Raw genomic sequence first — 288,358 nt, 5'->3', positions numbered from 1 at the left:
GAATCCTGCCTCGGGCATAGATGTGTGTGGTGTCCTTAGGTTAGTTAGGTTTAAGTTGTTCTAAGTTCTAGGGGACTGATGACCACAGATGTTAAGTCCCATAGTGCTCAGAGCCATTTTTTTAACGCCCGCTGCTTATCTCGCGTAGATTATATGACCTGCGAGATTGTTTTATTTTTATTTAATCGAATTTTCATGTTGTTCAGAAATTACAACACCTTCTAAGCTTTTCACGCTAATTAAAACCGTATAAGCACGGTCTTTTCCGAATGTACTTCTGACCAAAAAACGATACTGGTAGCTGGAGCCCAAAGTTTTTTGTTAATCGTCCCTTTTGCTTTCTTGTGGAGGTATTTCCATAGCAACTTTCGTCCCCTAACAAATATTTCTTTACATCAAACCGAGAATACATTTCTGCCAACGATGAACAAGTTTTCTGAAGCTGTCACAGAAGAAGTCGACACTCTCTTCCCGCAACTATATTCGCACAGTTCTCTCAAGATCCTCATTAGAAGCATCTCCAGTCACAACTGACTTGAGAAAGGCGTTACCTTCATGCTCGTAATGCGAGAGGATTTCCTGGCAAATTTCAAGTCTGTGCACTTTCATTTCACGAGTCAGCATCCGGGGTTCCCATCATGCACAGATCTTCCGATAGCCAAGCAAAGCAATAATGTGACCCATATGTTCTTGTGAAATGCCGATTGTGCTTGCAGTTTCTCTCTGAGTCAATTTGTCAACTTCTTGCCTGTGAAACTCCGTGGTTGCTGTCACAGAACATCCAACTCTTTGTGTGACATACGGGTCAGATGATCCCGCCTCAACATCTTTAAACTTACTCGCCCAACAACGCACACTACTCACATCAACACAATCACCATAAACTGATTTCATTCTCTGTTGCATCTTATTTGAGGTGACACTTCTGCTATCAAGAATTCAATGACTGCACGTTGTTTAAATAGCATTGGCCGCCGTCTCCGCAGGGTTCCGCACCTTACACTGCAACAACAAAACCGTTCAATGCTAAGGCTTCGTGCAAACTGGAGCTGTAGAGAAGAGGCTAAGGAAGAAGCCAGTACATGCCGCATACCATTGCTGCCAACTGCTGAAGAGTTACGAAGGTGGAGGCATTACGTTTCAGTCAACACTCGTACGTTTTATTATGTATGATTGAGTGATACAGCACTTTTTACAGAACAACAACATGTATTTAGCATATTTTACATTGTTATTGGAACCTGGTAGTCAAGGTTATGATTGTGGACAAGGCTGTAATCCGTTACTATTGGTTGGCTTTTACAATTACACACAATTTATTTGAAACCAGTAATTCCAGACTCAACAATAAATAAAAAACCACACGTTATTAATGAAGGAATAAACAACTGTGTAAATAATAGTGTTTTCAGTGAGTTACAATTTAGCATATCGCCTTTAAATACAGATACAGCAGATAATGTTTTAAAAGCAAGCCACTAACATCTAGGAAGATGGCCTTACACGCCAGAGATGGCAATAAATTAAGCAATTGTTTAAAACTCGCTGCAACTTACAAATTACAGGTATCGAAGTATTAAAGGCAAGTCGCAACAAACATCGCAGAAGGCATGAGACGCTAGGAATGGCAGTATATTAGGTTTTAAAGGCTTACTGCGTAATCGAACTGTTCACTCTGAAGGTAAGTTAACATAAAATTCCCTGTGCATCAAGGTATTTACATATATCCAAAAAGTTCCTCATTTTCTCTGCCAATAGAGGAAGAAGCCCCTTACACAATAAAGGAAACTGCATAACAGGTATAGGAATATAAGTTGAGTTTGATTTCTCTTTCGTTTCTAGCAGAGAACGACGTACCCAAGTGTGAATGACGTTATGGCTAATACACTGAATTTCTGTAATCTGCACAGATGTTCAACCATGTAACTAGTAATTTTCAAGTTTGGATCACGCTTCATAATTCCTTTAAAAACATTGGCAGAAACAAAGTCATTCTGCCTCATTTCGTTTGTAATACAGGTGTACAAAAATAGCCTATAGGTTTTACATACTTTCATTCACAGATAATCGCGACATCCATTACTGTTCTTTTCTTTTCGAATTAACGCAGAGCAGGAAGATGCTCCAAAACAATAAACTTCTGCTCTTCTGTTATAAAATATCCTGTCAAAACAAGGTAGTTGTACAAAAAGTATCATTGTTCCTTTGTTGTTTTGCGCAAAGCAAAAGCAACACCAAACAAATTACTCTAGTGCACAATTTTTACATTATAGTGATATACAACGTTCTTCTAGGTACCACATTTGATGAAGTTTTTTCAGGCACGTCGTGGCAGCTTCAAAAATATAAGGTTTTATATTTCCTCAAACTTTGCTAGACATTCTGATTCCAGTTTGGTGGATCTGTTTTTCTTTCTATGCTATTATTTAAGGACACAATATCACTCAGAGTGAAACTTACATCGGACACATACGCCATTTCCATTGATATACGACGTTCTTCCAGGATGCTCAAATTTTCAACTACAAATATCTCAACTTGCAAACAGGAAAATGATGTGATTTGATGTACCACTTCATTCCAGTGAAGACTCAGTATTGCCAAAAATGTGATATACACCCTTCCTTGAGGTAGGTCTTCCATTGCAGCAAGATCAGAAGCATTTAGACAGTCATACCCCCCCCCCCCCTCAATGTTCCATACGCGAGTGGAATGGGGAAAAGCCATCACAACTGCTTCCATGGGAATGCAATTCATACTGGTTGTGAGAGTATGTATGTAGATATTTGAAGCTAGTGGTCAGGTGAGCATTGTCGAATTCTGATGTGGAATGAATTGTGAAGAGGGAGATACACCGTCCCATTACACCAGTCAATATGTGTAGACGTGGACAAGTTTTCTGGGCCAAATGCTGCGATGAGTGTACTTGATATGCAAACTGATCTGTGAAGTATTCAAAGCTGATGCAGAAATATGTACAGGGAATCTGAATGACGACTTGGTGATAATTATGGCACTGAAGCTGAAGACAGCAACTACTCCACCACATTTGCATTGCTAACATGTCATAATTGTTTCTGCAACTTTAATTTTAGCCTAGATTCTTTATGAAACTGAAATATTCTATCATAATAAATTATGTTTCTGCGTAAGTCAAACGGTTTTCAGTTAAAAGTGTATTTTCCATCTGGTTAAATTTGTTCCTTTTCATCGCAATCAATTCTGCACTGATGAAACAAGTAAACATTATTTTAGTTAACAGCAAATAATTGTTAAATTCGATAAGAGTAGAAGCTAAAGCAATGAATTTGTGCCAAAGCCAGGACCTGAACCCAGATCTCCTGTTAACTAGGCCCCCCATGCGCTGCCTAACACAAAGTCCACTTACAACTCAGACCATCTTGATTTTCCTCTTATTCAATCGTCAGTGTCGTTGAGGCTCTGCGATACTGGAATAGCACCACAGGTTTGTACGTAAGGGGGAAATCCTGCCTATATCTCACCACATTACGTACAGAGTGCGACGCTATTCCGGTATCGGAGAGCCTCGGCAATACTGACAATTTAAGGAAGGGCAAATCAAGATCAGCTGAGGTGTGAAATGAAGTTTGTGTGAGGGAGTGCATTACAGTATGGTATTCCAAACAGGTGTGTTAGTCCCAATGCCTGCGCTGTGTAGTGGAAAGCATATTAGTCAAGTAAGCAGGAAGCCTGGGTTCAAGTCCTACTGTTGACACAAATTTTAATTCATTTCATCAACATCTATCCTTATCAAAGACAAAGCTGAGACTCAATATGTCTCCGGAAGATGTAATTCACGAGATCAATAATTGTTAAATTTGGAAGTTTGCGTTGTTGTGAGCAGCTTATTTAAAATATTTTTGATACGTTTCTATGAGTGAATACGTTTCTTGTCTTTCGATTCGTGACTTTCGATGTACATTTTAGAGCCCATGTTTACTACACAGTTTTCCTTGTTTGGTCCATACTACCACTTCTGAAAGTTGCCTACACTACAACCTTAGCAACAACAGTACCAGTACATGTATTCCACTGTCAGAGGCATCAGAGCAGGTTTCGCTTGTAATTTTCGACCCGTTCGTTTCCGGTACGGGGCCGTTACCTCAAGCTGATACATTTATCCTACACCATCATCCTAGAAAGTTTATAGACGCATTATATGATCTGACGGCACTGCCATCAGCATCGTATTAGAATGCTCAGTGCTTTATAATTCATCTCAACTTTTGGCCAAAGTGTTTTTTGAGTGTGTCTAAATTAATGTGTATTTATTTTGGAAGGTAATTCGTTGATGTTTCATTGTGTTCCGTTACGTGTTATCGTCCCAAACAAGTCAGTTTATGTCGCCCGTAATCAAATCATAGCCGTCAAAAATTAATCATAGGCCTATCTAGCGGTTAGATTAATTTTAGAGAGCCTAGCCATGCCAAATTTTGACATTCCAATAATCACAATGGCTCATATAGGCTAAACCCGGTGTGTTTAGCGTTGCCCTTAATGATTACATCTCACGATCTAAAGCCATATTCGGTAGAACCATTTCACACCTCATGTAGTAACTATACCTAAACACCAAGAGGAGTTTTGCTACAACGCCTATACTTCCACCCGACCAGCAGATATGATAGGAATCAATCAAAAGTATAGCTCCACTTGTCATTATAGACCAGTATAATACATTTTAAACTTTACAACCCTTCTTTCTCATTAAATGATTATCGTACCATTATATTTCACAGAATAAAACATTCACAAGCAACACAGAAAACAAAAATTAAATTAAAACAGAAATGTGTCAGCATGGCCGCAAAAGCTACATAAACGTTACAGAACACACAAAAAACGAAGTACAGTAACTCATTTTCAATTAGGTAAGAGCTAATGACGAGGCCAGTTTTTCTTTAGAATACTGAAGAAAAACACGCTGGCTTGTAAATTACTGAGAAATACGTCTTCTGGGCCAGAAAGTGTGTCCTATGAATTCTGATACAACCTACGCTACAGAATCTAAAATACGATGATACAACGTGTTCGATACCTTTAAATGTACACTAAGCTAACTTTTGATATAATTAAACAATATAAATACTAAACAATGATGCGGATAACTCAGTCTTTGACCGGACCATTGCCACTCGGATTCAGGAGGACACTGACTTTCTGTCGTTTGTAAGTATTTTTCCTAGCGAGCATCGTTCTGCAAAGAGACTCACACTACTATTAATTCATATCTAAGTTATATTATACATTAATTCGATATACCAGCACCCATAGATCGATAGATCTAAACGTATCAAGTATCTTTGTCAAGATTTAACATCCATGATGCATTTGCGATAGTCAGTTAAAAAAAGTGAGGCTCTTGTCGCCCATTGACTTTCATCTGTCTTCTCTCATCGTGCATAATGTAAGCACGTCAGTTTCTTGCTCGTTGTAAATTTGCAGCACTAGCAATAACATCTAGCTTGATGTAAGTTTCATTTTTTGAAAATAACACTATTCTTTTCTAACAATACGTGACGTTTCTTTTTATGTTTCAGCCTTTAGTCTCGATGGAAAATTACTGATTTGGTGATGTGTCGTTTTTCGAGTCATTATGTGCAGATCTGCATTCTACAAAGAATCTAAATTTATTGTCACGAAGTCCGATCAATGTGTTTAGTATAATGCAGATCATTCTGACGCATTATACTTCATTTGATCACGGTCCGCTCCCCAACAACGACTCCGAGCCTGACAATTAGGAAATGGAAGAACTTCACTTCACCAGCAGTAAGTTAGATAACTTTTTGATCAAGGTCTGTAATCATTTTTTGACTTAGATTAATTTTTAGTTCCGCTTTTGTGTTCAACATTTTCAATCGCTATGAACGTGCTATGATGGCATGAATATTGGTCAAATAATAATTATTTGGTCATGCAAAACATAGTGTTAAATTAAATAATGGTGGCTCATAATAACACATGGAGTTTTGAGTTTGTGGTTGATTGTTATTTAATTTACTGCTTCCACGTGAATAAATGCTTGTTAAATTCTTCTTACAATGATATGTTTAACTAAATCCTATCAATAGAGAATAACTGTCCTACGAAACTCAGTGGTCCTGAAGTTAACGAAATATGTGCAGATGAATTCAGTCTAGATCGCAAATACGTTTATTTTTGATTCGTCATGTATGGCTAGTTTGGATCCATTAATCATTGTCAGATGTGTCAAAATAAAGCAATATTTCCTTTTACAATCTTACAGAAAAATACAATAAAAGTGGGAGGAGTATAACAGATTATAATGGTGCATAAAATAAGCCGTGATGCAATTTACGTGCCATTATTTTCTTATGTTCTGCCTGTTTTTATTTTGTTTTTGTCTCACACTGTAACAAGACACAAAGAATGTTCCACGAGCAATAGTTAGTATTTTACGAGATGGTAGTGTTAAGTAATTTGAATAAAAAAAGTCCATGTAACATGTGTCCTTTTTTAAATTTGTTACAGAGATATATTTCGTTTCATATGTTGGCATTCTACTTCCTATGTATAATTTATCGATTGTCAGTCTTGTTTTGAAGTTCATGTTACGAAGCTGCGATTGAGTTTCTGTAACTAAATTGTTGAATGGTCATTGCGATTTATTGGCCAATTCTACTGCGACTTTTAAGTACGCCACATCCATTTCAAAATGGTGAATATTCCGATATGGTATTGATGTACGGTTCTTACAGTTTATTCAATATCTTGTAGAAGGATATGCACGTAGACGATTGGAATTTTATCGTTGGCTAATTCCAAATAGCCTAATAATCTCTTTTATACTATTTACTGATGACAGCACTTTAAAAATGTTGAATATGTCTTCATGGTATTTATGTACAGTTTTTAAAATGGATTCAACATCTTCTAGAAGGAGTCGCACGTAGTCGATTGGCTAATTCCAAATCGCCTAATATTCTCATTTATACGGTTTATCTGACGGGACCACTTTCACACGTGATGCTGCAGTGATACTCGTAACTCACATCGGTGGTCCTGCGAAAATCCACACAAATGTTCTATCAAGGACAGATATTGAGATATTACTGGCCATAGACATCACTCAGACAGTTCCTAGAGACACGTGTCATGGTGGATGAGCATTGTCCTGTTACAAAAAGGACCACGATACTGTCGTATCAGAGATAACACGTGAGGACGCAGGATGTTCATGACGTTCCGTTGTGCCATCAGTACTCCCTTAGTCAATATTAGAAAAGATCTGAAGTCATACTCTATGGCTCTCCACACCATGATGTAAAGGGTAACAGAGCTGTGCCTCTTCAAAACACTGGAAGAGTGGATCCTCTCCCCAGGTCACCGCCATAATCGCCGACGATGGTCACGAGTGCCCTAGTCTGACTTCTGCTTATCTCTAGCAAATCGTGAAGGACAAGACAGAATGTTTCAGTCTATCCATTACTTATTTTTGGAGGGCAGTGCAGATGTGAAGTGATTAGAATGTGACTGGTGCGCAATCCGACGATCCTCTCCTGTGATGTCAGACTTGTTCCCACCAGAAACTCGACTACAATTATGCATGGCCTAATGTTTCCATTCATTCCGACATCAAAACTGTGTCACATCCAAATACCCCGAAAATCTGTATATGGCAAGGTTGGAGGAACCGCACAAACGGAGACCCAGAATGAAGCCCCTTTCAAACTGTGTCAGGTGCTTGTAACTCAGTCTCACTCGAGTATGCTGCATCTCTGTGTTCTTCACAATGCTCACGCAACATCCGACGCTGTTCAAGCCCAAAATACACGGAAGTTGCAAAAGTCCTGGGACACCTCCAAATATCGTTTCGGACCTCATTTTTCCTATCATAGTGCAGCATCTCGACGTGGCAGGGACTCAAAAAGTTCTAGAAACATCCCCCAGGCTGTGGCTAAGCCATGTCTCCGCAATATCCTTTCTTCCAGGAGTGCTAGTTCTGCTAGGTTCGCAGGAGAGCTTCTATGAAGTTTGGAGGGTAGGAGACGAGGTACTGGCGGAATTAAGGCTGTGAGGACGGGGCGTGAGTCGTGCTTGGGTAGTTAAGTTTGTAGAGCACTTGCCCGCGAAAGGCAAAGGTCCCGAGTTCGAGTCTCGGTCCGGTACACAGCTTTAATCTGCCAGGAAGATTCGACTCAAAAATTTGTTGGAAGTCCCCTGCTGACATATTAAGTCATGTTGCCTCCATAGCTGTCAATAATTGTGGAAGTGTTACCGATGCAGGATTTTGGGGACGAGCCGACCTCTCGATTATGTAATAAGTATTCGACAGGATTAATGACAGGTTATCTGTGTGGCAAAATCTTTTGCTCGAGTTTTCCAGAATGTCCTCCAAACCAATTGCGAACAACTGCGGTCTGGTGACATGACGTATTGTCAGCCATAAAATTCCATCGTTATTTGGGAAATGAAGCCCAAGAAACGCTGCAGATGGTCTCCAAGTAGTCGAAGATAACCAGAGGACCCAGTCCATTCCATGCAAATATAGCCCACGTAATTATGGAGCCACCACCAGTTTGCACAATATCTTGTTGACTAATTGGGTCCATGGCTTCGCTGGATCTGCGCGACACTCGAACCCCATCATCAGCTCTTACTAACTGCAATCGGGACTCATTTGGCCATTCCATGGTTTCCACGTCGTTTAGGGTCCAACCAATATAGTCACGAGCTCGGAAGAGACGCTGCAGGCGATGTCGTGCGGTTCGCAAACGCACTCGTCTTGGTCGTCTGCTGCCATAGCCGCACTGTCCCAGCAGATAAGTTCACTGTACCTCCCACACTGATTTCTGCGATTATTTGACGCAGCGGTCTTGTCTGTTAGCAATGATAACTCTGCACAAACGCAGCTGGCCTCTTTCTTTACGTGAACGCCGTGGGCCACTGTGCTGTCCATCGTGAGAGGTATTGCCTCAAATTTGGTATTCTCAGCACATACTGGACATTGTGGATTTTGGAAAACTGAATTCCCTAACGATTTCAGAAATGGAATGTCCCTTGCGTCTGGCTTCCTTGTTGAAAGTCTGTTAATTCACGTCGTGTAGCTATAATCGCGTCAGAACTTTTTCACATGAATTACCTGACTACAAATGACAGTACCGCCAAAGCACTGCCATTACCTTGTATACACGATACTTCCGCCATCGGCGTGTGTGCATATCGCTATTCCACGACAGTGTGTACCATACCAGCCTGTTTACAAAATGAGCAACACTAATACATCCTCGTGGCCCTAGAGAGTACCAAGTCTCTAAGATATAGGGGTGCCCAGCAGAGATACCTCTACAGTGTCAGGATAGTGTTATGAAACCTGCAGAGCATCTTTTGGCACTAAGAAAACATGGCTAGAAAGTTAATATTTATTAATTCAGGTTTACAGTACTGTGTTTCCTCTTCAGCCTCGGCTAACGCCACATGTCACTGATATTGTGAAATCCCACTGAGCCCCATTGTCGTCTCGGCTGGCAAAGCTGCTGCTCCAGCCATTCAGTTGAAGTTTTGCCGGGTCACATTTGTAGTTGCAGCCGAAGCTGTAGTGTGAGATTATGTCCCCACACCGTGTTAGAGCTTCATCACTCCGGAAGATGACGACGACCCATGGCTGTACGTTTGAGTGAACCATACTGCTGGAAGTCATGTATTTGCGACCCAAACTGACATGTAGGTCCTGGCACTTGTAAGTGCCTCCATTGTTAATCAGAAATAGGGCCGCAGATGGCCCTGTTACCCAGCAGTTACAATAATGCTGAGTCAGAAGCACAGTAAGCTGTACTGGTATTGCAAGAGCCTCAGTCTCTCCATCGGCAAAGTGGTAGGGGTACAGTGCGAAGTCTCATGAGTGGCAGATTCTGGTTACTTGGTTGTTGTCATCTGAGGAGCGGCAAGCAGCGTGTTCACGAGAAGAGCTGGAAGATCTAATACATGGCTGTGTGTACACGGTAATAAACACTAAACTCTCGCTAATACGGCCCTCACTAATCCGGCGCCTCAGTAATTCGGCACATTTTCAGCTTCTAGTCGTTCAAGCTGAAATGACACTTATAATAATGAAATTTCGTCTGTGAACAATGCAGTTAGTTAATTATAATGATCAGCATTTCTGTACACTTCGAAATTGTGGCTTTCCTTGTGGATCATTATCACGGCTCCTGAAGGGAAACGTGTTATGCTAGACCTCAAGCAGAAACTCGAAAGTAGATATAAACTGATCTTAGGTTCTTTGCAGAAAACCGTTGTTGCAGGCAACAGTGTTGGACGAGCAAGTATTTATGACCAAAATTCAGCAGTCAAGAGGTAATCATGAGCTCACAGGAACGTTACGATGAAACTGATGAAGAAGAGGAGATAGGAGGAGAGAACATGAGGATATCTCAAACTCCTGGCGCTGAAGCTGGTGTAACTGTTCTGACACCAAATGTAACACTTTTGCTACTTAATCTAACTGGGTTTTCTCTTTTGATGCTAGTCAGTTGTCAGGATGAGCTTTACTGCAAAGGGCATTTGATTCTAAAGCATTATGTCAGGGTGAATATACTAAATAAATTAATTTTTCTCTCTTAACAACATGTGGGCAGGGTGGGTTCTTCCTTGGTTCGGGAATGAGGTAGAATGAAACGGCATTTTTACATAAGATAACTTTTATTGAAAGTTTTGTACAACTGTTTGCTTACTGGATTTTCTGGCTCGGAGAGAGGCAGCTGTGTCGTTTGCGAAGCCTTCTGCTGCGGCAGCGGCGGCGTCTGATTACGCCTGGCGGTGTGTATCTCGTGTCGCCGTCTCGTCCAGTTGACTGCAGACGCGCCTCGTGCGGTGGCCCGTTTAATTATTGAGAGCGAAGTCGTGAATCGGATGGTGATACCTTGGATGTGGCGTCCTAGTCTCTAAGCGGCCGCGTGTGTCAACGGACTCCCGCTTGCCAGTCTTCGGCTGTCAGATCTTCATTCCAGCTCACAGGTGACTGCTGATGTGAGGCCGTCTCCTTCCCGTCCTCACGAGTCATCCGGGTTCGTAAAAATCAGACTTCAAATACCTTTGAACTTCTGTCTTCTGGCGCCGAGGCTACTCCTTGCTATTCCATTACAGCGGCGGGCTTGGTGCGTCTGTGTATGATGTAGTCTCTTCTTGCATGACTGAAAACAACTGCTACTCTCGTCTTCTTTTCTACCTCTGTCGGGCCCACTGCGTCTCGCGTATTTATCACTTCAGTTCACTGGAGGTGAACGACTTCACGGTCATTGTCTCGTCTGTCACGTTGAAAAGCTTCTCGAAGAATCTTCTTAACGTCGGTCATTGGCTATTGGAATGTAGGCGAGGGCCTTTGCTCACATGTGATAACTGAGAAACACGTGAGCCGGTCGGGCGATGCCCTGACGGCTGAATCGACAGCGTCCGCTTATGTGGGGAGGGCGATGGCTTCTTCTGTCACGTGAAAAGCTTCTCGAAGAATCTTCTTGACGCGAGCCGGTTGGGCGATGCCCTGACGGCTGAATCGACAGCTTCTCCTGAACGTGCTATGCTGACTTGCAAGCGCCGGCCGTTCCCACCGCTGCTTTGTCCGTTGTTTGTCAGTGTGTAAATCTTCTAAACTAAACTAATTTCTACTTCACTTCACCTCGATTTCACTAATTTATTCACCTATCTTAAGTACCACTCAACAATGGAGACGTCTTCCTGGAGTATAATATGCAACAATCAGAAACATGGCAGGACCTGTGAAATGCTTGTAAAGCCGTTGTGTGATGAAGCATACTACCATCACGTATCATCGTGGTGACAACTAAAACTTTGGGACATGTTTCATATTGAATGTCGAGTGATACTAATATGCATGTACACACTCAAGGACAAAATATTCTGTAAAATGAACGTATCTTTTGATTTGATAACGTGTTTATACTAAATTTTAGCCACTGTCAACAATCCGGCACTTCCGCTAATCCGACACCCATATTTGCGAGGAATGGCCGGTTTATCAAGAGTCTAGTGTAATTGGTACGAACGCCATCGATCCTAATGACCAAGTGAATTCACAGCTGGAGAACTGCGTTATTTATGAAGACAAGCGAGAGGCAATGATGTGAGACCGTGTTCGTTATGACCGAATGTGTCCCGCGTCTTCAGTAGTTGTCAGTAGTGTTTGCTTAACAATTTTTTACAAGCTATTAACTGCACCGCCCAGTCTCCGACAGGTATTATTGCATCCGAAGTACAGAATGTTGGTCCGTGTAACAAGAGGTAGCGAATATATATGCTGCGCGTGATTAGCCGAGCGGTCTCAGGCGCTGCAGTCAGGGACTGTGCGGCGGAAGTTCGAGTCGTCCCTCGGGCATGGGTGTGTGTGTGTTTGTCCTTAGGATAATTTAGGTTAAGTAGTGTGTAAGCTTAGGGACTGATGACCTTAGCAGTTAAGTCCCATAAGATTTCACACACATTTGAACTTTTTTTCGAATATATCTCTGTCTCTCTTTCAGTGGACGTTTTGATCAATGCATAACTTGTGCATGATGATTGGTGCTGATATAGCAACGTGTGCTTATGTTTGCGATAGACTCAGTGTTGATTGTTTCTTTCTGCTGCATAGCTATGTCACCACCTCTCCTTGAAATGGCCTGTGGCTATGCTTGAGTGAACTTAAGAAAAAGTTTTACTTTCTTCCCCCTTTTCTACTGTGGCGTAACAGACCATTTACGTACCCATCGATAGAATGTGATGTATGTGCTAAGTAAGTTGACAGTTATGTAGTAAAATGGAACACCTACAGCCGTCCTTATGACGTTACTCATTGTACTGCTACCAGTTTCGATGCTTCAGAGCACCATTGTCAGGCCTTAGGTGACACTTGGCGCGGTGGCTGATGGGAGCGACCGTAAAAGCATTTCCCGTTTAAAGTCGCTCTCATCAACCATCGCGCCGAATGTCAACTTAGTTTGTGCGAAAATTACGTGTATAGCGTTAAATTGACATCCGACCGTATCTTCTGGGTGCTTCACTTTCTTTGTCAGAGTGTGGAGACAGCTCATTAATAAAATGATCGCTGCCGATTACGCAAGCCTAATGTCTTCTTTTGATATGCAGGAATAATTGCTAGATTCTACTTACCCACTAACAGAGACTAAGTGCAGCAATATAAGTCGTTGAAGTCGCAGTGAGTAGCAAAGCCTTTTTGCATCCGGGCTACCGAGAACGCCAGACTGCACGGTGCACAGAATATTAGCCGGAAGCCAGTAGAACAGGATTCGTTCTGTACATTCAGTGCGAATAAGGCAGTCTTTTATTTGTCACCGTTTCTCATCCAGATTTTCGGAGACTGATTCCCTAAATCGCTCTCGACGAGAGAAGACAGTGACAATAATTGTCGGACCTTTTGGCGCAAATCTCTACGGTTGCGGGACGTCCAGAATTTCTGCCGTTGGGTCGCGTAGCGTGAGGCGCTTCCCCGTCGCGCGCGGACATTTATTAACGCTTTTAGCGCACGTCGGCCGCCAATTGGCACGTGTCTTGCGCGGCGACTTTTAATTGGCGCGGTCCACCTAGGCAGGCGTTCGCTTCGCACCTGGCGGTAACCTCGTTGTCGCGCGAGCACTTGTTCGCTGAGCGCCCCGCTCGCTAGCCGCTCTCCTCCCCCTTCTGTGGCGTGTGTTCCCAGACGGACGTGGTGAGCACGTGTGCGGGGGTGACTTAATTGCGGTTTAGGTATTCCGACAGCGGCGTGCGCCGGGCGAGGCGGGGGGCGGCTCTAGCCTACAGGGAGGCGTCCCCGCGGGAGCGCGGCTTGCAAATGGCCGGACGTCTGCTCGCGAGTTTTCGCAGAACACACGTGCCTGTGTGACAGGAGCCGCCGAACGAGCAGCACGCGGGACTACGTGCGTGACTCAAATTCTGACGCTGCTCTAGCGAGTGGGACACGTGCGGTAAGGACTGGACGGTCTATGATTTCTTCCCGAACTTAACGGACCAGGGACCAAATCTGCATAAGGGGAATTACATCCCAACCAGCGTCTGAGGGTATCGAAGACATTTGAGTATGAGGTATTTAATATTAACCACAAACTTACTGTGTGTGTTAGAAGGTTAGGCCAGACATACCAATTACACAGCAGTAATTCAGCGTATAGGGTTATTGTTCGTGTAGTTTGCAAGCCGTGTTTGCTAATAATTCATTAGGTGATAACTTCCTCGAAGATGGCGTTTTCCGTTGCAAGGGAGATTCAAAAATGGTTCTGAGCACTATGGGACTTAACATCTGAGGTCATCAGTCCCCTAGAACTTAGAACTACTTAAACCTAACTAACCTAAGGACACCACACACATCCATGCCCGAGGCAGAATTCGAACCTACGACCGTAGCGGTCGCGCAGTTCCATTGAAGCGCCTAGAACCGCTCGGCCACTACAAGGGTGACCTTTGTGCCTAGTTTTTACGTCGACATACAAACTCTGCAAACCATCGCATGGTGCATGGCTGTAGTACCTTGTACCACTACTGGTCATTTCCATTCCTACTCCACTCATAAACAGAGCGAGGGAAGGACAACTGTCCTTATGAGTCCGCACGAACCCTAATTCTTCTCTGCATATCTTCGTGGTCCTTATGCGAAATGTAAGTTGGCGCCAGTAGAATGGGTCTGCAGTCGCATTCAAATACCAATTTTCTAAATTTTCTTAATTGTGCATCGTGAAAACAACGATGTCTTCCCTCCAGAGATTCGCATCTGAGTTCATGTAGCATCTCATTAATACTTGAGTGTTGATCAAACCTGCCCGTAAAAACTCTAGTGGCTGGCCTGTGAATTGCCTCATTGTCTTCCTTTAATCTGAACTGGTGCATATCCCAAATACTCGAGCAGTACTCAAGAATTAGTGGCACTAACGTTCTGTACACAGTGTCCCTTTTTTCTGAAAAAGAGAAGTCGACCATTCGACATCCCTACCACCACCCTTACGTGCTCCTGACATTTCAGATCGTTCTGCAACGTTCTCCCTTGACATTTAATAGTTGTGACTGTGTCGAGCAGTACACTACCAATGCTGTACTCGAGAATTATGGGATGGTTTTTCCTACTCATCTGCCTTAATTTACATCTTTCTACACTTGGGAAGACGCCATTCCTCAGACCAGCTAGAAATTTTGTCTAAGTCATCTTGTATCCTAGTACAGTCACTCAACGACTACACCATCCCGTACAGCAGAACCTCATCAGCATAAAATATTACTGCTTACCCTGTATGGGAGCATAGACTAGTACCACCACCACCGGCGTCTCATAGTCGGCAGCGCAAGCGCACGTTTCCGAGATAGCAGTCGCTTGGGGACCCGGGAGATCCAATGATGCGCGCTCGCAGAGCCACACCTTTAGCGGCTCCTACTGCGAGTGGCCACTGCTGCCGCGATATATACTGAAGCGCTAAAGCAACTGGTATAGGCATGTGTAAATACAGAGATATAGAAACTGACAAAATGCAGCACTGCGGTCGGCAACGGCTATATGAGGCAACAAGTTTCTGGCGCACTTGTTTCATCGGTTATTGCTGCTACTATGGCAGGTTATCAAGGTTTAAAAGAGTTTGAACGCGGTGGTATAGTCGGCGCACGAGCGATGGGACACGGCATCTCCGAGGTACCGATGAAGTGGGGATTTTCCCGTACGACCATGTCACGATGTATGAGAGTATCAGGAATCCGGTAAAACATCAAATCTCTGACATCACTGCGGTCGGAAAAAGATACTGCAAGAGCGGGACCAACGACGAGTGAAGAGAATAGTTTAACGTGATAGAAATGTAACCCTTCCGTAAATTGCTGCATATTTCAATGCTGGGCAATCAACAAGTGTTAGCGTGAGAACCATTCAACGAAACGTAGTCGATACGGACTTTCGGGGCCGATGATTGCACGACGCAAAGCTTTATGCTTTGTCTGTGTCCGTCAACGCGACATTGGGATGTTGACAGGAAACACGTTGCCTGGTTGGACAAGTCTCGTTTCAAATTGTATCGAGCGGATGGACGTGTACGGATATGTAGACAACCTCATGAATCCATGGACCCTACATGTCAGCAGGCGACTGTTAGAGCTGGTGGAGGCTCTAATGGTGTGGGGGGTGTGCAGTTGGAGTGATAATGGACCCCTGATACGTCTAGATACGACTCTGACGTAAGCATCCTGTCTGATCACCTACATCCATTCATGCCCATTGTGCACTCCAACGGACTTGGGTAATTCCAGCAGGACAATGCAACATACCACACGTCCAGTATTGCTACAGAGTGGCTCCAGGAAGACTCTTTTGAGTTTAAACAGTTCCACTGGCCACCAAACTCCCCAGACGTGAACATTATTGAGCATATCTGGGATGTCTTGCAACGTGCTGTTCAGAAGATATCTCCACTCCCTCGTAGTCTTACGGATTTATGGACAGTCCAGCACGATTCATGGAGTCAGTTTCCTTCAGCCTTACTTCAGACGTTAGTCGAGTCCAGCTACGTCGTGCTGCGGCACTCCCTCACGGGGGCTCTACATGATACGTAGCAGTTTCTTTGGCTCTTCAGCGTAGGATGGCCGGCAGCAGCTGTACGGCCCAGTCTCAGATGCAGTGTTGGAGAGTCTTCAGTCATCTTCAGCATTAGACAATTTACTCGTTCATTTTAGCGAGAACCGCACACTGCACGACGCCATTTAGTTTGCTTCTTGCAATAACTAGTCTTTATTGCTGTTTGTCCTTTAGTCATATTTCTTTGCAACATTTGAAGGACACTACTAGTTAAGTAAAACTTTTGTTTACTGTATTAACGTGTTTACTAATCATTTATGCTCCTGTCCAGGTTCCCTACGAGGTCATCTTGTTGCACTACTCTTCCCCTTACTGTTATGTACGTAGTAGTACACAACACACTGTCCGTTAGATCATTTATGCATATATAGAGTAAGAGCGGTTCTATCACATTTCTCTCTCACGAACATTCGCTGTTGAGGTCAACGTAGTGGGTTCTATTATATAAGAATTCTTCGTGCCACCCACTTATCTGGGAACCTAAGCCATATGCTAGTATCTTCATTGACAGTCCAAAAATCGAGGCATACAGGTTCTGCTTGTTGCCCTTCATCCATGGTTCGCAGGATATCATGTGGGGCATGCCGGCTGCTGTGGCCGAGTGGTTCTAGGCGCTTCAGTCCGGAACCACGCTGCTTCTACGGTCGCATGTTCGAATCCTGCCTCGGGCATGGATGTGTGTGATGTGCTGGCTGGGATATCCCCTTTGGGGTTCGGCCGCCGTATTGCGCGTCTTTTTATTTGATGCCACTTCGGCGACTTGCGTGTCAATGAAGGACACGTAACACCTAGACCCCTGCCGGGAATCGAACCCGGGTCCCCTTGCGTGGTAGGCGCTAACGCTACCGCTACGCTACGAGGCGGGCTAGTTCTATTAACTACAAATGCATGTTACTCACCAGTAGGTGCTGTAAATATTTTCCTCTCTCTGGAAGGCGTGGTTCAGCACATTCACATTTATTTACGAAAGCCTTTACCAATGTTTCATTGTAATCAAATGAAGATAATCAATTATCGCTGTCTTCAGTTCATCTATTGACTTTGAGTTATTTTCGTACACAAATGTTTTTCCCCAAAGGAAATACTCGGGCGATGACAAATCAGGTGAGTGTTGAGGCCAGAGACTTTTCGTAATTATTCTGTCTCCAAAGATTTCATCTAAAAGTCATAGGGACTAGTGTGTCTTGTGAGCAGTAGAGTTGTCTTGTTGAAAAAATGAGTGATTGATCTCATTTTTATTCAGAAGGGCAATAAATGGATAAATGATTTGGGTGCAACTGACACCAGAAGTGACTGTAGTATCGGAAAAGGTAGACCCTATAATTCGCGCTCCCGTGTGGCAACCCACATTCCGATTTTCTCTGTGCACAATGGAGTTTCTCTTAAGGTATGTGGATTTTCTTATGATCAAATTCGTGGACGTTGGGATTAATGTATACAGAAACACTGTGTGATCGAAAGTACCCGGACACCCACAAAAACATACGTTTTTCATATTATGTGCATTATGCTGCAACCTACTCCATATCAGCGACCTCAGTAGTCAATAGACATCGCGACAGAGCAGAATGGGGCGCTCCGTGAAACTCACGGACTTAGAACGTGGTCAGGTGATTGAGTGTCACTTGGGTCATACGTTTATACGCAAGATTTCCACACTCCTAAACATCTCTAGGTCAATTGTTTCCTATGTTATAGTGAAGTGGAAACGTGAAGGGACGCGTACAGCACAAAAGCGTACTGGCCGACATCGTATATTGACTGGCGGAGACCGCCGACAGTTGAACAGAGTCGTTTGTGTAATAGGCAGACATCTATCCAGACCGTCACACAGGAATCCCAAAGTGGATCAGGATCCAAATGGTTCAAATGGCTCTGAGCACTACGGGACTCAACTGCTGTGGTCATCAGTCCCCTAGAACTTAGAACTACTTAAACCTAACTAACCTAAGGACATCACACACATCCATGCCCGAGGCAGGATTCGAACCTGCGACCGTAGCAGTCGCACGGTTCCGGACTGCGCGCCTAGGACCGCGAGACCACCACGGCCGGCAAATCAGGATCCACTACAAGTACTATGACAGTTAGGCGGGAGGCGAGCAAACTTGGATTTCATGGTCGAACGGCTGTACATACGCCACACATCACGCCACTAAATGCCAAACGACGCCTAGCTTGGTGTAATGAGCGTTAACATTGGAAGATTAAACAGTGGAAAAACGTTTTGTGGAGTAACGAATCACGGTACACAATGTGGCGATCCGATGGCAGGGTGTGGGTACGGCGAATGCCCGGTGAACGTCATCTGTCAGCGTGTGTAGTGCCAACATTACAATTCGGAGGCAGTGCTGTTATGGTGTGGTAGTGCTTCTCATGGAGGGGGCTTGCACCCCTTGTTGTTTTACGTGGTAATATCACATTGATGTTCTAAGCACCTTCTTGCTTCCCACTGTTGAAGAGCAATTCGGGGATGGCGATTGCATCTTTCTACAAGATCGAGCACCTGTTCATAATGCACGACCTGTGGCGGAGTGGTTACACGACAAAAACATCCCTGTAATGGACTGGCATGCACAGAGTCCTGACCTGAATCCTATAGAACACCTTTCCAGGCTTCACCGACCGACATCCATACCTCTCCTCAGTGCAGCACTCTGTGAAGAATGGGCTGCCATTCCCCAAGAAACCTTCCAGGACCTGACTGAACGTATGCCTGCGAGAGTGAAAGCTGTTATCAAGGCTAAGGGTGGTCCAACACCATAATAAATTACAGCATTGCCGATGGAGGGCACCACGAACTTGTAAGTCATTTTCAACCAGGTGTCCGGATATGTTTGATCACATAGGGCAGGTGAAAACAAGCCTCATCAGCGAAAATTGCTCGTTCTAAAGCATCAATTCCATGTCGGATAACAAATCGCTGAAACTATTCACAATATGATATTCATTTCCATGGTCCGTACAATGCAATTGTTGCACAGCAGTAATTTTAAACATATACATCCCCAGTTCCTTGGTTATGGCTTATGTGCTGTTGTACTAGAGTCTTCAGCCACCTGCGATAATGTCCTCACTGATTTTGTTGGATTGCACAACATGTCTGTGTCTGAAATGTCGTCAAGCTACTGTTATCTAAAATTGTACCTACCAGTTCGTGGTGCACCATGAAACTGAAACTGTCCTTTGGAATTCGCGAATTTACGGTGTAACACCTGGAAGCAGGGAAACACAATATAAATTGCCACCTCACATGTTTCATGAAGTTTCCTAGTGCACGCAAAACCTCTCCCACTAAAAACACTCTCTCTGCAGTAGTAAGCATTCTGATTACACTCAGCTTACACAAGAACTGAACAATAACAAAACTAACTGCGGCAACGCACACGCAGCGCTACTTCCCCTTGCCTACCACTGCAGATTCACGCAACATGTGCTGACGACACTTAAAATATTTTGCCAAGCTTACGCGCCCCAAATGCTAGGCTATCCGCTGTGGAGAGACTTTGCGGGCGCGCTGTTTTACTATTAGTAGAAGCCTGCTGGACGTTTTTTCTTAAATTTATTTGTGCATATTTTGCAGTTGCTCAGTTGTTTGATAGTGTTCTTTAATAGTGGCTGATTTCCCGGGATGAGGATGTAGATGAAGATGAAATGGGAAATATGGTACTGCGTGAAGAGTTTGAAAGAGCAGTGACAGACTTAAGTCGAAACAAAGCCCCGGGAGTAGACAACATTCCATTAGAATACTGATAGCCTTGGGAGAGCCAACCCTGACAAAACTCTACCATCTGGTGAGCAAGATGTATGAGACAGGCGAAATACCCTCAGACTTAAAGAAGAATATAATTTTGTTAATGTTCATTTTATATCCTCCTTTCAAGACACTGTCCATTACGTACAGCTGCTCTTCCAGGTTCTTTGCTGTCTCTGACAGAATTACAATGTCATCGGCGAACCTCAAATTGTTTATTTCTTCTCCATGGATTTTAGTACCTACTCCGAATTTTTCTTTTGTTTCCTCTACTGCTTGCTCAATATAACAGATTCAACAACATCGGGGAGAGGCTACAACCCTGTCTCACTCCCTTCCCAACCAGTGCTTCCCTTTCATGTCCATCGACTCTTATAACTGCCATCTGGTTTCTGTACAAATTGTAAATAGCCTTTCGCTCCCTGTATTTTACCCCTGCCACCTTCAGAATTTGAAAGAGAGTATTCCCGTCAACATTTTCAAAAGCTATCACTAAGTCTACAAATGATAGAAACGTAGGTTTGCCTTTTCTTAATCTAGCTTCTAAAATAAGTCGTAGGGTCAGCATTGCCTCACGTGTTTCCATATTTCTAGGAATCCAAACTGATCTTCCCCGAGATCGGCTTCTACCAGTTTTTTTTCATTTGTCTGTAAAGAATTCGCGTTAGTAAAGGAGTTTTGCTATTTGGGGAGCAAAATAACTGATGATGGTCGAAGTAGAGAGGATATAAAATGTAGACTGGCAATGGCAAGGAAAGCATTTCTGAAGAAGAGAAATTTGTTAACATCGAGCATAGATTTAAGAGTCAGGAAGTCATTTCTGAAAGTATCTGCATGGAGTGTAGCCATGTATGGAAGTGAAACGTGGACGATAAATAGTTTGGACAAAAGAGAATAGGAGCTTTTGAAATGTGGTGCTACTGGAGAATGCTGAAGATTACATGGGTAGATCACATAATTAACGAGGATGTATTGAATGAATTGGGAAGAAATTTGTGGCACAACTTGACTAAAAAAAGAGATCGGTTGGTAGGGCGTATTCTGCGGCATGAAGGGATCACCTGTTTCGTATTGGAGGGCAGCGTGGAGGGTAAAAACAGTAGAGAGAGACCAAGAGATGAATACACTAAACAGATTCAGAAGGATTTACGTTGCAGTGGGTACTGGAAGATGAAGAAGATTGCACAGGATAGAGTAGCATGGAGAGCTGCATCAAACCAGTCTCTGGACTGAAGACCACAACAACAAAAACCTGATAACTGTTTGTTCATTATGTAACATCTGCTACTGAAAATATATTCCCTCAGTTTTAATTAATACTGTGATTGTTAATCCATGTTAGAACAGGATAACTGGAATGTGGTGAAGCTATATAGGTTCAGTTAAACCTTTCAGTTCCTAATTCTAAAATTGTATTGTTCATTTATTTGCACTTAGTGAATATTAATAGTTTGGTATATTCAGCTAAATTGTTCAATTTCTAATTCTAAAAATGTACTGTCCATTTCTTTACATTTACTGAAGTTTCTCAGAATTACTAAGCCCATGAAACACATTCTCAGTTGCAAATACGTATTAGCAATAGGAACAACCATCAGCTGTACGAGGGATTGATGACTGAAAATTTGTGGTGGACTGTGACTCGTGGGCCTAACCGCTTTGGCTATCTACACTCCTGGAAATGGAAAAAAGAACACATTGACACCGGTGTGTCAGACCCACCATACTTGCTCCGGACACTGCGAGAGGGCTGTACAAGCAATGATCACACGCACGGCACAGCGGACACACCAGGAACCGTGGTGTTGGCCGTCGAATGGCGCTAGCTGCGCAGCATTTGTGCACCGCCGCCGTCAGTGTCAGCCAGTTTGCCGTGGCATACGGAGCTCCATCGCAGTCTTTAACACTGGTAACATGCCGCGACAGCGTGGACGTGAACCGTATGTGCAGTTGACGGACTTTGAGCGAGGGGGCATGCGGGAGGCCGGGTGGACGTACCGCCGAATTGCTCAACACGTGGGGCGTGAGGTCTCCACAGTACATCGATGTTGTCGCCAGTGGTCGGCGGAAGGTGAACGTGCCCGTCGACCTGGGACCGGACCGCAGCGACGCACGGATGCACTCCAAGACCGTAGGATCCTACGCAGTGCCGTAGGGGACCGCACCGACACTTACCAGCAAATTAGGGACACTGTTGCTCCTGGGGTATCGGCGAGGACCATTCGCAACCGTCTCCATGAAGCTGGGCTACGGTCCCGCACACCGTTAGGCCGTCTTCCGCTCACGCCCCAAGATCGTGCAGCCCGCCTCCAGTGGTGTCGCGACAGGCGTGAATGGAGGGACGAATGGAGACGTGTCGTCTTCAGCGATGAGAGTCGCTTCTGCCTTGGTGCCAATGATGGTCGTATGCGTGTTTGGCGCCGTGCAGGTGAGCGCCACAATCAGGACTGCATACGACCGAGGCACACAGGGCCAACACCCGGCATCATGGTGTGGGGAGCGATCTCCTACACTGGCCGTACACCTCTGGTGATCGTCGAGGGGACACTGAATAGTGTACGGTACATCCAAACCGTCATCGAACCCATCGTTCTACCATTCCTAGACCGGCAAGGGAGCTTGCTGTTTCAACAGGACAATGCGCGTTCGCATGTATCCCGTGCTACCCAACGTGCTCTAGAAGGTGTAAGTCAACTACCCTGGCCAGCAAGATCTCCGGATCTGTCCCCCATTGAGCATGTTTGGGACTGGATGAAGCGTCGCCTCACGCGGTCTGCACCTCCTGCACGAACGCTGGTCCAACTGAGGCGCCAGGTGGAAATGGCATGGCAAGCCGTTCCACAGGACTACATCCAGCATCTCTACGATCGTCTCCATGGGAGAATAGCAGCCTGCATTGCTGCGAAAGGTGGATATACATTGTACTAATGCCGACATTGTGCATGCTCTGTTACCTGTGTCTATGTGCCTGTGGTTCTGTCAGTGTGATCACGTGATGTATCTGACCCCAGGAATGTGTCAATAAAGTTTCCCCTTCCTGGGACAATGAATTCACGGTGTGCTTATTTCAATTTCCAGGAGTGTACAAAAGACTCATGGCCAGAGCCAACCATACATATATCATCGTTCCTGCATCTCAGTCGGCATTCGTTCACATATTATGTAGTTCTTGTACAGGGGAGGACTCTTTAATTAATATTCACTGTCTTGCATTAGCGGAGAGTTACGATATTGTGTTGCCTGTATTGTAAGAATGATGCAATGTTCCTTTGGTCATGCATGCTGGCCTGAAGGAACATTGCACTGTTCTTCTTAACACCACATGCACTGCAACATCGTATCATCAGAATTACAAAGATGTCCTAAAGAAATACATAAATATTATCAGCATCATTTTTAATAAATAAATTGTCTTATTAGGTTCAAAATGTTATTTATTTGTGCAACGTGGCATCTCACCATTCCCATAGCCTTGATAGCTACAGCATTTAAATGGTAGCCAAGTGTAGCTATTGGGGTGTGTGAGTTGACATACCAAAGAGACATAAAGGATTCAGTTTATTGTTGAACTTTTTAAATTTTATTTTGAATTTTTGTTGTTGTTTCATACTGTTTGTGTGTCTTCAGATCCCAGTTGATATGGTATTCAATCACATGCATATAATAATGTTTAATATGGAAAAGTTATCAGCAAATGTCTCAAGACGTTCTTTACCAATTTACTTCATTACCAATTTACCTCACGTTGTTACACGATGATCTAATAAACATTTGGTTGGAGTTGGCTATATATTTTTAATATACATAATATGATTTGCATGATAGTTGGTGTTGAAATCAGGTTAAAGTAAAATCTAGTTGCAGCTGGTTCACTGTATTTTACAAATCATATTCGTGTACAGTTCCTGTCTCACAGCCATGTTTAAAAAATGTAGGACACACACACACACAAACACACACACACACACACACACACACAATTGATACATACTAAACAAGAAACTGCAGGTTACTGTTAAAGCCAACTATAAGAAAGAAAATACTGCGTTGTGTTGTGCTGTAGTGTGAAAATGTGTGCTTTTTTTTTAACTTGTTCACAGTCAGTGTTATTTTCTCTCAAACACCCACGTCAAAGAAAGTTTTGCATCACCCCAATTCCCAGAACCCCTGAAGATAGACTCTTCAGAGACGTCACTAAACCCGCCCAAAGATGTAAACAACTATGCATGAGCAACGCCTATTAGACGGCGGGGGACCAATAGCCGATCAGTTCCAGTCATTCCACCAGGAAGGAGGTACATGGCTTGTGTTGTCGGTAGTTCATCCATGCCTACACAGTCAATACCGCGGTTCGACCGCCTCCACATTGTTGTTTTGTGCCAGGAAGGGCTCTCAAAAAGGGAAGTGTCTAGGCGTCTCGAAGTGAACCAAAGCGATGTTGTTCGGACATGGAGGATATACAGAAAGACAGGAACTGTCGATGTCATGTCTCGCTCAAGCCGCCCAAGGGCTACTACTGCAGCGGATGACCGCTACCTACGGATTATGGCTTGGAGGAACCCTGACAGCAACGCCATCATGTTGAATAATGCTTTTGATGCACCCACAGGACGTCGTGTTACGACTCAAACTGTGTGCTGTCTATCCATGATGCGCAGCTTCACTCCCAATGTCCATGAGAAGGTCCATCTTTCCCTCCGGGACGCCATGCAGCGCGGTGCAGATGAGTCCAAGAACATGCTGAATGGACCGCTCAAGATTGGCATCACATACGTCACATACTCTTCCCCAATGAGTGTCACATATGCCTCCAACCAGACAATAGAGTGTCCAGCATTTTCCCCAGACATGAACCGTATCGAACATGCCTGGGATAGATTGAAAAGGGCCGTTTATGGACGACGTGATCCAGCAAACACTCTGAGGGACCTACGCCGAATCGCCGTTGAGGAGTGGGACAATCTGGACCAACAGCGCCTTGATGAACTTGTGGATCATATGCCATGACGAATACAGGGATGCACAGTGCAAGAGGACGTGCTGCTGGGTGTTAGAGGTACCAATGTGTACAGAAATCTGAAGTGATCTCTATTCTAATTTTCTGTACTGGTTCCGGATCTCTTGGAACCGAGGTGATGCAAAGCTTTTTTTTGATTTGTGTATATTCTTCATCTTTATATACAGGGTGCAACGGTTATAAGAACACAAGTCTTTATATGTGGCACCTTAATACGTACAGGCATCAATGTGTTTGTTGTCGTTGAAGGGTCTTCCCACAAACACGTCACAAATTTTATGACCTGACATTTTCTGTATGGTTGTACCTGCACCACTATGTGGACTAAGCCTATCGGTATAGACAAACCATTTTCCGTCGACGCTTCAACACCTGTCCTGCTGCAAGGGAGAAAATGAGCATTAATGGCTTGCTTTTATCACACACTGCCCTACCTGGAGGTACTAACCAACCTAAAATCATACAACTTGTAGTAGCTACAATTATTATCCTGCAAAAGAAGTAAATACTGATGTAATGTCGTTCAATGTAGCCGTTACACTTATACCCATTACAGTCTATATAATTTTAGGCAAAAACTGTATAGACAATAATTTGCTGTTTTGTTTTCTTCCTCACAATTTGTTTTAACAGAAAATAGGAAAGTGCTCTTTATGGCTTATTCGGCTATGATTAGAATACTGCAAGGAATCTGAATCGTACAAAACGTTGTAATGCTACCTATTCATAGACTAAAACTATGCAAAATACTGTCTTTGAACCATTTTCCCATTCATTTTAAGCGGCTTCAGCTCCCAATCAAGGTTTCGTTTGCAGCAGCAATAAACGCAGCTCAAGTTCAGAGAGAGGGCGAAGGAGGAGATGGACAGAGAGCTAGGGAGTAGGGAATGGAGAGATATAGGGGGAGGGGTCTACAGACAAAAAAAGAAAGAGGAGGAGGAGATGCAAAATGAGAGGGGTGAAAAGGAGATTATGACTTATATCCAATTGCCGTAAATATTCAGCAGTTGCAAAGCATTGCCGGGTTCGCTGGTTACTAAATATAAAACCAAGTCGTTGTTTAACATTATGTATAGAAATGGAAAATGTTGTTACTAAAAATCTCCAAAGGCTCTGGATCCATTTACTTCAAATTTGCACACAATATTCTAACGAACATTGAGACGGATATAAGCTATATGTATATTTTTTAACGTATACAATGTATAAATATACTTGTAATACACAAAGGGGAAACATAGTTACCAAAAATGTCGAGGATTCTCGCCAGATACACGTCAAATTTTCATACAGTGCTCTAATGAATATTCAGATGGATATAATAAATATATACATATGTAATATATAAATGAGAAACATTGTCACCAAAGAAGTCGAAATGTTCTTGTCAGATTTACTTCAGATTTTTACATGATGACCTGATGAAAATCTGGGCAAACATTAACTGCATAGTTTTTAAATGTCTACAATATGTAAATATATATTTAATACATAAAGGACAGACGTTGTTACTAAAAATCTCGGAAACTACTTGACTGACTTTCTTCAAATTATTACACAATGAACAATTGGAGGCACATAGGCTATGAATTTTCCAATATCATAACATATATATGTAATACATAAATGGAAAAAATGTCATCAAAAATCTTGAAACGTTCTTTACTGGTTTACATTAGATTTTTACACATTACTCTGATAGATGTTCTAATGGGCATGGACTAAGTTTTCTTAAATATATATGTAGTATACATATATAGTACATAAATAGATATATAAATATAACATAATAAGGAAACGTTGATAGTAAAAATCTCTTAAAGTTCTTGACCAATTAACACCCAATTTTTACGCGATACTCTAATAAACATTCAGGACACAGGCTATATATTTTTTTAAACAACGGTGTACTGGTTTCCTATTAGTATCGACTGCGAGAAAGAAAATGCTGAACTGGACTGTGCTGAGAAAATGTATGGTTTTGTTTTCATTCCCAATCATTCTTAAGTACGGTAGCAGGCCATTTAAACCATTAGACAAATTGTTTCGCCTGTATACAATCTTTCTCGTTATTAACATATTTAGCATTCGTGGGGCATCTTCAGGTTATCAGCAGGGAAAACAAAACAGGCGAAAATTTGGGTATGATCCTACCACGCATGATTACTAACTTTAAAATTTTTCTTTTACACCGTTTTAAAACATAAGATGTTTTTAAACAAATAATGAAACTGAATGTGAGTTCGTTCCATGAGGCCAAAATGGTGCAATGGTAGGACCATACTGACAAAAGTATACACATTTAAACATAATATACAGAGACTGTGCCGCAACTTCATGGCAGGTGTGCCAAATCGGCACACAGGCGAGCAATGGAATGAGGCACGCACACAGTGACTGCAGAGGGCACACATTGGTGGCGCTCAAATTAGTTATATGACTGTCAGCAAATTTAATGCTTCCAAAAATATATTTTCAGAAAAGGTTGTGTATACAACAGTGTGCTGTTTTGTTTCTTTCCTCACAGTCGGTTCTCACAGAAAACAGGGAAGTTTTATTTATAGCTTAGCAGCTTGTGATTAGACTACTACTACTGAATCTTTAATTCGCAATAACAATGAACAGGGCTGAAAGTGGTAGGGAGGAAGGCTGACGACAGCGACAGAGAAAGGGGGGGGGGCAGGAGGAGATGGAGAGAGGGGGAAGAGAAGATGAATAGAGAGAGGTGGGAGGAGGAGGAGACGGACAAAGAGAAGGGGAGGAAGCGATCGACAGGGAGTGTAGGGACAGTGAGACTAAGACATATAACCAATTCCCATGCATATTCATCAATTGCGAAGCATTTTCGGGTTCACTAGTTATTTATAAAGCTATAACATCATCTTACAGATACACATTCATACCAGACATCAAACGACTCCAGCATAAGTGTGTCCATACTTCTACATCTACATCCATACTCCGCAAGACACCTGACGGTGTGTGGCGGAGGGTACCCTGAGTACCTCTATCGGTTCTCCCTTCTATTCCAGTCTCGTATTGTACGTGGAAAGAAGGATTTAAGACCCTATTAGTGGAGGCTCGAGTGATTGCCGATAAAAAAATAAGTACCAGCAGATCTCCAACTTCAATAGGCAGAAATATTACAACGTGGAGCAGCAGCATAGTACAGAGTGGCCGTTGGAGACACTTCTGCATGAAGTCAAGACAGCTTTTGGGAATCTTGAAGCGTCTTCACTAGTAAAAATTTATAAGAGTTCAATAATTCATTGACAATGTTTACAGGTCGTCGTTCTTCTGCACCAGACTCGGCTGTTGCTCATTCATCTGTGTGTTGGATTCTAGGTGACGTGCGTGCAGCTGAGCAGTGACATGACCAGGCTAGGTTTAGTGTCCTCGACACTGCGGTGGGTTCCGACGAGTAGGCATGGCTGCTGGAGTGCCCTTGGTCCCAATCCAAGTTCTACGATGGCCCTTGGTGACCCATCCATGATGTACGTGGTGTCGATATCCATGTGGTTAGTTGACCTCCTCGTTGTTGGTTGGTATGTTTCAGCATCTGGAGGCACCTGAGTGTTGAACAGGAACGTGGGTCCCATGAGGCTCCGTTGCTAGCTACTGCATTGAAGTTCAATGTGTGTGTCTGAATTCCTAAGGGACCAAAGTGCCGAGGTCATCAGTCCCTAGACGTACAAACTACTTACACTAACTTATGCTAAGAACAACACACACACCCATGCCTGAGGGAGGAATCGAACCTCCGGCGGGATTGACCGCGCAATCCGTGACATGGCACCTCTAACTGTGCGACCACTCCGTGCGTCGAAGTTCAGTGCTGGCATCACCCTTCAATGTGGTGTTGTCGATAGACAGTAAATTCCTCCACCACAGTAGGTGGCGAGCGGTATCAAGTTTATCAGGTGACGGTCATCATCTTGAGTACTTCTTCAGCTAGTTTATAGACTGTGCTGGAGTATCTAGGATATAGATTCAGTTCAGCATCGTAATAATGGAATCGAGTGCTATACTGCTACTGCCATTGATCCCAATTATCAACTCATCATGAAAGCTGGAGTATGTAAAGGAGTTATGTGAGGCTTAGTTCATAATGATGATATACACTATGTGATCAAAAGTATCCGGACACCTGGTTGAAAATGACTTACAAGTTTGTAGCGCCCTCCATCGGTAATGCTGGAATTCAGTATGGTGTTGGCCCACCCTTAGCCTCGATGACAGCTTCCGCTCTCGCAAGCATACGTTCAATCAGGTGCTCGAAGGTTTCTTGGGGAATGGCAGCCCATTCTTTACGGAATACTGCACTGAGGAGAGGTGTCGATGTCGGTCTGTGAAGCCTGGCACGTATTCGGCCATCCAAAACATCCATATGATTCAGGTCGGGACTCTGTGCGGACCAGTCGATTACAGGGATGTTATGTCGTGTAAAAACTCCATCACAGGCCGTGCATTATGAACAGGTGCTCGATTGTGTTGAAAGATGTAATCGCCATCCACGAATTGCTCTTCAACAGTGGGAAGCAAGAAGGTGCTTAAAATATCAATATGATAGTGCTACGCATAACAAGGGGTGCAAGCCCTATCTATGAAAAACACGACCACGCAATAACTCCACCGCCTCCGAATTTTACTGTTGGCACTGCACAGTCTGGCAGATGACGTTCACCGGGCATTCGCCATACCACACCCTGCTATCGGATCACCACATTGTGTACCGTGATTCGTCACTTTACACAACGTTTTTCTACCGTTCAATCGTCTAATGTTTACGTTTCTTACACCAAGGGAGGCGTGATGTGTGGCGTGTGAGCAGCCACTCGACCATAAAATCCAAGTTTTCTCACCTCCCACCTAACTGTCATAGTACTTGTAGTGGATCCTGATGGTCTGGATAGACGTCTGCCTATTACACAAACGACTCTGTTCAACTGTCGGCGGTCTCCGCCAATCAGTCTACGATGGCGCCCTGTACGCTTTTGTGCTGTACGCGTCCCGTCACGTTTCCATTTCACTATCACATCGGAAAAAAATGACCTAGGGATGTTTAGGAGCGTGGAAATCTCGCGTATAGACGTATGACACAAGTGACACCCAATCACCTGACCACGTTCTAAGTGCGTGAGTTTCACGGAGCGCCCGATTCTGCTCTCTCATGATGTCTAATGACTACTGAGGTCGCTGATATGGAGTAGCTGGGAGCACAATGCACCTAATATGAAAAACATATTTTTGTGGGTGTCCGGATACTTTTGATCACACAGTGGCATGTCCTCCTTATTCTGCTACATTCACGTTACAGGCTATGTGCTCTTTTGAAAGAGATAGAATTTCTGGCGACATGTCTTATGAAATAACAAATATGCTTGTCTCACTTCCTTTGCTCTTCTGTTGCAGTCTTCTCTCTGCTGAACGCGTATTCTCACTCAGCAGATGGTGTCATAACGTGTCGATGACCTGTCCCACTTGTAACATACTACCTGCTTTTGCCTTTGTCTCTGACATGATTTTTTTCCTGTGGCAATGTTTATTAGTTTTAACAAAACTTTCTAGCTCCCTACTCGTTACTATTCTATGCTGTAGTAGTATTAGGACGGTTTTGATCTTCGTGTTTACGAGTTATACAGGATTTGTAAAGATGTTGGAGAGCAGGGGAATTTTTTACAACTGATAAATGATGCGTGTAGGAGAGGGAAGGAGGATAAGGAAGGAAAGATGGAGTGTACGGCATTATAGAACTTGTAAAGGATGGTAAAATTTTGTAGGTGCTCGTTCGAACGTTAAGGGAGCCTTAAGGCAGGAAGTGCGGCATTAGCATAACGGAGAGTGAGGCTGGATCATATCGTGGCAAGTTGCGCAGGCTGTGGCGCGTGCCCTGTTTTCCCGCGAGCGCGCAGTCTGTAATAAGACGCGGCGCTCCTGTTATTGCCACTGTACTCGGCTGATTTCCATTCGCGAATAAAGACGCGCGGGCGCGCTCTGTCGAGTTGGGGCGCAGCTCGAGTTCCCTCCGCTTTCCGCAGACACGTCCGGAAGGATGCGTAAAAGGGCGGCTAACAAGCAGACGGCAGAGGCTGCCGGCCCCCGTAATTGGCGGCGCTGAATGTGGCCACTTAGTAACGGGAGCCAGCGCTCCGTTTGACGCGTGTGCGCAAATGTACTTAATCGCGTCAATGCGGGGGGAATCTCTGGAGGGAAACAAGCTGTCCGGCGCGCCTGTCCCCCTTGTCTCCGCCACGCTTATTGTCTTTTTGTTGTCGTACAAGCGTGAGCGAAACCTGTTCTGAGGGCACTATTAGCTACACTACCTCGTCAAACTATTAGGAAAAAGTCACATAATGCCTTTGGTGATTAAGTGAATGATTATGTTCTTTTATTTTGTAACGTTTTGACACAGTACCAAGAGCATTTCGCAGTGCTAATTCTATTCTTTTTTAGACTTTCGTATTCCAGTCGGTAAAAACGGAACCCTTACAGCAGTGGTCGTCAAACTGCCGCCAGTATTTTATAATAACAAGCATCTAGCAACTAAGAGCCGAATCCTAAAACTTGAAATAACGTAAAGAGCTTCTTAAGAGTGACGTTTTCCTGCTCAGTAACAAACAAAAATACTTACAGAGAAAGCAATATTTTACAATGCCTTAATTTTAATTGACGTTAGTTAATTTGGCCGTGAGGTAAGTGAAGTTGACTGCTTACCTCAGGGACAGAGGCATAAATAGCGCTGCCACTGTGGAGTTAGAGGATGTGAGATGGTGCATATTTTATTGTTTGTCTTCCAGTACTAACAACTCACGGATATGCGCGATCAGTTACTAGGGTGTAAATTTTGCCACGGAAGTAGCATGTGTTTGTGAACGCCCATTATAAAGACGGTAATTTTCAAATTCTGTACGTATTTGTAGCAGGTAATTTGAAATTAGATGAAGACTGTTCTAATAAGTCGCACTGAGTAGAAGGAAAATCACATTCAAAACATTTCGTAAGTATTTGTGATCATGTCTCATATTGGATAATGCATTTAAATGTGACTACAGTTATTGTTATCCGCCAATTAATCATCCGCTCGCAAAGATAGCACAACAGTAAATCGTCAGACAATTAGTATCGCAACTTTAGGCGGGTGATGGAGCCCCTTAGGGAAATAGCGGAAAGGTCGGGGAAGAAGGCCAGTGTTCACTCTGTCTGCTTGCCGGGGGGGGGGGGGGGGGGGTCTCATCTGAGATGCGGAGGAGGCCCTACCGGCGGCGATAGAGAGCACTGGGTGCACCCGACTGCAAATTGTTGCTCATGTCGGCACCAATGACTCCTGCCGTCTGGGTTCAGAGATCATCCTCAATTCGTACAGGCGGTTGGCGGAGTTGGTGAAGGCGGAAAGCCTCGCTCGCGGGGTGGAATCAGAGCTAACTATTTGTAGTATCGTTCCCAGAACCGATCGCGGCCCTCTGGTTTGGAGCCGAGTGGAAGGCTTACACCAGAGGCTCAGACGAATCTGCGGAGAGCTGGTGTGCAAATTTCTCGACCTCCGCTATCGGATGGAGAAACGTAGGGTCCCCCTGAATAGGTCAGGCGTGCACTACACGCCGGAAGCGGCTACGAGGGTAGCGGAGTACGTGTGGAGTGCACATGGGTTTTTTTTAGGTTAGAGAATTCCCTCCCTAGGCCCGACAAGACGCCTCCTGAGACGCGGCAAGACAGGAGTAGGCAAAATGCAACAAGGAATAACAATATTAATGTGCTAATAGTAAACTGCAGGAGCGTCTATAGAAAGGTCCCAGAACTGCTCTCATTAATAAACGGTCACAACGCCCATATAGTACTAGGGACAGAAAGTTGACTGAAACCACAAGTAAACAGTAATGAAATCCTAAACTCAGTATGGAATGAATATCGCAGAGACAGGCTGGACAGTGAAGGGGGAGGCGTGTTTATAGCGATAAGAAGTGCAATAGTATCGAAGGAAATTGACGGAGATTCGAATTGTGAAATGATTGGGTGAAGGTCACGGTTAAAGCAGGCTCAGACATGGTAATTGGATGTGTCTATAGGCCCCCGGGCTCAGCAGCTGTTGTGGCGCAGCACCTGAAGAATAATTTGGGAAATATTTCGAGTAGATTTCCCCCCCCCCCCCCCCCATGTTATAGTTCTGGGTGGAGATTTTAATTTGTCTGATATAGACTGGGAGACTCAAACGTTCATAACGGGTGGCAGGGACAAAGAATCCAGTGAAATATTTTTAAGTGCTTTATCTGAAAACTACCTTGAGCAGTTAAACAGAGAACTGACTCGTCGCGATAACATATTAGACCTTCTGGTGACAAACAGACCCGAACTATTTGAATCAGTTAATGCAGAACAGGGAATCAGCGATCATAAAGCGGTTACTGCATCGATGATTTCAGCCGTAAATAGAAATATTAAAAAAGGTAGGAAGATTTTTCTGTTTAGCAAAAGTGACAAAAAGCAGATTGCAGAGTACCTGACGGCTCAACACAAAAGTTTTGTCTCAAGTACAGATAGTGTTGAGGATCAGTGGACAAAGTTCAAAACCATCGTACAATATGTGTTAGATGAGTATGTGCCAAGCAAGATCGTAAGAGATGGGAAAGAGCCACCGTTGTACAACAACTGAGTTAGAAAACTGCTGCGGAAGCAAAGGGAACTTCGCAGCAAACATAAACATAGCCAAAGCCTTGCAGACAAACAAAAATTATGCGAAGCGAAATGTAGTGTGAGGAGGGCTATGCGAGAGGCTTTCAATGAATTCGAAAGCAAAGTTCTATGTACTGACTTGGCAGAAAATCCTAAGAAATTTTGGTCCTATGTCAAAGCGGTAGGGGGATCAAAACAAAATGTCCATACACTCTGTGACCAAAATGGTACTGAAACAGAGGATGACAGAGTAAAGGCCAAAATACTAAATGTCTTCTTCCAAAGCTGTTTCACAGAGGAAGACTGCACTGTGCTTCCTTCTCTAGATTGTCGCACAGTTGACAAAATGGTAGATATCGAAATAGTGGACAGAGGGATAGAGAAACAATTAAAATCGCTCAAAAGAGGAAAGGCCGCTGGTCCTGATGGGATACCAGTTCGATTTTACACAGAGTACGCGAAGGAACTTGCCCCCCTTCTTGCAGCGGTGTACCGTAGGTCTCTAGAAGAGCGAAGCGTTCCAAAGGATTGGAAAAGGGCACAGGTGATCCCCGTTTTCAAGAAGGGACGTCGAACAGATGTGCAGAACTATAGACCTATATCTCTAACGTAGATCAGTTGTAGAATTTTGGAACACGTATTATGTTCGAGTATAATGTCTTTTCTGGAGACTAGAAATCTACTCTGTAGGAATCAACAGGGGTTTCGAAAAAGACGGTCGTGTGAAACCCAGCTCGCGCTATTCGTCCACGAGACTCAGAGGGCCTTAGACACGGGTTCACAGGTAGATTCCGTGTTTCTTGACTTCCGCAAGGCGTTTGACACAGTTCCCCACAGTCGTTTAATGAACAAAGTAAGAGCATACGGACTATCAGATCAATTGTGTGATTGGATTGAGGAGTTCCTAGATAACAGAACGCAGCATGTCATTCTCAATAGAGAGAAGTCTTCCGAAGTAAGAGTGATTTCAGGTGTGCCGCAGGGGAGTGTCATAGGACCGTTGCTATTCACAGTATACATAAATGACCTGGTGGATGACATCTGAAGTTCACTGAGGCTTTTTGCAGATGATGCTGTGGTGTATCGAGAGGTTGCAACAATGGAAAATTGTACTGAAATGCAGGAGGATCTGCAGCGAATTGACGCATGGTGCACGGAATGGCAAATGAATCTCAATGTAGACAAGTGTAATGTGATGCGAATACATAGAAAGATAGGTCCCTTATCATTTAGCTACAAAATAGCAGGTCAGCAACTGGAAGCAGTTAATTCCATAAATTATCTGGGAGTACGCATTAGGAGTGATTTAAAATGGAATGATCACATAAAGTTGATCGTCGGTAAAGCAGATGCCAGACTGAGATTCATTGGAAGAATCCTAAGGAAATGCAATCCGACAACAAAGGAAGTAGGTTACAGTACGCTTCTTCGCCCACTGCTTGAATACTGCTCAACAGTGTGGGATCCGCACCAGATAGGGTTGATAGAAGAGATAGAGAAGATCCAACGGAGAGCAGCGCGCTTCGTTACAGGATCATTTAGTAATCGCGAAAGCGTTACGGAGATGATAGATGAACTCCAGTGGAAAACTCTGCAGGAGAGACGCTCAGTAGCTCGGTACGAGCTTTTGTTAAAGTTTTTGAGAACATACCTTCACCGAAGAGTCAAGCAGTATATTGCTCCCTCCTACATATATCTCGCGAAGAGACCATGAGGATAAAATCAGAGAGATTAGAGCCCACACAGAAGCATACCGACAATCCTTCTTTCCACGTACAATACGAGACTGGAATAGAAGGGAGAACCGATAGAGGTACCCAGGGTACCCTCCGCCACACACCGTCAGGTGGCTTGCGGAGTATGGATGTAGATGTAGACTTTGGGGTCGCTGAGGGTGGCAGCAATCTGAAACCGAGAACATTCGACCTGAAGTATTTCCAATGGTGTCGACCCTTAACGGTGGCCAACATATCGTACCCTTACAAATGTTAGCATATTGAGGGCTCAGAAAATACTAATTTATGTAGGTTACCAAGTAATAATAATATCGGTACATACGCGGCCGAGGTGCTGCCCTATAGCGTCGGTATTGGCTCTTGAGCAAAAAAGTTTGATCACCGGTTCTTTATAAGATCACTTTGTTGTTTGTCTGTCCGAATGTTAAGACCTATTTTTCTCAGTAACGGGTAGACGTATCAAGTTGAAATTTACGTCACTTACTGAAGTGTGCGTTCTTTTGGGGGTGTAAACAATTTAAGCTTCTAAATGAACGCGATCAAAAGTGACGACCATTTGTGTAATACATTTTGATACTCGAAAACTGACTCACTAAAAACCTAAAGGGTACAATGTACAATGCGGTACTATTCATTCTTCTGGTCAGTCATCACCTACAATTCTTGTTCAAGTTTAACGCTTAAGTAAGAACTTCAGTTTAAATTTCGATTTTCATGCGAACTACAGGGCGTTTCAGAATGTTTAGACAATTTGAAATTTCAATAACGCGCGCTAAAAACAAGATTCAGGGACGGTGGCGCCGTGTACTACTAGTGTGAAGTGTCAAGTTTCGTACTGATAGAAGCAACATTGTGCATCCGTGGTGGAGTGCTATTTTTGCTAAGACGAATCCGGATTGATGTGTGTGACTTTCGTAAGCATTTCAAATTCAGCCGCGATATACAGTTTCCGTTCTTGAAACAATACTGAACTGGCTAAGAAACTTCCGTCCAATTGCCACTGCATCGATTCGAAAGTCAAACGGCCCTCAGAAAAACGTTCGGACTCCGTGCCAGGGTTTTACCTGTGTGGTTTTTTTAAGGACAGAGTGTACTCCGACCGTCTGAGAAGCTTGAAACAATTAAAAGATCGAATTCACGATAAAATTTCCAAAATTCTTCCAGCAGTTAGGAAAGGTCTGTTCAAAAACTGGGTAAAACACCTGGAGTATCGTGCAACCCCGAATGGTTGTTATTTGTCGGATGTAGTATTCCGTAAGTTAACTTGAATAAATATTGTACCTTGTGTAAAATGATCAACTTTGTTTTGCAATTATTTTGTGTGTTACTCAAATCTGAAGTCGTCAAAACATTGCAAAACACCCCCTACTAAACCCGCGTTTGAGTGCAGAGTCACCTGATTATGAGTGAAGATAACGTCGAGGGCCTTCCTATTTTCTAAGTACCTAATCACTCTTGCTTTAAAGCAACCAACACACATTACTTTTATTATTATAATTTAAAAACTCAAGTGATGCCTGAGCGCACACGATCGTAAAAATTAAGTTCACTGAGTTGTAAACTCTGGTTCCTCGAACTGAAACATTATTCGGTAACGTATTTAAAACATGTTTAAATAATTGGTGTTCCTCTTTAGCACTGCATGTTAATACAACTCGCAAACTAATAAAATAAACGAAAATTGGGATAGCTAGTTGGAAATTTCGCAAAAAATTTAAGCTTAAAACTTAAAACATTCTTGCAAGTATTGGATACCCACGGATTAATATCTTGCCGATATCAGTATCGATAATAGACAAGAAACACCGAGATTCTAGATTCCAGGAATGGATGAACTGTCTATAAACATAATTAAGTTTGTACGGAGCACTGAGAGCGCGACTCCTACTTCCACTTGGTCAATTTTTTTTAAATTATGTAGATAATTCTAGGTCGCTTTTGTAGATTTTTCTTCCTCTGTTTATCTATTGATAGTCTGAAAATGAGGACTTGGAAACTGGTCGCGGTATTGTTAGATACTTTTGTGATTGTGTCGCAAAAATATAAAACAGATATTGGCCATGTAGGGGAGGTTAAAGAATTCAAATGTCTTGTAAGTCAAGAAAGTGGTTTGGAAAAATCTTCTATAGAAGAAATTAAAGTAAAATCGGAAGGGCATAAGGTATAACTAAGGCCCATTACAATAAAAAAATGCCTGTCAAAAAATGTAAAAATAAAGAATAACAATACAGTAGCAAAGCCAGAGTGTCTATATGCAAACGAATATCTAAATTAAACTGTTAACTTAGGTAAATTAGAAATACTGGAAAGGAGAATCATTAGAAAATATTAGGTCCAAGAAAAATTAGAAATTACGAAGTAATGGTTAAATTTATCGAAACATTTAAGACATATCAGAAGCAATGAGAAAAAGGAGACGTATTTGTTGGAGATCTATATCGAATGCAAGACACTGAATTAACCAAAAAGATCTTCAAATATTTCTGGGTTAAGGAGTCAACAAGTTCAATCCACGAAGTATAAAAGGATGTAGAAAAAATAAAATCTGAAGAAAGAACTAACACAGGAATGTTTAAGAAAAAAGTATTGGAACTGGAAGGATTCGAAGGTAGGAGAGTGAAGGAAATCGCTCTGACGCGGTCAGAAGACAAGGAAAATGAAGCACAGTGAACAGATGAAAGAATATTGGGAAAAACAAAAGAACAACGAATAAGGGAATTGAAATTGGTACGTGGTCCTTAGTTGGACCATTAGAGAAGAAAAGTAAATAATAAATGTATTTAGGCGTTATCTGATAGCAGGTATTTTCTTCATAATTTTTTCTTGGGTGGGGATCACAATCATATTATTTTTAGAAAATGTCACTGTCACCATTGATTGTGGAAATTAATTATTTATAAAACTCACGATTGTGGTTTCAGTCTTTAGCCATTTTCAGTTGAAAACCTGAGAAACTAGAGCATACATACAAATTTGCATGTCTTCCGTTACACGCAAATATCAGTTATAAAGTGACACATTTCATAGTTTAGCACATTTCAAAATTACAATTATTTTACATATAAACATTTGATGATAACATGGGTATATTGAATAACTCAATAATTTCAACAAGAAAAGGAGAAACTCACTTGTTTCAAAAACCTATAAAACTCGTTTCATTATCTAGCAAAGAAGAAAAGAACTACATTCGTAAGAAAGTAAATAAAAGATAATTCTTTCTATGGAGACAGAGAGCGCTACAGTTTCGCAGACATTAATCCGATTGTGCAAGAATTTGGAGTCAAGACTTAATTCGATCTGTGACATATTGAGACATGGCAGTGTCTCCCTTATGTAGGTCAACTTGGAGGCGCTGGAAACATAATTCAGTGATGCTTACTGCGACGCAAATGGCGAATTGTTTCGTTGTGGAAAGTGACGAGCATTAAAAAACTACAACTGCGAACCTGGACTGTGCGGCAGGAAGAGGATTGACTAGGAGAAGAACCAGATGAAAGGTGGTAAAACTGTGAAACACTATTGAAATAAGTCCAAATGTAATCCGCATTCTTCAGAACTCCTTTACACGAGAACGTAAAATTTAATCTGCTAATGATTAGGTACAAGGAAGGAGGTTAGCACTGTAAGCAAACTCTAAGGACTTGTGAATTTTACGTGTTACTGGTGGAAAACTGCACTCATCGTAATAATAAACTGGAAGTGGGCATGCATGCTGTACTCAGATATACAGTGTTTCACCTGACTTTCAAATAAAAAATTCCATTCTGACATTTATCGTGGTTACAGAAACCTTAAATATGTTTGAATATGTACGAAAACAGTATCAGTTTTACGACACTGAAGTATTTTAAACTGACTTTTAGAAATCATTAAATTTAATGCAACAAGAGGCGCTACGCCTTTGTGGCTGATAGTCATTTTCTTCAGTCCAACTCAAGACGCAGATATTACGCAGAATAAGCGGGCCGTTACCTAGCATAGGTGCAGAATGAAGGTACAGTATGTCTTGAGAGTTCCTTCCCTTCTCTCGAACCAGCAGTATCAACAAACGAAACAAATGTCAATGACTTCTGTGTTTTTTGAAGTTTTATCAGATTTAAATCTGAGACTTTAACAGTCAGTGAATGTATTTTGCTCCAAGAATTAAATGAAATATCATTACTCAGTTAAAAGCAAGTAATTTTATGTGCATGAGTTGACTGTTTTTCAGCACTGACAGCAAGTTAGTTTAACTTCATCACGTCAAGAAGTCATGGAATACCAACACAATATTGCTTTAGAGTCTGAACACTTGTTGAAATTTCCGAAATAAATATTCCTTAAATTAATTACATTTCTCACCGCCATTTTTAACAGATACTTAACAGTTAAACGTTTTGGAAATGGATCATGTAGTTCCTTAAGTAAAGCTCATTGTTCTTCAATTACGTGAGTAGCGGATTACTATCCTGCCTGATCTCAAAATAATATTTGTTTATAATATTTAATAAGCTTAGTTGTTGTGGTATATTACCTTGTTATTAATATTATTAGTGTCATAACTCAAACATACGTTGGAATCAAAACGGACTTGTTTAATAAAGTGAAAAAGATGCATCGCTGTAGGCATTTCTGCTGTTAACAAAGATTATGTTCATCATGTTTTAAGTAACATTTTTGACTAAAGATTTCCAGCCATCACAAGATTACAGTGTCTTCGCTTTAAACCAACTGTCTGATCATGTATCTCACACAATTAGTAAAATTAACTGACATTTATAGGAAATCCACCACAACAGATAATATCACTCATGCTTCTTCCTGTCACACCTTTAAGTAAAAATCGGCGTTCTTTCATGCTGCGATCAACCGAATGATTTAGAGCCCCCTAACTGACTTCTGATGTTGCTACTCAACTTAAAGCATGAAGCAGTCAGAAACGGAAATAAAATAAACCTTGAATAAAAACTTACAAAAATAAAACCAATAAGAATATAAATTCCTCTACACTTAATAAAATTGATCTTACTGTTAAGAAATACATTAAAATCCCATTTCTAGGAGACAATTCATATTGCATAGCTACTTTGTTTAATGACATCACTGTTAACACTACCAATGCCACCACACTGCTCTTTATACATAATGATAAAATTATAACTGACAAATTTCTCAAATATGGGGTGTATAAATGTGTTATATATGTCAGCGTTCTTATAGAGGACAGACAGGGAAGGCATTTAAGACCCACTATCATGAGCACTTGCTCAACAAAGACAGTGAAAATTCACATAACTCAATTTTCGCAGAATCTCTCAACCTCAAGAAACCAGTCTACCTCTTCCACAATACCGAAATTGTGCATGTCGTTCACAAGGGTTATAATATATTATAGAAGAGTTGGAAATATATAAACATTTGTACCTAACTTCCAAATATTTGTTAATCACCTTGGATTTAAAAACAGATACCTCTTTGATTGTATAGAATCTCTTACAAAATGATAGCCCATCTTATTAACATATTAATGTAGCCATAGGTTTTGTGGAACAATGTGCAATATTTTTCGTATGTATTTGTGTATAACGTCTTTTTATATAGCTTGGTTATAATTTATATATATATTCATTGCTGCTAGAACAACTTGATCATGTACATAAATGTGTATCATTTGTATTATATAATCAGTCTGTGTTTATAATTATCACACGCAATATGTAATTTTTTTGTCATGTCATGGCATGGTGCTTCTGTGAAGAAGTTACTGGCATCTACTAAATAAATATTAAGTTTTTGTGATACTCTTCTTATAGTTTATATACATGTATGGCCAAGTTCTAATGTTTTATAGTAATCCAAGTTTTGTAGGCTTCTGATGGTGACAGATTAATCTTTTGAAACCGGTAAAGAGAAATTAATTTCCTAACTGTGCAACTCACTACTCAATTTTAGTCTGGAAAGTGTCAAAATTGTCTGATGAAGACAAAAGAGGGGTACTAGATACTACTAGGTAGGTGTTACAGTATACTTGCACGCGAGTGTACATACGCTGCGGAGTAACACTATTATGACCACCTATTAACACCAAAAGTACATGAAATATGCTACACAAACACACACACACACACACCAGCCACTTAACATGAAACACTCTCCACGCATAAATGAAAGCATTCTGTTTGCACTGCGTTCCACAAATATTGAAGAGTGCGTTGTGGCGGATTCATAGGGGGGAAAAGTCAATCGTGCTAAGTCCATGGATGTAAGATTCAGAGAATTTTTGGGCCACAAAACTAACTGAAGTCTTTGTTGCTGATATATCACCATTTCCGGGCCCAAAACCAGTAGCATGATGTATTGTGTTGCTGAAAGTTTCCTTCTTCCCAGGGAAGCCAATCATAATGGTCGGATGAGCTCAACCCCAGACGACGCAAACGTTAATTAGAGCACGGAATGGAAAGTGTAAATGCTAAATGGCTGCACTATAGTGATGTTGGATTTGATATTAATGTAACATGCTTAGTATAAATGATGTAATGTAAAATATGTAGAATTTCTGCTCAGATGTAAGACAGGGTCTGAAGTCCTGATTTTGCCTTGTGTGATAAATCAGTTAACAAAAATTAAATAAAAGTGAGCAATTCGCCTACGTATTTTGATATAAACACACCACAAAACGAAGAGACACTTTGACTTGAGAAATCAGCAGTCTTCTTTTGCTATCCTCATCAAAAAAATCTCCACACTGTTTGAACATCATCTCGAAGCAAATTTCAATTCTGGCGCAAAGCCCATATACAAAGTTCCCACGACAGACCTATCATACACATATTAATATTTGCTAGTAGATGCTTCACCTGATGTATTGGACGTCAACATCAGATCATCCATATCTTGGAAGAAGTTTTGTGCATTGAAGAATGACGTTACATTTCTTATAGTGGAGGAGATTTGTTTGCGACACTCGTCTTTCGAAGCCACCGATTCAATGTATGTGCAAAGGGTTACTTCACCATAATCTTACAAGAACTGTGAAGTGAAAACGAACGGAATAGGCTCTCTATGGATTTTTCTCTGTTTAAGAAAAAGATGATTTTGACTGTGGTTGTAAGTTGAGATGTCAAATACACACATCAATGGAAAGCTTGCTACATCACCTCGGTTCCGAGAGTTCCGGAACCCGTACGCAAAACTGGAATAGATATCAACATAAACATCATTTCCGCCCTTTTTATTTCTTATGAAAACCACACACTGCTTGTTGTGCCATCATAGAGCGAAACCTTGAGAGGTGGTGGTCCACATTGCTGTATACACCAATACCTCTAATACCCAGTAGCACGTCTTTTTCCATTGAGGCATGTCTGTATCGTCGTGACACACTATGCATAAGTTTATCCAGGCACTTTTGGTCCAGATTGTCGCAATCCTCAAAAGCGATTCGGCGTAGATCCCTCAGAGTGGTTGGTGGGTCTCGTCGTCCATCAACAGTACATTTCAATCTATCCCTGGCGTGTTCGATAGGGTTCATGTCTGGAGAACATGCTGGCCACTCTAGTCGAGTGATGTCGTTATCATGAAGGAAGTCATTCACAAGATGTGCACGATAGGGGCACGAATTGCCGTCCATGAAGACGAATGCCTCGCCAATATGCCGCCCATATGGTTGCACTATCGGTCGGAGGATGGCATTCACGTATCGTACAGCCTTTACGGCTTCTTCGATGACCACCAGCGGCGTACGTCAGCCCCACATAATAGCACCCCAAAACAGCAGGGAACCTCCACCTTGCTGCTCTCGCTGGACACTGTGTCTAATGCGTTCAGCCTGACTGGGTTGCCTCCAAACACGTCTCCGACAATTGTCTGGTTGAAGGCATATGCAACACTCATCGGTGAAGAGGCCGATCTGTACCGCGCTGCCGGCCGAGGTGGCCGAGCGATTCTAGGCACTACAGTCTGGAACCGTGCGACCGATACGGTAGTAGGTTCGAATCCTGCCTCGGGCATGGATATGTGTGATGTCCTTAGGTTAGTTAGGTTTAAGTAGTTCTAAGTTCTAGGGGACTGATGACCTCAGAAGTTCAGTCCCATGGTGCTCAGAGCCATTTGAACCATTTTGTACCGCGCTACATGGTGTCACAGTTGCAAAGATGGACCTATCCTGGACGTCGGGAGTGAAGCTGCGCATCATGGACAGACAGCACACAGTTTGAGTCGTAACACGACGTCCTGTGGCTGCACGACAAGCATTATCCAACATGGTGGCGTTGCTGTCAGGGTTCCTCCGAGCCATAATCCGTGGGTAGCTGTCATCCACTGCGGTAGTAGCCCTTGGGCGGCCTTAGCGAGGCATGTCATCGATAGCTCCTGTTTCTCTGTATCTCCTCCATGTCCGAACAACATCGCTGTGGTTCACTCTGAGACACCTGGACATTTCCCTTGTTGAGAGCCCTTCCTGGCACAAAAGTAACAATGTGGATGCGATGGAACAGTCAACGAGCCGTGTGTACCTCCTTCCTGGCGGAATGACTGGAACTGATCGGCTGTTGGGCGCCCTCCGTGTAATAGGCGCTGCTCATGCATGGTTGTTTACATCTTTGGGTATGTTTAGTGGCATATCTGAACAGTCAAAGGGGCTGTGTCTGTGATTTAGTATCCACAGTCAACGTTTGTCTTTGGGAATTCTGTGAATTGGGGTGATGCAAATTTTTTTTTGATGTGTATAAAATGTATCCATACGTGACATGATACAATAATATACGATAATTAATTTTATAGTTTTGTTAACAACTTTCTCGATGGAAGTTTCTACAACGTCCAATAGAACGTAAATTCATTAGCGACGTCATTTTTCGTTATACATAGTCAACAGTTTCACAGCACTTAAGTATTTTATTTTGTATCTCAGAATAATTTCATGTTTTCACGATAAAGTATGCCTCACATGCATCTACAAACTTTTAGAATGTTCAAATGGTTTTTTTTTATCAGACGAAATCGTCAGCAGTTTTGTTTTATCAGCAGGTTGAAGTAAAAATTATTTTTCTTCGAAATTTCTTGTAACATCAATATTTATTAATTTCGTAGCAGCTGGCATGCTTATTCTTATGAAAAGTCCTTCATCATATTCTAGACTATAAACAGAGATTCTGACATTTTTTCGGATTTCTTGTTGTCATTTGAAATTACCATAAACTGCCAATACTGTAAGACGACGAGATGACCCCGAGACGCCTATTTTCATGACGGCCGCTATAATGTCACAGCAGCCTGCAGCCTGCGGAGCACACAAAGCCATGCGGAACTCTGTCCGATGAGCATAGGAAGCCAAGTCACAGTGTACGCAGGCGCGATGCTCTTCCTCTACACCAGAGGTTCTCAAACTTTTGTCACTGCGTACCACTTGACATTTTTAGTAATTTGGAACGATACGACGGCGAAAAATTTTCGCCATGTTGCTCAGTGCTGACAACACAGACACGTTTTTGCGTCCTGTCGATCAAGTGCTATGTATGGTAGAAATGAGAAACACACTAGTTATAAGGTTTCGTGGAAGTATTTGTTCACAGAATCGTTCACATGGTACTTATTGTAGCAAAAATACGAAATTAAAGGAAGCCAGTTCTGATACAAATATCCAATGACTAAGAGAGGAATGACATTTAAAATATTTATTAAATTTTTATATAAAAGAAGAGCCACTCGCCAGTTGTGTTTGGTTTTCCCTCCTTTGCAATTCTAACAATGGGCAGATCAGGTGCTATGTATGGTAGAAATGAGAAACACATAAGTAATAAGGTTGCGTGGAAGCATTTGTTTACAGAATCGTTCACATACGGTACTCATTTGTAGCAAATAATATGAAATTAAAGGAAGCCAGTTCTGGTACAAATACTCAATGAGTAAGAGAGGAATGACGTTTAAAATATTTATTAAATTTTTATAGCACAAAAGAATAAGAGAGACTGGTCAACCGTGCTTGGTTTTCCCTCCTTTGAAATTCTAAAACTGGCCAGACATGAGACTTTTATCTAGTTAGTTAGTAAAATTTGTCATTCATTTGGAAAAGATTTCGTTTGATAGAAGTTAGTAGATTTGCGAACTGACCCAGAATGCTTGGAACTGTGATGACGTTTCAATACAAGAAACTTCATACTTTGATTTGAACGGGTTTCTATGTACACACCGCTTTGGAGAATTGTGTTATCACTGGTTTCTGTGCCAGCCTTTAATGTAAAGTCAGATTGTAAGTAGCTTCCATCAAAATTGCAGTTCCATTTTTAACCGCATCCTTGGAGGTAGGAGGAGTTTTCTGTCTTAAAAATCGCTCCATGGTTAATGTAAACACAGTCACGTATAAGTCCAATAATCAAATTAAACTTCAAATCACAGTAGCAGTAGTCAAGAATCAGCTCGTTGTGATACCATACACCGGTTTCAGGTTCGAATGGTTCAAATGGCTCTGAGGACTATGCGACTTAACTTCTGATGTCATCAGTCGCCTAGAACTGAGAACTACTTAAACCTAACTAACCTAAAGACATCACACACATCCATGCCCGAGACAGGATTCGAACCTGCGAGCGTAGCGGTCGCGCGGTTCCAGACTGTAGCGCCTAGAACCGCTCAGCCATCCCGTCAGTTGAGTCGTAATCGACAAGTGCTCGCCCACGTCAAGGTGGATGATACCAGACTCGAGTGGGTAGCCAGTGACAGGGTTGAGGGGCATGAAAGAGAAGCAATGGTGCAATGGTTAGAAGGGTGTGAGACAGATTTGTAACATATCCCCGATGTTATACCATTAGTACGCTGAAAAAGCAGTAAAGGAAACCAAAGAAACATTTGGAGTAGGAGAAGAAATAAGAACTTTGAGATTTGCCAATAACATTGTAGTTCTACGAGAGACAGAAAAGGACTTGGAAGAACAGCTGAAAGGAATGGACATTGTCTTGAGAGGTGGATATAAGATGAACATTAACAAAAGCAAGGATAATGGAATGTAGTCGAATTAAATCCCGTGATGCTAAGGGAATCAAATTAGGAAGCAAGACATTTAAAAGAGTAGATGGGTTACGCTATTTGGGCAGCAAAATAACTGATGATCGCCGAAGTAGAAATGATACAAAATGTAGACTGGCAATGGCAAGAAAAGCATTCTGAAGTAAAATTTGTTAACATCGAATATATATTCAAGCGTTAGGAAGTCTTTTCTGAAAGTATTTGTCTGGAGTGTAGCCATGTATGGAAGTGAAACATGGACGATAAACAAAAAGAGAATATAACATTTCGAAATGTGGTGTTCCAGAAGAATGTCGAAGATGGGATAGGCAGATCATGTAACTAATGACAAGGTACTGAACAGAATTGGGGAGACAAGAAATCTGTGGCACAACTTGACCAAAAGAAGGGATCGGTTGATAGGTCACATGCTGAGACATCAGGTTGAGAAGGATGTAGGATGCAGCAGTTATTATGAGATGAAGAAGCTCCCACAGGAAAGAGTAGCATGGAGAGCTGCATCAAACCAATCTTCAGACTGAAGACCGCAACAACAAAATGGCTCTGAGCACTATGGGAACTCAACTGCTGTGGTCATTAGTCCCCTAGAACTTAGAACGACTTAAACCTAACTAACCTAAGGACATCACACACATCCATGCCCGAGGACGCAACAACAAGAACAGCGAGTGACGTAGAATCAGAGGAGACGGTAGCCAGTTTTCAGTGGTATCACAGTATAACGATCATCCGCCACATACAGGGTGTCCCAAAAAAAAACCACCGACAACGAATAGTACGTTGTATGGGAAGGCAAACTGGTCGGCTCTCAAGAAGGAACCCATATCCTGAGACGCAGGTATCGGGCACTGGAGAGCGTCAAAGTATGAGAACGAACAGTTGTGACGGTTTGGTCCCATTCGTTTTGGCGCCTGTATACGGTAGGTATGAAACCCTTTAACCATATGTGGACAGCGATTGGACGACCTGAGCTAATAACATTCCTGCGCATGCGCTACATACCTCCACACATTCTTGCGCACATACTACTGCGGACCTTGTGTGGTCTGCTAGTGCAATACCGCTGTAGAAGCAGTGCGACTGCACCAGCTCATAGCTGCTGAAATGACCGACATGGTGCTTGCATATGCTAAAGCGGATTGCAATGGGAGAGCTGCTGTAAGACTGTATGGAGAACGTCTTCCAGACAGAAATACGCGACATCATTCCACGTTCGCGCTCGGTTCGAACCCTACAGTTGGTGGAGGACGTGCTGAGAATGTTCGAAAAGCACCCAGCCACCACCATTAGGCAGGTGCCACAGGCGCTGTACACGGGTAACAGTGCGTGTGACGTGTTGTCCATGAACATCGGCTCCATCCGTATCATCTGCAGAAAGACCAGACATTACGGGAGGAGGACTACCCACGACAAGTACAGTTCTCGCAGTGGTATTTACAAAAATGTATTCCAGCCACAATCCTGACTTGGTGCTATTCAAGGATGAATGCATGGTTACTAGAGACGGCACAAGTGATTCGTCATCATCTACCAGGTGATCAAAATGTCAGTATAAATTTGAAAACTGAATAAAGCACGGAATAATGTAGATAGAGCGGTGCAAATTGACACACATGCTTGGAATGACATGGATTTTATTAGAACCAAAAAAATACAAAAGTTCAAAAAAGTCCAACAGATGGCGCTTCATCTGATCAGAATAGCAATAATTAGCATAACAAAGTAAGACAAAGCAAATATGATGTTCTTTACAGAAAATGCGCAATATGTCCACCATCATTCCTAAACAATAGCTGTAGTCGAGGTGTAATGTGAGCAACACTGTAAAGCATGTTCAGAGTTATGGTGGGGCATTGGCGTCTGATGTTGTCTTTCAGCATCCCCAGAGATGTAGGTCGATCACGATACACTTGCGACTTCAGGTAACCCCAAAGCCAATAAACGCACGGACTGAGAGGTCTGGGGACCTGGGAGGCCAAGCATGACGAAAGTGGCGGCTGAGCACACGATCATCACCAAACGACGCGCGCAAGAGATCTTCCACGCGTGTAGCAATGCTTTTTTTTGGTTCTAATAAAACAGCATGTCATTCCAAGCATGTGTGTCAATTTGTACCTCTCTATCTACATTATTCCGTGGTTTATTAAATTTTCAGATTTATACTGACTTTTTGATTACCCGGTACATGGAGTTGGTATTTATATCCGCGCCGAGATAATTGGTGACCATATCATTAGGCCATACCAACTAGAAAATGTACTAACAGGACCGATGTACCTCACATTTATTGCAGATAGTTTGCTTACTCTATTGCAACATTCGATGGCCAGCATGGGCACCAGATCTGACACCTCTCGACTATTTTCTGTAGGGTAGTACGAAGAGCATCGTCTGTGGCACGAGTCCACGGCGCGAATGAAATAACAAGAGTGCGACGCGGGAACTTCCTTATTTGAAACGCACGGCACACAGTTGCTGCAACTCATTGTTGCGAGGGTTTCACAGCAACCAAAAGTGCGAGACTTAACTTTTTTAAAGTAAGTTTAGTAGCGATCATGCAGTGGGCAAGAGACGAGCGCGCGCTCGTTGCGGCCTACTTTTCGAATGGACGTTCGGTCATCAGAACTCAGCGTGCTTTCAGGAAACAAATCAATAACGCGCCTGCAGGTAGTGTTACTGATGGGAAATCAATTGCTATGTGGGTAGACACCTCTGAGGATACTGGAAGTGTGCAGAAAAAAACCAGGGTCCTAAAAAAAAAAAAAACCAGAACGTCTGAAAACATCGAGTGGGTAAGGATGTCGATTTTGAATTCCCCCAAGCGATCTGCACGCAGACATGCAACTGCCCGTGCAATTTCTGAACGCACAGTGAGACGAATTCTTCATGAAGCGTTGAAATTTCATCCGTATAAACTGTCAGTGGTGCACACTTCATCCTCGTGATTCTCTTTCACGAAAAAATGCGTGTGAAGCCTTGATCGACGAGCTGTCACATGACGCCTTAGTGTTCTTCAGCGACGAGGCACATTTTTATTTATCTGTCTGCGTGAATAAATAAAGTATGCGCTACTGGAGTGGCATGAACCCCCGAGAACTTCATGAGCAACCCCTATATACAGAACGTGTTACTGTTTGGTGTGCAATCTCTAAAGTTGGCATTATTGCCCCCGTGGTTTTTCGAAGAGTACCATAAGGCAGTGACAGTCACTTCTGAGCGTTATGTTCTGATGGTTGAACAGTTTTTTCTTCCAGAACCAGAAGAAATGGATGTGGGAGATGTCTGGTTCCAACAAGATGGCGCCACAACTCACACGGCGCGACAATCGATTTCCATCTTGCACGGACACATCCCCGATCGTCTCATCTCTTTGAGGGATATCTCCAGGGGCCAGCACGCTCGCCAGATTTAGCGCCATGCGACTTTTTCGTATGGGGCTATCTCAAATCCTTGGTGTATGCCAATCGTTCGCAGACCCTGGCTGAGCTACGGAACAATATTCGTGTTGATATTGCCAACATCGACAGACATATGTTGGAAAAAGTGGACCGAAACTTCCGATTTCTTTTCTCCAAATGCACTGAGCTGAACGGAGGCCACCTTCAAGATAGCATTTTCATAACATAATGGAACAAAACTTTAGATGTTACTCTTTGTAAAGAAAAAAGAATTAAATTGATATATCTAATATTTTTTGATTTATGATTTTTTTTTAAATAAGGAAGTTCCCACGCCGCACCCTGTACTTCAAAGACAACCACACGAATGGCTCAACACCGCCGATGTAGGCTCTGCATTGACGCAGAAGGTTCGCAGCTCAAGGCCCGTTTGTAATATAGACAGCGCGATGTGCTACTCAGGTTTATTGACGAAGTGTGGAACGCACACCCATCTCGGATTTCGACGCTCTTCAGCGCCCAAGTCGTACGTTTCTGGATAGGGGCTCCTTCTTGAAAACCGATAAGTATGCCTTCCCTCACAATATACTATGCGTTGACAGTGTTATTTTCCGTTTTCTTTTCTTTTCTGGGACAATTTGTACATGGCTCACATAACAGAAAAGTAAAGATGCTTCTGCCATACGAGTCACAAACAGTACATGCCATCCGCCAATAGTAATGTTACCTACTACAGAAGGCGCTGGTACAAAGTTCGTAGATGCAATATTCTTCCACCGTTCGTGGATAAACGCTGCCACACTTCACCCAGCAGTTGGTCAATTTGGTGCACATCTTCCAGGTGTTGCAACAGTTATCTACTACCACCACAGTTACATCCCAGCAGCTAATAACGAGTTTTTGCCGGACAGTCAACGCCGAGTGCCAAAGTGTTTATCATTATTCGAGCCTGAACTACAAACAGTCTAACAGCAGTCGAGACTGTACAACTATTAGATTAGTTAGCCAACATTCACCGAGCTACTTTAGAAAAGTGAGTGTTCAGTCCTTTCGCTTCAGTCCCATGCCTCATTATTAAAAAAAAAAAAATGTTCAAATGGCTCTGAGCACTATGGGACTTAACATCTGTGGTCATCAGTCCCCTAGAACTTAGAGCTACTTAAACTTAACTAACCTAAGGACATCACACACATCCATGCCCAAGGCAGGATTCGAACCTGCGACCGTAGCGGTCACGCGGTTCCAGACTGGAGCGCCTAGAACCGCACGGCCACACCAGCCGGCTATGAAACTAAAGACAACTATTTGTATACGCATTATTTTAATAAATGATTATTTGTCACTATGGCGTTGCTAACATTATTTGTGCTTTATTTTACAATCGCCCTGTCACGAGTCTAGATGCATGCGTGCAAGCACATAGCCTAGAAACAGCAATTACTTTTCTGTGGTAAGTGGTTCCCTTCCTACTACCTCTTATGTTGGGTGCAAAAACTACTCTGTTCAAATGAAGTAGGGGAACACTTACATGAACGTTCAGTATTTTAAATCTGTTTTGATACTGGCGTATTGCATGTCTTGAAATCTTCGCTTTAAGTGTAGGTATCAATTAAAATCACTCGCCATCTATTCGCGGTGTTATGCATTACTCCTCAGATGGAATTGAGTACCGGTGTCCCAGTGTGTTCTAGTGAAATATATAGATGGCAGATGTCATTTGTGGACGTTTTATCCAACCAAGCACACGAAATATACCAACTTAATGCAAGGAAAGTTGCAGCGGAGCTCTGATTAAAAAAGGGTGGAATGTCGGTCGTGTTGTTGCTGACACCAGTGGCCCTCCATGTGTCATCCATAAGGGAGGGAGACAGGTCAGTACACAAAGCGAGTTGGACAAGGTCACCGGCGCATTAAAGTCGGAGTCGTAACGCCAGAGAACTGCAAGACGATCTCAGAAGAACCATTTTAACCTCTGTGTCAGATCAGACTGCAATAAACAGGTTACGAGAAAGGACCTTACAACCCAGACGTTCTGCCGAGAGTACTCGGCCTGAACACCCATCATCTTGCAGCTCGCCGTCAGTCCTGCCGTTTCCATGTCAGCTGGCAACTTCGTCCCTTGGAAAACATGTTAATTCACAGACGAGTCCAGTTACCCTCTGACCCAAGCTGGTGGCCCGTGGTGTGCAGTACCTGCCAAATATTGTTCAAGAAATAAAACGGTTTTCCAGGGATCTGTGATGGTGTGGGGAGGTTTCAGTGTTAACAGCCATACATATCTTGTCGTCGTCCAAGGTCGCCTTATCACCATGCGGTACACCGAACAGATACTGTTGGTGGCTTCTGCATACGGTGGTGTTCCTAAATTCCTTCTAGTTCCAGGGTCTACACGGTGGGCGCCAGCAGTGACGTCATGCACAGCCTGGACATTGAAGAAATGGAAGGACCGACGATGAGTCCCGACATAGACCCCATCGCGCATATGTGGAATATGCCTGACAGACGTTTTCGTGGTCGTCCTGTTCCACCACAGACTCTCCAAGAACTGTCGTGGATTCTCACTGAAGTATGGCGATGGATATCACAGGGTGACCTCTGCAGACTTACACGCAGCATGCCACCTAGGTGTCTGGGAGTGTTAAACGCTCACGGAAGGCATACGCATTAATGAAGCTCTCAAAGTCCAACGAAAAGCACGCAGGATTACGGAACGAATAATTATTTCCACTTTGTTTTCGACAGCTGTTGGACATTTCAGTACCTTTTACACCATTGGCCATTAAAATTGCTACACCACGAAGATGACGTGCTACAGACGCGAAATTTAACCGACAGGAAGAAGATGCTGTGATATGCAAATAATTAGCCTTTAGGAGCATTCACACAAGGCTGGCGCCGGTGGCGACACCTACAACGTGCTGACATCAGGAAAGTTTCCAACCGATTTCTCATACACAAAAAGCAATTGACCGGCGTTGCCTGGTGAAACGTTTTTGTGATGCCTCGTGTAAGGAGGAGAAATGCGTACCATCACGTTTCCGACTCTGATAGATGTCGGATTGTAGCCTATCGCGATTGCGGTTTATCGTATCGCGACATTGCGGCTCGCGTTGGTCGAGATCCAATGACTGTTAGCAGAAAATGGACTCGGTGGGTTCAAGAGGGTAATACAGAACGTGCTGAATCCCAACGGCCTCGCATCACTAGCAGTGGAGATGACAAGCATCTTATCCGCATGGCTGTAACGGATCGTGCAGCCATGTCTCGATCCCTGAGTCAACAGATGGGGACGTTTGCAAGACAACAACCATTTGCACGAACAGTTCGACGATGTTTGCTGCAGCATGGACTATCATTCGGAGACCATGGCTGCGGTTTCCCTTAACGCTGCGTCACAGACAGGAGCTCCTGCGATGGTGTACTCAACGACGAACCTGGGTGCACGAATGGCAGAACGTCATTTTTTCGGATGAATTCAGGTTCTGTTTACAGCATCGTGATGGTCGCATCCGTGTTTGGCGACATCGCGGTGAACGCACATTGGAAGCGTGTATTTGTCATCGCCATACTGGCGTATCACCCGACGTGATGGTACGGGGTGCCATTGGTTACACGTCTCGGTCACTTCTAGTTCGCATTAACGGCACTTTGAACAGTCGACGGTACATTTCAGATGTGTTACGATCCGTGGCTCTACCCTTCAATTCGACCCCTGCGACACCCTACATTTCAGCAGGATAATGCACGACCGCATGTTGCAGGTCCTGTACGGGTGTTTCTGAATACAGAAAACGTTCGACTGCTGTCCTGGCCAGCACATTCTCCAGATCTCTCACCAATTGAAAACGTCTGGTCAGTGGTGGCCGAGAAACTGGCTCGTCACAATACACCATTCACTGCTCGTGATAAACTATGGCATCGTGGTGAAGCTGCATGGGCAGCTAGACCTGTACACGCCATCCAAACTCTGTTTGACTCAATGTCCAGGCGTATCAAGGCCGTTATCACGGCCAGAGGTGGTTGTCCTGGGTACTGATTTCTCAGGATCTATGCACCCTAATTGCGTGAAAATGTGATCACATGTCAGTTCTAGTATAATATATTTATCCAATGAATACCCATTTATCATCTGCATTTCTTCTTGGTGTAGCAATTTTAATGGCCAGTAGTGTATGTACACGACCGAAGATGTAATGATGTTTCGTTGTGTACTTAATTTGTGAAACATAAAAAGATAATTTTGGTAACAAACCCAGCCCTCAGTTATTGTTCAATAGAGTATGGAACACCGCCAAAGTCATGTTCCCCTAATTCTGTTGAGCAGTGTATTTGGTGCATTCGGCAGAGTTTGTCGCTGGTGTGAAGTACCAAAACGAGATATAATCAGAGAAGTGGATTTATTTTAGGAGTACAGAAATGAGATGGTGAGCAAAGAATGCTAGTTGAGCGAGGGCGGGGCGCCGGCGAGCCAGCGCAGGCGGATGGCGGGCCACTTGGTCTGCAGGCAGCCCAGGATGTCGACGGGCGGCCGCTCCTCGTAGCTGCGCGCGTCCTGCTCGTCCTCCAGAAACGCCTGCGCCACGCGGTACACCACCTGCAACAGCGCACAACACGTTTACGGCCTGTACAACTACGACGAAATCATTTCAAAAGTGGTTGGGGGCGGGGGAGAGGGTGTGTTAGTGGACTACACAGCAATATCACCTTTCCCTCGTTCATATTTACGAGAGACATTCAATACGTAATGCACATTTATTTTCTGAAAGTATGTTGGCTTTATTCACGATTCCAGTACACCATGTTATCCCCCGCTCTTTTAGTTACAAAACCCTACTTTTCATCGTAATCTCCGTTCAATGCCACCTTAGTGAGATGGCTTTTATGCCTGCATGGTGCCATTCTACTGGTCGAAGCCGGAGCCTGTGTCGTGATACATCAATAATCACCTCATCATCCACGTACTGCTTCCCACACAGTGTATTCTTTGTTGTGCCAAACAGATGGAAGGTGCGAGATCCGGGCCACATGGAGGATCCCAAGGGGCACACATCTTTGGATACCAAAACTGATGACGATTATGTAAGCAGTACCGACAGATACGTCCAGTTGAGCAGCGAGGTGTCTGATCGTGATCCATCGATCATCTCAACTTGTCGACACATTCCAACATTGCAGGAGAATGGGTGGATGCCAAGGGGGACACAACTTTGGATACCCAAACTGGTGAGGATTATGTAAGCAGTACTGACATATACGTCCAGTTGAGCATCGAGGTGTCTGATCGTGATCCGTCCATCACCTCAACGTGTCCACACGTTCCAACATTGCAGGAGGATGGTTGGATCCCAAGGGGCACACACCTTTGGATACCCAAACTGGTGACGATTATGTAAGCAGTAGCAACAGATACATATAGTTGAGCAGTGAGGTGTCTGATTGGGATCTGTCGATCACCTCAACGTATCCACACTTTCCAACATTGCAGGAGGATGGGTCGATCCCAAGGGGCACACACCTTTGGATACCCCCACTGGTGACGATTATGTAAGCAGTACTGACAGATACGTCCACTTGAGCAGCGAGGTGTCTGATCGTGATCCGTCCATCACCTCAACGTGTCAACATGTTCCAGCATTGCAGGAGGATGGGTGGATCCCAAGAGGCACACATCTTTGGATACCCAAACTGATGAAGATTATGTCAGCAGTACCGACAGATACGTCCAGTTGAGCAGCGAGGTGTCTGATCGTGATCCGTCGATCACATCAACGAGTCCACACGTTCCAACATTGCAGGAGTATGGGTGGATCCCAAGGGGCACACAGCTTTGGATACCCAAACTGATGAAGATTATGTCAGCAGTACCGACAGATACGTCCAGTTGAGCAGCAAGGTGTCTCATCATGATCCATCGATCACCTCAACTTGTCGACACATTCCAAAATTGCAGGAGAATGGGTGATGCCAAGGGCCACACAACTTTGGATACCCAAACTGGTGACGATTATGTAAGCAGTAGCAACAGATACATCTAGTTGAGTAGTGAGGTGTCTGATTTGGATCTGTCGATCACCTCAACGTGTCCGCACATTCCAACATTGCAGGAGTATGGGTGGATCCCAAGGGGCACACAGCTTTGGATACCCAAACTAGTGACGATTATGTAAGCAGTACCGACAGATACGTCCAGTTGAGCAGCAAGGTGTCTGATTGTGATCCGTCGATCACCTCAATGTGTCCACACGTTCCAACATTGCAGAAGTATGGGTGGATCCCAAGGGGCATCCGTGTGCGGCCTGCCAGCCGGCATGCGGGGGTCAGACATGGTTGCGATGATGGCAGACGCTCCCAACGTTCACTGTGCTTTTGCTCACTGTCAGATCTCCGTAGACACTCTGCAAGAACTCATGGAAATCTGCGATGCCGTGGTTTTCTGCCAAAAGAATTAAATAACTCCTTGCTTGGAACGTACCTACGTTATAGACACCATTTTGAATGTTACGTATAGCGCCGCGATCTATTGGAACTTCTTGAAACTCTAGGGGCTGATACGGTAATATTCCACGAAGTCCCACTACAAATTCCGTATTTTTCCAACCGAAATTGGCCGAGAAAAAAAAGTATTACATTACTTATTGAACGCTCCTCCTAGTGACATCAGTCGGAAATTTGATCTAATTCTGATGGAGTCTTAAAATCGAGACACTAAAAGCAATGTTGATGCAGGAAATGCTAAATAGCTGAATTAACGGTACAAGTTAAGAAAGTTCCAGAAGTGTGCATTAAACGTTCATTTACAGACTTTCTCTTTAGCTGGTGAGTTTTTAAAGGTATCTTGTCCATATTATACGAAATAATTTAGCTCAAAACTGATAATTTATACAATTAATCAGAGCTACAGCAAACAGCGAGTCTTTCTTTTACAAAATGAAATATAATTACAAAATTGAATGAAATTAGGTTACTAACACTAATATATTTTTACATTAATTCTATTTTTGTTCTTTCTGTGCAAAATGTCCTAATATTGACACAGTACAATATTTAAACATCACCAAAGTTTCCCTTTACATTTTGCATATCTGTATCGACATCCCCTAAAAGTCTACAGTATCGAATACTTCAATATGTCCCAATATGTCCTGTAATGTTACACCCTCCGCCTCTGATTCCACCCCTCCCCTCGGCAACCAGATACAAGGTTAGAAAGACAGTAAGGGAATAAATAGAGTGGAAATCCATCACAGTAAAAGATAAAGACCGGCAGTGGTAAAATAAGGCGAGGGAAATAACAAGTTCCGCAGATGGATGGGACTCAGCAAGCATTGGGAGCAGTCCCTTCCTCCTAGAGAGTGACTGTTTCCATAAATTGTGCCTTTTTATTTACTTGTTATTTTTATCGCATAACGATACTGGTCTTGTCGTAACGTATTACTAATGACTGAGCCATTGCAATTCATATACTTACAAAATTATTACACCCAGATATTTGTATGAAGTGCCTGCTTCTAACTGTGAATAACTAATATAGTATTTATGGGATACTCTGTTTTGCATTTAGTGAAATGCACAATTTTGCGTTTCTGAACATCTGAAGCAAGTTTCTAACTCTTGCAGCACTTTGAAATCTTATCAGTATCTGCCTGAATATTTGTCCAGCATTTTTGAGACGGTACCTCATACAAAGTGCATAGTCTTTGGAAATCCAGAGGTTGCTATTAATGTGCTCTACCCGGTCATCAATATACACCATGGGCAACAAGGGTCCGGGCCCAAACACACGTCTACATCTGTCGACGGCTCTCCGTTCATGACTGCATACTACATACGATCCAACAATGCTACTGTACTTTCGATACGAAGCATATGTGTGGTATGGTGCCAAATACCTTTCGGAAGTAAAGAATGACTGTACCTACCAGACTACTTTGAACCAAGGCTTTCAGGGTCTCATGTGGGATAAGCCTAAGATGGGTTTCGGGATCCATGCTGATTGGAATAGGGGGGAGGGGGGGCATTCTATTCGTAATACATCATTTTGTCTGAGCTCAGAATATGTTCTACGATTGTAGAACCCACGGTATTCATTGAGACTGGACGATAGTTTTGCCGATCAGTTACCTTTTAAACAGGAGTGCCTTGCACTTCTTTTCCAATCACTGGACACAGTTTTTTTTTTGTTCAAGGAACATAAGGTATACAGGTATAATGGTTAAATTCCGTATTAGAATCTGGCAAGCATCTCATCAGGATCTGGGGTCCTGTTTCACACCTAACGATTTTAACCCTTTCTCGGCGCATGTCACTCTAATATCTTTATAACTCATCTTTGTATTGGTGCAAGAAGTACATTTGTATATTCTCAATAGACGAACACTTGTAAACGTTTAGCTGAAGGACATCAGCAGTTATCTCACAAACAGCTGCATTCATGATCATGGAACAAGCGCCAGATTAAACCTTTTGTTTTAAAAAATTTTTCTATAACAATAAAACTGTAATATAAAGCGCCATTATAAAATACAAATACTTACGAACTCAGTTTAAGTATGTCTCTTAAATTATTCAGATCGCAAAGTCAAGGAGTATTTAGATCGCAGAGTAGGGAATGTCAAAAAGATTGCATTAAAAATTAAATGTCGCATGCCAGTGTTGACTGAGAATCCCGTGGAGTGCGTTGAGCCTCCTAATTGGAAAGAGTGTTCTTTTTCCGCGCACACTGTCTCTTTCCCTTGCAAAAAGACACGTCAGATTTCTATCTCATGTGTATTTATGATTGTGAGTGAACGTAATGACTATGTGTATCGTGCAATGTTCCGTTTGTGTCTTATGATGATGAGAGAAGAGACAGGATGAAACCTGTTGCCGGCACCTAACCTCGTCCTCTCGCATAGCACCAGAGGGAACCGCCGACCTTAAGGTCCTCACCTGATGGACAGATCAGTATCAACAGTTTCACTTCCCATCACTTCATGAGACACTGCGGACAGGTCTGCAATTTAATCCAAGACATTGGTGTATAAACTGGTGATCAGCGACTTCTACGCCACCATTTCTCCTCCACCTGCCGGCCAAATAGCGCAGTGAAAATTTCATCTGCTCCAGGATTAGAAATGGCGTAACACCGAGTCGAGCGCCACCTACCGGACGTGCTTTAGCGACCTCGGCTACAGTGGATGATAAAGAGCATTATTTAATAATAAACAACAGTTATTCTGCAGTAAACGTCATAGTTCAATGATTATTTTGTAAAATCGTTGCTCACGATCTGTGACAGAAGATTCTAACCTCTTCCCATTTTCTTGAGCTCAACATCTCATTCATTATTCATTGTGGTGAGGTGCTGACTAACGAGGTACCTGTAGAGTGCGAGGTTACCAAAGGCCAGTCATGTTTATGCCATTCGTACTGTCTACCTTACAACCATAACATTGGGCCGGCTGCAGTGGTCTAGGCGCGCAGTCCGGAACCGTGCGACTGCTACGGTCGCAGGTTCGAATCCTGCCTCGGGCATGGATGTGTGTGATGTCCTTAGGTTAGTTAGGTTTAAGTAGTTCTAAGTTCTAGGGGACTAATGACCACAGCAGTTGAGTCCCATAGTGCTCAGAGCCATTTGAACCATAACACTGGATTATAACGGCAACAGGGGCGGGACTGGAGTTATCTAATGGTGAGCAAAGCATGACGCTAAGGAGCGTCGAGTGACTTACAAGTGCTACAATGCTGTAGAGTTGATACGAAGCAGAGCAAAGTCATCGATAAATAAAGCAAACGCTGCTTTATAAACACAACAACAGTTGGCGAAGTTGACATTTCGTCTGAAACGAAATAAGGAATTTCACAGATGATAAAGAAGTGACAGATGAAATATTAACGTTTTTGCAACATGAATCAGTGGAATGCGTGGTGTCGTGTACGCCCGACTGTACGGACAATGTACATGAGTACAATGAAGACGATACGTTCTTAGCAAGTAAAAGCGATATCCAAACACGTGTCGAGCCATGAAGTTCATCACCCTTGTCAAACAGGGAGCCATAAATCACGTCTCTAGGCAAAGGAAGAAAAGGACAATCGTTATCCAAGGTGGAGGTACTAACAGAATTACGTACATGGAAGATCATACGCAACACAATAAAAAAAACAATTACGAACAGATTTCCAATAAGCTCACAGTAACAAGACCGTGTAGTGCATAAGAAAAATTACGGACATTCAAGGGAGGACAAGGCGTATTTGTTACAAAAAACGTTTCGAAGATACCTCATACAGTTTACAGGATGTGCACGATAACAACCTACTACGTTGTGCACATCAAATTGCGTGCGACGCAGACTACAGTGATTTCAAGGGAAGCAGTGGGTGGTGGCATAACTTCAAGCAGTGCTACCGAACTGGAAGACCTAAGGTAACGAAATTTAAAACGAAGTGTCAGCTTGACAGTGCACAGCAGACTGCAGAATCGGCCCTAAGATTTTTAGATGAAATATACAAACTTATCCCATAGTTCAGTAAGGAATTTGTTTTCAGCTCCGACCAATCGGGATTCGAAGAGGAAGTACATATGAAAGGAATCCCGGAAATTAAAGGTACCTAGAGAGCTGTATCAAAATCAACTAACATCAATGCCTCAACGCGTCCGCATACAGTTATGTCGATGGTAAATTGGCTGGAAAGTTATTTGTCGTGCTGGAAGCAGTTGGAGGTGTCTGTCCTACCCCCCCCCCCCCCCCTCCCCGATTCTTTCTTGTGTGCATGATCTTGCAAGGGCAGAAGGGAACATTTACGTCACAGCAAGCAAGAGTGGGAAAATCACTCAATAAGAAATGCACACTATTTCTGTAAAAATACAGGTTTCATTCTGCATGTGTGAAAGTTTTACAGTGTGTAGATACATCCTTCCCGCTTGTTTTCAAACTTAGTTCAAACCGTTCCCGTGAATCCGTGAGTGGCGCCGTCACAGCATGTCTTCAAGATGACTGCTACACTTGACCTTCGTCAGAAGCAACGTGCTGCCATACAATTCCTGTGCTGTGAAAACGAGACAGTGGGAAACATCCACAAGAGGTTGAAAAAGGTGTATGGAGATGCTGCTGTCGATCGCAGTACAGTCAGTCGGTGGGCAAGCAGGTTACGTGGTGAAAGCGGGCATGGCAATATCGAGGATTGGTCTCACAGCGGCACACATTCCAGACAATGTGCAGAGAGTTAACGAATTGGTGACTGCTGACAGACGCATCACAGTGAACGAATTGTCACGCTACGTTGGGATAAGGGAAGGAAGTGTTTGCAGAATACTGAAAGCGTTGGCGTTAAAAAAGTTTTGTGCCAGGTGGGTTCCCAGGATGTTGACAGTGGCTCACAAAGAAACAAGAAAAACGGTATGCAGGGAACTTTTGGAATAGTACGAGAATGGTGGAGATTAATTTCTTGGAAGAATTGTGACAGGTGATGAAGCATGGCTCCATCAGTTTTTACTAGAGACGAAGAGGCAATCAATGGAGTCACATCATGCAAATTCACCTAAAAAAAAAAAAAAATTCAAAACCACACCTTCTGCTGGAAAAGTTATGGCTACGGTGTTTTTCGATTCCGAAGGATTCTTGCTTGTGGACATCATGCCAAATGGAACCACCATAAATTCTGATGCATATGTGACGACACTGAAGAAACTTCAAGCTCGACTGAGTCATGTTCGGCCACATCGGCAAAAGCAGGGTGTTTTGCTGTTGCACGACAATGCACGGCCACATGTCAGTCAAAAAACCATGGAAGCGATCACAAAACTCGGATGGATAACACTGAAACACCCGCCTTACAGTCCTGACCTGGCTCCATGTGACTATTATCATCTCTTTGGGAAACTGGAAGACTCAATTCGTGGAACAAGGGTTGAAGATGATGACTCCCTTGTGCACAGTGCCAAACAGTGGCTCCAACAGGTTCGTCCAGAATTTTACCGTGCGGATATACAGGCGCTGGTTCCAAGATGGCGTAAGGCAGTAGAGAGGGATGGACATTATGTGAGAAAATGACAGTATTGTTCCTAAAGGATGTATTTACACACTGTAAAACTTTCAAACATGTAGAATAAAAGATGGATTGTAAAAAAATAGTGTGTATTTATTTTGGAGTGACCCTCGTGCAACTGTGGTATGAGCACTGATTTTGCCCGATAGCTGATCAAAATAACTTTCCTTTAGAGCAGACTGTCTCTCTCGAGAAATTTATGCCGCCTGCCTGGAACCACCAGACAAATTCAGTCTCTGGGTGTTTGTTATTTCTGTGCCTATAAAACATATTACCGCACTAGCTGCTGATACACCTTAAAGGATAGGCAGTTTCACGATGAACTCCACGACATACTGTTTTGTATTCGGTTGCGTGCTATCACGTTCCATCAGATCTCATCACCCCGTTGTGTCAACATGATTCTATAATCATTTTTTAAGAGTGGATACCTAGCTTAACGCCCTGCACGGTTTGTAACTCTCAAGAAGTTCGCCTTCGATTTTGACGGTGCGAACCTTTGTGATGGAGACCACCTGGTGAAATAAACTACGCACTTTGTGATGTCTGTCGGTAAGCTGAAGCGCCATTCGGTCTGGCAGCGGTGCTACTGCAATGCAGACGACTTACCTTGCCGTCGGGCGCGGAGCCGGACAGCCCGTTGTAGTGGTACAGGATAAAGGAGGAGGGCAGCGGCTCCGAGGGCGGACACAGCTCGCGCAGGAAGGCAGACTCCAGCACCACGCCGCACCCGTCCGGGTCCAGCTGCTCGCACAGCACGTCCGTGAAGTCTCCGTCCGCCGTCATGCCTGCCACACATCGCCATCTCAACTGCTGCTGGAAAGGCTTTCACATACCGCATCGTTTTATTAATTTCCAATACAATATACAGGGTGTTTCAAAAAGAGCGACCTGATTTTGGAGGGTAGTAATTACTAAACATGGGACGTGCCGGGAAGGAAATGTGTGTTGTCTGAATGGGTGTTACCTGGAGTTTCGGAAAACTGCCGTTAGGTGTCAGTCGATGCGTCTTCTCAGTAGAGAGCCTGTATAGGGAGAATGTGGCCAACCGGATGATACGGCGGCCATTTTTCTGCCAAACTGCGGGCGGGACTTTTGTATGGCCAGTAGTGGGGTAGTGGACTACACACTCACCGTCAAAAGCACAAGACAATACGGCGAAATCATTCGTTAAATGCCTTTCTTTACAGCTATGATATACTCATAGTAACCTACTAACAAGGGAACCTCCCTAGCGCACCTCCCCTCAGATTTAGTTATAAGTTGGCACAGTGGATAGGCCTTGAAAAACTGAACACAGATCAATCGAGAAAACAGGAAGAAGTTGTGTGCAACCATAAAAAAATAAGCAAAATATACAAACAGAGTAGTCCATGTGCAAGATAGGCAACATCAAGGATAATGTGAGCTCAGGACCGCCGTGATCCCGTGGTTAGAGCGAGCAGCTGCGGAACGAGAGGTCCTTGGTTCAAGTCTTCCCTCGAGTGAAAAGTTTACTTTGTTTCTTTTCGCAAAATGATGATCTGTCCGTTCGTTCATTGACGTCTCTGTTCACTGTAATAAGTTTAGTGTCTGTGTTTTGCGACCGCACCTGAAAACCGTGCGATTAGTAGACGAAAGGACGTGCCTCTCCAATGGGAAGCGAAAAAAATTTGATCGCAAGGTCATAGGTCAACCGATTCCCCCACAGGAAAACCAGCGATTGGGCTAATCAAGAGTAAATCGAGCAAACGTATAGTTGTGACGACCACGGCGGACAGAGCCATCACACCGACGTCATCTCAGACGCCGTCGCAATCTGATCCACCGCGCGACCGTGGCGCGGGGCGCGGACGGCGGAGGGAGCGTGCCGCGGGCGGAAGGTATTTAAATCGGCCGCCGCCGCGACCGAACCCAGTTCCCCCTGAGCAGCCACAGCGTACGGATCTCCGTGCCGGCACGTTCACAGGAGCTCAGTCCGTCAGTTCACCTGATTATGGCGACATGTTTGATCGCCGAAATATTGTGCCCGTTGGACACTATAGACCGGCAGTACACCCGTGGATATTTTGACTTCTGATATATTCTATACGACACTGGTGACAGCATGTGCGCCACATGAGAGGAATTTGTTGTCGACCCACCTAACTTGAACACTTGGCGAATGGGTAAAAAGATTCTTCTACCTTGCCCGATTTAGGTTTACTTGTGGATACATATTACGGCGCAGTTACCTCGCATCGGACGGACGGACGGACAGATAATAATTGTCTCAAAATAAAAAATTAAAATTTTCACTCGAGGGAATACTTGAGCCCAGGACCTCTAGTTCCGCAGCTGCTCACGCTGACCACGAGACCACGGCGCTCCTGAGTTCATAATAACCTTGATTTTGCCTGTCTTGCGCATGGGCTACTCAGTTTGTATATTTTGCTTATTTTTTCATAGTTCCACACAACTTCTTCCTGTTTTCTCGATTGATCTGTGTTCAGTTTTTCAAGGCCTATCCACTGTGCCAAGTTATAACTAAATCTGAGGGGGGTGCGATGGGAAGGTTTCCTTGTGAGTACAACACAGGCAAATTTGATACAGTGGCTACAAAAATTATTCGTTACTTGCATTTGTCTCCTTTAAAGTTCGTTTACTAGACATATTGCAATGAAAGTAACGTAAATAAAAAAAATATAGTGTATAGCATTTGTTTTGTATCGGAAGTACATAACGCTAAAGATTTAACGTACCTGTATTACGTCAGATGAATGAAAGTCGTAAGCAGTTGTTTACTTGTGACATGCAAAAAGTGTGAGACGTGTTAGTACTTTTTGTCACGTCTTCCAACGTTTTGCATGTCACAAGTAAACAACTGCTTGCCACACACACACACACACACACACACACACACACACACACACACACATATATATATATATATATATATATCCTTTCACATATATACTGAATACCTCTCGTACACAACAAAAGAAAAACATTACAAAAATCAGGTAATGTTAAATGTAGGCTGCTGTAATAGCGACCAAGTATAACAAGAAAACTACCGTATCCCTTCTACCCCACAGTAACTAGGCATACTAAAAACTGTCTTCAAGAATACCTACAATTATTTACTACGAATAATGTTTCAGCAGCCATGACAACAACGGAAAACGTGCTTACAACTTGCCTGCGTCAACAGTCAGGCAATAATACTGAAACCAAAATAATGCCCTAATGTTCTGATTCGGAACGAAATAAAGTTTTACGCTACAAAGTCGAGTGAGCATAGCACAACAACTACAGGAACTTTCCGTTTCCAGCAAGGACTGTCAGATATTGGCTTCACAAAAGCTTGTGATGCTACCAGTATGCACGAACTATTAAAGAAATAAAAGCTTAAAAATGCAGTAAATTGCGTGACTAAAAATATTTTAAAAAACTGACACCTTAAAATCAACTCGTATTTAAGATCGCAAACGCTAATTACGTACTAAAAACTATGTACAACTAAATCGAACATGCATGCACAACGCATAACAAGTCTCTCAATAATTCAAATACCTTTTCATCGTTTCCAAAAGTCCTTTGAACTTCAACTCAACTCAAAAGGACGGCGAACATAGGAAGCGCGAGAGACGTTTGGCAGAAAAATGGCGCCAAAGCTAATCAACCAATCACGGGGAACTTCACCTGTGGCCACTCGCTCTGTATACAGGCTCTCTACTTCTCAGTTGGCAGTCAATCAGAAGTAAGATGGCGTCCGTTCAATAGAAAGCGTTGTGTGTGCTGCAGTTTGCTAAGAGTGAGTCAGTGACTTCGTTCCAACCTGCTTTTCGTCGGCGTTTTGCCACTGATCCGCACATTTGAAGAGACAGGATTTTTGTGTAAAAGCAGGAGTCCAACTCGATCTCGCAGTTCTGATGACATGGTGGAAACAATTGGGCTAACGATTTAGCGGAATCCACGAAAGTCTATTCGCCGCACTTGAAGAGAACTGGCAACGTCTCATACGACTGTCTGGCGACTGTGAAGGGGTCGTTTTGTGTATAAACCATACAGACTAATATTAGCGCAAGCTCTTCAGACTGGTGATAAAAGGAAATGGTTAGACTTTGGCAATGCTCTGCTGGAGGATATGGAAAACGATACACATTCGTCACGTTAATTCTCAGTGATGAAGTAACATTTCATGTCAGCGGTAAAGTAAACCGCCATTACGTGCGCTAATTGGGAATCCAGAACCCTCATGACATTACTGAACACGAAAGAGACTCACCTAAAGCGACGTTTTCTGTGCCATTTCCCCTGAAGACATGTACGGGCCCTCGTTTTTTGATGAAAACACTGCCTCGAATGGGCTGTCTCCAAAACTGGAGAATTGGCAATTTCCACAATTTCAGGAGGACTCCCACGACTATTTTCCGACAGAATGGAGCTCCATCACACTGGCGCCAAAGCGTACATCAATCTGTCAATGTCACTGCCTCAATGCTGGATCGGGTGCGTGAGACCCCGAGACACTGCCCTCCATGCTTGGCCTTCAAGATCGTCAGATATGACCCCGTGTGATTTTTTTCTTGTGGTGATACGTAAAGGAAAGTATATTCATATTCTCTTTACCTCGAGACATAGAAGAAATGATAGCATAACAACCACCATAACTTCTGTAAAAATATAGAAATTGCCGAAGATATTCTTACGAGTGACCTAGGGATTCTCAGCGAGTACTTTAGAAAATGGAGGCTACAACCTAGTGCTACAAAGACGGAAGTATCTGCCTTCCATTTAAACAACAAAGTGGCCAACAGAGAACTACATGTATATCTAGACGGGAAAATACTTAATCACAACAAACACCCAAAGTACCTTGGGGTTACCCTAGATAGGACACTAACATTCAAAGAACACCTGACGAAAACTGCAACGAAACTTAAAACACGCAACAACATATTCCAGAAGGGCTGTGGTACCACTTGGGGCTCCAGAGCATCTACCTTAAGAACATCCGAACTTGACAGTGGCAGAATACTGTGCCCCAGTGTGGCTCAACAGCAAACACACACACATGGTAGAAAGCCAGGCTTAACGCAACAATGCGTATTATATCAGGCACAATCAGGCCAACTCCTACAGTGTGGCTGCCAGTTCTCAGTAACATAATCCCTCCAAACCTGCACCGAGAACACGCTCTGGTTAGAGAATTTCAAAAAATCATGACCAACCCTCAAATACAAATCCATGAAGATACTTACGACATTCAAGGAAACCGACTCCGTTCTAGACATCCTCCACTAAAGACTGCACAGGCGATGCACCAAACCAACTTTAAAATAAATGACCTATTGGAAGAGGAATGGGAGAGCAGAACAGCAGTAAACTGCCACAGTATGCCATGCATCTTTAGTAAACCAAAAGGATTTGATTGCCCTCGCAAAGTCTGGTCAACTCTTAATCGCATCAGAACCAACTGTGGGAGATGCGCTGACTCCTTACACAGATGGGGTAAACTTCCTTCTGCCGCTTGCGACTGTGGCGCGAGAGATAGACGGTCAAACACATCGTGCAGGAATCTCCACTAAGGGCATATGAGGGTGATCCACACGATTTCCTAATGGCGACCCAAGAGGCAATCGACTATATATTATCTAAGCTGGACGTTTGTTTGTGATTGCTCTTCTGTGAGTGTAAATTTATAATTGGTGGTGCCCTTATACAGGGTGTTACAAAAAGGTACGGCCAAACTTTCAGGAAACGTTCCTCACACACAAATAAAGAAAGTACGTTATGTGGACATGTGTCCGGAAACACTTACTTTCCATGTTAGAGCTCATTTTATTACTTCTCTTCAAATCACATTAATCATGGAATGGAAACACACAGCAACAGAACGTACCAGCGTGACTTCAAACACTTTGTTATAAGAAATGTTCAAAATGTCCTCCGTTAGCGAGGATACATGCATCCACCCTCCGTCGCGTGGAATCGCTATTGCACTGATGCAGCCCTGGAGAATGGCGTATTGTATCACTGCCGTCCACAATACGAGCACGAAGAGTCTCTACATTTGGTACCGGGGTTGCGTAGACAAGAGCTTTCAAATGCCCCCATAAATGAAAGTCAAGAGTGTTGAGGTCAGGAGAGCGTGGAGGCCATGGAATTGGTCCGCCTCTACCAATCCATCGGTCACCGAATCTGTTGTTGAGAAGCGTACGAACACTTCGACTGAAAAGTGCAGGAGCTCCATCGTGTATGAACCACATGTGTCGTACTTGTAAAGGCACATGTTCTAGCAGCACAGGTAGAGTATCCCGTATGAAATCATGATAACGTGCTCCATTGAGCGTAGGTGGAGGAACATGGGGCCATATCAAGACATCACCAACAATGCCTGCCCAAACGTTCACAAAAAATCTGTGTTGATGACGTGATTGCACAATTGCGTGCGGATTTTCGTCAGCCCATACATGTTGATTGTGAAAATTTACAATTTCATCACTTTGGATCGAAGCCTCATCAGTAAAGAGAACATTTGCACTGAAATGAGGATTGACACATCGTTGGATGAACCATACGCAGAAGTGTACCCGTGGAGGCCAATCAGCTACTGATAGTGCCTGCACACGCTGTACATGGTACGGAAACAAATGGTTCTCCCGTAGCACTCTCGATAGAGTGACGTGGTCAACGTTACCTTGTACAGCAGCAACTTCTCTGACGCTGACATTATGGTTATCGTCAACTGCACGAAGAATTGCCTCGTCAATTGCAGGTGTCCTCGTCGTTCTAGGTCTTCCCCAGTCGCGAGTCATAGGCTGGAATGTTCCGTGCTCCCTAAGACTCCGATCAATTGCTTCGAACGCCTTCCTGTCGGGACACCTTCGTTCTGGAAATCCGTCTCGATACAAACGTACCGCGCCACGGCTATTGCGCCGTGCTAATCCATACATCAAATGGGCATCTGCCAACTCCGCATTTGTAAACATTGCACTGACTGCAAAACCACGTTCGTGATTAACACTAACCTGTTGATGCTACGTACTGATGTGATTGATGCTAATACTGTAGAGCAATGAGTCGCATGTCAACACAAGCACCGAAGTCAACTTTACCTTCCTTCAATTGGGCCAACTGGCGCTAAATCGAGGAAGTACAGTACATACTGACGAAGGTAAAATGAGCTCTAACATGGAAAGTAAGCGTTTCCGGACACGTGTCCACATAACATCTTTTCTTTATTTGTGTGTGAGGAATGTTTCCTCGAAGTTTGGCCGTACCTTTTTGTAACACCCTGTATATTATCCAAGCTGGATGTTTGTGACAGCTCTTCTGTGAGTGTAAATTTATAATTGGTGGTGTCCTTATATACAAACTGTTGTTTATTGCTCTGTTTATATATATGTGATTCTTTTTAAATCGAGTTGTTTCTGTAATTTTTATTGTGTTGTTATGAGAAATACGCTAAATAAATAAATAAAGTAAATATTCGCGATGTGAATGTAAAATGACTCGTTCTACAGCATTAGGATATGTCACGCAAAACGACCCATGGAACATGAAAGTAACTAATTACAGCTGCATGGCATGCATGTTGTAAAAATATCTGCATTACTTATGTGTAGGACTGTACCGTTAAGGATGTAGGCTTAAGCAGTGACAGACCTAGGGCGGCGAGCACATCGGGCAGCAGAGCTCTGGGCACGAACCCGCCGCCGTCGGCGTCGAACTGCCGGAACACCCGGCGCGCCTGTTCTGTGGGCGCCCAGTCCCCAGCGAGGCGCCTCTCGGCGGAGAAGAGCACGGTGAGGTGCGTCTCGCTGGCCAGCAGCCACACCGGCTGCCGGGGGCTCTTCAGGCACGCCCCCACCTCGCAGTGGCGCGCGCGCTCCATCACCGTCAGAAAGCCCACCTGCGCCATGCGACACGCTCCGCTATACGCTCCACCCTTCACAGTAATAACTGGAGAGACTTTCCGCTTGTGCAAGACACCGTGTAGCATCTCAACTACCGGGTGTCACTGTATCCACAGTTACAGCTTGACAGAATTATACATTAATATATTCTACTATAAAAAGACAAGACCTTGTTTAAGATTTTTACCAAAAATCTCAAAAACACTAGACCGATTTACTTCAAAATTTTACAGGATACTCTTGGATGGACATGGGCTATATGTACACTACTGGCCATTAAAATTGCTACACCACGAAGATGACGTGCTACAGACGCGAAATTTAACCGACAGGAAGAAGATGCTGTGATTGCAAATGATTACCATTTCAGACCATTCACACAAGGTTGGTGCTGGTGGCGACACCTAAAACATGCTGACATGAGGAAAGTTTCCAACCGATTTCTCGTACACAAACAGCAGTTGACCGGCGTTGCCTGGTGAAACGTTGATGTGATGCCTCGTGTAAGGAGGAGAAATGCGTACAATCATGTTTCCGACTTTGATAAAGGTCGGATTGTAGCTTATCGCGATTGCGGTTTATCGTATTGCGACATTGCTGCTTGCGCTGGTAGAGATCCAATGACTGTTAGCAGAATATGGAATCGGTGGTTCAGGAGGATAATACGGAACGTCGTGCTGGATCCCAACGGCCTCGTATCACTACCAGTCGAGATGTCTGGCATCTTATCCGTATGGCTGCAACGGATCGCGCAGCCATGTCTCGATCCCTGAGTCAACAGATGGGGACGTTTGCAAGACAACAACCATTTGCACGAACAGTTCGACAAAGTTTGCAGCAGCATGGACTATCATTCGGAGATCACGGCTGCTGTTACCCTTGACGCTGCATCACAGACAGGAGCGCCTGCGATGGTGTACTCAATGACGAACCTGGGTGTACGAATGGCAAAACGTCATTTTTTAGGATGAATCCAGGTTCTGTTTACAGCATCATGATGGTCGCATCCGTGTTTGGCGACATCGCGGTGAACGCACATTGGAAGCGTATATTCGTCATCGCCATACTGGCGTATCACCCAGAGTGATAAGCTACAATCCGACCTTTATCAAAGTCGGAAACATGATTGTACGCATTTCTCCTCCTTACACGTCTCGGTCACCTCTTGTTTGCATGGGGGTCACTTTGAACAGTGGACGTTACATTTCAGATGTGTTATGACCCGTGGCTCTACCCTTCATTCGATCCCTGCAAAACCCTACATTTCAGCAGGATAATACACGACCGCATGTTGCAGGTCCAGGTCGACTGCTGCCCTGGTCAGCGCATTCTCCAGATCTCTCACCAACTGAAAACGTCTAGTCAATGGTGGCCGAGCACAACACGCCAGTCACTACTCTTGATGAACTGTGGTATCGTGTTGAAGCTGCATGGGCAGCTGTACCTGTACACGCCATCCAAGGTCTGTTTTACTCAATGCCCAGGCGTATCAAGGCCGTTATTACGGCCAGAGGTGGTTGTTCTGGGTACTAATTTCTCAGGATCTATGCACCCAAATTGCGTGGAAATGTAATTACATGTCAGTTATAGTATAATATATTTGTCCAAAGAATACCCGTTTATCATCTGCATTTCTTCTTGGTGTGGCAATTTTAATGGCCAGTAGTGTATATTAATATGTATGTATCCACACACACACTATAAAAATGGCTGTATGTGTTTATGTATGCTTGTATATCAACATCTCCTCCTAACCACTGGACTGATTTCAACTTGTGGGGTAGGCTGTTTAGGTTTTTATGTTGGTAACACCACGTAGCGCTCTGCATGAAAATCACTGACTGTGCTGTGTGCATTCTGTGGCTGATTGACATTGTTGGCATATTCGCTATTGTAGTGTCGGGCTGTTGGATGTGAACAGCACGTAGCGTTGTACAGTTGGAGGTGAGCCGCCAGCAGTGATGGTTGTAGAGAGAGATGCCAGAGTTTTGATAGGTCACCATAAGCGGAGGACCTGGACGTGCGTCCGCCAGAAAAAGGAAATTTTTTAAAGATAGATGTCATATATATATATATATATATATATATATATATATATATATATATATATATATATATATATATAATGACTTTTAAACATTATTAAGGTAAATACATTGTTTGTTCTCTATCAAAATCTTTCATTTGCTATCTATGCCTATCAGCAGTTAGTGCCTTCAGTATTTAGAATCTTTAATTTAGTTTGCAGTATTGGCACTCTCTGTATTGCAGTAGTTCGAGTAACGAGAGTTTTTGTGAGGTAAGTGATTCGTGAAAGGTATAGGTTATTTTGTGAGGATTATTGAAAGTCAGATTGAGTTGCCCTAAAATTATTGTGTGTCAGTTTAGTGTTGATCAGAATAAGTAAAGAGAGAAATATCTGAGTACGTTCAGCTTTGCTCAGCTGTTTGAAAATCAAATAACGTAAGAGGTTTACCAGCACTGTTATTTTTAAATTTTTCTAAGGGGACGTTTCAAACTAAACTTACTATCTGGAAAGAATCGCTGTGGACTTAAGAACCACCTACCTATCAAAGGGGGGAGGTGAAATAGCAGTGTAGCCCACAACGTGCTAATACCATACACTTTGTTTATTCAGTATTTGGGAATGAGAACATTTCATAACTTGCATCAAACTTTGCACATAATTTACGAAACTTTTGCTCGCTGACAACCCCCAAAAAATGACGAAACGACAAAAGTTTGTCGCTTACTACATTTTCGCTGTTCATTCAGAAAAATTGCCGCGTGAAGAACGGTGATTTAATTTATTACGTCTTTACTACTAAATGTATTCGCGACTCATTTTGCAAACAGTATTCTCATGTACCACTGAATGACCCAGCAAAATATATCATTGTAAGACCCGCAGTTCATGAGATATGACCCCATAAACAGTGAGGTTCGTGAAAAACTGCCGTTTTACTTATGACGTTTTAAATTATTACTTCCTTACAACTAACTCTGTTCCAACACTTTACGGAGACAGTATCCACGTACGCGATCGAGCGTTTACAATTCAAGCGGAGCTACTCACTGAAGTACAATTTGGGGTATAATTGTCATATGGCAGCGAAACTTTGAACAAATGCTAATGCAGTAATTCGGAACCGATTTACTCAGGAAAAAAAAAATTTCCAATTGTGGCCACCAGGTGCAAATCTGTACATTCTATGATTGTATTAAATCCATACTGTCAGAGGCCGAAGTGGCTGTGCGGTTCTACGCGCTGCAGTCTGGAGCCGCGAGACCGCTACGGTCGCAGGATCGAATCCTGCCTCGGGCATGGATGGGTGAGATGTCCTTAGGTTAGTTAGGTTTAAGTAGTTCTAAGTTCTAGGGGACTAATGACCTCAGAAGTTGAGTCCCATAGTGCTCAGAGCCATTTGAGAGCCATACTGTCATTTGAGAAGCCATGAAGTGAGTGAACAGCACGGCTATCGAGAAGAGAGGACGTGGGCTGTTAGGGAAACTGTTTTATGTGAACAGCAGCAGTTACAGTGCTGCATTTTGAGAGTATCGACTCACTGAAAGGCCTGAGGAGCCGATGTCATTACGTGCTTTAAAGAAGGTGATAATGAAATTCGAGAATACGGGTGAACTTGGAGTGACCCTTGGATGGGAAAGGCGTCCTATTCCGGTGGAAGTTATTGACGAATTTGCTGTTGCCGTAACTGTCCATGCAGAAAGTGCTCTGGGTAGTGCAACCGTTCGTGCAGTATCACGCATTTATCCATTCCACGGTCAACATTACGGGAAGTTGTGCAGTCTGTTTTACTCTGGTACCCGTTCAAGATCCAGACGGTGCAGCAACTGAAACCTCGTGATTCACAGCAACGTTGTGCAGTTGCTGTTCGGTTTCTGACACGGATCGAAGTTGATGGCATGTGGCTGAGCAATATTCTATAGAGTGACGTGGCATATTTTACACTGCAGAGTACAGTGAATATACAGAACAGCCGAATTTGGGGTACTGTTAAACCGCATATTGCCAAAGAAGAGCCACTGCACTCGCCATATACATGGTTCCACAAGCACCTTTGTTTTTTGGTCCGTTCTCCTATGAATAAAATACAGCCAAAGTGACTGTTAGATATACCGAGGCGTCGTTGTACACCATGTGATTCCTGCTGTGGAGGAAAGCAATTGTGTGGAAACCAAGATGGGGAACATATCATGTCACGCGACCAGTGAAACATCTGATTAATGCAACCTTCCAAGACAGTGTTACCTCCAGAGGTTTTCCGGATGCGTAGCCAGAAATATCACCTGATCTGAATCCACGTGACTTTTGGCTCTGGGGATATGTAAAAGAATGCATTTACCAGGGATACGTTTAGTATCTCCCTTATCTAAAGGCACGTATACAGGAACACGTTACTCAGACTCCAATGGAACTGCTGCGAGCAACTGTTGGTCACGTCGTCTTACACCCTCTCGTTGATGTCTCCGATGCTCATACTGAAAAAATTGTGTCAGTGGCGGTTATTAATAAAATCAGTATTATGTCTTTCCCGTTTGCTTGACCTTTTCTGCCCATGTCCCTTTCCTAATCGGTTTCTATACGACTTTCTTTCATTCACAGTGCCAGATTTGCGTTTGGTAGCAAAAATGGGGACTAACTTTTTCCCCCAGTTTAAACCGGATCTGGATTGACGCATTAAAGTATTTCCCACGTTTCGCTGCCATACGACAGTTGCAACCCACACTGGACATCTGTGAGTAGCCGCACTTTAAGTATAACCAGCCAGTGCCTAGAAATATACGAGTATGTCGTTGTACGACATATAGTTGGGGATATACGACATCATAAACGCTAAAATTCGTGATGCATGACGTTCAAATTTATTACTTCTGTGCTACTAACTCTATTCGTAACACATTTTGCATACAGTATCCACATATGTCGCTGATTTTACCTACAAAAATATATCATTGTACGACATATAATTCAAGAGTTACGTCACAGACATTCAGCTGTGTAAAAATGACACTGCAGGGCGAAATTTGCTAAAATACATCTGCAATATGTGTACATAAAAGAGTGAAGTATGTTACATATGTTTGAAATACACTACTGGCCATTAAAATTGCTACACCAAGAAGAAATGCAGATGATAAAAGGGTATTCATTGGACAAATATACTAGAACTGACATATGATTACATTTCCACGCAATTTGGGTGCTTAGATCCTGAGAAATCAGTACCCAGAACAACCACCCCTGGCCGTAATAACGGCCTTGATACGCCTGGGCATTGAGTCAAACACAGCTGCGATTGTGTGTACAGGTACATGCAGCTTCAACACGATACCACAGTTCATCAAGAGTAGTGACTGGCATATTGTGACGAACCAGTTGCTCGACCACCATTCACCAGACGTTTTCAATTGGTGAGAGATTGGAGAATGCGCTGGCCAGGGCAGCAGTCGAACATTTTCTGTATCCAGAAAGGCCCGTACAGGACCTGCAACATGCGGACGTGCATTATCCTGCTGAAATGTAGGGTTTCATAGGGATCGAATGAAGGGTAGAGCCACGGGTCGTAGCTGGCCGTTGTGGCCGTGCGGTTCTAGGCGCTTCAGTCTGGAACCGCGTGATCACTACGGTCGCAGGTTCGAATCCTGCCTCGGGCATGGATGTGTGTAATGTCCTTATGTTAGTTAGGTTTAATTAATTAGGGGCATTTGAACCATTTTGAACCACGGGTCGTAACACATCTCAAATGTAACGTCCACTGTTCAAAGTGCCGTCAATGCGACAAAAAGTGACCGAGACTTGTAAGCAATGGCACCCCATATCATCACGCCGGTTAATACGCCAATATGGCGATGACGAATACACGCTTCCAATGTGCGTTCACCGCACTGTCGACAAACACGGATGCGACCATCATGATGCTGTAAACAGAAACTGGATTCATCCGAAAAAATGACATTTTGCAATTCGTGCAACCAGGTTCGTCGTAGAGCAAGCGCTCCTGTCTGTGATGCAGCCTCATGGATAACCGCAGCCACTGTCTCCGAGCTGATAGTCCATGCTGCTGCAAACGTCGTCGAACTGTTCGTGCAGATGGTTGTTGTCTTGCAAACGTCCCCATCTGTCGACTCAGGGATCGAGACGTGGCTGCACGATCCGTTACAGTCATGCGGATAAGATGCCTGTCATCTCGACTGCTAATGATACGAGGCCTTTGGGATCCAGCACAGCATTCCGTGTTACCCTGCTGAACTCACCGATTCCATATTCTGCTAACAGTCATTGGATCTCGACCAACGTGAGCAGCAATTGCGGTAGGTTAGAATCCGACCTTTATCAAGTTAGAAACGTGATGGTACACATTTCTCCTCCTTACACGTAGCATCACAACGTTTCACCAGGCAACGCCGGTCAATTGCTATTTGTGTATGAGAAATCGGTTGGAAACTTTCGTCATGTCAGGACGTTGCAGGTGTCGCCACCGGCGCCAACCTTGTGCGAATGCTCTGAAAAGCTAATCATTTGCATATCACAGCATCTTCTTCCTGTCGGCTAAATTCGTGTCTGTAGCATGTCATCTTCGTGGTGTAGCAATTTTAATGGCCAGTAGTGGATATTTGACATGTGCGTACACGGGTAAAGTCACTGGTAAACAGCTCATCCTACGCCCCTGAAATGATTCCAAACAAGTTCAGCACACTTATTATTTACGATCTAGAAAGAAACACTGTTGGGGAAAAAACCACCAGCCTCCTGTTGGTGTGATAACGTAGAGAGAGATGGGGGGCGAAGATGGTCAGACAAAGAGGGGGAAGGAGGAAATTGGTACAGATAGCGGTAGGAGTAAATTGACAGAGAGAGGGGAGAGGGAAATTGACAGCGAAAGGAAAGGGGAGATGAACAGAGGTAGGGGAGGGAGATGTAGGAGGAGGAGGAGCTGGACAAAGAGAATGAGAGCAGGATATGGCAAGAGAGAGGGGGAGAAAGACATGGACAAATAAGGGGGAGGACAAGATGGAATAAAATGGGGGAGGAGGGAATGGTCAGAGAGGGAAAAGGGAGTTGGATGTAGAAAGGAGTAGGAGGAGATGAACAGAGAGAGGACACAGGAGGAGGTGGAAAGAGAGTAGGTGGACAGAAGAGGGGATGGAGAAAATGTACAGAGGGGGACGAGGTGAAGGATGAGATGGACAGAGAGAAGGGGAAGGAGGAAATTGCGCTCACAGAAGATTGGAATATGTACATACCTGGGCAACGCCGGGTACTCAGTGTAATATATAAAGGGCAAACTTCGTCAGCATAAACCTTCAAAATTCTTGAGTAATTTACATCAGATTTGCGCACTCTCCGCCCCACCTCTACAGTACAGCGTGTGGAGATGGACGAAGTCACGGAGGAAGAGTTAGCCACCGCCTATATACCGTATACTGGCGCACTATCGGGGAAAATATGACGAATATTGAGGAATCACCGAGTAGGAACTGTCTTTTTTCCGCCCAATAAAACACGAGCATTATTGAGAAGTGTCAAAGACGATCTCGGTTTGTGGAAGGCCAGCATATACCAGATTCCATGTGAGTGTGGGAAGACTTACATTGGACAGACAGAGCGCACAATCGAAGATCGTTGCCGAGAACATCAGTGGCACTCTCGACTTATGTACCCCAACAAGCCGGCAGTCGCAGAGCACTGTTTGTCCGAAAATCACGAAATGGACTACCAACATACAAGGGTCTCGACACAGACATCTAAATACTGGGATAGCGTCGTTAAGAGAGGCTATCGAAATTCGTACCAGGGACGGACTCATCAACAGAGATTGCGGTTATAACCTCAGCAAGGCATGGCAACCGGCACTGAGTCTAATTAAAAAAGAGGCTCAGCAAAGGAAACGAACGAGTGACCAGGGTGGACGAGGCAGTTACACCGACGCCACCACAGACGCCGACGCCAGCCTCTCAGCGACCGGCGACGCGCGGCCGTGGGCGCGGACCGCGGAGAGAACGCCTCGCGGGGCGGGGGAAGGGGATTAAGATCGGGCGCCCGCCCTCAGGAGCTCAGTTCGTCAGCGCATCTGACGATGGCGACATGTCTGACCGCCGAAATATTGTGCCCGTTGGACACTATGGAGCGGCAGTACACCCGTGGACTGTTCGAGCAAATAATTAATTGATCTTGTGTTATCAGCGAGGAATTAAAAATTAAGTGAGTTTAACAAGAACAGGGATGAAGAAGAATGGGTGCAGGAGACTGACCTCGCTTTGGCGCTCGATGCCTCTGAGCAGCATGCCGTCGATGTGGCGGTCTCCGTCCCACACGTTGCTGACGGCTCGGCCCGTCAGCATCAGGTTGATCAGGCTCTGCCCGCCGTAGCCGTGCTCCGGGTCGATCAGCGGTTCCGACGGGTCGTTCACCTGTCGGGGACAGGACAGATGAGAAATGGAAATGAGAAACTTGTGGGACAAAACAGCTGAGGTCATCGGTCCCTCGGCTTACCCAACTCTTAATCTAACTTATGCTAAGGACAACGCACACATCCATACTCGAGGGAGGACAACGAACCTCCGATTGGGGGAACTGCGCGAATTGTAGCAAGGCGCCTAGGACGGTGCGGCAATGTGCAAATCAAAGATGGTTCAAATGGCTCTGAGCACTATGGGACTTAACATCTGAGATCATCAGTCCCCTACAACTTAGAGCTACTTAAATCTAACTAACCTGAGGACATTACACACACCCGAGGCAGGATTCGAACCTGCGACCGAAGCGGACGCGCGGTTCTAGACTGAAGCGCCTAGAACCGCTCGGCCACAACGGCCGGCAATGTTCTAATCAACATAACACTTATATTGGGTGACAAAACAATTGGTATATCACCTGAGGCTCTCAGATTGTCAGTTGATAGTCTAATGAACTCTTGCTCAGTCAAGTAGCGTAGTGACGGTATGGCTTTCACACATTTCCCTCTTGAGGCGTCCTAGAGAACACAGCTCTTTCTTCCACAAAAGTGTCAAATGTTTAAATGAATCCCTTTGATCACCGAGCTGGATATGTGTACAGTGCATAATGGTGTTGTTATGGTTTATTACGGCAAAAGAAGCAAAGATCTGGTGAAGAGATACTTGTAAGTTATCTAAAATACTAAGCCAATATTCTGGACCACGGTACCTGCACACAACTCAACATTGCGTTATCTAACGACTTTTGAGGCAATAATAAATTTGATTTTCAATATTTCTTACAAATACCGACGTAATTAAAAATAAATAAAATATTGACATAATCTACTTATGATGAGGTATAACCTTATGTTAAAGGTTCAACACTGTAAGACAGGTATTAAAGTACGAGGGTTGGAACTATTCATTCACAACCGATACAAAAGAGTTACGTGTTGCACCTGTTACTGTCCTTCAAAGTAGTCACCAGCGTCGTGTAGAACCCGTTGCCAGCGATGTGGAACGCGTAATATACCGTTAGCAGAGCCTGTTCTGTTGATGGTGCGAATGGAGCGGTCTACTGCCTGTCGAATCACAGGAACAGTTCTGAAGGCGAATGCTACGAAGTGGTTCCTTCATCTTCGGAATCAAATCAAAGTGACAAGGACTTAAGTCCGGGGAGTATGATGGATGGTACAGTACTTCCCAGCCCCATCGACCGAACAAAGGAGCCACAGCTTGAGCTGTATGTCCCCGCGCATTGTCGTGCAAAATGATAGGTGGATTGCGCAAAAAGTGTCGCCGCTTCTTTCGCAAAGCTGGTCGCAGGTGATGCTCCAAAAACTAACAGAAATACTGTGCATCGCCGGTGGCATTCGCTTCAGAACTGCTCCAGAGATTCGATAGGCAGTAGACCGCTCCATTCGCACCATCAACAGAACAGGCTCTGCTAACTGTACACTATGCCTTCCACATCGCTGGCAACGGGTTCTACACAACGCTGGTGACTACATTGAAGGACAGTAACAGGTGCAAACATATAACTCTTTTGTATCGGATGTGAATAAATAGTTGCCACTATTGAAGTTCCAACCCTCGTATTAAACTGTGTATATGTCTCGCAGCGTAACTCAGCACGCGCAAATTACCCAGTTTATCGCTTACTACATTTTTGTCATTCATGCAGTAAAACTGCAGCATGAGGTATATAATATTTCAATTTGTCACTACTTTATTACTACCTCCATTCGTAACCCATTTTGCAGACAGTATCAAGATATACCACTGAATGTACCAGCATGATTATATCACTGTAAGACACACATTTCAAGAGATGTGAAGTACATACGCCGGTGCGTCAGATACAGCGTGCTGTAATCGAGCTTCGAACTCGAAGAGTTCGTCCGCAGATGGCGCATCCGCTCTTGAAGAATGACAATACCTGACCACACACTGGTGCTGCGACATCTGCAACATTCCGACGCCTTGGTATCACTGTTATCCAACATCTTCCATACAGTCCCGACTTGGCCCCATCCGAGTTTCACGGGTTTCCAAATACCTTGGAGGACTTCACTTAGTGTAAGCAGAGGTGAAACTGTGGCTCCCTAAACAAAGTTAAGTTCTACAGCGACGGTACCAGCAACCTGGTCTCTTGTCGGGAGAAATGTGTTCAGTGCCAGAGTGACTATGTTGAAAAATAAATATATAGACATGAAGAAAATAGATGTAGAATGTTAATACGGTTTATTTAAAAAGGTTTATAACTTAACACATAAAAAATTCGGAGGCTTTACTTCAGCTCATCCAAGCAGTTCAGGAGATATGACGTCATAAACATTGGGATACTTCAAAAACTAGTTTTGCTTGAAACGGAACGGAAAATGCCGATCCTGTGGTCATCCAGCGATTGATAACGAGAGCACTTAGCTACTAACATATTTTCAAACATTTTTTAAAACCTTTCACTCTTTTACGCGCTTCACGTCGACACTTAAGGTATTAACTCTCTGGAAATTAATCAGCAGTCTGAAGTTGTTTTACACAGGGGTGTTCGACTATTTAAAAATTGGGGGTTTACTGGTATTGTCTTCTCTATATCTACATACACACACCATAGGCTGGTATACACAGCATGGTTGAGAGTACTTCTTACATTTTCTTTAGCGATTATCTGTTTTATTCCACCTGTGTATTCCGTTATAAAGGAAAAGTTACTGTCTAAGACGTCAGACACAAAATTTTAATTATGATCTCGAAAAAACAAATTTATCTAAATAGCTTTCTGTTTGTTTGCAGGTACGTGTCTACAGTCGTGGTACACAGAAAGCCTTGTGTCCAGTGCTGTAGCACGCCGCTGGTAGTGTCAAACAGAATGGCACGGCCTTTTGACAACGCGCTTCACTATGTTTTGGCTGCTGTACTGACGTGCTCTATCATTAGACTCAGGACTTCCAATGACCACCACGAGTGCATTCGTGTTCCTTCAAACAAACAAAAATTTAATTACCTAGCTTTAGTTTTTCGAGGCATTTTGCTCTGATTGTTCAATCTTTCGGCCAACTTTGTTGTATGGGAGCGAAAGCTGGGTGGATTCAGATTACCTTGTCAACAAGGTTGAGGTTACGGATATGAAAGTAGCTAGGATGATTGCAGGTATTAGTAGATGGGAACAGTGGCAGGAGGGTGTCCACAATGAGGAAATCAAAGAAAAACTGGGAATGAACTCTATAGATGTAGCAGTCAGGGCGAACAGGCTTAGATGGTGGGGTCATGTTACACGCATGGGAGAAGCAAGGTTACTCAAGAGACTCATGGGTTCAGCAGTAGAGGGTAGGAGGAGTCGGGGCAGACCAAGGAGAAGGTACCTGGATTCGCTTAAGAATGATTTTGAAGTAACATCAGAAGAGCCACCAATGTTAGCACTGAATAGGGGATCATGGAGGAATTTTATAAGGGTGCTATGCTCCAGACTGAACGCTAAAAGGCATAATCAGTCTTAAATGATGATGATGATGATGATGATGCTTTAGTTTTTCAATATAATATTGAAAACTAGCTGACTATCCGTCGTATGCGCTTCAGTACTGTCAACTGTACACGAAGTACCTTGTTGAATTCAAAATTCTCCCGCGCTGAAAGTTGAAGTAGAGTAGTGTTGGTAGTTACAGAATCGATAGTACGTATCGAAGTATAGAAGTACCACCACTTTTTAAGTTTCCAAACCTGAAACAACTGACTGTAGCATGCTGCAAAGAAGCAGTTAAAATTTCGTAGTTGAAAAGTAGCTGTCTACTTCCACAGCACGAAAACAAAACAAATACCGCCCGAATAGGCTGTGAAGGCCCAACGGTACCGACCGCCAGCCGTGTCATGCTCAGCCCTTAAGCGTCACCAGATGCTAAAGGGCATGTGGTCAGCACACTGCTCTCCCGGCCGTTGTCAGCTTTTTTTTCCAGTGTCGCTACTTCTCAGTCAAATAGCTCCTAGACTGGTGTCATAAGGGCTGAGTGTATCCCGCTTGCCAACAGCAATCGGCAGACCCGGGCGGTGACCCACTCAAGTGCTAGCCAAGCCCGACAGCGCTTAACTTCGATCATTTGACGGGAACCGGTGTTCCCACTGCGGCAACGCCGTTGGCAGGCAGTACAAAAAGAAGTTAGGAAATTTATAACGTATATACGTTAAGTATATCAGATTTTTATTTGTACTTAATGAACAGTTACGATTTTTTCATAAAATTTATGCAATTGTTTATAAAAATGGACTATTCAGAAGGTTGGCAACTTTGACTTAGGGGAAAGGAGTCCAGGAGCGAGAAAATGGCACAGTTATACAACGGACAATTTAGGGAGAGAACTTACGGCCGTTCAGAAGGGGATCTCGTTATGAAACGCAAAGAAAAGATTTGGCATTCTCATGAAAACCAATTCGAATAAGTTTAAAAGAAAATGTGCTGAAATTATGGGGGCCAATGAGTTATCAATCAGACTTAACAAAAATGAATGATAAGAGGTCATAATGATTTACAGTGACTGGGGACAACTCCTGGATTTAAATGTCGTAAGAGTGACTGCAAAGTCATAACTTGATAAATGTGAACTGGAGAGCTTAGGTTCAAAAATAAGTTACCTGGAGACGACAATGTCCGGCTACTTGAAAAAAAAAAAAAAAAAAAAAAAAAAAAAAAAAAAAAAAAACCATCTATAAAAACGTATCTGCTCAAATGTCAAAAGACAGCCCGTTGAGATGGACAGGAATGATGTTTTTCCTGCTCAAATGTCAAAAGACAGCCCGTTGACGTGGACAGGAATGATGTTTTTCCTATTTTGGTACTTTTAAAATAGCCCTGGCAGGTGTTCCATCCGAAAATATTGTGAACTACGACAACACAAAGAAGAGAGAGAGAGAGATAGATAGATAGGTAGAGAGAGAGAGATTGAGTGTGTGTTCGGGCTGACTGCTTATTTTGTATATATCTTCTGCAAAAACTTGTTTAATTAAGTTGTTATCTGAGCTCATTATTTACGAAAAGTGGGCTAGTTGTAGCTTGATTCTGAAGTTAGCTAACGCACTTGATTAACTGAGCAAACAATATTATGTTAATAAGAATGTAAGAGTAATTAATTGAATATTATTTCAAGCACTGTAATCTTTATTTATTAATTTTTTAAAATTAAATGAACAGACATAACTTATGAACAACACGCTATATTCAGTTCTTTCGTTTTTTTCCTTCCCAGATACCAGTCCTGTACCTTGAGCCCTGTGCAATATCACCCTCTTAATATACACTCCTGGAAATTGAAATAAGAACACCGTGAATTCATTGTCCCAGGAAGGGGAAACTTTATTGACACATTCCTGGGGTCAGATACATCACATGATCACACTGACAGAACCACAGGCACATAGACACAGCAACAGAGCATGCACAATGTCGGCACTAGTACAGTGTATATCCACCTTTCGCAGCAATGCAGGCTGCTATTGTCCCATGGAGACGATCGTAGAGATGCTAGATGTAGTCCTGTGGAACGGCTTGCCATGCCATTTCCACCTGGCGCCTCAGTTGGACCAGTGTTCGTGCTGGACGTGCAGACCGCGTGAGACGACGCTTCATCCAGTCCCAAACATGCTCAATGGGGGACAGATCCGGAGATCTTGCTGACCAGGGTAGTTGACTTACACCTTCTAGAGCACGTTGGGTGGCACGGGATACATGCGGACGTGCATTGTCCTGTTGGAACAGCAAGTTCCCTTGCCGGTCTAGGAATGGTAGAACGATGGGTTCGATGACGGTTTGGACGTACCGTACACTATTCAGTGTCCCCTCGACGATCACCAGAGGTGTACGGCCAGTGTAGGAGATCGCTCCCCACACCATGATGCCGGGTGTTGGCCCTGTGTGCCTCGGTCGTATGCAGTCCTGATTGTGGCGCTCACCTGCACGGCGCCAAACACGCATACGACCATCATTGGCACCAAGGCAGAAGCGACTCTCATCGCTGAAGACGACACGTCTCCATTCGTCCCTCCATTCACGCCTGTCGCGACACCACTGGAGGCGGGCTGCACGATGTTGGGGCGTGAGCGGAAGACGGCCTAACGGTGTGCGGGACCGTCGCCCAGCTTCATGGAGACGGTTGCGAATGGTCCTCGCCGATACCCCAGGAGCAACAGTGTCCCTAATTCGCTGGGAAGTGGCGGTGCGGTCCCCTACGGCACTGCGTAGGATCCTACGGTCTTGGAGTGCATCCGTGCGTCGCTGCGGTCCGGTCCCAGGTCGACGGGCACGTGCACCTTCCGCCGACCACTGGCGACAACATCGATGTACTGTGGAGACCTCACGCCCCACGTGTTGAGCAATTCGGCGGTACGTCCACCCGGCCTCCCGCATGCCCACTATACGCCTTCGCTCAAAGTCCGTCAACTGCACATACGGTTCACGTCCACGCTGTCGCGGCATGCTACCAGTGTTAAAGACTGCGATGGAGCTCCGTATGCCACGGCAAACTGGCTGACACTGACGGCGGCGGTGCACAAATGCAGCGCAGCTAGCGCCATTCGACGGCCAACACCGCGGTTCCTGGTGTGTCCGCTGTGCCGTGCGTGTGATCATTGCTTGTACAGCCCTCTCGCAGTGTCCGGAGCAAGTATGGTGGGTTTGACACACCGGTGTCAATGTGTTCTTTTTTCCATTTTCAGGAGTGTAGTTCTGCTTGAAGTACAGTGCCACGTGAGTGAAGTCGTTCCAATCTGAGGCTGCTCTACATACTACACATTTATTTTTTAATTACGTATGTAAAGATAACTTATTTATCATTCATATAACATCCGTACATACCTAGCAACGAACATCAAAATATCAAACAAATCAATGATACACAAATAATACTTTCGTAACAGAATGTGCAAAATTTGTGCAAGTCACCCCAGTTGACGGTACGTGAATTCATGTCTCTCATCTTCTTCTTGTTGTCACTGTGCGAGATACACAAAAGAGGTAGCCGAACTTTGCACTATTTTACCAGAATGTCGATTGTCTAAATTTACGCAACAGATTTTCACGAGAGCAAGGTCAGTTTACTTCTAAAGATTGCCATTTACGTTCCCTTTGAATTTTCAAATGGGCGATTCCGATCTCTTACAAATCTTTTAAGGCATCTCTCAGTTCATTCGGTGTCTGCTGACTCTGGAGAAGCACTGCACAACTGGCCGCACAAACGTCTCGTATGGGATTTCCTTTACAGACGCAATGTACTCTCACGAAGTCCTTCCAATAAATCCAAATTTTTCATTCGCAATTTGTACTACAGAATTTACGTTTCGTCCCATTTCATACTGCTTTACAGTATTATCGCCAACATATTAAAAGCTGTGATGCGATTCTAAGTCTTCCTTCTTTCTTCCCATTCGCGTTAATCCTGTCTAGTATGGACTCCGCTGTACTCATGTTTTGGTAAATTGTGTCTATTTAAAGAGGATGCCTGATCTCGAGGTTTCAAAAAGTCGTTTCCTTGGATATTTCGACTGCCTATAGTCTTAAGAATATCTGGTCAAAAAGATTTTCTCAAGAAATTATATTTTATACCTGAAAAAATACTTTTGAATGGAAGCGCTCATATGCCCACTCCTGCTGCTCTCAGCACTTTGACCGTTAGCAGTGGAATAAAGCGGGTTGTAGCAAAAATAATTAATTTGTGGCGACTGGGTAATCCCCACCCCTTACGACATACACCCCCCTCCACCCCATATCAATGCCAGGAATTGTTTTGGCGGGAAATAGGTCATAGGGTTACCTCCACTAACCTAACTCCCCCACATCAATCCACTCCTATGACGTCACCCACCTCCCTCCATCCCCTACCTGATTTGTGGATTGGCAGAAAAAGACTCAATCTGTGCAGAGCTGCAGGAGAGGAAGGGATAAGGTATTTCTTTATTTATTTTGGAGAGAAACATATTGTGTTATACTGCTGTTGTATTATCCTCCAGACTCCATCACCCCTCGCCCTCACATTCTGCCACTCTCCACTCCCACTTTTTCCAACTGTGCATGTGTATGTTCAACTTGAAGTATGAATATGGACTGCCCTAGTCCACAGTACTGCCACCGGAGGATGCTTTAAACTATCCCCAGCCACCGCCCACTTTTCACCACTCCCCTCTCCACCCTTCCCATCGCGAAAATTGGCGACAAACCCTCAGTGCACACTGAGATGTTGGTGTGTAAGGATCCCCCATGTGGTCTAGATTACGCATCACCAGAGGGCGGTGTGTAAGGATCTCCCATGTGGTCTAGATTACGCATCACCAGAGGGCGGTCAAAGTTCAGTCTCTGTGGAAGCAGTTGTGTTTTTGATGTCTTCAGTAGATGAGATGTTGGTGCTGAACAGGGAGGAGTTTAATAACTATATTAATTGTAAGCATGCAGCCAAGGACTGCGTCCATAGCTCCCTACATGAGGATGGGAAAGCACAGATAATCAGGAGTGTAGAAGAAGAATAGTTTTCTGCAAATAATGGTGATGCAGTGGGATGAACTTAAGTTGCATTTCACAACTTACGCAGATAGTTGTTTGTGCTTGCCCTGTCGACCACTTATGAAAAGTCCATTCAGTTTGCCAAGGCACAAGAGACGAGACGTGCATCCACCCTGGTGTAAGCATCTTTGTGTTTGCTATATGTAAATTTGATGAGATACTGTTGCTCAACAGGTAGAAGTTTAATAGCATTATTACATATAAACATGCAGATGAGGTCTCAATCCATATTTCCCTACATGAGGATTGGATGAGAAAGATAACAGAGGAGTGTAAAGAGAAGAATACTTGTTAGCAAATAATGGTGATGCAGCATGATGGGTTAAAGATGTATTTCACAACTCACTCAGACAGTTATGCTTGTGCTGGAACAGTCTACCTATTTTGAAATGGCCAGTCAATATGTTTATGAGACGATCGTGTGTCCAACTATCCCATACAAACTGAGCTAGTTCATAACATCACCACAAGAGGGCGCCTGAAACGAGTTTTGTTCCGTTACCACTTCCCATGGGAACCAATAGGGACGCAGCATCCACCCCTCCCCACTCGAAACGATATAAAGTGGATGTTGTAGCCAGCTGGTGTCACTCGATCTCAGTCAGTCAGTGGAAGAAGTACTATGAAGCACCAATGTGAATGAGATTATCATCATCATTGCAGAAGAACTGGAGAAGTAAGTACTCTTTGTTTGGCTCCATGTTTGTGTTTCTTCCTTGTTCAGTAGGAGCAGTTCTTATGATGGTTCTGCTTTGTTCACTAGCGGTAACCTTCAACTTGTCTGGATCTCCTCCAACAACGGTGAATTCGAACCTGCTGGGATTTGAAGCACCACTAATGGCAGCAGCGACCATCAACTTATTAAGACCTGCAGCACCAGCAGCAGTGGTGACAGACCCTGTAAAGGAATTAGTCAGCATGTTAGAGTGGGAAAATGAGCTGTTATTATCCGTCCTGCTTGTCGATTTTTATAATGAAGACACCCAGCCAGTCATCATCAGTCATTGTCAAACTGAATTTAGTTTTAATTATGTCATGTTCCATAGATCAATTTCCCGATAATTTTATCGATATTATGTGGAATACATGAATAGTGCTAATATTAATATTACTGAAATTTTTGGTTCTACACATGCAACTACATTTAGAGGTATAATTTCGTTACCATTTCTGAAACAGAAACTCGTCCATGGAGTAGAAGGATTTGTCCAAAAGAAATGATTTTAAGCTAGATTTAAAATTTGATCTGATCTGATACCTGCCAGACACTTTATGTTGTTGCGCAAATGCCAAAGATTTTTGTTGCTGAATAATGTACTTCTTTTTGAGCAACTGACAGCTTCAATAACGGACGGAAAATTCATTTTTCCCTCTAGTGTTGTACGTATGAACGTCACTGTTCTTCACGAATTGAGATGGATTATTTGTAATGAATTTCATTAAAGAATGTATGTAATCGAATGGTGCAGTTAAAATACCTAACTCCTTGAAAAGGTGCCTACATGACATCCTTGGGTGAGCACCACTAATTATTCTCACTGCTCTCTTTTGTGCAATCAGTACTTTATGGTGAGTTACCCCAGAAAATTATTCCATAAGACATTATTGAGTGGAAATATGCAAAGTACGTTAGGAGGCTGATCCGTTTATTAACAAGATTAGCGATTATACAAAGACCGAAAGAAGCTGAACTTAGTTGTTTGAGAAGCTCAGTAATAAGCTTCTTCCAGTTCAAGTTGTCATCAATGTGAACACCCAAAAATTTGGAGAAATCTACCCTGTTAACTGAACCCTGTTCATATGCTACATAAATTGTCAGTATGACTCTATTCAGTGTACAGAACTGGATATAGTGAGTTTGTTCAAAATTATGGGAGATTCCAATTTCTGAGAACCACTTAATAGTTCTTTGAAAGACATCCTTAACAATATCTTCAGCTGCTTTTTCTGGAATGGGATTTATTATAACACTCATGTCAACTGCAAAAAATAGTAGTGCGAGGTCATTCACATGAATAAGGAACAGCAGAGGACCTAAAATTGAACCCTTTGGGACACTCTTTGTGATAACTCCCCATTCACTAGAATTTACCGCCCTCCCAACATTACTTGTGCTATTCAGCACAACGTTTTGCTTTCTGATAGACATGTTTTATATATGTCTGTGGAAATGGACAGGGTCACGTGCCACCTGCTCTCATAACGATATGTCTGCTGCCTGATAGGCATATTCCCATGCAACCATTTCTTGCGGTTTGTTATTATCCATATTAAGCCCGACAGCAGCAGTCATATCCAGAAAAATTCGGGCCATTTGTGTGTCTTACAAACGCTTTATATGCAGAATTCAATGTAGGTGGTTTTCTGTAAATAATAATAATAAAGACATTCGATAACAATTTTTTTCATTTATTCAGTTATCAAAGATACAATTTGATTTATGAGATACAGTTTGGTATTTTTAGACACACATAGCCACAGATGATTGTCAATGTTCCGTGATACAATTTCTTTCTTTTTACACGTACAATTCACAGATAGAATTTGATGCTTTGTGATACAGATGTATATAAAAATTCGATGGTACAGTTTGGTTTTGGATACAATTTGGTTCTTTTAGAAAAAACAGATACTTCCATATTTTACAATGAGACTGAACAGTCGGACTGAGGTTTTTTTTTTTTTTTTTTTTTTTTTTTTTTGTAACTACAATCCACAGTACAACCAATTAAGTGCTTCACACTGGACTGGGTATGAAATCTAACAGCCAAAGCAACATACTTTTCTCGTACACAAGTACTATTACTAATAATAACTATAGCCCGTAGTCCAAGCAACTTTAAGCAATATGATAATTTGACTGTGTATACAAGTACAATATTACAATGGTAGCACTGAATGTACCCAAGATGATAATTAGTACTCTATGTATCCAAAATATCTACAAGTTGAACTGGAATGGAAACATAATACTAAAAGCTAGTCGGACTGGAATGGCTAGAAGCAGGTAACAATTAAGAACTAGATTATTTACATGTGTACCTGGTACACATTTTTTTGTGTGACGTTTGTCAAATAGTTAATGAAATACAAAAATATGCTGTAGCTCAATTTGCTAAACATTTCTTCTACAAATTTGTACATATTTTTTTTTACTGATTTAACAGTTTCTGATTTTTTTCTATACAGTTACATACATTAAAACTATATGCATGAAAAGGAAATATTTAACTATGTAGTGTGCATGGAAATGACTATGTACACACAGTCTGCAGTCTGCTACTATTTCCACTATGATAAACAGGTCATATTATTCCACGCACATTCATTCCCCTTATACCCTGATTCACTCCCTATCGTTCCCTCCACCTATCTCATGAAGTGAATAGTGTGACTACGGGCAGTTGACAATCCTGTCCTCACAAATGATCCACTTATCCTCATGAGGTGACAGACGAATTTTAGACTACAGCACAGTGTAAACCTCATGAACTAGTGACTGAATACTAATTTGCTGCACCATGTGCCACGGATGTGGCAGAGCAGCCGCAGTGGAGCACCATGAGTACTACCGCACAAGCACTGCATGTACTCTTCAATCATGAGGGCTCTTGATGCACCATGACGAACACCCTTAGCCCGCCTCTGGCTGTCACCTCCTGGCAGTGCATTTCCTTACCCCATAATGCCCATCCCATTCAGTTCTAATAAATATCACGATGGTTTCTTAAGTTCTCCATAGTTTTGCCGAAAATCGCATTATTCATTACTTAAAAAAACTTTTTCAGTCACACATCGGTATTTAAATCAATACACTCCTTCAGCCAGGGTTCTTTGTTGAAGAGAGTGGAATGCCTAATTCCAAGAAGAACCATACCTACCCGATCCCATACCTAACTAAAAACACTGCTAGAGGTTACAGTAACGAATGACATACCTGTGCTTGCCCCCAGCATTATTATCAACTTTGGGACGGAAACTGCGCCTTGTGGAACTAGTTGTTCTGAACATAGCATCAAATTGGCATGTGTATCATGCAAACTAATAGGGTATGTAAGGTCTGCCGCCAACAACATACCCTACATCAGAATCATCCACCATGCCACCTTTTTTGAATATCTCACCTAATTCTTTTGAGATCTTCTTCGGGCACCCACTGAAACCTGTCAATCGGCAGTGACTGTTGCATGGCAAGCCTGCACAAGCTATTCACATCCAAATACATAATGATAACAAGGTTCATCAGATGCACTGAATACTTCATCCATTTGAAGTTTTGTTGCCCTGAAGTGCCTATGGATACATTGGAAAAGTCCCCCACGGACCCCTCCTTCAAAGAACAGAAACATGTCAACATCAGTCAATAGTTCGATAGTTTTCTTCTTTTTCCTGAGCCTTACATCCCAAGACAAGAGCATCGAGTGACATTTTACTGAGTGCACTATCCGGAAATTACCTCGAGCAATTAAATAGAGAACCGACTCGTGGAGATAACATCTTGGACCTACTGATAACAAACAGACCCGAACTTTTCGACTCTGTATGTGTAGAACAGGGAATCAGTGATCATAAGGCCGTTGCAGCATCCCTTAATATGGAAGTTAATAGGAATATAAAAAAGGGAGGAAGGTTTATCTGTTTAGCAAGAGTAATAGAAGGCAGATTTCAGACTACCTAACAGATCAAAACGAAAATTTCTGTTCCGACACTGACAATGTTGAGTGTTTATGGAAAAAGTTCAAGGCAATCGTAAAATGCGTTTTAGACAGGTACGTGACGAGTAAAACTGTGAGGGACGGGAAAAACCCACCGTGGTTCAACAACAAAGTTAGGAAACTACTGCGAAAGCAAAGAAAGCTTCACTCCAAGTTTAAACGCAGCCAAAACCTCTCAGACAAACAAAAGCTAAACGATGCCAAAGTTAGCGTAAGGATGGCTATGCGTGAAGCGTTCAGTGAATTGGAAAGTAAAATTCTATGTACCGACTTGACAGAAAATCCTAGGAAGTTCTGGTCTTACGTTAAATCAGTAAGTGGCTCGAAACAGCATATCCAGACACTCCGGGATGATGATGGCATTGAAACAGAGGATAACACGCATAAAGCTGAAATACTAAATTCCTTTTCCAAAGCTGTTTCACAGAGGAAGACCGCACTGCAGTTCCTTCTCTAAATCCTCGTACAAACGAAAAAATGGCTGACATCGAAATAAGTGTCCAAGGAATAGAAAAGCAACTGGAATCACTCAACAGAGGAAAGTCCACTGGACCTGACGGGATACAAATTCGATTCTACACAGAGTACGCGAAAGAACTTGCCCCTCTACTAACAGTCGTGTACCGCAAGTCTTTAGAGGAACTGAAGGTTCCAAATGATTGGATAAGAGCACAGGTAGTCCCAGTCTTCAAGAAGGGTCGTCGAGCAGATGCGCAAAACTGTAGACCTATATCTCTGACTTCGATCTGTTGAAGAATTTTAGAACATGTTTTTTGCTCGAGTATCATGTCGTTTTTGGAAACCCAGAATCTAATCTGTAGGAATCAACATGGATTCCGGAAACAGCGATCGTGTGAGAACCAACTCGCTTTATTTGTTCAGGAGACCCAGAAAATGTTAGATACAGGCTCCCAGGTAGATGCTATTTTTCTTGAGTTCCGGAAGGCGTTCGATACAGTTCCGCACTGTCACCTGATAAACAAAGTAAGAGCCTTAGGAATATCAGACCAGCTGTGTGGCTGGATTGAAGAGTTCTTAACAAACAGAACACACCATGTTGTTATCAACGGAGAGACGTCTACAGACGTTAAAGTAACCTCTGGTGTGCCGCAGGGGAGTGTTATGGGACCGTTGCTTTTCACAATATATATAAATGACCTAGTAGATAGTGTCGGAAGTTCCATGCGGCTTTTCGCGGATGATGCTGTAGTATACAGAGAAGTTGCAGCATTAGAAAACTGTAGCGAAATGCAGGAAGATCTGCAGCGGATAGGCACTTGGTGCGGGAAGTGGCAACTGACCCTTAACATAGACAAATGTAATGTATTGCGAATACATAGAAAGAAGGATCGTTTATTGTATGATTATATGATAGCGGAACAAACACTGGTAGCAGTTACTTCTGTAAAATATCTGGGAGTACGCGTGCGGAACGATGTGAAGTGGAATGATCATATAAAATTAATTGTTGGTAAGGCGGGTACCAGGTTGAGATTCATTGGGAGAGTTCTTAGAAAATGTAGTCCATCAACAAAGGAGGTGGCTTACAAAGCACTCGTTCGACCTATACTTGAGTATTGCTCATCACTGTGGGATCTGTACCAGATCGGGTTGACGGAAGAGATAGAGAAGATCCAAAGAAGAGCGGCGCGTTTCGTCACAGGGTTACTTGGTAACCGTGATAGCGTTACGGAGATGTTTAACAAACTCAAGTGGCAAACTCTGCAAGAGAGGCGCTCTGTACCGCGGTGTAGCTTGCTCGCCAGGTTTCGAGAGGGTGCGTTTCTGGATGAGGTATCGAATATACTGCTTCCCCCTACTTATACCTCCCGAGAAGATCACGAATGTAAAATTAGAGAGATTCGAGCGCGCACGGAGGCTTTCAGACAGTCGTTCTTCCCGCGAACCATACGAGACTGGAACAGGAAAGAGAGGTAATGACAGTGGCACGTAAAGTGCCCTCCGCCACACACCGTTGGGTGGCTTGCGGAGTATAAATGTAGATGTAGATGTAGACAATCGGCGTACTGTGTACTAAAAGACAGGGATGAGTTTGTATTTGCTCATTCATGCCTTTTGGAATTTATCGAAAACTTCCACAAGCAAACGTCCATCTGTCTCCATGTACAGTTTCTATAATCGCCCAAACATGGGATACTGAATTCCTGCCAGGCATTCACAGCATGCTCATACTCTGCATGCGTTACAGTATCGCACATGAGATTATTTGAGAATACAGTTATGTCATGTAGTTTTGTTTCATTGAGTTTTGCCATACTATCCAGATATTTATTTGGGAAAACCGCTTCCTAGTCGCAAGCTGAAACTTTGCATTATCGGGAAATACATCTCAGGTGATGTCCAACTCCTCCTGATGCATTGTTTCATCAAGTTTCTGAAGCGGTGCCTGCATGAAACGTCGTGAATCAAGGAAATGGAGAGAGTCATTCCAGACAGAACACTAACCTGATCTCTCTCCTTTCTGAAATTAGCCAATTGTTCAACAAGAAAATTAGCATCATACCCACTTAAATTGCCGAAGAAAATGGATAACTGCCATGGTAACTGATACTTCAGGTTACACGCATTGTGAACTGCACGATAAAACTTCCCTGTAAGATGACAGAGGCGCCATGAGGAGTTTTCGCTTGTTTGTCTAAAGGCAGCCCACAAACATGACAGTCAATCGTGTTGTTGTTCAACTCTTTATTCTCCTGCGATTCAGTTATGGGGATGACGTCACCGTAAAGCTTATTAACCTCCCACGAAAGTTTTTCGAGTTCAGTGAGCAACAAAATTGCTGGATTATCCCTGACATATGATCTGTGACGGTAAAGACAGGAATCAAAGGTATGGCACTTTTCTATGCAGCATGCGCTGATCGAATTCCGGTAAATCGAGGTTTTGCGGGTAATATTTCATTGTCATTGTCATCATTATCTGGCTTGTTCTTATTTAGGCTAAAAATGTTAACCAAAATACCCCAATTTTAACTCTGAAATTTTGGTGTGTCCTGACATTTCGTGGGGAAATTAATACCATCGAAGGTCTAATACGTATTAATATCACAAACATGGTGTTTCCTGGATGCTGCGGATTTGTCTTGTAATTTCTTTCACAAGCGAGGACAGGCTTTGTTTTATTCTGGACATTAATGCACCCCTTCTTGTCAGCTATACCTTTCGGTAGCTTGATATAGCTGGACCCTACATTTATTGGGTCATGGAGATGTGAGTGGATGTTAACATGTAATACGTGGCTCAGTGCTTTGCCGGGTCCCCTACTGGCCATCTCTGAAAAGCTTGGTCTGAACAGCTCTCTAAGGTGGGGCCACTCAGTGACTGAGGTGCTCTGTGATATCACTCCATTGTTCCAAAAGATAGACAACACTTTTCTCCTCGAGAGCACCTTTCTCTTCATTTCACAGAGGGATATCGTGAATCATTTACTACTTTGATGTGCTCTCTCTCCATGACAGGGTGACACACCAACAAGAAATTTATAACATCCTTGCACCATCCTGCCAGATTCTCGATCCTTGTAAACAAGATGCAGACATCAATTGCATCCCTGATCACTACATGGTCTAGTTGTGGTACCTGATGTGTAATAGGATGGTGGAGGAGACTGATACTACCCATATCACTATTACTACTACAACTAACGGAAAGCGATGGTGGGTGGTGGTGTAGGACGTCAGTGAGGAGCATCTGCCCTCTGGCTTGACAGAACGAGCAACCCTGTAAGGGAGAAGCTGGCTGCAACTGTAGGTTGCGGCACCGCTGTTTCTCTGGCCAGTGGCGGATGGATCAGTGCCTAATGGGTAAAGCAGGACGCATACCTGGCACCCACATGAGGGGTGTGGGGATAGCCATCTGTCAGATGCTGTGGCTGACTGACTGCAGAATGAAAAAGTACGTTAATTAAACATGTGAAACACACTGGCTGTAGAGCGAGGAAGAAAAAAAATATAGTGACTAAAAACACTGATACCACAGAGAGAGAGAGAGGGAGTAAAACGTGTGAAAATAATAATTTAGCTGAGTCAGCAGCGCCAATAATGTCATCGTTGTGGTCTTAGGAGGCAGTCATCTCCTCTAGTCCTCAGGGATTGCATATGCCCATGCAAGTAGGGACAGTTCCAACTCTGATTCACCCTGGCTTGCGTGTAATCTTGATATTTCAGAGTCGCCTGCACTGCTAATCTGATTTGCAGAAATCATGGGCTGGGACAGTATACCAGTTTGTCAGAGAAAAGTCTCGTCTCTCCTATACTGCTACACACAAACTAAATATATTTTAGCATTGCACGATTTTTTTTATTTCTACTCACATGATTGCTCCAACAACTCATTATCTGCTGGAGGCCGTTCCAGCACCTACTGTAGCTGATGGACATTCCAGCATCTGTCGTTGCTGGTGAACAGTCTCCAGATGTCTATAAGTCAAATCACGTGCATCTACAATGGTTGCTATAACAAGACGAAACATAAAATGTTTTGAGCGTTGGTTACACTCATATACAGGAAGATTACACGGCTACTACTGAGATATTTTTTCTGTGCTTACGTGACTTATGTGATGGAGAATTCAGAGCTGGAGGCTGTTCTACAACATGTTGCCGATGCTTTTGTTTCCTTACAGCCTCCAGCATTGCCTTGTACTCAGGTAGCATTCCTGGCAAGTAAGTTGTAAGAAGAAGAAACGTGAAGATAAAAAAATCTGAACGTCAAAGCATTATTACTACTGCTATTACTATGAGAACAAATTACAGAAATTGTTTTACACTTGCAAGGCAGTCCTGGCTGCGTGTTTTTCACTGGAAGCTAGACCTCAACAGAAACAGTCTGGAAAGTCCGCCACGGTCCAGCCTCCTTCACTTTATGTCTCTTCTCACACTCCAGAATAAAATCAAGGAAATATTCTGTAAAAAAAACTAAATTATTGACAGCAAATTGTGAAAATTTATTTTTTGTTGTCATAAATATAAATATTTAAGAAGATCTACAAGGAAAATTTCCACCAATCTATGAAATCTGAACTATACTCACAGGGAAGCGCATCTTCCACATCCACACAATTGCGTTGGCCACCATTACTGTTGCTCCCGCTGTTGCATCACTTCACGTTGAAGAATCAGCTACATACATACATAAACATATACGCACAGAGAGAGACACTGACACACACAATTAACACTGCCGCAGGCACAAGGCGAAAGAGGACTACTGGGGTGGGTAGAGGTTTACATAGACTCACCCCACACCACATTTCACAACCAACCTATCAGAGGGCTTCATTTTGACTTGATATTCAATCAGGAAGAGCGGTTGATGGAAAGTTCCGCGACATCTCCCTTATTTATCAGGACTCGAGACTGTAATAAGACAAGTTGTTACAAGTCTCTCTCTCTGTCCGGCAGGTCGCAGTGTTCCAGAAGCCTCTTGATCGACTGTGAGGTATACTGATATTCTACCCAGTTCCCATCTTTATTTGGCTGAGAGAGCATCGATTGCAATGTGTTGTAAGTACTGAGATGGTGAACACCAGTGAAAGATATTTTCTGGCTCTCTAGATATGAGAAACACGTATGATTATGGGCATTAAAACCTTAGTTGACTTTGTAAAGTACAAGGGTGATCTGGAATCTGTTATATCATTGACATCGGTATTCGTTAAAAACTACGGGTCTAAGTACCAGTTTCCCCTAGCTTCGAGTTTTTACGTAAAAGTCTTCGCAGACGAGGTAAGTTCCAGTTACTCAGTGGCTTGGAGCACGTCCGGCGTAATGACCTCGCTAAAGTTTCGTCTCTCTAAAGATATAATTTCCGCTCTTTATCTTCGGAGTTACACTGTGCAGGCGATCAGTTGCATCTTGCAATGTGGTTGATATCGAGAGCAGTCGTATATTCCGGAAAACCATGTGAAAATTGACGAAATTCTAGAAACTTTCATATGTTACAGGGTGGTTTCGGCATAAAAGGGTCACAAATATAATCTTTTCTGGCATGTACAATCGGATATTGCAGATGATGTCGGTTTCGAGAATGTTAAATTAATCCGTCATTCAGGAAGCGATTTTCATTGGCAGAAAGTAAATATTTTTGTAATCTCTGAGACAGGAGATGGTCACAACTCATTGCAGAAACCACGGTAGCAAACAGGCCCAGCCAGAAATAGTGTTGTCAGGAGACTCCTTTCTTCCAGAGGAACAAGTTCGGAGAGTGGCCGCTGTTTGCAGAGGCCACTCCAATCATGCATCGGGCCAGTGCATGAGGGAGGCGGTTGCCTCGTGATTGTTGGCAACGGTGAATGACTGGCCGACCTTGCAGGGATAGCTAAAACTGCGACTATACAGGGTGGTCCATTGATCGTGACCGGGCCAAATATCTCACAAATTAAGCGTCAAACGAAAAAAACTACAAAGAACGAAACTTGTATACCTTGAAGGGGGAAACCAGATGGCGCTATGGTTGGCCCGCTAGATGGCGCTGCCATAGGTCAAACGGATATCAACTGCGTTTTTTTTAAATACGTACTCCCATTTTTTATCATTTCTGAGAATGCATGCTGTTACAGCGTGATTACCTGCAAATACCACATTAATGCAATAAATGCTCAAAACGATGTCCGTCAACCTCAATGCATTTGGCAATACGTGTAACAACATTCCTCTCAACAGCGAGTAGTTCGCCTTCCGTATTGTTCGCACATGCATTGACAATGCGCTGACGCATGTTGTCAAACGTTGTCGGTGGATCACGATAGCAAATATGCTTCAACTTTCCACACAGAAAGAAATCCGGGGACGGAAGATCCGGTTAACGTGCGGGCCATGATATGGTGCTTCGACGACCAATCCACCTGTAATGAAATATCATGACTGGGTGTTGTGCGATGTCCTTAGGTTAGTTAGGTTTAAGTAGTTCTAAGTTCTAGGGGACTAATGACCATAGATGTTAAGTCCCATGGTGCTCAGAGCCATTTAAACTATTTTGAAATATGCCATTCAACACTGCTTCAACCGCACGCGAGCTATGTGCCGGACATCCATCATGTTGGAAGTACATCGCCATTCTGTCATGCAGTGAAACATGTTGTAGTAACATCGGTAGAACATTACGTAGGAAATCAGCATACATTGCACCATTTAGATTGCTTTCTATAAAATGTGGGCCAATTATCCTTCCTCCCATAATGCCGCACCATACATTAACCCGTCAAGGTCGCTGATGTTCCAATTGTCGCAGCCATCGTGGATTTTCCGTTGCCCAATAGTGCATATTATGCCGGTTTACGTTCCCACTGTTGGTGAATGACGCTTCTTCGCTAAATAGAACACGTACAAAAAATCTGTCACGTCCCGTAATTTCTCTTGTTCCCAGTGGCAGAACTGTACACGACGTTCAAAGTCGACGCCATGCAATTCCTGGTGCATAGAAATATGGTACGGGTGCAATCGTTGTTGATGTAGCATCCTCAACACTGATGTTTTTGAGATTCCCGATTCTCGCGCAATTTGCCTGTTACTGATGTGCGGATTAGCCACGACAGCAGCTAAAACACCTACTTGGGCATCATCATTTGTTTCAGGTCGTGGTTGACGTTTCACATGTGGCTGAACACTTCCTGTTTCCTTAAATAACGTAACTATCCGGCAAACCGTCCGGACACTTGGATGATGTGGTCCAGGATACCGAGCAGCATACATAGCACACGCCCGTTGGGCATTTTGATCACAATAGCCATACATCAACACGATATCGACCGCTTCCGCAATTGGTAAACGGTATATTTTAACACGGGTAATGTGTCACGAAGTAAATACCGTCCGCACTGGCGGAATGTTACTGATACCATCTACTTATACGTTTGTGACTATTACAGCGCCGTCTATCAAAAAGCGAAAAAAGTGGTCCAAGTAAAACATTCATATTTCTTTACGTACTACACGAATATATAATAAAAATGGGGATTCCTATTTTTAAAGAACGCAGTTGATATCCGTTTGACCTATGGCACCGCCATCTAGTGGGCCAACTATAGAGCCATCTGGTTTCCCCCTTCAAGCTAGACGAGTTTCGTTCTTTGTAGTTTTTTCGTTTGATGCTTATTTCTTGAGATATTTGGCCCGGTCACTATCGATGGACCACCCCGTATATACACTCCTGGAAATTGAAATAAGAACACCGTGAATTCATTGTCCCAGGAAGGGGAAACTTTATTGACACATTCCTGGGGTCAGATACATCACATGATCACACTGACAGAACCACAGGCACATAGACACAGGCAACAGAGCATGCACAATGTCGGCACTAGTACAGTGTATATCCACCTTTCGCAGCAATGCAGGCTGCTATTCTCCCATGGAGACGATCGTGGAGATGCTGGATGTAGTCCTGTGGAAGGGCTTGCCATGCCATTTCCACCTGGCGCCTCAGTTGGACCAGCGTTCGTGCTGGACGTGCAGACCGCGTGAGACGACGCTTCATCCAGTCCCAAACATGATCAATGGGGGACAGATCCGGAGATCTTGCTGGCCAGGGTAGTTGACTTACACCTTCTGGAGCACGTTGGGTGGCACGGGATACATGAGGACGTGCATTGTCCTGTTGGAACAGCAAGTTCCCTTGCCGGTCTAGGAATGGTAGAACGATGGGTTCGATGACGGTTTGGATGTACCGTGCACTATTCAGTGTCCCCTCGACGATCACCAGAGGTGTACGGCCAGTGTAGGAGATCGCTCCCCACACCATGATGCCGGGTGTTGGCCCTGTGTGCCTCGGTCGTATGCAGTCCTGATTGTGGCGCTCACCTGCACGGCGCCAAACACGCATACGACCATCATTGGCACCAAGGCAGAAGCGACTCTCATCGCTGAAGACGACACGTCTCCATTCGTCCCTCCATTCACGCCTATCGCGACACCACTGGAGGCGGGCTGCACGATGTTGGGGCTTGAGCGGAAGACGGCCTAACGGTGTGCGGGACCATAGCCCAGCTTCATGGAGACGGTTGCGAATGGGCCTCGCCGATACCCCAGGAGCAACAGTGTCCCTAATTCGCTGGGAAGTGGCGGTGCGGTCCCCTACGGCACTGCGTAGGATCCTACGGTCTTGGCGTGCATCCGTGCGTCGCTATGGTCCGGTTCCAGGTCGACGGGCACGTGCACCTTCTGCCGACCACTGGCGACAACATCGATGTACTGTGGAGACCTCACGCCCCACGTGTTGAGCAATTCGGCGGTACGTCCACCCGGCCTCCCGCATGCCCACTGTACGCCCTCGCTCAAAGTCCGTCAACTGCACATACGGTTCACGTCCAGGCTTTCGCGGCATGCTACCAGTGTTAAAGACTGCGATGGAGCTCCGTATGCCACGGCAAACTGGCTGACACTGACGGCGGCGGTGCACAAATGCTGCGCAGCTAGCGCCATTCGACGGCCAACACTGCGGTTCCTGGTGTGTCCGCTGTGCCGTGCGTGTGATCATTGCTTGTACAGCCCTCTCGCAGTGTCCGGAGCAAGTATGGTGGGCTGACACACCGGTGTCAATGTGTTCTTTTTTCCATTTCCAAGTGTGTATATATATACAGGAGTCGCCGCAAGGTAGTTGAATTGTCAGGCGTGATATGCGATTCATCAGATCACATGGTGATTCAGTACAGTCAGCGATCGGTCGCTGCGATCTGCGATCTGCCCACACACATGCAGTCTGGGGATTTATCGCGAGGTTAGATGGGTTTTCCGACCATGGTATTTCCACACTTTTTTTGGTGCCTCAGGTATCGTGGACCGTCTGACAGAGCAATTTTACGTATTATGTTTTCCAATCAGAGCCTACCGCACTGCTGATTTACGCCAGTCGTTCACCAACAGCGGACGTCTTGTCACCGTCACTCACGCAGTACCCTCGCCGACCGCCTTTCTTTCCTTATAGTTTCCTGTACGCATAAGCTATTTGAGTTCTGTTCACTGTGAGTAATGGAAGTAATCACAACAATGAAAGAGAACTCATGCGTTCTCAAGGATAGTCATCGCTACTTGATGTACGAAAAATATGATAAGTCTACGAATTTTTTGTGCGTGAATTCCGATAGTGCAAACGCGAGGCTGTTTAAAAATTAAAAATGGGAGAATCAGGCCCATATGTCAAAGCAGAAATGCAAATTAAAAAAAACATTGCTAACTGCACTAAAAAGAGCGCAGGAAAGAAAGACACCACCTGTTTTCCAAATTTTTGAAGGAGAATTTCAAGACTTGGAAGATAAAAATTTAGATTTCGTAGAAAATGTCTCAAATCTATAAGAACTCCAAGATTGCATTGTGTTAAGCAAGTAGGGAGTCTACTGCATCGTCGATGAACCATAGCACTAGTTCAGAGATTCAACTGAGTGAAGATAGTCTCAAAGTAACAAGATAATGATTTTTGAGAACTGAAGATAGGTTGTTCATGAGAAAAGTATCCTGGTGTTCGGCTGTGAAGAAAATCCAGAATGAAAATGGAACTGTTCTTATGGACAGTTGACAGTTCAGTGACACAATTCAAAGTTCTGTACGCCATATACAAAAACATGGGAAGCACAAAAGAAGGGTCGAAGGTATTTCCTGTTTTATTTCCCTTGCTCCCAGACAAAAATCAAAATACACAAGAAATAATTTATTCTGGACTGATAAATATTGCGTCTGGTTGGTCACCGAAAGACTCAAATGTGTACAATTAAAGCAAAGAAAACAGTGTTCCTGCAACATCCCTTTCCGGCTGCAATTTTCAATGCAACCAATTTCTGTGGGAGAAAATATAAGAATTGGAATCAACGGAAGAATACAGGGATAGAGAAGAACTTCGATTGTTCTGTCGCTTCTGAGCTGCAGCGGCACATCTTCCACCAAATAGTGTTGATGAAGCACGGCTGGTAATAATGGAGGAAATGCCCAGTGGAAAATGGATGTAAAATTCTAGGATACCAACTGAAATGTGGAATGTTTTTGAACTGCGACACAGGACCACGAATGCTGTCGAAAATTGGCGCAGGAAACTAAACTCACCATGAAACCAAAAACATTCGAAAGTACGCCTTCCGATAAATAAGCTGGAGAAGGGCGCAGTAAATGTTGTTCTTGAATTTAAGAAATCTTCCATGAGCCAGCTTCTTCAGAAAAGTAGAAAAAGATGCGTAGATCTTGAGAAATGGAATTTAAGATTATGTTTTACATCTCTGGCTTAATTACAAAAAATTCAGTAAGAAGTCAAAATTCGTAAGCTAAGACAAGATGTTTAGTCATTCGCTGCAGTAATGCCGCAGAATGAGAAAAAGTTAAAATCAAAAACAAAACATAAATACATTTGAACATGCCTCTGTACTAAGTGCATAGCCACCCATAAGACTGATAAAATTTGAAGAAATTTCCATATTACAAAACGGTCGGAAAAGCCTCCCCCAATGTTGCGGCTTCCTTTGATGGCCGGAAAGGCCACGGCTAAAATATTTGTGATCAGAATCGCCGCGTTGACGACGGATCGCAAGACTAGCTGAGAGACGCTCCTATCCGTCGTTGGTGTTCAAATGGTTCAAATGGCTCTGAGCACTATGGGACTTAACATCTGTGGGCATCAGTCCCCTGAGAGAACTACTTAAACCTAACTAACCTAAGGACATGACACACATCCATGCCCGAGGCAGGATTCGAACCTGCGACCGAAGCGGTCACGTGGTTCCAAACTGAAGCGCCTAGAACCGCACGGCCACACCCGCCGGCGTCGTTGGTGTGTGGAGGCCATTAAAAGCGCAGTATACCTTACTTGAGTATGCCATGATTTCTTGTTTTGTTTGGTATTCTAGTAAGAAACTTGTTTTGTTTGGTATTCTAGTCAGAAACCAACAATTTTGAAAGTCTGTATTCATCAAATTATTTGTAGAACTGGTTCAAATGGCTCTGAGCACTATGGGACTCAACTGCTTTGGTCATTAGTCCCCTAGAACTTAGAACTACTTCAACCTAACTAACCGAAGGACATCACACACATCCATGCCCGAGGCAGGATTCGAGCCTGCGACCGTAGCAGTCGCACGGTTCCGGACTGCGCGCCTAGAACCGCGAGACCACCGCGGCCGGCGTCGTTGGTGTGCGGAGGCCATTAAAAGCGCGGTATACCTTACTTGAGTATGCCATGATTACTTGTTTTGTTTGGTATTCTAGACAGAAACTTGTTTTGTTTGGTATTCTATTCAGAAACCAACAATTTTGAAAGTCTGTATTCGTCAAATTATTAGTCGAACTGGCATAACCTCTTTATATGGTCGTTCGCAGTCTGGGCAGCCGCAGTTCAAAATTTCTGTGAGGTACCGCCTGCGTGTAGGCTTTAGATGCCGAACTACGCTTCTCCTATCGCGTGTTGGCCGTTCGCAATGCAACTCCAACCATGAACATCGTCCCTTACTCTGCCAGTCAGTTCGCTTTGCGGGGGGCTGAAGTAATTTCCTGCGCGCTCTAACATTCAGAAAGCTCTGCAAGGGGAATAGCACCAGAGCTATCACGCGAATACACACTAAGTTTACTGCAGAGAAGCAGCCTAGTCGTCGATGGAGACTGCTCAGCTAGTAAGCCTATAAGCTGTCCTCATGCGGGACGAGGCTGCTAAGGTTTAAGTGGACGCGGACGGGACACCCGACCTCACGAAAGACAGCCCCATCGGCACACGGAACGAGCTAATTAATGTGCTTTGCGCTCTCAGCGCTCTGCACACACTGTTGTCGGCATTATTTGGCTCTCAAACCACACCGTTTGTTTACGAAAACGGACACGCCTTAAATAGCAGCGTTAATTCTGTTAGCGAATGCCGTAAAAAAAAAAAAAAATATGGTTATGATGTAGTTGGGGGTTGGGTTGTTTGGGGAAGGAGACCAGACAGCGAGGTCATCGGTCTCATCGGATTAGGGAAGGATGTCGGCCGTGCCCTTTGAAAGGAACCATCCCGGCATTTGCCTGGAGCGATTTAGGGAAATCACGGAAAACCTAAATCAGGATGGCCGGACGCGGGATTGAACCGTCGTCATCCCCAATGCGAGTCCAGTGTCTAACCACTGCGCCACCTCGCTCGGTCGTTGAGATATAGTGTCTAATGTCAGTTTGCGCATGCCTAATATCCATATTCTCGATTTCACATTGACTACCAATACTTTGAAGTAACGTACATCACACAGAGTTCAAGGTCAAGATTGGTTTCGTAATTTCATTCGAATGGAAGAGGAAATTTTTTGAAGCTGCTTACCGTCACTCAGAAACATGTTTACCGCCAAGACACAATCATGGAGCAGAGATACACATATTTCACAGAAATTTTATAATAGGAAAAACTTCCAGTGTGTAAGCCATGTTTACATTCTGGTATATTCTGCCAGTTACGTTAAGATTTCCGGCCATTGGAGAAACATTCCTGTAGATCACTTTTGTACAAGAATTGCAGCAAATACGTTACTTGTAGCACAACTAAATAACGTCAACATCTGAGATATTACTTCCATTAAAAGGATACGAAATACTCAGAGCCGGCCGGTGTAGCCTAACGGTTCGAGGCGCTTCAGTCTGGAACCGCGCGACCGTTACGGTCGCAGGTTCGAATCCTGCCTCGGGCATGGATGTGTGTGATGTCCTTAGGTTATTTAGGTTTAAGTAGTTCTAAGTTCTAGGGGACAGATGACCTCAGAGCCATTTGAACCAAATACCCAGAATGTTTTAGAAAACAAAAGGTGAAAAAATATATTTGGAAGGAGGTGGACACATACCAGCTACATTTCTCTTCACAACTCAGAGCTCACGATCCTAACAGCTGCTTTACACTCCTTAAACAGCATCCGCGTGTCCGTATGTAGTGTAGACTGTCTAAAGACTATCTACAAAAACATCATTTTTTGATATATTTCCTGTGATTTTATTACAACAAATCGTAGCTACAACGATGTGATTTGGAGAGATCCTCAATCTGCTCATGCTTTTAAACAGTTTATATACATATCATGTACTGTATGAGAAAGAAAACAAATCAAATAAGATGTTAAGCCATACGATATGGCGGCCCCATTGTTCTGCTTATGACGTAAAACGATGTCACATCTCATTCACCAAGTTCCTCTCCACGAGGTAAAAATCTTTCACGGCAGATTCCTTGTCTCCCGCTCCGCAGTGTGGTGGGACGTGGAATGACGTGCTGTGACGTCACCAGCACTTCGTCCGATGCCAACGAGATATACGGGCCCTGCAACAGCTTGTGGCGACGCACAAGTCGGCTTGTCCGCCACGCTTCGCACCTGCTCTGCTCCATGCAGAGCACATGGGAAACCAATATTTAATTGAAAAGGTTGTAAGTAGGCTATTTCGGTTTTCATGATGGTAACGCCACGTACCGCTCTGTATGAAAATTACTAACTGTGCTGTGTGCAGTCTGGCTGGTTGGCATTGTTGGAATATTCCCTTGTGAAGTGTTGGACAGTTGGATATGAACAGCGTGTAGCGTTGGGCAGTTGGGGGTGAACCGCCAGCAGTGGTGGATGTGGGGAGAGAGATGCCAGAGTTTTGAGTGGACGATGTGGACGTGTATCCGTCAGAAAAAGGTTCAAATGACTCTGAGCACTATGGGACTTAACTGCTGAGGTCGTTAGTCCCCTAAAACTCAGAACTACTTAAACCTAACTAACCTAAGGACATCACACACATCCATGCCCGAGCCAAGTTTCGAACCTGCGACCGTAGGGTTGCGCGGCTCCAGAATGTAGCGCCTAGAAACGCTCAGCTACTCCGGCCGGCTCAAAAAAAGGAAATATGTTTAATTGGCTGTCACTATATATATATATATATATATAATGACTTTTGAACGCTATTAAGGTAAATACACTGTTTGTTCTCTATCGAAATCTTTCATTTGCTAACTATGCCTATCAGTAGTTAGTGCTTACATTAGTTAGAATGTTTTATTTTGCTGGTAGTATTGGTGCTCGCTGAATTGATGTAGTACGAGTAACGAAGGTTTTTGTGAAGTAAGTGATTCATGAAAGGTATAGGTTATTGTTAGTCAGGGCCATTCTTTTCTAGGGATACAGAATGAGATTTTCACTCTGCAGCGGAGTGTGCGCTGATATGAAACTTCCTGGCAGATTAAAACTGTGTGCCGGACCGAGATTCGAAATCGGGACCTTTGCCTTTCGCGGGCAAGTGCTCTACCAACTGAGCTACCCAAGCAAGACTCAGGAACCGTCCTCACAGCTTTACTTCTGCCAGTACCTCGTCTCCTACCTTCCAAACTTTACAGAAGCTCTCCTGTGAAACTTGCAGAACTAGCACTTCTGAAAGAAAGGTAGAGCACTTGCCCGCGAAAGGCAAAGCTCCAGAGTTCGAGTCTTAAGTCCGGCACACAGTTTTAATCTACCAGGAAGTTTCTTTTTTAGGGATGATAGACTAAAAATAGTGTGTGTCAGTTTAGTGATGATCAGAATAAATAAAGAGAAAACTGTCTGAGTACGTTGTGTTTTACTTACTTGTATCTGTATCATGTAACGTATAAGTTTACCAGCACAGTCTTTCTTAATTTTTCAAAGGAGATGTTTCAAGGTGTCCCATTAAAAGTCTTAATTTTGTCGTGTTATCTGCATGCATTTAAACACGCTGTCAAGTATTATTAAACTCGCCTGAAATAGGTACTCCCTCTCCGCCGGAGACTGCTGCTTTCACTCTTAAGAACCGGAGCATCACTTGCTGTGACGTACGCGCCACAGCCTGTATTTCTCTCGGGCCTCGTCCTCGTCCACGTCCCGTGAGAGGACGGCTTTTAGCGAATCTTAACCTATGAGACGGGCGTGCAGACTGACCTCGAGCAGGAGGTTGGCGGGCCCCCGGGAGGCGAGCAGCGAGTAGAGCAGCAGCAGTACGCCGTACGTGCCGCGCAGAGCCGACACGTGCGTCGCGAAGAAGTGACGCACCTCTGCGCGAGTCTGCAGGAGCAGCACCCGCAGCTCCTCGTGGAAGAAGTCGGGGCCCACGTACGCCTCTATCCCCTCCCCCTGCGTCGGCAGCTCCACCAGGACGTACGCGCGATCCGACATGTCGTCCACCGCCTGCACACAGCAGCAGATAAGGCGTCGGCGGACGATCGTGCACAATTTGAGTATTTGTGTGTTACTAAACCTGCAAATCGTCAATCACAATAGACTTATTTGTAATTTTTCGTAGGAACTGTTACACTATACGAGGGGCGTTGGAAAGTCCGTGCAAAGTACGAGAGATGGCACCACCGGCGCATATCGAGGTCATGTTTAGTTAGTACCATCTTTGGAAAGAATGCACACTAAGTTTCAGCCATATTGGTCTATTTCTTTGTGTTTGGCATTCGTGTGAATCAAGGAAGTCGAGTGGTGTCGTTGTTGTGGTATTCAGTCCTGAGACTGGTTTGATGCAGCTCTCCATGGTACTCTATCCTGTGCAAGCTTCTTCATCTCCCAGTACCTACTGCAGCCTACATCCTCCTGAATCTGCTTAGTGTATTCATCTCTTGGTCTCCCTCTACAATTTTTACCCTCCACGCTACCCTCCAATGCAAAATTTGTGATCCCTTGATGCCTCAGAACACGTCCTACCAACCGATCCCTTCTTCTAGTCAAGTTGTGCAACAAACTTCTCTTCTCCCCAATCCTATTCAATATTTCCTCATTAGTTATGTGATCTACCCATCTAATTTTCAGTATTCTTCTGTAGCACCACATTTCGAAAGCTTCTATTCTCTTCTTGTCCAAACTATTTCTCATCCATGTTTCATTTCCATACATGGCTACACTCCATACAAATACTTTCAGAAACGACTTCCTGACACTTAAATCTGTACTCGATATTAACAAATTTCTCTTCTTCAGAAACGCTTTCCTTGCCATTGCCAGTCTACATTTTATATCCTCTCTACTTCGACCATCATCAGTTATTTTGCTCCCCAAATAGCAAAACTTCTTTACTGCTTTAAGTGTCTCATTTCCTAATCTAATTCCCTCAGCATCACACGCCTTAATTCGATTACATTCCATTATACTCGTCTTGCTTTTGCTGATGTTCATGTTATATCCTCCCTTCAAGACACTGTCCATTCCGTTCAATTGCTCTTCCAAGTCCTTTGCTGTCTCTGACAGAATTACAATGTCATCGGCGAACCTCAAAGTTTTTATTTCTTCTCCATGGATTTTAATACCCACTCCGAATTTTTCTTTTGTTTCCTTCACTGCTTGCTCAATATACAGATTTAATAAAATCAGGGAGAGGCTACAACTCTATCTCACTCCCTTCCCAACCACTGCTTCCCTTTCATGTCCGTCGACTCTTACAACTGCCATCTGGTTTCTGTACAAATTGTAAACAGCCTTTCGCTCCCTGTATTTTACCCCTGCCACCTTCAGAATTTGAAAGAGAGTATTCGAGTCAACATTGTCAAAAGCTTTCTCTCAGTCTACAAATGCTAGAAACGTAGGTTTGCCTGTCCTTAATCTAGCTTCTAAGATAAGTCGTAGGGTCAGTATTGCCTCGCGTTTTCCAATCTTTCTACGGAATCCAAACTGATCTTCCCCGAGGTCGTCTTCTACCAGTTTTTCCATTCGTCTGTAAAGAACTCATGTTAGTATTTTGCAGCCGTGGCTTATTAAACTTATAGTTAGGTATTTTTCACATCTGTCAACACCTGCTTTCTTTGGGATTGGAATTATTATATACTTCTTGAAATCTGAGGGTATTTCCCCTGTCTCATACATCTTGCTCGCCAGATGGTACAGTTTTGTTAGGCCTAGCTCTCCCAAGGGTGTCAGCAGTTCTAATGGAATGTTGTCTACTCCCGGGGCCTCGTCAAAAAATGGACGAAAAAGAATTTCGTGTGGTGCTTAAACATTACTTTATGAAAGGCAAAACGCCTCAGGAGACTAAAGAGTAGCTTGATAAACATTTCGGTGACTCTGCAACTTCGTTTAGAACAGTTTATAAGTGGTTTCAAAATTTTCGGAGTGGCCTTATCGGCACAAGTGATGCTGAACGTTCTCGACGCCCTATGGAGATTATGACTCCAGAAATCATTGATGACCTCCATGATATGGTGATGGATGACAGGAGAGTTAAGGTGCGTGATACTGCTAGTGCTGTGGGCATCTCGAATGAACGGGTACGTAATATTCTGCAGAAACATTTGGACATGAGAAAGCTATTCGCAAGATGGGTTCTGCTATTTCTCACGCTTGACCAAAAACGGAACCGTGTGAAGTGTTGCAAGGATGGTTTACAGCTGTTCAGGAAGAATCTGGAGGACTTTAAGCGTCGTTTCGTCACTGTGTATGAACATGGATACATTACTATACTCCTGGGACCAAACAACAATCTAAACAATGGGTTACCAAGAGAGAACCTGCACCAAAAAAAGGCGAAGACCATTCCTTCGTCCGGAAAGGTTATGGGACTGTCTTTTAGGATTCGCAAGGGATAATCCTCATCAACTATCTGGAAAATGTGACAGGTGCATATTATTCATCGTTATTGGACTGTTTGAAAACCGAGCTGCAAGAAAAACGACGGCGATTGGACCGCAAATAAGTCCTTGTCCATGACGACAATGCACCAGCACACACCTCAGCAGTTGTGGTCGCAGAATTATTGGAAACAGGTTTCTAACTCGGTTCACATCCCCCCCTATTCTCCAGACATGGCTCCCTCGGACTACTGTTTATTCCCCAATTTGAAGAAATGGCTGGCGGGACAAAGATTTTATTCAAACGAGGAGGTGATTGCAGCAACTAATAGCTATTTTGAAGACTTGGACAATTTTTTATTATTCTGAAGAGATGAACAAATTAGAACAGCGGTGGAAGAAGTGTAAAAGTATAAAAGGAAACTATGTCGAAAAATAAAAAAGGTTTAGCCCAAACGCGTAAGTAGTTTTTATTTTTGCACCGACTTTTCAAACGCCCCTCATACTACAGTGATAAGCCAAAACATTATGACCACTGCCCAGAGCGACGTTGGATGCCGCCTGGTGGCGCGTTGCGGACACCTGAAACGGTAACAAGAGTATGTTAGCGGAGCAGACACGCCGGGGATCACCCCAGCGCAGATATCGGCTGCAAGTGGGGAAATTATTTCAGATAAGCGACTTTGACAAAGGGCAAATAGTTATTAAGCCGAGTCTGTGAACGAGTATCTCGAAAACGGTGACGCTGACCGAATGTTAGCGTGCACCGCACAAGAAATATGGCGTGTGGTCAAAGGAACTTTCATTCGTCAACGCCATCTACTGTGGCAACAACGTATTTCCGGACACATTTTGTAGCACCTTTCTCCCTCCATTTCCAGTCAGGAATCCGTTCCTGCAGTTCGTCGGTTTTATTAATGTTCACCCTGCATAGTATGCCATTTGCAATAAATAAATACATAAATAAATAAAATAAAATAAAATAAAAAATAAAAATAAAATACAATAAAAAATAAAAATCTTGGTAAGTCCCAGAAAAAGTTTACTTGTAATATTGTCCCTGCTATTGTGGGTTAGCACTGTCTTTATCAAAAAGTTCATGGAAAAGTTTTGAGAGAAAATATGTGGGTCTTACTATCTTACACCACAGCGTAGTTAAGGTAACCATATTTCTGGGAGTTGAAGCTGGGACCAATATTGTAACCGCTCATTTCTCCAAATGCAATCATGTTCTGTAATTCTTATACATTATTAAAGCCTACAACGATATAAATAGTAGGCACCAAATGATGATATAACAAGAAGAATTTAAAACATAGGCAAACTCATAGTTACCATATAATTATAATATACGTAAATCGTAGACGTTAGTAGACAGGACACAACTATTGCTTAGCTAACTACACACAGCTTTTAGCATTCGGTTGTTCATGCCACCATACTTCTGCGATAATGAATTTCATTCATCAGATATATGCTTCCCTTTACGTTTAAGAAGTCATAGAATTCCTAACTACTGTGTTTGAAATTAGCGTTCACCAACACTATTGCTTTCGAAGTCTCTAGTTTGAATTGAGTTTTTATGTCCGTACCTTAGTCATCAAAGAAAATTCATGTATGACGGTTGCAGTTGTACCAGGAACAAATAATGCAAACTCCACAATGTTAGAAATATTGTCATAAGATACACCTTTGAATGTGAAGTCTCAAGCATCTGTACCAAACGAACGACAGTTTTTTCTATGTTCCATTTCTCTATTTGCCGAGATGTGACAAATTGCTGCATGTTAAAACGTTCCAGTAACAAGTCATTGTCTTTAATTTTGCAGTTTGGTAACACATTTTCAAGAGACTCTTAGAGATTTTTTTACCTCATCCGGCGTAGGTATACAGTCCAAATGACCCCTTCGTAGTATGAAAATGCATTAAAATGGGCCGTACACTGTTCAGTGTATTACGCACTGTTATAATAAAATTCACACACGGTGTTGGTAAACTTAATATCTCCGTCAGATTTAAGTATGTTTAAAGCAATTCATATAAAGTGTGGCACGAATTTGATTTCTCGTTTTGCTGTCATATTGATTCTTAAATCGTGAAATGTTCCTCTACTCCTTATTTGCATAGATAAGTTATTTTATTGTAATTTTCAAACAATAATTTCATATGTAGGAAGCTGACTTGGCACCGATTGAGAGTAAGAAAGCTCTTTTGAGTGAATGAATTTCAAAAATAATAACTGGGCTAAGCTCTTTGGAGCAGGCTTGTGTGTTTACTCAGTGCGCTCGTAAATATAGGTGTTTTCTCGCGGAAAAACAATTTGTTAAGGAAATGTTATAGCTTAAATAAGTAAATATAAGTAAATTAGTATCTATTGTGATCTATATATTGAAGGTGTCACTTTTACTTGCGTAGTTCTTGTGAAAAGTTAACTGTTCTAAAGTGCAAGCCGTTAGCGTGTTTACCCTATGCGCTCGTAAATATAGGTGTTTACTGGTGAAAAAAAAAAACAATTTATTAAGGCAATATTGTAGCTTAAATAAGTAAATTAGTATCTATTGTGATCTATATATTGAAGGTTTAAGCTTTACTTGTGTAGTTTTCGTGAAAAGATAACAGTTCTAAAGTGCAAGCCTTTGGCGTGAGTTTGTTTTCGTTATTGACCGCAGTAAGTTATGTGATTATTCAATAATTTCAGGGTAGTGTCTCTCTAGATTCATTTTGAGAGTATCGTACGTGTATAGTTTGCATTCGGCTGTTGTTTTCTGTGTTTCTATACTTCCGTACAGTTAATGTTCCATATCGTGCAGTAAGGTCGTTAAGTGGTGTTTCTGCTTCCATTAGAATATTTATACATAATTCAGTGACAGCGCCTGTTCAAATTTGTCGTTAGAAAATATCGAGCCTCTTCAGTTTCTTACTCGTTTCGTGATTTCCGCCACTATAACCTACGCCAGCAATTAACTCCGCGCTGTTTACATACGCCTGTTGCTACATTCGCCTGACGTCCAGAAGTTCTCTGCTCATATCACCGCAAGCTAAGTTACCTAAGTTACTTTCTGATAATTATTAATTAGTATAGGGGAATTGTTTGTAGTGTAATTTGTATTTGTGTTGTTTGTTTGTAGTGTAATTTGTATTGTTTAATATGTCGTCATGTGTGACAAATGTGGATGTTGTCGTAAATCAGTGAGCACGGGAGTGAAATGTCAGGATTGAGGGTTGGTGTTTCACTGGGGAGATTGTAGCGGGGCAGCTGTTAAAGTGCCAGATGGGGCTCGCCAATGGAGTTGTAGATTATGTAGGCGTGACAAGAAAATCGTGAAACAGAGAAAAAAGATTTGTGCCCTTCAGGCTGAACTAGAAATTGTGTACTTTGAATTAGACAGGTTGAAGGGGGAAAGAGACAATGGGAGCTGGGAACAGGTAACAATTCGTAGTCAGAAGGAGAAAACCTCAGAAATCACTTTTCAGATTCCAGTGAGCAATAAGTTTGGTTTGTTACCTGAAGTAGAAGAGTCTCAAACAGTTTTTGAGAAACGTAGGGTGTAACAGACTCGTAGTAACAATTGTAATGCTATGTCGGGAGTAAACTCAAGCAGAAAGGAAAGAGTCCTGCTGTTAGGTAGCAGTCACGGGAGAGGTGTAGGCCAGTTGCTACAGGATAGACTAGGAGTCGAGTACCAGGTCACAAGCATTGTGAAGCCTAGTGCTAAGCTTAGCCAGGTTACAGAAAACCTAGGGGCCTCGTGCAAAGATTTTCATGGCGAGGACCATTTTTTATATTAGGAGGAGGAGGAAACAGACTGGCTAGCAATTCGGACTACAATATTAGGTGTGACCTGGACGTAATAGGTGCAGCAACAACTCACACTCATGTGGGGTTTGTGGATGTTTTGCAGCGCCGTGACTAGCCCTGAGTTAATACGGCTGTCAACAGTGTTAACAAAGAGCTGGGGAGGGAGGGGGGGTTACTGTTGGCAGAAACTAAATCTCATATCTGTGCTGCGCCTGTTGATCCAACTGGGAGGTGGGGTTACACTAGTCATGGCCTGCACCTGAATAGACTAGGATAGACTAGTTGATCTTCTTGCAGAAAATGTAACGGGGGCCACATGCATACAAGACAAAATACCTGTGATTACTGGAGTCAGAGGGACACATTTTTTTGCTTAGAGTCAGGTTACCGACAGAGATTATTGAAAGAGATTAAAACAGAACAGTGGCATAATGTCTGTAGCAATACCCAAAGTAATAAAATTTGTGTGTTTCATCAGAACATTAGAGGACTGAAAAATAAGATAGATGAGCTTCTTGTATGTCTAGAAAATAGGGTAAATTCTGATGGTATAGACGTTTTGTCTCTCTGAACACCATGTAACCGCAGGGATGGTGAAGTTAAATTTAAGGGATTACAGATTAGCATCTGGTTTCTGTAGAGTCAACACGGGAAAAGGAGGAGCTGCTACTAATATAAAAACTGGACACAAAGTTAAAAATATTCAAACAAATAGTATTTGTGTAGATCAGATCCTTGAAGGATGTGCTTGTGCGGTGCTACTGCAGTATACTTCCATAGTAATTGTAACAATCTACAGATCCTCTCAAGGTAACTTTTAGCTATTCATGAAAAATCTTGAGGCATTATTGAGCTACCTGTCAGAAAAAAAGCAGCAGCTAGTGGTTTGTTGTAATTTTAATGTAGATTTTCTTACGGGATACGAATAGGAAAAATGAGCTAGAATCTTTGTTTGGTTGTTTCAATCTAGTGTGTGCTGTAAATTTTCCAACTCGTTTGTAGCAGGATAGTAGGTCACTTATCGATAACATTTTTATAGATAGTGCTCAGGCAGAAACAATTAATGTGTACCCAGTTGTTAATGGGCTATCTGATTATGATGCACAGTTAATGGAAATAACACATATAGCACCTTACAGGATTCAAGCAGGTTCATACAAGCCAGGGAGACTTATTAATGCGAACAGGGAACAGAGATTTAAGTACAGCCTAGAAAAGGTAGAATGGGATGACGTATACACAGAAAATGATGCTGATGCCAAATTCAATTTATTCCACCGCAAATTTGTCTCAATATTTGAGAGTTGCTTTCCTGAGACGTTATCCAAAAAAAGCCATTGCAAAGTCAAGTAAGCCATGGATTACTAAGCGAATTAAGATCTCGTGTAAGACGACTGGACAGAATAAGTCAGGATCCGACGTTACTTGCTTTCTACAAAAGATACTGTAATAGTTTAAGGAAAGTCATTAAGAAGTCGAGAAGCTTATGTGTTGTGACAGAAATTAATAACTCGGATGATAAGATTAAAACTATATGGAATATTTTCAAACGGGAGACGGGACAGCCTGACAGTGCACAGCATAGCAATAAAGCTAAATTATGATGTTGTGAGTGATAATTCACATGCTGCAAGTATTTTAACAATCACTTTCTGAATGTAGCAGCAGAAATAGGGTTAAAGGATTCAGTTGCGGAAGCAAAACAAATGTTAAAAATGTCATCCCCCAGGACCTTAGGCCTTTAGAAATAGCACCAACATCCCCCACTCAAATTAAGGGAATTATAAATATACTGAAAAACAAGGGCTCATTTGGTGTTGATGGAGTCCCAAGCAGAATTTTGAAGTGTTGTTCTAATTCAATAGGTGGAGTCCTTAGCGATATATCTCATTGCTGACTTCATTTTCTAAAATATTCGAAAAAGTTATGTATTCAATAGTAGTCTCACATTTAAGTGAAAATAATTTACTCACCATGTCTTAGTTCGGATTCCGGAAGTGTTACTCGACTGAGAATGTTACCTACACATTTACCCATCAAATAGTACAAGCCCTAAATAACAAATTTTCGCCAGTTGGTATTTTTTGTGATCTTGAAAGTTCTCTGTTGGATTCCTTTCATGTTAATTTCTTAAATCTGTAGTCTTTTACGGCATACATTCCACTTCTGAATTTACTGTGGTGTTTCTGACTCCATCTGGGAGGAGACTGAGCAGTGTAACGTGTTACTTTTACACATAATCAAGAACGATGTGTCATACTACAACACTTTAAAACACGGTTTATATGTAATTCATGTCACACAGTCTCATACGGAACCTACATCCGCTTTCTTTTATATACTGTATATGATAAGATTCTGTCATCCCCCTTCCCTTCTGTGTGAAAGGATGAATGAGCAAATGTATTTCTAGTTGCATGCTTGATGGTAGCAGACATGCCTGTCTGCTAGAGAACAGTAGGACCAACGTCGGAACAGGTAGCTACGCTTTCTAAAGCAAAGAGGTTTCTATTCTTAGTATGGTCCTGTCCGTCCCTTGTCATGTTGATATAGGAAGCTGCCTCTCTGGTCACTTCCGTTTTGTATCTGGAAGCACCCTTGGTTGGGGCCCACGGCAGTCGCTCTGCGGCGAGCATCTGAAGTGGTGACATCTCCGGCTAAGCGCGTCTCTGTTATGTCCATAGGACAATGGATTTCTTAAGTTCAGCCTAACTGAAAATATAATCACCTTTATTTCAGGTTTAGATCTAAAATATCTAATGTTATCTTAAATTGCAACGCAGTGTAATTCGAGTGTGAAGTTCAGAATATCTTCCAGTAGTTGCTTTGTCACTACTTTGTGAGTAAAGTGGAACCACGTGTGGATGATCCATAACTCTATCTAAGACCATCAATCTTAAATGCGGATGTGCGTGAGAGTATAACGTCTCGTCTTGACAATATTTTTCAATACAGCAACTTTTCTTTATGTTCAACCCACGTGGGGGTGTACATTGTGAGACCAGTACCACGTGCTTATACAATTGTTTGACCCATCAGGTTAATAGTAAGACGATAGTAACCAGTTCGAGGTTTTTCTTTTGTAATTTGTGTTTCGATGTAATTTATTTTAATTATCAAAATTATTGTGGAGTTACACTCATTGTGTAAACCAAATTGACCACGTGAAGCATGTAGTGTAATCATGAAAGTAGCCCTCGGCTATTCTTTTCGGGAAGATTTCACAGAGAGTTAGTGTGAACTTAGTATACCAGAGTGTGGCAATTTCATGGCGGACAGGATTGCGCTACGGACGTAACTTCTTTGGGTGAAAATTGAATCGGTTGGTTGTAGTTAATTTCCTCTTGCATACGTTTCAATGTTCTTCGTGTGTTATTTTATGAATGCAGTGTTGTATGCAGTCTCCCAATCTTGGCTCCATATTTGATGTGTTCTGTAAGATTACAAACTCACATTTTCACAATCCTAAATAAGGCACCAGTTTAGTTATGAATCAAGTTTAATATGCTGAAATTTTAACGGAACAATGATCAACGTTAAAATAAATGTCCAAATATAAACTGATTTATTTCTTTTTATTTAAATTGTCTTTATATATATATAACCACCGGTTATCGTAAGAAGGGTACTAAAAGATTATAATTAATGTTAGTGTGGTTGGGAATTTGGTAAGGTAGACTGGATACCTGGTGAAACAGTTGTTCAGTAATGTATGGTTAACTTCCCCAGATAGCTCACAGCTTTTAACCCGCTTTTATTGTATTAAATATCAGTACCGCTTTCAGAACCCCTTAATGCATCAACATTACAATCTCTCCAAGGCATCTGACTATGTGGATCATGTCGCCCTCTTAGAAAAACTCAGGTTTTGTGGAATTGAATGCTATACACACAGCTGGTTGGAATCGTACTTAATGAACAGAAAGCAAAAAGTTGTGCTGAACAGCACAAATAATGTTGGGAGGGTGATAAATTCTAGTGAATGGGGGGTTATCACAAAGGGAGACCCACAGGGTTCAATTTTAGGTCCTCACTGTTCCTTATTCATGCGAATGAAATCCCACTTAAGGTTCAGCAAACGGAACTATTACTTTTTGCAGATGACACGAGTGTTATAATAAATCCCATTCCAGAAAAAGCAGTTGAAGATATTACCAAGGATGTCTTTCAAAGATTTATTAAGTGGTTCTCAGAAAATGGACTCTCCCTTAAGTATGAAAAAACTCACTATATCCAGTTCTGTACAACGAAACGAGTCATACCGACAATTGATGTAGCATATGAACAGTGCTCAGTTAACAGGGTAGATTTCTCCAAATTTTTGGGTGATCATATAGATGACAACTTGAACTGGAAGAAGCATATTACTGAGCTTCTCAAATAACTAATTTCAGCTTCTTTCGCTCTTCGTATAATCGCTAGTCTTGGCAATAATCAGATCAGCCTCCTAATGTACTTTGCATATTTCCACTCAATAACGTTTTATGGAATAGTTTTCTGGGGTAACTCACCACTTAGACATAAACTATTGATTGCACAAAAGAGAGCAGTGAGAATAATTAGTGGTGTTCACCCAAGGACGTCATGTAGGCAACTTTTCAAGGAGTCAGGTCTTTTAACTGCACCATCAGAGTACATATATTCGCTAATGAAATTCGTTACAAATAATCCATCTCAGTTCTCGAAGAACAGTGATGTTCATACGTACAACACTACAGGGAAAAATGACCTTTCCTGTCCGTCACTGAAGCTGTCAGTTGCTCAGAAAGGAGTACATTATTCAGCAACAAAAATCTTTGATCATTTGCCCAACAGTATAAAGTGTCTGGCAGGTAGCAGATCAAGTTTTAAATCTAGCTTAAAATCATTTCGTTTGGACAATTCCTTCTACTCCATGGACGAGTTTCTGTTTCAGAAATGGTAAAAAAATATACCTCTAAATGTAGTTGCATGTGTAGAACTAAAAATTTCAGTAATATTAATATTTGCCTATTCATGTGTTTATATATACCTTGTAATGTGACTTGTTTCGCATCTTATCGATAAAATAATCGGGAAAATGATCTACGGAAAATGACGTAACTGAAGCTAAACTAAACTAAAGCTTCTACAACCTCTAAAACTGCTACGTGCTGTCCTTCAATACTCCCACATGGGATGTCCTAAAATACTCATACCAACGAGAGAGAAACGGCAGAGTCCGAAGGGGGCAAGCGGACCGAACTCCAAAAATCGGAACTGCCCCGGACAAATCGGGACGTCTGGTCACTCTAGAGTAGTATGTAAGAGATTCTAACTACAAAAAACTTTAACAGTAATATTCATAAAGCAATAGTTTCAGTTGAATTGTAGTGACTGATTTAATACACCAAGACTTTCGGAACTTTCGTGTTTGTTTTCTTTACCACTGGGAAACAGAATATTAGATAGTCAAAATTTTGCACATAAATAAACTAAAATTCAGTATGTGTAAAACACTCAAGAATAAACTATGTAAGTTTTTGTTAGTTGTAGTCACCATTTTAACAAAGCAATTTTGAATCTTCGTTTACTTTATCATTCACTTGAAGCCTTTCTAGACGCAATGATTTATAGGAGGTATGTAGCAAGCAAATAGATAATTTTTATTAATAGGAAGTGGCTCATCACATATTTTTGCTAACTCTAAGGTGGTAGTAATTTCCTCTCTTCCTATTTTTCGTAATGAAACGTTTAAAAAAAATTGTCTTCGTGCGTGCCAAAACCTACCTACGCCAGTAAGGTCGCCGGATCTCCCTCCAATTGAGAACGTTTGGAGCATTACGGACAAGCGCCCTACAACCACCTCAGGGTTCTGACAATACAACGCGCCAGTGGACAGAATCTGTCACGATATACCTCAGGAAGGGCGTCCAACAATCCCGTCAATCAATGCCAAGCCGAATAACCGCCTGTAGAAGGGCTAGAGATGGATAAATGCAGTATTGACTTGTCAGTTTGTGAAGTTCATTCTCTTGAATAAATCATCCAGTTTTCCTGCAATTGCAATCATTTGTTTGGCTGTACATGTAGATCACGTCTACCGCCTGAAATTGTAATCAATTGTTCGTGTTTACACGGTTTACACGTACATCACATCCGCCGTTTTCGGTGTCATTCCTATAGTTCCTTCGTGGCCCGTCGTCCCCTCCCCCCTTAGGGTGTATTTTAAATTTAGTACTGCGTTAGTAAAAGGGCGACAAGGCAACTGATTCGTCGGGCAACAGAGTCCTCGCTGCCTGCCATCTACTGCCCAGTACGTGTGTTAATCAGATAGATGGAACATCCATAATTCACTTTAAAATTGTGGGGTCTAAAACCCAATGCAAATGACGGACAATAGTGGTATTAATAATGAAACAGCTCTCTGCTACTTCTACAGTGACACACTCATCCGTTTCATTTATTTACATTCCATCTGTGAACTGCAACGGAAAAAGTGTTCAAAGCAAAGCGATTTCTGGCATACGTTTCAAGTAAGAGACCGCGCATTAGACAGAATGAACAAAAGCATGTTACTAGCCTGACAGTAGTATTTCACAAACCTATTATTGACTCTGCTGTAAAGGACTTGGCTGCAGTGGGGCTGCAGGGCTGACAGACAACCGGTGGCGCATTTCCTTTTGCGTGTTCAGTAGGAGGTAATAGTGCCTTGAAACATGCAAGGGTTTGTTACGCTAATTCCTTCTCTATGCTCGTATTCATTTCAAAGCGCGTGTCCTCAAATCGTGTACAGGTTTGAACGCGAAGTGTTCTTCCAAACACGCGATTATGGCCATGTATGGAAAATAGCCATGAAGCCATTAATGAGAAGGGGATTGAATGTCCTAATAGAGATTAATTATGATCATTGTCCTAATAGATATCAACTACAATCATTCCCATCGAGTCAGTGTCGAACAAGCATTGAGCCGGGTGCGTTGCTCTGCTGTAAGGTAATTTGAATCTAATTTCGAAGATAGCATCACAGCTACAGCAACCACATCTTATCATGAGATGGCTATAATTAAAAAATGTGAGAAAAACGCTTACATTACGTTGTGTAATGCACAAAAAGTCCTTTTGACTATCAGGTTACGTATATGTATGAACAATGGCGTCATTGAACCTACGGAACGCGAGACGTCAGTGATGTTATCGTCGTTTTAAAGCAAAAGAAGATTGAGTTATCTAGCATAAATGTATATATTTATTTCAAAGAAGACTCTACTGTGTGTATTATACTAATATCTATTATACAAAAAGTGTTTAAGGTTGGATTGGCTGATGAAGTGGGGTTCTGGTACAAGTTGATCCTGTGATCAAACAAATGCTAGTATTATATTCATATTTTCTGCAACGAAAACTGGCGTCCTGCCTGCCTGCGTCATTTTGCACACAGGCCAGTCTCAAGAAAACTACATAATGCCTTTCAGTCTGCAAAAGATTATTTAGAGGAGATTTCCCAGAAGTTTTTCCACCCAAGTATAGTTATTACATATGACTGCAGCGTTGAATGCATTGCCTTATGAACAATATTTCCAAAGAGCAGGTTACTGTTGTGCATAATTCATGTCAATCAAGATCTTTGGCTTTGTTGCTGAGAAAGTCATCATCACGTTATTAAAGATCTAACACATTTGTGTATGATGTTTAGCATATCATATCTTAACACAGAGGAATAACGCAAATAATTACAGTGAATTCTCAGTACCAATTTTTAAAGACGTAGTAGTGCAGCGTTGTAAAGTTTTTAATATGTCCGCTTTACTGGATTTTATCTTGAATACCTTTGAAGAATAACGAAAGAAATGATTGATTCACTTTGCGAAAGGGAGAGCGAGGAATCTTACGTTAGCAAATGAAAAACATTGACAAACAATTAGCAATGTTGAAGACACTGTAAAGCTGATGACAATACTTACTTCATCAAATAGAATACCAATCTATACATTGTTAATTGTGAAATGAGCAATGTGCTATTGTCGAAATGGAACTGGGCCCGATTCTGTAAACATCACTGTGCTGTAGAAAAAAGATTGGGACCGCACTTAGCACGTCACTATATTTAAATGATTCTGATTTCAAATATTTGCGTATTACGGGTGAGTGAAGTGCAAATAATGAAAGCAGGCAGACTGATTCTATTATACCAGATAAAGTACCAGAAACATTTAAACTAGAAGAAAGAAGCTTAACTCTCAGTAATGAAAACTTTGATAATTTTGTTCAAAATATTAAACCCCTGTGGCAACGAGTTATTGATATCTTGGAAAGCAATTAAAATGCTGAACATACAAAAATTCTCATCAAGTTTGGATCTTGCATTTATTGTAGAAAAACAAAGAAAAAAATCCGGCGATGATCTCGAGAAATTAGTGTCCAACGTACATCGATCGCTCGCCTCAAAGAAAGCGGTCTTCCAGACGGTAACGGAAGGAATCAGTGAGGACTATCAGCCAAGTCTGAACTGATGACAAGAAAACTTATTCACAGAATTGCGTCAAATGTTGATGATAACGAACCTCCTTCTAAAAAGCCCTGATTTTATAGAAATGCATTATTATATTTTTATATGCACCTATTTATATTGATTGCGTTAAGTATGGTATACATCTTCAAACGTAGTTTTATTTCTATCCTATACAAAAAAAAATACTGGAAGACTTTGCGTTTCACTGCCCACTCATCACACACCAAACGTGTCCCAAAAACAAACACGGATCTGTAGTGCTCAATAAGTGTGCATGCTAATTATACACCCGTGCACGACTGGAGAACACGCGCCTTGAATTAAACACGAGTTTAGAAAGAGAATTGGTATTACAAGCCAGAGCGTGCTTCAAGGCACCGCTGTCTTCTTTTCTACACGGAAAAGGCAATACGGCACTCGATGCGCGCGAAATTTAAAAGCTGAATTCGGAAAGTCGTAGGAGAGTATTACTACAATTATGGCGCAAATCTTAGGGCGAGGTTGATTGCTGGGGCTGACAGGCTATAGGAGGGCTACTCCGCTCATTTCAGCTGTAAGACATACATAACACAACGCAACACTTTTTAAAAATCTGTCAATATGATACAATTATGATATTTTAATTATTAATACATTGCAGTATATAAACGATCAAAATTCCTTTACACAAACAAGTATAACAAACATCTGAAGAAAGGAAAGATCACAATATATGAAAATTGTGGAAATGTTCCACCCAGTCAAGAGACCATTTCTCCCAGTGTATTTCACTGTCAAAATCACATGCATTTACCACAAGTGAACATTTTCCGTCCTTTTTAACCCACATACACGTTGGTAACCACGTAACACATTGCTGGCACTTTATCCAAATGAGCTGCCTGTAACACACGTTACTGCTAGCTTCACATCTTCCTCAGGCCGTAAAGCACTTGGCTTTTTCCTTATGCATGTAAGGACCATCAGAAACGAAACCAAGAAAACGAATTATCCAGAATTTAGCAGTGAAACATCAATTAAACTAATTGTTTGACTGAGCTGATATAGCCCCACGTGCAGACATTTCGAAAGACGCGAAGAATCAGACCTTTGTAGAAAAGGCCAGCAATATTTGTCGATACACACATGTGCTTTCATACAGGTAACTATAAGAGATTAAAATTTCAAATTATTGTGCATGGTACACCTTCATTTATCAGGATGTATTCTTTACTTTAACTTTGTCAATAATCCATCACATCGTAGACTTAAGTGAACGAAATTTTAGACCAGGAGCAAGCCTCTCGTCAGAGCTGCGGCGTATCGAACAAACTGAAGTTCTGCAAACGCGGATCAAAGACTTATGGATGCGGTGCGGATAGCATTTCTCTTATACGTGCAGCCTAGGGATGCTGAGCGAGCGCGTTATCGCAGCAATGTGTGTAAACATCAGATGCCGAAATTTCAAGGTCAATCGATTGCCTCTGGTGTCCCAACAACTTCACCCCTCCAGATTTCAATCTCTTTGGTTTTTTTGCTATGGGTCCATTTGAAGCAGCTGGTCTACACCAGTCTAGTCAACGATACGTTGACGCTGAAGGACTTCGTGTGCAACGGATGATACGAAACGGAAGAACAATCTTCCTTACAGTGAAGGGCAGAGAAGTTAGGAAGTGCCATGCACCTCCTATGAAGAAGTTGTTTGTTTTGCTTTAGGGCTAAAAAAAAAAAAAAAGTCATACGCGCCCATGATAACTGTGGAACACGAAGACAAAGAGAGGAGTTAAAAACGATTACACGTCAATCCCAGTCGACGTAAGAGAAGACAGCTAGAAACAGAGACGTGAAGAAAAGTCTATAAAATAGGCCATAGAGAAACGGAGGCCCAAAACTAAAAATTGAGTGGCTTTCACCATTTTGCTACGACGGATAAAATGTAAAACGCGGTCGACAGTCCCCGCGTCGTTCGCTATGCATGCACGTCATGCTGAGGCACTCCTAAGAACAGGTATTCAGACCGCACAAGGTAGACGTTTCGTAACCCATATTCGTTGGATTTATTCTTCTCGTTTCGATGAGTATAGCGCGAACAAAATAGCTTGGACCGTAGGTGCAGTAGGGGAGGGTGTAATGGTATTGGTGGGATTTCGACTGTGGAAGCCTACCGTGCCGTAGGAGAGGTGGAGGTCGACAGCTGACGCCTATGCACAAACATGTAAACTTCTGGAAATTGAAATAAGAACACCGTGAATTCATTGTCCCAGGAAGGGGAAACTTTATTGACACATTCCTGGGGTCAGATGCATCACATGATCACACTGACAGAACCACAGGCACACAGACACAGGCAACAGAGCATGCACAATGTCGGCACTAGTACAGTGTATATCCACCTTTCGCAGCAATGCAGGCTGCTATTCTCCCATGGAGACGATCGTAGAGATGCTGGATGTAGTCCTGGGGAACGGCTTGCCATGCCATTTCCACCTGGCGCCTCAGTTGGACCAGCGTTCGTGCTGGACGTGCAGACCGCATGAGACGACGCTTCATCCAGTCCCCAACATGCTCAATGGGGGACAGATCCGGAGATCTTGCTGGCCAGGGTAGTTGACTTACACCTTCTAGAGCACGTTGGGTGGCACGGGATACATGCGGACGTGCATTGTCCTGTTGGAACAGCAACTTCCCTTGCCGGTCTAGGAATGGTAGAACGATGGGTTCGATGACGGTTTGGATGTACCGTGCACTATTCAGTGTCCCCTCGACGATCACCAGAGGTGTACGGCCAGTGTAGGAGATCGCTCCCCACACCATGATGCCGGGTGTTGGCCCTGTGTGACTCGGTCGTATACAGTCCTGATTGTGGTGCTCACCTGCACGGCGCCAAACACGCATACGACCATCATTGTCACCAAGGCAGAAGCGACTCTCATCGCTGAAGACGACACGTCTCCATTCGTCCCTCCATTCACGCCTGTCGCGACACCACTGGAGGCGGGTTGCACGATGTTGGGGCGTGAGCGGAAGACGGCCTAAAGGTGTGCGGGACCGTAGCCCAGCTTCATGGAGACGGTTGCGAATGGTCCTCGCCGATACCCCAGGAGCAACAGTGTCCCTAATTTGCTGGTAAGTGTCGGTGCGGTCCCCTACGGCACTGCGTAGGATCCTACGGTCTTGGCGTGCATCCGTGCGTCGCTGCGGTCCGGTCCCAGGTCGACGGGCATGTGCACCTTCCGCCGACCACTGGCGACAACATCGATGTACTGTGGAGACCTCACGCCCCACGTGTTGAGCAATTCGGCTGTACGTCCACCCGGCCTCCCGCATGCCCACTATACGCCCTCGCTCAAAGTCCGTCAACTGCACATACGGTTCACGGCCACGCTGTCGCGGCATGCTACCAGTGTTAAAGACTGCGATGGAGCTCCGTATGCCACGGCAAACTGGCTGACACTGACGGCGGCGGTGCACAAATGCTGCGCAGCTAGCGCCATTCGACGGCCAACACCGCGGTTCCTGGTGTGTCCGCTGTGCCGTGCGTGTGATCATTGCTTGTACAGCCCTCTTGCAGTGTCCGGAGCAAGTATGGTGGGTCTGACACACCGGTGTCAATGTGTTCTTTTTTCCATTTCCAGGAGTGTATGTCTCATAACTCGTAAGCTGCATCTAGCGAGTCTCAAAAGTTCATGTTAATAGGATATGTCAATACAGCCAATAATTTGACTAATATACTTGTTCAAAGTCAGTAGTTTCCCACCAGAGTTCTGAAAAATAAATAGTTGTATAAACAAACCATGAGTCAATGCAAAACAAAATTAACCACATGCTGCCAGAAAGAAATCTCATAAAAACAAAAAAGGGGGTAAAAATATAACGTGGTAGGCAACATTGCTTACAGTGCTACTTATAATGTGAAAAAAAAGAAAGAAAAAAAAACAAAAAAAAAACGTTTATCACAGGATGATTCCGTCAAGAGCATTCCGACAACCCAATGACAAGCGGCAAGGCCAACAACGGAAACATCTCCCTTGCCAAAGGAATCCAACGCTGTTTACACAAGTTCCGGGAAGCTCATGATGGCCTCCTCCTTCGACTGCAGAGGCTCCCTGCTCGTCGAGTTCCTCGAGTGTGGAATCATAATCAATGCACTGCACTACAGAGACGCTTTGCAGAAACTGCGACGCACCATATAGTCAAAAAGCCCACGAATCCTGTCGGATGGAATCAGCCTGTTGTACGATAATGTCCGCCCTCACACTGCCAATCGGACGATTGCTTCAGAGATCTGTTTGGGAAACACTACAACATCATATGTTCACATCTCTGTCGATCTTAAGAAAGGACGTCGACAACGGGATCGTGGAATCGTTCTATTCAAAAGTAATCACCACACGTGTTAACATTTATCCTGCTGTTTCGTAGAACTCGGTCGGCCGCTGACGGATCCACAACCGCACCCACTCTTGCCCTTTCTCGTCCGACTGCAACCGACATCCAAACATGTCTTTCTTCCGGTCGCAAAAGATGTGAAAAATCATACGGTGAAAGATCGGAGCTGTAAGGAGGATGTTGCAGTGTTTCGGAGCAAATCGCTGGCGGGTAGCGAAGCCTTCATCTGACTGACAGTGTGGTGGCGGCCTTATCGTGTAACAGGATGAGTCCGACCGACAGCCCGAGGGCAAACTGGAAGGCCAACAGTGGAACCATTCCACATCTCCCGCGCCAAAGAAATCCACAGCTGTTTACGCAAGTTCCTGTAAGGTCGTGATGACCTCACTCTTTAAACATAGGGGCTCTTTGCTCGTCGAGTTCCTCAAGCTTGAGACCACGAACAATGAGCAGCGCTGTAAAGATACTATGTATGAACTGCAACACGCCGTAAATTCAAGCCGCTCGGGAATGCTGTCGGGCGGAATCATCCTGTTGCAAAATAAAGCCGGGCGCTGCCAGTTGGACGAGGGCTACCACTGAAGCATCCTCCATACAGTCCAGACTTTCACTGTGTGATTTTCACATCGTTGGCGACATAAAAAGGGAATGCGTTTGTGGACCCGTCAGCAACAGACTTTGTTCTACGAAATATGAATTGATGGTGTCGTCTTCCAGTGGTATAAATGTCTTAACACGTGTGGTGATTACTTTTGAGTGAAACTACACTACTGGTCATTAAAATTGCTACACAAAGAAGAAATGTAGATGATAAACAGGTATTCACTGGACAAATATATTATACTAGAACTGACATGCATGTGATTACATTATCACGCAATTTGGGTGCATAGATCCTGAGAAATCAGTACCCAGAACATCCACCTCTGGCCGTAATAACGGCCTTCATACGCCTGGGCATTGAGTCAAACAGAGCTTGGATTGCGTGTACAGGTACAGCTGGCCTAACAGCTTCAACACGATACCACAGTTCATCAAGAGTAGTGACTGGCGTATTGTGACGAGCAAGTTACACGGCCACCATTGACCAGACGTTTTCAATTGGTGAGAGGTCTAGGGAATGTGCTGGACAGGGCAGCAGTCGAAGATTTTCTGTATCCAGAAAGGACCTACAGGACCTGCAACATGCGGTCGTGCATTATCCTGCTGAAATGTAGGGTTTCGCAAGGATCGAATGAAGGATAACCAATGGTACCCCATACCATCACGCCGGGTGATATGGCAGTATGGCGATGACGAATACACGCTTCCAATGTGCGTTCACCACGATGTCGCCAAACACGGATGCGACCATCATGATGCTGTAAACAGAACCTGGATTCATCCGAAAAAACGACGTTTTGCCATTCGTGCACCCAGATTCGTCGTTGAGTACACCATCGCAGGCGCTCCTGTCTGTGACGCAGCGTCAAGGGTAACCGCAGCCATGGTCTCCGAATGATAGTCCATGCTGCTGCAAACGTTGTCGAACTGTTCGTGCAGATGGTTCTTGTCTTGCAAACGTCCCCATCTGTTGACTCAGGGATCGAGTCGTGGCTGCACGATCCGTTACAGCCACGCGGATAAGATGCCTGTCATCTCGACTGCTAGTGATACGACGCCGTTGGGATCCAGCACGGCGTTCCGTATTACCCTCCTGAACACACCGATTTCATACTCTGCTAGCAGTCGTTGGATCTCGATCAACGCGAGCAGCAATGTCGTGATACGATAAACCGCAATCGCGATAGGCTACAATCCGACCTTTATACACTGGACTCGCATTCGGGAGGACGACGGTTCAATCCCGTCTCCAGCCATCCTGATTTAGGTTTTCCGTGATTTCCCTAAATCGTTTCAGGCAAATGCCGGGATGGTTCCTTTGAAAGGGTACTGCCGATTTTCTTTCCAATCCTTTCCTAATCCGAGCTTGCGTTCCGTCTCTAATGACCTCTTTGTCGACGGGACGTTAAACACTAACCAGCACCGCCACCACCGACCTTTATCAAAGGCGGAAACGTGACGGTACGCATTTCCCCCCCTTACACGAGGCATCACAACAACGTTTCACCAGGCAACGCCGGTCAACTGCTGTCTGTGCATGAGAAATCGGCTGGAAAATTTCCTCATGTCAGCACGTTGTAGGTGTCACCACGGGCGCCAACCTTGTGTGTATGCTCTGAAAACCTAATCATTTGCATATCACAGCATCTTCTTCCTGTCGGTTAAATTTGGCGTCTGTAGCACGTCTTCTTCGTGGTGTAGCAATTTTAATGGCCAGTAGTGTACTTCATGGCCCCATTTTGACGGGGGTTAGGTTTTCGTTCGAGTGTCCCTTACGGTAACAAATGAAATATGCATTACAGGGGCTTCGAACATAAGAGACACGAAACGAAACTGGCAATCGAACAGATTGTTGCTTAGTCGTAGAGACGAGACTTATACACGAAGAAAAATAAGTTTTCGTGAAAAGTGCTGGTAGTATTAAGTGAGTCAAATAAATATAAAAGCAAAATTTCGAGTATTTGTGCGCTACCTGGCAGACGATGTGCGTGACGGCTTCGATGAGCAGCTGGTCCACCCTGTCAGGGTCGACGCGCCGCCAGTCGAGCGAGTCTCGCTGGCAGAGGATGGAGCGCACGATGAACGCCTGCACCGCGGCCAGCACGGCGCACGGACCGCCCTCCAGCTGCACCAGCGCCGTCGGCTCGTGCGGGCTGAACGAGAAGCCCTGCGCACGTCACCGGCAGCGACCGCAAACCAACGTACAAACCTAGTCACACTCTGCCATCTCACTAATATAACTACAGGGTCCCGCAAAAAGACCTCCTGTGTTTGGTATGAGTTGTACTGGGGAGACTGATGTGCGATAAATACGAGGTGTCGCAAGCTGCGACATCGTAGCGAAAAAACAGTGACCCGTATATGCAATAACTTTCCTTTAATTTACGTCATGGTCACAAACTATTTGTTAACAGATTACCGGTTTCGGTCTTTAATGACCATCATCAGATCTGCAGCAAAAATGGGAAAAACATAAATACACTCTAAACCTGTATGCAGCTTAAGAACAATACACAGACCATAATGAAAAGTAGTACTGACAAAGTTTACATTTGTGCGCTTTAAATATGAAGAGGCATACCTGTTTCCTAAAAACAAAGTCCTAATGTACTGCAGCCCTAGTGCCATCGTCAAATGTTAAATGCGGAATCAGCACCAGCATCGTCAAATACATATAAATTACATCACTTGGACGAGTCATGTTGTCAGTAAAACTACTGTTAAAACAAGCTGTTGTACAGTAGCCACAAGATGTTCGTGTTGTAAGTTTACCAGATGTCACTAATGTCGGCATACACTAGTTTTCAATAATTCATTGAAACAGCGAAAAGAAAGGGGGCTACAATAGTTGAAGTCTGTAATAAGCTTATAACGTATAAAAGGCATTACAGTAATAAAAAGAAGAACACGACAAAAGTAACAGTGTTAAAAAGAGGAAGAGTTAAAAAACAATGGTTCACATCTTCTCTAGTGCCAATATTCTAGATAATGACATAAATATTAAACACCGTTGTTAGTGCACCGGGTAATATCAAACAACCATAAAACAAATCGGTAAAGAAGCCACAAATGAAAGAAAACATAGAGCTGCACATAATCAACGCCCTCTGTTAGCGCTAACGCAAGAATTTCGCACAGGCGGGAAGAGGTTGGAAGAACGTGACCGGCAGAGGGCCCCTCGTACCCTGCGGTACTCCGTTGCAAGAAAAGAATGATAAAATTCCGTAACAGTGGATGATCCACATTATCTGATCAATGCAGTCTATGAAATGCCGCCTGATTATGTGCAGCACTATGTTTTCTTTCATTTGTGACTCCTTTAGCGATTTAGCGTTCGTGCTGGACGTGCAGACCGCGTGAGACGACGCTTCATCCAGTCCCAAACATGCTCAATGGGGGACAGATCCGGAGATCTTGCTGGCCAGGGTAGTTGACTTACACCTTCTAGAGCACGTTGGGTGCCACGGGATACATGCGGACGTGCATTGTCCTGTTGGAACAGCAACTTCCCTTGCCGGTCTAGGAATGGTAGAACGATGGGTTCGATGACGGTTTGGATGTACCGTGCACTATTCAGTGTCCCCTCGACGATCACCAGAGGTGTACGGCCAGTGTAGGAGATCGCTCCCCACACCATGATGCCGGGTGTTGGCCCTGTGTGCCTCGGTCGTATGCAGTCCTGATTGTGGCGCTCACCTGCACGGCGCCAAACACGCATACGACCATCTTTGGCACCAAGGCAGAAGCGACTCTCATCGCTGAAGACGACACGTCTCCATTCGTCTCTCCATTCACGCCTGTCGCGACACCACTGGAGGCGGGCTGCACGATGTTGGGGCGTGAGCGGAAGACGGCCTAACGGTGTGCGGGACCGTAGCCCAGCTTCATGGAGACGGTTGCGAATGGTCCTCGCCGATACCCCAGGAGCAACAGTGTCCCTAATTTGCTGGGAAGTGGCGGTGCGGTCCCCTACGGCACTGCGTAGGATCCTACGGTCTTGGCGTGCATCCGTGCGTCGCTGCGGTCCGGTCCCAGGTCGACGGGCACGTGCACCTTCCGCCGACCACTGGCGACAACATCGATGTACTGTGGAGACCTCACGCCCCACGTGTTGAGCAATTCGGCGGTACGTCCACCCGGCCTCCCGCATGCCCACTATACGCCCTCGCTCAAAGTCCGTCAACTGCACATACGGTTCACGGCCACGCTGTCGCGGCATGCTACCAGTGTTAAAGACTGCGATGGAGCTCCGTATGCCACGGCAAACTGGCTGACACTGACGGCGGCGGTGCACAAATGCTGCGCAGCTAGCGCCATTCGACGGCCAACACCGCGGTTCCTGGTGTGTCCGCTGTGCCGTGCGTGTGATCATTGCTTGTACAGCCCTCTCGAAGTGTCCGGAGCAAGTATGGTGGGTCTGACACACCGGTCTCAATGTGTTCTTTTTTCCATTTCCAGGAGTGTATTTATGTCATTAACTAGAATATTGGCACTAGAGAAGATGTCAACCACTGTTTCTTAACTATTCCTCTTTTTAACACTGTTACTTTTGTCGTGTTCTTCTTTTTATTACTGTAATGCCTTTTATACGTGATAAGCTTATTACAGACTTCAACTATTGTATCCTCCTTTATTTTTGCTGTTTCAATGAATTATTGAAAACTAGTGTATGCCGACATTAGCGACATCTTGTGAACCTACAACACAAACAACTTGTGGCTACTGTACGGCAGCTTGTCTTAAACAGTAGTACTACTGACAACATGACTCGTGCATGTGATGTTATTTATATGTATTTGACATGCTGGTGCTGATACCACATTTAACATTTGACAATGCCATTAGGGCTGCAGTGCATTAGGACTTTGTTTCTATGAAACATGTATACCTATTCATATTTAAAGCGCACAAACGTAAACTTTATCAGTACTACTTTTCATTAAGGTCTGTGTATTTTTCTTCAGCTGTGTACAGGTTGCGAGTCTATTTATGTTTTTCCCATTTTTGCTGCAGATCTGATGATGTCCATTAAAGACCGAAACTGGTAATCTGTTAACAAAACGTTTGTGACCATAGACGTAAATTAAAGGAAACTTATTAAATACGGGGTATTCAAAAAGTCTCTCCGCAGTGCCATATGATTGTTAGCCGTGCGTGCCGTATGATTGCTCGGCTGCCTACGTTACTTCCCCTTAAGTGGGCTCTCCCAAAATTCCACTGTTTCGTTTATCTCAGCCAGTCAGTAGTATCGTTGGTATGTGTCGTTACGTGTTGACGTGAACGTTCAAGTTTAGTTCCTTTGTTCGTTTGTTTCATTTTTGTCACTGCTAAGGTGCTAACAATTGAAGAACGTGTGTTTCTACTCGAACAGGTGTTCAAAGCTGTCGGTAAATACACTACTGACCATTAAAATTGCTACACCACGAAGGTAACGTGCTACAGACGCCAAATTTAACCGACAGGAAGAAGATGCTGTGATATGCAAATGATTAGCTTTTCAGAGCATTCACACAAGGTTGGCGCCCGTGGCGACACCTACAACGTGCTGACATGAGCAAAGTTTCCAACCGCTTTATCATACACAAACAGCACTTGACCGGTGTTGCCTGGTTAAACGTTGTTGTGATGCCTCGTGTAAAGAGGAGAAAAGCGTACCATCACGTTTCCGACTTTGATAAAGGTCGGATTGTAGCCTATCGCGATTGCGGTTTATCGTATCGCGACATTGCTGTTCGCGGTGGTCGAGATCCAATGACTGTTAGCAAAATATGGAATCGGTGGGTTCAGGAGGGTAATACGGAACGTCGTGCTGGATCCCAACGGCCTCGTATCACTAGTAGTCGAGATGAGAGGCATCTTATCCGCATGGCTGTAACGGATCGTGCAGCCACGTCTCGATCCCTGAGTCAACAGATGGAGACGTTTGTAAGACAACAACCATCTGCACGAACAGGTCGACGACGTTTACTGCAGCATGGACTATCAGCTCGGAGACTGTGACTGCGCTTACCCTTGACGCTGCATCACAGACAGGAGCGTTTGCGATGGTGTACTCAACGACGAACCTGGGTGCACGAATGGCAAATGGTTGTTTTTTCGGATGAATCCAGGTTCTGTTTACAGCATCATGATGGTCGCATACGTGTTTCGCGACATCGCGCTGAACGCACATTGGAAGCGTGTATTCTTCATCGCCATACTGGCGTATCAACCGGCGTGATGGTATGGAGTGCCATTGGTTACACGTCTCGTCACCTCTTGTTCGCATTGACGGAACTTTGAACAGTGGACGTTACATTTCAGACGTGTTACGACCCGTGGCTCTACCCTTCAATTCGATCCCTGTGAAACCCTACATTTCAGCAGGATAATGCACGACCTCATGTTGCAAGTCCTATACGGGCCTTTCTGGATACAGAAGGTGTTGGACTGCTGCCCTGGCCAGCACATTCTCCAGATCTCTCACCAACTGAAAACGTCTGGTCAATGGTGGCCGAGTAACTTGCTCGTCACAATACGCCAGTCACTACTCTTGATGAATTGTGGTATCGTGTTGAAGCTGCTAGGCCAGCTGTACCTGTACACGCCATCCAAGCTCTGTTTGACTCAATGCCCAGGCGTATCAAGGCCGTTATTACGGCCAGAGGTGGTTGTTCTGGGTACTGATTTCTCAGGATCTATGCACCCAAATTGCGTGAAAATGTAATCACATGTCAGTTCTAGTATAATATATTTGTCCAATGAATACCCGCTTATCATCTACATTTCTTCTTGGTGTAGCAGCTTTAATGGCCATAGTTCGTCAAACATTTAATTCAGTTTTCCCGGAGGCAACACTCCCACATCGCAATACCGTGCGAGATTTTTAATCGTAGTACGGGTTCAGTGACAGGTGCACCGAGAAGTGGTCGTCCTAGCGTTCTGTTTGAGGATAAACTACTCGATATTTCCGATAATATGTCCATGAATCCGAACAAGTCAGTAAGAAAACTCGCCTAGGAAATCGATGTTACTGTCGGAACAGCCCACACAGCTGTAAGGAAAAAATTAGAACTTTTCGCTTGCAAAGTGATAGTCGTGAAAGAACTGAAAAACACGGAACATGGAAAGAGATTGCATTATTGTCAATGGGTCAAAAATTTCGCTCAACAAAATGGAAGGGATATTCTTAATGAAACGGTTTTCACTGATGAGGCGTGCTTTCATTTATCCGTGTACATGAACTAGCAAAATTCTTTTATGTGGAGTATAGCAATTCCATTGTGTATGCATGAGGAACCACTTCAGTCTTTGAAAATAGGAGTTTGGGTTGCAATTTCTAGACGTCGGATTGTGGATCTCATAATTTTCAACGAAACAATAAACGCACAACGATACTGCAGTGATATTCTGTACCCATTCATAGGAGAACTTGTGGTAAGTAAAATATTGAACGTTTATTTTCAACAATATGGTGCACCTACACATACAGCTCGCGTTTCAATGTCACTGCTTGCTGATGTTTTTGGTGACCGCATAATTTCACAGGGACTTTGGCCTCCACGATCACCTGACCTAACACCGCCTGACTTTTTCTTCTGGGGTGCAGTGAAAGCAACTGTCTATAAAAACCGTCCAAAATCCATCGATGAAAACTGCAATATACACTTTCACTGCTTCTGTCACAGAAGAAAAGTTACATCTTGTGTTTGGAGTCATGATTAGATGAACTGAATTGTGTATTCGACAACAGGGGGAACACTTTCAACATTTAATGTGAAAATCTGTAAGTAAAAATGAATATTCAATAAATTAATAACTTATATTTCACTGAGTTTCATTTCGGTATATTCATTGCGGCATACGCACGCGCGGCTAACATAATACGGCACTGCGGAGAGACTTTTTGAACACCCCGATGGACAACTTTAGATGCGCAAATGATACTATACTGCTCACAGAAAGTGAAGAAGAGGAAAATGAAGAAGAGTTAAAGACTCTCTTGCTGATGTTGAAAGAAGAAAGTGGAAAAGCCAATCTTGTGCTAAATGTTAAGAAAACGAAAATTATGGCTACCACACTTATCATTCCATAGCACATAAGAGGAGAAAGAATGGCGACAGTGTCTTGTAACATTACAGGACATATTGGGACATATTGAAGTATTCGATACTGTAGACTTTTAGGGGATGTCGATACAGATATGCAAAATGTAAAGGGAAACTTTGGTGATGTTTAAATATTGTACTGTGTCAATATTAGGACATTTTGCACAGAAAGAACAAAAATAGAATTAATGTAAATATATATTAGTGTTAGTAACCTATTTTCATTCAATTTTGTAATTATATTTCACTTTGTAAAAGAAAGACTCACTGTTTGCTGTAGCTCTGATTATTTGTATAAATTATCAGTTTTGAGCTAAATTATTTCGTATAAAATGAACACTTCTGGAACTTTCTATGGAGAAATTCTATATTATGATCGCAAAAATACGAAAACTTGTGAAAATTGTTTCATAACCTAATTTCGAAAGACGATCTGTATCAAGAAATAGTGCTAAAAAGATTTGTTTGCGTTTTGAAACACGATTTAAATCATTTTACATATAGATAGTTGTTCTAAATCACTCAAGAAATATCCAGAATCAAATGTCAAGATATTTCTGGAAACATCAGTACAAATCTGGTGAAGGTTATCCAGAAGCTGGTAGAAAAATGTTATAAAATCTATTTGGAAATTATGCTTGTAAGAATTTATATGTACTGATCCTTTTACTTACTTTAATCTGTACTAAAATTCTGTAATGTCTAATTTAGTTTTAAGTCGTGAATTGCTATCGTATTGTAAACAAAACATTGTCAAAGACTCTCACTGTTTGGAAAGATATTAATACACCTAGGAGTAGTCAGTTGCCAGTTCGGATATGCAGTGCGGTTAGCTCTGAGAGTCAGTTGTTGAGTCTGTGAAGTCTGTCAGTTCTGTTTTGTAAATAAACGTCTGTAATGAAGAATTACTTGTTGTCGTCAATATGAACTCAAGACCTTTTGCACGAAGCAGACGCCTCCTAATGCAACGTTTTAATTTGGTGTTGAGGAGCTGAAATGTTATAATTTGGTGCAGAAAGTCCTGGGACGTTATAATTTGGTTGAGGAAGCTGGGATGTTATAGTCTGCGTTCAATTATCTCTGTTCCGAAATTTCTGCTGATGCTGACTGCAGCCAGAAAATCGGGAGACGCTTGCTGATTCATAGAAAGACAACGTCAAACCTTGACAAGGTTTTAAGAAGTAGAAATATAACTTTAGCAACAGAGGTCCGTATTGTAAAGGCTAAGCTCTTTCCAGTTGTGATGTGCCATTATAAAGGCGGAAAGGCGAAGAACAGACAACTGTGAATAGCGGTACTTAAGTGTCCCATACACTGCAAAGTGAACGAATAGATCAGAATTAGAGCAAATAAAACCAGAGCGCTCCCCCGGAAGGCATCATACTGAGACAAAAGCTGACCTTCTTTGGACACATCATGAGAAGACATGTTTCATTGGAAAAAAACACTAATGCTGATCGAAGGCGCCAGAAGAAGAGGACACGAGAGGATGAGATGGATCGATGATACCCCAGAAGTAATGTGTTTCAACCTGCAAAGCCTACAGGAGAAAGTTGCGTGGTTTGGTTCATGGGGTCATAGAGAGTCGGAATCGACTAAATGAATAGACAGGGAAAGAGAGACTGATGCGGAGGAGGTGCCGATCAGTAGCACTGGATTTGCCATTCTCAGTAGATACAGTAGCTTGGCTAGTATCGTGCGTTTCTTATAGTGGAGTATTTGGTAACGGTGGTTCAATGACTGGTATTCAGCGAGCATTTCACATCCGTTTAGAAATTGTATATCACGATTCTGTTCCTGACAGAGAAACTATTGCAGTTTGGGTATCAAACTTTACAGCATCAAGTTCTTCACTGAAAAGAAAATCAACTGGACGACCTCAGAAACTTCGGTAAATGTGGCGCGTGTGAGAGCATCCATCCAGCACTCTCCGAAGCGTTCAGCACTTAAAACATACAGCTGCCCTGGGATTGTGAGACAGCAGTGTAAGAAGAATCATGCACAGAGATCTTCACATGCAGCCATACAAAATGATTACCCGAGAATTAAGTGAGAGAGATTGTGAAACACAAATTGCGATGTGTGAGGAAATTCCTCAGAACATTTCCGAGGCGCTGTTTTGATTTATTCTGGTGAGACCAAGTTCCAAGTGTCAGGTACTGTAATAAACAAAATTTCCGCTGCTGGGCAGCAGAAAACACTGAGGAACTTCACCAACGACCACTCCGCAGTTATCAAGTAACAGTTTAATGCACCGTTTCTGAATATGGTATTTGGGTTCCGTGTTATCGAAGAAAATGGTATAATGGTAACGGTTAATTCAAATAGCTTCTGTCAGGTGATAGAGAGCTTCCTCTGGCCTAATTTAAAGCAGTCTGGTAGGGACGATGAAGAGGGAGAAGTCTGTCTCCAACAGCTCACACTTCTCGGTGTTCTCTGGAAATTTTGAGTGTTCTTTTCTGGACATCTTCTCTTTTCCCAAGGAGACATCGCCAATCCCCCCAAGTCATCCGATTAATCACCTTGTGATTTTTTCTTTCGGGGCATTTAAAGCCTCAAGCGTACAAAAATCGCCCCACAACCCCAAGCAATTGAGCAGGCAATCACCAAGGAAGTGGCTGTCACTCCACCGGGAATGACACGAAGAGCTATGGACAGCTTCCTGGAGAGGCTTCGTCGGTATTTCAACAATGGTGGATGCCATTTACTGCACATAATTTTTAAAACCAACTAATGTAAAATGGCACAGTATTTGATGTTCAGAGTAAAAGTATTTTCTGTGTATCTTTATTTGTTTGCAACAAACTTATGAGATACGGGAGGTCTTTTTCTCGGACTCTACACATCAGACAAAAAATTAGTCACCAATTCTACACTGTATCCCCTTTCCTTGACAACCCTGCCTGATGTTACAGCTGTTATCAACGTGTCACACCTTCCTTCCATTTCCATAACTTTATTTCTTTTCCCAGTGTAATTTCAACCGTCTTCCTCTCCAAGACCATGAAATCGTTTCAGAGCTCTCTCCAGTATATCAGCTCTTTCAAATGGATGCCGACCTACCATTTCCTACGTATCTGCAATCCTAACCACGAACGATTACATCCCAAATCTTTTTTCCTACTACTTCCCATTTGCATTTAAATCCCTCGCTTGGAAAATGTTGCCAGGATTCCATAGCCGTGTCATACTTACAGGTTTCAAGATCGCACACAACACTATCTCATCAACACTAATATCATTAAAGTTTTGCTAATAACAGCCTTGATCGCATAAATATTTTATATAAACTGCCAATGTACTCGCTATTTTAGTTTTATTTTATTTTAACGATGTAATTATGCACATTTTATGACAGAGCCAGCACATAATTTAATTAATACAAACGCATTTTGGCTGCGTATTATGGTGTTATCTTTTAATTTCACGAATGATCGATATATGTTCGATTCTTACATCATATTATTGATTATTGGATGGCGTCCTTTGCACCAGCCAGCCTTCACATCTTTGGTCTATAGAGGAATCGACGTAAAATGTCGTTTCCATAGTTACCAAACTCACGTCCCTTGTTTCCATAGTTACCAAGCTGGCGTCCCACTACCTGCCTGTCACCTAGGGAGGACAGCCAACGCTCGCACGACCAATATCATAGTTAACAAAGTTTTTATCCAAATTTTAACAGTTATATAGAAGTTTTCTTTTAAAACGAACAAATGCTGTAGTTCTTTTTTAATGGACAAAATCAGTATATTCTAAAAGTAGCTTTTGATACTTATACTGACGATTCATAAACATTGGACAGTAATGACGCTATGCCGGAGACAGGGGACGGGGCTATCATTATTTTAACCACGACCAGCTGAGCCACTGTAAGCAGTCGATTAAATCTCTCTAGAGTAGCCTGCTTAGCCAGCCCAGCTCCTGCCTCCATCACGGATATACACACATCAAAAAACGTTTTGCGTGGCGTTTTGTAGCACATGTGTTTCGGGGCGGTTTTCTCAACTTCTCACCAATAGCGTGGACTCACAGATCTATGTCGTGTGTGTTCCCTATGCGTCTATGCTATTGGCGCCAGTTTTGTGTAGTGCTGCGTTGTGTGGGACCACATTCTGTAGTTATCCTTAATTTATGAGCAAGAGTGTAGCTTGATATCGCCTGGAGAGGACTGCAGCGAAAAGCGATGGTGCAGGTTAAGAGGGCCGGTATGACTCAATGTGCTTCTTTCACCATCGCTGGGCAACGCCAGCGAGCAAGGAGGCAGCAGGTAAAGACATCCTATTGTAACCTCTAGCCCTGATAAGGAAAATGACTGGAGTAGGAAGAGAGTACACATGTTTCTTCAGGTTAACCCACAGTGAGTCACAGCCACTCATTGATGGTTACGTCGTGTGGAGCTACCAAACTGCGGGGATGGTGAAATGCTATATTTCATCCGTTGTCACAAACATTTTCTGTGGAATTCAGATTTGGTGATCTATCGGGACAGTCGACATGCAAAAGGCTTCGTTAAATCAGAAACGTATGCCCGTAGCCTCATGGATATGACTGTTGTCGTCTTGGAAAATGAGTGTGTCCACTGTACACTCATCACGAAGATGGAGAAAGGGTGAAACGTGGTCGCCTGAAAATGTTGAAATGAACATCCTGGCTCTTATTCACGGTAACCAGAGTGAGTGAGGTAAAAGTCTTGGAATGAAAAACGCACACAAAAGATCACAGAAACACCTCCGGCCCGAACTACAACCTGCACACACTGTGAGTTAAAAGTCTCATTGGGCTGTTGGGGCACTCAACGTCATCTATCTTTGCAAAGAGTCAGTATTGCAACTGGAGAAACTACAACATATTCCTTCGTCAGTGTCCAGTTTCTGTACTGTTTGGCCCACTGGAGGTGTACAGCCTCATGCGCTACTGTGACGAATGGCTTGTCACTGGGTAATTGACACCAAACGTCAGTTCATGTAGTTCCTTTCACATTGTCTTTAGGAAACTGTTTGTGACTGATCTGCATTCATTCACATAATTACTTTCGGGTTTGAAAATTTCATTGAGTGGGTGTGACGCAGTGCTTTTGCGACATTTCGTACAATATAACTGGAACGAGTGCTGCTTTCTTTGCTAAGTTTCACTAGCGTCTCCCCAGGACAATCCACACAGTTTCTTAAATCGTGATTCGGAAATAAATGATATTCCCAACAGACCTCTAAAGCAGTTTCCACAGTAGACAATATTGTAATTAAGTCTCGCGGGGTGAGAGCACTAGAACTGGACTCTGCATCGGCTTCGCTCATCTCTACTAGAACACTATTGACACAAGCTCATGTTGTGTTGTCAAGAACGCTGTAAACAAAATCGATATATCACGCTATGACAGTCACGCGACCGATATACAGGCTGTTTCACAATTCATGCTACACACTTCTAAAGGTTTTACAGGGGATTTGGTAGATCAGGTTTCACATCGGAACACATGTCCGGAAACGATTCGTTTCCTTTTAACAAGGAAAACAATGTACAGATTTCACTCCAATTTGCTATTGCATTACAACAGCTGTTCGGTATGACGACACCCTGTTTCGGTACACACAGTGTACCTGCGCAGTAACTTCGCATAAACTCTGCCCAATATCACTTCTGCCGTAGCCATAATCCGTGCATCCAGATCGTCCTCTGACTGGACAGGAGTCTCGTAAACAAGACCTCATGTGGGCTCACATGTATGGACGAGCACGGTGGCCAGCGATAGAGGCATACCTATGTTGATTCATTTTGCGTTCCAGAACGACGAGATCACCCAGGGAATAACACGAAAACATTTCCTGAACGGTAACGCTCCCTCCTCCAGCTTGGTGGCCAAGCATGTGGTCCACCTCGACTACGTTCAGGTGGTTTTGGACGCGAACTGCAAAATTTACTGCTGCGTCATCAGGTTGGAACCACAATTCGCCCCGAATGTCCAGTGGATCATCCTAAAAAAATCTGCCAGCACTTGTGCCACGATTATCAAGTACCTGGCACCCGTTAGGTGGGAAGTAAGGGTGTATGGCCCAATCATAGGATCGTAGTAGATACCTGCACGGACATGATGTCGAAAGTGTGCATAAATCTTTGTGTACAAGGGGATTTGCGGTTTTCTTTATCCAAAAGTGGCTATTTAAAGCATTCAAAACACCTTCCATGTTGAAATGCACTTCAACCGTGAACAAAATTCGCCTTGAAAACAGAGAAAAATCCACACAACGGTGTAAAATCAAGTACAGAAATTGACATGTGGCACAAGATCGGCCGGACTATGGCGTATACCTTCTGGTGAGACACACGCAAGTCACGTGTAATGGCTCGAGTACTCCTCGACGGGTTGCCTTGAACTTGATAAAGCAGTTCCTCTTCCAGTACATCAGTGCGCCGTTTTCTTGGAACACCACAGTTTGCTCTATCGCTTGTGTATTTCCCACCCTCCCGCAGTCGTTGTTCTACCCGGTAAATATGGGATGACTGGAGTTAAAAAAAATGGCTCTAAGCACTATGGGACTTAACATCTGAGGTCCCTTAGTCCCCTAGATTGAGAACTACTTAAACCTAACTAACCTAAGGACATCACACACGTCCATGCCCGAAGCAGGATTCGAACCTGCGACCGTAGCAGCCCCGCGGTTCCGGACTGAAGCGCGTAGAACCGCTCGGCCGCAAGGGCCGGCGATGACTGGAGACACACGATTTGGAAAGTACTCGTGGGACATACATTGAGCTTCTCTTCCATTACTGCGAGCTTCATCATAAACAAACGTGTCGATGTACTCTGTGAACATGTACTCAGGCATCCCGTTACTGCAGTAATAGTCACTGTAATATCAACTGACGCGTCAACAGGAAGCATCAAAGCAAGGCAGTTGGAAACAGAGGGCGTCACGTGACATCGCACCTTTCACGAATGTGGGTAGCCTACCATAACAGGCGAACTGAGTAAGAAACACCTAGAGCGTAGCTGAGAAGTTCTTGTTTTCCTTGTAACGTGGAAACGGACCGTTCCCGGTCATAGGTTCCTATGTAAAACTTGATCTAGTAAGCCCCCTCTAGACTCTAGAAACGAGCAACATGAACTGTGAAACACCCCTTTATATTACTTGCAGCGGATCTTGCAAATTACCACTAACTCTTGTCGCAGTAATTTCCAAGAATGTTTTCCTATCGAAGCTGCGGGCTTCTAACGGTAGATATCGCACGTGCGCTTCTAAAGCCATCACAAGACTGTGGTGGCGGGTGTTATGAGCATGTTTATAGTAGTCACTACAGCAATGACAAAAGAAGAGCGTTACTAAAATAGTTGCAATTACAAAGGAAAAGATTTACCTCACTCGTGGTCGACGTTGTTGTCATGAGAAAGTCCATTTGATGTGTATCTTACAGGGCGCATTCCATTTTTGCTGTAACGTGGGTAGACTCTGTCAGTGTCACGCAAAAATATGGGTAGTGTCACATTTCCGACAAAAATTCAAACTGTTTTCTACATTGCATGATGTTGTTGTTGTCGTGGTCTTCAGTCCTGAGACTGGTTTGAGGCAACTCTCCGTGCTACTCTATCCTGTGAAAGCTGCTTCATCTCCCAGTACCTACTGCAGCCTACATCCTTCTGAATCAGCTTGGTGTATGCGTCTCTTGGTCTCCCTCTACGATTTTTACCCTCCACGCTGCCCTCCAGTACTAAATTGGTGATCCCTTGATGCCTCAGGACATGTCCTACCAACCGATCCCTTCTTCTGGTCAAGTTGTGCCACAAACTCCTCTTCTCCCCAATTGTATTCAGTACCTCCTCATTAGTTATGTAATCTACCCATCTAATCTACATTGCATAAGCATGGAATTAGATTCTTCCCCGTGAGGAAATCGGCCGAAGAAACGTCTACAATACCAAACAACCCATGCACTACCGTCATAAATCGTTTGGGGTTTCCTAGCATCTCACAACACCCGCCATCACAGTCGTGTCATCGATTTAGAACCGCACGTTCGATATCTATCGTTTGGAGCCCGTGGCTCCAATAGGTGAACAGTCTTGGAAATTACCCTTGTTGCTCAATGATATTAATGATGGACGATATGTGTAACTTACTTTTCGAAATCCGAACGTAATTGTAACTTGAAATATTTCTTTTCAAGATGCATTAAATTCTCGTAATCACAACTCACTGGTTTATTTACTTTTCAAAATATAGCCGGGGATAAGAGGTTACCGTCGCCATGTTCCTTACGTCATATCATGCATGGCCACCCTGTCACTGGTCAAAGACGACAGCCAATATAAGCATTTATAATTTATCCGCAATTTTATGTAATAGCTGATTGATTCTAGAAGATTAGGCATGCTTTGTATGGGTGTTGAAGATACCTGTGACCAGGAGCGGAAGACGGGGTCCTTTCCTCCGGAGCGCCCCCACAGCAGGTGCCGCACGTCCTCCAGGTCTGCAGACATGGCGCCGCCTTTGGCGCTGCCTCGCGCCCCCACCACCAGACGGCCCATTGCACGCCTCCTGTTGCCGGGGAAACACACACACGTCGCTTATTGTTACCAGTACCAGCAGCACGAACTAACTTCACTAGTATAAATGACATTACACAGGTACATGTGTTATCAGGAGAAACCGGTTCAACTTGAACAGACGTCCGAAGCCGATAATAAGACATGGGCATGTATTACTTTCAAGTATATGGCAGTTATAAGAGTCGAGGGTCATGAAAAGGAAGCAGTGGTTGGGAAGGGAGTGAGACAGGGTTGTAGCCTCTCTCCGATGTTTTTCAATCTGTATATTGAGCAAGCAGTAAAGAAAACAAAACAAAAATTCGGAGTAGGTATTAAAATCCATGGAGAAGAAATAAAAACTTTGAGGTTCGCCGATGACACTGTAATACTGTTAGAGACGGCAAAGGACTTGGAAGAGCAGCTGAACGGAATGGACAGTGTCTAACGAGGATGATGGTATGTAGTCGAATTAAGTCGGGTGATGCTGAGGGAATTGGATTAGGAAATGAGACACTTAAAGTAGTACCAAATAGCAAAACTCCTTTACTACTTTAAGTGTCTCATTTCCTAATCCAATTCCCTCAGCATCACCCGACTTAATTCGACTACATTCCATTATCCTCGTTTTGCTTTTGTCGATGTTCATCTTATATCCTACTTTCAAGACACTGTCCATTCCGTTGAACTGCTCTTCCAAGTCCTTTGCTGATTTCTTAGATACTTGAAATTACGACCAGCTTGTAGGGAATTTGTTGTGGATGTGACTGTATTGGTTATCATTAATATTTCATCATTAATCAGTTAAACATCGATTACGAACGATTAATTACGATTCTTGGTGAAGTAAATATCTCACGCACGTCGACATTTCGGTTCAGCACTGTTATTTTGTGTAACGTCGTCTTCATAACTTGATAAAGATCTCGACACTCTACTGACTGTCGCCGAGTTTTAGCCGAGGCCAAGTACAGATCAGACCAAATCATCAAGAAGAAGAGGCGTTATAGATGGTTCCAGTGAAAGGTCTTCACCATCCTTCCCTAATCCAATGGGACCGGTGACCTCGCTGTTTGCTCCCCTCCTCCGAAACGACCAATCAACCAACCGCCCGCCCAGATGAACTGACGGGCTACCAGTACAGTATTCTTAAAGGCCGTTCAGCAAACGGTGTTGCGTGTGGCCCTCCACAGCAGGCGCCTGGTTAATGCACCCATGCTGACTGCTGTTCATCGGGACAAAGACGAATTTGCACGGCGATAGCGGAATTGCACTCCCCTGAGTGGCAACAAGTGGCCTTTTCAGGTGAATCACGCTTTTATGCTCAATCTGTAACGTTACTTCGCGGGCAGGCGTGTCAATTAGCATCCTATTAATTAAAATGAGGGATAAATATACTTTATTTTGGAATAATTAAAAAGGGGAAAGTAATACGAAACTTTAATAACTACACAGTATTACTAAGAAGCAATATAATGAAAAGTAATAAAAAGCAAAGTAGCAAAGACCAAGCGGGACGGAAAGATATAGGGGCGCGTTTGTTTTTTAATACATATGAAAGAACATGTAACACATTATTGAGCTCTCTACCTTCAGTTATCGCGATCGGGCTAGTCGACGAAAAAGTGGGACGCGACTGCGAAATTCGTGAAGGAGATTATGTAAAGACTAGTCCGTCAAGCACGTTTAAAATACATTACGTGTGTCGAAGTGATCAGAAACATTTATTGTCGGGTGGAGTGTAAATGAATCCGACAACATAATTCAAACTTTGTGTTAGCTGGGAAAAATACTCTTGGGGAACTATTATGGTTGTGGAAACCACGGAAGTTGTGCGCAACGTAAAGCTACAGTTTACGCAATTCTGCATTTTATAAAATGGTGAAAGGCATGTGCGCGAATCTTATACTTTGACGGTTGCGGGGGTAACTGATGCAAACAACGCGCCAGCATAAAAAATAGTTCGGTTATTAACTACGAGATATTAATTAGCAGGGACCTAAAACATTAAAAAAGGAGGATAGGATCATCACCTCCAATCCCGATTCATATTTCATATTTAATTAGTGAAAAGAGAAGTGTTAATAAACAAAATACATTTCAATTTTATCCACGATTTTGGATTCATTACGTAGTCTTGACTACACAATAAACAATATCTGTGTAAGTTGTATGCAACGTATCGTCATAATATTTAGTCAACCAATATTGTGGAACATCAAAAATGTAAATGCATGAAATTGTTCTTCCAGCGGATGTATAATGTGTGAGTGCGACGAACTATATTGAGAAACTGAACATCCATTACGTACTTGAATGTTTATCTGCGAAAATGGTCCTTGTCGGTAAGGCAGCATAGAGTTCGAATATAATCGCTGGAACATTGCAAACCATTCAGATTAATCGAACATCTAAATACGCATAATGCTGGTACCACCAGGATGAGATCTTTCTCCTCACCCCCGTGGCAGTAATTGAAATACATTTAAATCAATTGACGACCATTGAGCTAGCGTCACGAATTTTCAAACGTCCACTGCCACGTATGAAGGCGACTGACACCACGAGTGTTAACGTCGATCGAGGGGTGTCGCCGTGATCGTATTGAATGACATCGGAAACATGGTCAACGCTCTGCAACAATAGTCGAAAGGGTCCAGGCAGGAGGCGGGGGCGTTACAGTATGGGAAATGTTTTCGTGTCATTCCTAGGCGATCTAGTCTTTCTGGAAGGCACAATGGATCAACATAAGTATGCATCTATTGCTGGCGACCATGTCCATCACCATACAGAGTGCGTTCCATAAGTAATGCGACTATTTTTTTCTGACGCAACGGTACATCACAGAGTGTTGTAACCGGTGGGCTAAGTGGAGGGGGTTGTTAGCTTCAAAAAGCCCTTTGTCTCATTCGGCTGCGAGCTGCTGGAGAGTCAGGACGTGGGTTTCCGTCAACCCCGTTTTGAGTCCGCCACCGAAACGTTTCCATTACTTCAGCATGCCTTTGGGACTGATTGCTTGTCCAAATCACACGTTTTCCGATGGCACAAGTCGTTCATGGAGGGCCGAGAGGAGATCACCGACGAACCTCGCAGTGGACGGCCATCAACAGCACGAGTCGACGAAAAAATGACGCGTGTGCGCCATTGTTTGAACACTGACTAACGGCTGAGCCTTCTATTGATAGCACAATCTGTAAACATGTCAAAACAACCGTTTTCCGCATTGTGACCGAAGAGTTGAACATGAGAAAGATGTGTGCCAAACTAGTCCGAAAAGTGTTGACCGGCGAAGACAAGCACATGCGAGTGCTTCGGTGCCGAGAATGTTGGAAATATGTGATAATGATCGTCAGTTATCACTGGTGATGGCCGACCGCTCGTGGCAGAGCGGTTCTAGGCGCTTCAGTCCGGAACCGCGCGACCGCTACGGTCGCAGGTTCGAATCCTGCCTCAGGCATGGATGTGTGTGATGTCCTTAGTTAGGTTTAAGTAGTTCTAAGTTCTAGGGGACTGATGACCTGAGATGTTAAGTCCCATAGTGCTCAGAACCATTCGAACCATTTTTTTATTACTGGTGATGAGTCGTGGATTTTTGACTACAACCCTGAGACAAAAAGGCAGAGTTCAGAGTGGCACAACCCGATCGTCGCCCCATCCCAAGAAGACACGCATGGGCATGTCCAGGATCAGAACCATGCTCATTGTCTTCTTTGACGTCAGACACATTGTCCACCAAGAATTCGTACCTACTGGGACTACAGTGAACTCAGCTTTCTACTTGGAAGTGCGCAAAAGTGGAAAGTTCACCACGACAACGCGCCGAGTCACAACGCCTTCATTGTCAACGACTTCCTGGCCAGGACCAAGACACCATTGGTTCCCCAGCCTCCCTACAGTCCTGACCTGGCTCCCACAGATATTTTTTTTTGTTTCCTTAGTAAAAAGGAGTCATGAAAGGAAAACATTGGGACACGATTGAAAGCATGTCATATCAGCTCTAAAGGACATGCCTTCCAGGCATGGAAACACCGCCTCCAGAAGTGTATCGACGCAAGAGGGTGCTATCTCGAAACTTTTTGATTATTTGTGCGAATATATCCGATAAATGATTTTTTATGAATTTGGTCGCATTACTTATGGAACGCACCTTATATGTAATCTGTTTGCCCTCGGCACTATGGCGTCTAACAGCAGAACAATGCGATCTTTCACACAGCTCGCAGTATACGTGCGTGGCCACTGCAGTTAGCTGACCATCTCTGTTGAGCCTTTCGTGCTTACGAAATGAACCTGTTGCCAAAGGCACCGCTCTTCTTTGCATCTTCTCTGTTTCCTCTATCAGTCCTGTCTGGTACAGATCTCCTACTGACGTACGTACATACTGTCCTCCAGCAGTGGTAGACGATATGTATTAGCACCCATAAACGAAAAGATTCGCAGTTGCTAGCATCATGTGCCGTTGGAAGAGATAGGCGGATCTCGCTCCCTTCTCTTTAAGACACCAAAGAACCGTTTCAGGGGCGGTGGAGACTGCGTCCTGCTCACATAATCGGTGTGCCACAACAATATTCGTAATTTTTTCGGACGAATGTGGGGCTATTTCCTGCGACATCTTCTCCAGATTTAAACATGGCGTTAGATAGCTCCACACTACACTGCAACTCATCAAATAATGAACAGCTGTTGTGGTCCATGTGGATTCGTATATAATCAGACTGGAAGATATTAATGTAGCGGATTAGCCAGCGTTCTTTTGCAAAGTGTAACTTCTATCTACAGTTTTCAGGTCTGCAGCAAATCCAACTCTAATGACCCGCTCCTCCAAACCTTAGCATTAATGTAATTTATCGGTATGGTGCAACCGTACACTGTCCGGTCACATCAACGTGACCAACTGTCAAAAGCCTGAATAACTATCTTATGCAGCGCAGACCGCTGCGAAACGTGCAGGAAGAGAGGCACTGGGGTTCTGGAAGGTACGAGCGGGGAGTGAAGCCATGTCGACTTCAGTGACGCGGCCAGCTACGCTGGGGTTCTCGGTCTAAGTTCCAAGATGTGAACAGTCCGAGCCAAGCACGGTAAACACATCCTGGTGCTCTTCAGACCATGCACTTACTTTGGGAGCTGTGCGACACGTTGCACTGTCCTGTAGGTGCTATCATGCAGAGGCAAAACAAATTGAATGTAGGGATGGACATGGCAGCCGGCCGTTGTGGCCGTGCGGTTCTAGGCGCTTCAGACTGGAACCGCACGACCGCTACGCTCGCAGGTTCGAACGCTGCCTCGGGCATGGATGTGTGTGATGTCCTTAGGTTGGTTAGGTTTAAGTAGTTCTAAGTTCTAGGGGACTGGTGACCTCAGATGTTAAGTCCTATAGTGCTCAGAGCCATTTGAACCTTAACACTTCCTCCTCCACACTGGACCCTTCCGACGACTGTTGCAGGGTGTTTGCTGTAAGTTTCACGTCTTACACACCAATGGCCATCTGTCCGATTGAGCATAAACCTGATTCTTTTGAAAAGCCTACCTGTCGCCACTCAGTGGACGTTCAGTTACAGTACTGGCGCGAAAACTCCATCCTTCGTCGTTGATGAACAGCAATCAACATCGTTGCTTGAACCATGCGCCTGCCACAGAGGTCCATATGCAGCAACGTTCGCCGAACGGTCGTTGAGAAGTGTTGGTAGCCTCTTGGTTCATTTGGCGATCAACTGATCGACAATTGCACTCAATTCGCCCGTACACATCTCCGCAGCCTTCGTTCCCTCCTGTAATCTATGGCTTGTTGTGGACTACAATCGCCTCAGTGCCAGGTATGTATAGCGCCATTTTGCAATTCAAGTATACTTTAAACACGGTGGAAGGTGAATGGTTTACAGGCTTAGCCATTTCCGTAATGCTTCCACCCTCGACCGAGCGTCAATGATCATATCCTTTTGGACGTGAGACAAATCACTCTTTTTTCGCATTACTACAGCGGCTGCACTGTTATACGCGTCCTCCCGACACGCTTCATATACCCTACACTGCTAGTGCTGCCATCTGCCGTCTGGTAAAGGTTACTGCACATTGACGTCACTTCTGAAGTAATAGTGATTTCAGGTGTGCCGCAGGGAAGTGTCGTAGGACCGTTGCTATTCACAATATACATAAATGACCTTGTGGATGACATCGGAAGTTCACTGAGGCTTTTTGCGGATGATTCTGTGGTATATCGAGAGGTTGTAACAATGGAAAATTGTATTGAAATGCAGGATGATCTGCAGCGAATTGACGCACGGTGCAGAAAATTGCAATTTAATCTCAATGTAGACAAGTGTAATGTGCTGCGAATACATAGAAAGACAGATCCCTTATCATTTAGCTACAATATAGCAGGTCAGCGACTGGAACCAATTAATTCCATAAAATATCTTAGGAGTGATTTAAAATGGAATGGTCATATAAAGTTGATTGTCGGAAAATCAGATGCCAGACTGAGATTCATTGGGAGAATCCTAAGGAAATGCAATCCGAAGTAGGATACAGTACACTTGGTCGCCCACTGCTTGAATACTGCTCAGCAGTGTGGGATCCGTACCAGATAGGGTTGATAGAAGAGATAGAGAAGATCCAACGGAGAGCAGCGCGCTTCGTTACAGGATCATTTAGTAATAGCGAAAGCGTTACGGAGATGATAGATAAACTCCAGTGGAAGACTCTGCAGGAGAACGCTCAGTAGCTCGGTGCGGGCTTTTGTTGAAGTTTCGAGAACATACGTTCACCGAGGAGTCAAGCAGTATATTGCTCCCTCCTACGTATATCTTACGAAGAGACCATGAGGATAAAATCAGAGAGATTAGAGCCCACACAGAGGCATACCGACAATCTTTCTTTCCACGAACAATACGAGACTGGAATAGAAGGGAGAACCGATAGAGGTACTCAAGGTACCCTCCGCCACACACCGTCAGGTGGCTTGCGGAGTATGGATGTAGATGTAGATTAATGTGACTGGACCGTGTACATTCATGTACACTTATTCATGGATTTTTTCCCCCCGAAAATTACCTTTCTCTCGTCGCTTTTACAAAATGACTGCCCCCTGGAGCGTGCCATCCGGACACCGGCCTTTTGCTTTTAGAAGTAGATGACAAAGCGTTGCCGGTGATGCTGATTTGTTTTAGGAGGGAGCAGGCGCTGATGTGAGCGCATTGGGAGTGTTTGGTGGTAATTGCCGGCACACTGGCGGCCCTGGGGCGTAACGAGGCGCCATTGTGCCCGCCTGTGCGTGTATCCGGCACCGGCACGGCCAAACGGAACACCGAGTATCCGGTGTCGGCTGACAGCCGAGTTAACGCTGCTCCTCTCAGGCCTGCGCGCTCATTTGTAGCACAGCTCCGGTTTAGTCCCATCGAACTAAGAGAAATCAGCTACATTTCGATTACGCGATAAGTCACACGAATCTGAAGGCTATAAATTCAATTTAATACTTAGGGATTACAATCACAAATAACCTAAATTGGAACGGTCAATTAGATAATATTGTGGGTAGAGCAAACCAAAGACTGCGATTCATTGACATAATACTTAGAAGGTGCAACAAGTCTACTAAAGAGACTGCTTACACCACGCTAGTTCGCCCAATTCTGCAGTATTGCTGTGCGGTGTGGGATCAGCATCAGGTGGGACTGACGGATGACATCGAAAAAGTACAAAGAAGGGCAGCTCGTTTTGTACTATCGCGAAATAGGGGGGATAGTTTTCACAGACATGATAGGTGAATTGGAGTGGCAATCGTTAAAACAAAGGCGTTTTTCGTTGCGACGGGATCTTCTCATGAAATTTCAATCACCAGTTTTCTCTCCGATTGCGAAAACATTCTGTTGGCACCCACCTACATAAGGAGAAATGATCATCACGATAAAATAAGAGAAATCAGGGCTCTCACAGAAAAATTTAAGTGCTCGTTTTTCCCGCGTGCCGTTCTAAATTGGAACGGTAGAGAGACAACTTGCACCACTATTGAACCCTCTGCCAGGCACTTTATTGTGAATAGCAGGGTAATCACGTAGGTGTAGATCTACCTGTCACAGAAGGAGCGAGATTAGTCACACTGCTAAAGAATTAAACAGCTCGAAATAATTTTTGGATATCTGCAAACATGTGAGGGCTACGTTTCAAAGTTGCTTGTGGAACAGTCACTTTCCATTTTCAATATTGTATCATTTTATTTCGCGAATGAGTTGCTGCTGAAGTTACGCAAAGATAGTATTCTGTGCCAATGATCGATTCCAAACAGTTTGGTTTGCCGAATTGGTGTTTGAAGATTATGAGAAGTCCTGTGTTGTGGTTCCAGTAAAACGGGTCAATCACAGCACTTCGTGTCCCCCAACCCCCCCGCCCCACCCCGCTCCCTTTACTAGGCAAGATAATCTAGGTGAAAAAGTTTAAGCAAGTGTGTACCACACTGGAGATGAGCGTTTGGCGCCATTGGCCGGGAAGCAACTTACGGGGCAGGTCCGGCCGACTTGGTGCATGTCTTATTACATTCGACGCCACATTGGGCGACCTGCGCGCCGGATGGGGATGAAATGATGATGAAGACAACACAACACCCAGTCCCTCAGCGGAGAAAATTTCCAACCCTACCTTTGGGAACACTAAATTGGGGAACGCCAGAAATCACTTCTGTTTTACTCGAATTGAGCGCCCCACAAACCAAATATCATCGTTATCTTCATACTGTTGTTCCTAACGGACATCAATGGGCCGAACTGATCATGTGGAGGCAGCTGTGTACTGTCTGGATCGATGCACTCCTCTGTGTTGCCTCCAAAATGGCGGCACGCATTTCTGTTGCTTTCTGCTCGAGGTACTTATGACGCATAATTTGTAGGTGTTGTTAACGGAAGAAAAGAGACCTTCAGTGTTTTGTATCTCACGATAGAGGATGAATGTGCGAATGTCATCGCAAACGTATTCATCAATAGCAGAACCCAGTACCTCCATGGAGAGTGTTCATCAGAGAGAAGGGTACCGTCAGGAAAGCCCCAGGGAAATGTGACAGAACAGCTCTTATTCTCTATATGCACTATATGATCAAAAGTATCCGGACTCTCCCAAAGACATACGTTTTTCATACTAGGTGCATTGTGCTGCCACCTACTGCCAGGTACTCCATATCAGCGACCTCAGTAGTCATTAGACATCGTGAGATAGCAGAATAGGGCGCTCTGCGAAACTCAGGGACTTCGAACGTGGTCAGGTGATTGGGTGTCACTTGGGTCATAAGTCTATACGCGATATTTCCAAACTCCTAAACATCCCTAGGTCCTACGTTTCCGATGTGACAGTGAAGTGGAAACGTAAAAGGACGCGTACAACAAAAAAGCGTACAGGCCGACATCGTCTGCTGACTGACGGATACCGCCGACAGTTGAAGAGGGTCGTAATGTGTAATAGGCAGACATCTATCCAGACCATCATACGGAAATTCCAAACTGCATCAGGATCCACTGCAAGTACTATGACAGTTAGGCGGGAAGTGAGAAAACTTGGATTTCATGGTCGAGTGGCTGCTCATAAGTCACCCATCACGCCAGTAAATGCCGAAAGACGCCTCGCTTGGTGTAAGGAGAGTAAACATGCGACAATTGAATAGTGGAAAAACGTTGTGTGGAGTGACGAATCACGGTTCACAACGTGGCGATCCGATGGCAGGGTGAGGGTATGGCGAATACCCGGTGAACGTTATCTGCCAGCGTGTATAGTGCCAATATTAAAATTCAGAGGCGGTGGTGTTATAGTGTGGTCGTGGTGTTTTTCATGGAGGGGGCTTACACTTCTTGTAGTTTCGTGTGGCAGTATCACAGCACAGGCCTACATTGATGTTTTACGCACCTTTTTGCTTCCCAATGTCGAAGAGCAATTCAGGGATGGCGATTGCATCTTTCAACACGATCCAGCACCTGTTCATAACGCACGGCCTGTGGCGGAGTGATAACTCGACAAAAACATCCCTGCAATGGACTGGACTGCACAGAGCCCTTACGTCAATTCTACAGAGCACTTTTGGGATATTTTGGAACGCCGACTTCGTGCCAGGCCTCACCGACTGACATCGATACCTTTCCTCAGTGCAGCACTACGTGAAGAATGGACTGCCATTCCTCAATAAATCTTCCAGCACCTGATTGAACGAATGCCTCCGAGATTGGAAGCTATCACCAAGGCTAAGGGTGGGTAAACACCGTGTTGAATTCTAGCATTACCGATGGAGGGCGCCACGAACTTGTACGTCATTTTCAGCCAGGTGTCCGGATACGTTTGATCACATAATGCATCTAGGTTTAACGTGCGAAGCGATGTGAAATGGTATGAGTATGTAAGGATTGTGGTAGGGAAGGCGGATGTTGGACTTCGATTTATTAGAAGAATTTTAGGAAAGAGTGGTTCATCTGTAAAAGTGACCGCGTATAGGAAACTAATGCGACACATTCTTGAGTATCGTTCGAATGTTTGGGATCAACACCAGGTCGGATTGAAGGAAAGTATCTAGTCAATTCAGAGTAGGGCGCTAGATTTGTTACCGGTAGGTCGGAACAATGCGCTAATAATGCGCAGATGCTTTGGGAACTGAAATGGAAATCCCCGAGGGTACGCGACATTCTTTTCGAGGAACAGTATCGAGAAAATTCAGGGAATCGCCGCTTTAAGCAGACTGCAGGTGTGTTCTAATGATGCCAACGTACACTTCGCGTAAGGACCGCGAAGAAAAGAGAAATTAGGGCTCGTACGATAGTAAATAGACAGTCGTTTTTGTCTAGGAAAAATGCTAAACTGAATCGCTTGTTTCTGAAGTGGACAACTTAAGATTGATAAATTACTCAGGAGAAGGAAGAAACCTACGAGGCCAATTGTTTACTAATTTAATGTCGATTTTCTTTCTCCTGGTATGATTTTATCACCTGGAGTTTTCCCCTTAAATGAAACTAATAACTAATAAAGTTTTTGAATGCTTTTGAACCTAAATCACTCAATATGTTTTAGATGAACCAGGTAACTCACAAATGTCCAGAAAACTTTGTTTAAAATTCATACAAGAACAAAACATGCTACGAAAGATGGCTACCCCCCCCCCCCCCCCCTGTTGGCGATAGCGTCCTACAGTTACACAAAAACCAAGCAAACCATTTCCAAAAGATGACCACTTGTTCATAAAACTTTATAAGTTTACATAGAAATGAGTGTAGGACATGTTACAAAAGATAATTGGCCACTTGTCCACAACCCTGAGCTGCTCATATCAATGTTTTCTGTGGAACAGTTAACCAGAGTTTACAACAAAACCACAGATTCAATCAGGATGATTCCAGGAGTGCCATATGTTTATTTCTTAAGCGTGACGACTCCTGGATTTGTCCCCTATCAGAAACTGTTAAAAAGCATTTTGGATTTCAGTCCGACCTCTATAGGCGGAAGGCAATAACGGTATCACGTTTTTGTTCCAGTCGATACTGTCACGTCTCAGTTAACTGAAACAGACAAAAACTCCACTTTAAATTTTCATAAATTAGTGATTCAATTGATCTGACGATTTTAACGCGAAACTTTACAAGGAATCTGACAACGCTGAACACATTCCACAAAAAATAAGTTAACCAGCTAGCAGAATTGACAAAAAAAAAGGTAATCGTTTAGTTTAACACGCTTGCAGTAGCGGATCAAGTCGTTTCCACGGGCGTCTGCTCATCTCCAACGTGTCAAAAAAGCCTGACCGTTGGATAACCGCTATGTCCACTAATTCCTACCTGAGAAGCTATATGGGAGATGCCAGAGAGCATACTGAAATTCTCCGTCTTCGACAACTCACGCAGCAGTTTATCCGTCACGTGGAATTAATATTCGTCTGTGTTTCCACTATCAACTATATCTTTAAATCGTAACGAGAAGTTTCATTAGATCAACTTAACTATAGAAGAAAGAAGTTGGATACAAAGGTGTGGTTTTCCCTTCGCCGGAAAATATTGTGAACATGGCCTGACGCAAAAAGTATTTGATTAATACTGTAAGTATGTGTATTTACAAAATCTGTTCAGGCAGTAATGATCACTTTCGAAGTCAGACCACACGCCTGCATTTGTTCCTTCCACTACTTAGAGCATTTCTGCAAGATGTTTCTCGAGAGGTTACTCAAGAGCTCCACTAAGTTTGCTTATCATCGAAGTGCATGAGCACGTCTGTAGTAACCGTTCGTCCACTACACTGAGCTATTGATTCTTATGGAACTTTCCAAAGCGTAAGGACACTATTGAAAAGTCGAAAACAAGTCGCTCTTTAATATGTTACGAGAAATGCATACGTACCTCGCCTATTTCGCAACTTCAAGTTAATGCACAGTGTTTCACTGTGACTCACTAGCATGTTATCACTCAACTTTGATGACAGATTACGTATGTTGTCGGCGCTGTGTTCCCTGTTTTAGACGAGATCGCTAAAAATGAGCTATCACAAAACGTTTCATAGAAGCATGCATGACATAATGTATAAACGGCGCTATTGGATCAAAAAATACGTAGGACAGCCAGTGAAACAAAAACTGAGATTTGCATCGAAGGAAATACCCTTTAGCAAAGTACACAATGATTTAACATTTGGAACACATTAAAATGATGTGCAAAATACAGCCAGAATCCCGAATATCTTCCTTTTACAGCTGAGATATCTTGCTCTTAAGCCAGATTGACACTGTCCCATTGCCCACCCGAGGGGCTAACTGCAGAGCGAAGCTTTAGAGAACCCTCATACTTCCATCGACTAGTGAGTCTTGGGCATGTCATTCAACGCGCAAATGCGCAATACAAGTAGTAAAGATCCTAAGGCAAACGTCAGCCTTCTCATTGTGATAAGTGGACCAATGATGGCAGTTCAGGTCGTAGCATGGCATCAGTTGACATGCCTAAAACTGCAGCGGCTTCTCGTGGCGTGGGTGTATGACACAGAAGGAGTGTGCCTGCTCGGATCACTAAGGAACTACACTGTCCAGTCGCATTACTCTGACCAGCTGTCAAAAGTCTGAATAACCACATTTTGCAGCGCGGTCCGCTGCGAAACGAGAGGGATGAGAGTCAGTGTAGTTCTGGAAGGTACCAACAGGGATGTAGACCCGTGTTGACTCCAGTGCTGTGGCTAGCTGCGTTAGGTTTCTTGGTTGAGTATCCATGGTGCAAATACACCCATGCTCATAAATTAGGATAATTGCAGAATGTGGTGCCACACAACATGGCACTACACAAAAATGGCGCTAATAGCGTAGGCAGATAGGGAAAACACACGACACAGATCTGTAAGTCCACGGTATTGGTAATAAGTTGAGAAAACCGTCCCGAAACACATGTGCTACAAAACGCCACTGTTTCTTGAGCATGTACTCCGACATCAAGATAGGATATGATCACAATGCACACGTACACAGGCCGCACAACGGTTTGGCATACTCTGGATCAGGTGGTCGAGCAGCTGCTGGGGTATAGCCTCCCATTCTTGCACCAGTGCCTGTCGGAGCTCCTGAAGTGTCCCAGGGTTTGAAGACGTGCAGCGATACGTAGACTGGGAGCATCCCAGACGTGCTCGATGGGGTTTAGGTCTGGAGAACAGGCAGGCCACTCTATTCAGCTGATATCTTCTGTTTCGACGTACTCCTCCACGATGGCAGCTCTGTGGGGCCGTGCGTTATCATCCATCAGGAGGAAGGTGGGAGCCACTGCACCTCTGGAAAGGCGGACATACTGGTGCAAAATGAAGTCCCGATACACCTGACCTGTTACAGTTCCTGTGTCAAAGACATGCAGGGGTGTACGTGCACCAATCATAATCCCATCCTGCACCATCAAATCACGAACTCCATACAGGTCCCTTCCAGGGGCATTAAGGAGTTGGTATCTAGTTCCTGGTTCACGCCAGATGAAAACACGGCGAGAATCACTGTTCAGACTATACCTGGACTCGTCCGTGAACATAACCTTTAACCACTGTTCCAATGACCATGTACAGTGTTCTTGACACCAGGCTTTACGGGCTCTCCCCTGACCAGGGGTCAGTGGAATGCACCTTGCAGATCTCCGGGCGAATAAACCATGTCTGTTCAGTCGTCTGTAGACTGTGTGTCTGGAAACAACTGTTCCAGTGGCTGCGGTGAGGTCCCGAGCAAGGCTACCTGCAGTACTCTGTGGCCGTCTGCGGGCACTTACGGTGAGATACCGGTCTTCTTGTCGTGTTGTACACTGTGAACGTCCCGTACGGTAGCGCCTGGAAACGTTTCCTGTCTGCTGGAATCGTTGCCATAATATTGACACCACACTTTGTGGCACACGGAGGGCCCGTGCTACGACCTTCTGTGTTTGACCATCTGGCCGAGCGATTCTAGGCGCTTCAGTCTGGAACCGTGCGACCGCTACAGTCGCAGGTTCGAATCCTACCTCGGGCATGGATGTACGTGATATCCTTAGGTTAGTTAGGTTTAAGTAGTTCTAAGTTATAGGGGACTGATGACCTCAGGTGTTAAGTCCCGTAGTGCTCAGAGCCATTTTTTTTTTTTTTTTTTTTTGTTTGACCACCCTCCATTCGCCCTAGCATTCTTCCCCTCATAACGTCATCAATGTGTGTTCTTTGAGCCATTTTCAACACACAGTCACCATTAGCACGTCTGAAAACGTCTACACACTTACTCGCTGCACCGTACTTTGACATGCACCAACACATCTCTGCATATGTGGACTGCTGCCAGCGCCACGACCGCAGGTCAAATACACCGCATGGTCATACCCCGAGGTGATTTAAACCCGCAAAACGCCCACCAGAGCGTTGTTTCGCCATTTATCAGCATTATCCTTAATGTATGAGCATGAGGTAGCTCGATCGAAGTGATCCCACAGACTCTATTGGGTTTAAATCCGGGGAGTTTGTTACCCAATGGAATACGGTAAACTCATCCTAGTGGCCTTCAAACCACGCACATATGTTGTGAGCTGTGTGACACGTTGTGCTGTCCTGCTGGTAGATGCCATCGTGCCGAGGAGAAACAAATTTAATGTACGTGTGGTCATGGTCCCCAAAGGTAGATGTGTACCTGTGTTGATACACTGTGCCTTCGAAAATGACGGGATACCCCGGGAAATGCCACGGAAACATTTCCCAGACCTTAACGGTCCCACTTTCCTTTTTCCTACAATTGTTGAAAGGCGTTTGTTTCCAGAATATAAAGCGTGACTCATCTGGAAAGGGTACCTGTTGCCACTCAATGGACATCCACTGAGGTACTTGTGCGCAAATTTCAGCCTTCGTTGCCAGTGAACAGCAGTCGGTACGGTTCCATCAACATGGCGGCAGCTGCGGAGACCCATCACACGCAGCGAAACAAGCTGAATGGTCGTTGAGGAGACACTTATGGAAACTCTGGGCGGTCAGTTCTTCAACAGCTGCGCTTCTACTTGACTGTACACATCTCCACAGCTATCGTTCACCCCAGTCATCTGTGGGCTGTGGCGCAGCACATTTGCCTTGGCGCCTGTTTTGGATAGTGCCATTTTGCCATGGGCTGTGCCCTTTAACCACGGCGGCATGCGAACAGTTTACATATTCAGTTATTTCGGAAACGTTTTCGCCCTTGGACCGAAAGACAATGATCATGCCCTTTTGGATGTTAAATAAGTCGCTCCGTTTCCGCATTACAACAACGACTGCACTGTTTTCCATGACCCCCCGACACGTTTCATTTATCTTCCACTGCTAGTGCTGCCATCTGCCGGCTATGAGTGGTTTATTATACGTTGACGTCGAACATAGGCGGTGATCACATTAATGTGACTCGGTCGTGTAGGAACGCCATCTATTTATCACAATTAAAGCAAAGCAAGTAGCAAGAATGAATCAGGTCGGTTCTTGATTAAGTTGGTAACTACGGCAAATAAAAGGACTGAATTTCAATCATAGATTTCGCAAAAGGACAAAGGGTAGACACATACCGTCACCGTACCTTCAACAGAGCTCAAATCTTTTCAAGTGGAAGTCAAGAAGAACGAATCCAACTCGTGAAGTAACTTTAGTTTTCTTGTAGTGTGGGTAGTAGTGGAGATAGTGGCGCAGCTCTTGCGGTAGAACGCACCTTGAACCAGTACGCTGTGAGCTGCGGAGAATCAAGGTCCTGTCTTTGTTCCTCTCCGCAGCACGTGCTTTCAAAATGTGTGCTGCCATCACAAGTCCCGTTAACTATGATGTACGTCTATAGAAAGGGTTCTTGTGGCAAGAAACTGTGAATCTAGTCACAATTCATCGCGAACTTAGTGCTTGCGTCATAAGTAATGAGTGAAAGTGGTGTAAGATAGTGGAGCTGCATGTTCAGAAATAGTCGAAACAATGTCCTTGAAGAAGAAAAAATTGTTGATCGAGTATGGTGAGTGCAGATCTGATTTGTTTGATTGACGAAACAGGTTACAGAAAACCGTAGATTCGTATTCATTTTCCACAAATTAGGCTTAATCTTCTAAGCAAAGTGAATACCAAATATTTAGTCTAGTGCAAATTTAATGCCTGATGGGTGCCTAAACTCCTTTCTGAATAACAAAAGGCTAAGCGATGGCAGAAGCTTTCTTGTGCATTATGAAAGAGAACGTGAAGCTTTTCTCGACGAGATTGTGACAGGAGATGTGGGGATGAAGCGTGAAATCAAGAACAAAATTTCAATCAATGAAGTGGGGCCGCACTAGGAAAACTGACAAAGTGTCTTCGAATACTTTGCAACTGAAAACAACTGTGTACGGGGACAGAAAAGGAATTTAGCTAGTGGAGTTCTTCGAGAGAAATGCCACAATTGATGCTTAAAGTTACTGTAACACACTAAAAAACTTGGAAAGTGCCCTTCAAAACAAACGTCGTGGCATTCTGACAAATGTCTCTGTGCAGTTGGAAACTATGTGGAAAAATAAATTAGAGAGTGTACTTTCACAGTATTGTAAAACAAATACTATAACTTAATTCACATTTTTTTAAATAGATGAAAGTTATTTTATGAATAGCTCTCGTACAGTTAGCTAGAACATAATTTAAAAGGTCATTTGTGTTATGATTTACTCGCGGAAATCATCATCTGCAGTTGATGTAAAATATCTCCTCTGTTAAATCGGTCATAATAGTACGTTTATTTAGTACAGAATGTTACACCAGTGTTGTGTTATGTTTCATTTATAATGCATATTTTGTGTCCTGATATGCTTATAAAAATATGTCAAGATTAAATTCTATCATTTACACTGCAGAATGTATGTTTGTAGCTGGTAGTATCCATGCTGTGATTTTCTGAAAGGATAGTGGGACCTAATGGATACCCTCAACACCACAACAATGTAGAGGAACGGTGGCGAGCATGACCTACTTTAGCTAAAACAATAAAAAAATCTTTGTTGTTCGGAATGAAGTTTAACCGTGATTTCAACATTATTTTTTGTGTAAATGATGAAAAAAGATTTCTAACCAATACAACACACAGCCAGAAAATTTTTCTAAGACTTACAATTCGAGGTGTTAATAAAGGTGTCGGCTAGTATGGGCCTTAAAACAACATATAGGTTTTCTTAATAGAAAAGGTATTTTTGTAGTTCATTAAAATGTTATTTGTTTCTTCGTCAAAATAGAACAAATAACAAAGTAAAAACACACAACAGAAACGTAAATTTATTATAGAAAATAGGATTTTGGTTCTTGAGTCCTCTGTGTCTGCAAATGCATGTGCCCTGCCCTCATATCTTTTTCTTCAAAAAACTCCCCACAAACCATGTTGATTCGAAAACCAATCTGAGGTGTCGTAGATGTCTACTATTTACAGGGTGTACATAAAGTCCGGGAACCCTTTCTATTATTTATTGCACAAGAACCAAACACTGTACAGATGCCATATCATTTCGAAGAGAAAACCTAGAAGTCTTTTTTCGTGTATACTGCCACAACGTAGACTGGTAATTTGTCGATAGTCAGCGCTAGTCGCAAACATGGTGAGTTCGGGTGCGGAGCTTTTCTGTGTGTTGGAGTTCGACAAAAACAAGTGTGCTACAGCTGTTCAACGGATGTTTAGAACCAAGTACGGTAAGAATCCACCAACAAGGAAGGGCATTTACCACTGGCACAACAATATCGTTACGACGGGTTGCTTGTGCAAGGTAAAGAGAAGCGGACGGGTATGGCAAGAAGTCGATTACCGTATTGACGTCTGCCGGGTCACTCATGGTTCGCAAATCGAATGTTTCTAAAAAAAAAAAAAAATAAAATAAAAAAAATCTTTCAGGGATTCTCTCTTCCCCCCCCCCCCCCTATCGCAGGTTCGAGTCCTCCCTCGGGCATGGGTGTGTGCGTTGCACTTAGCATAAGTTAGTTTAAGTTAGATTAAGTAGTGTGTAAGCTTAGGGACCGAGGACCTAATCAGTTTGATCCCATAAGACCTTACCAAAAATTTCCCAATTTCCAGAGTTTTTCCTACAAATGCAATATTTATGACATCTGTACAATGTTTAGCACTAGTGCAATAAATAATTGAAAGTGTTCCCGGACTTAACGTACACCCTGCTTTTCTAGGAACATTAAACCGATCGACGACAACCCTTAGGTTACTTCGCCTTCCAAAAAGCTTGAACAATCCCCTTGACCCTCACCCCCAAGCTTCTTCTTGAACCCTGGCAACGTGCTCTAAAAACAAATAAAAAATTTACTTATATGACCCATGCTATCCGATTTTGGTATGGCCCGAACTACTTAACTGATGCTGCACATTAAAATGTGGCAGAAATTGAAACTGGCTTAACTGAGCGGGTTTTCATTATTACAATACCATTTACATTAGACTACTTAAATGGTTCAAATGGCTCTAAGCACTATGGGACTTAGCATCTGAGGTCATCAGTCCCCTAGACTTAGAACTACTTAAACCTAATTAACCTGAGGACATCACACACATCCACGCCCGAGGCAGGATTCGAACCTGCAACCGTAGTAGCCGCGTGGTTCCGGACTGAAGCGCCTAGAACCGCTCGACCACAGAGGCCGGCAAACTACTTAAATACCGGGTGGTGCAGCTACACAAGTAGGCTCAGTGTGCGCTTCAATTATCGTATGGCAGCGAAACGTGGCAGATACACTAACCGATTTATGCTACGAAAAAATTAACTTCACCACCAGGTGGAAATTTGTCCGGGCTATGGTGGGTGATTAAGAACAGTACAATAAAGTTTTTTGAGCTCCTCTCGGGTGCTCACGTCTTGCTTTGTCGTGGTGAAGGAGAAGTTCGCTTACATTTTTGAGGTTACGAACACGCTGAACAAGTTTGTTAAATTTCCTGAGGGGTTTTCAGCCGTGTACGAGATGTCGGCACTAGGAGGATCGGACACGTTTGCGATGATGACGGACGCCTCGCCCAACGAGTCACCGTGCTTTTGTTGACGGCGGCGTCTCCTTAGACATTCTGTGGGCGCCTGTGAATATGTGCGATGCTCAGGTTTTCCGCCAAAATAAAATCAATGACAGCCTTCTAGTTAGAACGCATCTCCGTCACAGAAGCCATTTTGAAGGCTGCGTATAGTGCCAGCACCAAACGGAGTTCATGAAAGCAAAGGGACAGAAGCGAGAATAATGCACGATATCCCACAACATATTCCCCATTTTTTCAACTGAAATTGGGCGAAAAAAATATGAGTTGCGTTACTTACGGGATTCTCCTTGTACCAAATTTCGTTGTTGTTGTGGTCTTCAGTCCGGAGACTGGTTTGATGCAGCTCTCCACGCTACTCTATCCTGTACAAGCTTCTTCATCTCCCAGTACCTACTGCAACTTACATCCTTCTGAATCTGCTTAGTGTATTCATCTCTTGGTCTCCCTCTACGATTTTTACCCTACACGCTACCCTCCAATACTAAACTGGTGATCCCTTGATGCCTCGGAATATGACCTACCAACCGATCCCTTCTTCTAGTCAAGTTGTGCCGTAAGTTTCTCTTCTCCCCAATTCTGTTCAATACCTCCCCATTAGTTATGTGATCTACCCATCTAATCTTCAGCATTCTTCTCTAGCACCACATTTCGAAAGCTTCTATTCTCTTCTTGTCTAAACTATTTATCGTCTACGTTTCATTTTCATACATGGCCACACTCCATACAAATACTTTCCGAAATGACTTACTGACTCTGAAATCTATACTCGATGTTATCAAATTTCTCTTCTTCAGAAACGCTTTCCTTGCCATTGCCAGTCTACATTTGATATCCTCTCTACTTCGACCATCGTGAGTTATTTTACTCCCCAAATAGCAAAACTCATTTACTACTTTAAGAGTCATTTCCTAATCTAATTTCCTCAGCATCAACGGATTTAATTCGACTACATTTCATTATCCTCGTTTTGATTTTGATGATGTTCATCTTATATCCTCCTTTCAAGACATTGTCCATTCCGTTCAACTGCTCTTCCAAGCCCTTCGCTATCTCTGGCAGAATTACAATGCCATCGGCGAACCTCAAAGTTTTTATTTCTTCTCCATGGATTTTAATTCCTACTCCGAATTTTTCTTTTGTTTCCTTTACTGCTTGCTCACTATACAGATTGAATAACATCGGGGATAGGCTACAACCCTGTCTCACTCCCTTCCCGACCACTGCTTCCCTTTCTTGGCCCTCGGCTCTTATAACTGCCATCTGGTTTCTGTACAAATTGTAAATAGCCTTTCGCTCCCTGTATTTCACCCCTGCCATCTTCAGAATATGAAAGGGAGTATTCCGATCAACATTGTCAAAGTCTACAAATGCTATAAACGTAGGCTTGCATTCCTTAATATATTCGTTGCCGTGCGGTAATTACACCCGCAATGGACCTCTTTCAGTATCTGCGCTTTAATTATAACCATCCGGTATTAATACTAGTATGATAATATTACCTCTTATCTCCAACAGTAATAACTAATGCTGAAAATTATACCGTTCACCAGCATCGACCCTCAGAAGAAATAAAATTTCCGACACGAGCTGAACAGCTACATCAGTCAAGTTCTAGCAAACGGCAGAGTGAAGTCTGCCTTTTATCCCGAGCACTGCACGTGTTCGCTGTCCAAATGCAAACTCGAGAAATGCCGTGTGGTCCAAAATACCCGCTGGTCGACATTAAGCAACGCTCTCCTACACAAGGCGTTTTCCTAGAATATTGCGAATATCGGTGATAGGCCCGGCCGTATAAATGAAACGAACACTCCGCCACAGTTCGTTTTACGCAGTAGAGCAGAAGAGTGCCAAATCACGCCGGAAGAGCGGATCGGCCCTAATGTCACGGTACGTCGGCCCAGCGTATGTGCGTTTCGCGACTCGAACAATTGCGCGCTGGTTCCGGAAAACTGGTTTTTGTTAGGTGTCGGGTGCAGTGGGGCGAATCAGAATGCCCCCCCTGGCGCGGCCACCCCCCGGTTGCCGGCTGAGTGGCTTTAAAAGCTTTTTAATTAGGTGAGCCGCGTTACAGCGCGCGGCACGGGCCGCTTATTATTTACAACTGGGCACGCCACTCCCCTGGCCTACCCTCTAGCCTCTGCGCCGCTAATTACATGCGGGGGTATTACTGGCAGCCAATTACAGGTGCGTCTCTGATCACTCGAGCGGGCTGCGCTGCGCCATAAAATACGAGCGCACAGCTGAAAACCCTGCCTGAAAATAACTCTCAGCGGCACATCGTTCTGTTACCCAGCTAGGTACTTCACTAACTCGTGCTTTTCTTTACAACAGGAGGCCGAAAAAAAGCCCATTTTTATCAGGATGACGAGGTGTGTCTATAAAATAACGGGACTCTAGCTGTAAAACATTCTATTTAAAAAATATTGTAAGGTGGCTATAATTTCGCACCTTACAACCACTCATCCACATACTTTGCCGTGAACTACAACCACAATTAGGTATCATCTGATAGGATGTACATCGTATATATGAAAAATTAAAGGAGACTGACATTGTCATCTACACCTTGTAAATAATTGTTAACGCTTATTGCATGTAAAGTGGCGCAGTGTCTTTATTAACAGAACGGCGTAATGAATCATTGCCTATACTAGTAGAGGATGGAACGGCAGTGGAGATGAAACGGCAGGCAGAACTCAAGCTCTGGGTGTAAGGCACGCACAGGTGTTGGTCCTGCTTAAAAACAGGAAGTAGCTAGACAGACGTCGTAGCACCTGAGCGCTGGAGCACAATACGGTGACGGCCGGCCGCTAGTGTAGCAGGACTGGAAGGATAACCGGGAACTCTGTGAATCTTGGACACAGGTGAGAGGAACGAAGAAGCGGCACTTCATAAATCACATAGGCTGGGTTATTTCCAAGGATTTTTACTCAGAAGCGCGGCATTGTGCGAATATAGGTTTCTCCTCACAAACTTTCCGCGCTGGACAACAAAAGACTAAAATATTGTTGGTCGGCGTTCGGAAGAATCTGTAGAGAGGGAGAATATTCCGTGGTTTCGGGAATATGATTCGTTTTCCGAATTACGAGGGTGGGGGCCGAGCCTTGCTGGGAAGCCAGCGGTGGAGAGACGTGGTCTTCCGTTGTGAGTGCCAGTGTGTGACGGTCGCTCGGTATCAGTTTTGTTGGTACAGACAGACATGCTGTCTTTGCTCTCAGGAGAGTTCATAGTTAGAAAAGTTAGGCAATGTACTGTTGCGAACCTATAAGGTTCTGGAGTTCACCTCTGGGTTGGAAGTCGTCGTTGAGTATGCAGCGTTCAGTAATTGAGAGCACTTCTTCTGCCTACAATTACGTTGAGACGTTATCTGAACTCCGTCCTTGTGGCTGGGAGTTCACGTTTCTCGTCTGTAGAACACAGAGAGGAGAAGACAGTATTAGAGTATATTAGTCAGAGGATCGCTTTCTGCCGTCTTAGTGTTTGAAAGAGTTTATTTGTGGCTGGAGTTCTTCGATGTCGCAGACGAGTACGAGAACCATCACTTCGACGCACCAGACGAAGTACATACAGTGATATCGCAAACTGCTTCGGCTTATTTGGGATATAAAGCTAAACAGCTGTGACCACGTTAGTTTATTTCTTCTGAGGTTCCACACCACCGTAGATCATCTTTGAAAGTAGTGTCGTCTGGTGCTTGGTACGTAGATGTCAGTCATTTCGCGTTATTGATATTAGACCGCTCAGTCACAATAAGGGACAGAGTTGGGCAAGTGATTAATAATTTAAGTTAGGAAATCTAGTTAATTGTACATAAAGGGCTCATTTTAATCTATAATAAATATATGTTGAACAGTAACGTTTATCATTTAGTAGTATTAGTTGGCTTCATCATCCATTTATGTTTAGGTTGTAATTTATATGTAAAAAAGAGCATTAATAGATCCTAAGATCTGCTTCAGGCGGTAGTCAGACAGGGCCAAATCATCATTTTAGTGCTTATTATTTTCCATTGCGCACATTGATTTTTAAACCCGCCTGGAGCAGCAATTTGGAATATACATATTTAGTTATTGTGACCCACAATACATACCCCTTCTCCATCCCTACAACGCTCCATGCGAATTTTCTAATGATGGAAACAGTGCTGTGAGATTCATGATGACTAGTGCAGCATTTCTTTCACTGATTCAACGGACGGGAATCTTGTTCCTTTTAATGCAGATTTGACCCTCGGGAATAGACAGAAGTCACATGGTACAAGGTAAGGCGAATAAGGTCGATGGTATTGAAACACAGTTTTCGTGCCATACGCGTTTCGCTTTTAATCTCTGCAAGGTATCTTCATTGGAAGGTTCAAAAATAATCTATAGCCACTAAACGGCTTATGCCTCTCACTTACTGCAACAACTCTTCTTCATTCAGTTTTTATTCAGAACAGTTCCCCTTAAGTTACTATCTTTTTATTTAGTGGTTTTTGTCACCTACTCGTTGTGTTTCCTCATTTTAACGTCTTCTTAATCCTTTGAAATTTGTCTTATTATGCTTTCCTACGCGCCTTTCGCGACGTTCGCACACTTTATAACATTTTCTCTCCAATTCTGCATTTAAAATTGTGAAGATGTGACCGACCTAGTTCGTCGGTCTCTTTCCATTGATTTCCAGTCGTTCCAATAGATGGCCATAGTGTAGTCACCAAAGTTTACTAAGTTAGCTCCCTCCTTCCTGTGTGGCGCTCCGTGCTCTGCGCTCGCTTGCGGTGGCCGCATGCGTCCCACCCAGCCACACGGGACTTGAAGCCGCAGCACACGATTAAGTGTGCTCTGAGCACTATGGGACGTAACATCTGAGGCCATCAGTCCCCTAGACTTAGAACTACTTGAACCTAAATAACCTAAGGACACCACACATCCATGCCCGAGGCAGGATTCGAACCTGCGACCGTAGCAGCAGCGCGGTTCCGGACTGAAGCGCCTAGAACCGTTCGGTTACAGCGGCCGGCCCACGATTAAGTGTTCTGGTTCTTATCTTATACCATACCTCTTCACCTAGGCGGTTTCTTTGTTTTATTGATAGTTGTCACCACGGTATTGTGACTTATTCCTCTTACTTTTCACCGTGTCTACCCCGATCGCTGTTAGAACTTAATATATGACGGTCATTATTAGTTCTTTATTTCATGCATACGAGAGTAGGAAAAATTGTTTTTCAAATTACTTTTCACTTCTGTTGTTTGATTTCAGTAATTGTACCTTATGGTGGGCATTCCTTCGCCCGAAACCGGCCGTGACTCAAAAAATAAAAGCTTTACAACTGAAGCGGTGATTTTCTTGTCTATTATCTTGAATAAGCCTCTTCATCTCAGAGAAAACGACCGCAACATACATCTGTTTTCCACTTTATTCACACCTATGTCTCTCTCTACAATTTTTATCCCCCACACTTTCCTCAGTTACCAAACTGCCTTTAATTTTTTGAATTAATACTTGAAACTTTCAGCTGCCATTTTCTTTATTTCCTGTACGATTGTACGATTTCGGCCTTAGGCCATTTTCAAGTATTTAATGGGTAAGAGCTTTGCAACAACCGCTCGAAACTAACGTGCTGCTAAAATAGCGTGAACACCTCGTACTAATTTATGAGCATAGCATAATGCCACAGGAGCAACGACGTATACCACATAATCTGATACCAAAAAATCATCCATAAAATACTTGAAAATGGCCTAAGGCCGAAATGGTACAATCGTACAGGAAATAAAATGGCAGCTGAAGGCTTCAAGAAATCATTAAAAAAAATTCATCGCAGCTGCGGACCCTATCGCACTGAAAATTATAGAAACTGTCCTTAGTTAATCTATCTACCCATTTAATCTGCAGCATTGTTCTTTCGTACTACATTTCAAAACCTTCTACTCTCTTCTTGTCTAAACTGCGAACTGTTCATGTTATCCTTCTGTAAAAACTGCATTCCAGACAGATACCTTCAGAAAAAAGGGAGGAAGGAAGGTACGTTTTTAAAGCCCTGTTGACAACGTGATAATCCGAGTCGGAGCACAAGCTCTAATTAGGGAAGCATGGGAAAGGAGATCGGCCGCGCCCTTTCGATTGAACCATCCTGGAATTCTCCTTAAGCGATCTAGGGAGATCACGAAAAACCTAACTCTGGATGGCCAGACAGGGATTTGAACCGTCGTCCTCCCAAATGGTAGTCCAGCTTGATAACCATTGCGCCTCCTCACTCGGTACCTTCGTGAAAGAGATCCTAGCACCTAAATTTATTTTGAACGTTAGCAAATTTCTCTTTTACAGAAAAATGCTTTTCTTAATATTGCCCATTTGCCTTTTATATCTTCTCTACTTCGGACACCATCATTTATTTTGCTTCCTAAACACCAAAATTCACCTACTAACTCATGTGTATCATATCCTGATCTAACTCACTCAACATCGCCTGATTTAATGCGACCGCACTCCGTTACCCTTGTTTTGCTATCAATTCCGTTCAACAGCTCTTCCAAATCTTTCGCCATCTCCAAGAGAATGCCGTCAACAAAGCTCAAAGTTTTTATTTCTTCTCCATGAACTTTAATTCCTCTTACTGCTTGCTCAGTGTGCAGGCCGAATAACAGTGGGAAAGGCTACAACTCTTTCTCACTCCCTCCTCAACCATTCCTTCGACTTTTATAACCACGATCTGGTTCTATACAAGTTATAAATAACATTCGCTCCTTGATTTTTGTGCCTGCTACCTTTAAAATTTCAGTGTAATCCAATCAATATATTCAAATCCTTGTTCTAAGACAAACAACATTTTTTATCAAATTTCATAAACTATGGGAAAAACTTGTAATTTGAGCAATCATACTAGATATGGTCTTAAAAATTGGACAAGTTAATATGGCAGAAACTTACACTGTGTATGTTCCTAACTGATGTACTCGTGGAACAGTTCTATTGTTCTTTACTTTTTAAAAAATCGTATTTTGTGAATGTGCTATCTGTGTGTTGTACAATCGGCTAGCAAATTCTTCAAATGACTTACGGGAATGCAGCCGATATTTCGACAGATGAACTCTCCGTCAAAAAACAAATTATAAATATTTTCCATATGTTTATCTAAATTTTGCCAACGGCCTCGCCGTAGTGGTAACATCGGTTCCCGTCAAATCACTGAAGTTAAGCGTTGTTGGGCTGGGCTAGCACTTGCATGAGTGACCATTCGGTTTTCCGAGCGCTGTTGGCAAGCGGGGTGTACTCAGCCCTTGTGGGCTAACTGAGGAGGTACTGGACTGAGAAGTAGCGGCTCATGTCTGACCTACGGATGGGAGAGCGGCTGTTGATCACATGCCCCTCCATATCCGCATCCAGTGACGCCTGTGGGCTGAGGATGACACAGCGGCCGGACCGTACCGTTGGGGCTTCATGGCCTATTCGGAAGGAGTTTAGTTTTTTTTTAATACTGCATTTAAACAATTTTTTTTGAAATCTTGGAGCATCAAAAAATTTACGGTCACAACGTGAGGACCCAGTATGGGAACTTGTACCTTACTTGAAAATAGAATTTTAAAAACTGGAAACCGGCAATGATTAAATGTGAATGACCGCTTTATAACATACTTCTGCCTGGTTTCCGAATTCAAATTATAATCCTTATAATTCTACTACTCTTTTCTCAGGGCAGGTTTAGGCAACATAGCGTCACCCTGTTTCTCTACAGATTAATTTTGTGACAAGGCCTTTAGAAATACAGCAGTTTCATAACTTTCAGAAGCTAGAGGTAATGGAATTGTTGCGAATATGGTATTAGCTTTGCAGGGCTGATTATACTTTTCCTAAACATAAAACTGTGTGGAAAGCAGAAAAAATATCAACAGCATGTAAGAGTCCCGTGCTTGTAATTAATCAGAAAAATATCAACTACACCGACGATATCTGCCTTGATTAAAATGCCCTTTTTACCTCCATGGACGTTGACCCATGAAAGTAGTCGTATAAACGCCGTCTGACATAACTTCATGAACAGCATAACACAGGCAGCACTTCGTTAAATTGGCACTGAGAATAGTTGATTCCTATTAATGACCGAGTTTTCTAACAAAAGAATTACCATTTGACCTTGGAAAATATTAATACGCCCCACCTTAAGGGCAAAACATGTGCAGTGAGCATGCATAGCTCACGAATGGGATGCTAAATACTTTTCAACAACAACCTGAAACTGTTAATATTCGAAGAATATTTTCTGGAACGTAACGTAGCACGTGCTGCTCAGAAATACTCGACGAAAGCTAACCTTCTAGAAACTGTGAGGATATTACTAAAAATACTGCAAATAATCTTAAGGTGGCTGAATGAATGCTCAATATGAATAATAATTGTTACAAGGGAACGTTGCCAACAACAGCTCATATTTTAAGGAGAAAAACAAGTGCACGTGCAAAATATCAACCCCAGCAATCGATCCCACGTGACAATTTTGGCCATAATTACGCATTTATCACCTTCTGCATGTACATTTCTCAAACTTGGCACGCACCGCGTGTCATTCGCTCCGTCCCAGTGCAACCGCTTAATGCCCCAGCTAGAAGTACTGCACAACCTAGTGATAACCAGAGCAGTCCCTATTCGCCGGATGTTGAAGGCGAGCGAAGAGGAGGGGTTCACGTCTGCCAAACATGTTTAAAATCTTGTGCGATAACACATCTTATTTTAAGCAAAAAATATTTGAGCAGTATGAGTACGTAATATGTCAACCTCATGTACATTAGGTTGATATCATTTTAACGGTATTCTCATATTGGTATTCTGCATGTCAAACTCAATAAACAGAGGCAACTGAAGAATTATTACGAAATGCAGTTAACGATTTTCGATTTACCATTCAATGATCCCTGTCACGTTGAAGGAAAGCGCATCTTCTACAGATGTACTTCGCTTAAATAATGTCAGCTCTATAGTTCAAAGAAAATAACGTAAATAGCGCTATGCTGCTTCTTTAATTACACACCGTTTTTGTGAGTCGCTACATAAAAATATCCAAAGCAAAGAGATCTCTGGCGCCAGCTGCAGATTAGGAACCTGGCACTTCCTCGTATGAAAAAAACACGTTAATGATGTCAATTCTGTGCCGGGTGGTTATAATTGAAGTGCAATTACTCACACAGGTCCCGTGTGGGCTATAATTATTGTATGACAGCGAAACTTTATAGGTATTTTAATGCGTTAATGTGGGGCCGATGTACGCTGAAAAAAAAAAAAAAACTTAATTCCAACTTTGGCCACAAGGTATAAATCTGACAATACGTACACGCGTACAGAAATGTTTACGTATGTAACGGATCAGGAATGGGGCGTGCACAGAAAAGGTGAAACAACAAGTGAGAAAGGCGCCATGTTGATTTTATTATTAACATCTGCTTACACAATCTGTAAAATATAACGACCGGAGACGTCGACGAGATGCTGTATAGCGCCAGATTTGCATCTGGTGGCCAAAATTGGAACTATTTTTCTTACAGCGTAAATCAGTTCCGCAGTAACGCATTAGCATATCTACCAAGTTTCGCTATCATACGATGATTACAGCCCACAATGTATTCGTGACATTAGCTACACTTTAATTACAGCCACTCGATATATAACTGGACGTTCAAAGTAATTTAGCCGGTCACCGAGTAGCCGCTTCGATACTAAGCTGGAAGATCGGCCGAATGCACAATAACTGCCTCTAAAAAGGAGACTTCATTGAAGGTTGTTGTTACGCTGGCTGAAGTTCACGTCGACGCCTAGAAATCGTGCGGAGTTATTAAATCTGCAGGCAAAACCCTTGAATACGTGGAAGTCAAATATATCCAGCAGTTTAAAGTATTTTGTTCAACCTGGTGGTATCTGCAGTACAGAAGCTGCAGTGTCTTCTTAATTTAAAGTTTCTCTGGTGGTTCTGAAAGACAGAAAGGTGTAAATACTAGCAGAAAGAAAGTGCGATTTGATTTTGTTTTGCTTGTACGGAAGTTAGTCAAATAGCCGCATATAATGATACTTACCAGTCACAACTTTCAGGGGCTCTCGTTCTTTGACGTTGCAATTTGACAGTAATTCTGTACCGCTCCTGCAGGTGCCGTATTAGCACTTGTTGCTTCACTTACATTATGTCATAAACCTCTTACCCAATTGAACAGCCGGCCAGAGTGGCCGAGCGGTTCTAGGCGCTACAGTCTGGAACCGCGCGACTGTTACGGTCGCAGGTTCGAATACTGCCTCGGGCATGGATGTTTGTGATGTCCTTAGGTTAGTTAGGTTTAAGTATTTCTAAGTTCTAGGGGACTGATGACCTCAGAAGTTAAGTCCCATAGTGCTCAGAGCCATTTGAACCATTTGAACCCAACTGAACAGTACTTAGTGCTAGGGCATTAGGCAGCTGTAGTGGGTCGGACCGAGTGAAAAACAACCGGTGTGAGCGAAGTTTAAAAGCTGTACATTCAGAAGGTCATAACTAAGTTCTATGGGAATGGTGCCCCAAATTTTCGCGCGGGATCGATTGCTGCGGACTGATGCCTCTATCGCTGTCATTTTATTCATCTCGCAATGTTAAGGGGACCTTCATAAACCATGCGTGAGATTTTCATACTATCTCCTTCGCTACGCCCATACTGTTAATCCTACACAAAATATTTGCATGACGTTTTGTAGAAAATTTAATGCAGTTAAATTTTGTACAGGGTTACGTTTCCGATTCACTTCTCTAGACGCTCATGCGATGGACCTCTCTGACGAGTCTTCCCCCATGCCAAGACCTGCCGTAAGGCACAACACGAAGTTACGATTCCGATGGAGGTCACGCTTTCGACTTATTCAAGAAAAACGCACAAAAGTTACCTTCAAACGTGCCTCCACCCCACACTCATCCCTCCCAAATCATGATTTCCAGTATGTTGTTCGTCGTAGTTTTTCTGCAGGACCAATAGCTTGCGCGAAGCGAGCAAGAGAACATGAATAGCTCGCGCGTCGCTTTTGAAGGCCAGTTATAATATATACACAGTGTGGTAAAATACTGTCTGAAAAGCTTGTAAGAGTGTTGCAGGGTATGCTGCGCTGAAAAGTAACTGTTCCAACAAAAATCGATGCGTTGCGACGTTTACAAGTTAATTAGCATTGGACTAGCCAGTCAGGCTGTTGCGTGCGCGAACTGAAATGACCCGCCGTACACGACTGGTGTGAATTATTCTCGTAGCGCAGATGATAGCGCACGAAATCGCTCAGCCTTTGGCTCGGATTCCTTCGTTACTACCGTCTCATGTCCAATTTTTGTATCGTTCTCTTGTTCCGTTTTAGGACGCCAAATGAAGAATACATTTCCCGACACCGTCTGTGACTGGTCGCCTGAATTTTTGCACGCAACGGCCTGATTGGCTAAACTCAACACTAATTAACTCGAAAACGGCATAGCGTATCGATTTTTTTCCTTAAAAGTTCTTTCTCTGCACAGATATATGTATTCTGTATTTATTCACACACCTTTACATTATTAAGCTAATTATATATACGAAAAGTATGTGAATAAATACTGAATGATATTGTATCACTCATTGATTATTGGGACCCAAAAGTAAAATCGTTTCACATGAATACACAGGATCAGTATTAGAAGAACCACGTTGGGGCACGTTGTAGCTATACCACAGCAAGATTACTTTCACAAAACATTCAAAGACCCTCATTAAAACAAACAACCGAAGCTGAGTCCGGAGCGGAACATCACAAAAGATTATGCAGCGAACTGTATGGTGAATGAAGAACGGACATTGTTTAGCACAGTTGCGAATCAAATGGAACAAATGGAAAAAAAGATTCTGACCCATACTAATCGAAATTGTTTGTCGGACCACACTGCTGACAGTGGTTCAGCACAGACAGACTTTTCATCGACAAAGCTCGCTAAGCTACACATTGTCTTTCGTCGGCTGTACAAATCGGGAACAATTCTCATTATATGTCTTCACATACAAACCCAGATCGTAATTATCAACATCTCACCTTTCCTCTCAATATAAATCAGAGCAGCCACATTTCCTCCTTACAACCACACCAAAGCACAGGCAGGAACAGAACAGAACTCACTGGATCCGTTATGTTCAACTTCAACGTACGGGCTATGCTGCAGACATTGACCGTGTAAAATTTCTAATGACCGAACTACTTACTGCTCACACCAAAGACCGTCGTTAAGACAAACCACCACACCTGGATCCAAAGTGGCATACCACAGACATTGACCATTGCGCGCAGATTATCACAGAAACGGCTGATCGCAAGTTTACCGACACGTACCACATGGGAAATCTGAAGTTGACAAATTTAGCAGGCAACTTTCAAAAGTTTCCAGAAAAGCTAAAGCTTATTGGTGACGACGTTGGAAAGTTCCTAGTGCATTTGCAGACAGGACAAAACTTAAACCCACGAATTACATATATTACAGTTGAGCTATTAATTCTTACACGTTTCAGTTAGAAAACATGAAAGATTAAGGTTTACCATCCCACTGGTGACGATTTCGTTAGGAAAGCAACGCAAGGTCTGATTGATAAACGAAATGGACCATGCCCTTTCAAAGAAACCATCCAGGCATTCACCTCACTCAGGTTATGAAATAATGTAATATCTTAATCTGGACTGCCGGATGAAGATTTGAACTTCTGTCCTCCTGAATAGTATTCCAGTGTCTTACCATTGTGCCTCCTCATTCGGTTTTCAGCAAGCAGTTTTATAGAACCACTAACAACAATGACGCAAGGTAGACCCATTATATGTTAAATCATAAGAGACAGGATGGTTTTCAAGAGTTATCGACGCAGAAATGAACTTGTCTTTATACCCCACATCATTAGAACATTATAGAGCACTGGTGTTTGACTCACGGTAGCAGTTACAATCTTGATGGCGAAAGAAATTTTCATAGCAATTGTTCGTTGCCTAAGCGATTGTTAGTTGTCTAAGGACGCTTCATGGCCTCGATACTGCGCAATAGGTTAGATCTAATTACTTAACATTCTTGCACCAAGATTGGTACTGTAGAGGCTAGGGGTGTTTGGCCTCTACGGTGGGTACTGAAGCTGCATTAGCAGAGCTCAGAATGTCAGTAGTTCCCCATCCTGGACAGGGTAATGGAGGAGAGCGAATGGATCCATGGTTGTCGTCCAAAGCATCGCATCGTCATGGAAACAGCATTTTCAAAACATTCATCTGTTGAATGGCAAACTAGCACACTCGAGGTGAAGCGAAGAGAACCCCCCCCCCCCCCCCCCCCCCAAGCTGTACATGTTCGTCGAGAAGTTCCTGCGGTCAGCATATTGCTTGGTGTCACTGTCCACTTGCAACGTCGCTCGGCTGGTGAAATGATGACGGCAACGACTCGGCAAGAGCGCTGACCTTAGCGGCGCTCTACAGCACACGGCGACAGCCACAGAGGATAGAGGCAGCCCTGCAACTCGGGTCAGGGCGCGCAGACTTACGCCGTGGGCTACATGTGGAGTAGGAGGCCCTCAGCAACTGCGCATATCCAAGCAAGGCGATGGCGACTAAGCGGCTGCACTGCCCTGGGCTCAAACTGTAGACTAGCAGGTTAGGGGACCAGCAGCGACTGCAGTATGACCGGAGGTGGCTCACTAGTTGGAATATTAGACTCAGCGTGAACATCGTGGCCAGAGCCCAAGGATGGCAGCTATTTGATCCATTCAGACTCGTAGACTGGCGCAGGCCCCCCTCGGAACTGGTGGCTGTGAGAATGCATACAACTGTCTACCAATGAGGAGGATTTATTTAGGTTTGTCCCGTCCTTGTTTTGGCATGGCGCTGGTTCCTGTAACGTAAGCCGCAACAAATCCACAGCTCAGACGTGAAGCAGTCAGTCACGCACGCCACAGCGGCTCAGCCTTTCCGCAGAAACCTCCATATTCAGGTGAGGAGGTGGAAGTGTGTAGGATCTAGATGCAACTTTGCTTACTGTATTTCAGTGTTTGCAAAGAGAATGTGACGTTGAAAGTGAAGTAATACGACAGAAAACAAATATGCTTGTCTCACTTCCTTCGCTCTTCTGTTACAGTATTCTCTCTAAAAAATGGCTCTGAGCGCTATGGGACTTAACATCTGAGGTCATCAGTCCGCTAGAACTCAGAACTACTGAAACCTAACTAACCTAAGGACATCACACACAGCCATGCCCGAGGCAGGATTTGAACCTGCGACCGTAGCGGTCACGCGTTCCAGACTGAACCGCTGTGAACCGCTCGGTCACTGCGGTCGGCTAACTGGTATTGATGACGGAGTTTACGCCTCTGAAATGCGCACTGGAAATGAAATAATTAGTGGCCGGTAGCAGTAAACTTCCAGAAAGCAGTTTCACTGTGCAGCAGAGTATGCGCTCATTTGAAACTTGTTGGCAGATTAAACCTGGGACGTTTGCCTTTTGCAGACAATTGTGCATACAAGCAAAAATCAAGAGCCAGCCCTCCATCACAGCTTTAATTCCCCCAGTACCTTCTACCCAACTTTTCAAACTTCTCCTAAGTAGCAACTTCTGAAACAGTGTGCTGGATCAAGACTCGAACTCGCGACCTTTGCCTCTCGCAGTCAAGTACTCCACTCTAGCACAACTCAGGATCCTTCCTCACACCTTTATCTCCGCCAGTACTTCATCGCCTTCTACCTCCTCCTACCAGCTCATTTCGTAGAGCACTTTCCCACGAAAAGCAGCCGGCACGCAGTTTCAATCTGCTGAGTAAAAATTCATTCTGGGAAGATCTCTGGCATACCTTGTAGGACTAGCATTCCTGCCGGCCTGTGTGACCGAGTGGTTCTAGGCGCTTCAGTCTGGAACCGCGCGATCGCTACGGTCGCAGGTTCGAATCCTGCCTCGGGCGTGTATGTGTGTGATGTCCTTAGGTTAGTTAGGTTTAAGTAGTTCTAAGTTCTAGGGGACTGATGACCTCAAATGTTAAGTCCCGTAGTGCTCAGAGCCATTTGAACCATTTGAACTAGTATTCCTGGAAGAAAGGTCATTGCAGAGAATTACTTGTTAGGTAGGTGAGAAGATACTGACGGATATATAGCTGTGAGGGAGGGTAGTGAGTCTTTGTGTTCTTCAGCAGGTAGAGCCCTTGCCCGCGAAAACAAAGGCCCTGGGTTTGCGTGCTGATACGGCAGATAGTTTTAAGTTTCAACAGGGAACGTTTTGCTTGGATCGAAACCAAAGTAGTCACGATAAAGTCTAACATAAAATGTTTGTTTCTTTATACTTTCACAAAATTAGCTGCAAATAATTTATTTGTTGTTGTTGCTACATAGATTCACGTCAAGCTTGTTTCGGCATTTGTGCCATTTTTAATCGTTCGTCTATACGTAATTAGGTCCATAAAACACATTGCAACTCAATTTCTTTCGCCACGTATTTACCTTCTATAGATATTTCGCGTTGTTTTTTGACAGTTGTCAAATGACAGATAGTTCCATTGATGCGTCAGTGCAACGATCTGCCATTGACAACTGTCAAAAATAACGATAAGTTTCTTTATAATGTAAATATATGACCTATATTAAGTCATGCAATAGAGTACCGAGAACACAACAGCACTGAAAATACCTTTTGCGAATAAACGACATTAAAAATGTTTGACATTTCTACCTTTCAAATTATTTGAAATGTAAACTTTCCATTAAATCCACATGCATCCGGGATCAAATTTCGTTCCATGTCCTACCATAACAAGAAATACAATACTACTTTAGCAAGTTACACCTTACAGTTCACTGTTCACTTGTACATATTTAAGGAATCGCCCTCGCATGAAATAATGCATTTGTCTCTGCAGTGACTTACGGTTTCTTTCAAAGACCACGCAAATCTAGAAAAGACAGTAAATTCGCTGCTCTAGTTCTTCAATCACATCATCAGGATTGGGATAAACTTAAATACTGAAATGAACCAAGCCAGCCGGCCGGTGTGGCCGAGCGGTTCTAGGCGCTTCAGTCTGGAACCGCGCGACCTCGGGCATGGATGTGTGTGATGTCCTTATGTTAGTTAGGTTTAAGTAGTTCTAAGTTCTAGGGGACTGATGACCTCAGATGTTTAGTCACATAGTGCTCAGAGCCATTTGAACCATTTTTTTGAACCCAGCCAGAAAATTCAAGAGGCCCGGTAATCTTGTAGACAGAGGTACAGAACCTGCTCACTCTATCTTATTGAGTCATTGGCCCATTAAATGCCGTCTTACATCAGCGCCAAACTTCCCAGAGCCCCATGGTGCATGTATCGGATTCCCCAATCCCGGACCATGAGTTAAATAAAAACCTATTTAGATGGTATTAATAAAATAGTTTACAATTCAAATACAAATATACTATGTAGGACAACGTACAATACTGAAGTCTTTAGCATATCGCAACCACACTTTGTTAATTTATTTGCAAACGTCTAGTTTGCGGAGCCATGCTTCTATTACATAAAATTCGCATGACAACGCATGTAATAAACGTTTTGAAGACCAGATTCTGCCTATGACAAATACATTGTCCAGTCACGTTAATGTGATCACCTGGAAAAAGCCTGAATAACCACCTCTTGCAGCGCGAACCGCTGTCAGTGAGCTTCTGGAAGGTACCAATAAGGATGAGGAGCTATGGCGACTTCAGCGCCGTGGTCAGAGGCACTACGTTTCTTGACTGAGGATCCATGACGCGAACAACCCGATTGCGGTGCTCCCGCAGATTCTCGATTGGGTTTAAGTTCGGGGAGTTTGATGGCCAGGGGAGTACGCTGAACTCACCTTGGTCCACTTCGGACCACACACGTACACTGTGAGCTGTGTAACACGTTGTGCTGTCCTGCTGGTAGATGCTATCGTACAGAGGAAAAGCGAATTGCATGTAGGGGTGGACATGGACCCCAAGGATAGATGCGTACTTGTGTTCGTTCATTGTGCCTTCCAGAATGACGAGGTCTCCCAGGGAGTACCACGAAAACATTTCCCAGACCATAATGTTCTTTCCTTGTTCGCCTTACGTCATTTCACTCCGTACACGCCAATCGCCATCCATCCGATGGCGCAAAAAAGTTATTTATCTGAAAAGGCCACCTATCGCCGATCGGTGAAAGTTCAGTTGCGACACTGACGTGCAAATTATTTTATTTATTTATTGCCAAATTATAGACCTGTTACCTGATGTTTAAAACAGGTCGTATATCTTACAATTTTCGTTTTTAATCTTTTTACAGTTTTCTTTTGTTTTATCTACAACATTTACAAAGAATGATACTTTTCAAAATAACAATAATTTAAGGTTGAAATATAAATAAAATTATGTTGTTTTCTTAAGAAGAATATAAAAAGAAGATAGGATAGACGAGAGATTTGTTAATGCCATAACCGAATGTGACTGACGGTGAATACCTCGGAATGGTTTCTTTGAGCCGTTGACCGCCAGTCACACACACACACACACACACACACACACACACACACACACACACACACACACACACGGTTATTAGTAGAGAATTAATGTTGCATATCCTATTTATTACTAATCCTATATAATAACTACTTTAGGTGGCCATCCATGTACAGCATTTGGTATTTTCTTGGCTAGATCGCCAGCACTTTTGCTTATTTACTGTCACATCTCAGCTTCCTCCTCCTGTTCTTCCTCATTGTCACTATTTTCGCTGTCAATGTGCGTATCGCTGCCCATCCTCTGGAGATATCTGTTACGCCGCATATAGGCATGTCTGTAATGTCGTGTCCGCATGTACTCTTCATGTGTTGTTTTTGAAATACTCTTTGTCAGTGCGTTTAATTGTGCACATTGTTCTTCGTCTCTTATTGCTGTGTATATATCTATGTCTGTATCTGTGTAGTCCAAGTGTAGTGTATGTCTATTGTTCGCGTATCGCCCGCAGAAAAAGACAATGTGTTCCGGGGAACTTTCTTCCCCGCATGTGCATGTAGGTGTCTGCTTCAGACTCACGCGGTTTAAGTGCGTGGGATAAGGTCCGTGTCCGGTTAAGAAATGTACAATACCGCGGCTGGGATCGATATCTCATTCTCAACCGCTCCCTTATGTCAGGAAGGAAGTCGTGCAGTCCACGCAACTTATCACTTACATCCCACTCACCTTGCCATGTATCCAAACGCCAACTTTTAAGGTGACGTCTCGTCTCTATCGGCACACCGGTTATTGTGTGTGGCTTATCTAGTCTCCCCATCTTTAACCAGTACCTTGCAGCTCTGTATTTGATCGTGATATTTGTGGGGCATATTCCGAGCACCATACACAGAGCATCCGCTGAGGTGGTACCGAACGCTCGGCCCTCGTCTGGCGGATGCTTTGTAGGTGACCACGTTCAGTCTATGTGCCCAAGTGCTAGCTGCGAAGCTGAGTACTGATTCGAAGAGCGCACAGTGGTATGTACGTATGACTAGTAGAGGTAGTCTGTACTGTTTTGAATTTAGCCTCACCAGTTTGTGTAGTATTTTTTCTGTTTTGTCTGTTTTTAGCCTTATGTGTTCTTGGAAATTTAAGTTTTCATCTGTGTGTACCCCAAGATAGCGCGTAATGTATGCTCGTTTGATGTTCCCCAATTTTAACCGAAGGATTCCTTTGGAGTATTCTTTCAGTAAATTGTATGTTGTTTTGTTCTCGGCTATCCTGAGTTTGTTGTTGTGGCACCACTGAGTAATTGTTTGTAGTATTCCACTGGCTTTCTCTTCTAACTGGGCTCTGTTGTTTGCAGTGACTACAACCAATAGGTCATCTGTGTAGGCGACAATTCCGTCTGCCCTGTCATCCCCATCCAGAAGTTGTAGGAGGGGTTCGATTGTTATGTCCCAGAGGATGGGGCCGCAGATCGACCTTTGAGGACAGCCTTTGCTAATTCTTTTAATTACTTTCCGGCTGTCTATCTGCCATTCGACTACTCGGTCTTTACAGTAGTCTAGAAAACTGTTGTACAGTGGCTGCGGTACCTCCAGATGTCTTAGCCTCTGAAACAGTGTGGGCCATCAGAGATTATCAAATGCTCTGGCAATGTCAATCATTATTGCCATTGCAAATGCTAGCCTTCGTCGCCAGTGAACAGCAGTCAACATAGGTGCATTAACCAGGTGCATGCTGCAAAGGCCCATATGCAGCAATATTCGCTGAACGGTCATTGAGGAGACTGTTTGCAGCCCCTTGGTTCATCTGGGCGGCCAGTTGCTCTACAGTTGCATATCTATCTAACCCCACCCATCACCGCACCCGCCGTTCACCCCTGTCGCCTCTGGCCCGTGTTGCACCACAGTTGCCTTGGCCACGGTTTTGGATAGCGCCATTTTCCCAGGCACGTTATGCTTTAACCAGAGCAGCATGCGAATAGTTAACCAACTTAACCGTAACATAAATGGTTTCTGCCCTCGTCTCGTAAGCCCGTAATGATCATACCCTTTTGGTCAGCAGATAAAGCGCTCCGTTTCCGCATTATGACAACGAATACCTTTTTCCCGCGTCCCCCAGACAGGCTTTTATAACCTCCGCTGCTAGTGCCGCCACCTGGCGTCTGTGAGTAGTTATTTCACGTTGACGTCAAACATAGGCGATGGGCATGTTAATGTGACTGGATAGTGTAGTATCTGAACATGTCGAATGTAGGTTGGTTGGTTGATTTCGGAGGGAGTCTAACATTCTGCGTGGTGTCTGTTTTTTATAAGTCATGTCTCCCTACCACTTTCGCGCAATGACGCTTTGAGCGTGTTTTTTAGGGAATTGACTAGTTTGAACCTGGGAACTGTGGCTGCTAAGGAGACGCCAGACCACACATGACATGTAGAGTTCAGAAGAGTTCAGTGAGACTAGCGATGATATAATCAAATACTCAATGATTTCAGCGTCAGCTCCACTGTACTCCCTGTAAAAGAATCTTAATACTAACTAAATTTAGTGGAAGGGGTTCAAGGCTTTCCTATTTTTAGTTAGCTGGTAAAATAACGTCGAAAAAGCAGTTAAGTTTACCATTGGAACTTTTATTCTACTCACAAAACATTGTTTATAAATTGCACTATTGAGAAAAGGAAATATTTTAATACAGGATGATAAAAACCAACTGCGTTCAACAAAAATGTGAACGAATATTCCATAAATGGGTTTCCAAGTTCTATAATGGATCGAAGGATGACCTCTGCCATATCACATCTATAATCTAGGTTTAAATTAAGTTTCATAAAGGAGAAAAGTATCAAAATGGTCTACAGTGACCCTCAATTATCTTTAATTACTAATTTAACTTGTCGTAAATTACAGTGGCTGATGTGGCTTCTCAATAATTATATAACAGAAAAATCATCGCATTTCAGATTTTAACTTCCAGTAGCAAACATGAATACCACGAAGTTTAATTGACGATCGACAACAGTATTACGTAAAAATGGGATGTAACAGATGAGACTTCTGCAGTTCTGAGTGAAGCCTTATGCGCTCTTATGCTGCATCGCGTGCATTCATTACCTTGTCGGTGGTCAGGCAGCGTCAGAGGGCGGCAGGCGCCGCAGCTCCACACACGTCGCCGTCTCAGAAACAACTCTCTCTAACCTCTCCTCACTACAATTTCCCGAAGTTGATTTAAGAAAAAGGTATCTGGCTGTGTTTTCAACTGACCAATCAGGGTCTCAATGTTAACCTTAAGCACTGTGTACAAAATTCTGTCTATCCAATGAGAAATGTTATACATTTCGTGGTGGGGCAATGTTTCTCATGTTTGCAACGCAACAGAGACGCATATAGTCTCACGCTAAAACTTGCAGCTGGTGTGGCCCTTTTAGTGCTATCTTCTGTTCTTCTGGAGGGCTCTATCTTTTAACATTGGCTGGCGGGTGGTCTTGGCGGTCGGCCGGCTGTGTCAATGTCCGTCCCTTATCGTAGGGCCGTCTAGCTTACACAACTCTGCTCTCGCCTTCTGTTCTCGTTTCTCCCCTCGGAACTGCGTCTGTTTCACGGTGGGAAGGTATGACATGCATTTAGGCGTTCTTGTGTTAGTCTGTGGTATTCCATTTGCTCACTCGTTGATCGTATTACTTTGGTTAACTTAATGTCAGGATTTATTCGGAGCTATGTGAGATACTGCCGGATTTGCTATCATGTCAGGGTTTTCATGGGAGGTGTTGGATTTGCCTGACACCTTACAAGAGGACCAACAGGGAGGCCATCGGTCCCATCAGATTAAGGGAGGATGGGGAAAGAAATCAGCAGTGCCCTTTCATAGGAACCATCCCAGCATTTGCCTGAAGGAATTTAGGGAAATCACGGAAAACCTAAATCAGGATGGCCGGACGCGGGTTTGAACCGTCGTCCTCTCGAATGCGAGTCCAGTGGGTTAAGCACTGCGCCTCCTCGCTCGATGCAAATGTAGGCAGAAACTGATTATGACTGACTCATAAAACATGAATGTATCATAAAATGTGACTGTGTCAGAAATAAAATAAAGTTCAGCTGCATCTACAGTCTGCAAACCACCATGCAGTGTGTGTTTTTGTAACATCAAATTTAACATTGGAGAGCAGTGTGGAGAGTAAAAATCGTAGAGGGAGACCAAGAGATGAATACACTAAGCAGATTCAGAAGGATGTAGGTTGCAGTAAGTACTCGGAGATGAAGAAGCGTGCACAGGATAGAGTAGTATGGACAGCTGCATCAAACCAGTCTCTGGACTGAAGACCACCACAACAACAATAATATTAAAAACATCACAAACCACAAACTGCTGCTGTTTGTCTGACAGGTAGCTCAATAATGCCTCAAGATTTTTCATGAATAGCTGAAAGTTACCTTGAGGGGATCTGCAGATTGTTACAATTACTATAGAAGTATACTGCAGCATCAACTCACAAGCATATGCTTCAAGGATCTGATGTACACAAAAACTATTTGTTTCAATATTTTTGACTTGTGTCAGGAAGTCGTTTCTGAAAGTATTTGTATGGAGTGTAGCCATGTATGGAAGTGAAACATGGACGATAAATAGTATGGATAAGAAGAGAATAAAATCTTTAGAAATGTGGTGCTACAGAAGAATGCTGAAGATTAGATGGGTAGATCACATAACTAATGAGGAGGTATTGCATCGGATTGGGGAGAAGAGAAGTTTGTGGCACTACTTGACTAGGAAAAGGGTTCAGTTGGTAGGACCTGTCCTGAGGCATCAAGGGGTCACCAATTTAGTATTGGAGGGCAGCGTGGAGGGTAAAAATCGTAGAGGGAGACCAAGAGATGAATACAGTAAGCAGATTTAGAAGGATGTAGGTTGCAGTAGTTACTGGGAGATGAAGAAGCTTGGACAGGATAGAGTAGCATGGAGAGCTGCATCAAACCAGTCTCAGGACTGAAGACCACAACAACAACAACCACTTCACTCCTTTCCTGTTCCAGTCGAGAATGGTTTGCAGGTAGAAAATTTATTGGTAAAATTCCATGTGGGCTTCAATCCCTCTAATTTTACTTTGATGGTCTCTTCGCGAGATATACGTAGAGGGAAGCAATATAGTGATTCACTCCTCTTCGAAATCCAAGAGATATGCCGCAGTGGTTAGCACACTGGACTTGTATTCAGGAGGAGGACGATTCAAATGCGCGTCCGGCCATCCAGATTTAGGTTTTCCTTGATTTCCCTAAATCGCTCCAGACGTGTCCTCTTTAAACTTTAACAGTAAACCACACTGTGGCGCGTGTATTAAATGAACCTGTAACAAAGCGCACTGCTCTTCTTTGGACCATCTCCATTTCCTCTATTAGTCTACCTACTACGGGCAAACTGAAGAGTATTATCAAGTAGTGGTCGGCCGAGGATTATGTAAGCTAATTCCTTTGTGGGAGGACAACACTTCCTGAGAAAATTTAGAGAACCAGCATTTGAGGCTGACTGAAGTACAATTTTACTGCCGCCTACTTATATTTCGCGAAAGACCACAAAGGTAAAATAAAACAGATTAGGGATCGTACAGAGGCATATAGGCAGTCATTTTTCCCCCGTTCTGTCTGGGAGTGGAACATGAAGAGAAGATGCTAGTTGTGGTATGAGGTACCCTCCGCCACGAACCGTATGGTGGATTGCGGAGTACGTATGTAGATGTAGATGTAGGATTCAAGCAATGAATCTAAGTCTGGCAACTGCCTTCGTTTTGTGCGGCCATTCCATTTCAGTTCTCTCCATACGCGAATGCTTGAATATTTCACGGATGTGACTGCATCCAGTAATAGTTTGGCAATAAAGTAATCGGTTGTTTCTGCTTATTTACGCACAATACGTGATTATCGTTCCTAACAAGGAGAAAGTTTGCACCACGTTTCAGAAATACTGCTGAAGACTTAACCAGCAGACTGTAACACACTTAAATTGTTTAGGGGATCAGAGCAGAGTCGGATAAAGCTACGAGCGGATGAGACGATGCTAGGGTCCCGAGGCGTGCCGACTTGCCGGCTTATCCGATAATGGCGCGGAAACTGTCTGCGGCGCTAGTTAGCGACTTGCCGGTAACGTGACCCGCTCCCCAAGGCTCGCGACTTCCCTCCGAACCGCCTTCTCTCCCTCCGTCCAATCCTAGCGGGATTATAGCCCGCTCGTGCAGGGGATTCCACGTTATTTAATTTTCGTCTGGCGGCGTTATAAATATATACCGTAAGCTGCTATGCGGTTCTGTGCGACCACGCAACCAACCACCGGCAAATTTGGCACGTGATGGCTACATCAATTCTGCTCTCTATGTGCCATTTTTCCAAACATTTACGTCAAAATTACGCGAACTGTGGAGAATTACAAACTGAGTTCTTTGACTTCTTAAGTAATAGAACCCAATATGTTGTCCTCGATGGTGAGTGTTCATCGGAGGTGAGGGTATCATCTGGAGTGCCCCAGGGAAGTGTGGTAGGTCCGCTGTTGTTTTCTATCTACATAAATGATCTTTTGGATAGGGTGGATAGCAATGTGCGGCCGTTTGCTGATGAAGCTTTGGTGTACGGGAAGGTGCCGTCGTTGAGTGACTGTAGGAGGACACAAGATGGCTTGGACAGGATTTTTGACTGGTGTAAAGAATGGCAGCTAACTCTAAATATTGATAAATGTAAATTAATGCAGATGAATAGGAAAAAGAATTCTGTAATGTTTGAATACTCCATTAGTAGTGTAGGGCTTGACACAGTCACGTCGATTAAATATTTGGGCGTAACATTGCAGAGCGATATGAAGTGGGACAAGCATGTAATGGCAGTTGTGGGGAAGGCGGATAGTCGTCTTCGGTTCATTGGTAGAATTTTGGGAAGATGTGGTTCATCTGTAAAGGGGACCGCTTATAAAACACTAATACGACCTATTCTTGAGTACTGCTCCAGCGTTTGGGATCCCTATCAGGTCGGATTGAGGGAGGACACAGAAGCAATTCAGAGGCGGGCGGTTAGATTTGTTACTGGTAGGTTTCATCATGATGCGAGTGTTACGGAAATGCTTCAGGAACTCGGGTGGGAGCCTCTAAGAGAAAAGGAGGCGTTCTTTTCGTGAATCGCTGCTGAGGAAATTTAGAGAACCAGCATTTGAGGCTGACTGCAGTACAGTTTTACTGCTGCCAACTTACATTTCGCGGAAAGACCACAAAGATAAGATAGGAGAGATTAGGGCTCGTAAAGAGGCATATAGACAGTCATTTTTCCCTCGTTATGTTTGGGAGTGGAACAGGGAGAGAAAATGCTAGATGTGGTACGAGGTACCCTCCGCCACGCACCTTATGGTGGATTGCGGAGTATTTATGTAGATGTAGATGTACCTCGTGAACCAATGGCCAGAGAGATGTTGAATGATCAGTGCTTGTGAGACACGTATTTGTAATCTGCGAATGTACCTTAACTGCAAAGACCTTACGCATAAATGAATGTGGCCGAGCCGAATTTAAAATCCATAAGTCCCTCGGCTGAACATGTGGTGTGGGCCCTACCACTTGATACTTTATGTCAACTGGCCAGAACTGAATTCATAGCAAACAGCGCAATATTTAAGATTTTTTTATGACAAAATCGGTATTGTATGGGTATGCATTTTGCCAATTTTCTATTAGAAACGAAAACAAAAGATTAGCTTGTTTGTAGTGTAATGTAAACAAAAAAAATCATTTCCATGCATTCGTGAAAACACCTTTGAAATTATAAAACAATCACACAAAGAAATATGCATAACGTACAAATGTATAACAAGTCTCTATGGCAACACCTCTTCATAGCCCTGTAGAAGGCCACTGTTTTCGCCTACTACCGTTGGCGCTTCGCAGTTGGAAGCTGTTAAAAGCGCTGCCGGGTGTCAGTGATTTCCTTAAATTGACTTGACTGTAGGTATGTCTTAGTAGTAAAGAATAAATGTATTAAGACTTTATGCATGATACAACATTTTCTCACGCATCTGTGTTTATGACATCATTTCTCCTGAACTGTGTAGTACCATGATATAATTTTGTAGGTGCATTTAGCGGCGAAATTTATTGCGAATAGAGTTAGTAGCACAGAAGTAGTAAATTTTAATGTTATACAGGATGCAGAAGTTTTCTCATTGTTTATGACGTCTACTATGATAGGTAGATGGTTCTTACCCCACAGCGATTATTGCCTGTCAGCTCGGGATGTGTGTACCAAGGTTTGTTGATATCAGTCTAGTGGTTTAGGCAGAGACATGGAAGATACACACATCCACTTTTTTATAACATGTATGGATTAACTAAAATGTTTCTACACAATTTGTGATTGAATGTATTGACAATATGAAGAAATTTCTTCCTTTTTATGCCTTTAGCTTTGTACAATAGCCTTTCCTTAGCCAAATTCTTCAAAGAATCGAACTACCATGTATAAAACAGCATCAAAGGCTCCGTTTTAAGAAAAGCTAGTTTTCCAAACATCTCAATGTTTATGATTTCATATGTTCTGAACTACACTCCTGGAAATTGAAATAAGAACACCGTGAATTCATTGTCCCAGGAAGGGGAAACTTTATTGACACATTCCTGGGGTCAGATACATCACATGATCACAGTGACAGAACCACAGGCACATAGACATAGGCAACAGAGCATGCACAATGTCGGCACTAGTACAGTGTATATCCATCTTTCGCAGCAATGCAGGCTGCTATTCTCCCATGGAGACGATCGTAGAGATGCTGGATGTAGTCCTGTGGAACGGCTTGCCATGCCATTTCCACCTGGCGCCTCAGTTGGACCAGCGTTCGTGCTGGATGTGCAGACCGCGTGAGACGACGCTTCATCCAGTCCCAAACATGCTCAATGGGGGACAGATCCGGAGATCTTGCTGGCCAGGGTAGTTGACTTACACCTTCTAGAGCACGTTGGGTGGCACGGGATACATGCCGACGTGCATTGTCCTGTTGGAACAGCAAGTTCCCTTGCCGGTCTAGGAATGGTAGAACGATGGGTTCGATGACGGTTTGGATGTACCGTGCACTATTCAGTGTCCCCTCGACGATCACCAGAGGTGTACGGCCAGTGTAGGAGATCGCTCCCCACACCATGATGCCGGGTGTTGGCCCTGTGTGCCTCGGTCGTATGCAGTCCTGATTGTGGCGCTCACCTGCACGGCGCTAAACACGCATACGACGCATACGACCATCACCAAGGCAGAAGCGACTCTCATCGCTGAAGACGACACGTCTCCATTCGTCCCTCCATTCACGCCTGTCGCGACACCACTGCACGATGTTGGGGCGTGAGCGGAAGACGGCCTAACGGTGTGCGGGACCGTAGCCCAGCTTCACGGAGACGGTTGCGAATGGTCCTCGCCGATACCCCAGGAGCAACAGTGTCCCTAATTTGCTGGAAAGTGGCGGTGCGGTCCCCTACGGCACTGCGTAGGATCCTACGGTCTTGGCGTGCATCCGTGTGTCGCTACGGTCCGGTCCCAGGACGACGGGCACGTGCACCTCCCGCCGACCACTGGCGACAACATCGATGCACTGTGGAGACCTCACGCCCCACGTGTTGAGCAATTCGGGGGTACGTCGGCCTCCCGCATACCCACTATACGCCCTCGTTCAAAGTCCGTCAACTGAACATACGGTTCACGACCACGCTGTCGCGGCATGCTACCATTGTTAAACACTGCGATGGAGCTCCGTATGCCACGGCAAACTGGCTGACACTGACGGCGGCGGTGCACAAATGCTGCGCAGCTAGCGCCATTCGACGGCCAACACCGCGGTTCCTGGTGTGTCGGCTGTGCCGTGCGTGTGATCATTGCTTGTACAGCCCTCTCGCAGTGTCCGGAGCAAGTATGGTGGGTCTGACACACCGGTGTCAATGTGTTCTTTTTTCCATTTCCAGGAGTGTATCTGTCCTATAATGATACAACTTTGCATGTACATTAAGGAGTATATTAGGATACTGTCTGCAAAGTTTATTGCGAATTGAGTTAGCAATGAAGAAAAAGTAAATTAGGAGGGTTGTTTGAAAAGTTCTCGGAATCAGCTCGAGAGGTCAGCTCTAGCGCAACGAGTTATTCACGTGATATTCATTGGACTGTTGCCTGTAAACACGTGCCATGTCAGTGCTCTTGGAAGAGTGCTGTGGCGGTGGCGTGGCTCTGTTGTTCCCGCGTAGTGATCTGCGAAGATGGGAAAAAAAACGAGATTCGAGCAGTGATTAAGTGCTTCGTAAAGAAAGGTATGAAAGCAAAGAACATTCATGCCTATTTCCAGAATAAACTGGCGACTCTGCTCCTTCATATTCAACTGTTGCCAAGTGGACAAATGAATTTAAATTTAGTCGGGAGAGCTTAGTTGATGATCCACGCAATGGTCAGCCAAGATGAGTCACTATTCCGGAAATCATTGCAAAAGTGCACAAAATGGTCACGGAGGATCGCCGATTGAAAGTGCGTGAAATTGCTCACACTTACCAGATGTCATCTGAAAGGGTATATCACATTTTAACTGAAGAATTAGAAACGAAAAAATTATCTGCAAGATGAGTGCCGCGACTGTTGACGCGTGCCCGCACATATGTGCCGTCGCCATGGCAAAATTACACGAACTAAGGTATGAATTTTTGCCACACCTGCCTTATTCACCTGATATAACTCCGTCAGACTTCCATCTCTTCGCAAAACTGGTGGAAGAAGATTCACGCCAATCGAAGAATTAATAGCCGGAGTTGACGACTATTTTAAGGGCCTAGAGGAAACTTATTTTCGAGATGGGATGACGGCGATGGAACGTCGTTAGCCCAAGTGCATTAATCTACGAGGAGACTACATTGAAAAAAGTTATGTAAGTACTTTTCAAACCACCCTCGTAAAACGTCATGCCTGATAGTGAAGTTCTACGGTGTGAACAGAGAAAATGTAGTAAACGATAAACTTTTTTCTCTTCATTATTTTATGGGAGTTACCAGCGAGGAGAAGTTTTGAAATCATGTAAAGTTTTTTGGAAGTTGCGTAGTGTTCTCATTCTGAAAAACTAGATCAATATAGCGTGGGTAATATGCGCGTAGTGAACTACGCTGCCTCGAGACGTATATACAGTTTATAACTTTAATGCTTCCTCTTACTGTGTTAAGCCTTTGAACTAAGGTTATTCCTCTTAATGAGTGGATTATGGAAGCATTTTAAATTTAGTCAACAAGTATATGAAACATAGAAAATTAAATAGGTAACTTGAAACTGGGGCCTTTCGCTGTTATATCTGTTTAGGAATATTATATAGTGTACCGGCAGAAATTGTTAGTATTCAGGAAAATGACGGAGAACAATCATTCTAACCAAAAAAATTCTAGTAAATATGGGCTCTAAAGTACATAACGTAAGAGCTATGAACACTTGCTCATCTTCGCTACTGAGAAACAAATCTCCTCTACTGAATAAGCCCTCGTAGCTCTTAAGGTGCGCGCTTTAGAGCCAATGTTTACTGCACATCTTCTCATTGTTTTGGCTTATACTAGCTCTTTCGAAAAGATGGAGTTGAAGAGATTTGTTTCACAATAGCGAAGAAGAAATGCTCATAGGTTTTAAGGTATGCAATTCAGAACTCATGTTCACTAGACCTTTTGTAAGTAGGCTGTTTAGGTTTTTATGTTGGTAACGCCAAGTAACGCTCTATATGAAAATACTGACTGTGCTGTGTGAAGTCTGTGGCTGATTTGCATTGTTGGAATATTTGCTATTGTAGTGTTGGGCAGTTGGATGTGAACAGTGCGTAGCGTTGCGCAGTTGGTGGTGTGCCGCCAGCAGTGGTGGATGTGGGGAGAGAGATGGCGGAGTTTTGAGAGCGGATGATCTGGACGTGTTTCCATCAGAAAGAGTAAATTTGTAATAATGTATATCATGAACATATATATATGATGACTTTTGAATATTATTAAGGTAAATACATTGTTTATTCTCTTTCAAAATCTTTCATTTGCTAACTATGCCTATCAGTAGTTAGAATCTTTTATTTAGCTGGCAGTATTGGTGCTCGCTCTATTGCAGTAGTTCGAGTAACGAAGATTTTTGTGAGGTAAGTGATTCATGAAAGGTATAGGTTATTGTTAGTCAGGGCCATTCTTTTGTAGGGATTATTGAAAGTCAAATTGCGTTGCGCTAAAATATTGTGTGTCAGTTTAGTGTTGATCAGAATAAGTAAAGAGAGAAATGTCTGAGTACGTTCAGTTCTGCTCAGCTGTTTGAAAATCAAATAACGTAAGAGGTTTTCCAGCACTGTCATTTTTAAATTTTTCTAAGGGGACGTTTCACTTTTGCTTCGAAAGTTCCTGTCATATCTCTGAATATTGATAATTGCTCCTGGGATGCCCTATATTGCAGTACTTTGCCGTTATTCACCTTCAGTGACTGGTATAGCCAACAAGGTACTTTTACTGTAGCCTTTACGTTGCCTAGACTACGTACAGGGCGCAATGTGCATTCCTAGACTCTTCACTTAAAACTGGTTCTTGAAAATTTATAAGTAGGCTTTCGCAGGATATATCTGCGTCTGTCTTTAAGCCAGCCTACTACAAGAATTCCTTCCCAACCTTGTGCCAAGCATGCGAGCACGCTGTAGAGAATGCGCTGTCGTCCGTACTGATCACACACCCGTCTTGTTATGGTTCCGTACATAAATCGGTAAAAACGAAACCTTTACAGGAACACTTTGTTTTCCGTCCGACCGAATGTAAGTCTGTCTGCCTGCCCGGATATTAAGAATTCTTTTTCTCAGTTACGGGTAGACATATCAAGTCGAAATGCCGCAGTATGATGTGGCATGGACTTGACTAATGTCTTAAGTAAGGCTGGAGGGAACTGGCACCATGAAGCATGAAGGGCTGTTCATAAATCTTGTCTGAGCAGCACGTTGCAAGGCATCCCAGATATGCTCAATAATGTTCATGTTAAAGTCAGAAGAATGTTCCTGGAGCCGTTGTGTAGCAATTGTGCACGTGTGCGATGTCTCACCGTCCTGCTGGAATTGCCCATGTCCGTCGGAGTGCACAATGGACATTAATGGACGCCAGGATGCTTACGTAAGTGTCATCTGTCAGAATCGTATTTAGGCGTATCAGTAGTCACATAGCCGGCCGCGGTGGCCGTGCGGTTGTGGCGCTGCAGTCCGGAACCGCGGGGCTGCTACGGTCGCAGGTTCGAATCCTGCCTCGGGCATGGGTGTGCGTGATGTCCTTAGGTTAGTTAGGTTTAAGTAGTTCTAAGTTCTAGGGGACTTATGACCTAAGATGTTGAGTCCCATAGTGCTCAAAGCCATTTGAACCATTTTTTTAGTAGTCACATATCACACCAACTGCACAAGCCCCACACCGTTACAGAGCCTCTATCAGCTTGAACAGTCCCCTGCTGACATGCAGGGTCCATGGATTCATTAGGTTGTCTCCATACCTGCACACGTCCATCCGATCGATATAATTTGAAATAAGACTCGTCCTGACCAGGCAACAAGTTTTCAGTCATCAACAGTCCAATGTCGGTGTTGATGTGCTCAGGCGTGGCGTAAAGCTTTGTGCCGTGCAGTCATCAAGAGACACGAGCGGGCTTTCGGCTCCGAAAGCCGATATGGATGATGTTTCGTTGAATGGTTCGCACGATGACACTTGTTGATGGCCCAGCATTGAAATCTACAGCAATTTGCGGAAGAGCTACACTTCTGTCACGCTGTACGATTCTCTTCAGTCGCCGTTGTTCCCGTTCTTGCAGGGTCTTTTTCCGGCAGCAGCGATGTCGGATATTTGATGTTTTACCGCATTCCTGATATTCACGGTATAGTCGTGTTTTGGTGGTGCGGGAAAATCCCCACTTCTTCGCTACCTCGGAGCTGTCGTGTCCCATCGCTCGTGCGCCGACTATAAAGCCACGTTCAAACTCACTTAAATCTTGATAACCTGCCATTGTAGCACAAGTAAGCAATCTAACAACTGCGCCATACACTTGTTATCTTATATAAGTGTTGCCGACCGCAGCGCCCTTTTCTGCATGTTTTCATATCACTGTATTTGAATACGCATTCCGACACTAGTTTCTTTGGCGCTTCAGTGTATATGGTGCTTCGGCTACGTAAAAACTTTAAGCTTGTATGTCAACGCAATCGAAAGATGCACCCTTTTGTGTCACATAATTTCATTCGCAGGAACTCAGTTATCAAAATCTATAGCGTACTTCTGTTGACCTAGGAATATGAAACTTATCAACAAGCAAGGTTCCACAGTGCAAGTAAAGAAAAAAAATCGAAATATATAATTTCTAATTATATAATGCGAAAAAAATTTTTTTGTCATTTGTTATCCGACTGTCCTCTTGTCGGTTTATTAAGACACCTTTTTCTCAGGAACGGTGGATGTATCAAGATGAAATTTCTCACGTACTAAGATATGTGGTCTCTTGGTGGCGTAAAAGCGTTAAGCCTCCAAGTCAGTGCTATCAAAAGATATTGCCATTTATGTCATATTTCGGTATCTTGCTAGTATCGGTATCCATAACAGGCGGAAATCGTCGGAATTCTGAATTCCCGGGATAAATGAACCATCTGTATACATAACTACGATTGTACCGAACCCTCGGTAGTCCTACTCTCAATTATTCAGATTTTTTAATGTGTAGGATACCATCGTGAATGGTATAATATTTTGTGGTACCTCTTCAAGTCAAACAAAAGTTTTCAGAGTCTAAAAGCGTGTAATACGTATTATTTGTGGAGTAAATTCACGGACGTCCTGTAGAAACCTTTTCAAGGAACTGGGTATACTAACTACTGCGTCTCAGTATATTTACTCCTTAATGAAATTTGTCCTAAATAATATATCTCTTTTTCCAGCAAACAGCTCAGTTCATACACACAATACCAGGAACAAAAATGATCTGCACAAGGACTTAAAAGCACTTACTTTAGTTCAAAAAGGGGTCCACTGCTCAGGAACACTCATCTTCAATCATTTGCCATCAAACATAAAAAATTTTGTTACAAATAAAGATCAGTTTAAAAGGAGCCTGAAAGACTTACTAGTGGCCAACTCCTTCTACTCCATTGACGAATTTTTTAATAGAAACAAATGATGTATTGTATATAGTCGTAGTATTAGTATTATTTCAGCCTGAAAAAAAATTGACATGTTCCACATCCACGAGTATTTCCTCAGCACGGATCTATGGAACGAAAAACTAATCTAATCTAATCGCAGTGACTTCAGCCTAATTATTGCCTTTGAAGGAAAGTGTCATTTCTCTTCATCTCATTGTATATTTCTTCCAGTTACGTTCTGTACTATTCTGTAGCAGCTCTTTCAATGTATGATCTGAATTTCACCGAGGTTTGTTACTTGGCAGTGACATATCACGTGAGAGTTACTTTCGTTCTCCATTTCGGCACACCAGTGTACGGTACAGCATTACGTACTTTAAGCCAAGGCTATTCAGTAATTACAGAGCACACGTAGATGTGGGCCAACAGCAGACTGTAATGCTGGCTATGCCGTTGTCGACGTCACTGTGCTGCTCCATGCGTTCCTCCTCGACAGTTTCCATTTCCCTAACATCTGCCTACGCAGTGCTACCTCGCCTCTTGAGAAGCTGCTAACTTAGGCTCGTTACAGAGTTTCGTGCCTGCTTGAGACGACAAGAGCGCTCGATCCTCTCCGTCGCACGAAGAGACGGCGTTAACTAAAGCTCTGCGGACCGAGATTACCTTCGCCGGGAATCAAACCCCGGCAGTAATACGGCCCGGGGCTAAGCCGCGCCGCCGTATTACGCAGCCGCCTCCCAGGCCCGGCTAATAGCGTATCATCCGCCTCGAGTCGGGGCTTCAAGATTACCTCCTGATTCTGACGTCACGTATTCAGTTGGGAGACAGATTACGCCAAATATTTCTGTCCGAGGAAGCGAGCGCCGGCGCCGTATCAATGGGCTTAGGAAAACTGATTTTCCAAGGGATTAGCCGGTGAATCGAGGCGGACGGGCGAGCAGGGAGCCCGGAAGCCCTGCCGCAGGGAGGGACGGACTCCCAAGGGACGCGGGAAGCGACCGCCAATTTCGCCCCCGCACCGTGTCCAGGCCGCGGGCACTCACAGTTATATCCACACTCGGCTGTTTTCTCACTTTTTGCGGTCGCCCTGCTACACTCCTCCGACGTGCCTCGGAACTGGTCACCAATACAATCTCCTCCTGCATCCTCACTTCCACCTAATACCACCCTTACTGGGTGCTTCGACACAACCTTAACTTACAATGATACATCGTACCCTGGGGCATTATTCAGCAGTCGAGCAGCTCCAGTACACGGTGAGTCACATTATCATTTTATTTTATTGTTGCTCAATGAATGCATATTAGTGGAAATTTAAATCACACTGACAGAGAATGTGATATGCTGGTACATTAATAACAGGCGTAACCGCCAGAATGTTAAATGCTAGCACTAAAACGTGCATGCATTGTGTGGTACGGGTGCTGGATGTCAGTTTGTGCGATGGATTTTTATGCCGGCGGGTGTGGCCGAGCGGTTCCAGCCGCTACAGTCTGGAACCGCGCGACCACTACGATCGCAGCTTCGAATCCTGCCTCGGGCATGGATGTGTGTGATGTCCTTAGGTTAGTTAGGTTTAAGAAGTTCTAAGTTCTAGGGGACTGATGACCTCAGAATTTTTATGCCGGCCGGTGTGGCCGAGCGGTTCCAGCCGCTACAGTCTGGAACCGCGCGACCACTACGATCGCAGGTTCAAATCCTGCCTCGGGTATGGATGTGTGTGATGTCCTTAGGTTAGTTAGGTTTAAGAAGTTCTAAGTTCTAGGGGACTGATGACCTCAGAAGTTAAGTCCCATAGTGCTCAGAGCCATTTGAACCATTTTTTTTATTTTTTATGTCTGTTGCACTTGGTCGGACAATACAGGGATGGTAAATGCTTGTTTTGTAAATAAAACTACCTTTTCCTGCTGCTAGTTACTTTATTTATCCCATACGCGTTTCGCCTTCTCATGTTCTAAGGCATCATCAGTGGGATCTATAATTATACAGGTTTGTTAGTTTTAGATTATTAAACAGTACTCTTCGCGATTTTGTTTGTAAAAAAAGTAATTACGATTTGCTGATCTGCGTTTCCTCATATCTCGTCTGGAGGTCGCACTACCACTGCCATATAAACACATCTTTGTGTTCTCGCCTTCCACAAATTGTTCACCATGTTTGTCACAATTATTTGTGGTGAACTATTGTTCTTTTGTCACTCGATACAACTGTTTCGTCGTATACTGTTTTTCACAACGCAAATATTACGACCCCATTACGTGTTTCATCTTCTTTGGCATTTTTAACTATTTGTTGCCAACCTAACGAAGATTATGTTCGAGTCCAACTTCTCTTTATGATGTTTATACCGTGTGTATGTATGAGTGAGAGAGAGAGAGATTGTGGAGGGAGGGGGGATAGAGTCGACAAGTGATTTTTTTGTGGGGGGGAGGGGGGTGTACTAGCTGTTAGCGAGTGGTTGAAAACTTTGGTGACAGGTGAACTGACGTTTCGTTTCAATATTCTGTGGAGGGGTTCATGGATGACAGAGTGTAAAGATGTTGGGTTCTGTTATTATTATATTGGACAGTATTATTATATTAATACTTTTTGCAAACGTTATTCTATTATTTTATCTATTAGTGTAAATAATGAATTGCTTGGCATGTGTACTTGGTCATTCAACAGGATTTTCCCCTCTGCTTTGGTTCTCGGTATGTGGTAATTTTATTGCATAGTTACGAGGTGTTTTTTATTATTGGTTCAAATTATTTTCATGTCATCTTCTCTAGTGGTTAGTTTGTGGTCATTTTCTGTTAGGTGTTCTGCAAATTTGGAGTGGTTTGTCCCATATTTCCAGGCTGTCATGTGTTCTTTGTATCTCACATCAAATGTTCTCCTGTTTCCCCTATGTATGTGGCTTCACATGTGTTACACTATAGCTGAAACATACCTGCTTTCTTGTATATGTCTGTTTTTTGACAGTTTTGGGTTGTATTTTTGTATAGAATTGTCTGTTGTGCATGCTATGTTTTTTCGCTGTTTTGAAAATGTTGGTGATTTTATGTTCGTTTGTCATTGTGTACCATCTTGTGTTTACTTTCATCGTTTTCTTATTATCCTGTGTAGTTATGAAAAAAAACCGCTTGTCGGTTCTATCACCCCCCCTCTCTCTCTCACTCATACACACACACGGTACAAACATCAAAAATATAAGTTAGTCTCGAACATATACTTTGTTAGGTTGTCAACAAATAGGTAAACATACCAAAGAAGATGAAACACGTAATAGAGTCGCAATATTTACGTTGTGAAAAACAGTGTACGACGAAATAGTTGTACCGAGTGACAAAAGAACAATAATCCTCCACAAAAAACAGTGATAAACATGGTGAACAGTGTGTGGAAGGCGAGAACACAAAGATGTGATTACATGGCAGTGGTAAAAGGAGCCGGCCGAATGTGGCCGAGCGGTTCTAGGTGCTTCAGTCTGGAACCGCGCGACCGCTACAGTCGCAGGTTCGACTCCTGCCTCGGGCATGGATGTGTGTGATGTCCTTAGGTTAGTTAGGTTTAATTAGTTCTAAGTTCGAGGGGACTGATGACCTCAGAAGTTAAGTCCCATAGCGCTCAGAGCCATTTGAATCATTTGATAAAAGTGGTAGTGCGACCTCCAGACCAGATGAGAGGAAAGGCATCAGCAAATCGTAAGTAATTACTTTTTTTACAAAAAATAATCGCGAAGTGAACTGTTTAATAATCTAAAACTAACAAACTTGTATCGTTATAGATTCCACTGATGCCTTAGAACAGGAGAAGGCGAAACGCGTATGGGATAAATAAAGTAACTAGCAGCAGGAAAAGGCAGTTTTATTTACAAAACAAGTATTTATATGCTTGCTGCGAAGGATGGCCACACAGACAAACTTCTTATGATTAATGCTGTTCGAGGATGACGCTGAAGTTGTTGTCCGCTGATATACCATATATACTCGATTGGAGACAGATCTTGGGATCGAGCAGGCCAAGGCAACATGTCGGCACTCTGCCGAGCATGATGGGTTACAACAGCGGTACGTGGGCGGGCGTTATTCAGTTGGAAACCACCCCCTTGAGTGCTGCTCATGAATGGCAGCACAACAGAATGAATCACCAGAATTTCGAACAATTTTGCAGTCATGTTGCATGGGATAACACCGAGAGTGCTGCTGCTGTCTTACAAAATCGCACCCCAGACCACACCTCCAGGTGTAGGTCCAATGTGTCTAGCACACAGACGCATTGCTTGCAGGCTCTCAACTGACCTCCTCCTAACCAGCACACGTCCACTCTAAGGTAACTAACGTTCACGACCATTACAGCGTGTATTTAAAGCAAACCTAGCTTGCATCCTAATAGTAGGGCTGCTAGCACCAGTCTTACGCGACTGGCGCGAAATCTGAACAGACAACATCTTTCAGACGTAGGTACATGCCTACCAACTTTCGCTTACGTCGCACAACTCCCTCTTAATGTTCCGATTTTTTCCGTCAATGTATTATGTTTGGAGATGTTACCATTTTGGGCCGGCCGCGGTGGTCTCGCGGTTAAGGCGCTCAGTCCGGAACCGCGTGACTGCTACGGTCGCAGGTTCGAATCCTGCCTCGGGCATGGATGTGTGTGATGTCCGTAGGTTAGTTAGGTTTAAGTAGTTCTAAGTTCTAGGGGACTGATGACCACAGATGTTAAGTCCCATAGTGCTCAGAGCCATTTTGTTACCATTTTGGAATAAATGAACATGAACTACAAAATGCAGCGAATAAATTACATCAATTAGGGAAAGGAGAATATAACCTTCGAAGAATAACAAAGATAACTGAAACCATGACTCGTCGTGGAAAATAACTTACACACATAAAAATACTATTAGGTCTACAACTTGGCTTTCACCGTTTTTCAGTAGCTGCAAGTGATGGTGCAGGGGCGTCAGTGTCATACAATAAGTTTGGCCATTTGTAAACATAACGCCGGCAAAATATTAGTCGATTTGTGATTGTATTATAAAGTTATTCCTGACTATGTCAAATGACGAGCCCACTTCTCTTCATTTGTGTGAAGGTATACTTTTCTGCTTTAACGTGACGAAATCTACGGCTGAGGCTCATAAAACGCTGAGTAACACCTATAGCGAGGCACATACTAATGAAAGAATGTACAGTGAATTGTTTCAACGCTTCAAGAACGGTGATTTTGACGTCGAGGATTGACATGGCGGTGAAAGAGGCTTGGCGCTACTGAAAACAACGGAAACCATCACAGGAGTTCGTTATCGAATCAGCTGATGCGTTTGAGCCGAGGACTGAAAGATAAAGAAGACAACGCAGCGATAGACATGGAAAGGTGATTTAGCGGCATGACAATGCTCCATCCCTTGTCGCAAAATCCGTCGAAACATACCAGGAAACGTTGAAATGGGAAGTATTACCCAACCATCCATATTCTCCAGACATTGATCTGACTATCATTTTGCCGGCCGGAGTGGCAGTGCGGTTCTAGGCGCTACAGTCTGGAACCGCGCGACCGCTACGGTCGCAGGTTCGGATACTGCCTCGGGCATGGATGTGTGTGATGTCCTTAGGTTAGGTAGGTTCAAGTAGTTCTAAGTTCTAGGGGACTGATGACATCAGAAGTTAAGTCCCATAGTGCTCAGAGCCATTTTTTTCTGACTACCATTTTTTTCAATTGATGGCACAAGGCCTGGTTGACCAGCACTTTCCGTCGTATGAAAATGTACAAAAATAGGGCGATCCATGGACCACTCAAAAGAGACCAAACAATTCCGCTGCGGGATTCGCATGCTGTTCGAAAGATGGGGGAAAGTAGAGGCCAGCGATGGCCAATTCATTGAATCATAATTTTTTGCAAGTTTTTCACAATAAAGTCTGGAACATCGAGAACAAACGGCGGAAGATCTAGTAAAAGCTAATAGGCCACTTGAACAGGCCTCCAGTTTTTATTTTTTTAGGATGTGGCGTAAGCTATGACATAGCCCAGGACATGGAAAATAAGATTATCAAATATCAATCAGTTTGCGGAATGATAAATAAAACATTCCAGAAGAAAATACGAAAGAAACCAAAACTAAAATTTCATAAAACTATGGCTACACCTGTACTGATAGATGACGTGAATCATTGATCCTTAAACAAAAGCGATAAACGTGAACTACATGCAGCAGAAACTACATTTTTAGGAAAGTGAGAAGTGTTATCGGGGAAGACCGTATTAGAAATGAAGATAATAGGAATGAACTACATACTTATAATATCAATGAAAATACTGAAGAAAATAAAACATTATGAAAACATCATCTGCGAAGAATGAGTGAAGAGAGAATTGCAAGTCTGGCCGTACTGTACCAGTCAAGAGTAAGGACGTAGGAAGACCCAGAATGAGTGGCAATGAAAACTGCAGCCGGAACAAGCGCAAGTGCCTAAGCCTTAAAGAGCAGAAGAAGAAGATGATGTCTGTTTTCTCTTGTTGCATGAACGACGCAGCGAATACGTAGGAGTCAACAGAGGTCTTCCACGCTGTAGGAAGAGTTTGCGTCGTCGAATGTAATCTGCCGGAGGTAACGGCAATGAAGAAGAAAAAGATGCCTAAAGCTTAATTTAACTCCTATGATCAACGTTGTAGAAATGTAAAAAGAAAAGAAAATGCAGTCTATGATATGTTTATGATATGTTAAGCCTGTATGGAGAGTCTGTATTGATATGTTCCTCACGCCACGATCAAGTTCAAATGGTTCAAATGGCTCTGAGCACTATGGGACTTAACTGATGAGGTTATCAGTCCCCTAGAACTTAGAACTACTTAAACCTAACTAATCTAAGGATATCACACACATCCATGCCCACGACAGGATCCGAACCTGCAACCGTAGCGGTTGCGCGGTTCCAGACTGTAGCTCCTAGAACCGCTCGGCCACTCCGGCCGGTACGATCAAGTTAATTTCACTATTTCACCCTTGTTAATTTCTTGCGAAAAAACGTGTTTGTGGTGTGAATGCCTTTTTATGATAGTAGGTATTACCCTGAGCAAATAATTTCTTTGAGAACTCATTAATTAGGAAAAAAATTCGAGACAGCAGTTATTGCTGGAAGTGCAAGATCTTTGGAAATCAAATATTACGACAAACCCAAGTTTTCACCAATAAATAGAGCTTTAACGCAATAAAAGAAACCAATATATGTTCTGGTTTCAGTAGGTAGAATACTTATTAATTAGTAACAGTGAGTAAAGTGAAAAGAGATCTCCAAAAATCAATATAAAGATATTTGTAATCAGTTAGTCGGAATACAGAGAGTGCCGCTAAATTTCTGGAAAGCCGCATTGTGTGTGTGACTCCTTGAGTATACTTCAGGTTATTGACCAGAGCTATGCTCAATGCCAGTTGGCTGTGACTACCCAGGATCTCCATTCTGATACCCATTATGCTGGGTGGTCGTTTGCCTTCCAAAAAATCAAATGTGTGTGAGATATTATGGGACTTAACTGCTAAGGTCATCAGTCCCCAAGCTTACACACTACTTAACCTAAATTATCCTAAGGACAAGCACACACACCTATGCCCGAGGGAGGACTCGAACCTCCGCCGGGACCAGCCGCACAGTCCATGACTGCAGCGCACCAGACCGCTCGGCTACTCCCGCGCGAAAGCCGCATTGTAGAGCCTTTGGTAGCTACGGTAACAATATCAACTGCGCTACTATTACGCAACATTCTAATTCAGAATTTTGAAATTTATTACTGTAAAAAGACCAAGATTTTGTTCCACGATTTAATCACAAGAGCAATACAGAATCTGTGGTGATGCAATTAAAATCTTCGAATCACAGTAATGTGCGAGCCAAACAGGAGTAGCAATTTTCAACGTAAAACAATAAACAATGTGTTGAAAGCAAACCGTGTCACATTTTACGTTGATAAGCCAAAATATTATGACCAGGGCCCAACGCGATGTTGAATGGCGCCTGGTGGTGTTGCGGGCATGTGACGCGACGAGAAAACTATGTAAGCGGAGCAGACGCGTGCGGGAGATCACTCTAGCGAAGATATGGGAGCAAGGTGTATTGAACAGGCGAAATACCCTCAGACTTCAAGAAGAACATAATAATTCCAATCCCAAAGAAAGCAGGTGTTGACAGATGTGAAAATTACCGAACAATCAGTCTCATAAGCCACAGCTGCAAAATACTAACACGAATTCTTTACAGACGAATGGGAAAACTAATAGAAGCCGACCTCGGGGAAGATCAGTTTGGATTCCGTAGAAATACTGGAACACGTGAGACAATACTGACCTTACGACTTATCTTAGAAAAAAGATTAAGGAAAGGCAAACCTACGTTTCTAGCATTTGTAGACTTAGAGAAAGCTTTTGACAATGTTGACTGTAATACTCTCTTTCAAATTCTAAAGGTGGCAGGGGTAAAATACAGGGAGCGAAAGGCTATTTACAATTTGTACAGAAACCAGATAGCAGTTGTAAGAGTCGAGGGACATGAAAGAGAAGCAGTTGTCCGGAAGGGAGTAAGGCAGGGTTGTAGCCTCTCCCCGATGTTATTCAATCTGTATATTGAGCAAGCATTAAAGGAAACAAAAGAAAAATTCGGAGTAGGTATTAAAATCCAGGGAGAATGAGGTTCGCCGATGACATTGTAGTTCTGTCAGAGACAGCAAAGGACTTGGAAGAGCAGTTGAAGGGAATGGACAGTGTCTTGAAAGGAGGGTATAAGATGAACATCAACAAAAGCAAAACGAAGATAATGGAATGCAGTCAAATTAAGTCGGGTGATGCTGAGGGAATTAGATTAGGAAATGAGACACTTAAAGTAGTAAAGGAGTTTTGCTATTTGGGGAGCAAAATAACTGATGATGGTCGAAGTAGAGAGGATATAAAATGTAGACTGGCAATGGCAAGGAAAGCGTTTCTAAAGAAGAGAAATTTGTTAACATCGAGTATAGATTTAAGTGTCAGGAAGTCGTTTCTGAAAGTATTTGTATGGAGTGTAGCCATGTATGGAAGTGAAACATGGACAATAAATAGTTTGGACAAGAAGAGAATAGAAGCTTCCGAAATGTGGTGCTACAGAAGAATGCTGAAGATTAGATGGGTAGATCACATAACTAACGAGGAGGTATTGAATAGGATTGGAGAGAAGAGAAGTTTGTGGCACAACTTGACTAGAAGAAGACATCGGTGGGTAGGACATGTTCTGAGGCATCAAGGGATCACCAATTTAGTATTGGAGGGCAGCGTGGAGGGTAAAACTCATAGAGGGAGACCAAGAGATGAATACACTAAGCAGATTCAGAAGGATTTTGTAGGTACTGGGAGATGAAGAGGCTTGCACAGGATAGAGTAGCATGGAGAGCTGCATCAAACCAGTGTCAGGACTGAAGACCGCAACAACAACAATTGGGAAATCCATTGAGATAGGCGACTTTGACAAAGAGGGAATTATTATTACGCAGAGCCTGTGAACGAGTATCTCGAAAACGGCGAAGGTGGTCGAACGTTCACGTACTACCGTCGTGGGCATCTACGGAGAGAGGTAGAAGGACAGTGAAACTACCACTAGGTGCTAATTGGTTGGACGTCCAAGACTCATTACAGAACGTGTGGTTCGGAGGCTTGTCTGCTCCGTAAGGTACGATGGATGGTGGTCTGTGGCACCTCTGCCGAAAGGGCACAATGGTGGTGCACGCACAAGTGTTTCACAGCACACCGTTCATCGTACATTGTTGAACATGGAGCTCCGCAGCAGACAACTCCTACGTGTTCACATATAGACCAAACGACATCGTCAATTACGACCAGAGTGCTCAAGGGTTCATCGGCATTCGACTGTCGATCAATGGAAACGTGTCCGCTCTTCGGGTGAATCACAGCTTTGGCCATTATCGAGTCGAAAGGCGGCTCGAAACGTACAGCGCACCCTGGACACAGTCTGGTGGGAGCAGTAGTATGCTATGGGAAACATTCTCCTGTACTTGCATGGAACCTTTTGAAGTAATCGAAGACATACTGACAGGTGCTAACCACACGCATCCCTTCGTGCCTGAAGTCTTCCCCGACGGCGATGTCATCTTGCAGCAGTATAATTGTCTATGTCTCGGAGCCAGAAATGTGCTATAGTGGTTTGAGGATCGTTATAGTGAACTCACTTTGATGTCTTGGTGACCAAAGTCGCCTGATGTAATCCTATGGAACCCATCTGGACCATTAACGCGTACACAAATCAGCGGCCCGTTATTTACGCGAATTACATGACCTGTGCGTAGACATCTAATGGCCATACCTACCAACAAACTATCGGATCCCCGACACGCAGAATCAATGATGTATTTCGTTCTAAATACGAAACAAGCTATTAAGCAGGTGGTCATGTTGTTTTGGCTCATCAGTGTAGATGTTATTCATTTCGCTGAAGAAAACGGTTTATTCCAAATTTCAGATGACCAGATTTAAGTAGGAGGTACATATGGGCTAAGGTTAATGTATTCTCCAACACTTGCCTTACTACCAAATTATTTTTGGTAGTACTAAACACTTTTCAAATTATTACATATACAAGACAAAATGTTTTTTTTCGATTCCTTAAAAATGATGATTTCGGAGTAAGGTCCTTTCTAAACTAATTGATTCAATTGGATTACACGCCGTGTGAAACTTTGCTGGTACTCTCAGAATTGGAATAGCCACTGCAACGAACATGAAAGCCTATGTGACAGTGAGGTCATTAAGAAAATCACTCCTTTTGTTTCCGTAAATATGCAGGGAAAGGATCAAATTTGTCCTTGGTGGAAGAAGATCCAGGAAAGCATCAGTGGATATAAATTAGCATGATATGATTCGAAAGCAAATCTTCTTACATTCCATGAGACAAGTGAAACTGACATTTAGTACAAAGGGCATTAAACGTATGTTTCGTTTGGTGTGGCGCCTTAGCATTAGTATCTACATTTCTAAGAAGAAAAAAAAACGACCGTAGCATGGTAATCAAATTTTCCTCTATTTCTAAAATGCACAACCACTGCACTTTAAACTACCTTTAACGCTAACAGCGCTCAATTGTTACAGATGCCAAATTTTTCGAAGTACTCGCAAAACTTTTCCGTGGTTTTCGCCTCATCGGAGGTAAGAAGGAAGGTTTTTGGACGTCCTGTGCAAGACTGCAGTTTTACATACCACTAAAAACTAAACTGTGCTATATTAACTGACCAGACAGACCAGTCAGTATCACAAAGATAGAAGAGGTCTCTAGTGTTGCGATGATAAACTCATTGAGACCGAAATACTTTTTCATAATGGAACGCGGAAAATCGTGACTAATTCATGGTGTTAATGATCTGTAACAAACACATTTTATAATGACGTTGTCTGCCTATTCCTTCCACATGAGAGTTCGTGCTGTCCAGTTCTTACTTCATCTTGAAGTACAGTCCTTAGTGTCACATTAAACTTAAACTAATAGTTTTAAGATCCGAGGGGTATTTTTAGAACTAAATTCTACTTTAAAATGTAACTGTTATGCTGACATGACGAAGGCTCAACATAAACCTCGTTTAGCAGAATCTTAATGCATGTGAAGGTGCATGAGGTTCAGAAAATGATAACTATAAACAGTTCTGCAGCAGGAAGATACCACGCGTTATGAAGAAAAAACAGGGATAAAAATACTAATCGCTATAACTGCAGCCCAACTTTAAAGGTTTCAAGTTCGTATCCAGCTACTGGTGTCAACTAGACGTTTTTCCTTCTCAGTTTACAGAAGAAGCTACCGAAACTAACTTGAGTCCTTCAAGAGCTTTACTCAAGTAAATACGAGAAATTGAACAGCCATACTGGAGTACCAATGGAAAACCCGATATGGGAATTACTTGTAGGTCAAAACACAAATAACACAGAATTCAAGAAATTCACGAAAGAGCCTCACATAGATAACGTGGTATGATGATGGATAATAATTCACCAGGAATAATATACTAACTACAGCAGACCTGAAATCGATCGAGGTATCTGAGGAACCAGAGGAGAAGAAAGTAATAGAAGAAATATATTTTTTCATTGTCATATAATATTATTTTTAAAGAAGCAATGAACTGCTCAATAAACGATCTGTGCGGACGTAGGAAACACTTAAACTTATCCCCAAAAAAACGCTTCAGCGCCATATGACTATTGTGAAAAGGCTGTACTTCGGAGAGAAAAAAATCCAATAAAACGTGTACATAGCCTGTACTTATACTGAAAATGAGAACATCAAATTGCTGACCTACAGAAAATCACGCTCTTTATACTTTTCCCCGAGTCATCACGGTTTCCTTTATTTACTGAGCGGAATTTCTTAACTTTCTAACAAATAACATGCATTATATCATTGCTCACAAGATCAAGCTAAAAAAAAGGAAATCTAGATTATAGAGTTTCACTTCAATTGAAAAAGATTATATGCTATGCCACGCTTCGTCTGAAGCTATTAAGACAGTCACGTGCCCCGCGCGGGGAGTGGAAATTTGCCCTGGGACGTATGCAACCGGAGTACCATCTTAGAACACCATGCAACATACTCCACTGGCGCAGGTAAGAAAGACTGTTCACATGGTGAGTTTCAATCAAATTCAATATATGTTCAATGTACAGAGTGTATTCACCATTTTATGACGAAACGGAAAGTAACTAGCGGTAGGTTCTGTGACTGCCTAGCGCAGTGAACAATCTGAAGCAAAGAAACGTAAGGACCACAGGACACTGTCGTATGTAATAATGGTACGATGGCAGCAGCACAAAATTATAGTCCAATTTACCAGACATGTCTTTAGTGAAGTGGTATAAGATATATTCTTAACTTAAATATGATAACTTTCTCTGAAAAATAAAGACTTATATCTAAACTTTAACATGTATTTAAGAAACATAGTTGTTACTTGAAGGCTAACAGAGAATTTTCCTAAATTACTGAAAATTGCTCGGCAATAGACCACGAGGCTAGATGTTACCTAGGCTACGACGATATGGAGTATCTTGCCACGTGTGCGACTGATTTCAACTATCAACTGCAATAAGGTATATTTTCCTGGACGGCAGATGTTAATAAAAAACATGACTAAGGAAGTATGGCGAAACCGTTCGAGATCTCAGTAAAAAGCTGCAAGTTTAATTCTCAAACATCTCGCTAAGAATACTATAAAATAAGTAAATAAATAAAAAATAAATCGCTGAGTAGCTGTAACCAGATATAATCATAATTATTTACAATTTATACTTTGTGTAATTAAACATAGGTTACGCTTGACGTCTCTGAAACTGATCTACATCGATCAAATAAAAGAGTGATTTGAAGTGCACCTAACGTAAAAATAAAAGGATCAGCTGTTTTGAAAGTGGTAAGAAGACAATGGTTTAGGGGTCGAATTTGAGGAAGCATATCACGCTTGAAAAAGAAAACGCATACAAAACTCTCGTCTAGTCTGTTGTTGATTGGTCTTAGAGTGCCGTCTAGTCAGTTGATACTCAAGGTAAAAAGTCAAAGTATTTCATGAGAGCCGTAATATATACTGCTTTCAACTGAGAGGAATATGAAAGTGCGACATAAGCTTCGACATGCTTGCTAGCATGCGAGGGCACAATAACAGGCATAGTAAAGACTGCACGGCGATAAAGCCTGCACTAACACACCGTACAAAATAACATTTTTTTTTACATCAGACACTATTGAGAGGGCAATGACAGGTTTCAGCAGAATAAATAGTGGTTAAGCATTTCTTCTAAGTGATGATGCAACACATTTAAAAGACAGACATTATAGCTGAGTGGTATCCCCTCATTTCTCAAGCAAGCCACCATCCATATGGAATTTGGACAACCATCGGCCGTAAAATGGAACGACGGCAATGAAAATTAGTGCCGGACCAGGATTCGAACCCGAATTACCCGCTCATCGCGAGCGGTCTCCTTACATTTTTTTTAACTTCTCTTCATTGTGTTATTGTGTTCGGTACTATTCGTTGCGTTTGGTCGGGACGGACGTCACACGACATCCTTGAAAGTCGATCGTTGATTCCTTTACCCAGTTTTTTTTTATTACAGAGGGCAACCAGCTTTTTGACCGAACACGCTGAGCTACCGTGCCGGCGATCGTTAGGTTATCCAAGCACACTTCACGGCCAGACCCAAGCTTCGATACCTCTTCAAACACATGTCTACAATCTGCACTCGTACAGCCATTACGTATCTTCTCTTGAAGGGGAGACATGCATGCATGTCCGAACAGCAGCGACTACTGCCATTATGAAATAAAAGAAATGTATTCGCAGCTGCAAATATGGACAACCATCAGCTGTATAATGAAATGATGTATTTAGCCACCAACACCGGGAAAGCGACTTTCAATTAAAACGTCTCCCCTGTATGTGAATATAAATAATGGATGTACGAGTGCATGTTGTAAGTAGACACTTGGTTGACGACATATGGAAGTTTAGGACTGGCCATGAGGCATGCTCGGATAGCCTAATGGTAAGGCGGCTGCTCGCGATAAACGGGAAACCCTCATTCGAGTCCCGGTCCAGCACAAATGTTCGTTGTCGTCATTCCATACAGCTGACTGCAAATACATTTCTTGTATTTCATAACGGCTGTATTCGAAAAAAAAATATGGCTCTGAGCATTATGGGACTTAACTTCTAAGGTCATCAGTCCCCTAGAACTTAGAACCTAGCTAACCTAAGGACATCACACACATCCATGCCGCCCGAGGCGGCTTCAGACTGTAGCGCCTAGAACTGCTCGGCCACCCCAGCCGTAGGGCCTGTTCCTTCGGACATGCAGGCATGCATGTCCGAAGAAATATTTCATTGTACTTCTGACAAACACAGGCATTGCAATATCGTAAGCCACCATCTGTTCGTCATATCGCTTTTGCACAAATGAGCCAAAACCTAATGACTAGATACTTAATAGTGTGTTAATTCATCTATCGGACGCAATGCAGCACTAATTCAGGGTTGCATGGATTCCACAAGTTCCTGGTAGATTTCCAGAAGTATATGTCTACATCTACATCTACTTAAATACCCAGCAGTCCACCGTACCGTGCGTGGCGGATGGTACCTTATACCACTACTAGTCATTTCCTGTCCTGTTCCACTCTCAAATAGAGCGAGGGAAAAACGAATGTCTGTATGCTTCGGTATGAGGCCTAATTTCTCGTATCTTATCGTCGTAGTCCTTAAGCGCAATCTACGTTGGCGGCTGTAGGATCGTTCGGCAGTCAGCTTCAAATGCCGGTTGTCTAAATTTTCTCAGTAGTGTTTCTCGAAAAGAACGTCGCCTTCCCTCCAGGGATTCCTATTTATGTTCCTGAAGCAGCTCCGTTAACACTTACGCGTTGTTCGAACCTACCGGTAACAAATCTAGCAGCCCGCCTTTGAATGGCTTCAATGTCTTCCTTCAGTTCGACCTGGTACGAATACCAAACGCTAGAGCAGTACTCAAGAATAGGCTACTACAGCATCCTATATGCTGTCTTCTTTAGAGGTGAACGACTCTTTCCTAAAAATTCTCCGAATAAACCGATTCGCCTTCCCTATCACAGTTCTCACATGCTCGTTCCACTCTATATCGCTCTGCAACGTTATACCCAGATATCGAAAAGACTTGACTGTGTCAAGCAGGTCACTAGTAATACTGTAGCCGAACATTACAGGTTTGATCTTCCTACTCATTCGCTTTAAATTACATTTTTCCACACTTATGGCTAGCTGCCATTCATCATTACAACTGGAAATTTTGCCTAAGTCGTCTTTTATCTTTCTATAGTCACTCAACTTCGACACCTCACCTGTCTGACGGCATCATCAGCAAACAACCGCAGATTACTGCCCACCTTGTCCACCAAATCATTTATGTACTTAGAGAACAACAGCCGTCTTATGACAGTCTACACATAGACAACGCATTTACCGTAAATTACGGGTCTGTGAACGCTGAGCTGATGGTGTGCTCCGAAACACTTGTGCCTGCACCAGCATTGTCCACTGTCGTCAGATCTGCCACACATCAGCGCCTACCCTACATTAGAGAGCGGGCAAGTCTCCCATCGCCAAGTTCTGTCATGAGGCATGGACGTCCAACCCCTTGTCGCCTCGTAGTGGTTTCATTCTCTTTCAACTACTTTCCACTGATTTTCACGACATCTGCACGCAAACAGACCGGCAGATTCGCCGTTTGCGAGATGCTAGTCTTCCGGCGCCAGCCATAACAATCTGCCCTTTGTCACAGTCGCCTACGTCAGTAACGTAATAGAAAAATAAAGGGCTTTAACGTATTCAGTTTTTTTCGGACAGCACATCATCCACGGCTGATGGCATAGGAAAGGTACAACGGGCGACTTGAACCACAAAGGTTCGTACAAAGACTTCGTCTCTTTTGTGTTTTAGTTATACCGTTCCTTGACAACGAGGGCACTGGAGACAGAGCGCTATATCTTGGCTACTGGGCAAAACACGTACACTGACCTCGTAGCAGCTTTCATACTGAAATAAAACTGTATAAGAATGCAGGTTCTGTCCCAAGTGACGAGTGTTTTTAGGAAGATTTGTCTCTCTTAAAAGTATCCTTTCAAGGATTCAGGTTATATCGCTATACGTTGTTCAGATGGTTCAGAAGACTATGGGACTTAACATCAGAGGTCATAAGTCCCCTAGACTTAGAACTACTTAAACCTAACTAACCTAAGGACATATCATCTCACACATCAATGCCCGAGGCAGGATTCGAACTTGCGACCGTAGCAGCAGAGCGGTTCTGGACTGAAGCGCCTAGAACCGTTTTTCCATAACGGCGCTATACTCGTACATTGTTCAGCAACAAATACACCTGATGTAAATAAACACATATGTGATAATTGGTCAACAGACACAGCACACCTTCGCTGGTGTTGTTTGAAAGTCGGTCCCTACTTATGTATTAGATAGCTTTCTACTGTGTTACTGTAAATGGAACTTTAAGATATAGTAACGTATTAGCAGTTATCAAAGCTATTCTTAACTGTACTTTAGCTATGAAGCTTTCATTTCAAAAATCTTGTAAACTCGAAGTCTGTAAACACTTTGTACTTTGATTGTCGCGCTATTAGTAGCCGATGGAAAAATGGCTTAAGCTGTTTCCTGCTCAGCAGTGGAACAGACACGTGGAACACTGTTAAAAAAGGCGAGAAACGGGTTGTTCTTAATGTTTTTGCAAGTTTTCACCAAAAATCGACTTCGAAGTTTTCCTAGCACCTGTGTCGACTAAAGTAAAGACATTCAAATTATCAAGAAGCGTGCCATATTTGGTTGGTGTAGTGAATGATAATCGGCTGTTCTGTGTATCGAGATTTTTTTCGTTCAGTTCGAGTTCCGACATCATTTAAATGTATAATTCATCAAATGTATGCTAAATTGACATATTTCTAATCGTATTTTTTATGAAAACAAACGTCTTCCAACTTTTAATTGCATATCGCAGGCAAAAGTCCCGTTTCTTAATTATCGATATTTCATAAAAGATTGTTAATTAAAGTTTTATAAGTTGAAACACTATACATTAAATTTTCAGGATAAAAATGAAAAATCAAGTATTCTTTCTACGTTTTTTGTACGTTTGTTTTATACCACAGGTGTAGTCTCACACGTACAATAGTGATAAGCGTCAAAGAAACAGGGGAAACGATTTTCACGCCATCGAGCAAATAGTACAAATAATGCATTTTTACAGTTAACGTAGTACGGCAATCTGAACGCAATACAATAGATCTGGAGCCAAGTTAATGAATTTGTCGCGAGAAATGACAAGACATTTAAGCTGCCCGACGTACTGGAACTAATACACAAACCTTTTTCAGACGTCACTGCCGAACGCTGGCGGGATGCAGAACGGTATGTCATAAAAAATGACAAAATGTGGCGGTTGGATGGCTTTGTGGAATCCGTTGTTTATAGCCTCGTTATCAACGTAGCAGATGACAGTTCCATTAGTAAAATGTATTCCTCGCATTCGGATATTGAAGATCATACAATATCAGACGGCTAACTTAACCTTCAGTGGCTCCATTATTTAACTATACGGTGAAATACTTACAATACGCTTTTACGTCACACCTAGCGCAGGCAGAAAAATCCCCCTTTCATTAATTTAGGCATTTTCATCCTCTTAATTTTAATTACAATAATGTGTTAACTAAGAACAAGCGCATGTTGCGTTTCTCGTCTATTCCCCTAAGACGTGTATTGCCACAGTTTTGTCGCATATTATCTCATCCTGTTTAAAAAATTAAATGACATTCGAAGCTATATTGCTACTCTCTTCGTCTCTTTTAGGTCTTAACTGTAACTGTTCATGTCGCTGCAGGTTAGAAAGATCAGCTGCCTGGCCAGTAATGTCCAAGTTACTTGAGCCGGCAAAGTTGTTTCCCATATTATCGCTGTGTAACGCACAAAATAAAACAGAGCCTCATGGTGTTTGCACCAGCGCATCGCGCAGAATACGGCTACTCTATGTCGACGGCTGTGCAAACTCCCACTCCTCGACTTTTGCGCAATAGCGCTAGCGCTCTCTCTCTCTTTCTTTCCTTCGTTTGTCTCGCTCGCTCCGCCTCCCTTTACTGTTTCCAAAACTTCATCCCTGTTTTCTTCCTCACGGCCAAATGTTTATGTGCAATGGGCGGAGAGCTTACTTCGGTCGGACAAGATCACCGCGGCAAAAGATTTAAATATTAATGATGATAATAATAATAACAATAACATTAAATTTGGTTTCAGCACAAAATTATCTCTCTTTTCTTTTTTTATTTGCTTATAAGATCTGTAACAAGGGATCGGGTAACTGCAATCCTTAGAGCTTTCTTAAAAATTGCATTAAAATTACAATCACAAATATCTGCACGCAGTCTAATTTTAGTACAAGACAAAACAAAACAAAAACTTTCAGGTATACATGTGGAACCAAACATAGAAATAACCCTCGCTGCATCTCTGTGCGGCTTGGGACATTCTTGCTTCGACAAATTCTGGTACAATTCCAGCAAAAAATTGGTATTGTATAATAGATCCTTTCGGTTATCATCGGTTTTGCAAATCCATTAGTTCGAAATGTAAGTCGAGAGTCTTACTTTCAATTGCTGTCGAAAAGGGCTTCACCAACACATCAAGTATTACGTATGTTTTTGGATAGGGTCTGCCTTTAACAAAACACAATTTTGTTTTCTAAGCCAAACATGTTTCACTGCAGTTGCAGCATCTTCAGTGGGCTTTTATTTTCCATCTGTTAAAGATAAAGAGTGTTCTTTGCTGTTTGTATACATGTAGCTATTAGTTTTAGAATCGTAATTACAGATATTTGGAAAAACACATAAATTAGAGATTCATACCTAAATTGTTAAAGCAGACAAGGAAGAAAAGAACTTCAGCCCCAAGATGATTACATCAAGTATTGGCTGCAAGTTAGTAACAAAACAGCTGTCAATGTTGAAAGCAATGTGTAAAGTTGCTCTGAAGTCTTAAAAGGCGACATGTTTTGATAAACAGGTATTGTGAACCGTTATCTTTAACGTAATATTACACTCGTAAACTTAACAAAGCCGAGTTTGCTTAGCTGTTACATTACCTGGAACTGGACGCTAGACTCATTTTCAAGGGTTCATAGCATCTCGACAAATTTTTTAAAGCGTGCTGTTTCCCTCGCAGATGCTGTGAAACAAAATCATAGTACCGTTTTGAATAAAACTCTGTCCGAACAGACCTTGGAAGGCCCAAAGGCGCCGACCGGCCACCGTGTTATCCTCATTCCACAGGCGTCACTGGATGCGGATATGGAGGGGCATGTGGTCAGCACATCGCTCTCCCGGCCGTTGTCAGTTTTCTACTTCTCACTCAAGTAGCTCCTCAGTTTGCCTCACAAGGGCTGAGTGCACCCCGCTGGCCAACAGCGCTCGGCAGACCTGACGGTGACCCATCCAAGTGCTAGCCCAGCCCGACACCGCTTAACTTCGGTGATCTGACGGGAACCAGTGATACCACTGCGGAAAGGCCGTTTTTATTTTTCTGATCCTGTCGTTGATGACATCACTTTCTTTTTCGAATTTCAGACTTAAATCATATCGGAGGGCGGTAATATCTCCTACAAATCCTAAAGCAGCTGTCCATTCAGGGTCATGCAAAAGTGTCTCCTGACGACTTTTGACCTCCAAAAACTGAGGCACAGTGTGGCACAGCTGAAAAACTCAGGAAATCACTTTTCCTTTGCTAAATCAGCACACCTCAGCATGGTAGAGGATATCTTGATACTCCTCTTCAAATGAAATCAAAAATAATTTTAACTGACCGCGAAGAGAACAAATACAGTTCACGATACGCACCGCTACGTTCATCACGTCTTGAAGATCTGTAATTTTTGCACGAACAATCGCTTGGAGTGCGAAACAGTTTCTAAAATAAATGCAGTTGCTAGCCAGGCCCGCAAGTTGTGCTGTCCTTTATCGCAATCATAACCAGGAACTCTTCAGTTACATGTAGGTCGCCATCCACGCCACGCAAAAAAAAAGAGGCTCAGTGAGCCATGTCGTTAATATCGTTGGACTCACCAAGTGTGATGGAGTACACTAGGAGACTTTCAATTTAGATTGCCAACTGTTCATGAAAAATCTCAACAATGCCACTGATTCGCGGAGATTTTGTCATACTGGAAAGTGGTATTCTGCTGTATGCGGGAGCTAATGTGGGATTCATAGTTTCTATCACGTCGAGCAAAGTATCCTTTATTAACGGTACTTCCAATAACCGCTTCGCAGCTCTTGCTAATCGTACAGTAACTTTAAAACTAGTTCTAAGAGTCATTTCGCAGCACCCTTCGTCTTCTTAACCATATATTAGAGAAGAGAGATTGTGCTAGGAATAATACAAGCGAAAAGGAATACGTATTTGAGAGAAATGTAAACGAACTTCAGTTTCTTTCGCAGAACCTTTAATCAAAATAAACATGGTAAAGTTCTTCAGCGGTGGATATAGAGAGTTTGCAACTTCCTTAATTCTTCCTCTCTGGCGTCCCCTACTATTTCATTATACTTTTCTGAATGCAATTTGCTGTAGCGTCTTTCAATAGGCAATTTTCTTATGCACATAATTATAATACTGTAGATTAAACATAGTCATAACAACAACAAAAAAGGGAAGAATGTTCCCATTTAATCGGAGTTTTGGAACTCCTCGCTTTTGTCGGGGCGGGTTGTCCCATATTCTAGTAATAGATTTGCCCTTACCTATTCCAGCGTAGAATAAGCCATCTACTAACGCATTGCACTCGACAGCGCACTCGCTTTGCTATACAAGCCGAGTGGAGGCGAATGAAGCAGAGTACGACCGATGCACCGTGCAAACACTCGCTTCGCTTCGCTTTGCACGTGAGCGATTTTCCGTGTGTGAGAGGCGCTGGTGTAACATGTATCCTTAGTGCTTGACACTACACAAGACAGCCTGGCTTCCACTCTACGTCAAATAAAATCCAATGAAACTCCAGTAAACGCGAAGAATACACGGTGTAATGTTTACTTTTGGTTTACTCTTTTGATGAAAGCAAAAAACAGAGCGTAAGCAATAATGAGACATCCAGATATTTTAATAATGTCGAGTGCCAGACCAGAATGCGGGCCATGAGCTCTGAATTTCGCCTGTCTAACAGAGTTTCAAATCTGAAACCTTGACTTTTTCGTAGGTAGCCACGCGCCCTTCATGACCCGACCTCGCTGCAGATTGAAATATTCATTACAGAAACAATCCATTAGGCTGTGGCTAAGCCATTTCCACACGATATCCTTTCTCCGTAAATAGCTTGTCTCACAAGGTACGGGATTGGAGAAAAATAGGAAAATACAGCGAGAAATGCATACTTGAACATAATAAATGCAGTTGCTAGCCAGGCCCGCAAGTTGTATTTTACTGCATCTGTGCCAAGTCTTCAATACGTTCCAAGTGTCAATCGTCGTCCTACCAGTGTTTTGTGTAATAATGAGTTTGCTGTGGATGCTTCCGTAACGAATGTAGCTGAAGCGTTTGGTGTTTCAAGAGTCACCTTACCGAATATTTATACCGATATACGGAAAACGAAAAAACGTGATCCGCTAATTACGACACAGCAGAATGGGTCGGAGAGGAGAGCTCAGTGATTTCGAACGTGGACTGGTCATTGGATGTCACACTGTTGGTGATGTTGTTGTGATGTGGAAACGCGAATAGTCACATCAAAGCAAGACCGGGAAAACCTGAAGTAGTGACGTGCAGGAATCGTCCAACGTTGTGGAGGGTGGTAGCAGAAACTCAGATGAAATCAGCCGATGGAATCACTCGTGAGTTCCAGATTGTTACCAAACGTCCAGGTAGCACAATGACTGTATGCACGGAGTTGAAAAAGAATGGGATACAAAACAATGGTCGAATAGCTCCTTATAAGCCAGACAATTCCGTAATCAACTGAGGTGGTGTAATAAGCAGCGCCGCTGGGCAATGACTAAAACAAATGACTGAAAGTCAAGAATTATGCTATACATGTGGGAGCTCGATGGAAGGGTCTGGCATTGGCGAAAGCCTGGAGGACGTTACCTGCCATTATGATGTGTAGTGCCAACAGATAAGTATGGAGGAATTGGTGCTTCAGTATACGGATGTTTTTGGTCGTTAAGATATGTTTTCGTAATTGCGCTTACGAAAACGCTAAATTTGGAAACATATGAAAATATTTTACAGCATTGTTTATTACATGCAGTAGAGGTACAGTTCGATAATCATGACAATGCACCCGCTCATAAAGCAGCATTGTGAGACAACTTTTTGTGGACGATAACTTCTTGAAATGAACAGGCCTGCTCAGAGTCCAGACCCGAATCCAACGGAACACCTATGGGATGTGTTACAACGTCGACTTCCCTCAAGAATCCAGCGTCCGACATCACTACCTTCTCTCATTCTGGCTTTTAAGGAGGAGTGAGCCGCCATTTCTCAACAGATGTTCATACACCTCATTGAATGTGTCACCAACAGAGTTCAGGCCATCATGAAAGCCAAGGGTCGATGTATCCTATATTAATATCCACTCAGGTTAGCCACAAGTTTTCCTAAGTGAAATTCCCTGGTATTTCTCTTATTTCCAGACAAGTTTTAGCGTTGTTCCCCGAAAAATTTTGAGATTGCAAGGGTAAGTAATAACATTAGTCGACAAAAAAATGTAAAGACGTCAGCATTTCTAAAAGCGTGAGCAAAAATTTTAACTGCTAACATCAACATCTTTTGTAATGAACTGTTTTTGGATGGAGAAAGCAAGCCAAATGGATATGTATGTTTCATAAAGACCACTGATGTTATTTTATTTCTATAAAACGAAACACATTTGGTGATAAAAATACGCATTTCGTTGGGGTCACAAGGCAGATTTAAAATATCTTCACTGGTTTCAGAAATAACCTCACAAAAACGAAGGCCTCCTCAAAGTAGTCTATAAGGCAGGGAAGAGTTGTGTAAACCAACACTATAGGTGACTGCCAATAAATTGTTAGTTCTACTATGTTCGTCATTGTTGGTTATTACCCACTTTGGTATGTCTATTATCTTACAGATATTGTGTGGTTTCTCTTTCAAACAATACGTGAATACAAAGTATACAAAATGCCAGAGACTGTCACAATTTTCTTCTTCTTATCTTGAATGCTTTATAATATATAAACCACCTTCGAAGTGCCAAAATGTACTAGAATAAATAAAATGTCAATAAAACGCCGCACTGTACAATGTACTTGCGGTGAGACAGTCACAATCCCTGAAATCCATTGCCCGTGGCCAGTGGCCTACCGAGGAGACCCAGAGTCCTAGGTCCATGGATAATCCACGAAAATCCATTACGCCACACACAAACAGATCTGGCCTGCATGCTGATCGGTGAGACTAGATCCGACAGGAAGGGCCCGCTCCTAAGTGGGAAACGATGGACTTCAGATCGGCAGGCCGATCCGTTAGAGATACCCACAGAAGCAGCCCTCGGTCTTGGCCCGTCGTGGAAGTCCACTCATGTGGCTAGCTATTCACACGTCACAGAAACCACGTTAATGAAATGAGACCGCGGTGATCAATCCATGCAACAGATAACTTGCGCTATTACGCTGAGAATCAGTACTAATGAGGATAGGTAGCAACTCACCGTAAAGATGATCGCTGAGCCGCAGACAAGCACAGAGAAAAAAGAATCACACTCTCACAACTAAATTTTTGGCCATTGCCTTTATCAGATAACGACAGCTTACACACAATCACTCAGACACAACTCATGCAAACATGACGGCCGTCTCCGGCTGCTGCGTTAACAGTGTCTGAGAATCAGGTATAAACAAACCACTCCTCACGCCTCCCTGACTCTCGTCGGCAGCTGCTGGACTAGCAGCAATAAGTGGTGGCAGCACTGACTGAAAGTTGAGGAGAGTGGTAGAAAGGCGGAAGCTGCAAAAAATGAGGGAGTAGGGAAGCAGCGCATTTACTCAGCTGCACCCAGCCGGCGACGATGCCTGACATCTCACTAAAAAAACCATTTAATCTACTGCGACAAAAATGAGATTTTTTCATTTTTTCAAATTTCCCTAATATTTTCCTGACACATTTGAAATTCCCTGATTTCCACAACTTGTGGCAAACCTGCCACTATTAAGTGTCCGTATACTTCTGATTAGATAGTGCAAATATATTGATGGAATTCCCGGAGCGTGTAAAGGCCAAAGCAGAAGTTCATGGAAATTATGGGGAAAAAAAATCACAAACGAACATACTGTCATAGTTGAAATGACATCGTTCGACACGGAAGTTAATCATTGAAATATATACACCCACAAATGATACAAAAGAGTGTGACATATATACATACTGTACAACTCTCAGAGAAAATTATAGAATAAGTCCCAGGAAGGAAAGAATTTATCACTAAGAGCGATATGAACGCAAGAGCAGGAATCAGAGAATCGTGTAGGATAGTGGCAAAACGTTGAGAGCCAATATATTATTACAATGGAGAACAGTTAACTAGAATCTGCGAACAATTTGGTTTACAAAGTGCCAACATACTTTTCAAACAGAGAAACGTTCATTAATATTCTCGGCAGCAGAATACTAGAGAACTATAAAGTATAACAGATCATATTATCACCAGGCAAATTAGCGCTTTTAAGGCAACTGATGTGAGATATTACAGACGTGACCGAAGTGGATCAGACCACTTTATAGTAAGAATAAAATTTTTTGACCATGGAAAACTCTAAAGAATAATAATTTTAATGTTTTAAAAACGGTCTGAACAGAGAAGGATCAAACAAAGAATATAATAGTGACAGCTTATAAATTCAAAGTAGAAGATCGTTCTTTGCTATTCGAATGGAGAGGACAAGGGTCGAAAAATTTGAAGGAAATACAGTGGAATTTTATGAGGATATAAAAACAAATGTCATTTGAGGTACAGAGCGTGAAAGAAAATATCTACAAGAAGGCTGTAAAATGGTGGTGGAAGGAGATACAATAGCAAATATATGTATTATAAAGGCTAATGCCTTGTCCATGCAACCACTCTATGCAGTCTTTGGCTGTTCGTTTCAGTTCCCTGTGATTTTCCTGTTGTACCTTCTTGTCAATGTCTTCCAAATAGTTCTCCCTAGGTCGTCCTCTTCCTTTCTTTCCCATTACTTTCCCTTCTTCGAGAATATTAATGATGAAAGTGACGTGTCTGATGACCTGTATAATAAATTATATTTTTCCCTTTTCCATTTCATTTAATAATCTTCCCTCTTCATTAGCTTTACTTAAGATTTGCAGGTTGGTTTTTGTTTCCGTCCAGCATGTTACTCTCATTTTCTGCTACATACACATTTCAGCAGCTTCAAGTCTATTCTTTTCACTTTACCCAGAGTCCAAGTTTCACTTCCATAGAGTAGTCTACTCCGTGCCAATGATATGCAAAGGATTCTCTGACATCTGTATTCATACGTTTGCAGGTTGAAATGTTTTTCTTAGTTACAGTATAAATACCTGTTTTGTCAATGCGATCCTTCTCCTCACTTACACTCAAGATCTAGTGTCCTCTGTGATTATGTTGTTGTTGTGGTCTTCAGTCCTGAGACTGGTTTGATGCAGCTCTCAATGCTACTCTATCCTGTCCAAGCTTCTTCATCTCCCAGTACCTACTGTAGCCTACATCTTCCTGAATCTGCTTAGTGTATTCATCTCTTGGTCTCCCTCTACAATTTTTACCCTCCACACTGCCCTCCAATGCTAAATCTGTGATCCCTTGATGCCTCATAAAATGTCCTACCAACCGATCCCTTCTTCTGGTCAAGTTGTTCCACAAACTTCTCTTCTCCCCAATCCTATTCAATACTTCCTCATTAGTTATGTGATCTACCCATCTAATCTTCAGCATTCTTCTGTAGCACCACATTTCAAAAGCTTCTATTCTCTTCTTGTCCAAACTACTTATCGTCCATGTTTCACTTCCATACATGGCTACACTCCATACAAAAATCTGACGAGCGGGACTCGATCCAAAAACCTAACATTTACGAGGCTTCAGTACTAACCACTCGGCTGCCGCTGCTTTGTGATAAAAATGACTACGTGCAGGTATATATTTGACGACGGAAATTTTCTTGCGATTTTCTCAATAACGCTTGAGAAGTATGCGCTACTGCGTACACATTTTGTTGTCCTAATAAAGTACTACGAGTGTACGAAGTTTGCAGCAATTCCGCATTCCAAACGTCGTGGCCTCTCCTTGTAACTGGGTGCAAGGTAACACGGAGAGGATGATATTCGGTTGTTACTTCGAGAAGGCTTCGTCAATGAATTTGCATAAAGAAACTTCATTTCTATACCAGTTTAGCACAGTGTGTTGAAACGTCAGGTGCAAAGAATTGTAAGCCCCGTCCCTTGGTGAGATTTTTGTGCAGACAGGCTAATACGGAGCAGATGGTGTCCGGGCAGCGGCTGAGTGGGAGAAGAAGGCGAGGCGCGGCGCGCCAGGAGGCGTAATGCACTGTCGGCGGCAGCAGACCCGATTACAGGGCGGCGCGCCGGCGGTAGCGCCAGAAGTTGCTCGTCAGCGCCCGCTTTAAAACAACAACACCGAAACACAATACGGTTTTAAGTGACGGCTCGGCCGGCGCGCAGCGCTAATGCAAACAGGCGCGCCCTGTGATCGCGCCGCACCGCGGACGATCACATCGCCGTCCTCACTTACATCCCTGCCGCGGCGTCCGGGAGCGCCAGATTATTCTTAAAATCTTCATTTGTGCGAGACGAAACACTGGTCAGCACTGGCTCCTTATAGCGAATGACTCGGGTTCAAATCCCGTCATACGAGACTGACGTAGGAAGACTCAGACCCAACAAATTATAAAACTTTCGGTTTTTGGCTTTTTTGCATAGTCACCTACAAGAGTGGTTGGAAAAGATCTCGAAAAGGAATAGAAAAAAAGTACTTACAGCGCTGAAACTTTTATTTTTCAATGTAGTATCCTTGTAGATTAATGAACTTGGTCCAACAATGTTCCAGCACCTTGATTCCATCTGGAAAGAAAGTTTCCGCCAGGCCTGCAAAATACACTCATGCTCATAAATTAAGGATAATGCTGACACATGGTGAAGCAACGCTCTGGTGGGTGGTCTGCAGGTTTAAATCGCCTCGGGATATGACCATGCAGCGCATTTGACCTGCGGTCGTCGCACGGTGGTGCTGACAGCAGTCCACATACGCAGAGGTGTGTTGGTGCATGTCAGAGTACGGTGCAGCGAGTAAGTGTACAGACGTTTTCAGATGTGCTAATGGTGATTGTGTGTTGAAAATGGCTCAAAGAACACATATTTATGACGTTATGAAGGGGAGAATACTAGGGCGAATGGAGGGTGGTCAAACACAGCACGTCGTAGTACAGGCCCTCCGCGTGCCACTAAGTGTTATCTCGTGTCCACGCCCTACAGTACGGAACGTCCACAGCATACAACATCACAAGAAGACCGATATCTCACCGTCAGCGCCCGCGGACGGCCACGGAGTACTGCAGGCAGCTTTGTTCGGGACCTTACCGCAGCCACTGGAACCGTTGTCTCCAGACACACAGTCTACAGACGACTGAACAGACGTGGTTTATTCACCTGGAGACCTGCAAGGTGCATTCCACTGACCTCTGGTCACAGGAGAGCCCGTAAAGCCTGGTGTCAAGAACGCAGTACATGGTCATTGGAACAGTTGTCCCAGGTTATGTTCACGGACGAGTCCAGGTATAGTTTCAACAGTGATTCTCATACCAACCCATTAATGTCCTTGAAAGGGACCTGTATAGAGGTTGTGGTTTGATGGTGTGGGGTGGGATTATGATTGGTACACGTACGTTCCTTACATTCCTGTATGTCTTCGACAGGGGAACTGTAACAGGTCATGTGTATCGGGACCTCATTTTGCACCAGTGTGTCTGCCTTTTCAGGGATGGAGTGGGTCCCACCTTCCTCCTGATGGATGATAACGCACGGCCCCACAGAGCTGCCATCGTGGAGGAGTACCTTGAAACAGAAGATATCAGGTGAATGGAGTGGCCTGCCTGTTCTCCAGACCTAAGCTCCATCGAGCAGGCCTGGGGTGCTCTCGGTCGACGTATCGCTGCACGTCTTCAAACCCCTAGGACACTTCAGGAGCTCCGACAGGCACTGGTACAAGAACGGGAGGTTATACCCAGCAATTGTTCGAATACCTGATCGTTCATCCCGTTTTGTGGCCAGTGTACGTGTGTATGGTGATCATATCCCATATTGCTGTCGGTGTGCATGCGCATTAAACAGAGGAGTTTTGTAGCACATGTGTTTCGAGATGGGTTTTTCAACTTACCACCAACACTGTGGACTTAAGACCTGTGTCGTGTGCATTCCCTGTGTGCCTACGCTGTTAGCACCAGTTTTGTGTAGTGCCACGTTGTGTGGCACCATATTTTGCAGTTATTCTTAATTTATGAGCATGAGTGTAGTTGTCAACTCCGCCTATCAATTCTTCGTTTGAAGTGGATCTTCCCCCACCAAGAAAAATCTTCAGTTGTGGGAAGAGATGGAAGTCTGCCATATCAGGTGAATAAAGCGGATGTGGCAAAAATTCATACTATAGTTCGTGTAATTTTGCCATGGCGACGATACGTGTGTGCGGGCGCTCATTGTCTTGATGGAAGATGACTTTCTTCCTTGCTAAACCTGGCCTGTTTTCAAGTATCTTTTGTTGCAGTTTGTCCAGGAGGTTAGCGTAGTATTCTCCAGTAATTGTTTGCCCAGTGGGGAGATAATCTACAAACAGAATCCCGTTCGCATCCCAGAACACTGATGCCATGTCCTTTCCGCCGAAGGAATTGTCTTTGCCTTCTTTGGTAGCGGAGAATCAGCATGTTTCTACTACTTCAACTGTTATTTTGCCTCTGGGGTATAGTAGCGCACCCAAGTTTCATCTGTGGTCACAAACCGGCGCAAAAAATCTTGCTCGTTTCTCCAATAACGGGCCAAACATTGTTCCGATATGTCCATTCTCATGCGTTTTTGAACCAGCCTCAAGAGTCGCGGTACCCATCTTGCAGGTAACTTTTTCATTTCTAATTCTTCAGTTAAAATGTGATATAACCTTTTGGATGACATCTGGCAAGCGCGCGCAATTTCACTCACTCTCAATCGGTGATCCTCCATGACCATTTTGTACACTTTTGCAATGCTTTCTGGAGGAGTGTCACATCTTGGCCTAACACTGCGCGGATCATCATCTAAGCTCTCCCGACCAAAGTTAAATTGATATGTCCACCTGGCAACAGTAGAATATGAAGGAGCAGAGTCCTCCAGTGTATTCTGGAAATCGGTATGAATGTCCTTTGCTTTCATAACTTTCTTTACGAAGTGCTTAATCACAGCTCGAATCTAGATTTTTTTTCTGTCTTCGCAAATCACTACGCGGAAACAACAGCAGAGTCACGTCACCGCCACAGCAGCTCTCTCCCAAGAGTACTGACATGGCAAGTGTTTACAGGAAATAGTCCAATGAATATAACGTGAACAACTCATTGCGCTAGCGCTGACCTCTCGTGGTGATTCCGAAAACTTTTCAAACCACCCTCGTACTATAGATTTCCTCTTTAAAAAGATGTAGCTTAAATTTCAGTAGTTTTAATGTATTTTTAAAATGTGCTGACAAGTATGGAGAGTCTATAGCCATGCAATATTTTCAGTAATTGCAACAAACATGATACTACAGGCAATTGTTTCCGTTGCAAATGGCGAGTCTAAAGAACAAACTAACAAACAAATACCCGGGTTATGCGTGATTTTTGTTTTATGGGCCTTGGTTCTAAATATACAGGGATTGGATAAAACTACAGAGACATCGCGAGAAATGCATGCTTGAACATAAGTGGAGATGCTAGCCAAGTCTGCAGATTGTGCTGTTGTATTTGAGCACCAACTTGGCCTTCACAATGTCCTCAGAACGTTGTAAGTATTCTGTGGAGTCGTGAGTGCATTATATTGGAGCTAAGTGAATTCGAAGAGGGGCAAATCGTTGGTGTTTGTAGGGTTGGTGCTTCCGTAGCCAAGGTAGCCTAAGTATTTGGTACGTAAAGAGTCATCGTGTCGAAGATTTATATCGCACACATGGAGAACGCAAAAAACAAAAGTGTGTATTGAGTGACCGATGATGGTCAGTGAAGAGGACTGTGGCGAAAATTAAGAGGAAACAGCTGCAAAGGTCACTGTAGATCTAAATGTCGCACCCGGCAACTCTGCCAGCACCAAAACAACACGAAGGAAATTCCATAAGCAGGAAATAGTGATGCAAATGCCAATAACAGGAAAACGTGGTGCCGAAGCCGTAAAACCTGGACTATGAAGCAACAGAAAAATGTCATTTGGTCGGAGGAGTCTTATTTCATATGTTTCCAACTTCTGATCGACTTTACGTTCCAAGACTGAAAGATAGCGAAAGCTCGGTGATGATTTGGGCAGCCATGTCGTAGTATTCCATAGGCCCCATAGTTACTCTCTAAGGTCACTTTACAGCCAAGAATTCTGTGACCATTTTGGCTGATCAAATACATCCCATAATACAACTTTTGTTCCCCACTGCTGCTGCTGTGTTCCAAGACTACAAAGGCCATGTTTACGCATCTCGTATCATTCAGGACTGGTTTTGCGAGCACATGGATCAATTGTCGCTTCTCCCCAGGCCATCACAGTCACCAGATTTCCGTATTACTGCCTCTGCGTTCCACTTCAGAAAGAAGGGTGCGTGATGGCTATGACCCTCCATGATAGTTGTCTGAACTTGTCACTATTTTACGGAAAAAATGGTATAAGATATGCTTGAAAACCATTCAGGACCTGTATTCATCTGTTCCTAGACGACTGGAAGCTGTTTTGAGTGTCAACTCTTTTCCTACATCGTATTACACGTGGTAATATGTTGTGCTTGTGGTGTTTCAAATTTTTTGTTGACTCACTGTATTTCTGTGCCTAACATTTCGTCTTCAAATACTGGAGACTGAAACAACTGAGAAAGCAGTTACACTCTCAATACCGCAAGCCAAACTGTTTGAAGGGCTTATTTCAATAGTGGTACAAGTCCATTTTTGTTCATTTTGAGATACAGAGTCCCAAAGTTAAATGAGCGCTGAAAAATCTGCAGTTTAGATACCAGAAATATACAAGCATATGGCTTCTTGCTAGAGATGAATCTTTCTTTCAGTTTGTTTGGATCATTAATCTCAGAAGCATTACAGACAGAAAAGTGGAGGTAATGGACTTGTACCACTATTGAAATAAGCCCTTCATTTATACACTGAAGCGCCAAAGAAACTGGTACAGGCTTGCGTATTCAAATACAAAGATGTGTAAACAGGCAGAATACGACGTTGCGGTAGGTTCAAATGGCTCTGAGCACTACGGAACTTAACATCTGGGGGTCATCAGTCCCCTAGAACTTAGAACTACTTAAACCTAACTAACATAAGGACATCACACACCCATGTCCGAAGCAGGATTCGAACCTGCGACTGTAGCGATCACGCGGTTTCAGATTGAAGCACCTAGAACCGCTCGGCCACACAGACCGGCGCTGCGCTCGGCAACGCCAATGTAAGACAACAAGTGTCTCGCGCAGTTCTTATATTGGTTACTGCAGCTATAATGGCGAGTTATCGACAGTTAAATGAGATAGAATGTATTGTCATAGTCGGCGCACGAGCAATGTGACACAGAATCTTCGAGATAGCTATGAAGTGCAGATTTTCCCGTACGAATGTTTCACGAGTGAACAGTGAAAATCAGGAATCCGGAAAACATCAAATCTCCGTCTTCGCTGCGGCCGGAAAAAGATACTTCAAGAACGGGGCCAACGAAGACTGAAGAGATTCCTTCAACGTAACAGAAGTGCAACCCTCCGGCAAATTGCTGCAGATTTCAGAGCTGGGACATCAACAAGTGTCAGTGTGCAAACCATTCAACGAAACATCATCGATGTGGGCTTTCGGAGCTGAAGGCCCACTCGTGTACCCTTGATGACTGCATGAAACAAAGCTTTACGCCTCGCCTGGGCCCGTCAACACCCACACTGGACTGCTGATGACTGGAAACATATTGCCTGGTCGGACGAGTCTCGTTTCAAATTGTATCGAGCGGATGGACGTGTACGAGTATGGATACAACCTCACGAATATGGATACAACCTCATGCATTCATGGACCCTGCACTGTTCAAGCTGGTTGAGGGTTTGTGATGGTGCGTTGCGTGTGCAAATGGAGTGATATGGGACCCCTGATACGTCTAGCTGTGACTCTGACAGGTGACACGTACGTAAGCATCCTGTCTGATCACCTGCATCCGTTCATGCCCATTGTGCATTGGTCAATTCCAGGAGGACAATGCGACACCCCTCACGTCCAGAATTGCTACAGAGTGGCTCCAGGAACACTCTTCTGAGTTTAAACACTTCCGATGGCTACACACTCCCCAGACATGAACACTATTGAGCATATCTGGTATGCCTTGCAATGTGTTGTTCAGAAGAGATCACCACCCCCTTGTACTCTTACGGATTTATAGACAACCCTGGAGGATTCATGGTGTGAGTTCCCCCCAGCACAACTTCAGACATAAGTCGAGTCCATGCCACGTCGTCTTGCGGTACCCATGCGTGCTCGCGTGGGCCCTACACGATATCAGGCAGATGGACCATTGTTAAACCACTGCATAAAAAAGTGGATACGCCTGATGTCAACAACTACCACCCAATCTCTCTCCTGACTACCTTATCCAAAATTCTTGAAAAAGTAATGTATTGTAGAGTAGCTTCACGCCTTCGTAAAAATAAAGATTTAACAAAATGTGAGTTTGTTTCCAGAAAGGTTTTTCAACGTAAAATGCAATATGCACTTTCACTAATGAAACATTAAATGCTCTGAGTAACCGGAAGTCACCCATAGGGATTTTTTGTGATCTCTCAAAGGTTTTTGATTACGTAAATCATGGAATACTTCTAGATAAGCTCAAGTACTGTGGTATGAATGGGACAGGGCTCAAATTGTTTAAATAGTACCTAACTGGAAGAGTGCAGAAAGTTGAAATAAGCAGTTCACATAATGTGCAAAAAACTGGTGACTTCTCAAATAGGGGAGCAATCAAGAATGGGGTGCCGCAAGGTACGGTCTTGGGTCCTCTGCTGTTCTTAATATATATTAATGACTTGCCATTCTATATTCACGAAGATACGAAGCTGGTACTTTTTGCCGATGATACAAGTATAGCTATTACACCCAGCATACAAGAATTAACTGGTGAAATTGTAAACATTGTTTTTCAGAAAATCATTACGTGATTCTCTGCAAATGGGCTCTCATTAAACTTTGACAAAACAGAGTACATACAGTTCCACACAGTAAATTGAATAACACCATTAATAAATATAGACTTCGATCAGAAATCGGTAGCTAAGGTAGAATATTCAAAATTTCTAGGTGTATGCATTGGCGAGGGGTTGAACTGGAAACAACAGACTGAAGATCTGCTGAAACGTTTGAGTTCAGCTTCTTATGCTATTAGTGTCATTGCAAAATTTTGGCGATATACATCTCAGTCAATTAGCTTACCACGCCTATTTTCATTCTCTGCTTTCGTATGGCATAATATTCTGGAGTAACTCCTCATTGAGTAAAAGAGTATTCATTGCACAAAAGCGTGTAATCAGAATAATTGCTGGAGTTCATCCAAGATCATCCTGCAGAAACTTATTTAAAGAGCTAGAGATCTTCACTGTAGCCTCGCAATATATATATTCACTTATGAAATTTGTTATTAACAATCCGAACGAATTCAAAAGTAATAGTAGTGTACATGGCTACAACACTAGCAGAAAGGATGATCTTCACTACTCAAGGTTATATCTAACTTTGGCTCAGAAGGGGGTAAATTGTGCTGCCACAAAAGTCTTTGGTCACTTACCTAAGAACATCAAAAGTCTGACAGATAGCCATATAGCATCTAAAAGGTAATTAAAAGAATTTCTTAATGGCAACTCCTTCTACTCATTAGATGAATTTTTGGATATAGTAAGTGGGTAATTTCCCCAACCCCCACAAAAAATTAAAAATATTAAGTGTCATGTAATATTTTGCGTAATGTAATATCTTGTATAGACACCTTCTATTAACCTGACACGTTCCACACCATTACGAAGTGTCGTATTCATGATATATGGAACAAGTACTAATCTAATCTAAACTAATCTAATCTTTGACTCTTCAGTGTAATATAAACCCCACAGTCGGTTCGTCACGTCATCGTACGCCTGCGTAAGATCGCGGGATCGCATCCATAAACGTTACGGAGCTTCTTGTCCGGAAAAGTAGGATCTCTTTGTTTTCCTTTTCGCATTAATACCATCTCTTCTCCACTAAAAGCCCCATAAGACAAGTCGGCGCGACGAGGTGGTGATGAAGAGCCGTCCGTTTCAACAACTAGCGTCACAAAACTGTCGACAGTCTTCTAAGGGTGTACGAATTGATTTTACTTGAAACGATTACACTCACAACTGGTAGTAAACTGGAAAAAAAGGAAGTCAAAGGACAAGAAATATGATGACGTCTGCGCCACCTATGACGAGAGCTACAGTTGTGGAAACATTGTTGGGATTCATAGTTATTTCTGTTTGCTATGGTTCCGTGAAAGTTGTCAGTCCATCGATTCACCTGATGCCGCTATATTTATATATATTTGTGCATATGTCAACCTGAGTGACTACGGTGTTGCTGAAATTGAGTGACAAAGACGTTAAGTGAAATGTAACAGTACACAGAATATTACACAGAAATAAGCACCTTATCACGAAGTGAAGTATACAGGATCGCGGAATTAGATACGTTGAAACTACGGTAAATGAGGTAGCACGGCCACTTCGTTGAATGCATTTTACAACTTCGACAGTTTTTCATTTCTAGTATCCTCTTCATCTTGGGTTAGTAGGACAATATATTGCTGGTTTTACAAAAGTAAGGTATATAATTTCTAGATAGAATTATTGTTTCAGTTTCTCATTTACAATCCTTAGCAGTACGATGTTCGGTTGGTTTACACTAAACGTTTTATTTCTTCATTTTGTACCTCTCCTCTAATTTTTGGTGTAAGTGGTTTTTCTTAATTTACCGAGCATCGTCCAGCAATACCTATCTCGTATCCACAAACGTTTGCCAGTTATTTACATGGCTTGCTCCCTTGTGTGTTCTGCATTATTAATGTATTTAGGTTTCTCAAAATTATGGGGCACAGCAATCAGTCGTTCTTTCCTTTCAGGTTTTATTAAAGCAAACGTAGACTTCAGTTAGTGCCTAACCATTGCACTATTTCATAGTTTCAATCATATCCTCGTACGTCAGTCTCCTGTTGTTCGGGAGTCTTGAATGAACTGTGACACAAGCCCGAACAACTTGGGATTGACGTACTAGGACATGTATTTAAACTATGAAATAATGCACTGATAATGGCTAGGCGCTAGCCGAAATCTAGTTGCAAGGAAAGGACGACTGATTGTTGTGCTCCACCATTTTGAAAGTCGTATCAAAGTCGTTGAGTGCATCCACACTCCTAATGGAAGGTAACTTGATGGGTATTTGGGTCTCTTGTGAAAATACTCATATTTGCCTCCATAGTCGACTTTTATTGCAGTTATGCCCCCCCCCCCCCCGTCTTTCCTTAATCTATCATCACGCCAGATCTATTCCATTGTGATTTTGAAGAAAAGTTCGAACCATACATGTAGTAGAAGATGAATTCCTTGCTTTGGGTACGGTCTGAGTAGGGAGTAAGATAGTGAGCGCTCGTTCCCAGGCTTCATAGCTTGGAATGCCTTATCATTTTTAACATGAGTTGCTTCAACACACCGGTACATAGTCATTTTCTCTTCGTACCACGCGAGGAAAGAATAGAACATAAAATGGCTAACATTGCTACGAAGTATACTCTGCCCAGCACTGTAGAGTCCCTCCGAAGTGTGGATGAAGATTTCTTCTTTCTCTTCTTAAAAGAGAAGGCGATTCTCTTGTTCGGTCGCAGAGACAGTTGCCGACGGTTGCTTGGCTTTCCAATATCTGTTTTATAATTCGCTTCTACTGGGTGAACCGACAAACTGCAGGGACGGATTCCTGACTGTATATGGAGGAATAAAACTTCTATGAACAAGTGTGCGAAAATGCATCGTTGCCATGATAGATAGCGCTGACAAGTGACAGTTCCTCTGACCACGTGCCGAGTGTTCCTTGTGCTTCAGGCTATGCCATTTGACGCGCCGTACTGGAAGCAGCAGAATGGTCCGGCATTCATGTCGGGAACAAGCCGTGATGATGTTTGTGTACTGCCAAGCGGATGGAAACGGTCGAGAGGCAGCACGTCAATAACAAAACAAGTACCCTCAGACACCAACCACATCACACAACATTCTAGGCCCTTTTTGGCGATTCTGTGATCACGAGTCCTTTCAGACAGACGAACGTGCAGGGAGGCGGAGGACTGTGCGTATAATCAGATCTGGAGGACCTGGTTCTACATAATGTTGAGACGAACCCTAGCACACGCTTCAGGTAAGCGGCCCGCCAACATGGTGTACGCTAAAGTACGATTATGTGTATCATGCAGGACAACAGGGGCTGTCCCTATCACCTGCAAACGGGTGCAAGGATTATCAGCAGCTGATTTCCCTCCACTGGAAGGATTTTGTCGATGGTTTTTTTGCACCAGAACACCACAATTATGGTATTTCTGTCATCAGTCCTCTTTACCGTCGAAGCAATCATACTGAATACTGAATAATCGTCATCTGTGGGGTACAGATAATCCTCGGGGATTGCTTAAGGCGTCTCATCAGCATCGGTTATGCGTCAGTGTGTGAGCAGGGATTCTTGGCGACGACATATTTGGACCGATTATTATTCCATAGAGCCTAGACGGAGGAAAGTACCTGGAATACCTGCGGAATACTCTGCTTGGTCTGTTGCAGAATGTGCCTTCAGCAATGCGAGAGGTTATTTGGTTTCTGCAGAAGGGAGCACCAACCCACTTCCACGTTACAATTCGCCGGCATCTAAACAATCTTTCCCGAACGTTGGACAGAATGAAGAGGCCCTGTAGAATGACCAGTTAGATATCTGGACTTAAAACCTCCTCTGGTAGCATCTGAAAATCGTTGTGTATGCTGAACCCATTCCTGATGTGCAGACCCTTCAACAGAGTGTTCCCGACGCCTGTGACGCTATTTGGAGAGAGGCCTGAACATGCGAAAGAGTGCGGCAGTCCATGATGCAACGTGTGAATGCGTGCATTGCATCTCATGGTGGCCACTTTGAACATCTCTGTGTCTTGGATTCAATGCAGCTCTGTACTGAGTCCCGGGACGATTTGTTGTCGCTGCACACACACCTTCTGGACATATGTACATAGGAACTTTTTCCCTCCATTTCCAGCCAGAAATCTGTCCCTACAGTTTGCCGATTTTATTAATGTTCACCTTGTATTTCAATTCAAAAGACCGCCTCCATAGCTGGGTGATCAGTGCGACTGGCTGCTATGCAGGGGACCTGTTCTCGATTTACGTTATCCCGTTACAACCAGGATTTTTCCGTTGCTGGAGGCCTGGACTCAGCCTCGTGATGTCACCTGAGGCACCAGGTCTGCTATACTCACAGCGGCCGGGAGATCTGTGTGCTGACTCCACGTCCATCCACAACCCATCTCGGTTATTCCATTGGCGTTGATTGACATGGCGGTCGGTGGGCCTCGATTGGCGCATCTGTGGCCGGAACGGCGGTGCTTTCCTTTATCCTATCTTCTTTAGTTATCCTTTCTTCTTTCTTTCTGTCAACCTGGCTTCCTCGCTGTGACGTTTTCAACTATATACTGTTATTACTTACGAATGCGTGCTGTTGGATCACCACAGCTAACGATACTTCCCAATGCTCATTCACTGCCTTTTAATTTTTGAAAGATCAGAAGATAGTTGCAAAGAGCTACTGAAACTAGTCATCTAACTTTAATAGTGATACGAAAATTGCGGTCTAGTCATTAAAAGTTTTTACTTTTTTTACTTAAATAAGGGCATATATGGAAGTATGGGTCAGGCCAGGAGCGAGCACTTATAACCGAAGTAACTACGACGATCGCTCAAGATAAGCGGGAAATACAGGTTTGAGTCCCGGTCCAACACAAATTTTCATATGTCACAATTGGATAATATATCTATAACCACTGGAGCTGATGCCATGAAATTCGCATTCATTGAATAATTCGGAAGGGGGTAACATGAGGTTAAATGGAAATCCTTCGACGAAAGACAGTGTAGTTCTCGCGGAATATTTTGTGTAGATATTGAGGACCTATACTGGAAAGAAGACTGTGTGACCAGTATCATGCCATCATCGTATATCTCGCATATGGATCAAGAGAATCAAATTTGGACGCGTACAGGCATTTGGACAGTTCTTATCCCTCGTTCAGTCCAGAAGTTGAACAGATCAAAAATCGATAATATTGGCACAACGCAGCATCTTCCCTGCGCTGTATAGTGGCTTATAGAATATACTCTGATCAGCCAGAGTATTATGGCTACCTACGTAATAGCCAGTATGTTCCACTTTGGCACGGATAAAAGAGGAGACGCGTCACGGCGTGGAAGCAATGGGGACTTGGTAGGTCATTGGAGGGAGATGGCACCAACACATACGCACACACAAGTCACCTAATTCCCTAAACTCCGTGGCGGGGGTAGATGACCTCTGTCGCCACTTTCAATCACATCACAGACGTGTTTGATTGGGCTGGCGAGGTGGGGGACCCGCTCATCATCTGGAACTTGCCACTGTATACCTCAGACCACTCCACCAAACTCCCGGCCTCGTGATATGGCACGTTATCTTGCTGAAAAATGCCACTGACGTCGGGAAACATGATCGCCATGAAGGGGTGTAAGTGGTCTGTAGCCAATGTACAATACTCCTTGGCCGTCGTGGTACCTTGAACGAGCTCCACTGGACCCATGGATTCCTCAGAGCATAATGGAGCCACCGCCAGCTTGTCTCCGTCCCGCAGTACGCGTGTCGAAAGTTTTTTGCCAAGAAGATGACGGATTCGCGACCTCCCATCAGCCTGTTGAAGAAGGTAACGGGATTCATCAGAGCATGCAACGCTCTGCCACTGCGTCAACGTCTAGTGCCGATGGTCACGTGCTCAATCGTAGTTGCCGATGACGTGGTGTTAACATTGGCACATGCATGGGTCGTCTTTTGCGGAGGCCCATCGTTAAGAGTGTTCGGAGCACTGTGTGTTGAGGCACACTTGTACTCTGCCAAATATTAAGATCTGATGTTATTTCCGCTACAGTTCGCCACCTGCCCTGTTTTACCAGTCTGTCCAGCTCACGACGTCCGACATCTGTAAGGAGGGGTGGCCGCCCAATCCGACATCATCTGGACGTACTTTCACCTTAATTTCACCACGTGTTGAAGACACGCACCACAGCACTTATCGAACACCCGACAAGTCGTGTAGTTTCCGAAATTCTCCTACCGGGGCTCGAGGCCATAAAAATCTGCCCTCGGTTAAACTCCATTAAATCGTGCGCCTTCCCCATTCTACATATGGACAGCACACTCACTGATACTACATGCACCGTGCATTTAAAATTAGTTGCAACTTTTGACGTTCGGTTGACCGGCGTGGGAAGTGACGCACGTAACACCAATGGCGAGCGGCTTGCCCTACCACGCTACCAGCATTTTGGTTGGTGAAGCGCCCCTATTGCCACACGGTAAGTATACGGTAGCACGTGGTGTCATGCATTAGTCGCATCAACGTTCCTCAGCTCTCGTTAAGTCGTATTTTCTGGCGATGAAGTGTTCTGTAGTGGTCAGGTATTGTAAACAAGTGTTTTGTGTTGGCGCCGCATTAATAACAACAGCGCAATACATGTAAATACGAGATTTGCTGTAAAACTGTCGTCAAAGAACACGTTCACCAACTTGGAAGATAACGTTGTGCTGCAAAACATTCCTCGAAATTCAGCAGTAGTTGAGGACAAAACGCCGTACCACTCTGTTGAGATGCACAGCACTCCCACAATACAGTGGAGGAAAGCGGCTATTTTTCTCTGGATACAAAGAAATATTCCATGAGATAAAGTTGTACCTACCTCACTGAAGTTGAAAGGCTGAAAGAAAAAGCCACTACAAATGTTACACTACAGGAATGGCCTTGAATTTGCCAGCCATACCAAGAAAGTGGTTGGGCAGACACTGATTCATGAAGGACTGTGACGAGTTTGCAGGAATACGTAACTTCTCTTGCTGTCATGTTGAAATCTATTTCTTTGTCAGAACACAGAAGAGTGTAGGAATGTTATCTCACAAACATTCTAATGCAGTTGAAATTGTGACACATCTTGAAATAGTGGATTATTAATCTAACAACTTAGTGCAACTCAGGTCGATAGTTCATGAAACAGCCCATTTTCAATATAAAAATAAACTTTTAACTTCTTCAATTATTTTGTTACAAAATACACAGTAGTGTTAGTTTCACCAGCTATCGATGGTCCTCAGTAATTATATTATTTCATTGAAACCATCCGTGGTCGCTTGAATATCGCGATAGACATGCAAGCTTCACATATTAAACATATGCCAAAACACAATCGTTTTTGCGCGCTATCATTTGCCAGAAAATTGTTTCGATATGTATCATTTATGAGATACGAGGAATTTATGAATATTTCGTTGTATTTTTTTTCACTGATGGACCTTTTTTTTCATTGATGTAAGAGTTGGGAACGGAGTGCCTTACATACATTCCATTTTCACGAATTTGAAAACATACAACGATATCCTTCCAAGTATAAAGACTAATTCAACATATTATCTACATTTCCTAACAAGCATCAAACTCGAATTCTTAGCGATAACTACGAGGGTTGGAACTTTAATAGTGGCAACTATTTATTTACAGCAAGTACAATATAGATTCGTGTTTCAAAGTTTTACTGACCTTCAAAGAAGTCACCAGCATTGTGTATAACCAGTTGCCAGCGATGTGGAAGTCGTAGGGTACTCTTAGCAGTGTCAGTTGTGTCGACAGCTCCAGCGGCGTGGTCTATTGCCCGACGAATTTGTATCAGTTCTGAAGTGAATGCCGTGAAGTGTTTCCTTCAGTTTAGAAATCGAGTTGAACTCACGAGGACTTAAGTCAGGGGAGTGCAGTAGGTGGTATAGCACTTAGCAGCCCCATCTGTCAAACAAATCAGTAACTGTACCTGCTTGAGCATTGTCCTGCAAAATGATAGTCAGGTTTTGCAGAAAGTGTCATTACTTCTGACTCTAAGCTGGTCGTAGGTTGTGTTCCAAAAATGAACAGCATTGTTTGACTGATGGGACTGCTAAGTGCTATACCACCTACTGCACTCCCCTGGATTAAACCCTCGTGAGTTCAACTCGATTTCTAAACTAAAGGAAACACTTCACGGCATTCGCTTCAGAACAATAGACCGCGCCGCTCGAACTGTCACAACCGGCACTGCTAAGAGTATCCTACGACTTCTACATCGCTGGCAACGGGTTATACACAAGGCTGGTGATTACTTTGAAGGTCAGTAAAACTTTGAAAAACGTATCTATTTTGTACGAGCTGTAAATGAATAGTTGCTACTATTAAAGTCCCAACCTTCGTATTTTCCTTGTAGGAGTTTACCTACTATCGAAATATCGGAATAACTACGACCATTAACGAAATGATGTCCGGTTCACCACGAAACTGACGAATTAAACTATAAGCTGTGCGAGAATGAGAGTATATTACAGCATAGTTTCCTTAAAATCGTTTGACAAAGATCACAGACTGGCCGGCTTGCGCGGCTTGCTGTTTCGCAGTCAAGCGAGCGTGCCATCTTCCGCGCGAGTAGACGTGGCATTACAGGGTGTTACAAAAAGATACGGCCAAACTTTCAGGAAACATTCCTCACACACAAATAAAGAAAAGATGTTATGTGGACATGTGTCCGGAAACGCTTAATTTCCATGTTAGGAGCTCATTTTAGTGTCGTCAGTATGTACTGTACTTCCTCGATTCACCGCCATTTGGTCCAGTTGAAGGAAGGTAATATTGACTTCGGTGCTTGTGTTGACATGCGACTCATTGCTCTACAGTACTAGCATCAAGCACATCAGTACGTAGCATCAACAGGTTAGTGTTCATTACGAACGTGGTTTCGCAGTCAGTGCAATGTTTACAAATGTGGAGTTGGCAGATGCCCATTTGATGTATGGATTAGCACGGGGCAATAGCCGTGGCGCGGTACGTTTGTATCGAGACAGATTTCCAGAACGAAGGTGTCCCGACAGGAAGACGTTCGAAGCAACTGATCGGCGTCTTAGGGAGCACGGAACATTCAAGCCTATGAATCGCGACTGGGGAAGACCTAGAACGACGAAGACACCTGCAATGGACGAGGTAATTCTTCGTTCAGTTGGCGATAACCCTAATGTCAGCGTCAGAGAAGTTGCTGCTGTACAAGGTAACGTCACTGTATGGAGAGTGCTACTGGAGAACCAGTTGTTTCCGTACCATGTACAGCGTGTGTGGGCACTATCAGTAGCTGATTGGCCTCCACGGGTACACTTCTGAGAATGGTTCATCCAACAATGTGTCAATCCTCATTTCAGTGCAAATGTTCTCTTTACGGATGAGGCTTCATTCCAACGTGATCAAATTGTAAATTTTCACAATCAACATGTGTGGGCTGAAGAGAATCCGCACACAATTCTGCAATCACGTCATCACCACAGATTTTCTGTGAACGTTTGAGCAGGCATTGTTGGTGATGTCTTGATTGGGCCCCGTGTTCTTCCGCCTACCCTCAATGGAGCACGTTATCATGATTTCATACGGGATACCCTACCTGTGCTGCTAGAACATGTGCCTTTACAAGTACGACACAACATGTGGTTCATGCACGATGGAGCTCCTGCACATTCAGTCGGAAGTGTTCGTACGCTTCTCAACAACAGATTCGGTGACCGATGGATTGGTAGAGGCGGACCAATTCCATGGCCTCCACGCTCTCCTGACCTCAACACTCTTGACTTTCATTTATGGGGGCATTTGAATGGTCTTGTCTACGCAACCCCGGTACCAAATGTAGAGACTCTTCGTGCTCGTATTGTGGACGGCTGTGATACAATACGCCATTCTCCAGGGCTGCATCAGCGCATCAGGGATTCCATGCGACGGAGGGTGGATGCATGTATCTTCGCTAACGGAGGACGTTTTGAACATTTCCTGTAACAAAGTGTTTGAAGTCACGCTGGTACGTTCTGTTGCTGTGTGTTTCCATTCCACGATTAATGTGATTTGAAGAGAATAAAATGAGCTCTAACATGGAAAGTAAGCGTTTCCGGACACATGTCCACTTAACATATTTTCTTTCTTTGTGTGTGAGGAATGTTTCCTGAAAGTTTGGCCGTACCTTTTTGTAACACCCTGTATACTGTGGTCACCTGCTCACGAGCCCAGCGCACGCTGGCAACTACGCTTCCGTCCACTCGCTCTGTACTGAAGTGTCAAAAGTCGTAACTTATTCAAAAGTACTACAGCAGTCAATCTTCACCAGGTGACGCTGCTATCTCCTGGACGGGTTTATATCGATATTAGGTCGGTGGTCATAATGTTCTGGCTGATCAGTATATATCCTGGTGTAGAAGCAGAAACCCTAAACTTTCATCCTTTCTAGCGGTGAATGAAACTGAATAAAATATTAAGCCTGAAATTAACCCGTCCGGACAGTCGTGGGTGTTGAAGCGCCGCTACCGTGACGAGAAGGTGCGCCGGCTGTGGGTCGAATTCGGCCGGGGGATTAACGAAGAGGGCCAGTGTGCCGGCCAGCCTCTATGTGGTTTTTAGGCGATTTCCACACATACCACTAGGTGAGTACTGGACTGGTACCCACATTCCGCCTCAGCTACACGATTTCCACACATACCACTAGGTGAGTACTGGACTGGTACCCACATTCCGCCTCAGCTACACGATTTCCACACATACCACTAGGTGAGTACTGGACTGGTACCCACATTCCGCCTCAGCTACACGATTTCCACACATACCACTAGGTGAGTACTGGACTGGTACCCACATTCCGCCTCAGCTACACGATTTCCACACATACCACTAGGTGAGTACTGGACTGGTACCCACATCCCGCCTCAGCTACACGATTTCCACACATACCACTAGGTGAGTACTGGACTGGTACCCACATCCCGCCTCAGCTACACGATTTCCACACATACCACTAGGTGAGTACTGGACTGGTACCCACATCCCGCCTCAGCTACACGATTCACAAACATTTCGAAACAAGTTTCGCTCACTTTCACATGAGTAACGCCTCTCACAGGTAGCCAGGGTACACATATCCCTTCACCGGGGCGGGGAGGGGGGGGGGGCGGAAACTGGGGGGGGGGGGGGGTGCAGGAAGGTCATCCGGTCACCCCTTAAATTAACCGTACCAAATCCGTCAGTAATCATGCAGACCACTGGCCGCTGCGGGACAAAGGCACAAGAAAAAGAAGATTATGTTTGGAATTACTCTTCAAGACAAAATGGCTTGAGTATTCTCACTCATGCTTTGAAGACCTTAGTTTTCCGGAGCGCGAGTTACTTCACTCTCTTGGTTGCAGACAAATTGACTTCGTCATTCAAAGCAATGAGGCTCCAACAAGAACGCTTCACTTTAGCTGCCAGGTGTCTTTCTAACTCTTTATTGAAGAGGAAGATTGCTTGCAACTACGTTTCACCATTTCTATATTAGAAAGACTCCATTCAGTTCGTCACTCAGTACAAGTATTTATGCTGTTGACAAACGTACTTAGTACCGTAACGCGATCGTCTATCAGTTTCGTAATCGATCAGATATCGCTCTCTCTCTTGGCATTTGTCTTCCGATATCGGTATCATAATAAATAATCTATGCATACTCACATCCACCTCTTTCGTTTTTTTAGTGTTCTGGACAACACTGCCATAATAACCTATCACGTTATCCAGAAGTTGGTAATGGCTTAGGAAGCACTGTTTGATAATGTAATGCGACCATTGCCACGTGTAAGTGTACGTAGAGGTGAACCTTCTGTAAGACCTATATCTGATCAAAAGTATACGGACACCAATTAGTTGACATTAATATGGGGTTGACAACCCCTCACCTTCAGGTAAGTTTGAACTCTGGTGGAGACACTTTCATGAAGGTGTCCGCATATCTGTCGAAAAATGGCGGCCCATTCTTCCTCCAGAGCCGAAGCTAGAGAACGTAATGATGTTACGTGTTAGTGTCTGGAGCAAAGTAGACGTTCTGTCTCACCCCACAGATATTCCAATGGGTTTGCGTCGGCCATCTCGGCAGGCTATTCCATTTCAGCAATGTTGTTGACCATAAACCGTCGCCTCACAGTTGCTTTCGGATGTAGTGTTTTCTTAAACGCAGTAGGGGTACCGTATCCTAAACAGGATAAACACCTACATACCGTAACACCATCTCCTCTGCACTTAGTTGTCCGCACTACATCTACATCTACATTTATACTCCGCAAGCCACCCAACGGTGTGTGGCGGAGGGCACTTTACGTCCCACTGTCATTACCTCCCTTTCCTGTTCCACTCGCGTACAGTTCGCGGGAAGAACGACAGCGAGAAAGCCTCCGAGCGCCCTCGAATCTTTATAATTTTACATTCGTGATCTCCTCGGGAGGTGTAAGTAGGGGGAAGCAATATATTCGATACCTCATCCAGAAACGGACCCTCTCTAAACCTGGACAGCAAGCTACACCGCGATGCAGAGCGCCTCTCTTGAAGAGTCTGCCACTTGAGTTTGCTAAACATCTCTGTAACGCTATCACGCATGATGGCGTGCAACTTTCTCCTGATATTTGCCAAACCCAAATCCTTTCATCGGACTGGCACAGGGAGAGAGACATTAGTCACTCCGAATTACTCGTTTCCAGTCACCACCTCAAGTATAGTTAGCACTGACTTCAGAAGTGAGTACTTAGATAGATATGGTATCTGTTCTTTCAGACACTATATCAATAAAAGTATATAATTCTGGCAATACCGGCCATACCCTTCTTCTTCTGTGCAGATCCACACATATTCCCCTAACTCTTACGGGTCTTGGTAAGAATGTCTTCCACGAGTAATGGCTGTGTTGGGGTGGTACACTACGAATGTAATGTAGTGTGTGGACATACAAGGTGAGAATGTGGGTCTCGCGGGAGGCGTGCGTGAGATAATCCCTGCAGTCGCACTATTTTCTGTGCCCTCGGTGACTCAGCTGGATGCCGGCACGAGTAGCTCAGCGTGTTCGGCCAGAGGGCTGCGTGCTCTTTGTAATAAACTGAGCGAAGAAATCAACGATCAACTTGAACGGATGTCTTGTAACGTCCGCCCTGACCAAGCGCAACGAACAACATCGAACAAAATGAAGGAAAAAGAAAGATGTATAGAGCGTCTGCCATGTAAGCAGGAGATCCCAGGTTCGAATCTCGGTCAGGGCACACATTTTCACCTATCCCCGTTGATATATATATCAACGCCCGTCAGCAGCTGAAGGTTTTCATATAATCCTAATTTCACAGAAATGTGTGGCGTTTGAGGAGCTGCTCGAGCACTTTTTAACTCCCTGTGCATAGTCATTCTATAATCTGGACTGCTGGTAGCATTTTTGGAAGTCAAGAGTGATTCCCTACGCTAATTTCATCTAATTTTTAACCATTCTGCGCAATGCTATGACTGTTGATATTTTTAATAATATCGGTATCCTATACATCTATGTAAATTTAAAAAATATCATTATCGGCCCTCGATTTACCGAAAAATGTACCGATATATCGACAGAAAAATTATACGTACCGCCCTATAAAAATATCGGCTGCACATTGTAAATATATTGCCGGTTTTAGAGCTGCGTATTCTAGTATTGATTTATTATTATATATTCTATACATCAAAAAGCTAGTAGCCTGCTTATCCCCCTTACAGCAAGAACTGAAAGGAAAACGATACACGTTCACGCTTGGCAATAACCACTTTGCCAACAATGGTAACTGCATGTAGGTGGGGCAATGAAAGGCGTCCGAGGCGTCCGTCGTTCGGTTTCATCACATATCGGATTTGTCCGCAACATTTCATGTCAACTTCCCTGTTTTTTCATTTTTACAAAAGCCAGCGACGTAGCAGTTGTACGGTCAAAATTGAGTAGTAAAGTTAAACGTTGCAGTTTCTTTTGGTAGCGCCGAGCGCTGATTACGTCAGCATTTCCCCCTCACACGTCTCCGCCTGCGGCAAAGACCAATCTTGTCATGTAGATTTTTGATCATCATTTCCAGCACTTCTTTTTGAAGAATGGTGATGTGAAGACGTAGCACACCAGCTAAGTTAAAAATTGATTTCAACGCAACTGGTGTGCTATTTCTTCACGTTAGGAATCTTTTTATCCATCCCCTCCCCCCTTCCCAGTGCAATCAGACTACTTCTTCATGCCACCTATACTTGCTTCACACAGTCAACGAGAAAGACTGGACCCAATGAAAGCTCAAAAAATAGAAAGACTCCATCAAACAGTGAAAATAAAATTATGTTCTACTAGAATTTCAAAAGAACAATTTCAAATATTTACCGAAAATTGCAAAAAATGTAATATAAAATAAAAACATCGGCACTCAATATTGCCATTTCGATACCAATATATCGATTTATCGCGGAAGAAAATATGGCTGATACATCCGTACTTTTTTGGTTCAAATGACTCTAAGCACTATGAGACTTAACATCTCAGGTCATTAGTCTCCTAGACTTAGAACTAATTAAACCTTACAGTGTTGGTAGCCCTGCGCCTGCTATACGGACGTCTGAGTCACAGCTCTCGCACTAGACAAGTAATTTAAGTAGTAATAAACTGTTTTAACACTTTAAACTAATTTATTACGTTAATTATAGTGCTCTTCAACGCTAATTATAATGCTCTTCAAGCGTACCATTATAGGTTTTTGTCTTGCGTTATTTTCACTGTAATCACGTAAAGTTCGTTTTGATTACATATCGCGGCCAGGCCGAACTTTTGAGCTTTCAGATTAAATTTCATACCGCAATTTTAAGTACATTTAATGATAGTTTGGTGTGATAAATACGTTTGCTGCCCCTTTATATCTGTAGAGTACTGTCATCTCTTAAGTAGTTTCCAATAAAAACTTCTGAACCACTGTTTATATAGTCGCGAGTAGGCCTAATTTTTCGTACACGTATTTTCATTGTTTCCCGGTAACTTAATTGTCTTTCTGTCACTAAAATCGATTTGTACCATGAGTGTAAAGTGCCTGACGGGCCGTAGAATCGTTAGCTCCGGGGTCTGGTGTGATGGATGTAGTAACTTTTTTCATTGGGGCGATTGTAGTGGCGTGGGAATTGGGAAAATGAGCGAGACTCATCAGCGGTTCTGTAGGCTACGCACTAGGGATAGAAAGATTGTGGAACAGGAGGGGAAAATTGCTGCCCTTCAGGCTGAGTTAGATGAGGCTAGGCGAGAACTGGGCAGGTTAAGGGGGGAGAAGGGTAAACAGGGGTGGGAAGTGGCAACATGCATAATGAACAGGCCAAGAAATTCTTCTGACAGCTTTGTTATGAATGTACAAAAAAGGTTTGATCTGTTGCCTCAGTCAGAAACTGATGAGCCTCTCACAGAAGTAGATGTAGACAGAGCTCAACAAGCTTTCAGCAGCAAATTGAATAAGAATGTAGGAAACTCTGTAAAGAGAAAGAAAGTCTTGTTGCTAGGTAGTGGACATGCTAGGGGCGTGGGCCAACTTCTGCAGGATGAATTGGGGTCAGAATATCAGGTCAGAAGTTTTTTCAAACCTTGACTGGGGCAGGTTAGAGGATTTAGGTTCACTATGTAGAGCCTTTACTAAGGAAGATACCGTGGTTATTGTGGGTGCGCCAGGCAACAGTATTGACAGAGATCCGGGGTACAGCATAGAGTGGGACCTGGCAAAGATTGCATTAACATCGAGTCATACCAGTGTTGGGTTTGTGTCGGTTCTGGAGCGCCACGACCAACCTCATTTGAGCTCTTCTGTCAGGAGAGTTAATTTGCTGTTGGAACTGCTACTAGGATCTGGTGCAGGATCACACATTGGTGTGGTTCCTGTTGATTCACTCTGTAGGTGGGACTATACTAGACATGGCCTACACCTCAACAAGAAAGGGAAGGGCAAACTGGCTGGGCTGATAGCAGGAAATTTAAAGGGAGGAGGAACTATATCTCATGGTGTAAGATCAGTGTCCAGTGGGAAACTCAGCCAGGCAAGTACTAAAGATGTTAAAAATGTTCAATGTACTCACAAAAGTAAAGTGAAAAATAATGTTAGTATATTTCATCAAAATATTGTGGGATTGAGAACAAAATTGATGAGCGTCTGCTTTGTTTAGAAGATATAGAAACTGAGAATGTAATAGATGTACTATGCCTGCCTGAGCATCACATTGTCACTGATATGCAAAAGGTTAGCATCAATGGGTACAAATTAGCTGCACATGTAAGTAGAGATAATATGATGAGAGGAGGAGTTGCCATATATGTCAGTAGCTTCCACAGTGTAAAAAATTTATAAACAAAAAATTTTTGTGTAGACCAACATATGGAAGCATGTGCCACTGAACTTAAACTAAATGATGACACTTTCACAATTTTAACAGTTTATAGGTCCCCCTCAGGGAATATCCAGCTATTTCTAGAAAACTTGGCTGCTTTGTTGTGTAATCTGTCAGACAGGGGGAAGCAAATTATCATTGATAACAAAGAACAGCAGTACATTGATAGATAACTTTTTTATAGACCAAGATAAATCATCCTGTTGAGAATGGCCTTTCAGATCGTGGTGCATAGCTAGTTACTGTACATGACATAGCGCCATGCAGTATATCAAATCAGACTTTGAAAGCAGTGCGTTCAATTAACAATATAAATATTGCAAACTTTAGGGAAAGCCTACAGCAGCTAGACTGGAATGAAGTGTATAAGGAACCCGATGCAAACTTCAAATATAACTTATTTCACGATACATTTTAAGGGTATTTGAAAATTGTTTTCCCAAGAAAATAGTTAAACATAATTCCAAGAAAACATATAAAAACCTTGGCTAACTAAAGGAATAAGAATATCCTGCAACCTTAAAAGAGAACTGTATCTAACAGCAAGAGGGAGTACTGACCCCAAAATCGTTCAATATTATAAAAACTATTGTGCGGTACTAAGAAAAGTTATTAAAAAGTCCAGAAGCATGTGTATCATGTCTGAGATCAGTAACTCTGATAATAAAATTAAATCAATTTGGAACATTACTGAAAGGGAAACAAGGCAACCAAGAGCACAGGAAGACTTTAGTGCCATAAAACTGATTGACAAGTGCACTAATAAACAATCAAAAATTGAAAATATTTTCAATAATCATTTTTTAAATGTTGTGGAGAAAATAGGATCTAGATCTTCACTAGAAGATGCAAGGCTACTAATAGAAGAGGCCATACCTGTTCAGTTTGAAACACCTGTAATACCACCAACCTCTCCCTCTGAAATCAGTAAAACAATAAACTCACTGAAAAGTAAAAGCTCTTGCGGAATTGATGGCATTTCCAGCAAGGTACTTAAAGCTTGTTCCCGACAGATAAGTAGGATTCTCAGCCACGTATGTAATAGCTCTTTGGAGCAGGGTGTTTTTCCCGATAGACTGAAATATGCCATTGTAAAACCATTGCATAAAAAGGGGGATACGTCGGATGTCAACAACTACCGCCCAATCTCCCTTCTGATAGCTCTATCAAAAATTTTTGAGAAAGTAATGTATTCAAGAGTAGCGTCCCATATTTGTAAAAATTAAGTACTAACAAAATGTCAGTTTGGTTTTCAAAAAGGCTTTTCAACAGAAAATGCTATATACGCTTTCACTGATCAAATATTAAATGCTCTGAATCACAGGACATCACCCATTGGTATTTTTTGTGATTCTTTTAGATAAGCTAAATCATTGTGGTTTGAGGAGGGCACAAATGGTTTAATTCATACTTAACTGGAAGAATGCAGAAAGCTGAAATAAGTGGTACATGTACTGTTAAAACAACAACTGATTCCTCAAACTGGGGGCTATCAAGTACGGGGTCCCACAGGGTTGGGTCTTAGGTCCTTTACTGTTCTTGATATACATTAATGACTTACCATTCCACATTGACGAAGATGCAAAATTAATTATTTTTGCTGATGATACAAGTATAGTAATAACATCCAAAAACCAAGAACTAAGTGATGAAATTGTAAATTATGTTTTTCACAAAATTATTAAGTGGTTCTCAGCAAACGGACTCTCTTTAAATTTTGATAAAACACAGTATATAGAGTAAATGGCACAACTCGAGTAAGAAATATAGACTTTGAACGGAAGTCTGTAGCTAAGGTAGAATTTTCAAAATTTTTTGGTGTGTCCACTGATGAGAGGTTAAGCTGGAAGCAACACATTGATGGCCTGTTGAAACGTCTGAGTTCAGCTACGCATGCTACTAGAGTTATTGAAAATTTTGGTGATAAGAATCTCAGTAAATTAGCTTACTATGGCTACTTTCATTCACTGCTTTCGTATGGCATCATATTCTGGGGTAATTCATCGTTGAGTAGAAAACTATTCATTGCTCAAAAACGTGTAATCAGAATAATTGCTGAAGCCCACCCACGGTCATCCTGCAGACATCTATTTAAGGATCTAGGGATCCTCACAGTATATATATTCACTTACAAATTTGTTGTTAATAATCCAACGCAGTTCAAAAGTAATAGCAGTGTGGATAGCTATAACACCAGGAGAAAAGATGATCTTCACTATGCAGGGTTAAATCTGACTTTGGCACAGAAAGGGGTAAATTATGCTGCCACAAAAGTCTTTGGTCACCTACCAAACAGCATCAAAAGCCTGACAGATAGCCAACTAACATTTAAAAATAAATTAAAAGAATTTTTAGATGACGACTCCTTCTAGTCATTGGCTGAATTTTTAGATATAAATTAAAGGAAAAAAAACAACTTACATATTAGTGTCATGCAATATTGTGTGTAATGTAATATCTTGTACAGACATTTTTTATTAACCTGACACGTTCCACATCATTACGAAGTGTCGTATTCATGATCTATGGAACAAGTATTAATCTAATCTAATCTAATCTAATCTAAGCTAACCTAAGGACATCACACACATCCATGCCCGAGGCAGGATTCGAACCTGCGACCGTAGCAGCAGCGCGGTTCCGGGCTGAAGCGCTTAGAACCGCTCGGTCACAGCGGCCGGCTACATTTTTGGAAAAATATCGGTATATCGATATTTTATCAACTGTCCTAGTTTGTACCTGAGGTCCTCCTGGTCTTGGTTTAGTAGTGGTTGTAGCTTCGCGTTTCCACTTCACATTCACATAAACAACTACAGCGCCGGACGAAAAATAAAAAGCTGGCTCTGAGCACTATGGGACTTAACATCGGAGGTCATCAGTCCCCTAGAACTTAGAACTAATTAAACCTAACTAACCTACGGACATCACGTACATCCATGCCCGATGCAGGATTCGAACCTGCGACCGTAGCGATCACGCGGTTGCAGACTGAAGCGCCTAGGACCGCTCGGCCCCTCCGGTCGGCACGAAAAACAATTGAAGGTATTCACGTCAGCACTGTTGTGAGTCCTATAAGTCTAGATTTACTCCTGGAGGAGGTCGAATGGATACTACATCACAAACACTAAACACTAAATCACTTTATTAAGAGTTTGAACAATATAAAATAATTGGAAAAAATCAATCTCCACAGCAATGTCTATGTATTTGTTACTGTCGCAGAAGACATAACTTATCACTTCATACAATATAGAATGATAGTCTCATCTCGGTGTACAAATTGCTATAAACTTCCATACAGGTCTGACTTCTAATTCAACTCGCGCTGCTGGATGTGACTAAAACGTTGCTGTCAAGTTATTCAAATGGCTCTGAGCACTATGGGACTTAACTTCTGAGGTCATCAGTCCCCTAGAACTTACAACTACTTAAACCTAACTAACCTAAGAACATCACACACATCCACGCCCGAGGCAGGATTCGAACCTACGACCGGAGCGGTCGCGCGGTTCCAGACTGTAGCGCCTAGAACCGCTCGGCCACATAGGCCGGCACGTTGCTGTCGTCCAAAGCGATGATTGGAGAGTGGGCTCAGCGGCAGTGTTCTCCAATGTAAGTACTCTTCCGACAGCGACGGCGTATGGATCCTCTTTAGGGCGTATGTACGCCTTCGTCTCTCAGTCTCTCATTCGTCGCTGTCTGAAAGCGACTGTCCTTACGCGTGGTTCCGTCGTGAGGTGCCACCTTTGATACGGGACGACACCACACCAACAGCCGGCTTCAGAAGCTCTAGAAAGGCCGAAATGTCCCTGACAGATCTGTCTCTCAGGTGACACCCAGTGACTAGTTCACGTTTGAAATCAATGAACTATTCTAACCACCCATTCTTGTGTTAACGCTTCTCCACTATTCCCCGTCTCTCTACAGGCGGGTCTGCCTCTCGTGACATCTAGTGGTCAATCCCCGAATTACACAGGCGTGTTTGGATACTTTTAATCAAATACTGACCAAAAAAAATCAAGCAATAGAAAACTGAGGAACTTTGCAATGCTGCCGATCAGTATAAGAACTTAAATCTCACATACTGAAAGAGCAGCAACTAATGCGATTCCTCGGAAGAAGCCTTTCATATCACGAAAAGAAACGTTTCCTGCATGATGGGATGAAGAAGGCACATTTCTGACAGAATTTTACAAATCTTAGACTAGTGCACGCTAAAACAAAGAGGATATTGAAATAAAGAAGGAGACACGCGTGGAGAAAATTTTTTAAGGGCCTCGGTCAAACATCGTTATCAGCATACAGGAAAAAGTTAAAAATGGCGATCACAGTCTCAACACCACTATTTACAGCTCTCCCTGAATTCATCACCGAATAGTTTCTTAAACGAATTGTCTCACACTTATGCGTGACGGAAGACGAACAAGATCAATTTTTGAACACCAAATTTTCCGTTCAACAACTAAATCTAGGGCTATTTTCAACAAGTACACCGCCAGGACCACATAACAGCCAGAGCTTTACCACCTACCTTATAAAGTCAAGGAATTAACTGTGCAAAAATCCTCTAAAAGACATAAGATCCTAAGACTTATAACCATTCTATCATGTACCCTTAAAATTCTTGAAAGGTTTCGGCCTTCAAAGGCCATCTTCAGATGCTATGGGTGGGTGGGTGGGGGGGGGGCGGGCACGGGTGTGGGGAGGGGGGGGGTGCGCATTTGATGAACAAGCGTTCATGCGTTGGCATCTCATGACAAAACACGAAGACTCGTTCACATAAATGCCACACAGAGCATCTAAAGAAGGGCGAAACCGTGGTAATTGTATCATAAAAAATGATTGAGTCAAAAATAAAAAATAATACCTTAACTGTCTGATGGAAAGAGTTCGGTTTAACAAGAGAAATCTATATACATGAAAACTAGGATACGACGAGAGAAAATATAGTTCATCAACGAAATTTTTACGTCGTGAATACCACTTTCATAATTCTATCTTAGAACCAGACTTGTCATTGGCCCTAGTTTTGTAAATTACTTTCAACAGACAAGCTGTATCTGGTTCTCATAGTGCGACCATTATCTACATACATTAAATACGAATATGGACAACCCTCAGCTGTAGAATGGAATGATGACGATGAAAATGTGCCGGAAAGGGACTAGAACCCTGATTTACCGCTTACCGCGTGTGGTCGCCTTACCATTTGGCTATCGGTAAACGACTCACAGGCATGGCTGACGACATAATGGAAGTTTGTGGTTGGCTGTGAATCGTCCACGGATAGCCAAATGCATGCACACATATCCAAAGGACCTTTGTATCATAATTCAGAATAACAGAGGCACTGCAATATCGTAATTATCTATATACTTCAACACCGAACATGGTACACGGTGCGCAAACCTGTAAGTATGTCGCCTATCTAACGGCTTTCAGGGGCAACAAATATTTGATTTTCAATATTTCATATAATTTCTGACCGAATTTCGAAATTTAAAATGCTGTTATAATCTATTCATTAAGAACTATAACGTGAGAGGCAAAACACAAATTAACACATATGGATATTATAAACTGTGTACACTGTCTGAGAGAGAGAAAAAAAAAAACGCCGGCCGATGTGGCCGGTTCTAGGCGCTACAGTCTGGAACCGCTAGCGGTCGCAGGTTCGAATCCTGCCTCGGGCATGGATATGTGTGATGTCCTTAGGTTAGTTAGGTTTAAGTAGTTCTAAGTTCTAGACTGATGACCTCAGACCTCAGAAGTTAAGTCCCATAGTGCTCAGAGCCATTTGAACCAAAAAACTGGACTCCGACAGCGAAGAGGAAACGAAACGTCACGGGTTGCGAGACTGAGATCTTATTGCAGAGGTTACAAAATATAACTTTGCTGTTTGACCCGCTTATCGGTATGATGTTACACCCCCCCTTTGGCGTGGATGCATGCACTGGTTCGGCTGGGAAGGATGTCACAAAGCCGTTTTATCTTCTTCTGAAGCAAGCTGGTTCACAAATTTTATAACTGTTCCTTAATATCCTGAATCCTGACACTGAGACTTGAGTTGACGCCACAGCTGGTTCCACACACGTTCCACTGGGAACAGATCTGGGGATCTTGCTGGCCACGGAAGTGCCTCAACCTCATACAGACAGTTTATGGGGACACGTGCCTTGTATGGACGAGCATTATCCTGTTGAAAAATGGCACCACGATACTGCTGTCACGTGAGATGTAACTCGAGGATGCAGGCAGCCAGAAGCGTACTCTTGCGCCGTCAGAGTACCCTCTATCCGCGGCCTAAAGTCATGCCCGACGGTCCCCACACCGTGATGCCAGAGTAGCACCGCTGCGCTCCTCAAAACCATTGCATGAATGGGACTTTTCTCAAGATCAACACCATAGTCACCGATGATGTTCAAACGGGATAATGCAGAATCATGATTCATAGGTGAAAATGAAACGCCAATCTCTAGCAGTCCTTGCTTCGATATAACGGTGCCTCTCCAGACGCAGCCGTTTGTGTTGTGGTAACAGCAAAACATACATGGGATGGTAATTCCCTACTCCAGCTTCTACTATCCTCCGGCCAATGGTGCAGGGTCACATAGAATGTCACAGGTAGTCCTTTACTTGTTGTGGGATAGCACGCGCAGATGTGGAAGGATTACGGCTTACTAGATGTAGAATAGAGCGATTCTCCCTTATGGTGGTCAGACGTGATTAGCCAGAACCGGAGAGTATGCCTGTCCTCACGTTTCGATGCAGTCCACTATCGGGCGACTGTCGCATCCGAATGACCCACATACCTGGATATTGCACTACTCGTTCAGCCGGCCAATTGGAGACCCACATCGAGGTCTCTCAAACTCCGTCACGTGCTAATAGCGCTTAGTCACACAAGTACGTGGTTACTCAACATCTGACGCTGGTCACCTCCTTTTTATACCGTAATAGGCCAGATACAACACTAACCACAAACAATGCAAATGCATTCTGACGGCCGTTCTACCTGTCACAGAAAATCGCAAGCCTTAATCGTTTATATACACTATGTGATCAAAAGTACCCGGACACCTGACTAAAATGACTTCCAAGCACGTAGCGCCCTCCATCGGTAGTGCTGGAATTCAGTATGGTGTTGGCCCACCCTTAGCTTTGATGACAGCTTCCACACTCGCAGGCATACGTTCAATCAGGTGCTGGAAGGTTTCTTGGGGAACTGCAACCCATTCTACACGGAGTGCTGCACTGGGGAGAGGTATCGATGTCGGTCGGTGAGGCCTGGCACCAAGTCGGCGTTCCAAAACATTCCAAAAGTGTTCCATAGGATTCAGGTCAGTGTGCAGGCCAGTTCAATACAGATATGTTATTGTCGTGTAACTACTCCGCCACAGGCCGTGCATTATGAACAGGTGGTCGATTGTGCTGAAAGACGCAGTCGCCATTTTCGAAATGCTCTTGAACAGTGGGAAGCAAGAAGGTGCCTAAAACATCAATGTAGGCCTGTGCTGTGATAGTGCCACGCAAAGCAACAAGGGGTGCAAGACATATGAATATGAAACTTTACACAGATATTTACGAACCTCAAGTTCAGATTACAGATGTTCAATATGTCCTCCATCAGCGACGCGAACAATGTGACATAGATAATCAAATTCCTCCTATACTCGGTCAAGCATGTCCTTCGTCACTGATGTTATGGCAGTACAGAACCGGTTCTTCACTTCGTCCAGGTTCCGTGGGAGAGGTGGTACATAAACGTTGTCTTTAACGAAACTCCACAGAAAGAAGTCAACAGTGTCAAATTCGGTGACCGTGGAGACCAGCTGACACATGCTAAGTCGCCAGCTCCTTGACGACGAATCCAACGGTTCGCCAGAGTTTCATTCAGACATTCAAGCACTTGGCGACTCCAGTGAGTCTTGTTGAAAAATTAAGTTGCATTCGTTTCGTACAGCTTCGGAAATAACCAGTTTTGTAACATACAGAGATACTGCTGACCGTTAACCGTTTTTCCATCAAAGAAGAATCGGGGTATCGTACAAAACACATTGACTTTGGGCGAATTTCGTACATGTTCAATGGCTGCATGTGGGCTCTCTAGGCCCCAAATTCGAATACTGTGTTTGTTTACCTGGCCACAAACATGGAAAGTCGCTTAATCATTGAACACGATACGTTGTGCAAAAGTGCTATCATTGTCAATAGCATCAAGAATCTCGTTACAAAATGCCACACGTTTGCGTTTGTCATCAGGGCGCAGAGCTTGTAACAGCAGTAGCTTGTTTGGTTTCATAACCAACCGACCTCTCAAAACATGCCAAATTTTCGTTGTAGGCAGTTGTAACTCCCGATTGACACCACTAGATGATTTTGAAGGACTACTTCGGAAGGCAGTTTGAATTCGTGCAACATTTTCGTCAGGAACACGAGGGCGGCCATGACTCTTTCGTTTACATACACGTCCTGTATCTAGAAACCGTCGATACCATCTGCGAATGCTCCACCCATTCTGAGGATCAGTATGGTACCTCAACCTGAAACGTCTTTGCACTGTAATCACGGAATTGCACTTCGCAAACTGGAGAACACAAAATGAATTCTGCTGCGGAGTATCCATTTTAAACACATGACGGTTACCACGCAAAACAGAAGACAACTGACATCTAGCGGCTATTAACATAAACTAGACTATGTATTCGTTTCTCCAATAGTCGAGTTGAGGCGCAGCGATCGATAGTTTGGACAAAATAATACTTTGTAATACGTATATTCTTTTTGAAACAGCCTGTATTATCACATTAACTCACTTGTAAGATAATCAGACTTTTTACGTTGTCTCGTACATGGGAGTTAGATTCTTTAAAGAATCTGGGTTCAAGGGATCACTGGACTACTCTAATTCTCCAATGAGACAAATCAAATCACTATTATTGAAGTATTCAATAGACTGAGGTTAAGTCATTCTTGCTATCGTATTCGCTTTAACATCCTGTAAGGTTAACGGAAGAATATTGCTGTGGAGTGGAAGAATCTGATCCGGTATAAAATTTTAAGGAGACGTACTTAAAGGCTTACGTCGACGAATGCAACTTCTATCTGATTTTCAGTTCTGTGGCAAAAGGTCATTTTTTACAGTGATCGTTTTTACCATGCCACATTACAAAACCTTACGTTGAGTGAAAGTTTGTGTAGAAAATACTGGATTACATTTGTTTTATGGGTTATCAGACCAATTTCTCTATTATGTTTAACATGTGATTTTTGAAAATATTTTCCATTTTTGTGCTGCAACTTATAATTTTGTTGTGATAGCTGAATCACCCTACTATTGATCAGACAAATGCTCTTTTCCTAACTTTCTTAGGTATCTAATTTTAGTTTCAGTATTGATGATTTCGGAAGTAAGATACTGAGATTTTTTCAGTATAAATCGTCGTCGTTAGTAATAGAAGGCGTAATAAACATCTGAGGTTGTCCCAGTCAATTTTCTCGCTACAAAACATTTTCAATCAAGAGACAAATCAAATCACTTTATTTCTTAAGCACTCAATAGATTGAGGTTCTCAATAGGTTGAGGTTAAGTCTTATTGTTATCATATTCGATTTAAATGGAGTCATCATCCTGTAAAATCAACAGGAGAATATTGCTGCAGAGTGAAAGAAGGGGATCCGATGTAAAATTTTAAGAACTAAATGATGTGTTTAATGGCTTACGTCGACAAGTCAAAACATAACTTCTACCTGAATTTCAGTTCTGTAGCAAAAGATTATTTTCTTACTGTGATCGTTTCTACATCAGCATGCCATTTAAATTTCAGGCATGAGAAACTATAGTTTTGACTGATTTTCTTTCTCTGTATTATTATTTACATTTCTATTGATAGATAATAAACAAACAACCGCAGGATTCTAAACAAAGCGTGCTCTTTTGTGTAACAAAATCAATGGCATTTAGCCATTAACAATAATGTATAAAACGAAACAATGACTTAATTTAACCGAATGTTTTCTGAATTAAAAAGAGCATTTGCGCATTGGACATTGGCATCCTACTCCAGACTCTGCCAAGATACCCAGGGCTGACGGTATTAAAGATAAAGAAGATAATGAGCTAGGCGAAAAGCTTCTTAAAGTTTAACAGTTACCTTTGCGATTAATAACTTAATTCACAGGCCTAATAAAACTGGTACTAGAGTACACAAACTACATCGACAGTAAAATTTACGAATAGATATAACTTAAAGCTTAGTTATGGAATTATCAGTTGTTATATTCAGACACAACATCTAAAAGTAAAAATCGTTTCTTGCTCCACAGACTCCATAGACAAAACAATTTTGCAGAACTAGTATCTGACCGCTGCTTCTCATTAATAGGCGCTCAGTTGACACCAGTAAAATTCTAGATATTTCTAATAAGTTATATAAACCGCACTGCCAGTCACCAATCATTGATGACGAAGAAGAAAGTACTGATATTCTAGATCAACATACTGCAAAATGCACCGAAGAACGAATACTGCGCACAGGAAACCACAAAAATAAATTTACAAAAAAATGTTGCCAGCAGGTCAATGATGAATGCTTCTATAAATATAAAAATACAAATTTTTACTTAATTGCAACTCTGAAGGTGGCGCCGATAAAGGAAATGTGTGTAGCAGTTTTGCTGAACGTCATGACTTGGTTGCCTAGCCACCTGCCTTTGCGCGCGCGCTGCCAATCGTAGCTGCTGCCGACCAATGGCGGGCAGGTCATCGACGCATGCGCATACATACTGCCCACGGCAGTTCAAACGTCGATTATACAACACAGTCCTTACATATCCATAACACACTTAAGAGGAAGGGTTTGTATCTTACAGCAATATACCGCGAAGACTGAACGAAGACAAGAAGACGAGGTGGCCGAGTGGTTAAGGCGTTGGACTGCTAATCCAATGTGCTCTGCACGCGTGGGTTCGAATCCCATCCTCGTCGAAAATTTTATTTCCCGTTTTCTGCTGAAAATTCACTCTACCACTCGGCGTAATTACAAATATAACAAATAACCTCTGCTAACCACATTGTCGGTATTGCGAAAGAGACCAACAAACAGTCGCACGACTACAGGTTAATCATCTAGCGTAATATTCACTGTATCGTCAAATATGCGGTTTGGTACAGGTATTGTTCTAGTGTGTCCAGGAGAGTGGTAAGTTGAAAGCCACCCGTTAATAGCATGCATGACATGACGCAGACATGAAAAGAACACGATGGTGCACTGCGGTCAACTGACACAAAAGCTTCACGTATTTCAAACGCGTCTGAAAATAGAGGCAATCATTTGCAGATGCACTGACACATAAAAATGAAAAGCAATTTCTGAATAATCGGCTTCTTATAAATGTGTCATACAGAAACCATATCATCTGCAAAGAGGGGGGGGGGGGGGAGGGGGGGAGCGGCCAGAAGAAATCTAAATTGCCCAACACCAAAAGGCGATTAAAATTTGTGATGAATCTTGACATTAAAATCGAACATCTCGTACTTTGTTGACTTGCCAGCTTGCAGATTCTTAGTGTGCACATATTACAACACAAATATTACCACATTGTATTACTTTACTGCAAACCTATATATTATATTCTGATATGATTTAAATGTCATTAAAGTTACTGCTTCTAGCCGTATATGCACGCTATTACATAGACATAGAGAACAATGGCACACGTCTGTATCAGCTATGTAAATATACCTTGTGCCATTTGGTATAAGTTCTCTGGAACAATACTTTTTGCTAATTTTTTGCTAAATTGGTAATATTTGCCAACGCAATGTATCGATGATATAAAAGCTAACAAATGAATCTAATAAGTTATTACAGCTAGTGTAAGTTATATTCTGCTCAGTCAAGCATCTGACTTTCAATGAAAATGATGTACTGAAGATCTGATATTGTTTTATACAAAACTTTTAACAGGTCAGTTAAAAATGGAGTAAGGGCGAAATTGTCCAGTAGAGTCACTAAAAAAATAAGAAACGTTTAGACAGACTATGCTCGGACCCTATTTCATCTCGTACACCCAATACGTTAACACTTTAAATACGAAAATTCGCAACAGAGGTAACATGAATTGCCCCAGCCTTCGACAATTTAATGATTTACCGAAAAGAATCACTTCCAATTATAGAACTATGGGTCATAAATCCAGGATGAATAAATGTTCGTATGAGAAATTCACGGCATAAGGATCGGGCGAAGAAGACGTGCTCAAGTCCAGAGTGTTAATGTAACGACCGTTGGTGTTTGTGTACTCGATCCTTGACAAATAACAGTCAGGTTATTACCAAGTCATAACCACCTCTACAATAACCACTGACGTAAGTAGCCTGTATGCCAATGCACGCAGATTAGAAAGGAGTTTGTTTGTCTGTTGAGTTTTATGTCGCTTTAACATTTGGTACTTATTTCTGTGCTTTGTGGAAAACATTTCGGCAAATGAAAGTCTCATCATTGCTATTCCACACACGGCAGAACCCGCGGGCCGCAAGGCCGTCTAGCGCGCAAACTGAGAGACCGTTATCGCTGAGGCATCCGAGTAGGCAGTGTTTACACACATCAGATAAGTTACTCAGCTGACAACTTGTCTCTTCGCGTATCGTATGACCTGGCGAGCTCCACGCGACCCACTACCACGTTAGCGAACATGTGGTGACAAGTCACTCCTGGTATTATGACAAGATGAAGTGTTGTTCATTTCAAGCTGGTGTGAAAGCTCAGCTGTTTGTTTTGTTCTATACTATATAGCTGTGTACTCGATTATGAAAGGAAGAACTATTAACCCCCAGGGAACTCCCAGCAATTTGCTCATTCTCCTGACGATCCACGCGGCTGTTGCACAAACAAGCGTAAAGTTAGTACAGTAACGAGAAGACCGTCCTCGTTGTTTCCCACATCTTGCCCCTACCCTCAAATTCTTCTCGCCTCCAAACACTTAGTGAGAAACAGAAATGTCTCAGATAGAGCCATGTTCCTCATACAAAACAGTGCTCCTCTTGAGATAAACCTACAGTCGCAGGTTCGAATCCTGCCTCGGGCATGGATGTGTATGATGTCCTTAGGTTAGTTAGGTTTAAGTAGTTCTAAGTTCTAGGGGACTGATGACCTCAGATGTTAAGTCTCATATTGCTCAGAGCGATTTGAACCATTTCAGATAAACATTTACGATCTTTGGTTTCAAATTACACAGCGCCACGTATTAGGCGACAGGTAAGATACCCCCTCCATCTACTAAAACTAGTACTTAAACTATGTACATGGGCGTGATGAAAAGTAATACCTCCAATTTTATGGCGCAAACTCTTATTAAAGCTTTTTAAATAAAACAAAATTTGTTAACATTCTATATCTTTGTTCTTCATGCCTACAAACTTATTTCTCAACATAGTCACTCTGGCGATGAACACATTTCTCCCCACGAGGGACCAAAGTCCCCTTAGAAAAATTATACAAGAATGTGCTTAAAGTGAAACACAATATTTTTGGCGCAACGCAATCTGACTTCCAAAAATCCCTACGAAAGAATGGCCCTGACTAACATTAACCTATACGTTTCACAAATCACTTACCTCACAAAAATCTTCGTTACTCAAGCTACTGCAATACAGCGAGCGCCACTACTGCCAGCTAAATAAAAGATTCAAACTACTGAAGACACTAACTACTGATAAGCAGAGTCAGCAAATGAAAGATTTTAATAGAGAACAAACAATGTATTTACCTTAATAGTCATTATATATATATATATATATATATATATATATATATATATATATATATATATATCAGTTCATGACATCAATTCTTACAAATTTCAGAACTCCGCCATATCTCTCCCCACGTCCACCACTGCTGGCGGCTCACTTCCAACTGCGCAACGCTACGCGCTGTTAGCATCCAGCTGCCCAACGCTACAATGGCAGACAACAATGCAAACCAGCCACAGACTGCACACGGCACAGCCAGTGTTTTCATACAGAGCGCTACGTGGCGGCGGTGTTACCAATAAAAAAACCTGAACAGCCTATTTACAACACATCCATGCCCGAGACAGGATTCGAACCTGCGATCGTAGCAGTCGCGCGGTTCCAGACTGTAGCGCCTAGAACCGCTCGGCCACTCCGGTCGGCGTAACCTCTGTGATGGGACATCATTACGAAGAGCCCTCTGCTACGTAACACTGGTACGAAGCATCTTCTCCCAAGCAACAGCAGTAGGATGCACTGTCTTCCACGCAACATTGACATGTAGCACCCTGCGCTACGTAACACTGGTACGGAGGGCCGCACAAACTAAGGCGATTCTAAGGAGTTGTGTTGTTCTCCGCTAGATGGCCATGGCATCTTTTTCACGGCGGTGGGAGACGTTAATTCATAATAGTTCAGCCAATGTGCACGAAATTCAAATGGCTCCAAGCACTGTGGGACTTATTATCTGAGTTCATAAGTCCCATAGGCTTAGAACTACTTAAACCTAAATAACCTAAGGACATCATACACATCCATGCCCGAGGCAGTATTCGAGCCTGCGACCGTTGCAGCAGCGCAGTTCCGGGCTGAAGCGCTTCGAACCGCACGGCCACAGCGGCCGGCTGCGCACGAAATATTCTATTAATTATATGCACATACCTTCCTCATAAACCAGTCCATCTATTATATTAGTGAAAACCATACCAAAATCACTACAATAGTTCCAGAGATCAGTCTCAACACACATACAGAATAGCAATGAGGGACTTCATTTTTATGTGTACTACCCATTAAATAAGGAACACTTAAAATACATATAGAATATTTTCATCATCACTTAACGGTAATAAATTATTTACACAGACCTTCCCTGGGCGCTTCAGTCCGGAATCGCGCTGCTGCTACGGTCGCAGGTTCGAATCCTGCCTCGGGTATGGATGTGTGTGATGTCCTTAGGTTAGTTATGTTAAAGTAGTTCTAAGTTCTAGGGGACTGATGACCTCAGATGTTAAGTCCCATAGTGCTCAGAGCCATTTGAATTTGAACCTTCCTTGGGAAACTGTCAACCTATTCGTGAAAATCATATTAAAATGCCTATAGTAGCTCCTGAGATTTGCCCGTACATACATACAGACAGAAGCGGAGCAGCAAACTTCAGTTTATACCAGTACAAGTATAAGCACACGAAGAAGTTAGTAGGTAGTAGAAGGGATTATTGTAGTGCTTTAGTTTTTTGGGGAGTCGGAACCCTCTGGCCACACAGCAGTGCTGAAGCGTGTGCACGCGATGTATGCTCGGATGTTCGGATGGATGGGAATGATGACATGTACGGCACGAACATCGAAAAGTTCAGAAAAAATGGAGTAGTTTTACAAGAAATCCCGTGGAGCGGAAGGGATTACACGTTCCAGGATTTTGCTAAGGAAGATTAGTAACTAGAAAGGTGAACGTAACCCTTTAGCTATTACCGCGAGTGCGGTGAAGGGTGGGGAGAGGTGAAAGCGTGCTTACCGCACACGGGAGAGCGACTGCTGGAAGCGCACACTCCGTAATTTTCGCCGCAGGCAGAAGTGAGTAGGGGAGCGGCTAGAACGGCACTCCCCACTGACATGACTCGGCGACCCTAATCTCGTTGACCTCGCACTTCAGCTGACAAATTGTCCACACCACTCCCATCTGTTACTGTTCTCCGCTTGCTCCCCAAGAGGGTACGACTGCGTCTGCATGCGCATATTTTGTACTGCTTAGCTGGCTCGATTTATTTACTTATTTTTGTTTACCATTTGTACCTGCCAGGAAGAGGACTTCAAAGAAATTTTTTTGAATCAAACCTTTTATTGGGAAAAAACACTACAAATAACATACACTATCTGATTAAAAGTGTTTGGAAACCCGTATAACAAGCAGGACTGATAGCTTCGTATCACGAGGAAAGGACCCGCCAGTATGAATGGAGGAGGGGAGTACTGTCTTGAGAGTAGAGAAGCAGTTAAACAGCAGAGTTGGTCGATCAGTATAGCTCAGTGACTCCAAATGTGGGCTAGTCATTGGATGTCACCCAAGTAACTAATCCATCAGGAATATTTAAACCCTTCTAAAGCTGCACAAGATGGCGGGTTGTGATGTCATTGTGAAGTGGAAACGCAAAGAAAAAACTACGTCTAAGCCGAGACCTGGCAGACATGAGTTGACAACAGGGACAGTCGACCATTGCGCACAGTGGTTGTACAAAATCGCATGAAATCCTGCATAAGGAAACAGTTGTGAATTTTCAAAGTGCTACCAAGCTACAGTACTGGCCATTAAAATTGCTACACCAAGAAGACATGCAGATGATAAACGAGTACTCATTGGACAAATATATTATACTAGAACTGACATGTGATATTTTCACGCAATTTGGTTGCATAGATCCTGAGATATCAGTACCCAGAACAACCACCTCTGGCCGTAATAACGGCCTTGATACGCCTGGGCATTGAGTTAAAAAGAGCTTGGGTGGCGTGTACAGGTACAGCTGCCCATACAGCTTCAACACGATACCATAGTTCATCAAGAGTAGTGACTGGCGAATTGTGACGAGCCAGTTGCGCGGCCACCATTGACCGGACGTTTTCAATTGGTGAGAGATCTGGAGAATGTACTGGCCAGGGCAGCACTCGAACATTTTCTGTATCCAGAAAGGCCCGTGCAGGACCTGCAACATGTGGTCGTGCATTATCCTGCTGAAATGTAGGGTTTCACAGGGATCGAATGTAGTGTAGAGCCATGGGTCGTAACACATCTGAAATGTAACGAAACTGTTCAAAGTGCCGTCAATGCGAACAAGAAGTGACCGACACGTGTAACCAATGGCACGCCATACCATCACGCTAGGTGATACGCCAGTATGGCGACGACGAATACACGCTTCCAATGTGCGTTCACCGCCATGTGGCCAAACACGAATGCGACCATCATGATGCTGTAAACAGAACCTGGATTCATCCGAAAAAGTGACGTTTTGCCATTCGTGCACCCAGGTTGGTCGTTGAGTACACCATCGCAGGCGCTCCTGTCTGTGAAGCAGCGTCAAGGGTAACCGCAGCCATGGTCCTCAAGCTGATAGTCGATGGTGCTGCAAACGTCGTCGAACTGTTCGAGCAGATGGTTGTTGTCTTGTAAACGTCCCCATCTGTTGACTCAGGGATCGAGACGTGGCTGCACGATCCGTTACAGCCATGCGGATAAGATGCCTGTCATCACGAGTGCTAGTGATTTGCGGCCGTTGGGATCCAGCATGGTGTTCCGTATTAAACCTCCTAAACCCACCGATTCCATATTCTGCTAACAGTCATTGGATCTCGACCAACGCGAGCAGCAATGTCGCGATACGATAAACCGCAATCGCGATAGGCTACAATCCGACCTTTATCAGAGTCGGAAACGTGATGGTATGCATTTCTCCTCCTTACATGAGGCATCACAACAACGTTTCACCAGGCAACGCCGGACAACTGCTGTTTGTGTATGAGAAATCGGTTGGAAACTTTCCTAATGTCAGCACGTTGTAGGTGTCGCCACCGGCGCCAACCTTGTGTGAATGTTCTGAAACGCTAATCATTTGCATATCACAGCATCGTCTTCTTGTCGGTTAAATTTCGCGTCTGTAGCACGTTATCTTCGTGGTGTAGCAGTTTTAATGGCCAGTAGTGTACTTACTGTGCGTAGACATTTGAAAAGATTGACGCGCAATGGTCGAACAGATCGTAAACCACCTGTTTCTGTAGTCAATGTTAAGCGAGGTTTGAGATGGTGGACAGAGGATGACTGGAAACGAGTGATATGGAGTGATGAATCACACTATATCCTACGGTGATCCGATGGAAGGATTTGGGCTTGCCGACTGCCATCATGTCCAATGTTAACAGTTGAGTGCGCAGGAGATGGTGTTAGAGTACGACGGTGTTTTTCGTAATTAGTTTGAGGTCCCCTTATTGCGCTTAAGCAAACGCTCAATGCGGAAGGGTATGAGCGCATTGTATATTGTGTAGTAGTGGAATAGTTAGGAGGCCATGATTGTTTGTATCAACATGAAAGCGCTGTCATGAGGGAGCATCTTTGAATCAATGGTCTGTGGGCAGCGACATTCCTGAAATGGCCTGGCCTACCCAAAGTCCCGAACTGAATCCAACGGAATACCTTTTGCGATGAGCGACAACATTGACTTCGCGAAAAACCACAGAGTCTATCACCACTAATTTCTCTGGTATCGGCTCTTGAGGGAGAAGGATCTAACATTCTTCCTCAGACATTAAGACTACCCACTGAACGTGTCCCCAGCAGAATACAAGCCGTCATGAAGGGGAAGGGTAGGAATACCCCGTGTTAACACTAATAAATCGGTCATTCCCACAAGTGGATCAAGTGCAAGGTATCGTCTCGTGAACCGGTGCTGAGAATATTACGTGCCAGTTGTCAAATGTGTTACCACAACTTGTTTCGGGACTACGCTGTTTTACTATCAAGTTCAATAAAAAAAGGAAACAAATCAATAAATCGCAATACTACAAGTAATGACAACCATTTGAAAATACTCATGTCGTCGTTTATTATAACGTATCTTGAAGCTTCTCTGTCATTAGGCACCGTCAAAAGTAAAAACCGGGCAACAATCACGCACTACCAAATATGAAGCTCTTCATAGGACATCTCACGTTGACGTGTTATGCCTCAAGGCAAAGTTGTGAACTAAAGCCATCCGCTTCACAACCAAAGACAGTATTTACCTGCAACGCGTATGTCACGCCCCCAACGATGCTACTGTCTATCACAAAATCACAGAACATTATATGTCATATGTCAAATCCTAGCTGTGATCTCGATAGCTACGATGCCACAACGTAGGTACACTTCGCACCTCATTGCAAAGTTATGTATTCTTCTTGATAGAGTAAAGGTGATTTAAATTCGTACTGCAGTATCGACGTGTTTTACCTCACTTGCTCCTACTCGCTTCCTTGATTCGGCCAACGTTTCAGTTTTCAGGAGCAGACCCACGCGCCGCCTTCCAGGCGCGATACAAAACTATCAAATTCAAAAAACCAATATTGCACATATCTTGCAACGTGTGCATATACAGGGTGGTCCATTGATCGTGACGGGCCATATATCTCACGAAATAAGCATCAAACGATAAAAATACAAAGAACGAAACTTGTCTAGCTTGAAGGGGGAAACCAGATGGCGCTATGGTTGGCCCGCTGGATGGCACTGCCATTGGTCAAACGGATATCAACTGCCTTTTTTAAAACAGGAACCCCCATTTTTATTACGTATCATGTAAGCTTACGCCAGTGCGGACGGTATTTGGCTTCGTGATACATTACCCGTGTTAAAATGGACCGTTACCCAATTGCGGAAAAGGTCGATATCGTGTTGATGTGTGGCTATTGTGGTCAAAATGCCCAACGGGCGTGTGCTATGTATGCTGCTCGGTATCCTGGACCACATCATCCAAGTGTCCGGACCGTTCGCCGGATAGCTACGTCATTTAAGGAAACAGGAAGTGTTCAGCCATATGTGAAACGTCAACCATGACCTGCAACAAATGATGATGCTCAAGTAGGTGTTTTAGCTGCTGTCGCGACTAATCCGCACATCAGTAGTAGACAAATTTCGCCAGAATCGGGAATCTCAAAAACGTCGCTGTTGAGAATGCTACATCAACATCGATTGCACCCGTACCATGTTTCTAAGCACCAGGAATTGCATGGCGACGACTTTGAACATCGTGTACAGTTCTGCCACTGGGCACAAGAGAAATTACGAGACGATGACAGATTTTTTGCCGCGTTCTATTTAGCGACGGAGCTTCATTCACCAACAGCGGTAACGTAAACAGTCATAATATGCACTATTGGGCAACGGAAAATCCACTTGGCTGCGACAAGTGGAACATCAGCGACCTTGGCGGGTTAATGTATGGTGCGGCATTAGGGGAGGAAGGATAATTGGCCCCCATTTTATCAATGGCAATCTAAATGGTGCAATGTATGCTGATTTCTTACGTAATGTTCTACCGATGTTACTACAAGATGTTTAACTGCATGACAGAATGGCGATGTACTTCCAACATGATGGATGTCCGACAGATAGCTCGCGTGCGGTTGAAGCGGTATTGAATAGCGTATTTCATGACAGGTGGTTGGTCGTCGAAGCACCATACAATGGCCCGCACATTAACCGGGTCTGACGTCCCCGGATTTCTTTTTGTGAGGAAAGTTGAAGGATATTTGCTATCGTGATCCACCGACAACTCCTGACAACATGCGTCAGCGCATTGTCAATGCATCTAACAACGTTACGGAAGGCGAACTACTCGCTGTTGAGAGGAATGTAGTTACACGTATTGCCAAATGCATTGAGGTTGACGGACATCATTTTGAGCATTTATTGCATTAATGTGGTATTTACAGGTAATTACGCCGTAACAGCATGCGTTCTCAGAACTGATAAGTTCACAAAGGTACATGTATCACATTGGAACAACCGAAATAAAATGTTCCAACGTACCTATGTTCTTTATTTTAATTTTAAAAACCTACCTGTTACCAACTGTTCGTCTAAAATTGTGAGCCATATGTTTGTGACTATTACAGCGCCATCTACCATAAAGCGAAAAAAGTGGTCCAACTAAAACATTCATATTTCTTTACGTACTACCCGAATATGTAATAAAAAATGGGGGTTCCTAATTAAAAAAAAAAAACGCAGTTGGTATCCGTTTGACCTATGGCAGCGCCATCCAGCGGACCAACCATAGCGCCATCTGGTTTCCCCCTTCAAACTAGACAAGTTTCGTTCTCTGTAGTTTGTTCGTTTGACGTTTATTTCGTCAGTGGCCCGGTCACGATCAATGGACCATCATGTATATATATATATATATATATATATATATATATATATATAATGACCAAGTGAACATCTAACGCCACTCTATCGAGTAAGTGGGTGGGCGCTTCCGAAGTTAAAGTGGGCCCAAAAATGACCCTAAGACATTTCTCTACTTCCTCTAAATCTACCTAAGAAGACAGAAGTGCCCAAGGGGGCATTTCTACGCCCAGTTTACCGATGTTTTCTTGGGAAACTCCCACCAACTTACACGAATTAGCGGTGTTAGATTTTCTGTTGTTCATTTTATATGTACGCACATGCTGCAGGGTAGGTAACCAAAAATTATGACAGGCTGTAACAAAACGTGTGGTGGTTAATGGACCAACTTAAATGCAGCTTATTAGCATTAGATTGCAAAATAAATATATCCGACTGATGATAACATGAACAATGCTGAAACATGTGTGGGAAAAGTAAAACAAACAAACAGTGTCCTGCATAAGGTGGAATATCTCACCAGTTTGATGAATCCACTTTTTCTTTCCTGTCATTTCTCCTGATAATGTTCTTTGAAAGCATCTACCAAACAAGCTTTCAGATCAGGTTTTCTAGGACATTGTTCAAAGCACTGCCGAAGGCAATCTTTTGATTGCAAACAGCAAACACTTTTTTTGGATTAGTTCCTTGTCATCTTCTTTGATAGGTGTTGCAGCAACCATCAATTTGACATTTTCAAGAATTACAAATATACCAAAGGAGTAGCCCACTTCACTGCCATGTTGCTTACACATTGAGGTGTCAAAAGGCATGGGATTCACTTCCTAATATTTCGTGTCGGACCTTCTTTTGCCCAACATAGTGCAGCAAATCGACGTGACCGGCAGTCAAGTCGTTTGTAAGTCTTCTGCGGAAATATGGAGCCACGCTGCCTCTACAGCCGTCTATAATTGCGAATGTGTTGCCGGTGCAGGATTTTGTCCACGAACTAACCTCTCGAATATGTCCCATAAACATTCAGAGGCATTCACGTGGGCCGATCTGGGTGGCCAAATCACTCGCTCGAATTGTCAAGAATGCGCTTCCAACCAGTCGCGAACACCTGTGGCCCAGTGACGTGGGACATTGTAATCCATAGACATTCAATCGTTGTTTGCCAACATGAAGCCCATGAACGGCTACAAATGGCCTCCACGTAGCCACACACATGACCATTTCCAATCAACGATCGGTTCAGTTGGACCAGAGGACCAAACTGTTCCATGTAAACATAGCCAACGTAGCTAACTACGTGGGGTCTGCACCAAACTCGAACCCTACCAGCAGCTCTTGCCAACTGAAATTGCTCCTCATCTGGCCAGGTCTCCGTTTTCCAGTCATCTAGGGAGTCCAACCAACATAGTCACGAATCCAGGAGATTACAGGTGATGACGAGCTATTAGCGAAGGCATTTGCGTCGGTCGTCTGCTGCCAAAGCCCATTAGCGCCACATTCCGTCTCATTGTCCTATCGGATACGTTCTCGTATGTCCTACATTGACTCCTGTGGTTATTTCAAACAGTGTTGCTTGTCTGATAGCACTGACAACCCTACTCAAACTCACGGTCGTTAAGTGAAGACCGTTAGCAACTGCGTTATCTGTTCCTGAAATGTGGTATTCTCGGCACACTCTTGACATCGTGGATCTTGGAGTAGTGAGTTCCCTGACGATTTCCGAAATAGAACGTCCCAAGCGTCGAGTTAAACAAGTCTGTTCTTTCCAATAGTGCCGGCCTGAGTGGCAGTGCGGTTCTAGGCGCTGCAGTCTGAAGCCGAGCGACCGCTACGGTCGTAGGTTCGAATCCTGCCTCGGGCATGGATGTGTGTGATGTCCTTAGGTTAGTTAGGTTTAGTTAGTTCTAAGCTCTAGGCGACAGATGACCTCAAAAGTTAAGTCGCATTGTGCTCAGAGCCATTTTTTTGAACCATTTTCCCATAATGTGAAGGACAATCGAAAAATTTAAAATCAGATATGGTAAAATAGTCTCTATTAAACTGCATGGAAGTTCATAAACAGCTATCGCGAATTTAGACTTTTGCTTAGTTTAATATGGACAATTTTACGATCTCTGATTTTAAATACACTCCTGGAAATTGAAATAAGAACACCGTGAATTCATTGTCCCAGGAACGGGAAACTTTATTGACGCATTCCTGGGGTCAGATACATCACATGATCACACTGACAGAACCACAGGCACATAGACACAGGCAACAGAGCATGCACAATGTCGGCACTAGTACAGTGTATATCCACCTTTCGCAGCAATGCAGGCTGCTATTCTCCCATGGAGACGATCGTAGAGATGCTGGATGTAGTCCTGTGGAACGGCTTGCCATGCCATTTCCACCTGGCGCCTCAGTTGGACCAGCGTTCGTGCTGGACGTACAGACCGCGTGAGACGACGCTTCATCCAGTCCCAAACATGCTCAATGGGGGACAGATCCGGAGATCTTGCTGGCCAGGGTAGTTGACTTACACCTTCTAGAGCATGTTGGGTGGCACGGGATACATGCGGACGTGCATTGTCCTGTTGGAACAGCAAGTTCCCTTGCCGGTGTAGGAATGGTAGAACGATGGGTTCGATGACGGTTTAGATGTACCGTGCACTATTCAGTGTCCCTCGACGATCACCAGAGGTGTACGGCCAGTGTAGGAGATCGCTCCCCACACCATGATGCCGGGTGTTGGCCCTGTGTGCCTCGGTCGTATGCAGTGCTGATTGTGGCGCTCACCTGCACGGCGCTAAACACGCATACGACCATCATTGGCACCAAGGCAGAAGCGACTCTCATCGCTGAAGACGACACGTCTCCATTCGTCCCTCCATTCACGCCTGTCACGACACCACTGCACGATGTTGGGGCGTGAGCGGAAGACGGCCTAACGGTGTGCGGGACCGTAGCCCAGCTTCATGGAGACGGTTGCGAATGGTCCTCGCCGATACCCCAGGAGCAACAGTGTCCCTAATTTGCTGGGAAGTGGCGGTGCGGTCCCCTACGGCACTGCGTAGGATCCTACGGTCTTGGCGTGCATCCGTGTGTCGCTACGGTCCGGTCCCAGGTCGACGGGCACGTGCACCTCCCGCCGACCACTGGCGACAACATCGATGTACTGTGGAGACCTCACGCCCCACGTGTTGAGCAATTCGGCGGTACGTCCACCCGGCCTCCCGCATGCCCACTATACGCCCTCGTTCAAAGTCCGTCAACTGCACATACGGTTCACGTCCACGCTGTCGCGGCATGCTACCAGTGTTAAAGACTGCGATGGAGCTCCGTATGCCACGGCAAACTGGCTGACACTGACGGCGGCGGTGCACAAATGCTGCGCAGCTAGCGCCATTCGACGGCCAACACCGCGGTTCCTTGTGTGTCCGCTGTGCTGTGCGTGTGATCATTGCTTGTACAGCCCTCTCGCAGTGTCCGGAGCAAGTATGGTGGGTCTGACACACCGGTGTCAATGTGTTCTTTTTTCCATTTCCAGGAGTGTAGTTTGATCGTTCTTCACATTACGTACAAGTTTTTTAACTGTGGTTGCCCGACCTATAAGATTATTTGTAATGTTATTTCCCGTTGTGGGGTCATAATCACGCTGGAAACCTTTTCACGTGAACGTCTGAGCACAAATGATGGCTCCACCAATGCATTGTCCTTTTATAGCTTACGTACGCAATACTACCCCATCTGTATATAAATATGCATGCCGCTATCTCATGACTTTTCGTCACCTCAGCGTAATAGGCTATGAACATCTCTTTCAAGTTGCAAAGTCGGAAGAATTTCCGCTTATAAAACTTTTCACTATCCACTCTTACTGCTATATGCCCACTTTTGCATGGTCACAGCCGAGAAAATTCATCATCTTCGAAGCACCGATGCTGTAGCTTTGGTGATGGAAGCTTGCGCTTTCTGAACTTTCTCCCTTATGTAACCCACTGAATACTTTTTCTTAATTCGTTGAAGCTTTTAAATCGAATCTGGAAGAGATGCTAGTGAACTGTTCACTATGTTGCAAGGGTCCACTCCGTTCATATACTGTCCAGTCACATTAATGTGACCACCTGCCAAAAGCCTCAATAACCACCTTTCGTAGCGTGGATCGAACAGAGACGTGCAGGAAGAGGGTCACTGACGTTCAGGAGGGTACCGATAGGTACGTGCAGCGATGCCGATTCAGTCTCGTGGCTAGCTGAGCTAGGTTTCTCAGCTGAGGTTCCATGGCGCTAAAAGCCCAACCGAGGTTGTCACACAGATTTTTGATTCGCTTGGAATCCGGGGAGTCTTGTAGCCAGAGGAGCACGATAAACTCGTCCCGCTGGATTGTCCTGTTGGTAGATGCCACCGTGCCGCGAATAAATAAACTTCATGTAGAGGTGGTTATCTTCCCAAGGACAGATACATACTTGTGTTTATCTGTTGTGCCTTTCAGAATGACGAGATCACTCAGGCAATACCACGAAAACTTTCCCCAGACTACAACGCTCCGAAGATTGTTGCAGAACGTTTCCTTTCCGACGTTTCACGCCGTACAGACCAATAGTCATCTGTCCGATGGAGCATAAAACGTGATTCATCTGAAAACGTTGCCTGTCGCCATTCAGTGGACGTTCAGATGCGATATTACAATGCAAATTCCAGCCTTCGTCGCAGATGAGAAGCAATCAGCTTGTGCGCACGACCCAGGCGCCTGCTGCAGAGGCCCACGCAGTAACGTTCACTGAACGGTCGGTTAGGAGACACTGTCGGTAGCCTCTTGATTCATTTGCGCAGTCAGTTGCTCAATAGTTGCTCATCTAAAATGAAGAGCCAACGAAACTAGTATACCTGGCTAATATCGTGTAGGGCCCCCGCGAGCACGCATAAGTGCCGCAGCACGACGTGGCATGGACTCCACTAATGGAACTGGAGTTTCGAGGCCAGCGTTTCTGGGCCGGCCGTGGTGGCCAAGCGGTTCTAGGCGTTTCAGCCCGGAGCCGCGAGACTGCTACGGTCGCAGGTTCGAATCCTGCCTCGGGCACAGATGTTTGTGATGTCCTTAGGTTAGTTAGGTTTAAGTAGTTCTAAGTTCTATGGGACTGATGACCTCAGATGTTAAGTCGCATAGTGCTCAGAGCCACTTATTGCCAGCGTTTCTGGCGTGTTTCTGGAGACACTCTGAAGCAATTCTGGACGTATGGGGTATCGCATTGTCCTACTGGAATTACCCAAGTCCGTCGGAATGCACAATGGACATGAATGGATGCAGTTGACCAGATAGGATGGTTACGTGCGTGTCACCTGTCAGAGAGGTAACCAGACGAATCAGGGATCCCACATCATTCTAATTGTACACGCCCCACACCCTTACAGAGAATCCACCAGATTCAATAGTTCCCTGGTGACATGCAGGGTCCATGCATTCATGAAGTTGTCTCAATAACCGGACACGTCCATCCGCTCGATAAAATTTGAAAGGAGACTCGTCAGACCAGGCAAAATGTTTCCAGTCATCAACAGTCCGATGTCGGTGTTGACGGGCCCAGGCGAGGCGTAAAAGTTTCTGCAGTGCAGTCATCAAGGGTAGACGAGTGGGTCTTCGGCTCCGAAAGCCTATATCGATTATGTTTCGTTGAATGGTTCACCACGTTGACACTTGTTGATGGCCCAGCATTGAAATTTGCAGCGATTTGCGGAAGGATTCCACATCTGTCGCGCTGAACAATTCTCTTCAGTCGTCGCTGGTCCCGTTCTTGCAGGATCTTTTTCCGGACGCAGCGATGTTGGAAATTTGATGTTTTGCCGGATTCCTGATATTGACGGTACACTCGTGAAATGGTCATACGGGAAAATCCCCACTTCATCGCTACCTCGGAGATGTTGTGCCCCTAGGCTCGTGCGCCGACTATAACACCTCGTTCAAACTCATTTAAATCTTGATAACCTGCCATTGTAGCAGCAGCTACCGATCCAACTGCGCCAGATTCTTGTTGTCTAAGATAGGCATTGCCGAACGCAGCGCCATTTTCTGCCTGCTTACACATCTCTGTATTTGAATACTCGTGCGTATACCAGTTTCTTTGGCGCTTCAGCGTATTCGACCGTACACATCTCCGCAGCCGTCGTTCGCCCCGGTCATCTATGGGCTGTGGTGAACCACGCTTGTCTCGGTGTCGGTTTTGGATAGTGCCATTTTGCCGTTTACGGTATACTTTAACCACGGCGGCACGCGTGCAGTTTACAGACTTAGCTGTTTCTAAAACGTCTCCACCCTGGTCCCGAGAGCCAATGATCATGCCCTTTAGGACGTCAGAGAAATCGCTCCGTTTCCCCATTACGACTACGACTGCACTGTTGTTGGTGTCCCCCGATACGCTACAGATACTCCACCCGCTAGTTTTGTCACTTGCCGTCTGTGAGTGGTTATTGCACATTGACGTCTAAAATAGGTGGTGGTCACATTAACGTGACTGACTGCACTAAAAAAGGGGAGATCAATGGCAATTCAGAAACATTCGCTCATTTTTCTGGTTTTATATGCCAAGCAACGGTGGAAAGGCTTGATCTTTCGGCACCAAATTCAGGCTGATGATTGACTTTCAGAATGTTACACCCCTAGACGTACTTTAGAAATGGGTTAAAGAAACACAAAGCAACGTTTATAGAATTTGTAGACAAAGACGAACCTTCTGACGATACTGACTGTATCACACTCCTTGGAAATCTTAAGGTAGAAGAGATAAAATACAAAGAGCGAAAGATTATTCACAACCAGACTTCAAAGGGTTATAGCCTATCTTCGATGTTAGTCAATCTGAACACTGTGCAAGTTGTGAAGAAATTTGGAAAGGGAATTAATTTTCAAGGAGAAGTTTTGTTGATGACACCGTAGTTCTATTATCTTTGGCAAAGCAATTGGGAGAGCAATTGAGGTGAATCGATAGTCTCTTGACAAGAGGTTAGAAGACGAACATAAAGTAGAACAAGAGTAATGGAATAAAGAACTATGTCCGAAGATGCTGAGGGAATAAGATTAGGAAATGACACTAGAAGTAATAACCGAATTTGGCTCAAGTTGCATAACAAAATAATTCGTGACAGATGAAATAGAGACGATACTATATACAAACTGGCGATAGCATGAGAAGCGTTTCTGAATATGAGAAATATTTAAACGGGAAACATAAATTTTAGTATTATGAAATTTGTCTGTTTTAGTTATAGGATGAAGCTCTCAGAGATTAGTTTTCTTATACGATTCTTGAAGATGTAGATGAAAGAAGCTCTACAGTGAGTTTTGCCTAGGAATTGCAGTACAACTGCACTAAAATAATTTTCAGTTGGTTCTAGAAAACTAGGACACCGTTCTGCAGTCCACTACGGAATTTCGTATTTCTAACATGTATCAAACGATAAGCCACAACGTTGCAACAACCGGTTACGGAAACGTAGCTCGATGAAACTCCAGAGATCGGCCACGAAGAGTGTCGCAGAGAGTTTTCCTTCGTGGCATTCGGGCTTGAAGCGGCTTCTGTGATGCTGCTTCTGATAGCAGCAACAAGAGATGACAGGAAAGGAGAAAAAAGCGACTAGATGTAGTATAATTAATCGTACTTGTTTGCCGTGTCAGCTTGTGGTTGCATTCGAGAAAGAGGTTAAAATGACAGGGGAAGAGCGCCGGTGGAGAATCAGAAAGGTCACGCTGCGGGGGCGAGAACAGGGCGCGCTTTCAGATGGCCGCCGCGGGTGGCACAGGCATCCGGTGTGAGCGGGGGCGGCATCCACAGCGCTGTGTTTGTTCTGCCGGCTGCTACAATGGCGGCCATTAGGGGCGGCGGTGGCCCTTACCTCGACACACCTGACGGGCCCCACCCTGGACACTTGGAGTCGTCCGTGCCAGTTTCTGCTGGAAAATACCGCACACTACGGACACTAGTACTGCGATAATTACAGAGTTGTGGATAGGAAGACTTTCGCAAGAGCTTCCTCCACACAATCTCGAAGAAATACTTAAAAAGCCCATGAAACCACGTTGCTGACAAGAATACACTGAGGTGCCAAAAGTCATGACACAGTGATATGCTCATAGACAGATGGTTGTAGTATCGCGTACAGAAGTTATAAAAGGACAGTACTATGGCGGAGCTGTCATTTGTATTCAGGTGACTCATGAGAAAAGGTTTCCGAAATGATTATGGCCGCACGACGGGAATTAAAAGACTTTGAGAACGGAATGATAGTTGCAGCTAGACACCTGGGACATTCCACTTCGAAAATCGTTCAGTATTCTGAGACGCACAATGTCAAAAGTGTGCCGAGAATAAATGGTTCAAATAGCTCTGAGCACAATAGGACTTAACTTCTGAGGTCATCAGTCTCCTAGAACTTAGAACTACTTAAACCTAACTAACCTAAGGACATCACACACAACCATGCCCGAGGCAGGTTTCGAACCTGCGACCGTAGCGGTCGCGCGGTTCCAGATTGGAGCGCCTAGAACTGCTCGGCCACCTCGGCCGGCGTTCCGAGAATACCGAATTTCACGCATTACATCCCCCACGGCAAGTGTAGTGGCTTACGACCTTCACATAACAACCGAGACCAGCCGTGTTTGCGTAGAGTTGTCAGTGCTAACAGACAAACAACGCTATGAAATAACCGCAGAAATCAAAGTAAGTCGTACGACGAACGTATGCGTGAAGTCAGTGCGATGAAATTTGGCGTTAATGTGGTCTGACATCAAATGACCGACGGGAGTGCCTTTGCTAACAGCACGACATCGCATGCAGCGCCTCTCCTAGACTCGTGACCGTATCGACTGGGCACTAAGAAAACCTGGCCTCATCAGGTCAGTCGCGATTTTAGTTGGTAAGAGGTTGGTAAGAGCTGATAGTAGGGTTTGAGTGTGGCGCAGACCTCACAAAGCCATAGATCCTACGGGGGACGTTTGAAAAGTCCGTGCAAAAATAAATACTACGTTTCTTCGTACAACGCTAGTCTAATTTGTTGATCCCTTCCGAAGAATATGAATTCTCCAAGTCTGCAATACAGCTATTAATTGTTGCAATCACCTCCTCGTTTTAATAAAAAATTTGTCCCGCGAGCCATTTCTTAAAATTCGGGAACAAACAGTAGCCTAAGGGAGCCCAGTCTGGAGAATAGGGGGGATGTGAAACGAGATGGAATCCTATTTCCATTAATTTTGCAACCACAACTGCTGAGCTGTGTGCTGGTGCATTGTCGTGATGGAAAAGGGCTTTATTGCGGTCCAATCGCCAGTAACGATGAATAACATGCACCTGCATGGACGTACCCAGCGAGGGGCAGGGGGGGGGGAAGATGCCCCCCCCTCCCTCCTAGAAGATGTTCGAACTTGTTCGCGCAGATCCGGGGGTAATTTTTTCTTCTTCGGCCGTTACTGTCGGCAGGGAAGTTTATAGAAATAATAAATTTAGCGATAAGCAATCCGCTCTGCTATTTGCCAAGGATCAGCGTATTCACTTGTAGGCAGTAAGGGATCATGACTATGTGAAGTTTCTAACGAACAACATCGTTTCGCCTACCATATTTAAAGATAAAATGCTTTTCTGCTCCTAAACTATTAATTTTTTAGTTACAGCTGATGCTAACTGTAGTTTAATAGCAGGTTATGACAAGCAGTAGATGGCGAGACATTTAGTGCAAGTGATTTGTAAAATAATTTTTAGAACTTTCCACAAAACTGGCCATCACCGAAAAAACTATCGGGCACTTCAGTAAAAGCCCCACTAGGGCTGCCTGAAGCCCTTGCTCACTTGCATAATTTAATGAGTCCATTTTCTGGATTGTTACTAAGTGACGAAGAAAGATTATTTACCAAGAAATTATCGGCAGCTAGAGTGCTTGTGGAACGCACGTCCGGATTTTTGACGAACAAGTTGCATATTCTCCCCCCCCCCCCCAAAAAAAAAAATACTCCTTTGGAAGACGAAGGCATTGTTATTCAGTGCATCTCCTTTCACAACATATTAATCGTTAAAGGTAGACCCAAAATCTCCCTTCAGTTGAGTTGTACCAGGACATAATCGAAAACAGCGCTTTGAAGGATGCTTTCAGAAGCAAACAGAGGAGCTTCAATAAGGATGAGGAGCGGAGAAGAGGTGTTCAAAACCTGTGAACTGTCATTATTGCAAATTTACCTTATGAATCGTTTATTGAATACTGAAACTACTGGGGCTATCATTTTTTTATTAAACTTATAAAATTTGTACGTAACTCAGATATGATGATATACCAAACTTTATGCGTTTCTTGTCTGTAGTATTTTTGGTAGTTATTTATTTTAATTTTTTGTACTTATCCAGTTCATTCTAAGCTTGGCATACCAGACCTCTGACGTGGCAGTGCTTGTTTTTCTGATCCCACAACACGGGGTGTTGACGTACATATGTGACTTTCGATGTCCATTGCAAGAAACAGCATCCAACGATCGCACGAAACAAAACGCGGAGCTACCGTGCAGCACTGTTCTGCATCGCTCGGCTGAGCCCGCAGTCTAAACGGGCACCTCGCTATGCTACTCTTCTTATAGTTAAAATGTTTATTGAAAACAGTTTTTCACTAGTTTACTGTTTTATTTAATAAGAAATGCTGCATGTTTTCTCGGATTGTACAAGTGCATTCTTGTATTTAAAAGTTTATTAAAAGCGGTTTTTCATTGGTTTACTGTTTCATTTAATATGAAGTGCTGTATGCTGTCTCGAGTCCTTGTTTCCTGAGACTAGTATGACCTGCCCCCCCCCCCCCCCCAGTTCAGATCCTTGTGCACCTGTAATAGTTTTACCCTTTTCCAGAGAGTCGATGAAGATGATCCCTTGTGAATCCCAAAAGACAGTCGCCATAACCTTTCCGACAGAAGGAATGGTCTTCGCCTTTTTTTGGTGCAGATTCTCCTTCGGGAACACATTGTTTAGATTTTTGTTTGGTCTCAGGAGTATAGTAATGTATCCATGTTTCACCCACAGTGACGAAACGACGCTTAAAGTCCTGCGGATTCTTCCTGAACAGCTGCAAACCATCTTTGCAACACTTCACACGATTCCGTTTTTGGTTAAGCGTGAGCAATAGCGGAACCCATCTTGCGGATAGCTTTCTCTTGTCCAAATGTTAATGTAAAATATTATGTAATCGTTCATTCGAAATACCCACAGCACTAGCAATATCACGCACCTTAACTCACTGGACTCGTATTCGGGAGGACTACGGTTCAATCCCGCGTCCGACCATCCTGATTTAGGTTTTCCGTGATTTCCCTAAATAGCTCCAGGCAAATGCCGGGATGGTTCCTTTGAAAGGGCACGGCCGACTTCCTTCCCCAATCCAATGAGACCGATGACCTAGCTGTTTGGTCTCTTCCCCCAAACAACCCAACCCCCCAACCCCCACGCACCTTAACTCTTCTGTCATCCATCGCCTTATCAGGGATTTTATCCATGATTTCTGGAGACGTAACCTTCACAGGGCGTCTAGAACGTTCAGCATCACTTGTGCCCATATGGGCACTCCGCAATCCACCATACGGTGCGTGGCGGAGAGTACCTCGTACCACAACTAGCATCTTCTCCCTCTGTTCCACTCCCAAACAGAACGAGGGAAAAATGACTGCCTATATGCCTTTGTACGAGTCCTAATCTCTCTTATCTTATCGTCTTTCCGCGAAATAGAAGTTGGCGGCAGTAACATTGTACTGGAGTCAGCCTCAAATGCTTATAAACTGTTCTAATCGAAGGTGCAGTCACCGTAATATTTATTCAGCTTCTCTTTAGGCTCCAGAGGCGTTCTGTCTTTCATAAAGTAATGTTTAATCACCACACGAAATTCTTTTTCGTCCATCTCTCGACTTCCTTGATTCACACGAATGCCAAACAGTAAGAAATAGACCAATAGTGTTGAAATATGGTGTGCGTTTTTTCCAAAGATGCTACTAACTAAACATGACCTCGATACGCGCGAGTGTTGCCATCTCTCGGACTTTGCACGGACTTTCCAAACACCCCTCGTACTTGTCAACAGCGCACAGTCATGCCACGTCAAGTTGCTGCACTATGCTGAGCGAAAGGAAGTCCGACACGATATTAAGAGGTATCCCATGACTTCTGTCACTTCAGTGTAATATACAGAAGAATGGAAATGAAAAATAAGGATCTGTTAGATGACGATCAGTATGACTTTAGGAAAGGTAAAGATATCAGAGGCATATTTGACATTATTTTTGATAATAGAATCAAGATTTAAGAAAAATCGAGACAACTGCATAGCATTCGTCGGCCTACAAGAAGCGTTCGATAAAGTAAAAGAGAAAAGACGTTCGAAATTTTCAAGGAAAAAGGTTAAGCTATAGCAAAAGATGGGTAGCACACTATATCTACAAGAACCAAAAGACAAAAATTAGAGGGGAACACCAAGAACGAATTCTCGCATTAGAAAGGGTGTAAGACAGGGACGTAGTCTTTCGAAGTGTCTATTCATTCTATGGATCGAGGAAGCGATGACGGTAACCGAACAAAGGTTCAACAGAGTTTAAAATTCAAGGTGAAAGGGCATCAATGACTAATCATGCTGCTGAAATAGCTACTCTTAGTGAAAGTAGAAAGAACTGCACGACTGGCTGAATCGCATCAGCAGACTAATGAGTACAGAATACGAAGAAAGACGAAAATAATGAAAAGCAGCAACACAAGCAGATGAAGTGAAGGAATTCTACTACTTTGGAAGCAAAACAGCATATTAGACAAGGCAAAGTGAGCATGCATGGTCAAAGGAAGTCGACTAGTATCAAACATCGGCCTTAATTGAAGGAAGAAATCTCTGAAAACAGCTCGTCATTGAATAAAAGTGAACCACTGACTGCGGAAACCGGAAAAGAAGAGAACTGAAGCGTTTGGGAGATAGTGCTATAGATGGATGTTGAAAATTAGGTGGACTGATAACATATTGGGTATGGAGGTTCTCTGCACAAGCGGCGATGAGAGGAACATGTGAGAACATTGTCGATAAAAAACGACAGGATGATAACACGTGTGTTAAAACGTCAAGGAATAACTTCCATGATACCTGAGGGAACCTAAGTTGGTAAAACCTATAGGGGAAAATAGAAATTATAATATACACAACAACCGCGCGGGATTAGCCGAGCGGTCCAAGGCGCTGCAGTCATGGACTGTGCGGCTGGTCCCGGCGGAGGTTCGGGTCCTCCCTCGGGCTTGGATATGTGTGTTTGTCGTTAGGATAATTTAGGTTAAGTAGTGTGTAAGCTTAGGGACTGATGATCTTAGGGGTTAAGTCCCATAAGATTTCACACACATTTGAACATTTTGAATATACACAACAAATAACTGACAACATTAGGCGCAAGTTCTGTTTTGAGATGAAGAGGTCGACAAAGAAGAGGAATTCCTGGAGGGCCGCATCAAACCAGTCACAAGATAGGTGAAAACTGTGGTCTCACCGCCAGACACCACACTTGCTAGGTGGTAGCCTTTAAATCGGCCGCGGTCCGTTAGTATACGTCGGACCCGCGTGTCGCCACTATCAGTGATTGCAGACCGAGCGCCGCCACACGGCAGGTCTAGAGAGACTTCCTAGCACACGCCCCATTTGTACAGCCGACTTTGCTAGCGATGGTTCACTGACTTCTACGCTCTCATTTGCCGAGGCGATAGTTAGCATAGCCTTCAGCTAAGTTATTTGCTACGACCTAGCAAGGCGCCAGTATCCGTACTATTGATATTGTGAATCATGTACCATAAAGAGCGACGTTCTCCATTAATGGATTAAAGTTAAGTATTCCACCAGCTACGTCCGTTTTTCTCAATTCTAATTCCCTTGTCATGTTCCACACCTCACGCCAGCCTGCGTGAGCTGAGACGCTTGCATTTCGGCCTTTTTCAGTAACACGGTTGGCTCTCCTGCCAACCACAACAAAAACAATTTCCAATGGTAGTATGTTACATCAAATGGTAACGAACAGTCCAGAGCTCTTTGAGGATCACAATTTTGTTGGTTTCGCCTAGTGAGCAGTGCTACGATAAATATTGTTCACAGTTCTCGTATGATAAATTCTCGCCAGAGCAGCAATAAAGTGTTTCACTGTATTCAGCTGACGAAAAACGAAGTTCGAAAACTACAAAGTCGAAAGAACTCGACTTCAATATGTGCCTATTTTTCGTAAGTACAGTGGAAATTCGCTCTCCAACCTACGACCGAAGGAAACGAAACAAAGGGACGTTTGAAGTTATAAAACTCTTTGGGGATGCTCAAATTGAAGCTGAGGCCAGTGATCATGATGTAGTTGTAGCAACAATGATTACCGAAGCGTAGCGGATGAAGCAGGTAGGAAGATATAAAATTTCAGCAAACGCGTTAAAGAGGCAACAGTGTAGTACATCAAGCAGGAACTCGAAATACTAGTATTTACAGTAACTCTGGGCAGGATTACGTTGAGGAACTATGGCTGAAGTTTGTAAAAACTGTTTTCCAAGCACTGGATGGATACAGGCTGACAACTATTGAACTATATGAAATAAAATCGTCATAACTTGTGAACGGCTTACGTTAGGACGTATAAACTGTAGTGTTGGGTGCGGAGCATGATAGGAAATAGTGTGCGCAGTATGGATTGGTTTAGCGACGAAGCCCAATTTCATTTGGATGGGTTCGTCAATAAACACAACTGGCACATTTGGAGAACTGAGAGTCGCCTTTTGCGAATAAGAAGTTTGTTCACCCTCAACGGGTGACTGTGGTGTGCAATGTCCAGTCACGGAATAATCGATGGGATATTCCTTGATGACACGTGACTACCAAACGGTACGTGAAGGTTTTGGAAGATGATTTCATTCCAATTATCCGAAGTGACGGTGATTTCGATAAGATGTGATTCATGCAAGACGGAGATCGAATCCATCGAAGCACGCGAGTGTTTGAAGCCCTGGAGGAGCACTTTTGGGACCGCATTCTGGCTCTGGGATATCCAGAGGCCTCCAGCATGGGCCTCGATGGACCGCCATATTCTCCGTATCTGAACACACACGACTCATTTTGTGGGGCTGTTTTAAAGACAAGGTGTACAGTAGTAACCTCAAAACCATTTCTGAACAGAAAACAGCCATTCAGAAGGTCATTGCCACCATCGATGTTCCGACACTTCAGTTGGTCATGCAGAATTAAGCTATTCATCTGCACCACATCATCGCCAAGGATTGCAGGCATATTGAACATGTCATAACCTAAGGCCGAATACCTGCAGTGACATTTGCCTGTTGAATAAAGTGTGTGCACGCCGTAGTTTGTAACTAATTTACGTTTTTTATATACTTGAGTAATTGTCACCCTGTATGTATTCAGTAGAACAGTTTATGCATGTGAATTGCCATTCATGGTTTACAATCTCTGTGTAGAAATTGGTTGCCAAAAGGACAATGTGCGAAGTGGTTCAATAACTTTTGCAACAGCATATTACCGAAAGATCTCTTATGAAATCTGAAGAAATACAAGTCGTAAGATATACGTGTCAGTGGCATCAATGTTCGTTTTGGGACGTTACTATGAAATATCGCTAAGCCATTGTTTCGTGGTTATTTTATTGAGAATACTGGACACGTGGGCTTCATAGGAAGGCTTTGCATTTTTCGCACTGGGAAAGTGCACTCATGGTCTCAGGGTCCTGGTTTTGGCAGAAAGCAGTCAGTGAATCTCATTAGGAGACTCGATCCGTCCCATTGAGATGGGCAGTTCTAGCTGACGTGACATTGTGGCCTCTTTGTGCTTTTGTGGGTAGAGCCGGTTCCTGGCCTAGCTCGCATCAGGGGATGATTTTCGACACTGTCATCCTCAGAGAATGACATTTTTGCCCTTTCTTCAGCAACATCAAAGGTAAGGACGCCACGGCGCCGCCCGGTCAGTGTGAGATAGATGGTTGCTTTCGCTCCAAAATTTTGGTCATTCAGAAGAACTAAGTCGCACTGCTACCATGCTTGCCGTCAAGGGGCACACCAATGAAGGAGACACTGCTCTGGGCCATTGCCAACACCGTCTTTGTTAATGGGCGTTTTATACGCCAAGAGCAGGAAGTTACAGTTGCATTCAATTTTTTCATGAAAAAAAGAAACACACTCGAGCTTAATACAGGCAACAGTATTGAGTCGTCTCTAAGGTTTATTTATTTTTGAAAGTAGAGACTTCAGACTGGGAACAAAGTTTCGTGCCACACATGTTCTGGCCACTATTGAAATCGTCTCCTAGTTGTCATTTGTTTGCACACACTGATGATTCGCTTCGCAGTCTGCGCTTACGCGATTCATTTTCTGAGCAGCTCATTACTGGCTTATTCTGGCGTGCAGCTTGAGTTACCCATCTGATAACAACTTGTGATTTTATCTCATTAACAGTGAATTCGTGAAACGATAACTTGGTGTGCTTTCTCCATGGAGTCGTTTATATAATTCCGACGTCCCCATCGTGTTAGCGTCATTTTTGTAAGAATCCAATCCAGATTTTTTTATCAATTTTTGCCCTCTGTTAACTACCTGTGTATTTTTTCCAACAAATAAAGCAAATAAAAATCTGTTATACACACACTTGATTAAAATTACAAGACTTTTTAAACTGTCCTCCAAGTTTTGCACCGGTAGGCTGTTCCCTAACAATAAATGTAGCCTATTGCACACCTAAACTACTTGTTGTGACTTTGACGGTGTTAGGATTATGCTCGGTGGCCAAACTCAACAATGATTTTCTTATCATTCGCTCGGTATCCGCCCGTCTTGTTTTATTGTAAGTGTATTTATTGACTAGGGAGAGCTGTGACAAGTTTCCCTAGAACTATAAGTTTGCTGTGAGTTTTTTGTGACTTCTTGGCTAATGACATTGCAGTATTCAGTTGTATTTAGCAACAACACTTTGTGGCAGATCAAGGGTAACTGTCCACAGTAACAGCCCAAACTCTCAGTATGTACACACTCACGGATGACACAGAAACCAAAACTGAGAATAACTAACAAAGAGTAGACATGCTGAAGTCGCCCGCTTGCCACCAGGAGCTCAGTTCATCAACGCACCTGACGATGGCGGTATGTCTGACTGCAAAAATATGATACCCGTTGGACGCTACGAATCAGCAGTATACGCGTGGACTATTCGATTAACGAAGACGCCGGGAGAAACTGAAGAATCATGTCGCATGTTTGTTTCAGTCACAGGGGAGTGTCAGGAAAATGCTGAAAAGCCTGGACCGGCAGACGCCTGGAGAAAGCCGTCAACTATCCCGCGGAAGGATCTATAAAGTTTCAAGTACCAGTATTAAGTGAGAAATCTAAAGGTTGGTTTACCTGGGCCGGAAAAGTTGTATATTGCCGACAATATAGCCCGGCAATATCGTGCTGCAACGTTGCGATCATACGAATTGTAACCACAAGTACGGCAACATTATTGGACACTGTTGCCCGTCAATGTTTGCGACAATCCATTTCCGAGCCACAAGTGTTCACGCGATGTACACTATGGCCGCTAAACGGACGATAGCGAGTTGGTGGAAGTGAGTGCGACTCTCCTGCGTTTCCTGCATTCGTATTCCACAAGGAAAAAAATTAGGGAGAAAAAGAGAAGTCATTGTTTTTCAGAATTCCTTACCTCAGTTGGTGAAAACGGAGCTCAAACAGGATCACTTTGTCGTCCGTCTGTTTCTCTCTTTCTGTCTGTGACTATTGGGACCCCATTTTTTCTGTTGAGATTTGTTGTTGTGATTTATGATACCTAAGAAAATATTCTGTCCCCTGTCGGTATGAAGAGTTTAAGCTTCTCAATGACTGCAGTCAAAAGATACGGCTATTTGTGGTACACATTTCGATACTCGCAAACTTTCTCATGAAGACCTATAGGCTACTGCCCGTTGAACTAGATCATGAAATTTGAGAAGAAGCGAGGTTTTACGCTTCAAGCAGGGGAAAAATCCTAAAATTATTAATTTGTAACTAAGTCACACATATTTTTTTGCCATTTGCTGTCCGTCCGTCTGTTTGTTAAGACCCCATTTTCTCAGGAACGGGAGAGGTATAGAGTTGAAATTTATGTTAAATACTAAGGTTCCAGGTCCCTTGGCGGTGTAAGTAACTTAAGCTTCTGAGTTAAATGCAATGAATAGATACAGCCATACATGCCACATATTTTGAGACTCACTCTTGGCCGAGAGGTCGCGGTTTCGAATCCCAGTCGAACAACGAATTTTTTCTCACTTCATTTTAACCTATACTTCACGTATCAGCGGTGTGAGGAATTGCCAGAATCAACACGTGGGTCGAATTCCACAGCACACTGTAGGTTCCCTTTCTCCAGTTGGACAGCTGAGGTAGGTTAGGGACACGCAAGTCTGTGAAGTGGCGTCCAATAGAAAGGCCTGCATCACACCACTGAGCCACATGAAATTATTATTATTATTGTTATTATATATACACATAATTAACTTTGGACCCAACCTTCAGGACGTGAGTCCTACCTGCAGTTGTCCGGCTTTGACATAAGCGAACTGCTTCCAAAACTTTAACTTCTGAACTTCTACATCTACATCTACTTCCATACTCCGCAAGCCACCTGACGGTGTGTGGCGGAGGGTACCCTGACTGCCTCTATCGGTTCTCCCTTCTATTCCAGTCTCCTATTGTTCGTGGAAAGAAGGACTGTCGGTATGCCTCTGTGTGATCTAATCTCTCTGATTTTATCCTCATGGCCTCTTCGCGAGACATACGTAGGAGGGAGCAATATACTGCTTGACTCTTCGGTGAAGAACTTTTGTCGGATACGTACCTTTTCCAGAAACTCTAGGACCGATGTCGGATGCATACCTTTTCCAGAATTCTATAACACTATTCTGGATATATGTCGTTTCAATGGAATTCGTCGAGAAGACGAATATCAATATGGAAGACTGTATATCAGTTACAACCAGACAGATGAAAGCCCTTCAGTTTTTGGCTTGTGGTGATTCATACAGAAGTCTGATGTATGTTTTTAAAGTGCACTTCTCATCGATACCCTCTTCCTACAAGGCGCTTGCAACGCTCTGATGATGATGATGTTTGGTTTGTGGGGCGCTCAAGTGCGCAGTTATAATTGCCCGTACAAATTCCCAACCTTGCTCAGTTCAGTCTCGCCACTGTCATGAATGACGATGAAATGACGAGGACAACACAAAGACCCACTCCTTTCGAGGCAGGTCGCTCTGATCTATAATTTGGTTAAAGATTTATATAAGTCTCAACGTCTCATTATAAAGTCAGTTTATTTTCTTTACCTAAAAAAATCTGATGTTTTTCTACGTGATTGGTGGTAACTTTCGTGAAAATCCTGTACATTACGTATGAGAGGGTGACAGGTTGATTCTTTTTTATGTCTTGTCTGTCTCATTACTTACATATGTACTTAGTGATTAATATCCAGCCAGGACCCTTAGTAAGGAGAAACTTATTTATGGGGGGATCATTAGACCAACCATTCTGGTATTCGCATGTAATTAATTCAAAAAATTTTACCTGAGCAGCACGAAACTCTTTTACTGACCAGAGTCTCACTAACAGGGGTTTACAAGGAAAATATACTCGGAGCCGATATCTTCTGCAAGGACAGTACGATAGTTACGCATACGAGAGATGATCTGCCGAAAAAAAAAACATCGTTACTTTTTGCCGTATAGCTGCTAATCTTTAGCAGCTATCTGGCATTTGTAGTTGCGGTCTTCAGTCTGAAGAGCGGCTTAATACACTGTTCCATATCAGTCTATCCTGCGCTAGGCTCTCGATTTCTGACTAACTAGTGAACATGTTTATTTGAACCTATTACTGTAGTCAAGCTTTGGTGTCCCTCTACAATTTGTACATCCCTCCTTCTCGTCCCACCCACATGTTTCCGACTTTTACAAATTAACCATTCCTTGCTGCCCCAGGACGCCCTGGCAACCAATAGCAAAACACAAACATTTCAAACAGTGCATGAGCAGCCCACAGTTTTTACGAGTAGTTTTCCTACAGACAGATTTTACATTCAGTGATGCTTTCCTGAAGTGTAACGTCTTTTTAACGGCAAACATAATGAATTAAGGAGCAAACATAATCAACACTGAGGCATGAACTGCTGCACTCTAAAATGTAGCCGGCCGCGGTGGCCAAGCGGTTCTAGTCGTTTCAGTCCGGAACCGCGCAACTGCTACGGTCGCAGGTTCGAATCCTGCCTCGGTCATGGATGTGTGTGATGTCCTTAGGTTAGTTAGGTTTACGAAGTTCTACAGGTAAGTTCTATGGGACTGATAGTAGTTCTAAGTTCTATGGGACTGATGACCTCAGATGTTAAGTCCCATAGTGCTCAGAGCCATTTGAACCATTTGACAGTCTTACGGAATAATGGAAAAAATATGCTTCATTGTCAGAACAGAGATAACAGAGTTATTCAAAGATAGAACAGTGTGGAGTCTAATAGCAGTAAAAGAAGTTGTTAGTGTTTATTTAATAGGATGGGATGCTAAAATTTATAGGGTATTTCAAAAGTAAATAGCAATTCGACATCTTTTCTGTCAAATTCCAGTAGCTGCTCAACGATACAATCGAAAACGTCTTAAATGTGCCATCATTAGTGGAAGACATTTTGTGAGTGTTTCTGCCACTAGAATTACAAAGTGGGCTGACAAGCAAGCACTGGACCCAGCGGTTGTGTTTTCCGGGACTGCGACCTGATCCCCCGAGAGCCCTCTTGAGAAGCAGCCGTGACAGGAGCTCTTCCCTTGGCTGGCAAGTGGCACCCCCACCCCATCGCTTCCGCACAACATGTTTACGTTTCACGCGCAGGTTCAGGTGGGGGAGCGATGCTTATCAGAACACGTTGTTCACGCTGGGCCTCCCCCCCCCCC

General features: G+C 43.4%; 1 protein-coding gene and 1 non-coding gene across 2 annotated transcripts; one reads left to right on the top strand and one right to left on the bottom strand.

The window, feature by feature from the left end:
* Window positions 1-54,551: 54,551 nt before the first annotated feature.
* LOC126281886 (ubiquitin carboxyl-terminal hydrolase MINDY-3-like) lies at window positions 54,552-257,241 on the bottom strand. Its single transcript, XM_049981201.1, has 8 exons — window positions 257,145-257,241; window positions 144,005-144,146; window positions 129,498-129,692; window positions 107,668-107,913; window positions 78,361-78,519; window positions 69,836-70,082; window positions 62,813-62,991; window positions 54,552-54,767 (listed from the first exon to the last, which is right to left on the bottom strand). Exons 1-8 carry the CDS (start codon window positions 257,207-257,209, stop codon window positions 54,612-54,614), a joined length of 1,389 nt encoding a protein of 462 aa, XP_049837158.1. The 5' UTR covers window positions 257,210-257,241; the 3' UTR covers window positions 54,552-54,611.
* Window positions 257,242-257,426: 185 nt separating this feature from the next.
* Window positions 257,427-257,508, top strand: Trnas-gcu (transfer RNA serine (anticodon GCU)). Its single transcript has one exon. It is a non-coding gene; the product is annotated as a tRNA-Ser (tRNA).
* Window positions 257,509-288,358: the final 30,850 nt, after the last annotated feature.

The sequence above is a fragment of the Schistocerca gregaria genome, chromosome 7 (genome assembly GCF_023897955.1).
Source record: "Schistocerca gregaria isolate iqSchGreg1 chromosome 7, iqSchGreg1.2, whole genome shotgun sequence".
Classification (NCBI taxonomy): Eukaryota; Metazoa; Arthropoda; class Insecta; order Orthoptera; family Acrididae; genus Schistocerca; species Schistocerca gregaria.
This window is presented reverse-complemented; position numbering and strand designations above follow the sequence as displayed.

Coding starts and splice junctions, on each gene's coding strand:
- LOC126281886 (XM_049981201.1), bottom strand. CDS start 257,209: ATGACGTTCAGCAAAACTGCTACACACATTTCCTTTATCGGCGCCACC. Junction 129,693..144,004: donor TCTTCCGCTCCTGGTCACAG/GTATCTTCAACA, acceptor TGACGTGCGCAG/GGCTTCTCGTTCAGCCCGCA. Junction 54,768..62,812: donor GCTCCGCGCCCGACGGCAAG/GTAAGTCGTCTG, acceptor GCGCTGTTGCAG/GTGGTGTACCGCGTGGCGCA.